This window comes from Sus scrofa, chromosome 14 (genome assembly GCF_000003025.6).
Source record: "Sus scrofa isolate TJ Tabasco breed Duroc chromosome 14, Sscrofa11.1, whole genome shotgun sequence".
Classification (NCBI taxonomy): domain Eukaryota; kingdom Metazoa; phylum Chordata; class Mammalia; order Artiodactyla; family Suidae; genus Sus; species Sus scrofa.
Window position 1 is genome coordinate 87,733,402 of NC_010456.5, and position 232,681 is coordinate 87,966,082.

General features: G+C 41.0%; 5 protein-coding genes and 1 long non-coding RNA gene across 12 annotated transcripts; 4 read left to right on the forward strand and 2 right to left on the reverse strand.

Annotated features, from left to right (window-relative positions):
• Positions 9,869 to 158,389, forward strand: BMPR1A (bone morphogenetic protein receptor type 1A). 5 transcript variants are annotated; one of them, XM_021072032.1, is made up of 14 exons: positions 9,983 to 10,163; positions 72,649 to 72,725; positions 89,330 to 89,444; positions 121,201 to 121,426; positions 127,540 to 127,702; positions 129,119 to 129,221; positions 136,165 to 136,261; positions 136,421 to 136,520; positions 142,960 to 143,104; positions 147,508 to 147,700; positions 149,243 to 149,540; positions 153,349 to 153,524; positions 154,073 to 154,203; positions 154,291 to 158,389. In XM_021072032.1, the coding sequence occupies exons 4-14, from the start codon at positions 121,360 to 121,362 to the stop codon at positions 154,414 to 154,416; spliced, it is 1,599 nt and encodes a 532-aa protein (XP_020927691.1). In that variant the 5' UTR covers positions 9,983 to 10,163; positions 72,649 to 72,725; positions 89,330 to 89,444; positions 121,201 to 121,359; the 3' UTR covers positions 154,417 to 158,389. The 5 variants fall into 5 exon arrangements, with proteins under 5 accessions (XP_020927690.1, XP_020927691.1, XP_020927692.1 ...); XM_021072031.1 differs by lacking the exon at positions 72,649 to 72,725 and having other exon boundaries at positions 9,869 to 10,163; XM_021072033.1 differs by lacking the exons at positions 9,983 to 10,163; positions 72,649 to 72,725 and adding an exon at positions 84,783 to 85,277.
• On the reverse strand, positions 158,184 to 182,926 carry MMRN2 (multimerin 2). The gene is given in 9 exon segments (XM_005671182.3): positions 158,184 to 167,725; positions 170,833 to 170,934; positions 170,937 to 171,290; positions 171,293 to 172,612; positions 172,776 to 172,937; positions 173,671 to 173,751; positions 173,853 to 173,959; positions 174,045 to 174,173; positions 182,745 to 182,926. Coding segments are annotated over 9 exon segments (2,790 nt in total). The 5' UTR covers positions 182,894 to 182,926; the 3' UTR covers positions 158,184 to 167,339.
• On the forward strand, positions 182,952 to 188,710 carry SNCG (synuclein, gamma (breast cancer-specific protein 1)). Of its 3 annotated transcripts, none has more exons than XM_013983397.2 (6): positions 182,952 to 183,033; positions 183,900 to 184,115; positions 184,901 to 184,942; positions 185,439 to 185,566; positions 188,118 to 188,186; positions 188,413 to 188,710. In XM_013983397.2, exons 2-6 carry the CDS (start codon positions 183,995 to 183,997, stop codon positions 188,431 to 188,433), a joined length of 381 nt encoding a protein of 126 aa, XP_013838851.1. In that variant the 5' UTR covers positions 182,952 to 183,033; positions 183,900 to 183,994; the 3' UTR covers positions 188,434 to 188,710.
• Positions 195,320 to 197,534, forward strand: ADIRF (chromosome 10 open reading frame 116 ortholog). The gene is given in 4 exon segments (NM_001243503.1): positions 195,320 to 195,479; positions 197,074 to 197,112; positions 197,115 to 197,135; positions 197,347 to 197,534. Coding segments are annotated over 4 exon segments (228 nt in total). The 5' UTR covers positions 195,320 to 195,418; the 3' UTR covers positions 197,454 to 197,534.
• On the forward strand, positions 206,855 to 210,134 carry FAM25A (family with sequence similarity 25 member A). Its single transcript, XM_005671181.3, has 3 exons — positions 206,855 to 207,012; positions 208,363 to 208,425; positions 209,945 to 210,134. Exons 1-3 carry the CDS (start codon positions 206,940 to 206,942, stop codon positions 210,076 to 210,078), a joined length of 270 nt encoding a protein of 89 aa, XP_005671238.1. The 5' UTR covers positions 206,855 to 206,939; the 3' UTR covers positions 210,079 to 210,134.
• On the reverse strand, positions 207,462 to 220,537 carry LOC102163175. Its single transcript, XR_001301057.2, has 2 exons — positions 220,076 to 220,537; positions 207,462 to 207,817 (listed from the first exon to the last, which is right to left on the reverse strand). It is a non-coding gene; the product is annotated as an uncharacterized LOC102163175 (long non-coding RNA).

A 232,681-nucleotide genomic window follows, 5' to 3' on the forward strand; every position in this document is an offset into this window, starting at 1 on the left:
AGTGTAATTGTTTTTCTTTTTTGGCCGCCTGCGCAGCATGTGGAAGTTCCCAGGCCAGAGACTGAACTCATTCCACAGCAATAACCAGAGCCACAGCAGTGACAATACCAGATCCTTAACCCACTACCCCAACAGGGAACTCCACGAACACTTCCTACAAATCTGCAACTTTATATCTAATGAATTGCAACCTCCCATTTCTGGTGCTACACATTCAGAGAAAATTCTCAAGTAGCAAATTATAGAAATGATCCTGAATATAGTCTTCCTACTATTTGTTTTAAATGGAGGGAACAGAAACAGCATTTCAGGAGATGGGCTTAGATGCTATTCACCAGGCCTGAGCAGAGCAGGTCACAGTCTATAGCAACACTGTCCAGAAGAACTTTCTGTGAAAATGGAAATACTCTATACCTGCATTCTTCCAACATGGTAGCCACTAGCCTCGTGTGGCTACTGAACCCTGAGGGGGCCTGGACTGAGAAATAGAACTTTAATTTTAGGGTTTTTTCTTTTCTTTTTTGGTCATGCTCTCAGCATGTGGACTTTCCAGGGCCAGGGATCGAACCTGCGCCACAGCAGTGACCCTAGCCACAGCAGTCACAACGCTGGATCCTTAACCTGCTGCACCACAAGAGAACTCTTCATTTTAGTTTTGTTTTAGCTAATTTAAAATTTACATAGCCACACATGGCAAGTGGCTAGTGTATTGGACAGTGCAGGTCTACACAGAAGATTTATAAAAGTCACCTGCGGGTCTCAAAGTGAACAGTGGGCAGAAAGTTCTATGCCACAGCCACAACAATGCGGGATCTGAGCAGCATCTGACTTGATGCTTGTATTTCTTCCAGATTTTATGTGACTGAATCATAAGTTATTCACTTTTGTTTTACATGTTTATATGCACTTGAACTGTACTGTCTCTGTTCCTGTGGTTAATATTCATAGTGTGGCTATTCAAGTATTCTGCATGACAAACAAATAAGGTTATATGCCAAATACCCAGAGATTGAAAGCTGGCACTGTAAATATCACCTCTGTCTTTTCAAATAATAACAGAACTTAGAATATTTCTCAGCAACAAGAAAGGCCACTCTAAGAAAAAGTATAGAGATGGGCTCACAATTAGTCTTGAAAAAGGAAGTCAGTCATTAGCTACCTTCTGACATCCTAGCAATTAACCAGTCTTGGGAGAAGAGCAGGTATCTCCAGAGAGGTGCCAAATAAATAGGAGATAAGAGACTATAAAAATGAAAAGCCACTTGGCCTTTCATCACAGGATAATCCAATGCATGTGAATTAATGGCGAAAGGCTCACTAATAGCTTTTGTGAGGAAATAGGAGCAGTGTAGCAGGATATCCTTTTTCCGCACTAAAGCACCCAATTCTTTCAATTTTATATACAGCGGAAGCAATTAATTGTACTAGAAAGAAATCCACAGCTGGCTTTTCCTGATGGCCCCGTAAGCAGCAAGCACTATTGTTCAGCTTCCGGGATAAATGTAAAGTCATTCTACTGCAACGCTGAGATTTTGGTGATTGTTTAGTTTGTCTTTTCCAAAGATAAAAACATGTTCTTGTCATCGTGTGTTTTCAGAATGAGCAGCTGTCAAATAGTTAATATTTATTTGTAATGTAATCCAAGCACATGACTTGATGCTAGTATTTCTTCCAGATTTTATGTGACTGAATCATAAGTTATTCACTTTTGTTTTACATGTTTATATGCACTTGAACTGTACTGTCTCTGTTCCTGTGGTTAATATTCATAGTGTGGCTATTCAAGTATTCTGCGTGACAAACAAATAAGGTTATATGCCAAATACCCAGAAACTCAACATTTCAAACTCTTGGACTATATAGTATTTTGCCTTTTCAATGTATTAAGGCACACAGTATTTTATCAAGTCTTAGATGCAGATTTTTTTTTGCTTTTTTTTTTTAAGGGCCGCACCTGTGGTATGTGGATGTTCCCAGGCTAGGGGTCGAATCAGAGCTATAGTTGCCAGCCTATGCCACAGCCACAACAATGCAGGATCTGAGCAGCATCTGAGACCTACACCACAGCTCATGGCAATGCCAGATCCTTAAGCCACTGAGCGAGGCCAGGGATCGAACCCGCATTGTTCCTGGTTGGATTTGCTTCTGCTGCACCACGACAGGAACTCCCTCAGATGCAGATTTTTTGACATTTTATCACCTCTATAATTAGGATTTCTTATGATGAATGATGTGTCATAGTTTAATTGGCAGTGTTTTCCTTTCCTAGTTGTACTTAAATAACAATGCTTATAATCAATATCTTAGTTTTGAATAAATATGATGTATATATAAAATTTGATTAGTATGATAAATTATTGCAAGTTTAACAACAGGATAATTTTTGTTATTACAAAGAAATTTGCGATTTCCTGCTGTGTCGCAACGGGATCCCTGGCATCTTGGGATCCCTGGGATGCAGGTTCAATCCCTAGCCTGGCACAGTGGGTTAAGGATCTGGCATTGCTGCAGCTGCAGCATTAGTCACATCTGCAGCTCAGATCTGATATCTGGCCCAGGAACTCCATATGCTGCAGGGAGGCCATAAGAGAAAAAAATAGAAAAGAATAAATTTGTTGGAGTTCCCTTGTGATGCAGTCAGTTAAGGGCCTGGAATTGTCACTGCAGCGGCTCAGGTCACTGCTGCGTTGTGGACTGATCCCTGGCCAAGGAACTTCCACATACTGTGGGTGTGCCCCCCCGATTTGTTCACATTGATCAAATAAATAAGAATTTTGATTAATTATACATTTTATATGGGATTCTAATTTTTTTGAGAGTTACTAGAGGATGTATTTTTTTTTTAGTATTTTACTTTTATTTCAGTATTTACCATTTCTTTTACAATTTTTTTATTGAGGTACAGTTGATTTACAATATTGTGTAAGGTTCAGGTGTACAGCACAATGATTCAATTTTTTACATATATATTGTTTTTCAGATTATTTTCCCTTATAGGTTATTATATAATATTTAGTTCTTGTGCTATATGGTGGGTCCAGGTGGTTACCTATTTTATAGGTAGTAGTGTGCATATGCTATTTATATAGGAGTCTGACTTAATTCTGACAAATATGTATCTTGCCACCTTCATTTCCCTCAAATGTTCTGAATGGTATATAATGTTATGTCATAAAATATATCATTATATGTGTATCTATGTAATATATAACATTACATTTAGATATATAATGTCTAACATTAAATAATTAAAAAGCTGGTACTTTGGAATTCCGTGGTGGCTCAGTGGGTTAAGGATCCAGTGTTGTCACTGCTGTGGCTCAGGTGGCTGCTCTGGCAAGGGTTTGATCCCTGGTCCCAGAACATGTGCATGCTGCAGACTTGGCCAAAAAAAGAACAAGAAAAAGCAGCAGCAGCAGCAGCAGCAGCAGCTAGTTCTTTAAGCAAGCCAGGGACTAGGTTCCTTGCCTGCAATTAGAACGGCAACTTCATGGTGCTAGTGGGGCCAGCTGAACACTGTGTACGACACAATTCCAGGGAGCATCTTTCACACAGATCAGGGATATAAATGGCGCCCCTGGGAGCCCTGCAATGTAGCCACCCGAGGTGTTCAGTGAGGTGACTACAGCAACTGTGGTAGGAGAGGGAAGGGGAGGGGAGGGGAGAAAAGAAGGAGGAACAGAAGTGCCCTCTTTGACCTTGAGGGACAGAGCAGCACAGCATATGTATTGAGAAGTTTGTCACCAAACTTCCAGCTCCAGATGAACCTTTGAAAACAAAGAGGCAAAGATTTTGACAATTACAATGGTAGGCCTCAGCTTGGGGCTGCTCTTTTGATATACTTTAAACTGTCCTTCCCAGGGTGGGAGGCTAGAAACTGAATAAAGATATGAAATCTTTTGTGAGAGCTATAGGAACAGCTAAACTGTGCAAAAAAGTCAGTGATAGAAACTATAGAGAGAAAAGTTTAGGATGGAGTAACAATAGATGACTTCTTGCAAGAGGTGGTACTTAGGCATGGCAGGCAGAGAATGATGTTAAAAGGAAAATGAATGTGGCCCATTCTGCAGGAAGTGGATAGACCAATCTAACAGAATGCTGCCATACAGCTGTAGTTTCCAGACGTTGATGAGTGTAGTGATTCATTAAGTGAAATCTGGAAAAACTGAGCAAGATCAGTTGACAGAGGGAATCACCAATTAGGAGGATAGCTAGAATAATTCAGGTATACAATGAGGAAGGTAGATTTTAAGGTGGGGAGCAAACTAAATGCAAAGTCTACATTTTCTTTTTTTTCAGGCTGTACCTGAAGTATTTGGAAGTTCCCACAGGCTAGGAGTCAAATCAGAGTGACCTACTGCAGTTTGTGGCAACACCAGATATTTAACCCACTGAGCAAGGCCAGGGATCAAACCAGCATCCTTATGGATAATAGTCAGGTTCACAACCTGCTGAGCCACAACAAGAACTCCCTGTAAATCTACATTTTAAAAGAAATATTGACAGGTATTGGGTACGGGTTAAATGTATGATTATGTTTCCTCATGAAAGAATGGAGGATGTTGTCTTAAAGTGCAACTGAAACTCCAGAACTCAAGCATTATTCATTGAAAAGAGTTGGTAAAATTTAAAGTCAATGATAGTTCTGTGTTATCATAACAGTCATTTGTTAGACTTTCATCAAGATAAGTAATATGAATCCTTAAAAATATTAAAAACTCCTCTCCCCCCCCACCATTGATTAAAAATAAAAGAAACAAATGAGGGCAAACTAACAATAGAGAACAAAATGATTTATCAATTATCTTCAGGGCTTCCGGTGTGCAAGGCAGCATGCTAGATTGTAGGGATACCATGGAGTGAGAAAAAGACAGTTCCTGTCCTCTATAACTTTATGTCCAGCACAGGGATGGAAACACACGTGGTGGATAAACTAGCATGTCTGTTCCCATTGGTGACACACCACACCTAGGAATGTATCTGGATAACCATGTAGACCATGGACAGTAGATACAGTATAGCTGCTAATGACACAACATTCCTGATCCGGGATTGTCTCTTCCCAGTTATCTCAGCCTGAATCCCTATCATGACACCTTGTCATTCACAAGGTAATCATACCTAGCTCCAAATGCTGGGATTTCTGGACTATTAGCACCAAAGGAATTCTTGAGTAGAATCAGTGTTCAGAGGTAAGATATATATACACATACAAATATGCATATATATACACATACAATTACATACTCATACACAAGCACCTATTACACCTTAATACTTTATTTAGCTAAATAAAAACAAAAACCAACTATATCCATTTGCCTTTAATTAGTTATATCTGGTCAAAAAAATAAAGTATAAGAGGTCATAAATCCACTGCTCTCAGGACAGAAAGGCAGGGTGGTGAGGGTAGTGAACTGCTATAGGATGGGGAAGGACAGATTTACTGTGGGCTGAGTGGGAACTAGGGTGGGGAGGCCACAGCTCCAGGTGTTTGGTGGGAGCAACTACAGTGTGCTAGGCAGTACCTGATAGCCAGAGAGCAGTGAGCAAACAACAGGTGGTAGCCCAGGAGAGCAGCAGGCATCAGGATGTCCACTTTGAGGTAATGGGGGAAAGGAGGCCTGATAGATGGATAGAATACAGAAGGAGAGAATCTAGGAACAAAGCTGAAGGGAAACAAGCATTGCCATCAGGAGTATCTATTAGTGCCCAGCAGAGTCTGTGCTGTAGGACTGGGACAGGCTCCAGAGAGCAGAGTCCAGACAACAGGCAGAGAGAAAATCAAGTTCCACTCAGGTTAAAAGGCCAGGGCTTCCAGATCAAGAAAAGAGCTGTGAGTCAGTGCTCAGAGGGGGGCCAAGGTTATGGCTGCCCAGTAAATAGCAGAGGGAGCAGAAGGCTGAGTGCCAGGCTTGGGACTAGAGGTCTGAGAAATCTTCCTGCCATAGGGCCTGGAGAGGATTAAGCTCTATGGTAAAGGGTGTACTGATAGCAGAGAGAGGTCTATAGAGACCACAGATTAGGCAAGACCAAGTGGTGACTACTTTGCAACAGAGCATCACTAAACCACCTTTTAATCACAGGAAACAAGTGCTTTGAAGCAAAGAGGAATGAAAATGGAAATGGGAAAAGCAGCAAGTCATTTACGGGTAAACACAGAATGGGAAGTAACATGTTATACCATTACAAAGAAAAGAACACATTCAGATTTTTAAACTTTTCTCTATTTTGTGCACTGGATTATATTTATATATCACCATCTCTTTTCATAAACACAATTTCTGTTTTGACTTGTCCTAAACCGTGACAGGGTTATTATTAACCAGTAAAATCATGTAGTTGTGTCCATGCTGAAAAATGTAGCTGTCTCCTCTACTCTTCATAACACTTTTGTCCATTTAATATTGGGCTTCAAACCAACCTAAAGCATTGCTTTGCCAAGGGCATCCTTTCACAAGTACCTCCTTACTAGATTCAAATTCATCTCCATATCCACAATGACTTAATGCTGCCTTTGCCTCATAAGCATCTGCATCAGGAAAATGACTTTGGATGGATTAACTTGTATTACCCTATTGAGCTAATGCCTTCCGTGAAGGCAGCACTCTCCATTTCACTGAAGATGGTATAACCCAGTTTCCCTGACCCACTCTCACCTCTTCAATATAGTCCAAGCCAGCCTCTAAAACAGTCTTGTTGACAAGGTTCAAAAATGCTTAGAGGAAATTCTATCCTTATCTTGCTCATTCACTTAACAAATATTGAGCACCTGTTATATGCCAGGAACGAGGCTTGGAGGAAAGAGCTGAGAACAAGACTGACAAGGTCTTTGCTCTCGTGGAGTTTTCATTCTGGTGGGTGAGAGAAACTCACTCCATAAACAAATAAGTAAATGAACAAGGTAAATTTCATATAGTAAAAATGGTATAAATAAAACGAAATTGGCTGTGTTGGGGTGTTAATTTAAGACAGATGATCAGGAGTTCCCGTTGCGGCGCAGTGGTTAACGAATCCGACTAGGAACCATGAGGTTGCGGGTTCGATCCCTGGCCTTGCTCAGTGGGTTAACGATCCAGCATTGCCGTGAGCTGTGGTGTAGGTCGCAGACGCGGCTCGGATCCCGCGTTGCTGTGGCTCTGGCGTAAGCTGGCAGCTACAGCTCTGATTGGACCCCTAGCCTAGGAACTTCCATATGCCGCGGGAGCAGCCCAAGAAATGGCAAAAAAAAAAAAGAAAAAAAAAAAAAAAAGACATGATCAGAGAAACTGTCCTTGAGGATCTGAGAACTGTAGGAGAAGGGTGATTTTCCATTCCTAACTAATGCTATGTGATTTGGGCATGCAATTACCACTCTTGAGAACTATACCTCGAATTGTGCAGAGGAAAAAAAAAAAAAAAAAGGGCCCATTTCCAGCACATTCTATTAATCTACTTATAGGAAAACTATCACTTTGGAGAATATTATATTTGGACCTTGAGGTGTTGCTTTTGAGTTTGGGGGCCAGACCATACGTGTCCAGATGTCTCCTTGGGCTTCCTGGCTTCTCTTGTTCATTTAGTGGGCAGGCAAACCGGAGAAACAGGCTGGCATGCATACACATGCCAGGAACCAGAGAAAACACCATACTCAGTTGTTGGTAGTTAGGTTGCCTGCTGTGATAAAGCTAGGGATTTAAATCCGGGCACTGAGGTGGGCCTTATCCAAGGAGAACAAAAGAATGTCAAGTAAAATTCCCATAAACTTGAAAAGGAGTTCCTTTTATAGAAATACAAAGATATGATGATTTAAAATTTGATGTTTCAATTTTGCTCTCATTTCTGCAGTGGCTGTAACACAGATTTGTGTATTTCAGAAACTTGATGTACTAAAGTTCCAATCTGAGATTGTTGATTTTATAGACTGATTCATGTGTAAAATTGAACAGGCTGTAGAGGATATATTAACACATTTATCATGGTTCTATCTGCCATAACACATTACTCAGTATACATCAATGAGTTCTTTGGCGAGTCAGTCCAAATCTCCTCCAGCAAAAGGTCCACCTTTTCTCTTAAAATTAGAGCAGTGTCATATGTAGAAACCTTAAAAAAGTGACAAATTTTAGGTGTTGCAGGGAAACCCATGTATCAAACATTCATCCTGTGTAGCAAGATACTCTTCCATGGCTCTCAAACCTGAGAAAGCTATAGAGTTCAGGGAAAAAAAAAACAGAATTGAAAAATAATTTGGAATTACAGAGGGTGTCTTTTTTTAGGGCCGCATCCCAGGCATATGGAAATTCCAGGGTTGGGGGTCAAATCGGAGCTACAGCTGCTGGCCACAGCAACGCTAGATCCTTAACACACTGATCAAGGCCAGGGATTGAACCCAAGTCCTCATGGATACTAGTCAGATTCCTTACTGCTGAGCCACGATGGGAACTCCCACAGAGTGTATTTTCACCATTAAGGACAAAGGTGAATTAAAGAGGGAGAAAAGAGGGACAGAACACAAGATAGACCAAAAAAAAAACCAAAAAAAACAAAAAAAACAAAAAAACTTTAAATAGGAATGTAAGGGAGTTTAGCCATTTAAACCAGAATATAAGGGAATACTCCGGAATCTAAACATCTCTTAAGGGAGAATGTGTGTAAAAACAAATATCTGGACCTGGCACATTCTTTTCCTCCCCTGCTTTTTATGCAGTTTAAAAAGTGATTTTATGAAGGGAATGTAAAAAAGAGTATCTTTTGTAAAGAGCCTTAACACCATACTTGAGACTTAACAAAGAGATCAAGGTCACATTTGGTTGTTAAATAGGGGTCCATACTTTCTTCACATACAGGACATTGAATACTTTTAACAGCACTTTCCGAAGAATGCTGAGAAATGGGAGAAAAGAGGTAGTGACAATTATTTACATTTTCCAAATGCGGGGAATGAGACTCCGGGGGTATCTGAGGTCACTAAAGTGAGCCAAAGGTAGTAAAGGGAGCAATATTTATAGTCCGCTGACTTCAGTCCTGTTGCGTTAACGCCGCTCCTCATGTTATGCCGTTGGAATTCACGGGCTCACAGATCATAGGGCCCCCAGGCGGGCCAGGCCTCTGGACCCACGCGGAAATGCTTCTTTTCCCTGCAGCGCACTCGGAGCCTGTCCACCTCCACCTCCCTACCTGGGCCTCGGCACGCTGGCAAAGAGCCCAGAAAGAGAAGCCGGGGAGCGGTGGATGAATAATGGATGTAGCGTGGCTACATTTTTTTCTTTGTCACAACAACTGCTACCAAGACTTGGCAGTTCCTCGCTGTGGTGTGTGAATTCTGAGTGATGAGGCTTATTTCACCAGCGCTGACTTGTGCTCACGTGGAGTATTAGAGCTTGTTACGGGGAGGGGGTCCACGCTAAGGAACGCGGGAGTACCCGCAGGACGGGGGAACTGGCTCGAAAGCAGCAAGCGACCCCGGTGCCCGCACCGCTCCACCGCGCTCCGTCGCGTGCGGCCCGCGCACGGCGTCTGCCCGACGCGGCTTCCGGAGACGAGCCGGCCCAGCCACGGCGGCGGTGGGGCGTCTCGGTGAGGAGAGGCCGGCGGGGCAGCGCGGAGGAGAAGTCTTCCCCCCTCCTTTCGACAGCCCGGCGCCCCCTTGCCGGCGGCCGGCCCTCCTCCCCGGCAGCAGGGCGCCGAGCTCTGCGGACCCTTCGGACACTTCCGCCGTGCGCTCGGCTCCTTTCGCGTCCCGAGCCGGCCGGGCGGGCGGGCGGGCGGGCGGGGCGGGTGCCCTCCCAGAGCGCGCGCGCTGCGCCGAGTTTCGCGGAGGCCTGCCCCTCCCCCTAGGCCCCGCGCCCGCGCCGCCCCCCCACAAACCTCCCTCCCTTGTGAGTGTCGGCGGCGGCGGCGGCGGCGGCGGCTGCCGAGATTGGAATCCGCCTGCTGGCTCTCGACGAAGGAGGAAGGAGGAGGGAGGAGGGAGGAGAGCGGGGAGGGAGGGCAGGAAGGCTTGGGCCCGGCGCGTCCGTCCGCGCGAGACGAGGATCGTACAGCCGCGCGAGGGGCGACCGGGCTGGGGCTGCTGCACGCCCAGGGCGGAGGCCGAGCCGGGCCCCCGCCGCGCCCCGGCGGCTCGCCGCGCCCACCCCGCTCCGCGCAGAGGGCTGGAGGATGAGTTCCCCGGGGTCCGGGTGAGTTGGCTTGTCTGGAGAGTGCGTGTGCGTTTCGGGAGAGGCCAGCCGCGCTGGGGAGGCCGGCGCGGGCTCGGGGCAAAGTTTCGGGGGAGCTGGGCGGACGCGGGAGGCCCGAGCTGGGGGCCGCCAGACCCGGCAGTCCGGCGGGGTCCCCGCCGCCTCAGCTCTGTCAGGCCTAGGCCGACTGGGCCCCGCCGCCCCGGGCCGGGCCCTGCGGGAGACCCGGGCCCCTTGGCTGCCCGACGTCGGACCCTGGTCGACCCCAAGACGTCCCTGCCGCCAGGCTCCTCTTTGTTTCCCACCCCCGGGTTTCAGGCCGAGTTTGGGGAGGCCGTGTGGGCGAAAACCACTACCAAGGACGACTCTTGAATCCTTAAATGGGAAAGGCGCTCACCTCCCTTGTCCGGGAGCTGCGAGGGTAATATTTGCGATTTGTCTCTTACGCTTCTGCAAAAAAAAAAAAAAAAAAAAAGGAAGGAAAAGAAAGAAAAGAAAACGAATGTGTGTTTCGTGGGGGCGGTAGAGCCCGGAGAAACTGCCAGTCCTCCCGCAAAACTTGCCGGCGGGAAGGTGCCAGGTTTCTCGGAGGTTCACCTGTTGTCCTGCGCTGCCTCCGCTGCCATGTCTGTTGTGATTCTGCACTTCAGTTTCGGAAAACTTTCTGCTGGATTGAATGTAACCTTTTTCCCCGTCCTCTTTTCAGACTCTTAGTGGAAGGGCTTGGCAAGGAAAGAAAAGAAAAGAAAAAAAAGCTTGCGTCAGGGAAGAAAAATAATGTGCTGTGTGTTGGGGTCTGGCGTTTTGTGACTTGTACTCAGGCTTTCGGATGTTTTAATTTGGTCAAAGTGCTGCAGGTTTTTTCTTTTAAACGGTTAGCAAACTGTTCTGAGTACATAGTACGAACTTGGCACATTCACCTGTATTACGTCATTTAATCCTTGGGATAATCCTGGTTATTGTATTTCTCATTTTTTAGTCGAGGAAACCGAGACGCAAAGAGATTGAGTAACTTGTCTAGGTGAGCTAGGATTTGAACCCAAGATTCCCTCTATTAAGGATCTGTTTTAGAGTGAGGCAGGCAAAGGGCTGAACACCAACAACTACAAAAAGCCTTTTTTTGCAAACATTCTTACAGTTTAGGAGCGCTCTTCAGTTACTCGTACTTGAAATGATTGCTGTTTTGTTGCTTGAGTTGAAAACAACTTTTACTGCATTTCAAAAGAGGAGTTCAAGTCTGAATTAAAGTAGAATGTAACTTAATGCTTATCACTGTTTTCAGTTGTTGAGATGGAAAGTTTGTGAACTAGAATTTTATATGAATATTTAAAATTAAAGCTAAAATAGGGCAATTATGAGCCAGAAATGTGTTGAAGTTTACAAAAGGCCAATTAAAATTTAGAATGCACTTTTAATAAGAACCAATATTCCACTCCTGTTTTGGATTTCCCCCCTCCCCTTCACACATTCTGGGTAGAACTCAATTCAGACTTTATACTTTCTTCACTTGACACCCTTTACTGAAGAGATTGAGGCATCCGGTGAGAACTCCATCCAGAATTTGCTGATTCTGTCATCTGCTGCTTTCTCAGTGGAGGAATGTTTTTTGTCCTTCCTGGTAGTTAACACCTGATTTCATTTTTCTTTTCTTTTCTAGTTAATGGAGTATGAGTTACTCTTTTGTCTTAGGGTTTTTAAAAGTACACATGTGCTTAAGATTTCTTCAGTTTACAAAAATCTTCCCTTGAGTCTGCTGCTCCCTCAAGCTGTCTTGCTGCCTTTCCTTTTCAAATCACATTAACTTAAAAAAAAAAAGTTTTGTCCTTAACGTAATTCACTTTCGTTAAAGAAAAACAGCTAAACTGGAAACTAAAATTCACTCCTTCCTAATTCCACCTCTAAACATTGCCACAAGTAGTTTACTTTTCCTGCCTTTACTTCCTGGCCATCCATTCACTTCTTAACCCCTTGTTATCTGGATTTTACTTTCACAAAGATCATGTATAACCTAATAAACACTTTCAAGTTCCTTTCTAAGTCAGCTTGAGCTTTCTGTAGCATTTAACATGGACCTGTCTCTTGAGATGCCTTTCTTTGGCTATCATTTACCTATCCATTTCATTCAACGAATACTTAGTATATTCTAACATAATGCACAAGGCAGTAGGAGGCAACAACAGATATAGCCCTTGCCCTCATGGAGCTTAAAGTCTGTTGAGGGAGATGTATACTGAAGAATGAATTCTATAATTAAATATAATTGTATAGTTAAAATGCTGAGTATTTACTTGTAAGAGCTTAAAATGGAGACCTGCCGGTGCTGGTGTATGATGGGAGAACCTCAGAAGGCCTTCTTAAAGAAATGTTACTTTGGAAATCTGTGACAGTTTTGAAGGATGAGTATGAATTCACTAGATGAAAAGAGGACTTTTTTGTGATGTTATAATGACTTTGTTCTTTTCTGCCCTCCTTCTGCTTTCTGTTTTTCCTTCTTCCTGATTAATGTTAAGTGTTCTCCAAGTTTCAATTTTCAGATCATTTTTCTATATGTTTCTGCTCCTTAGACACTATTTCAGGCCCTTCTGTCTGAATAATTCTCAAATCTGTCTTCGTTATTTCTCTTCTGCCTTTGAATCCTGGTTTTTCCTTTTTTTTTTTTTGGCTGCACCCATGGCATGTGGAATTTCCAGGGCTAGGAATTGAACTTGTGCCATAGCATTGACCCAAGTCGCTAGGTGACAATGCTGGATCCTTAACCTGTGTGTGCCACAAAAGAACTCCCCCAGTTGTTTTAATCATACCTGATTGTCCAGGTTCATAGTGAACTCTTCCTTCTTATCAAACTTGTTGCCCTGGTGTTCCTTATTTCTGTTGATGTTATACCAAACCTGAATCTTTCTCCATTCTGTTACATCTTGTTTGTGGCCAGTGTCTATTAGTTCTCTTTCATGGTATTGTCGCTCTTCTCTCTGTTACTGCCAACTCTGGTACAGTTTTTTTCTTTCTTTCTTTCTTTCTTTCTTTTTTTTTTTTTTGATCTTTTCAGAGCCCTGTGGCATATGGAAGTTCCCAGGCTGGTGGTCGAATTGGAGCTGCAGCTGCTGGCCTACGGCAACCCCAGCTCCTTAGTCCACTGAATGAGGCCAGAGACCTAACCTGCATCCTCATTGATATTAGTTGGGTTCTTAACCCACTGAGCCACACTGGGAACTCCTGGTACAGTTCTTAATATATGTTGATATCAAGGTTATAATAGACTTATAAATTGAGTTGTGCCACTTTCTTTTTCTCTTTTCAGGAGCTCTTTAAGACTGGGATTTTACTTGAGAGTTTGCAGACCTAACCCATAAGAGCATTCAGGCTTAGATTTTTTTGGGGAAGGGGGGAATTTGAATATCATTTCAGTTTAATAATGTTGGTTAGTGTAGGTTTTCTATTTCTTGTGTGAAATTTAGTGTTTAATTTTTTTTCTAGAAATCTATTGAATTTTCAAATCTAGTGTTATTTGGTTTTCACACAATTTTTTGTCCTTTAAGTTTTTTTGACTTGATGTACTTGTATACGGTATTATGTCTTGTGTGCTAATTGTATACGTCAATCTTTTTTTTTTTTCCTGATAATGAATCAGGTTCTCTTCCCACCAGGACTGATGTTATGACCTTCTTGCCTTGTCTTCCACCTGTAAACAGGTTATCTTATGCATTTCTGCCTAAAGTAATCTTGAATCCCAGCTCTTGTCACTTTTGCCACTCAGAAGTTTCCAGTTTCTTTCTTGGGATTTGCTTCAGATTTGCCAGATTCTTATCTTCCACTGTTTTTTCGTCTTGCACATATTCTTTTCCCTTTGCTTCTGTTGTTGCTTATAACTGTTTCCTCTACTTGAACTGTGTAAGTGGCTAATTATCATATGTCCAAGTCCTACCCATTCTCCAAGCTCCATTTCAAATTCCATCTCTTTCTGAGGTCTTCCCCATTTTCTTCTTCTGGATGGAATCCTTTCTGAAGAAAGAGATTTTCTTTCTTTCATTATTATTTTCTTTTAATGGCTGCACCTGCAGCGTATGGAAGTTCCTGGGCTAGGGATCAAATCGGAGCTGCAGCTGTGACCTGCACTGCAACTTGTCACAACTCAGGATCCTTAACACACTGAGTGGGGCCAGGAACTGAACCTGCATCCTCATGGAGACTGTGTTGGGTTCTTAACTTGCTGAGCCACAATGGGAACTCCAGGAAGGGAATTTTTTTAAGGCATGAAGTTTTTTTTAATCTAATATTTTCTTTTTTTTACTTAATTTTTCCCTTACAGTTTTATTGAGATATAAGTGACATAAAGCATTGTATAAGTTTGGAATGTACAGCTTAATGATTTGACTTACACACATCATGAAATGATTATCCCAGTAAAAATCCATCATCTCATAGAGATGTAAAATTAAAGAAATAGAAACTTTTTTTCCTTAGATGAAAACTCACAGAATTTACTCTTATCAACTTTCACATATAGCATACAGCAGTGTTGATTACATTTATCACATGCACATTACATTCAAGTATTTACAACTGAAAGTTTGTACCTTTTGACACTCATTTGTCTTTTAAGCAACTTTATTGAAATGTAGTTTATATCTCATGATATGCACACGTGTTAAGTGTGCAGTTCTATGAGTCATGAGATCTGTGAGATTTTTATACAAATACTAGTTCTGCTCCTAAACTGTAGATTGAGTCTGTAACTGACTTTGTTGCATATTAAATGATATATGGGAAAAGGCCATAATTTGGAAGTGACTACCATATGACTAGATCTAAGTGTTCAGATGACATAAGCAGGAGTCTTCTCTGCTCATCACTTTTTTGGCCTCATTTTCAGCAGATACTTTCATCTGGCAGAGAGGACCACTGGTAACTCCAGGCCTATACGGGCCTTATTGCTATGGATTCAAGAGGGGAAAAAAGCATTTCATAGCTTGGCTACTGTTCTATCTGTATATAACTGACTCTCACTTTAGGCAGATAGAGATATGTCAGGTGTGGGGATAAAACTGCCAGATTTGCTGTTTAGTGAGGTTAGTTACGTAGTGGAGAATTAGTTTGAAGAAAAAACTGAAGACACTGAATCTTCTAGGCAGACTGTTACATCCTGGCTCAGACTAGGATGGTGGCATGTAATTAGGGCCTGGAATGGACAGGATTTGGTAATTAGCTATGGGAGAGAGAAGGAATGGGATTGTCAAGACTCCCAGTTTTCTAGCTTGGAAACCTGGTAGGGTAGATGTGTGTTGTTGACTGAGATGAAAAATGGAGAGAGAGCTGGTTTCTGGAGGTAAATAGTTCAATTTTGGTAATACGGGATTTGAGGTGCCTCTGAAACAACCAGGTAGAGATTTCTACTTGGCTGTTGCATATGTGAGTCCGGAGTTTGACAGAGGTTTTTGCTCAAGGTAGACATTTGGGAGTGAGTACCATATAAACATTTCTTTCTTAAGTGCATATATTCTGTCTCATGGAGAGATTGTTATTGGGTCTGCATGGAGTTTGGGGTACCATGTTTGGCCAGACCTGGCTTACATGCCCACTGGAACAGTCAGGAACTGATAGCCTTCTTGGAGCCATGTGAGATCAACAAGTGGTTGTTTACCCAAAGAAAGGTTGGCTCTGGGCAGATAAACAACATAAACCCACTATTTTTGGTTCTTAATCCTTTTTAAAGGTCATTTTTTGAGTATTTGAGGAAAAATACACAAATATAACAATTATGTGTATCATTTCATGGTTTTGTATGGACTCTACCTCAGGAACTCCTGGTATGTAACAGCAAAAAGGCTAGAACAGCCCTGAAAAACAATAGTTTAAGTCCTAGACAGGGAAGATAGACATTAAATTATTTCACAAATAATTATCTAATTGTAGTTATATTAAGATCTATAAATGGGAAACAGGGAGCTTTTAAGAGTATGTAATAAGGGAACCTGGTCTGTTTAGGGTACAGGTGCTTTTGGAAGGTTTTCCTGAGAAAGTCACCTGTAGACTGAGACCTTGGACCAGAAAGGAAAGGGAGAATGTTCCTGGAAGTATTTAGTAGTTTTTAAAGCAAACATTTTTTTGCCTTTTAAAAAAACTTATAAAAGCAGTATGCCTATTGTGGATGATTGGGGAAATATGAAAGAAATTTTAAAAGCAGCACAACATCTAAGTTTTGCTTTCTAACTTTTTATAAACTAACATCTAATACTGGTACTACCGCTAAGTTAACTGCTCAGTTGTAGATACTACACTAAATCTATCTGGATTTCTGCTTCCTTATCTTAAAAATTAAAAGGATTTGGTGAACTTTAAGACCATTTTCTGCTTAAAGAAAAAAAAAAAGAAAATTCCATGACTTTAATGTCAAGGAGTTAGTTGCTGAAATTGCAGGTCTTATAATGTTTTTGGTCCTAATGACATCACTGGATTTCTCACTTTTGGCTGAAAAGTCACTCTTCCTGCCCTGGCTGTCATTTTAAGTAATGAAGGGAATGGCTTATGACCAGTAGTATTCTTCCATGTCCTGCTTTCTTATCTCCTCTTTTGAGCATTAGTGTTTTTGTCTTTTTTTTTCTTGTTTAGTCTTTAGGTAAATTATCTAAAATGTTACTGGCTCTCAATTTTGAAATTAAATTTAGAGGAGACTTGCATGGTTATGATACTGTTTTGTGATACTGAAATAGGTAGTTTTCTTATTCAGAATTAAAATTTTTGTAATATTTCAGGAATATATGATCTTGAATACCTTAAATTTGTATTTAACTAAGAATATTTTAGATTTATGGCTAAAAGGAGCTTCTGATGGGAAGTATTAAAGTAAAGGCTGTTAAATTTTGGTGAAGTTCTTAAAACATATTAAAAAAATCATTAAAAAAAAGAAAAAATCATTTAAAAATATCATGAAATAAAAATATTTCAACAGTAATTGTCCAGGAGTATCTTAAATATACACCACATCAACAAAATACAGCCACTTGTTGACAGATAACTTTATTGTCTCCATTTCAGTAATCTTCATGTAATAAAAATATTGGGAAAAAACCTGCTCGTCGAATGTATGTGTGTGTATCTTAGTAAATAAAAAAGTTAATGTTCCTGGAATAATGCTTTAGTCATCATCCCTACTTGTTAAATATTTTTTTCTCTGGTTTCTTATTTGCTTACAATATAAAATTCAAATTTTGCCTTTTCTACCTCATTCACTTCCTACTGTTCTTTTATTAGCCTGTGTCACCTAAGTATCCAATTCTGGATTTGGATTTAGAATTCTTAGACCTGTACTGTCCACTGTGGTAGCCAATACCATTATGTGGTTGAAAATTCGAAATGTCTGAATTATGCACAAGATTTTGAAGATAGTATTTAAGAAAGTGTCATGTACTTTAGAAATATTAATTACATAGTCATATGAATCTGTTTTGAATATGGCGGGTTAAATAAGTATATTATTAATTCCTTTCCTTTTTTTTTGGCCATGCCCATGACATGTGGAAGTTCTTGGGCCAGAGATTGATCCCTTGCTACTGTAGCAGCCCAAGCTGCTGCAGTGTCAGGGCCAGATCCTTAACCCCCTGCACTACAAGAAAACTCCATGTTTTTGGGTTTTTTTTTAATGTGTCTATTAAAAATTTAAAAATACTGTACAGTTCTACCTTTCTTTCCCCCTGTTCTTTGCTTATCAGAATACTTCAAAATCTAGTGTAAATCCTGTCTCTTCTGTGAAGCCTTCCTTGGTGGTCCAAGGCTGAAAGTTAGCTCTTCTGCATCATTACTTGAAGGCAGTATTTTGGTGTTTCTTGTACCATCTATTAATAGATTTCTTCACTATACGCCTTCTCAATTTTTAGTCTAGTGAAGCTCAATATCATCCCCTTAATTGTATATTACCGTAGAAAGTGAAAGTCTTCTGTAATCCTACTCTGACCCCCCACAGATTATCACTGTTAAAAGTAAGAGAGCTAAGTATAATCTTTCTTTTCCATTTCTTTCTTCTGTCTCACCCCAAAATGGGGTTATACTCTGCATCATTTTCTTTAACTCTGTTTTCACTGAGTATGTATATATTATAGCAAGATTTTTTGTGTCAGTAAATGTCAATTTCCTCATTCTTTTTAGTAGCTGAATAGTATTCCTTTTATGAATATACCTTAATATATCAATCACCTATTGATAAATATTTAGATTGTTTCAACTTCTTTTTTTTTTTTTTCATTACAGACAGTGCTATGGTGCTTATACATGTCCCATGAAACTACTTTTATAGGATGAATTCTTAGAAATGTGTTTACTCTAAGAGAAGGCATGGAGATTTGACATGATGCCAAATTGCTTTGCAAAATCTTCAAAAAACTCACATTCCAACCAATGGTGTTTGTAGAGGCTCCCCTCCTCCCCTCACCAACATAGTAACATCATTTATTTTAATCTTTTGCCAGTCTACCAGCTGAAAAAACAGTATTTAATTTTTATCTGTGTTTCTTTGATTATGAGTAAGGTTGAGCAGTTTTGTATGTTTTTTGGTGCTTTGCATTTCTCTGTCTTTTGTTGATTTTGTGTGTGTGTGTGTGTGTGTGTGCGTGTGTGTCTTTTGGCCCTTTAGGGCCGTACCTGCAGCATAGAAGTTCCCAGGCTAGGGGTTGAATGGGAGCTGTTGCTGCTGGCCAATGCCAGAGCCACAGCAACACGGCACCCAAGCTGTGTCTGCGACCTACACCACAGCTCACGGCAACACCAGATCCGTAACCCATTGAGCGAGGCCAGGGATCAAACCTGCAACCTCATGGTTCCTAGTTGGATTCGTTTCTGCTGTACCACAATGGGAACTCCATGTTGATTTTTCTAATTGTTTAATTTTTCTTACTCATTCGTAAGAACTCTTTTAGAGTACAGATATTAACTCTTTCTCTGGCATGTTGCATTTACTGTTTTATTTTTGTTCATGAAATACAAAAACTCATTTGCTTTTGAAGTATTAAAAAACAATAAGGTTAAAAGTTTGTCTTCTACTCCTCAGTATATTTTTTAAGCTCCTTGGTGGTTGAATTTTGTCCCAAAATGTTTTGTTTTGCCAACAGTACTAGTTCAGTGCTTTGTACAAAGTAAGTGTTCAGATATTTGTGTGTGAAGGGATCTAGAATACGCTACTGTGGCATACAATTTATTTTGAGCTGAAAGCATTTGATGATAGGCCTTTTTTTCCCCTTTCTTTCTGAACTCCTTTATCTGCCTAAAAGCAAAGCCCCTCGGAAGAACTTTGTTATCATATATTCACTTCCCAGAGTTAAAACTGGGGAAGATAAGACTCATCACTAGAGAATAGAAAAGTGGGCATCACACCTAAACTGACCTTGTCACAAAAGATCATCTCTCCTGTGTATTCAACTCAGGTTTCACTTATCTGTCCTAAAAGTTGTTTGTTTTCTTATTAATGTCCTTCTTGCCCTCCCTTTCCCCTATTAAGATGGTATATAAGCCACCAATTTTCTTTTTCTTTCTCTGGCTGTACCTCCAGTTATGCAAGTTCCTAGGCTAGGGGTTGAATTGGAGCTGCATCTGCTGGCCTGTACCACAGCCACAGCAACACCAAACCCCAGCCTCATCTGTGACTTACACTGCAGCTTTCAGCAGCGCTGGATCCTTAACCCACTGAGCGAGGCCAGGGATTGAATCTGCATCCTCAGGGACACTATGTCGGGTTTTTAACCCACTGAGCCACAACAGGAACTCCTAGCTCCCAATTCTAACTGTCTTCTTGAGTCACGTTTTTCTGTAAACTCTGAATGAGTGAATAAAAATCTTTCTTTTCTCTTGCCAGTCTGTCTTTTGTCAGTTTAATTTGCAGACCCCCAAATTCTCAACCTAAGAGGATAGAGGAAGATTATTTTCCTCCCTAACAATGACCAGATTGATTTTTCTGGTTATTAGAACAAGGGATAATAAGTGAAGTTTCTCTAAAAATAAAAGTATTTTCAATATAAAGAGCATAAGTCAAATTTCTTTAAACTTTATTCTTCAAGATGTGTTCTCCAAAACTAAAAATTTGTTAAACAAAATGGAATGAACTACTAGAGAGACACACCCCTTCCCCTGAATATATTCCTACGATAAGAATGCTATTTGTTAATCAAGTGGCATAATTACTCTAATTGTGTTGATTAAGCCTTTGTTCTTCCTAAAGTTATTCACTGTTTCCTGTTCTTTCTTAACATCTAATCAATTTACGTAGATGGTTTGTCACATCGTTGAGAAGAAACAACAAAAAGTCATTCAGTTAAGGTTAAGTAAAATCTTTATACAAAGGAGGTCCTTAATTTCTTAAAAGAAAAAAGAAACCCGGAATTTCCTGGTGGCTAAGCAGGTCAAACACCTGGTGTTTTCAGTGATGTGGTACAGGTTTGATCCCTGGCCCAGGAACCTCCAAAAAAAAGAATAAAGGAATCTTGTATTCTGTACCTTACTATTCTCTATTTACTAGGTTTGTGATCTTGCACCAAAGTAGTTAATCTTTCTAAACCTTATTTCCTCATATGTAAAATGAGGATGGTAGTAGTCCTCCTCTCACAGGGTTACTGTGATGACTAAATGAATGAGTGCAGCTAAGCACTGAGCACCATTTTTGCCACATAGTAATGCTCAATAAATATTAGTGAAGATGAGTGTTTGTGAGAGAATATTGGTGTCTGAGAAGTTGAGATCAGTTTCATCTTCAAAAGCAAATATGAATAGGTGCATATATAGGGTGCTTGAAAATTAAATTCTGATACTTTCTGAAATTATTTGCTATTTTTGTCCAATATTAGTGTTCACATTTGAATTTGCAAAATAATTCTTCTGCAGACAGTACTAGCAGATTGACGTAGGTTTTGTTGCTTTTCCTGTTTTGTACATCAAGAAAGTCTAATGAAGGTTATTGCCCCACCAAGGTCAAATAATTAAAAGAAAGTCAAATCAGGCTTCTCTTGAGTTATCTCAGAATGGGGACTAGGACCTTAGAGTTAAGTATAAAGTGAAGTCAAGGACTCTACATTCTACTGAAAGCCCAAGTACTTAGTGGCCTGTGTCCTTCCCAGGGCCTTATTAAGATGTGGCAGAAATCCATAGTCACTGCAGTGGCTGGTTTGCCTGTGGGGAGCGTTGTCGTTTTTGCTCCCTTCCTTCCTTGGGGTGGCCTTCCCTTAGAAGCTTAGTGTGGAAAGGTCTAAGAGAACCAGTCCTGAAGGTTAGGAATACCAGCAAACATCTCATTATATAGATGGGTAGTCATTATGTACCTGAGTGGATTATCTGTGCCTATTTGAGCAAGGGATAAAGAATATTGGAGAGAAGTTTCAGTGTGGACAGAGAGGATGGCAGTGGAACAGCCTGCAATTTTTTTTTTTTTTTTTTTTTTTTTTTTGCATTTCTGTTAGTTCATACTGATAATACAGAATGTAACCAGGCTGCAGTGTTCTTGACAGGCTGTCTCTGCTGGAGCAGGGAGCAAAAGTTAGAAGCAGTTGTGCATCTTTAGGTAGGGGAATTGGCAGTGGGTTAGAGCCCGTCACCCTTCAGTTACAGAAAGAAAGCTCAAGCTTGTCCCTAGAAGAAAATCCATCGTTTGGCTACCTGTAATACACAGTATAGTTTGTATTAGCCAGGGAAGTTAAGTGATAACAACCACAGAGGACTAAAGTGCTCAAATGTTGACAGTTTATCCTGTTTTCCCTCACTGCACCCCCCAACCCCCCTAAAAGATCAGACCATGGGCCAAGCCTGAATTTGGAGATGGAGAAGATGAAAGAGTGAAGGTTAAAGATTTAAATATCAGTAAATTGCACTGGACTTTTTAATAACTGAAAGCTTCTGGAAGCTAAAAGAATTGTTCCAGATGACATTAAGGGTTAGGAAAGGGAAATTGGACCAACCATAGTTTGGGGTAGAAACTAGAGAAAAATAAAATCTTTCTCATGTTTTTACCAGTTTCAGACCCTTTATTAAAGTTACATAAGTATTGGAGTTCCTTTTATGGCTCAATGGTTAATGAACCTGACTAGGATCCATGAGATTGTGGGTTCGATCCCTGGCCTCACTCAGTGGGTTAATGATCTGGTGTTGCCATAATCTGTGGTGTAGGTGGCAGATGCAGCTCTGATCCCATGTTTCTGTGGCTGTGGTGTAGGCTGGCATTTGTAGCTCTGATTCAACCCCTAGCTTGGGAACGTCCTTACGCCAAGGGGTGCGGTCCTACAAAGCAAAAAAAAAAAAAAAAGTTACATAAGTGTCAGCCTGGTTTCTTACTAAAGCCCCTCTGATACCAGACCCCATTCTTTTCTCTCTATAAAGCTATTGGAGTATGTACATGACTGTTTAATCTTCTTAATGGTTCTGTTTCCAAGTACGTTCCAGTTCTGCTCAATATAATTTAGTATTAAGCATGCTTTATTTAATTCTAACTATTTCAAATTTATAAACTGTATATGATAACCTTTTAAATTGGAACATTAATTAAAATATTTCTTAGTTTTTTTTGGAGTTTGAGTTGATCAAACCTTGGAAACATTAAATAAAATAGACTCAATAAAAGTTTATTATATTTTACTTAGTGTAGATATTTTGAATTTATAAAGTTTCACATTAGTTTTCAGCCATTATTCACTTATAAAAGATAAATGGGTTGCAGTTTAAATAGTGTAGAGCAATAAAATACAAGATTGAGATGGATTAAATAATACCTGACATGTACCTGGCCCTATTTTAAGTGCTTTATATGCATTAATCCATTTATCTTTACAAATATCGTATGATATAGGTGTTATCTGTTCTATTTTACACATGAGGAAAATGAGGCACAGAAGTTAAATAACTTGTCAGGGTTTGAACAGCTAGTAAGTGGTAGAGCTGGGATTCAGACCCAGGTGGTCTGGCTTCAGAATCCATGTTCTTAACCACAGAATTGTATTTGTTCTCAATGGAGTAGGATCATTTAAAGATGAAGATGTGCACCACATAAAGGTGTATACGCATTTTACTTATTTTTGCCTGTTTTTATTCCCTTTTGTCCGCAAAGAGTAGGTAGGTTTGCCTGAGTTTGCTGAAGTGTTACCTGAGGTAGCTGGTAAAACATCTCCACTCAGGGTCTAAATATATATATTTGATGGGTTAAATTTGATTGACTTTTAACAATTAACCTCTGCTTCTCTCTCTCTCTCTCTTTTTTCTTTTTCTTTTGCTTTTTATGGCTGCACCCTCAGCATATGGAGGTTCCCAGGACCCTATAGTCAGACCTGTAGCCGCCTGCCTACACCACAGCAATGCCAGATCTGAGCCACGTCTGTGACCTACACCACAACTCACCGCAATGCTGGATCCTTAACCCACTGAGCAAGGCCAGGGATCGAACCCAAAACCTCATGGCTCCTAGTCAGATTCATTTCTGCTGCGCCATGATGGGAAATCCCCCTGCTTCTCTTTTTAATATTTAAATTTTGTTAGAAACTTCTCATGGCAACTTTTTGTTTTATTTTTTTTAATTAAAAAAAATTTTTTTTTTGGTCTTTTTAGGGCCACACCTACAGTATATGGAAGTTTCCAGGCTAGGGGTCTAATCAGAGCTGCAGCCGCTAGCCTGCAGCACAGCCACAGCAACGTGGGAGCCAAGCTGCATCTTTGACCTACACCACAGCTTGCAGCAACGCTGGATCTTTAACCCACTGAGCAAGGCCAGGGATCAAACCCGCATCCTCATGAATGCTAGTCAGGTTCGTTACCACTGAGCCACGTTGGGAACCCCCATGGCAATTTTTTGATTGGCATTTTTTGACTTGCCTAATATTTCCTTTGCATCATAGAGAAAACATTTTTAAAAGGTCAGTGGAATACAGTTGCTTTTTAAACATCCAGGACCCTTCTTGTAAATATTTTTTTAAATTATTGCTTTTATTACATATCTCATTTGTGAGACATATGTAAGTTTAATTGTTGATGATCATACAGACATGCATGGTTATTATTAAAGTTGAAATTGGGGAGATATTTGTAAAACATAGTTATGTTTCTTGCATTATTTTTTAGAATACATTTAAAATCTATCCTATGAGTGAACAGGAAGAATAAAAGAAAAGATGCTGCCACATCAGTTGAAAATCAAAGTGAATAAGCTCATCTAGGGAAATTTTTGGATTCAAATAGGTCAAGAAATGAAACCTGATTTTTTACCTGTTAATGATGCTGAGACTGTCCTCTGGAATATTATTAAATTGTCTATGTTCCATAAAAAATTATGTAAACATAATTGGTTATAGCATATAGACATTTAAAAATAATCCGTTTCCTTGAAAGTTTCTCTTTAAAACAAAACCCTTTTTGCCTCCTTATTACAAAAGTAGTGCTCACTGAACAAATTTAAAACAAAGAAAAGCCCCAGGAATAAATAAAAATCTGTCATACTCATACTATTCAAAGGTAATATTTGTAAATATTTCGGTATACAAAGTGTAAGTTTAAAAACAGAATCTTACTGGGAGTTCCTGTCGTGGCTCAGTGGTAACAGACCCCACTAATATCCACTGGCCTTGCTCAGTGCGTTAAGGATCCGGCATTTCTGTGAGCTGTGGTGGAGGTCACAGACGTGGCTTGAATCTGGCATGTCTGTGGCTGTGGTATAGGCCAACAGCTGCAGCTCCAATTTGACCCCTAGCCGGGGATCTTCCGTATGCTGCAGGTACAGCCCTAAAAAGATTTAAAAAAAAAAAAAAAAAAAAAGAACCTTAATACTTAACGTTTCTGCTGTAACTTAAGAATTTTAAGAAATTAGGTGACTAAAGCTGAAATTTTGTTCATACATTAAACTTGTATGTCTGAACCTGAAATGGAAGAAACTTGAAGTGAGGGGGACAGAGAGGGGAGTTATTTAAATAGAAAGTTTTATTCTAATTGTCTGTTCATCTCCCCCCCCCCATATCCTCATTTTTTCAGCTGTGGAAGTTTTAACCTTTAAAAAAACAAGGTGTTTCAAATTTGAAGTGTTTTTCTGTAGTAATAGACGAAAATAGAATAAGATGTGGGGAGGCAGAACCTAAACTGAAGGAGGTCAGAAACCATATGGAAATAGAAAATCCAAAACCTCTAGCAGAATGAAGTTAGAAAGAATGGAATCTAAACACTGAAATTATACATCTGCAAGGCAGCCGTGTATCTTTTTTTTTTTTTTTTTTTTTGCCACACTTGAGTCACACGGAAGTTCCCAGGCCAGGGATCGAATCCTAGCTGCAGCTGTGATCTATGCCACAGCCATGGCAGTGCCAGATCCTTAACCCACTGCACTGGGCTGGGGATTGAACCTGTGCCACTGCAGAGACAATGCTGGATCCTTAACCTAGCTGTGCATTCTTTATTCAGAGGTTCTGTTGCAGAAATAGCAAAAGAAATTTTGAGAGGAAGACATTCTCAATAGACTGAGCATATATTCTATCACTAATTATAATATATACTATTTAATGTCACAATGTATATTTAATTCATCTTTAAATAAATTATTTTCTTTTTTTAAAGAGTTATAAAAATTCTCTCCCCAAAACAAAAGATCACTTTGTTGAGTTAAATTTGGGTTTCTTAATTTTATTTTCAGCACTGAATCAACATTTTATTAAATTACAGATCGGGATTTTTCAGTGATACTAAAAAATGTGATGCTGTTGTAAATTTGTTGTTTTCCTTTTTTGTGAATGTTAAGGGATGTGTGGCACTTTAATGTTCTGCTCTTCGAAAATTAACTCTTATGAATTATGTAGACAAAATATTTACATTTTACAGTAATCAAGCATTTTAAAGCAGTTGAAATTTAAAAAGGAAAAGACATGAAAATGCATTATTTAGTTCTGGGATGCTTATGATTATTAATATTTGTATAGCTTTATAGTTTACAAAGCACTTTAAAATAGCCATTATTTCTTGCGATTTTCATTGTCCTGCTAGTATTTTTTTACCTCTTAACTTGAAAATTAGGACAGACTTGGAGTTCCCATCGTGGCTCAGTGGTTTACGAACCCAACTAGTAACCACGAGGTCTTGGGTTCGATCCCTGGCCTTGCTCGGTGGGTGAAGGATCCGGCGTTGCCGAGAGCTGTGGTATAGGTCGCAGACGTGGCTTGAACCCCATGCTGCTGTGGCTGTGGTGTAGGCCGGCACCTGCAGCTCCAGTTCAAACCCCTAGCCTAGGAACCTCCATGTGCTGTGGGTATGGCCCTGAAAAAAGCCCCAAAAAAGCCCCCCCCAAAAAAAGAAGAAAGAAAATTAAGACAGACCACTCTCAATTAAGTCAGTGGTTATAGATTGCTCTTTAGTTTTTATTTACTCTTAAGGGTGATACTTATTGGGATTTAGAAAACATGGAAAATAGAACAGAAAGGTAAAACATGCTCAACATCTCATAATAACCATTGTTAACATTTAGTATAATTCTTTCCAGTCTTTTTCTATTTATAATTTTTGCATATTTTGCCCTGATACTGAGGCTGCAATATTTTTTGTTTGCTTTTTAGGGCTGTGCTTGTGGCATATGGAAGTTCCTAGGCAAGGATTCAAATTGGAGCTGCAGCTGCTGATGTACGTCACACTCACAGTAACACCAGATCCCAGCTGCATCTGCGGCCTACACCGCAACCCATGGCAACACCAGATCCTTACCCACTGTGCAAGGCCAGGTATCAAACCCGAGTCCTCATGGTTACTAGTCAGGTTCGTTACTGCTGAGCCAAAATGGGACTCCCTGTGTTCTTTTAAAACTCACATCCTAGTGGCTCTCTTGGTGTAGTGGGCAGTGTTATCAGCCTCATAAAATCTTAAGCATTTCTAATAAAAAATAGTTCTTAATCATTTTAGAGGGCATTGTTGCAGTAAAATGTTTTTCTTTTTTTTTTTTTTTTTTATTTTCCCACTGTACAGCAAGGGGGTCAGGTTATCCTTACATGTATACATTACAATTACATTTTTTCCCCCACCCTTTCTTCTGTTGCAACATGAGTATCTAGACATAGTTTAAAATGTTTTTCTACTTGAAGGAAAACATTTTATCCTAGGATCATGTATTTTATAGTGACTAAATCCCAGCTTTGCTGTGTCTTAGCTGGGTCATCAGCAATTTTTGGCAAATTGATTATTATCTCTGTGTCTGTCCTCATCTGTAAAATGGAAAAAATGGCTCCTACCTCATGGAGTGGTTGTATATTTATATACAGTGTGTGTATATATATATATATATGTATATATATATATATATATACATATATATAATATCTTTTTTATATATATTATATAAAATATAATATATATATTTTTATATATATATATATTTTTTATATAATATATATATATAATATCTTTTTTTTTTTGGTCTTTTTGCCATTTCTTGAGCCGCTTCCGCACCATATGGAGGTTCCCAGGCTAGGGGTCGAATCGGAGCTGCAGCTGCTAGCCTACACCACAGCCACAGCAATGCAGGAGCCGCGTCTGTGACCTACACCACAGCTCACGGCAACACTGGATCCTTAACCCACTGAGCAAGGCCAGGGATTGAACCCGCAACCTCGTGGTTCCTAGTCGGATTCGTTAACCGCTGCGCCATGACGGGAACTCCTGGCCTGGCAACTTTTGCATGCTGTAGGCCTGGCCAAAAAAAATATGTATATAAAAAGTATATATATATCATATATAAAAGTATAAAGTATACTATTTATATTTTTTATTAGTAGTTAATAGTTTGCATCTATTAACCCTAAGAAAGTGTCTTTTTAAAAGCTAAAGGGGATTTCCTGTTGTGGTGCAGAGGAAATGAATCCGACTAGCAACCATGAGGTTTTGGGTTTGATCCTTGGCCTTGCTCAGTGGGTTAAGGATCCGGTGTTGCCGTGAACTGTGGAGTAGGTCGCAGATGTGGCTTGGGTTCCGTGTTGCTGTGGCCGTTGCTGTGGCCATGGCTGTGGCCGGCAGCTGTAGCTCTGATTAGACCCCTAGCCTGGGAACTTCCGTATGCTGAGGGTACGGCCCTAAAAAGCAAAAAAAAAAAAAAAAAAAAAAAAAAACGGGGCGGCGGGGGGAGACCTTAAAATGTGTTTTTCTCTGCTGATTTAATCTGAGGCCTGAGTAATTATCCTTAGTCCAGAATTAACTTTTGGATTGTTTTATTGAGGATATACATGCTTTAGTTCTCACTTTTCTGTTTTATAGCATGAAAGTGGTCAAGACTAAACTACACAATGGCTAAGTTTCTAATTCCAAAGTGCTCATTCCATTGAAACTTTTATTAGCTCTTTAAAGGTTATTTTTCTCTGATTGTAAAAACAATGTATACTATTTTAATAAAAATTTGGAGACTCTAGAAAAGAAAGACTCTCTCCAAATTTAATTTGTACTAGAAATGTCAATTTTATTATAAGTAGAGAATATTTCAGAGAATATGACCTCCCTGAAGCTCTGAGAAGTTTTGGTTAACAGGACAATATTAATCAGAATAGGCTAAATTATACCTCATTAATGAAAAAAATTCTCAAATTTCAGTGGCTTGTCAGAATGAAAAGTTTCTCATTCCATGTTCAGTTTGGGTCAAGGAAACTGTTGAAAGAAAGCTTGTCAGAGGCTCTCCCATCTTGTAGTTGTTCCTTTGGAACACATGGCTTTCTTGATTGCTGTGGAAAGGAGAACAACATTGGGGGATCTTGTAACCAGCCTTTATATAACTTCGGTAGAAGGAACTAGTCATTTGGCCTTACCAGACTGGGGAGTAGAAAAGTGTAGTTTTTCCACGTTCCTGGAAGTAGAGGACACCTAGCCATGGGTGAGCTTTAAAAGTCTCTCTACAGAGTTCCTAGTGTGGCACAGTGTGTTAATGATCTGGCTTGTCTTTGTGGAGGCACTGATTGTATCCTCAGATTGGCACAGTGATTAAGGACCCAGCATTGCCGCAGCTGCGGCATAGGTGGCAGCTCTGGCCCAGATTCAGTCCCTGGCCGGGTAACTTCCTTATGCCTCAGATGGTGTTGAAAAAGTTAAAAAAAAAAAAGTCTTTGCAACAATGACCTTGCTTTTTCTGGCCATAGTTGAGTAGAATGAGGGTGAACCTGTGATCCAGGTGAGGCTAGCTGGATTGTTTTGCCTAGGAACTCGCTTTTGGGCCACTGGTGACTGGAGTGCTCAGGCTATTAGCCTGACTTTGCTCCCAGTCAGGGGTGATAGGGTTCAAATAGCTAAGTAGTCAGAAATTGATCTATAGAGAGGAGAATGAATCACATGCATTGCAGAAATAAGGCATTGTGTAGCTTTGGGGAGAAAAAAATGACTTTTGGTATTCTGTGGCTTTCCATTTCTTGGTTCAAGATCCTTAATGAAGACTGGCTATAGTTTCTACGCACAGTTTTTTGTTTTCGTCTTTTTAGGGCTGCACCCTCAGCATATGGAGTTTCTCAGGCTAGGGGTTGGATCAGAGCTGTAGCCGTTGGCCTATGCCACAGCCACTCCAGATCCTAGCCTCTGCTTCGACTTACACCACAGCTCATGGCAACGCCAAATTGCTGACCCACTGATCGAGGCCAGGGATGGAACCTACATCCTCATGGATACTGGTCAGATTTGTTTCCGCTGAGCGAGGAGGTGAGCTCCAACACATAGATTTTTGGAGACTATGTATGCTTTCCCAGAACATGGGAGATTCCCAAAATGTGAGCATGTTTTGTGCCACAAAATCAGCATATTTTCAGAAAGCAAAAAATAAATGTTATATTATTTTCTGACCAGTGGAATGAAAAGCAGTACTATGTCTTATCTCCCCAAAAGACAAAAACATACAGAACAAACAAAAACAAATCCAAAACAAAAATAGCTTCTTGTGGGGAAAATGGAAGAAACACCTTTTAAAAGCTTAAATAGACTATCATAACTGAAGTCACACAACTTAGAGATAAATTACAGTGAGAGCACAGTGTAATATCAAAGTAGCCGGTATGAAACTCTATGGGGAATTCATAGCAATTAAATATGAATTAGTAAATAAAAGTGATTAAAACTGGGTGGGAGTTCCCATTTGGGGTCAACAGGTTAAGAAGTAGATGTTGAGTAGAGGAGAAGCAGGTTGGATCCTTGGTCTTGCTCAGTGGGTTAAGGATCTGGCATTGCCTCAGTCTATGGCTTAGGTCACAGATGCAGCTAGGATCCAGTGTTGTTGTGGCATAGGCCTGCAGCTGCAGCTCTGATTCCACCCCAGCCTGGAAATTTCTATACGCTGCAGATAGAACTGTAAAATGAAAAACAAAAACCGAGAAAAAACCCTGGGTGAACAACATATTCAGTTCACACTGATTAAAAAAAATAAGATAGAGCCAAATAAAGTAGAATGAAGGAGTTAATAAATATAAAATTATAAGTTAATGAAAAACAAAACGACCTGAATAAAATCTAAAGTGCGCAGATTCTGGCCAAGTCTGATTAAGAAGGATACAAGCTAGAAGCAAACATTAAAAACGAGCTGGGGCATTTCTGTGAATACCAAGATGACAGCCTTATAAAAGAATATTATGTTTAGCTTTGTGCCATACATCCTAGAAATTGAATGAAATTATTTCTTAGGAAAATACAAATTACTGAAATTGTCAGAAGTAATGGCAAATTACTGAAATCAATAATCCAGTAGCTTATGAAGAAATACAAAACATTGTTAAAGATATACCCTTAAAAAGGGTCAGATGTTTTACAAAACTTTAATTGAAATTCCTATGTTATACACTATTTCCAAAGGTAAGAAAAATAAGGAGAAGGTACTCTTTGAACATAACTCTGCTAGCAAAAAGGATGGTATAAAAAAACAAAAGGCTATTCTCATCACTTACTTGTAAAATCCAGAATAAAATACCAGCAAACTGAACCCAAAGTATATTAAACTGTAGGGTCAAGATATACCAGGGATTCAAGGATGATTTAACCTTAGGAAGTCTATTAGTGTCCATTTACACTATATTAGTAAATCAAAGGAGGAAAACAATATAATCATCTTTATTGATGATAAGAAAGCTATTAGATAAAATTCAGTACCATTTCTGAAGGACTAAGTTTAGGAAAAAAGAAAGAAACTTCCTTAACTTGATAAGGGTGAAACTAGCTGAAGCGTACAGTAAACACAACTGATAAGATATTTTCCATGAAAAGAAGAACACAAAGAGGTCATTTTTTTTTCTGGAGGGGGTGGCATACTTGTGGCATATGGAAGTTTTCTGGCTAGGAATGGAATCCTAACTGCAGCTGTGACCAATGCCGCAGCTGTGACACTGCCGGATCCTTAACACACTGTGCCAACAGTGGAAACTTGCTTAAGAGCTCCTTTTTAATGCTGCTCTTAAACATTTAACTGGAGGCCTCAGCCAGTGGAATTTTGTATAAAGAAGTTATGGAGACATTCCTTGGAGATGTTGTGTGTTTGGTTCCAGACCACCACAGTAAGCAAACGTCACAATAAAGGGAGTCAAACAATTTTTGGATTCCTAGTACATGTAAAAATTATGTTTATTGTGCATTGTAATCTCCTAAGTGGGCAATGGCATTGTCTAAAAAGAAGAAAAAAAGGTATCTTAATTTAAGAAAACTTAATTGCTAAAAAATGCTGTCATCTGCTTCCTCAGCAAGTCATAATCTTTTTGCTGCTGGAGGGTCTTGCCTTAATGTTGATGGCTGCTGAATTTTTAGGGTGGTGATTGCTGAAGATTAGGGTGGCTGTGGCAATTTCTTAAGATAAGACAACAGTGATATTTGCTGCACTGATTAATTTTTCCTTTCATGAACCATTACGCTGTAACAATGAAATGCTATTTGAAAGCATTTTATACCCACAGTGGCAGTATAATTTTAAAAGTTACAGCCAATCCTCTCACGGTCTGCGCTCCTTTATCAAACTAAGTTTTTGTAATTCTCTAAACCCTTTGTTGTTTTTTCAACAATTTTCACAGCATCTCTACCAGGGGTATATTCCTTCTTTAGAAACCACTTTCTTTGTTCACCCAAAGAAGCACTCTTCAACCATTAAAGGTTTATCGTGAGATTGTAGCAGTTCAGTCACATCTTCAGGCTCCATTTATAATTCTAGTTCTCTTGCTGTTTTCACCACCTCTGCAATTAATTCTTCCACTGAAGTCTTGAACCCTTTGAAGTCATCCATTGAGGGGTGAAATCGCCTTCCAAACTTTTGTTAATGTTGATGTTTTGATCTCTTCCTATGAATCATGAATATTCTTAATGGCATTTAGAATGGTGTATGCTTTCCAGAAGGTTTTTAGTTTACTTTACCTAGATCCATCAGAGGAATCACTATCTACTGTAGTTATAGCCTCATGAAATGTATTTTTCTTTCTTTCTTTTTTTAATTTTAGGGCCACACCCACAGCATATGGAAGTTCCCAGGTTAAGGGTCCATTCAGAGCTGCAGCTGCCAGCCTACACCACAGTCACAGCAACATGGGATCCGAGCCACATCTGTGACTTACACCAAAGCTCTCGGCAACACTGGATCGCCACCCCACTGAGTGAGGCTAAGGATCGAACCCACATCCTCATGGATACTAGTCAGATTCATTTCTGCTGTGCCACAACGGGAACTGCGGGAATGTATTTCTTAAATAATAAGACTTGAAAAGTTGAAATAACTCCTTGATCCATGGGCTGTATAATGGATGTTGTGTTAGAAGGGGTATGAAAACAATCTTTTTTAATTTTTTTTATCTTTCCAAGGCCGAACCCATGGCATATGGAAAGTCTTAGGCTAGGGGTCTAATCAGAGCTGCAGCCGCTGGCCTACGCCACAGCCACAACAATACCAGATCCTAGCTATGTCTGCAACCTGTACCACAGCTCACGGCAACACCAGATCCTTAACCCGCTGAGCGAGGCCTGGGATTGAACCCACTTCCTCATGGATACTAGTTGGGTTTGTTGACCACTGAGCCATGACAGGAACTCCCAAAAACATTAATCTCATCTCCATTAGAGCTCTTGGGTGAATAAGTACATTGTCAATGAGCAGTAATATTTTAAAGGGAATCTTTTTTTTTTTTTCCTGAGCTGTAGGTCTCAACATTGGGCTTAAAATAGTCAGTAAACCATGCTGTGAACAGATAATGCTGTCACTCAGGCTTTGTTGTTCCATTCAGAGAGCAGAAGCAAAGTAGATTTAGCATCGTTCTTAAGGGGCCTAGCATTTTCAGAATGTTAAATGAGCATTTGCTTCAGCTTCAAGTCACTAGCTACATGAGCCTCTAACAAGAGAGTCAGTTTGTGCTTTGAAGCTTTGAAGCCATGCATTGACTTCTTTTCTTTAACCATAAAGTCCTAAATGGCATCTTCTTTCAAGATAAGGCTGTTTTGTCTACATTGAAAAGCTATTGTTTAGTGTAGCCACCTCCCTTAATTATCTTGGCTAGATCTTCTGGGTACCTTACTGTAAGCTTCTACATCATCTCTTGTTGCTTCACGTTGCACTTCCATGTTACGGAGATGGCTTCTTTCCTTAAACCTCATGAACCAGCCTCTGTTAGTTTTAAACTTTTTTTCTGTGACTTTCTCATCTCTCTCAGCTCTCTGAGAATTGAAGAGAGGGCCTTGCTCTGTATTCGATTTTGGCTTAAGGGAATGTTGTGGCTGGTCTGATCTTCTATTCAGACCACCAAAACTTTCTCCTGGTCAGCAATAAGGCCGTTTTCACTTTCATAGCATTTGCATGCTTACTGGAGTAGCACTTTTAATTTCTTTCAAGAACTTTTCCTTGGAGTTCCCACTGTGGCACAGCAGAAACGAATCCGACTAGGAACAATGAGGTTTCGGGTTCGATCCCTGACCTCCCTTGGCGGGTTAAGGATCTGGTGTTGCCGTAGCTGTGGTGTAGGTTGCAGACACAGCTCGGATCTGGCATTGCTATGGCTGTAGTGTAGGCCAGTGGATATAGCTCCAATTTGACTCGTAGCCCAGGGGAACCTCCATATGCCACAGGTGTGGCCCTAAAAAGCAAAAAAAAGAACTTTTCCTTTGTATTCACCACTTGCCTAACTATTTGATATAAGAGACCTAGTTTTGGCCTGTCTTGGCTTTTGATAGCCTTCCTCACTAAGCTTAATTATTTCTAGCTTTTGATTTAAAGTGAGAGATGTGTAACTCTTTCTTTCACTTGAATAACTTAGAGGCCACGATAGAGCTTTTAATGGGCTTAATTTCAGTATTGTGTCTGGGGGAATAGGGAGGCTCAAGGAGAGGGAGGGAGATGGAGGAAAGGCTAGGTGGTAGAACAGAACACACACATTTATCAAGTAAATTTGTTGTCTTAAATTTGTGCAGCCTTTGGCACCCCCAAGCAATTACAATGGTAGCATCAGAGATCACTGATCACAGATCACCATAACAAATACAATAATAATAAAGAAGTTTATAATATTGAGAGTTACTAAAAAGTGACATGGAGACACAAAATGAGCAAATACTGTTGGGAAAATGGTGCCAGTAGACCTACTCGACAGAGGGTTGCCATCAACCTTTAATTTGTGAAAAACACAGTTATCTGTAGAGTGCGATAAAATTAAGGTATACTTGTAAATATTTGAAAAGGAAAGTCAAAACTTGTACTCTTTGCATATGCCCTTTGTAGAGCACATAATCTTCCTGGAAAAACCAAGAGAATCAATTGGTAAACTTGGAAAACTAAGAGTTCAGTAAGATGGCCATATATATATATGATGAATGGAAAAAAATCAGTAGGTTCCCTCTATACCAGCAATAGCTGTTCAACTTGAGAAGTGCTGTCAGTGTGTTTGCTTCGTTTGATAAAGAAGTGCCTATTAATCCCAGCCTGCTTGGCAGTTACCTGTCCCAGACATGCTTTGAATCATAATGAGAGAGCTCCAGGAGTTGAAGTTTCCAATTTCCTCCTTGCTGCAGCATAAAAGTCAAAATGTTTGAAGGGCTAACACAAGGCTGATTGTTTCATGACAACCCCAAATAGTTGATACTATTCCTTGTGGTACCCATCTCACCCAGCTGTTAAAAAAAAGAGAAGAGAAAAGAAAAAGTTTTGGCACCATTCCCTCAGAGAATTACTGAGTGCCCTGGGGAATTTGGAGTCCTAGCCTCCTGCTAGTGTACCAGATAATCTACAAAGGAAATTAGAAAAGGGACTAGAAAAAACTAGTTTTTTAAAAAAGGTTATTATACATGCTCATGGTAAACAATTCAGATAATACAGAAGAGAAATTTCCTCTATTTCTCTCTGATTGCTCTTCCCCCTTCTCAGTTTATTTCTCATTGGTAACCAAGGTTGCTACTTTATGTGTCCTTCTAAAATTTTCTCCCTATTTACAAAAATATTTCCATTTATTGTGTTTTATGCAGGTGGTAGCATGCATTTTTGTGTTGCAGTTTGCCTTCTTACTAAACATTTTCTCTCCCTCATTGTTTTTAACCTTTATTCCTATAAGGTTCTTTTTTAGCTCTCCGTAGACCCTTGCCTCCCGCTGCTTTCCAGCTGCTGAGGCCTTTTCATTGTGCTCTTTTTTTTTTTTTTTTTTTTTTTTTTTTTTGCTTTTTGGGCCAGGCTAGGGGTCAAATTGAAGCTGTAGCTACAGGCCTACACCAAAGCCACAGCAATGCAGCAATGAGGGATCTGAGCCACATCTGTGACCTGTACCACAGCAATGCTGGATCTTTAACCCATTAAGCAAGGCCAGGGATCAGACTTGCATCCTCATGGATACTAGTTGGGTTTCTTTCTGCTGAGCCACAATGGAAACTCCAGTTAAGTGCGCATTGTTGTACAAGAGCGCTCTAGAACTTTTTCCTCGTCTGACTTAACAACTTGCTGCCTACTTAACAACTTAACTCTGCCCACTTAACAACTTGCTGTTTCCTCCTCATTCTAGCCGCTGGCAACTACCATTCTACTTTCTGCTTCAGTGAGTTTGATTAATTTAGATACCGCATGTTAGTGAAATCATGTAGTATTTCTCTTTTTATGGTTGGCTTATTTAACTTAGCATAATGTCCTCAAAGTTCATTCATGTTTGTGACATAGGACTGACTTATTTTCAAAGGTTGAATAATATTCCATTGGTGTATATATACCACATTTTCTTTATCCACTAATCTGTTTTTTTTTTTTTTTTTTTTTTTTTTGTCTTCTTGTCTTTTGAGGGCCACACTCTTGGCATATGGAGGTTCCCATTCCCAGGCTAGGGGTCCAATTGGAGCTGTAGCTGCCGGCCTACGCCACAGCAACTTGAGATCCAAGCCGCGTCTGCAATTTACAGCACAACTCAAGGCAACACTGGATCCCCCAACCCACTGGGCCTCCCAACCCACTGGGCAAGGCCAGAGATTGAATCCACAACCTCATGGTTGCTAGTCGGATTTGTATCCACTGTGCCATTTTGGGAACTCCTATCCAGTCATCTGTTGATGGACATTTTGTTTGCATCCACTTCTTGGCTATTGTGAATGATGCTGTAATGAACACAAGTGTGCAAATATCACTTTAAGATCTTGTTTTCAATTATTTTGAATATATATCCAGATATGGGATAGCTGGATCATAGAGTAGTTTTATTTTTAATTTTTTGTGGGGCTTCCATATTGTTTTCCATGGCAGCTATAGCATGTTACAATTCCACCAACACTGTTCTGGGGTTGTAATTAATCCACATTCTTGCAATCCTTGTTATTTTCTATTTTTTAATTAAAAAAATTTTATGTATGTATGTATGTGTTTATTATTGGCCACCCCTTGGCATAGAGATTTTGCACCACAGCAGGAATTTCTATTTTCTATTTTTTTGATAATGGCCATTCTACCAAGTTTAGGTGGTATCTCGTGGTTTTGATTTGAGTTTCACTGATGGTTAGTGATGTTGAGCATCTTCCATATGCTTGTTGGCTATTTGTATATCCTTTTTGGAGAAATGTCAGGTCAGGTCTTTTGTCCATCTTTTAATCAGATTATTTGTTTTCTTGTTACTGAGTTGTAGGACTTCTTTGTATATTTTGGATATTAACAACTTTTCCAGTGTATGGTTCACATATATTTTCTCCCATATATTACCTTTGCACTCTGTTGATCTTTTTCCCTTGCAGAACAAAAGTTGTTAAATTTTGATGTAGTCCCATTTACCTATTTTTGTTTTTGTTGCCTCTGCTTTTTTCTTTTTCTTTTTTTTTTTTTTACTGCATATTTTATTCTTTTTTTTTTTTTTTTTTTTTGTCTTTTTAGCTATTTCTTGGGCTACTCCCGCGGCATATGGAGGTTCCGAGGCTAGGGGTCCAATTGGAGCTGTAGCCACCGGCCTACGCCAGAGCCACAGCAACGCGGGATCCGAGCCGCGTCTGCAACCTATACCACAGCTCACAGCAACGCCAGATCGTCAACCCACTGAGCAAGGGCAGGGACCGAACCCGCAACCTCATGGTTCCTAGTCGGATTCGTTAACCACTGCGCCACGACGGGAACTCCTGCTTTTTTCTTAATTGAAGTATAGTTGATTTATAGTATTGTGTTTCAAGTGTACAACAAAGTGATTATACACACAGATACATACTTTTTCAGATTATTATTCATTAGAGGTTATTATGAGATACTGAATATAGTTCCCTGTGCTATATAGTTAAGTCCTTTTTGTTTATTTTCTATGTGGTAGTGTGTATCTGTTAATTCCATACTCCTGATTTACTCCTCCCTCTGTCCCCCTTTAGTAACCATAAGTTTGTTTTCTGTGTCTGAGATTTTTTTTTTTTTTTTTTGTCTTTTTAGGGCTGTACCTGCAGCATGTGGAGGTTCCCAGGCTAGGGGTCTAACTGGAGCTGTAGCTGCCAACCTACACCACAGCTATAGCAATGCCAGATCCGAGCCACGTCTGTGACCTACACCATAGCTCAAGGCAACACTGGGTCCTTAGCCCACTGTGTGGGGCCAGAGATCGAACCCACAGTCTCATGGTTCCTAGTTGGATTTGTTTCCACTGTGCCACGATGGGAACTCCTCGTTTTTGTTTTGTGTATAGATTCGTTTGTATTTTTTTTTAGATTCAACATATAAGTTATATAATATTTGTGTGAAGTATTTCACTAGGTTTAATATTCCTTAGCTCCATCAGTGTTACTGCAGATGGCAATATTTCATTCTTTTTATGGCTAAGTATATTCCATTGTAAACATATACCACATTTCTAAGCCTGTTGATGGTCACTTGGACTGATTCCATGCCATGGCTATTGTAAATAGCGCTGTTATGAACATTGTGGTGCATGTATCTTTTTGAATTAGAGTTTTTGACTCAGGACTGGGATTGCTGGATAATATGGTAGCTGTCTTTTTAGTTTTTTTAAGGAACCTGTATACTGTTTTCTGTAGTGGCAGTGCCAGTTTACATTCTCACCAATAGTGTATGAAGGTTCCCTTTGCTCCACACTGTCTCCAGCATTTATTACTTGTAGTTTTTTGGTTTTTTTTTTTTTTTGTATTTTTAGGGAAACACCCACAGCATATGGAGGTTCCCAGGCCAGGGGTCTAATCGGAGCTACAGCTGCCGGCTTACACCAGAGCCACAGCAACGCCAGTTCTGAGTGGTGTCTGCAACCTACACCACAGCTCATGGCAATGCTGGATCCTTAACCCACTGAGCGAGGCCAGGGATCGAACCCACAACCTCATGGTTCCTAGTTGGATTCGTTTCCGCTGCTCCATTATGGGAACTCCCTATTATTTGTAGATTTTTTGGTGATAGACATTCTGATCAGTATGAGGTGATGCTGCATTGAGGTTTTGATTTGCATTTTTCTAATTAACAGTGTTGAACATTTTTTCATATGTCCGTTGGCCATCTGTATGTCTTTTTTGGGGAAATGTCTAGGTCTTCTGCCCATTTTTATTGGGTTGTTTGTTTTCATGATATTGAGTTGTATCAGATATTTGTATACTTTGGATATTAACCCCTTGTTGGTTTTATGGTTTGCAAATATTTTCTCCCATTCCATAGGTTGTCTTTTTGTTTTGTTGATGGCTTCCTTTGCTGTGCATAAGCTTTTAATTTGATTAAGTCCCATCTGTTTATTTTTGCATGTATTTCTTTTGCCTTGGGAGACTGATCTAAGAAAATACTGATATGAGTTATGACCAAGAATATTTTGCCTGTGTTCTCTTTTGGGAATCCTTTCCCATTATACAATCTTGTCACCCTTATTGCAGATCATTTGACCATATATGCAAGGGTTTATTTCTGGGTTATCAATTCTATTCCACTGATCTATCCATCTGTCTTTTTGCTTTTTAGGGCCACATCTGTGGCATATGGAGGTTCCCAGGCTAGGGGTCAAATTGGAGCTACATCTGCCGGCCTACGCCACAGCCACAGCAACTCGGGATCCAAGCCGCGTCTGTGACCTACACCACAGCTCACAGCAATGCCGAATCCTTAACCCACTGAGCGAGACCAGGGATTGAACCCACAACCTCATGGTTCCTAGTTGGATTTGTTAACACTTCGCCACGATGGGAACTCCCCATCTGTCTTTATGGTGTAGATTTGTAATATATTTTGAAATCAGAAAGTATAAGACCTGCTTTTTTTTTTTTTTTTTTTTTTTTTTTGGGCTGCACTAGAGACATGTGGAAGTTCCCACGTCAGGGACTGAACCTGTGCCATAGCAGCAACCCAAGTTGCTACAGTGACAACACTGGATCCTTAACTCACTGAGCCACCAGGGAAATCCAGTCTGCAGTTTTCTTTTCAAGTAGTGTCTTTTTCTGGCTTTGGTATCTGGGTAATGCTAGACTTATAAAAATGAGTTCTTGAAGTATTCTTACTCAGTTTTTTTGAAGACTTTGAGAGGATTGGCATTATTTCTTCTTCAAATGTTTGGTAAAATTTTCCACTGAGACCATCAGCTGCTGGGCTTTTCTTTGTTGGGAGTTTTTGTTTGTTTTGGTTTGTTTTTTATTTTGAATATAGTTGATTTACACTTTATTAGTTTCAGGTGTGTAACAGGCATTATTTTCATATACTCCCTATAAAGTTTTTATAAAATATGGGCTGTAGTCCCTGTACTACACAATGTACCCTTGTAACTTACTTATGTACAGAGGTTTGTACTTCTTAGTCTTCTACCCCTCTCTTGTCCCTCCCTTCTTCCCTCTCTCAACTGGTAACCATTAGTTTGGTTTCTTTATCTTTGAGTCTGTTTCTGTTTTCTTATGTTTATTCACTTTATTTTTCGATCATACATGTAAGTGATAGCATACAGTATTTGCATTTCTCTATCTGGCTTATTTCACTAAGCGTAATTCCCTCTAGGTCATCCATGTTGTTGCAGTTGTTAGAATTTCATTCTTTTTTATGGTGGAGTAATATTCCCGTGTGTGTGTACACATACATATATGTACCATGCATTCTTACATTCATCTGGTGATGAACACTTAGGTTGCTTGCATATCTTGGCTATTATAAATAATGCTGCTCTGAGCACTGAGGTGCATTTATCTTTTGAATTAGGTTTTTGTTTTCTTCAGATATTTACCCAGGAGCAGAATTGCTGAATCAGATGGTGATGTTTTTCATTTTTAGGGGAACCTCCATATTGTTTTCCATAGCAGCTACATCAGTTTACTTCCCCACCAACACTGTACAAGGGTTCCCTTTTCTCCATATTCTCGCCAATATATGTTTTTGTAGTCTTTTGATGATAGCCATTCTAAGAGATATGAGGTGATATCTCATTGTGATTTTTGATATGTGTTTTTCTGAGGATTATCGATGTTGAGCATCTTTTTGTGTGCCTGTTGGCCATCTGTATATCTTTGGAAAGATGTCTGTTCAGGTCTTATGTCCATTTTTAATTGGGTTGTTTGTTTCGTTAGGAGATTTTTGATTACTGATTCAGTTTCCTTACTTGTTACAGGTCTGTTTGGGTTTTCTTTTTCTTCATGATTCAGTCTTGGTAGATTGTATGTTTCTAGACATTTCATTTCTTCATTCTAGGTTATCCAAATTGTTGTAAAATTATTCATAATAGTTTCTTAAATCCTTTCTATTTCTACGACATCTGTTGTAATGTCTCCTTGTTCATTTCTGGTTTTAGTTTGGGTTTTTTCTCTCCTTTTCAGTTACTCTAGCTAAGAGTTTGTCAGTTTTGCCGATCTTTTCAAAAAGGAAACTCAGTTTCATTCATTTTTTCCTGTTGTTATTCTGTTCCCTGTTTATTTTTGCTGTGATATTTATTCATTTCTTCCTTATAACTTTGAGTTTATTTTCTTCTTTTTTTTGTTCTTTGAGGTACAAACTTGATTATTAATTTAAGATCTCTCTTTCCTTTTTAAATTATATGCATTTACCACTATAAACTTCCCTCAGTCTTTTGCTGTGGGAAAGCGTAAGTTTTGGTATGTTGTGTTTTTGTTTTCATTTGTCAGAAGCTATTTTCCAGCTTTTTACCCCGTGCTTTCTTTTTTGATCCATTAGTTTTTCAATAGTGTATTATTTAATTTTCACATATTTGTTAATTTTTCCAGTTTTCCTACTATTGATTTCTAGTTTCTTTTTATTGTGATTGGGAAAGATACCTGGTATGATTTCAGTATTCTTAACTTTGTCAAGATTTGTTTTTTGACCTAATATGTGATCTGTCTTAGAGAATGTTCTGTGTGTGCTTGAGAAGAATGTGTATTCTATTGCTTTTGGATGGAGTGTTCTGTATATGTCAGTTAGGTCCACTTAGTCTATAGCATCGTCCAAATCCTCTGTTTTCTTATTGATCTTCCATCTGTTATATCCATTATTGAAAATGGGGCGGTGAGGTCTCCCACTACTATTACTATCTATTTTTCTCTTCAGTTCTGTCAGTGTTTGTTTTTTATTAGGGCGCTCCGATTGTACACTTGCATTTTTGCTGCTGAAAGTACCTGGAGTATTAACTTTGCTGTTGGACTTTTTTTTTCTTTTTATGGCCATACCTGTGGTATGTGGAAATTCCTGGGCTAGGGGTTGAATCAGAGCTGCTCATCTGCCAGCCTATATCACAGCCACAGCAACACCAGATCTGAGCTGCATATGCAGCCTACACTGCAGCTTGTAGCACTGCTGAATCCTTAACCCACTGACCAAGGCCGAATATCAAGCTTGCATTCTCACAGACACCATGTCAGGTTCTTAACCTGATGAGTCACAACAGGAACTCCAGTTTGGCTGTTGGTCTTACTTTTAATTAATGACCTAAGTCAGATGAGCCTTTGATGTTAATCAGCAATAGGTCCTAATTCATTTACTTTTCTGAACTGGTCTGTCATAGGTGATCATTTAAGCTTCTTCTTCTCCTCAAACTTCTGATACTAACTTCCACATTCTTTATCACTATACAACTTTGCCTTTCATCTCACTGAGAAAATAGATGTCATAGAAGAAAACAGCTCCTGCTGCTGCATCTATCCGTCTGTGCTCCATGTGTTCTGACTTCCCTTTATTATTATGGAATAACTGACCATGCTTCTAGAAAGGACCACAACCCCACTGTGCTCTATTTAATTCCATCCTTTCTTATATGATACAGGATCATTCTCATCAACACACCAGTATACTTACTTCTCTCACTTTATAAACTACAACATGGAACTTCTTGACTCTAGTTTTCCTTCTAACTGTTGCTCCATTCTCCACCCCACCCTCCAGCTTTTTTTTTTTTTTTTTTTTTTCCCCAAAAGAAGTGTGTTTACTTTGCTTCCAGTTTTTCTTATCACAGTGTCTTAGATGTCTGCCTTCTCTAATTTGGCTTTCCTTCCCAGCACCCTGCCTAAACTGTTCCTATAAAGGTTACCCATGACTCTTCTTTTCTCATCCTTGGATTACTTGAACTATTGACAGTGTTTGATGAAGGTAGTCAGTCAGTTATTCTCTCTTCCTGGAAACACTGTTTTCACTTGGCTTCCAGGATTGCATATTCTTCTTAGTTTCCATCTCAATCTTTTTTGTCATGGAATGCTGCAAAGGCTCAGTCCTTGCACCTCTTTTTTAGTCATACTCTCTCCCTTATTGAGATTATATATCCTCAGAGCTTTGAAACCATCTGTGTGTTGGATGATGCCAGACTTTTAATCTTCAGCCTGAACCCCTACCCAGAAATGCATATTTATACTCTTCGTGGATGTCTCATAGGCAATTTGAAATGTAACTTTTCCTAAAACGAACTTACCATTCTTTCCCTCAGTAACTTAATGTGTCATGCTTTTAGAATGGCCTCCCCTTGTCTGAGAATAATATTAAAAAACAAAACCAAAACTAAGGAGTGAGGTAGGGCTCAAATTTTTTTTTTTTTTAAAGCCAGATGGCTACTCAGTTTCTCAACACTGTCTATTGAATAATCAGTTTTTATTTGATTGAAATATCATCTTTATCACTCTCTGAATGTTGTCAAGGTTAAAAACTACAAATGAAAATGCCATCTACTGTTTGCCTTTTAGATTTAAGACTGAAAAATGTGTTAAATCAGAGCAAAGCCATGTGAAATAGAATAACTGATAAAAAGTTTAAAAAGTAGAATAATTGGAGTTCCTGCCATGGTGTGGTGGTTTGAGAATCCTACTGCACTGGCTGAGGTTGCTGTGGAGGCACAGGTTCGATTCCTGGCCCTGTGCAGTGGGTTAAAGGATCTGGCATTGCTGCAGTTGTGTCTCAGATTCAGTCCCTGGCCCAGGAACTTCTGTTTGCCAACGCTGAGGCCATTAAACAAAAATAGAATAAATTAAACAAATTTAATAAGAATACATAAACAGTTATTTATTTATTTATTTTTTTATCTTTTTAGGCCGCACCCATGGCATATGGAGGTTCCTAGGCTAGGGGTCGAATTGGAGCTGTAGCCACTGGCCTATGCCGTAGCCACAGAACCCCAGATCCAAGCTGTGTCTTCGGCCTACACCACAGCTCACGGCAACGCCAGATCTTTATCCCACTGAGTGAGGCCTGGGATCAAACCTGCAACCTCATGGTTACTAGTCAGATTCATTTCCACTATGCCATGACAGGAACTCCTGGTCACATTTTAAACTTGGCATATAATAGTGAAGGAACAATACACCACTAGAGTAAGGTGTCACTAAATAATTTTTGGATACTTAGAATTAAGTTTGAAAAATAATTAACTTTTACACAATGAAAACTAATAAAAAAATTTAAGATGGAAAGCAGCAGTTAATATATAGTTAAATAGAAACTTTTAATCCAAAATAAAAAATAGAGATTTGTTGGGTAAATACTTAGATTAGGAGTAAAAACCAGTGAACAGTTAGTTTACATGGCAGAAATACTTATTAAATCATCACATCTAGAAATGCTTTCTGTGTTTCTTTCTAATTAAACATGGGAAATGAAATAACCCCAAGGTTACACTGTACATCTATTAAACTGGCAGAGTTCTGTCATAAGAGGAAATAGCATATTGTTTTGCCAGTATCATAAATTGGATCAGTCTCAGGAAAACAATTTTGCTAAACATAGTAGTATACCATTAGGCTAAGGGTTTGACCTTAGAATTTCCATTCAGTAATGGCACATTATATCCTTTGTCTAGCTAGGGTTTGTTTCACCAGAAGGTAGGCATCAGGTGAGTAAACTAGTGGGCTCAAAACAATTTCTTAATGCTCTTTTGTTATTACTGTTGAATTAATATGATAAAATTTAAAATGAATTATATTAATGCGTACATTGATCCAGATATGTTTCTTTTAAAATGGAAGGGAAATGAACTTTGCTATTTGGCTGAGTAGTGTAGGGTGGAAAACCTGTAGGCTTCCTTTCATCTTCATCCTAAGCCCCATATCATTTTATTATTCACAGAATTAAAATATAAAAAATTATTCACAAATGGTACTTTTCTGCCTGGAGTTTAGGAGACAGTCATATAGAGCAGTATTTAAACATTGATGTTGGGCTTTGAGTGGGAACACAAACGCCTGGAGGTACCCAAGCACATGGATAGTTTTAAGTGAATTCAAATTTCCAGACTCTAAACTTCCACATGTCCTCTTTCCCAAAACTGACCTTTCTGTGAACCAGTCTTTCAAGCAATTTCTTCTTTCTACCATTGCTCTTTTCCATTTTAGAAAAGAATGGCCATAACTCTTCTCCTCTTCCTACTTTTTATTATTGATGCATTTAACTGTGTGAAAATATGCTCAGGGAAGAGAAGGATTTCAAGACAATTTTAAGACACCAAAACAGTGGTGCTGGAGCAATTGGATATCCAATTGCAAAAGAATGAAGTTGGACCCCTACCTCATTCCATATACAAAAATAACTTAAAGACCTAAATTTAAGAGCTAGAAGTATGAGAAACTTAGAAGAAAACATCAGTGTAAATTTTTGTGGCTTTGGATTAGGCAGTGATTTAGGTATGATGTCAAAGGAAAAAAATAGATAAATTGGACTAAATAAAAGCTATAAACTGTGTACGTTAAAGGACACTATCAAGAGAGGGAAAATTAAACCACAGAGTGGGAGATTCATATACAAATCATGTCTTATAATTCACTTGTTTCCAGGATATGAAAAGAATACTTAGAGCTAACCAAAACAAAAAATAGAATTTAAAAGCGTGCAAAGAATTTGAGTAGACATTTCTCCAAAGAAGACTGTACAAGTGGCCAATAAAATAGATAAGAGAAGAAATGGATAGATGTTCATTTCCATTAGTCATCCAAGAAAGGCAGATCAAATTCACAGTGGGATACTTCTCCACACCCACTTAGGATGGTTATAATCAAAAAGCAGATAATAACAAGTGTTGGTAAGGATGTGGAGAAATGAGAACCCTTATATAATGCTGTGAGAATGTAAAACGTGTAGCTGTTTTGGAAAATAGATTAGCAGTTCCTCAAAAAGTTAAATAGAGTTACCATACGATCCAGTAATCCTACTCCTAGGTATATACCTAAGAGAACTAAAAATATAGTAACTCAAAACTTGTACATAAAAGTTCTTAGCATTATTCATGAAAGCCAAGAAGTAGAAATAACTGAAATGTCCATTAATCAGTAAATGTGATTTATCTATACAGTGAAATATTCACTTATGAAAGGAAATGAAATACTGATACAGGCTGCAACATGAATTAACTTTGAAAACATGATGTTAAGTGAAAAAAGCCAGTCATAAAGGACCACACATTGTATGATTCCATTTACATGAAATGTCCAGAATTGGCAAATTCATAAGAGAAAGTAGACTAGGAGGGAGTTATGTATGATTGCTGATGGTTAGGTTCTTTTTTTAGGATGATAAAATGTTCTGGAATTAGATATGGTAGTTTGTACAATTTTGTGACTATGTTGATAGCTGTATTGTATACTTTAAAAGAGTGAATTTATGCTATGTGAATTTTATCTTCAAAAATGAAACAGAACTTCAGGGACCCCTACAGGCAGTTTCCAGATATTGGTGTTAGTATTGTGAAAGTAAGTAGCTCTAATCTTTGGGGAACAAATCTTTTTAATGGTTTCTAGTTTTTTGCTTTGAACAAATTTGAAGGATTTTTCAATTCCAATATTCAAAAATAATAAATTTGTTAGTTGCTAAGTTATTAAAATATTTTTGATGGTAAATCACTGTGGCATTTTTCAATAAATAACTCAGGAAGAATTTTTTAAATTGTGAGACTCTACAAAAAAAATTTTATCTACTGATAAAATTCCTTCCATTCTCATTGACTTATTGATATGAACAAAATTTCTCAGTGCCTTAAAAAAATCAAAAACAGAAAAGTCAGAATATACCAAATCATCTCATTTAACAATTATTCAAACAGATGAATGAAATAACTGAAGAAAAAGTCCCATCCAATCTATTAATACATTTCCAGTAAGATTTTTCCTTTTTTTTCCTTTTAAGGCCATACCGGCAGCATAAGGAAGTTCCCAGATTACAGGTCGAGTTGGAGCTTCAGCTTGGGGCCTACATCACATCCACAGCAACGCCAGATCTGATCTATGTCTGTGACCTACACCGCAGCTCATAGCACTGCCTGATCCTTAACCCACAAGCAAGGTCAGGGATTGAACCTGCATCCTCATGGATAGTAGTTGGGTTTGTTACTGTTGAGCCACAATGGGAACTCCTAAAACTTTTGCTTTTAATATTATCAGCTTCTATCAAATCTATAGTATGTTTATCATTTAAATCAATTACATATGCTAATAGTAATGGTAATTGAATCCCAAATAATTTTTAAAAGTTTAGAGACTTATTTATGGTCAAAGGAGATTTTTTGTGTGTGTGATACTCTTTATTTTCTGTTGCATTTCATTTAAAAATGCAACAGTAGTTGTGATCTCTTGTCTTTTTTTTGGCCACACCTGTGTGTGTAAGTTCCCAGACCAGGGATGGAACCTGAGCCACAGCAGTGACAATGTTGGATCCTTAACCCACTGAGCCACCAGGGAACTCAGATTTTTTTTTTTAATTTGCGTTCAAACTGCAGACATGAGTGATTAGTAATGGAGTTTTAAGCATAAACATTATTGCACATAGGGTGAATGGAATAAGATGATGTGAGTTCAAGGAGAAAAACATAACGATGTGAAAGTTATTTTCAGGGGATCATGATGAGTGTCAGATCACAATAGTGTTTGGATTCTGTTGAACAGATTTAAGATTGATTTTACAGATTTATTTAAATGTTGGTATTTACCATATGCCAGAAATCATATTCTTTGCAGGTATTTGACTTGGGAAAGATTTTAGATGTCAGTTTACAAATGTGTGAGGGATTATGTAGGTTTTTACAATTCTATTTGGGGATACATAAGTCAGAAAAAAAAACCTGTTGACCAGTAATTGAGGGCCACTAGTCAAATGCTTAGATTTTGTTTGTTAGGTAAGTACCAAGTTTGAATTGTCTTTGTCACTTGTTGGATATGTAACCTTAACCTCTCTAAGCAGTCTTCCCATAACTAGAAACAAAGATACAGCTTCCTGGGCTGTTGTGAAGATTAAGTAATATCACGTAAGGAAAATGTTTAGCATAGCACCTGGTGCTTAGTACTAGTCACTAATATTTATTGAATAGTTACTATATACCAGGTACTTTTCAGAGTGCTTTATACATGTTATCGCTTTAATCTTTCCCAGATCTTTGGGGTAGGAGTCATTCTTATTTTGCATAAAGGGGTTAGATGAGAGGCTTGTGCTCTGGAGAATTAGTGGTTAAGTGCACCAGCTCTTTAGCCCGCTTACCTGTGTTTGAATCCTGCCTTTGCCACTTATTAGCAATATGACTTTACTAAGTTATATGATATTCTGTGCTTAGTTTCCCTGTTTGTAAAATAAGGTAATAAAAGAATCCTAAATTAAGGACTAACTTATTTACTACTATATCCAGAACAGTTCCTTGTCAGATATTCTTTGGACTATATTCAGTATTCCCACTGCCTTATTTCTTTCTGAAAACTCTTCTGCCATCTGTGTTTAATTGATCCCATTCTTTTTTGGTTGTTAGTGTAGTCTGTTTCCCAAATACTCTTTGTTTCTTGGTCATTTTCCTGACTTTTGTGCATGTGTATGCAGGGCTGATGTAGACAAGGCAAAAGTTGGGTCTGTTTTGGGGGATTTCAGAGCTTAGTATTTGACTTGCTAGGAAAGGAGGAAGAAGAGTTAAAAGTTACAGCATTGGGCTAGAATGTCACTGGCAACCAAATCATATCCAGTTATATAATGATGGGTACATGTATTTTTATTTCATCTGTACTGGGGACAGGATTTCTGATTATACATTTGCTCACTGACAGAATGTCTTTTACTATTGTAAGGTAGTGTTCAGTTAATTTAAAATACAAAATAGTTAGTTGTCTTATTAGTCCATTCAGGCTACTATCACAAAATACCATAAACCTGAGTGGTTTATAAACAGCAAACATTTTTCACAGTCCAGAAGCTGAGAAGTCCAAGATCAAGGTGCTGGCAGATTCAGCATCTGATGAGAGTACTTTCCCTGGTTCATAAAGGACCATCTTTTCTCTATATCTTCACATTGGCAGAAGGAGCAAGGAAACTCTCTGGATTCCCTTTTATAAGAGTTCTAATTCCATTCATGAGGGCTCCACCCTCATGACCTAATTATCTCCCAAAGGCTCTGCTTCCAAATACCATCACATTAGGCATTAGGATGTAACATATGAATTTTGTGGGGTTTTTTTTTTTTTTTTTGCTTTTTTTTCCTTTTCAGGGTGGCACCTGCAGCATATGGAAATTCCCAGGCCATGTCTGCGACTTTTACTTGCAGCTCATGGCAGCGTTGGATCCTTAACCCACCGAGCAGGGCCAGGATCGAACCCACATCCTCATGGATACTAGTTGGGTTCTTGACCCACTGAGCCAAAAAGGGAACTCCTAACATACGACTTTTGAAGGAACATGAACATTCAGTCTGTATGTCAGTTATATAGTGTAATTGTTGTACTAATTTTCTATTGCTGCTGTAATAAATTACCACAAACTTATTGGTTTAAACAGCACAAATTTATTACCTTGAACTTGTAAAAGTGCAAAACATGTCTCACCAGACTAAAATCAAGATGGGCCCAGGAGAATATGATTCTTTGCCTTTTCTAGCTTCTAGAGACCAACCATGAGCCTTGGCTTGTAGCTTCCTTCCTCCTCATCTTCCAAAGCCAACAAGGTCTCCTCCCTCTGACCCTTTGTCATCTCTTTCTCTCTCACTAGCTACATCTGGGAAAAATTCTTTCTTTTGGGGGACTTTTGGTTAGATTGAGCCCAACACGGTAACCTCCCCATCTCAAGGTATCTTTAGTCACATCTGCAAAGTCCCTTTTGCCACGCAAGGTAACATTTACAAGTTTCAGGAATTAGGATATGGATTTCTTTTTAGGAGACCATTATTCTGCTCCCGGGGTGGTTTTTAGTTAGTTATATAACATTGAACTATTAATTTTTATGTATCTTGATAAATGTGAAGTCTATAGTAGGGGTTAAGTGTTAAGATTTTGGAGTTGGGCCTGCTCTGTATTAGCATTGTGACCTTAGGCACCTTATTTGCTTCTGAACCTGTTTCCTCTCTGGTGAAAGGGGGATAATAATGCCTACTAGTATGTATTGAAATACAAGTAATAATTTAGGGCTATAGACTGGAGTCAGGAGACTTTTACCAGTTTTTTTGTGAATATAATATGTCAACTAAGCAAATTTGTGACCTCCTACTCTCAAGGTTTTGTGAAGACCGAATTATGTCATGAAGTGCTTTAAAATACATAAAAATTATATAAAATTTTGCGGTATTAATTTTAGAATACCCTAGCTATTTTTGCCAGTGGTAGGAATGTGTCATATATTCTTTGATACCTGGATAGCAGTTTTTTTTTAGCTTTTTATTGTTATTTCCTGTATTTTCAAGATTAACTTGCTTCCTTTTTATTAAGTTAGGATGCATGAAAAGATAATATGAGAATTAAAAGTATTTGCATGATTTTTTCACCAAGATTTAACTCAAACTTATCCAGATTATTTGTATTACTTTTAATTATTTTCTCTTCAAAATTTCTTAGGAGTTAATTACTATATTTGTTATAGAAATAAAATAGTAAATATGAAGTCCATGTATGAGTAAAACTAATTGCTTTTAAAGCCTGAGCTGCATTTGTTAATTGTTCTTGGGTAGAAGACATGTAAGTAAGTAAGGAAATGAGGTCTTCATTTATAATTGGGTTATCTATGTACTCAATGTTTGACACAAAAATATCACTGTATGTTAAATAAAAACCATTTTTAAAAAGTGCTTTGATTTTTTTCCCCTTGTATTATAATAGTGAATAGTTGTTTTTCCCCTAAGCAGCACAAAGATGCCATTTTGAGAGGTTAAATTACTTTCTAAATGTTGCTGTGAAGGAGAGAAGGAAAAGAGATCAGGTTACACATTCTTTGTTCCAGAGCCTACCACTGCACTTCAAGTTTGGAGCCACAGTGGCGAGGCCTGAATATGCATTTGCCACAGTATCTTCAACCCTGCCCCCACTTGAGAGCCAGAGACTTAGCCATTTTCCCTGGCAGCGCCTCCCCCCCCCAAAAGAGAACCATTTTAGCTTAAATATTTGTAAAAAGTTGCTTAGTTTTTTCTTTTAAAGTGTGTGCTTTTATATAGTTTAGCTTCCAAGTAAGCCCAAAGATTATTTCTTTGTATATTCAAAGGTATTTTAAAAAATTGTATTTTCCTTGAGAGGCCTGCCTACAAGTTATGTTTTAATATTGCAGTTGACACAAATTTAACGCAAATTAATATTTAGTTAAATTTAGAGAGTATTTTAAATTTTATCTTGAGAAAAAAATTACTTTCCTGGCGTAAAATGTCATGAATTGGACTGCTTTTGTTTCAGAAATGTGTTGGGAAAGAGTCCCCAAAGCAGTTAACAATATTTCTTTTGTTCTGTTTCCTAGCTGCCCTTAGAGAAATTAAGACTTTGAAAAGATTTTTCACACAAAAACTGTCATAAAATTCCTAGTGCCATGTTCTTAATGTTAATTTAACTGTTTCATGTTGTAATTTTTCCAGTTCAGTTTTAGTTAGAATATATATAAGCTTTTTTTAACCTTTAAGGAATTATTTTTAAAACTTTGGGTATTAAAATTTGAATGTATTTCATAGATATATGTTTATATGTAACTGGTCCCGTTTCTGAGGGTTTAAGAAACTTAAGCATTATTTGTAAACTAATTATATTTATGTTAAACATTATCAGTCCATTAAAAAGTATTAATTTTTTTTCCTCATTCTAGGTCATTTTAAGTATTAATAACATACATCATTCTACTTAATACTCTTCTGAAGAAAGTCACTATAATTAGTAATAAGATTGTATCATAGAAATATAGTCCCATTTATATCAATCTTTTTAGAATATTGAGAGTAGGTGTCATATTTTCTTCTTGAATTTATTGTGTTTATGTTTTGGCTGTGGGATGCAGAAGTTCCTGGGATTGGACCTGTGCTACAGCAGTGACAATGCTGGGTCCTCAACCTGCTAGGCTACCAGAGAACTCCCAAGGTGTCATATTTTCTAAACGAGACTATTTATCCTTACAAGCTTTTTTTTCAAAAAAAGAAAGATACAGCTGATAGAAATTCATGGTTGATCATTGGGACTTGATGTCCTGTTTTGTCTTGTTCATATGGATTTTGTTCTGTCTAGCTCATGGTTTTTAGTTCTAATTTGCTTATGTATTTTTGCTCAGTACTATGTTAGATTGGCTTTCTCTGCAGCAGCCTAATTCTCTAGTCTTTGCTTCTCTGTTAATTCCCTCCATCTCACTTCCTATCTAATAAACCCAAGCCTTCTTGATAGGCTCAGCCTAAGTCTTACCTTGTCTGTGAAACTTTAATTTCATCTGGGCTCTTAATCACTATTTCTTCCTTTTCTGTGCTTCTACAAGACTTTTAAAGCCAGTTTGAACTGTTATTTTTCTGAGTATTTTTTCTGTCTCTTGATTTAACATAGTTACACTAGTTACCACTTGTATTTCTTCCTTCCTTTTTTTTCTTTCTTTGTCTTTTGTCTGTTTTGGGCCGCACCTATGGAATATGGAGATTCCCAGGGTAGGGGTCAAATTGGAGCTGTAGCTGCTGGCCTACACCACAGCCACAACAACGTGGGGTCTGAGCTGCTTCTGCAACCTACAGCACAGCTAATGCAACACCAGATTCTTAACCCACTGAGCAAGGCCAGGGATCGAACCCATGTCCTCATGGATACTAGTCAGGTTCCTTAACTACTGAGCCACGACGGGAACTCTACCATTTGTGTTTCTACAGTACACTGTGCCATTATTGTGAATCTTACAAAATAACCTGGTAAGGTAGGTATTAGCCTACACACAAAGTGAACAGTTACACTGTGCTGGGAGGTATAGTCACATGACTTTTCTCTCTCTGGCTCCTAATCACACTTACTGGGAACATTAAACACATTAGATTCTTAATAAATGTGTGGTCATTAGATAACTGATATTTTTGTTCCTTCTTCCTTTTAATGATGGTTTTGGAAAGAGTGAGAGAAGCTGAGACTTAGGATTTGTGAATATTTCGTTCTTCAAATTGTCAGGCACGATCATGGACTTTTCTTCTAAATTTCCCATGTGTTCAAGAATGGACCTTGTGCAGTTCCCATTACTGCAGCTCAGCAGTAATGAACCTGACCAGTATCCACGAGGACTTGGGTTCGATCCCTGGCCCCCCCTCAGTTGGTTAAGGATCCGGCATTGCTGGGAGCTGTGGTGTAGGTTGCAGAAGCAGCTCAGATGCCCTGTTGCTATGGCTGTTGCATAGGCCGGCAGCTACAGCTCTGATTCAACCCCTAGCCTGGGAACCTCCATATGTCATGGATGTCACCCTAAAAAAGCAAAAAAAAAAAAAAAAAAAGATGTAGGTAAATCAGAGAAAATGGAAAAGGCAGATAAGTGTTATGAAATATTTTTGAGTTTTGAATCTTTTATTGTATTTGAACACTTGGTACATTTGTTATTTCCTATTTTTATATAAAAATCATTAATTCCTAGTGAGAGTTGAGGCATCTGAGCACATTTTCTTAAACATATTTTTAAAAACTTTTATATCTATTCCTATGGTGACAGTTTTTTACTAGAAAACTATGACTCATTTTATTACTTTACTTTTGTAGCTTCCTAACTCATGTTATTTTAGTATTTTTGCAAAAACCAACTGACCAATTTATTGTAATAGCTATACTTTAAAAATTGATATTTTTAAACGTGTTACCAATAAAGTAGAATTTTAACCATTTTCTCCACATCATTTGGTAAATGGTTTTGTCTTTTTAATTAAATACTTAATGTGCTTTAATTTTTTTTTTTTTTTTTGTTCATTGATCCTTAGAAATAAATCCTGATAAGGGCTTTTTACTTTTTAAAATACCAAGGTTATGTGTGTGTGTCTTGTAGGGAAATGAATGGTGTTAAAAACATCAGAGTGAATACTTAAACATAGAAACTTACACTACGATGTATAAAAAAATGAGTAGAATTAATGTACTAACAGTGTTTTAATGTAAGTCTTCAAAGTGTAATATTTTTAAAGGAGCCATTTCACTGTAACAGAGCAGTTTGTCTTTTTATCTCCCTTATTATATTGAAGTTTTGCTCAGTAATGTCTTTTTACTTACACACCTTTGTCAAATCTACTATAGCATCCTGTTTTAAATTTCTTTTTTGGCACTTATCATGATTGTAATTAAAATATGTATAAACATTTCTTTAAGATATTTCCATTCTTAAAAACTGTAAAGCTCTCTGTATAGGAGAAATTGGCACAACATTGTAAATCAACTGTAATAAAGAAACAGCAAAAAAAACAAAAACAAAAACTGTAAGGCTCTCTGTGAGGAGGGAATCTTCCTTGGTTTATTATGTTACTGGGCCTAGCATAGTGAATTGCCTAACACACACGCTCAGTAACTTCTTTGTAGCAACAGCTAATTATTATTATTATTATTATTATTTTGGCCGCCCTAGGGCATATGGAGTTCCTGGGCCAGGGATCAGATCGTAGGGTAATTGTGGCCTACACCACAGCTGTGGCAACTCCAGATCCTTTAACCCACTGTGCCAGGCTCTGGATTGAACCTGTGTCCTGGCACTGCAGAGATGCTGCTGATCCTGTTGCAGCACAGTGGGAACTCCTACTATTTTTTTTTTTTTTTTAAGTCCTCTTAAAAAATTTTTTTTAAAAAGCTTTGGTTTTGGTTTTTTTAGAGGCCCTGGAAAGAAACATATTAACTGGAAAGCAGAGCTTTCTAGTTTTTATTTGTCCAAAAAATAACTATGGCTATTTCAGTGACTGGAAGATCAATGAAACTGAGGAATTAAGGTTTAACTTAACCTTCAATACTTTAACTTTGCATTTTTGTTACTGTGATATAAGATAGTTGTAATTATTCTTGATTGATGACATCTGTTAAAAAGCAAGCCTAACCAAAATTTTTGCTGGATTCTGAGTGCTGAGAAGCAGAAACTGAGAAGTTTGTGCACTGTTGCAGGATGTCTGTAAAATGAGATAATAAAATTCACTTCACAAGATAATTCAGGCTTTAATAAAATACCCAAGTGTGAATACTTAGTAATATTCCCAGCACATTGTAGGTGCACTCTAAATGTTAATTATCATGCCCTTCTGAAGAGCAATTGCAAATTTAGAAGTGAGTTTCTTTCCCATCCCAAATATGGTATATTACTTTTAAAAAGTATCCTTTTTAATTTTACTTTTAAAAGGTATCCTTTTTAATTTTACTTTTAAAAGGTATTCTTTTTAATTAGTTGCAAACAGCTAAAAACTGGGAGATTTCGCAAAAAGAAAATCCATTTCTCTGGCTTATTTTGAAAAATTGTAAGGCACGTAGGACCCATGTTCTTTGGTTACAACAATCACTGGAGCTAAATAGAGGATGCTCTAATCTCTGGTACTTCCTGTTGTTTCCCTAGTCCTAAAGTGACAGTATTCTTGACATTCTGTCAAAAAAGGAAACCTAAAATAGAGCCATTTGTATTTTAAGAAAAACAGGAATGCTTCTACTTCTTTGTGAAAATAAAGAACATTTTTATATGTATTTTTCAAAGGCCACAGTTTAAGATTTAAGAAATAATCAGTACAAACTATGATTAATAGGATATGTGGAAAAGATGTGCAATGAAAAACTTTGACTAGAACATGAACTCAAACATCAATAAGGATTTTTTTCTAAAAATGAGGGTAAGATAAAATTAGCGATGCCACTGGCAGGGTGGGGGAAACCTCATATAATTAAGAGAAATTTCCTGGGCATGAAATCTTACGTATGTTGAATTACTTAGAGTGTTTAGAGAACAAAGAAATTAGTTATGTTTTGAGCAGCAGTAATTTGCAAGTATGAATCTGTATGGAAATACTGCTTAAGAATTATGATCAAGAAATTAAAAAAAAAAAGAAATTTACAAGGCAGCTTCTACAAAAGGGCTAAATTATTTCTCTTGAGGTTGATATTAAGCAGAGATAAATGTCACCTAGTTAGCTCTATTCATTTTTGGTATCAGTGAGAATTTTGACTATTTCTCCTCTCTTTAGAGTTTGTCTCTTCATTGGTCTCTTTCCATCAGTTAATAATCTCTATTATAGGCTTAGTAAGGAAACAGTCATCTTCCAGCCTCTTGCTTAGTAGCCACATGCATCAGGGAGGTTGACTAATTTGCAATACCTCCTCTACCTCACCTTCCCTTGACTGTTGAACCTGCTCCAATCATTCATTACTCTACGTGCTTACCATGAGTAATGTCTCAGAAGCCATTCTGCCAGTGTTGTTGATGGCTTCCACGTCCCAGATTTTTGTGCTCATCATTAGCTGCTCAGTGGTGTTTGACACAACTGACTCTTATGCATGAAACAAAACTGACTCCTCTTATCTGCTGCACTAAGACTACTTACTGCCTTCTAAGTCTTTCAGGTTAAGTCCAAATGGTGGCTGAGGAACATGCCAAATCAGGGCTGAGGAATGGATTCTTGCTGGTTTAAGCTCTAACACTTAAGCCCTTAAGTCCTGTGTAAATTCAGTATCATAACTCAGGTTTTAAACCTTTTATCCTGTATTTTGGCTAATTTATGAAAGGAGAAAAAAGGGGATTTGGAAAGTAAAGATAATCGCATTAAAGAACTGAACTACATTATGAATACTTCTTGCCTCTATATGGTAGATGCAGATGCTTGAATGACAGTAATGCAAAGGAATGAGAGAAGAATCTAGGATTTTGAAGTGAGATATCACGTTCAAATAAGTTTTTTTTTTTCTTGCAAAACAAACATTTGCTTATAAGTTGAGGTGCAAGTAGCACTCAGATGCAGTGGTACTAGCTTGAAGGAGGAAAAAACATTCTTGTAGGTACTTTTTACTCCTTCACCTGGAATATTTACTTCAATTACTTTAAAAAACTTATAACCATTCTAATAACTTGACAACAAATTATAGGAAGTTACTTATACAAATTTTAGATTTTCTTTCATTCCAACTGAAGATAGCAGTCATAGAAATGTGGAAAAAGGAGTTAAGTACTTGTTACTCATTAACCTCCTAACCATTACAAGAAAAACCAGTTGTCAATGTAGAAAATTGTTCTCTTTAAAATGAAGTTGCAAAATCCCCTGGTGGCCTAGCAGTTAAAGCATTATCACTGCTGTGGCCTGGGTTACTGCTGTGGGTTTGATCCCTGGTCTAGGAACTTCTGCATGCTGCAAGCATAGCCAAAAAATAAAATAAAATGAAGTCAGATGGGTAGAATAACATATTCTGATCTTACTGCCCTACCCACACTCTAAAAACATAATAATAATAATTGTGATGATGCTATAGGCTTATTATGACTGTTACATGAAACAAAAATTATGTTCAGTGTTATCTTTAATAGCAGTTTACATCAGCCATTTTCTTTGTGGTTTCTGCTTTTGATGTCAATTTTAGAAATTCCTTCCCCATTGCAATAGTATTTTCCAGTTCTATAGTTTCACATTTTACACCTTAACCTTTTATTTATCTGGAATTAATTTTGTTGCATGAGGTAAGGTTCCAACTTAATTTTCCCTCAAATGGTTAGCGTATTCCCTCAATGCCCTTTATTGATTTGAGATGGTGCTTTTATTACATGCATATTTATGTGTATCTGGATTTACTTTTGATCTCTTCTTATAACCTGTCTCTTGACAGTAGAATCACATTGTTTATATTGATGTAGCTTTCAGTATATTTTAATACTTGGTAAAGCACATCCTTCCTTGTTACTTTTCCAAAGTTTAGGATACCCAAAAGTTTATTTTTCCAAATGTCTTTAGAGTCCATTTTGTCTGATTCCATTTAAAACCATTTTAACATTTATTGGTTGATTTGGAGAGAACTGATACCTTTACAAGTATATAGTTTTCTATCTCATAAAATTATATAAATTTAAATTTTTTGACTTTCAGTAACATTTTATAGTGTATTTTTAGGTGCTGTTGTGAGTGGAGTTATTTTTCCATTATATTTTGTAAGCTTTTGTTAATATATAAATAACTTATTAATTGTTGTATATTTAAACTTTTCACATGTTTAACTCAGTTTTAATAATTTTTCAGTTTATTCTACTGGGAATTTTTTTTTTTTTTTTTTTGCTTTTTTTAGGGCTGCATCCACAGCATATTGAGGTTCCCGGGCTAGGGGTTGAATTGGAACTGCAGCTGCCAGCCTACACCACAGCTCATGGCAGTGCCAGATCCTTAACCCACTGAACAAGGCCAGGGATCGAACCTGTGTCCTCGTGGATGCTGGTCAGATTCATTAACCACTGAGCCATGACAGGAACTCCTTTAATGGGAGATTTTTTTTTAAATATATTTTTAAATAGTGATAACTTTGTTGTATAGGTTTCAGTATACTTATTCTCATTTGGGATTTAGTTTATATTAAAAGCCCTAACAGGATCGTGCGTTGAGTTTGGTTAGTTTTTTAACTATATACATAGTTTTCTTTACAGTGCAAGATTGGTGTTTGATGATTTCTTCAATCTTTACTTGGTGAACAGTAGTGAGTAATTTAAATATTTGGGTTTTTTTTTTTGGCTTTCTTTTTTTTTTTTTTTTTTTTGCTTTTTAGGGCCACACTCACAATATATGGAGGTTCCCAGGCAGGGGTTGAATTGGAGCTACAGCTGCTGGCCTATGTCACAGCCACACAGGATCCAAGCTGCACCTGCAACCTACACCACAGCTCACGGCAACGCCGGATCCTCAGCCCACTGAGTGAGGCCAGGGATTGAACCTGCAACCTCATGGTTACTAGTCAGATTTGTTTCCACTGTGCCACGATGGGATCTTCTAAATATTTGTATTTTTAAAACATCTTTATTTGGTGACCGTGTGTCTCAGATATCTATAAAAAATATTTATTTTAGCATAATGTCCTGTAGGTGGTCTTTGTTTGACTGTTCTTATTCTTTTATTTGTTTCTGCTTAGGATAGAAGAAAATTGTTTTCTCCCAGCTCTGAAGGCTAAACATCCAAGATCAAGTTGTCACCTTAGCCATGCTCCCTCTTTCCTCTTGGGAAAGATCTGTCCAGGTCACTTCCTAACTTCTTGTAGCCTCAAGCATTCTGTGGGTTGTAGATGGCCCTCTTCTCTTTGTCTCTTTTCACATGTCTGTATACAAATTTCCCCTTTTTATAAGGACACCAGTCATACTGTATTAGAGTTCACTCTAATGACCTCATTTTAATGTGATGACCTAAGACAGTGTTACCAAATCAGGTCACATTCTGAGATAGTAGGCGTTAGTTAGGACTACAACTTATGAATTTAATTCATTTATATATATACTTTTTTTTTTTTTTTCTTTTTAGGGCCAGACCCATGGCATATGTAAGTTCCCAGGCTAGGAGTTGCTTTGGAGCTGCAGTTGCCGGCGTGCACCACAGCCACAGCAACATGGGATCTGAGCTGTGTCTGTGACCTACACCACAGCTCATGGCAACACCGGATCCTTGACCCACTGAGTGAGGCCAGGGATGGAACCCATGTTCTCATGGATACTACTCAGGTTCTTTTCCACTGCACCACAGCGGGAACTCTGGTTCATTTATATTTTTATGTCTACTTTTGTTTTGAAATTTCTTCATACTTAGAAAAGATGTGAGAATAGCATGTCAAACTTCCATATACTCTTTCCCTAGATTTATCTATTTTTAACATTTTTCCACATTTGCATTATTCTTTGGTTCTCTCCTTCCTCTGCCTATCTACACAAACATAATTAATTAATTAATTTGCTTTTTAGGCCTGCACCTGCAACAAATGGAAGTTTCTGGGTTAGGGGTCTAATCAGAACTGCAGCTGCTGGTCTACAACACAGCCACAGCAATGTGGGATCTCAGACACACCTGCAGCCTATACTATAGCTCACAACAGCACTGGATACCTAACCCACTGAGTAAGGCCAGGGATCAAACCTGCATCATCATGAGTACTAGTCGGGTTTGTTACCTCTGAGCCACGACGGGAATTCCTTGATGCATTCTTTGAGAGAGTAAAGTTGGATATACTATACCTTTTTATCCTTACTATTTTAGTTTCTGTTTTCTAAAAACAAGGGTGTTCTCATATTTAATCATACGTAGGTTATCAAATTCAGGAACTTCAGCATTGATGCAGTAGTACTTTAATCTTTGATCTGTATTCCACTTTTGTCGGTTTACTCAACTCAGTATTTTTTAGACATTTTTCCCCTTCTAATAGAGGATTCAATGTGGTATCATATACTGCATTTAGTTGTCATGTCTCTTTAATCTAGAATAGCTTCTTAGCTGTTCTTCGTCTTCCATGACAGTACCATTTTTGCAGAATATAGGCCTGTTATTTTATACAGTATTCCCCAGTTTAGAGTTATCTGACATTTTCTCTTTATTAGATTTAGATGATGCACCTGTGGCTGGAGTTCTACATAAATGATGTTTCTTTTCTCAGGCTGTCACATTCAGAAGCATGATATGTCTCTTCTCCTTGTTATTGTTAGTACTGGTTTTGATCATCTGATCAAGGTGTTGTCCAGTTTCTATTGTTATAGTTACTATTTCCTTCCTTACAACTAATAAACTATGGGGAGATATTTGAAGACCATGCAAATTTCTTATTCCCTGTAAGATTCCCCACTTCCCCCTAGAGTTAGCTGGTCTTTACTATTTATAGCTGTAGTATAGTAATCTTCCAATGTCATCACTTGTTCTGTATCTGTCATTCTGCAGTGTAATGTAAGAACCCTTATTTGTATCTTTATTTAATCTGTCTATCTGTCATCAGTGTGGATTAATGGACTTCTGTTTTATTTGGTTGGTTATAATCCATTACAATCCTTACAGGTTTTTTGGTTTTTGTCTTTAATTTTCCTATATTCCTTGTGTTATATAGTACATCGTTGAACTTAATCCTACACCCAGTAGTGTGTCCATTGTCTATATGTACCATATCTTCTCTGTCCATTCCTCTGTCGACTCACATTTAGGTTGTTTCCATGCCTTGGCTATTGTAAATAGTGCTGCAGTGAATATTGGGGTGCATGTAGCTTTTCTTTTTTTTCCTCCCCTTCTTAACCCACTGTATGAGGCTAGGGATTGAACTCATGTCCTGATGGATGCTATTCGGCTTTGTTTCCACTGAGCCACAATAGGAACTGGCGAGAATTTACTTTATCATGAATGAAAATTTAATGGTCTAAGATGCTTTTTCTGCATCTAATGGTATCACCATATTTTTTTTTCTTCCTCAGTCTGTTGATGTGATGAATTACATTAGTTGATTTTTTAAAATGTTGAATCAGCCTGCATACCTGGGATAAATGGCACTTAGTCATTGTATAACATTCTTTTTGTATATCATTGTGTTAATATGCTAAGATTATGTTCAAGTTTTTTGTGTATGTGTTTATGAGTGATTGGTCTATAGGTTTGTTATAATGTTTTTGTCTGATTTTGATGTTGGGATAATGCTGGCCTCAGAATGAACTAGGAAGTATTCCCTCCGTTTATATCTTCTGAATAGGATTATAGAGAATTGATATAATATCTTCTAAAGTGTTTGTTAGAATTCTACTAGAGAACCCATCTGAGCCTGCTGCTTCTGTTTTGGAAGATTATTAATTATAGTTCAGTTTCTCTAGTAGATGTAGGCCTTATTTGGATTGTGTGTTTATTCTTGTATGAGTTTGGCAAATTATGTCTTGAAGGAGGACAAGACCATTTCAAGGCCTTTAAGGAATTGGGCCATCTCATTTAAGTTATCTAATTTGTGGGCATAGAGTACTAGTATTTCTTGATTAACCTTTTAATGACCATGGGGTCTGTAGTGATATCCTCTTTTTCATTTCTGATATTAGTAATTTGTCATTTCTCTTTTTATCATTTTTTTTTTATCTTTTCAAAGTATCAACTTTTGGTTTCATTGATTTTTCTTGTTTTCAAGAAAAAGATGATTTCTTATTTTCAGTTTTATTATTTTTGGCTTTGGTTTTTTATTACCTCTTCATCTGCATAACTTGGATTTAATTTACCCTTCTTTTCCTAGTTTCTTTAGATGATATCTTAGGTTATTGATTTTAGATCTTCTTTTCAAATGTATTATTTTGACACTTTAAATTTTCCTCTAAGCACTGCTTTCACTATATTGCACCAATTTTAAAAAATTATACATTCATTTTCAGTTTAAATTATTTTTGAATTTCTCTTGAGAATTTTGTTTGGCCCATTTCCTGTTTAGAAGTACATTGTTTAATCTCCAAGTATTTTGAGATTTTTTTAGCATTCTGTTTTTGATGCTAGTTTAATTCCATGGAGGTCTGAGAGGAGAAATTGTATGATTTCTATTCTTTTAAATTTGTTAAGATATATTTTATGGCCCAGAATGTGGTTTATCTTGGTGAATATTCCATGTGAGGTTACAGAATTTTAGATTTTTTTCTGTTGACACTTTAAATATTTCACTGTATTCTCTTCTTATTGCATAGTTTCTGAGTCAGATATAATTCTTATCTTTGCTCCTCTGTAAGTTTTTTTCCTCCTCTATTTTCTGTCAAGATTTTCTTCTTTTTTTCTTTTCTTTTCTTTTCTTTTCCCATTTTTCACTACCCCACGTCAAACAGAGTTCCCAGGCCAGGGATCAGATCCGAGCCACAGTTGCATGCCTCAACTGTGGCAATCCTGGATCCTAATCCACTCTGCCAGGCCAGGGATTGAACCTGTGTCCCAGCATTATTAAGATGCTGCTGATCCCATTTTCCCACAGTGGGAACTCCTCAAGATTTCTTCTTAATCTTTAATTTTCAGTAGTTTGAAAATGATGTCTATAGGTGTAGTTTTTTTGGTTATCTGGTTGGGTGTTTTCTGAACTTCTTGGATCTGTTGTTTTGTATCTGACATTAATTTGGAGAAATTTTCAGCCACTAGTGTTTCAAGTATCTTTCCTATTCCTTTTCCTTCTCTTTCTTGTATTATTCCTGTTATGCATATGTTACATCTTTTATAGTTTCATAGTTCTTTGATATTCTGTTCTTTTTCAGTCTTTTTAGTTGTCACTACTGGAGATTTTTCCCGAGATATTCTCAAACTCAGAAATTCTTTCTTTCACCATGTCTAGTCTATTAACAAGCTCATCAAAGGCACTTTTCATTTTTGTTACAGTCTTTTTGACTTCTAGCATTTCATTTTGCTTCTTTCTTAGAATTTCCATTTCTCTGCTTGTATTATGTATCTGTTCTTGCATATTGTTTACTTTGCCCATTACACCCATAGCATACTAGTCATAGTTGTTTTAAATTTCCACTCTGACAATCTCTGCCATATGGGTCTGGTTCTGATGCTTGCTTTGTTTCTTCAAACTGTTCTTTGCCTTCAGTGTGCCTTATAATTTTTTTCTTGATAACCATGTAAGATGTGCTGGATAAAAGAAACTGCTGTAGTTAGGCCTTTAGTAATGGGGTGTTAAGGTCAGAGAGAGGAAGTGTTCTGTGGTCCTATGATTAGGCCTTTCTCTCTCTCTCTCTGGTGACCCCCCTGCTTCTGGAATGTAGATTTTTTTGTTTTCCCGCTGTAAAGTAAAATAAATTTTATTTGAGCATCTAGGTCAAACTATCAAATAACTTAGGAAAAGAAAACTTGATTGTCAATAGATTTTTTTCCAGACACAACACTTTACACCAGAAAAAGGTTAAAATACTCAGGGAAAGAAAATGGGAGCCCAGAATTTTATAGCCAGTAAAACTAATTTTCAAGTATAAATAATACACATTACAATCATGTAAGAACCCAGGAAATATTGTTTTCATGACTCTTTAGAGAAATCTAGAGAAATAACCCTAAAAAACTTAACATGATTAGAGGAAATTGACATGAGGACTGGGGTAAGCATTAATAGTTACTTGTAGACTAAATGATGATGAAAAGGAAGAAAGTATAGTATATAACGGCTATATGGCCTGATAATATATGGAACATAACTATGTAAGTAATGGAGAGAAATGGAGAGCATATGAAAAAGTGTGTTTAACTCTTTATAATAATACTGGTAATGAATGTATTAGTTTTGTTACTGTGAAACTGTCAGATATATAATAAAAGATAAAATAATTACAGAATACTCTATCACCCTTATATCCTTGCAAACCAGGACTCCCAATTTATATTTCTTAGCACAATCCACTGAAAAGGCCTTGAAAAGCTCAGCAGCAATCAGCATCCAGAAGGTGACTTTGAAATATCATTTCCAGTGAAAGAAATCAGGCTCTGCCGAAATATTCCATGTTTGAGGCAGAAACTTTTCAAGATGTTCTTGGACTGTCTTATTTTATAAAATAGCAAAGAAACTAGTCAATGACAAATTATTTGAGTTATGTCAAAAAGATTCAGGAGCTAACCAGAAGAGACCAGGCTAATGGCCAAAGATGGGATAGTTGGAGTTTCCGTAAGTATAGGAATAACAATGGAATGAATCTCATCAAATGTGTTTACATGTTCATGAGTTCCTAACAATAAAATAGGGAGTTCCCATCGTGGCTCAGTGGTTAACGAATCCGACTAGGGACCATGAGGTTGTGGGTTTGATCCCTGCCCTTGCTCAGTGGGTTAAGGATCCGGCATTGCCGTGAGCTGTGGTGTAGGTTGCAGACGCGGCTTGGATCCCGAATTGCTGTGGCTCTGGCGTAGGCCGGTGGCTACAGCTCCGATTCGACCCCTAGCCTGGGAATCTCCATATGCTGCGGGAGCGGCCCAGGAAATGGCAAAAAGACAAAAAATAAAAAATAAAAAAATAAAAATAATGTTTTGTAACAATTTGCCTGTCTTGGGGAAACTTTTCAGTTATGTGAAGTTTCAGATCTTTGCAACTTGATTTTTCCTTGAAAACTACCTTCTTATAGCCAAATTAGAAATTTATGCTTGAACTCTAGTGCTTCCTTTGACAATGGATGTCATCTAAAGGTGATAGCACTTTATATATTATTATAGTGGTTGTTATCCTAGAGATTACTAATATGGTAATTGTCTGTAGGTATACCACAGACTATCCTGTCTTTGAGCAAAGCAATTTAATGTCCATGCTAACAGTGAAGAAGAAATTGTTTTCCTACCTTCCTTCAGTCCTTTCTTTTATGGGATAGTTAAGTAGATGATTTTTACTAGTTTGGGCAAATTGATAAATCCAATTGCTTTCCAAAAATTTTCTCCATTTACTCCATACCTTTCTTCTTGTGTCTAATCCCCACCCTTTCAGTTATTGAAGATGATTTCACTCTGTTTCTTAGAGAAGTTCGAAGGTATGAGTTCTGTAAATTTCTTCTCCTCACCTCAAAGATCTTTTTTCTCATTTTTAAAAGTTTGATTGAAGTACAGATGATTTACAATGTTGTTATAATTTCTGTTGTACAAAATAGTGATTCAGATATACATATACACACATCATTCTTTTTCATATTCTTTTCCCCTATAGATTAACACAGAATATTGGGTAGAGCTCCCTGTGATGTAGAGCAGGTCCCTATTGGCAAGTCATTCCATACACCTCAGTGCCAATCTCAAATCCTCAGTTCACCCTCCCCCACAATTGTCCCCATAAGTTTGTTTTCAAAGTCCATGAGTTTGTTTCTCTTCTGCAGTTTTCATTGTATCCTTTGTTAGATTCCACATATAAGTGATAGCATATGATGTTTGTTTTTCACTGAGTAACTTCATTTAGTATGATAATCTCTAGGTCAATCCATGTTGATGCAAATGGCGTTATTTTATTCTTTTTTATGGCTGAGTAATATTACATTGTATATATGTACCACATCTTCTTTGTTATACCATATATATGGGTCTTGTTTTTGTATCCATTCAGTTTGTCCTCTGTTTGGAGCATTTAGTCCATTTTACATTTAAGGTAATAATTGATATATATGTTCTTTTTGCCATTTTGTTAATAGTTTTGGATTTGTTTTTGTTGGTCTTCCCCCCCACCCCCCATTTTTTGGTCTTTTTAGGGCCACACCCACAGCATATGGAAGCTCCCAGTCCAGGGGTTGAATTGGAGCTGTAGCTCCTGGCCTACACCACAGCTACAGCAACACCAGATCCAAGCCATATCTGTACTGTGTTCCACATCTGCACCATACACCACAGATCACAGCAAAGGTGGGTCCTTAACCCACTGAGTGAGGCCAGGGATCTAACCCGCATCCTCATGAATACTAGTTGGGTTTGTTACTGCTGCGCCACCACGGAAACTCCCTTTCTTTCCCTCCTTTGTTCCCTTCTCTTGTTGTTTGATGACTATCCTTAGTATTGTGTTTGGATTGCCTTTTCTTATTTGTGTGTGTATCTATTGCAGATTTTTGGTTTGCGGTTACTACGAGGTTTTGATATAGGAGTCTATATATATACAAGATTGTTTTGTACGCTCCTCTTCTCACAATTGCTGGTTTTGTTAGCATCTTTGTGTGCTGATGATTTCCTATCTTTACTGTATGTCTGCCTTTACTGGTGAGCCCTCTCGTTTGTAATTTCCTTGGATCTGATTGTGGCCTTTTCTTTTCTGCCTAAAGAAGTTCCTTTAGTATTTGTTGTAAAGCTGGTTTGGTGATGCTGAATTCTCTTAGCTTTTGCTTATCTGTAAAGCTTTTGATTTCTCCTTCAAATCTGAATGGGAGGAGTTCCTTTTGTGGTTCAATAGTAACAAACCTGACTAGTATCCATGAGGGCGTGGGTTCGATCCCTGGCCTGGCTCAGTGAGTTAAGGATCCATTGTTGCTGTGAGCTGTGTTGTAGGTCACAGACCTGGCTTGGATCTGGTGTGTTGCTGTGGTTGTGGTGTAGGCTGGCAACTAAAGCTCCGATTTCACCCCCAGCCTGGTATCTTCCATATGCCCAGGTGCAGCTTAAAAAGACAAAAACAAACAAAACACCCCAAGAAACGAACGACTGAATGAAAGCCCTGCTGGTTAGAATATTCTTGATTGTAAGTTTTTTCCTTTCATCACTTTAAGTATATTGTGATACTCCCTTCTGGCCTACATAGTTTCTCTTGAAAAATCAGCTGATAACCTTATCAGGGTTCCCTTGTATGTTATTTGTTGCCTTTCCCTAGCTGCTTCCAGTATTTTCTCTGTGTCTTTAATTTTGGTCAGTTTGATTAAAATGCGTCTCAGGGTGTTCCTACTTGGGTTTATTCTGTATGGTATTCTTTGTGCCTCCTGGGTTTGAGTGAGGTTTGCCATGTTAGGCAAATTTTTAGCTATTATTTCTTCAAATATTTTCTCTGCCCTTTGTCACTCTTCTCCTGCTGGCACCCCTATAAAGCAAATGTTTTTGTATTTAAAGTTGTCCCAGAGTTCTCTTAGACTGTCCTCAATTCTTTTCATTCCTTTTTCTTTACTCTGTTCCACATCAGTGATTTCCACCAGTCTGTCTTCCACCTCATTGTTTTGTTTTTCTGCCTCCTATATTATGCTATTGGTTCCTTCTAGTGAATTTTTAATATCAGTTATTGTGTTGTTCATCTCTGCTTGTTGACTCTTTAAATCTTTTATTCCTTTTTTAAATGTTTCCTCTAATTTATTGATCTTTGCCTCTAGTTTGTTTCCGAGAAACTAGGTCTTGGATCATCCTTACTAGCTAGCATTACTCTAAAAAGTCTTTTTTGGGTAGGTTTCCTATCTCCACTTCACTTAGATAATCTTCTAGGTTTTGTCTTTTTCCTCCATCTGGCTCACATTTCTTTGACTTTTCATTTTGTATAGTTTTTTTTTTTGTGTCATCTCCTTTTTGCAGGCTCCAGGGTTGTAGCCTCTCTTCTGGTGTCTGCCCCTTTGTGGGTAAAGTTGATACAGGGGCTTGCTGTAGGCTTCCTGATGGAAGGAATTGGTGCCTGCCCACTGGTTGGTGTAGCTGAGTCTTAGCTTTGTCTCTTAGTGTCATTAGGGTAGCTGTGTGCATAGGAGGACTGTAGGTAGCCTGTTTGCTGATGCGTGGAGCTGTAATGCACCCTGTTTGTTGTTTGGCCTGGGTCTTCTCAGCCCTGATGGGTGGGGCCAAATTTTTCCAAAATGGCAGCCCACAGGAGAGCTCATGCTGATGATTATTCCTGGGAACTCTGCATCCAGTGTCTTGCCCCCAGAGGGAGCCTCAGCCACCCCCCGCTCTACCAGGAGATCCTTCAAGACCCAGTGGGTCTGATCCAGATTCTGATGGAGTCCCTGTTTTGCCATGGGACCCAGCATACATGAAACACTGTGAGTGCCCTCCAACAGTAGAGTCTCTGTTTCCCCCAGTCTTGTGGAGCTCTTGCTCTCAAGCCTCACTGGCCTTCAGCACCAAATGCTCTAGGGCTTCCTCCTCCCGGTGCCAGACCCCCCAGCTGTGGGAACCTGATGTGGGACCCCAAATTCTCCTGTGGAAGAGCCTCTATGATATAGTTATTTCCCAGCCTATGGGTCACCTGCCCAGTGGTTATGGGCTTGCTTATATCATGAAAGCACCACTCCTACCATCTTGATGTGACTACTTCTTTGTCTTTGGTTATAGGATATCTTTTTTGGTAGCTTCCAGTCTATTTTGTTGATGGCTGTAATTCAACAGTTAGCTGTAATTTTGGTTTTTTTCCTGAGAGGAGGTGAGCACAGGCCCTTCTGCTCTGCAGTCTTGTCTCTATCAAGACAGTCTTTTCAGTAAGTGGCGCTGGGAAAACTGGGCGGTGGCACACCGTGCCCTTTGTCCTTCCTCGCCCCTCAGATATCTCTTTTTATGAGTCCTTTCTCTTTCTTTTCTGTTTCACAAGAAGTTTCACTTTTTAAAGGCTAAATCCTTGTCTTCTGAGATCTCCTACTCCATGTCAGTCTTGACATTCATCCTTTACAGACTATTTGCAGCTAGATTACAGCCCTGATCAAATTACCTTGAAATTAAAAACAAACCAATAAAACTTTCACTTGACACTGTTATTACCTTGAGACTATATACCATTCTGCTTTTCATCTCTGAACTTACCAAAATGGTAGTCTATACCTGAATAGTTCCTGTCACTTTTTCTTAGCATACTTCTTCCTTGCCATTTGCCTCTACCACTTCCCTTAAATTTGTCAGCAACCCATTTAGAAAATTTAACAGCTTCTTCCAAGTGTTTTTTTTAATTACCTGTGCTTTCTGCAGTATTTGAAATTGTCACTATCTTTTTACTTTTTTTTTTTTTTTTAAAGAACTTCACTTTTAAAAATATACCTTGTAGGAGTTCCCAGTATAGCTCAGTGGGTTAAGAACTTGACATAGTGTCCATGAGGATGTGCGTTTTATCCCTGGCCTCCCTCAGTGGCTTAAGAATCCAGTGTAGCTTACAGATGTGGCTCGGATCTGGCATTGCTGTGGCTGTGGTATAGGTCTGCAGCTGAAGCTCTGATTCAGCGCCTAGCCCAGGACTTCCGTATGCAGCAGGTGCAGCCATAAAAAGGAAAAAAAATTACCTTGCATACAAAATGTGGAAAATATGGAAAAATTTAAAGATGATTCTCCATTGTAATATCACCTCTCAAAGATACTCACTGTTAAATTTGAGGCCGTTTTCTGTTTCGTCTTTTTTTAAATCCATTAAAAAATAGAAGGATCACACTGTGCCTCTTGTTTTGATACCTGATTTTTTTCTGTTTTAATATATTGTGAGTGTATTTCCGAGTACTTACTCTTCTGCAGTGCACTGTAGTAGCCACAAAAATTGGCAGTGTTGAAACTGCCTGGGTTGAAATTCTGGCTGCAGATACTCACTAGCTGTTGACCTTGAGCACATTGCTATTGTGGGTTTTAGTTTCCTTGTCTTGAAAATGGAGATGGCATTCTTATTTAATTCCTAGAGTTGCTGTAAGTAATAAATGAAATAATACATTAAAAATTATTGGCACGTAATAAATGTTAGCTATCACTTCTGTTTTCTTTCTTTTACTATCTTTAAGAGTGTAGGACCATTCATATAGCTAAATGCATGGTTTTTTTTTTTTTTTTTTTTTTTTTTTTTTGTCTTTTTGCTGTTTCTTGGGCCGCTCCCGTGGCATATGGAGGTTCCCAGGCTAGAGGTTGAATCGGAGCTGTAGCCTCCGGCCTATGCCAGAGCCACAGCAACGTGGGATCCGAGCCGTGTCTGCAACCTACACCACAGCTCACGGCAACGCTGGATCATTAACCCACTGAGCAAGGGCAGGGACCGAACCCGCAACCTCATGGTTCCTAGTCGGATTCGTTAACCACTGCGCCATGACGGAAACTCCTAAATGCTTGGTTTTTGGGTTAGGTCTTTATTATTTTCCTATTCTAAGTAAATGGATAAAACCCTAATTACCACCTAGTGTAATTTTATGGAGTTCCCTGGTGGCTCAGCTGGTTAAGGATCCAGTGTTATCACTGCTATGTCTCAGGTTCAGTCTCTGGCCTTGGAACTTCTGTGTGCTGTGGGAGTGACCAAAAGAACAAAACAACTAACTTTACTAGTTTTTTGTTAAGAATATTTTAAAACAGCTTTATTGAGATACAATTCACTTAATATACAGTTCGCGATGTTTTTTTGCTTTTTAGGGCTGCATCTGCAGCTTATGGAAGTTCCCAGGCTAGGGGTCGGATTGGAACTATAGATCCTGGCCTACACCATAGCTATAGCAATGATGGATCCAAGCTACATCTGTGACCTACACCACAGCTCTTGGCAATGCTGGATCCTTAACCCACTGAGCGAGGCTAGGGTTCAGACCCCAACCTAATGGATATTAGTTGGATTTGTAACCTGCTGAGCTACAATGGGAACTCCCAGCTCACCCATTTAAAGTGTATATTTTACTGTACATATTCACAGATATGTACAACCATCACCATAGTCAATTTTAGAACATTTTCATTACCTCAAAATGAAACATTCATTAAAAAATTGTGAATCATTGGAGTTCCCATTGTGGCTTAGCGGGTTAAGGACCATGAAGATGCGAGTTTGATCCCTGGCCTTGCTCAGTGGGTTAAGGATTCGGCATTGCTGCAAGCTGTGGCGTAGGTTGTAGATATAGCCTATATCCGGTGTTGCTTTGGCTCTGGCATAGGCCTCAGTTTCAGCTCTGATTCATCCCCTAGCCTGAACTTTCATATGTCATAGGTACAGTTATAAAAAAAAATTGTGAATCACTATTTTGTGTACCTGTAACTTACATAATATTGTACAGTAACTATACTTCAATTAAAAAAACCCCCAAAATTGAAAATTTCATACCCTCTAGCTATTGACTCCCTTACAGTTTTATTAAATTTTAAAATAGTGTTTTATATTTGCCTGGTTGTCATGTCCTAGCAAGTTGGACTAGGGTTTAGAAAGAGAAACTATAGTTTAGGATTAAAAGTACAGTCTCTGGTGTCCAGTTGACCTGGGTTAAATCCCAGCTTTACTAACTGATGTTTACTAATATTTAACTGTGTGACCTTAGGTTATGCAATCACTCTGAGCCTCAGTTTTCTTATCTGTAATATGGAATTAGTAGAGGTACCTGCTTCAAAAAAGTTTATTTTAGAGTTCCCTAGTGGCCTAGGGGTTAAGGATTCAGCATTGTTACTGTGGGTTACTACTGTGGTTCAGGATTGATGCCTGGCTTGGGAACTTTCCCATGCTGTGGATGCAGCCAAAGTTTCTTTTAAAGACTAAACAAGATTATTTTATTTTATTTTATTTATTTATTTATTTATTTATTTATTTATTTATTTATTATTTTTTTGTCTTTTTTTTTTTGCCCTTTCTTGGGCTGCTCCCGCAGCATATGGAGGTTCCCAGGCTAGGGGTCCAATTGGAGCTGTAGCCACTGGCGTACACCAGAGCCACAGCAACCCAGGATCCGAGCCGAGTCTGCAACCTACACCACAGCTCACGGCAATGCCAGATCCTTAACCCACTGAGCAAGGGCAGGGATCGAACCCACAACCTCATGGTCCCTAGTCGGATTCGTTAACCACTGAGCTACAACGAGAACTCCAAGATTAATTAATATATAGAATTTAGTACAGTAACTGGCACATAGTAAATGTTCAGTAAATATAGAGAATGCTATCTTTGATGATGTACTTCTGTTCTTAAATTAGCTAGCAAGTGTTTGAAGCTAATTAGGTATAATTAAGTACTGAATGGTTTTTCCATCAGAGATTTAGAATGTTTTCCATACCTAGCAGCATTTTAATATGTATTGTGTTGTTATCCCTCATATAAGGCTATAATTACTCTCTGAGAATGTAGTTGATTTTTCTATTGATAGAAAATAATAATAGTACCTAACACTTAGAAATACTGACATTTGTCTGGCACTGTTATAAGTGCATTACCTACATTAACTCCTTTGATCCTCCTCCTTCAGATACATGCAGTTACCGTCCCTATTTTACAGATTGGGTACTGAGGAATTTAAGCAACTTGGTCAAAGTATTACAACAGGTAAGTGATGGAAACAGGATTCTAACCTTGGTACTCAGTCTGGCTACAGAGCCCGTGCTCCTAACCCTGTGTTCTTTTCTTTATCCACTCCTTCTTTAGAGAATGGTAGGTGGATTTCAGACATCTTGGTGTCTTGGCTGTTGGGATTTCTATATTAAGAACTATGAAATCTTTGATGCTTGATTGTAAGGAGAACCAAAATGATTTATTGATGTCTGCTGTGGATGTGGGCTCCAGAGTGGCTGGGAATTTATCATTTGGTTCAGACCATGCATTGGTTATTATTATGCTCCACCACTGTAGAATATAGGCCCCAGGTGGGACAATAGCCAGACGCAGTGCACCCTCCTGGCCTCCCCACACCCTGGCCCACCCTGTAAAATGCTCACCTGAACCTGTCCTCCTCCCTCCTTGCATACTATCCAACCCGGCCAGTCCTTGTAGGGGCAACATTAAGTTCATCCCATAGTGATCTCTCTACCTGTGGAGCAAGTCTTTTTTACTCTCAGTTTATTGTCATGTGTGGTGGTATAACACTATTTGTATTGTCACCTGGCACTATTAAGTTTTAATATGACTCCTCAAGTTGATTAAATGTTGCTTGCTGGTAGTGAACTATGTCTTAAATGCTTTTAGAATTTACCATAGTGCCCTCAGAAATATTATCAAGTACTTTTTCTCTTTCATCCTCACTTGCCTGTTGATAATACAGCTGTTATCTGAACTTCAAACATGTCTAGCCTTATAAACTTAGTCCCTAAATTTCAGGTATGTTTTGCAAGAAGGTGGGTAATCTATAGTCATTCTGTTGGATTATGTGCTTTATATTGGGATATTAATTATAATTGTCTGACAGCAACTCTTCAAAACCTGTTGTGGCTTATTTCTGAAATCTTCCTTCATTGCCCTGGTTGTTACTCTTCCTACTTACAGGCCTCTCCCTTAGGGATGTGACTCACTGATTTGAAAGACTGCTGATCAGTAATTAACTACCTGCCTCTCATCGCAGAGAGATGAGAATTTAAATGCAGGCTTCACAGTTAAAATTTTCTTCCCTACGTGTTTACCCACTTATGAACATATAACAACACTGTCCCACACCTGGCCTTTGGAAGAACTGTCTGTAGTCCATTACCCTTTCCTGTCAGAAGTTATTAGTTTGCATATTCCTGTACAAGTGATGAGTTTTATGTGGGTGCTCTTAATTGAAAATTTTATTTTCTCAGATTTCCAGAATGTCATTTATTTAATTTCATTTATGCGTGAAACTCAACATTTGAATGAATGACAATTGGGTATTTAATGAAGGCAGTTTTGAGTGCTTAATAAGTAATAATAAAGCCTACTGTTGTATAACAGGTTAATTGGATTAAATTCTGACAACTAGTACGTCCTTAGGTGATAGGATGGTTATCCATTTTCATGATATGTAATTAGTTTTTTAGGGAACTACCCATGTTTTAAAGAAATTCATTACATCCTTACTGCCTTGCCTTAGCAATCCTGAAAAATACGGGTATGTATCATTAGGAAATAGATCTGTTCTGAGAAATAAATTTTAAAACATTCTTCTGTTTGCTAAATAGGACGTTTAAAAATACTGTGTTTTATTGTATTGGTACTTCTATATTTTGGCAGTATCAAATAAAATCTTTCTGTGTTATAGTACAGTTGACTTGGTAAACAATGTTTTAAAGTCCATATGCCTTTAAATTGATTATGATACTGTTTTTGAAGCACAGCTGTAATCTTTGATCTGATAAGCTAAATGTAATTTTTCATCCTGTTGAAGAATTTACAGTTTATAATTTAGAGGATCAAAGTTTTAAAATTTGCTGATGGAGGAAAGATCTCTGGGACTTGTAGATCTGTCAATATTTGATTTTAATAATTTCTGTCATATTGACATAATTCACTAAAACTTGTGTGTAAAATTGTAACTTACAACTGATGAAGTACATATTTTTCCCCAATTTTTTACTTTAAACGCTTTTATTTTTCGTCTTTTTAGGGCCACATCCACAGCATATGGAAGTTCCCAGGCTAAGGGTCAAATTTGAGCCGTTGCTGATAGCCTGCGCCAGAGCCACAGCAACACCAGATCCAAGCCGTGCCTGAGACCTATACAGCTCACAGCAATGCCGGATCCTTAACCCCCTGAGTGAGGCCAGGGATTGAACCTGCGTCCTCATGGATACTCCAGTTCGTTACTGCTGAGCCACAGTAGAAAGCCCTGAGAACTTTTAAATTGGTATAAAATTTGAATAGATAATACTCACTTCAGTATTCACCACTTCACTTGCTAACATTTTGTCTCTTCTGTTTTCTCTCTCTCTGAGTTTATAAAAGCACATACACTTTTTTCCTGAGCCATTGAAAGTAAGTTGCAAACATCTTGACACTTTACCCCTAAATATTTTAGTGAGTGTATCCTATGAACAAGGTTGTTTCCTTAAGAGCTGCATTATCTTAAGAGATCTGATATTAATACAATAATACTATATAATACTGTCCTTATTTAAACTTCCTCACCTGCTTTCTCACTGTTTATGAAAGCACACACCTTTTTTTTCGTGAGCCATTTTGAAACTAAGCTGCAGTAAGCCAATTTCCACCATACCCTCACCCTCACCATTGTGGTCTTTTATGAAATCTTATCCAGTTTTTATCTTAATAGTATACCCCACATTTGCTGTGTCTGTTTTTGTATTTCATGACTAAAGTTAAAATTTTGGGAATGAATACTATATAGATTGTGTTGTATATTTTCTATTGCATTATATCAGGAGATTAAGTAATTTTTTTTTCTTTTTCATTTTATAATAGCTTAGTATTTGCTTGGATTTATTGTCTTTAAAGATTTGTGATATCATGTCCTTAAATTTCAAAATAAAATTTTGTAGTGCTTTGGTCTTAATTTTTTTAAGTTAACTTATGATAGATTCCAAAAATATAGGAAGTAGTATAATAAACATCCGTGTACCTAATACCAGACTTAAAAAATACTAACATTAAACTGTGTTTACTTCAGGTTAAAATAAAATTTTTATGCTAAAAATCTGTCTTACATATAAGGGTACATAAATATATATAATATAAATGTACATTTTACAGAGTTTTAATAATAAATAAATATATCTGCCCAAACCCATCTTAAGAAGTGTAATGGCATCTTGGAAGCTTTCAGGGCTCAGGACAATGGCTTCTCCTTCCCCAGATGAAACCATAATCCTAAACCTTGTGTTATTCCAATTTTTCCTTAAGTTTTTCCACTTTTCTATTTTTCCTTTAAAATTGTAGTGTTTCCCATTTTTGAGTTTTAGGTGAATGGAATCATACTGTCTTCTTCTCTGACTTTTTTTGTTTATGATTTTGAGATTTCATTCAAGTTGACACACTTATCTGAGGTACTTTCATTTCACTACTATGTGGTAATTCCTTTATATGAATATACTACAGTTTATCCATTTTACTGTTGTTGGACACTTGGATTTCCTTTGGTGTTTGCTATTAAGAAAATGCTGCTGTAAATATTCTTGTACATGCTTCCTGACAGATATATGCAAAAGATTCCCAGGGTTATATACCTTGAGCTAGAATTTTGGGGTCTTTGAGGATGTACACTGTAGTGGTAGTGGTACCAAAAAAATCTTCTTGTGAACAGTTGTACAATAAGCTAAATAAGGAATTTAAGAGGAACAGGTCTGTGAGGAGATGGGGAAACAATGAGTTCTGTTTCATGTAGTTGGAGCTTAGCATCTTATTAGAAATGTTAAGTAGGCATTTGAGATGTGTTTACAGTTTTTAGCTCCACCTGTCTTTGTTCTTCTGGGTTGACTCATTCACATGTTTCATTTTTCCCTTCTTGAAGCTTTTAAGGAGACTACTTAATAATATAACAGTATAAAAATTTCTTCATTACAATACAAGATGTGTTCAGTTTTTATACTCTCAGTCTCAGGCTGTCATATGCAGCCTTTTTGTTTTTATAGACTTGGAAACATAGAGCTACATTAAGCTAGTATAGAGATGATGTAAATGAAAGTTGGGGAGACAGTATTATTATCACATTAGCAAACATGTATTCTTGGTAGCTGTTAGCAAGGGGAAAAAAACTTAAAAAAATAGGGATGCAAGCTAAAAGAAATAAGCAAACAAGCAAGGAAATAAGTAAATAGGCATAGCACTCTTTGGGGACCATTTAGACTGGAGCAAACAACACTACACATTAATACTCCCCAATGATTTCATTATATTATAGCATAACTCTGTAATTAGTGTTCATAATATTAATTCTAAGTAATCTTTATATTTCATTTGAGAAGGTAGAGCAATACACATTTTAGAAAAATTGGTGAACCCTTAGCTATCTAGAATCAATTCCTTATGATTCCTAATAGTAGCAATTTTTTTTGTTTATATGTAGTTAGACTACTCAAAGGAACTTGCTCCATAATGTGTTTACCTATCAGTTAATAAAACAAATTATCTATTGATAATTTCTCAAAATTCTATAGGAAGAAAACAGGTGGTATATATTTCTCTACTAACTGAATTGGATTGTTTGGAAAGAGAAAGGTGTACCAGGTAATTTAAATGTCTTTTACTGTGAATATTATGTTAATAAGTTATAGACAAAATTGAGATGAAAGCATGGAAGTGGTTTTCATGCTTTGTTGTCAGAAGAATAAGTTGAAAAAGAACATACAGTGAGATGATTATTTGGAGGTTCCTTCTGCTGCAGGAGATGGTTACATCAAACTTGCTATATTTGCTACCCCTGGAATAGATCCACAGTATCCCTAGGAGTAACCACTTCTTTCCAGAGCCAAAGAGTAAGGGATACAGAAGGGACTCACAACCCAGAATTTGTTCTAGGAATTGCTGGTTTCTTTTGACCTCTATTATGGGGCCTCTTCATTCCCACAGGGTACTAGAAGCCACTGCAGAATTGAAGTTTCCTAGATGATTTGAAAGAAATAATATATCTTGAATAATCTTTGAAAAATTATTTTTGCTATTCAAAATGTAATTTAAAGCAGAGGTGGAGTTCCGCTGTGGTGTAGCAGATTAATGATCCAGACTTTCCTCTGTGGCAATGTGGGATTGATCTCCTGTCTGATGCAGTGGGTTAAGGATCCGCAATTGCCGTAGCTATAGCAGAGATCATAGTTACAACTCAGATTTGATCCCTGGTCCAGGAACTTCCATATACTCTGGGTGCAGACAAAAAAGAAAGTAAGAAAGAGAAAGTGAGAAAGAAAGAAAAGCAGAAGTGAAAATAGTTTTAGAAAGTAGGATTTTTTTAAATTTTGAAATAATTATATGGGTTCATAGGAAATTGCAAAAATAGTAACGTTAGGCCCTCCTACTCTTTACCTTCCCCCAGTGGGTACTTCGTTACTATATGTAGTACAATATCATCCTGAAATTGACATTAGTAAATTTTGTATTTATAGTTTTGAGCCATTTAAACACTGTGGTGGGGCAGGATCAAGATGGCAGAGGAGTAGGACATGGCACTCACCTTCGCCCACAAATTCATCACCCCCGCACCATCTACGTGTAGAATGATTTGCACAGAACACCTACTGAACACGAGCAGAAGATCTCGGGCTTCCAAAAAGGGCAAGAAACCTCCCACATAACTTAGTAGAGCAAAGCAAAAAAAAGAGAGAAGAGGAAAAAAAGGAATCAGGATAAGGGCCAACACTCCTGAGAGGAAGCTGTGAAAGAGGAAAGGAATCTGCACTTTGGGAGGCTACCTAACTGATGGTGAGATCAGCCAGGATGGGGAGACTCAAAGCAGAAAGAGAGCTGCGCAGTCAGTCAGTACCACTGCCTGGCATGCTACAGCCTGAGAGACATGGTCAGGGGCTGAGTGCTGAGACTTGGGCTGTCTAGGTCAGTTCTAGGGGGAGAACTATGGTTGACTGTGTGGAAATAGCCTGAGGGGGTTAGGGAGCAGGGCACCACAGCCAAGGGAGTGTGGCAGGAGGCCTGGGCCTGCCAGAGAAGCAAGGCACCATTGTTGGGGAGTATGAGAGGAAGGGGGCAGGTAGGACTGCCATAGAAACTTCTTTGCACACTCAGGCAGCAGGGTATGTCTTGCGTGGGATACAAGGGTGGCTGCAAACTGCTGCATCCATCTCAGACTCCAAGGGTGGGCACAGTCTGCCACCAATAAGGGTCCCATGACTAACATGCCTGTGGCCCCAGTCACCTCAGGGATTGCTGTTGCAGGGGGCTCTAAATTGGAAGAAAGAGGTAAAATTGTCACTATACACAGATGATGTGATACTCTCTATAGAAAACCTTAAGGACTCCACACAAAAACTACTCAGTCTATAAACAAATTCAGCAAAGTAGCAGGATACAAGATTAATATTCACAAATTGGTTGCATTTCTGTATACTAAATGAAATATTAGAAAAGGAATATAAAAGTATATAATACCTTTTAGAATCACACCAAAAAAAAAAAAACAAAACAAAAAACCTAGGAATAAACTTGGCCAAGGAGATTCAAGATTTATATGCTGAGAATTATAAAATGTTAATAAAGGAAATTGAAGAGGATTCCAAGAAATGGAAAGATATCCCATGCTCCTGGATTGGAAGAATTAATGTTGTTAAAATGGCTGTATTACCAAAAGCAATCTCTAGATTTAATGCAATCTGTCTCAGATTACCCATGATGTTTTTTATACAACTAGAACAAATAATTGAAAAATTTGTATGGAACCAAAATATACCCCAAATGGCCAAAGTAGTCCTGGGGAGGTGGGGAAAACAAAACAGGTGACATAACTCTTCCAGACTTCAGACAATATTACAAAGTTACAGTAATCAAGACAGTGTTGTACTGGTACAAAAGCAAATGGAGGAGTTCCCGTCGTGGCGCAGTGGTTAACAAATCCGACTAGGAACCATGAGGTTGCGGGTTCGGTCCCTGCCCTTGCTCAGTGGGTTAACGATCCGGCGTTGCCGTGAGCTGTGGTGTAGGTTGCAGACACGGCTCGGATCCCGCGTTGCTGTGGCTCTGGTGTAGGCCGGTGGCTACAGCTCCGATTCAACCCCTAGCCTGGGAACCTCCATATGCCACGGGAGCGGCCCAAGAAATAGCAACAACAACAACAAAAGACAAAAAGACACACACACACACACACACACACACACACACACACACAAAAGCAAATGGAACAGAATAGAAAGCCCAGAAATAAACCCAGACACCTTCTGTCAGTTAATCTTTGACAAAGGAGGCAGGAATATAAATGGGAAAAAGACAGTTTCTTCAGTAAGTGATGCTGGGAAAACTGGACAGCTACATGTAAATCAATGAAACTAGAACACACTCTCACACTACACACAAAAATAAAATGGCTTAAAGACTTAAACATAGGCATGACACCATAAAACTCCTCCATAAAACATTCTCTGACATCTACCATACAAATGTTTTCTTAGGGAAATTTCCCAAGGCCATAAAAATAAAAACAAAAATAAACAAGTGGGACCTAATAAAACTTACAAGCTTTTGCAGTGCAAAGGAAACCGTAAGCAAAAATGAAAAGATAGATCTACGGGATGGGAGAAAATGTTGCCAGCAATACGACTAACAACGGCTTAATATCCAAAATATACAAACAACTCATACAACTCAACAGAAAAACCCAAATAATCCAATTGAAAAATGGGCAGAAGACTTAAATAGACATTTCTCCAAAGAAGACATACAGATGGCCAGTAGGAACATGAAAAAGTGTTCAACACCACTAATTATTAGAGAAATATAAATCAAAACTGCAATGAGGTGCTACCTCACACTGGTCAGAATGGCAGTCATTAAGTCTACACATAACAAATGCTGGAAAGGATGTGGAGAAAAGGGAACCCTCCCACATTGTTGGTGGGAATGTAAATTGGTACAGCCACTATGGAAAACAGTATGGCATTTCCTTAGAAAACTAAATACAGAACTACTTCATGATCCAGCACTCTCACTCCTGGGCATATGTCCAGATAATCTATAATTCAAAAGATAATATGCACCCCTACGTTCAATGCAGCACTATTCTCAATAGTCAAGACATGGAAACAACCTAAATGTCTGTCAGCAGATGAATGGATAAAGAAGATATGGTACATACATACAATGGAATACCACCTAGCCATTAAAAAGAATGAGATAATGGCATTTGCAACAACATGGATGAACCTATAGATTATCATATTAAGTGAAGTAAGACAAAGGCAAATATATTATGTCACTTAAATGTGGACTCTAAAAAAAGGATATAAATGAGCTTATTTATAAAACAGAAACAGACCCATTGACTTCGAAAATAAATTTATGGTTACCAAAGGTGAAAATTGTGGGGGAGGGATAAATTAGGACTTTGGGATTAACATCAACCACTAGTATATATGAAATAAGCAACAAGACCCAATGCGTATAGCACTGGTGGAAACACTACTCAATATTCTGTATTAATGTATATGGGAAAAGCATCTGAAAAAGAACAGAGATATGTATAACTGAATCACTTTTGTCTACCCCTGAAACTTAATGCAACATTGTAAATTAACTATACTTCAATAAAAAATAAAAATTAAAAAAAAAAATAAGGCTGAAGTGTTCTTTGGGACAAGTGCCCAGGAGTGGATTTGGTTACATGATAAGTGTATATTTAGGGTTTTTTTTTTTTAATTTTATTGAAGTATAGTTAATTTTCAGTGTATTTTTTGCTGTAAAACAAAGTGATTCAGTTATGCATATGCACATATCCATTCCCATGTAACTTATCATAGAATATTGAGTAGATTTCCCTGTGCTATATATATAGTAGGTCCTGGTCAACCATCCAGTCCATATGCCAATCCCAGGCTCCCAATCCATCATTCTCTCCACCTTTCCCCTTTGATAACCATAAGTTTGTTTTTGAAGTCTGTGAGTTTGATGGTGTTTTGTAAATAAGTTCATTTTTATCATTTTTTAAATTCCACATACAAGTGATATCATGTATTTGTTCTTTCTCTGACTTCACTTAGTATGAATATATTTCTTTTTTTAAGGAAACTTTCAAATCATTTCCCAAGGTGGCTTATGCCTTTTTACATTCTTAACAGCAAAGTAGGTGAGATTCATTTTCTTCATATTCTTCAGCTTGTGGTTTTGTTAACTGTTTTATTTTAGCTGTTTCAGTAGTTGTGTAGTGGTATCTCAGCATAGTCTTAATTTCTATTTCCCTGATAATTACTCTTGTTAATCATATCTTTTCATGTGCTTATTTGCCATCCAATTATCTTCTTCAGTAAGATATCTTTCCTTTTTTTTTTTTTTTTGGCCACACCCACTGGCTGCAGAAGTTTCTGGGCCAGGGATTGAATCCATGTCACCACAGTGACAACACTGGATCCTTAACCTGCTGAGCCACCAGGGAACTCCAAGATAACTCTTCATATTCTTTGCCAATTTTCTAGGTGAGTTTTTTTAAAATACTGAGTTTTAAGATTTCTTTATATATTCTAGATGAGTAGTCCTTTTCCATATATATGGATTACAAATATATTTCACCCATCTGTACCTTCTGTCTTCATGTTCTTAACAGTTTTTTTTTTTTTTTTCAGAGCAAATGTTTTTAATTTTGATAAAGTCAGATTTATCTTTTTTTCCCCCCTTTTTATGGATCACTCTTTTGGTGTTTTTCTCCAGTGCCACCCTCTACCCTGATCCCAGACACCTATTAATGTATTTTCTGTCTCTAAGGAACTGCATATTCTAGATATTTTATAATTTTATATAAATAGAATCATAGAATGTGTGGCTTTTTGTGTCTGGCTTCTTTCACTTAGCATAATGTTTTCAAGGTTCATCCTTGTATCTAAATTGGTTCTTTATATATCTTTATTTTTATGGCTGAATGATATTTCATTGGCTTGATATACCATCTTTTGTTTCTCTATTCATCAATTAGTAGACATTCAGGTGTGTCCACTTTTTTGCCTATACTCAGAACAGTTGGTGTGTACCCTTTCAGTCCCTTATCTTCCTTGTGCATACTGCTCATGTGTGACACACATAATCATACATGTATATAGTTATTTTTAATAATGGAGAAGTGACTCTTTTTTTTTTTTTTAAACCTGAGTATTTGGGATATCTTTCTATGTCAGTATAAATAGCTAAGGTATATGTCATTTTAAAAATGACTGTATTGTGTTCAGTGTGGCTGTTTAACTGATCCTACACTAAAAAACATTTCCGTGACATCGAGTGGGTGACTTCTATCTTTCTTTCTTACTTAACATTGATTTTGTTTTTTGTTTTGGTCTTTTTAGGGCCACACCTGCAGCCTATGGAAGTTCCCAGGCCAGGGGTCTCATTGGAACTACAGCTGCCAGCCTACACCACAGCCATAGCATGTGGGATCTGAGCCGTGTCTGTGATCTACACCACAGCTCACAGCAACGCCAGATCCTTAACCCACTGAGCAAGGCCAGGGGTCAAACCCTCATTCTCATGGATACTGGTCAGGATCATTACAGCTGAGCCACAATAGGAACTCCTTTTACATAACATTGACAATTAACCATCCTATACAAGTGTCTTTACAGTGCAGAGCTTATTTCACCTACTCTTGGATTTTCTTTTCCCTGTTATTTATTTAAAAATATATATTAGGAGTTCCCGTCATGGCTTAGTGGTTAACGAATCCAACTAGGAACCATGAGGTTTCGGGTCTATCCCTGGCCTTGCTCAGTGGGTTAAGGATCTGGTGTTGCCATGAGCTGTGGTGTAGGTCTCAGATGCGTCTCGGGTCCTGCGTTTCTGTGGCTCTGGTGTAGGTCAGCGGCTACAGCTCCGATTAGACCCCTAGCTGGGAACCTCCATATGCTGTGGGTGCAGCCCTAGAAAAGGCAAAAAGACAAAAAAAAAAAAAAGTATATATATATATACTCCTGTGTGCTAGTCACTGGGCTGTGCTTAAAACATGGGGACTCAAGCATTAGTAAAATGCTATTGCTGTGCTCTGGGGCAACATACCTATAAATCGGTAATTGTGATGCAGTATGAAACATGCTACCTTGTGTTATACAATTATTATGTGAGAATTCCAGTTCCTCCATGTCCTTACCAACATTTGGTATTGTTTGTCTTTTTGACGGTGGACACTCTAGTTGGTATGTAGTATCTAGTTATAGTTTTGTGTTTTCTAATAACTTGTGATGTTTATAATCTTTTCATGAAGCACAACTGTATTTTAGAAACATGAGTACAGTGAAAGAGTTAAGAATGGAGGCATGCTCTATGAAAGATAAAAAACTGAGCTGTATAGTGTTGAGGGAGACAGATTTCAATATCAGAGTTAGAATGGGCAGCATTTAATAACTGCCTAAATATAATAAGTGAAACAGACAGATGGGACTAGTTATCCAAAGATTTTTCACCTTTGACAGTTAGATGGTGCTGCCATTAGCCGAAAAGTGACTATTGGTACATAAATAATTTTTGTGCTAATAGAGGGTGCCTGATTCTGTTCTCTCGATATGTCAGTGGATTAAATATTTAATATAGCTGTTTAATAGTGTAGAAATATGTATCTAGTTCAAAAGAAGGATCTGGATTGAGATAAATTTAAGAGAGTTACCCTTGTATCGATAACAAACAGTTGAATTCCTTGAAATAAATAGTCTATCTAGTCAATCCTAAATGGCTATACCCACTGGGTTACTTTTGGTAACTGAAAATTACATAAACAATAAAAGGATTTAATATCCTGTAATAAAAAGATTCAAGTTATAAAATTATTCTAGGAGTTCCCGTTGTGGCACAGTGGTTAACGAATCCGACTAGGAACCATGAGGTTGCGGGTTCGATCCCTGGCCTCACTCAGTGGGTTAAACGATCCGGTGTTGCTGTGAGCTGTGGTGTAGGTCGCAGACACAGCTCAGATCTGATGTTGCTGTGGCTCTGGCGTAGGCCAGCAGCTACAGCTCCAATTAGACTCATAGCCTGGGAACCTCCATATGCCCTGGGAGCGGCCCTAGAAAAGGCAAAAAGACATACATACACACACACACACACACACACATACACGCAAAAGATTCTAGCATTATTTCATTTATGCATAATAATATCACCAAGGACCCAGGTTTTTTCTACCATCTTTTAATGCTGTACTTCTTTTTTGTTGGGTTGTCCTCTTAGGCTTTTTCCTTCCTCATGGTCCTAAAATGACTCGCTAAACTTCTGCTTGACAATTCAAACCCAACGTTGCCTGAAAAAAAAAAAAAGTATTTTCATATGGTTTTTTTCTTCAGCTCAGGAAAACCATCTCTAGAAGCTCCCGGGCAAACTCAATATCTTGTCTCATTGGCCAGAATTGCATCACATGCTCATTGATAAACCACTGTTTGGCAGGGAGAATGGAAATTGGTACAGTTGACTTAGATCAGAGCTTTCTAATCCTGGTGTTAAGCATCCTTTTGTCTTGTCTCTTTTAGAAGTTTTTTCCCCCTTGCCTTTTGGTTCTCTGCTGTAGATTAGGTAAGGTTTTTTAACTCAGTTTCATATCATTGAGTTTTTGCTATTCACTACTTCAGATCAGCTATTTGTTGAAATCCTATTCTGTGTCATGAACTTTGCTAGATTCTAGGATATAGCAATGGATAAGAAACTTATAGTTTTGTATGGAAATATGCTTAAGCAGAAGAGTGCTATAATAGAATTGTACACTAAAGTTCATTTGTATTTTTGAGTTTTAATGCCATTGTTTATATCTGGTTTTATGAGACAAGGCATCTTGAGTTTCACAATCAAGCTTATATTCAATTTATAAATGAACTTTTGGAACATTAGAATATAATCTGTTTATAAGTTGACCCTCCCTTTCTGTATTAAATAGTTTATAGGCTTTATTATAGAAATGCATGATAAACTAACCTAAAGTATACTTTTTGAGTTCTTTTGAGTTACAGCTAAAACTGTATGTTTTTCTGAAGTATAGTGTTTGAGTTTTTCAGTTAATGTACTGAAGGTTTTAATAGTAATACGTTTAGTTTAAGAGCCCCACTGAAATGTTTTGTAAAATATTAATTTTGTAATTTACAGTTTTAAAAAACAGTTAAATACTTGTGGTTGTGGTGTTTACAGCAGTATCTATACAGTATATGGGGTGCTTTTATTAGTGCTAAGAAGGAGAAATGAAGAGGGGATTTGGAGTAGTGGAAGGAAAAATGTATAATATCGCTGGTTTTGTAAATAAGAAATCCACTACTTTTTGACATCTGTTACAAATTCAAAAGCAGTCTTAAATGATGTCTTAGACTGGGTGTATTTATCAAAAGCATATTTATGCTGTTTTCTGCAAATTCTACTAATATAGGAGTTATAGGGTGACATTCTAACACCTCAAAGATAATAATCCACAGTTTTTTTTTTAAAATGTGTTTTTTTTTTTTTTTTTTTTTGGTCTTTTTTGCTATTTCTAGGGCCACTCCCACGGCTTATGGAGGCTCCCAGGCTAGGGGTCGAATCGGAGCTGTAGCCACCGGCCTACGCCAGAGCCACAGCAACGCGGGATCCGAGCCGCGTCTGCAACCTACACCACAGCTCACGGCAACACCGGATCCTTAACCCACTGAGCAAGGGCGGGGACCGAACCCGCAACTTCATGGTTCCTAGTCGGATTCGTTAACCACTGCGCCACGACGAGAACGCCATAATCCACACTTCTAAAAGATAATATCTAATTTAGAATATCAATTATAAAAGATAATAATAGCTAAAAAGACAAAAAATAAATAAATAAATAAAATAATTCTAAAATATAATATCCACAATTGATGTTTGTCACTGATGTGTTCTGTATGAATAGTGATCTATTTTTTGGGGGGGTGGGCGCTGCACTTGCAGCATGTAGAAGTTTCCAGGCCAGGAATCAAACCTACACCACAGCAGCAACCCAAAGCTACTAAAGTGACAACACTGGATCCTTAACCCACTGAGTCACAATTTTGAAAACCAAGAGTGATATGTACATTGTGATGGCAAAAAAAAGAGATTATTTTGTAAAGGCAGTGTGGGATTAAAATGAACTTTTCACATGTTTGTAAACGCTTACTAACTTTAATGAAATTCCAGTGTTAGCTCTAAACTACAAAGTATTAGGATATATCCAGAAAGATTTGGTTTTCATTTATCCTGAGTCATTAAGAAGCTCTGCAGTGTTTTTAAAAAGAATTGTCTTTCCCTTAATGTGTTATCTGGAAATAAGAAGCTTGAAAACTTCAGGCACAAAATCCTTGGTGAAAATATTATTTACAATCATTTAGTGTTTGATTTTTGACTGGATCCCTTTCTGTTGTTAAACACAGTTTATAGTGCTAAAAGCCTGTGGCAAATTACCTTATATTAAGTGATTAAAGTTGTTGCAAGCATTTTTTGCCTGTGTAAATCCTACTTCTATGCCTGTAAGTATTTATAGATCTGCTTGAAGGATTGTAATTGCAGAGCTTAGGAAAATCTTTACTTGATTCACACAATTTCTAGTATGTAAAAAGTGATTTGCAGACCTGTACTGTGAAGCACAGTCTGTGCTTTGATTGTTTTTTATTTTCCTCTTAGTAAGGAAGTCAAATCTTGATTTTCCTTAGCTGATCTTTAATTTTTAGAAAAGTTTTTCTGAAGTTTATGATTTGTCATATATTTGTGCATGTGAGAGAAGTTAGGGAAGATAGATGGATTTTGAAGATGCTTTATTTAAAGATTGTTTTGATTTTGTGTTTTGCTTTTTAAATTAACTTTAACTTTAGCCTAAAGCTTATAACTTTTTTTTTCACACCAAGGAAGCAGTATCGTAATAAATAGTACAGTAGTAAAAAATGGTTAAGTGGTTTACATGTTAATTTTATTTATTATTTGACCCAGTGGAAATATTTTGTAGAATCAGAGTCAGTTACTTTGATGAACTATTTAAAACTTTATGAGAAAAGTTAATTGGAGCTTTATTTGATGTAGTGATTGGCTTCCCTCACTTCTCCCACACATCCATAGGGAAGAATGAGTTATTAGCAAAGAATGGCTTTGAAGGAAAATCTTTATGCCATTTCTAAAGTGGAGACACAATGCATTTCTTTTTTGATTAGTATAAGGTAATTTTTTCAAGACTGTGATTGTCTCCAAGAAAAACAAACAAACCAACCCTAAGCACCAGGTCTGGATTACTGCCCTCCCTCATTTCTCTGAGTTTTATTTAAGAGTTTTGTAGTCATATGAGTACCCTGAAAATGTCAGGGTCCTGTTAAAATTCTAGGTAACTAGTACATTAAGAAGAATGTTAAAGGCTCCTAAATGCAGACAAAGCATTACTAATTGCTTTCAGGGTCAGTCTGTCTTTAGTTGGACCATGAAAGATTTAGCATGGTTCTACGGCAGCCTGTCTGCTGAGTGGAGACTCTTGTCTTTAAGAAAGGCTATCTGATATGCTAGACCGTTTCAGGTTGCCCCAGTTTACATGAATTTAGTCATTATTGCGAAGACTACTGAACCTCAGTCTGACACAAATGATACTTCTAAATGAACTCTTGAAGACAAAGGCATTTTGACCTTGCGATGGGACATGTCATGTTCATACCTCTTAAAAATTTTCTTTTTAAAATTTGAAATAGAGTACTTTGCTATTTGAAGTTTCAGTTAAAAGATACATTCAATGAAATTATTTTTATAATCTCTAAGCAAACAGCATACTTTAAATTAAAAATTTTAATGGTTTCCATTTTTTAGATTTATGAACATTGTCTCTTAAAACAATAGGGCACTAATGGCAGTAGTAACATAGTTGAAACCTAACCCATAGACTTAGACCAAGCAATGCAATTAATTCTTGACCCTCACTATTTCTAGTAAGTAAAAGTTTGACTGAAATTAAAACTGCTTACTGAGAATTTGTGATAAAAAATGAAATGCTAGCCTGGTGGTCAAATATATTTTTGCTCAAGTAGAAATCTGAATATTGTAGAATTATAAAGTGTTCCTATTTTTCAATTTGAGATTTGATTTTTTTCCCCCCAAAAGTGTAGGCTTATGCAGAAGTTTTACATGTGAATAGTTTTTTTCCCACAGAACTACTACTCTGTAAAGTTGAAAATACTCAAAATGTGAAACTTTCTTGGACATGGTTGGGAAATGGTAAAGTGATAGGTTTCACTCTTTTTGTTTTGTTTTGTTTTTTTAGGGCCGCACCCATGGCACATGGAGGTTCCAGGCTAGGGATTGAATTGGAACTGTAGCCCACTGGCCTACACCACAGCCACAGTGACACAGGATCCAAGCTGTGTCTGCGACCAACACCACAGCTATGGCAACACCGGACCCTTAACCCACTGAGCAAGGCCAGGGATTGAACCTGCGTCCTCATGGTTACTAGTCAGATTCATTTCTGCTGAGCTAAGACAGGAACTCCCAAGTTTCTAAAGTACCATAGAACTAGTCATTAAAGATATATAGCTTTGCACATGATAAATTTTTGATATTGCTTCTACATGTGTTATTCTGACAAAAGTTCTTTGTCTTAAACATGTCCCTTTTATTCTAAACAGATTTATGAAAATATGCATCAGTTTAATACTGTCTTGGAATTCATGAGATGGAAGCATAGGTCAAAGCTGTTTGGAGAAAATTGGAAGTACAGTTTTATCTAGCCACATCTCTGAGGTAAGAGAAAGACATTTAAGAAAGTAAGTACTATAATATGAAAATTCTCATTTCTTCAGTTGAAAATAGTTCTTCCATATTACCACTACAAATTTATTTTAGCTTCTTTATTCTGTATTTACCTTCCTTATGAGTTTATAAATAGTTCTAAAATATTTTTCTCTCCTTATAAGTTTTGAACATCTTTAGGAATAAAAAGTATTTCTTTATTACTAAATGTAGAAAGTAAGCATTAAACGATGTATATAATTATTTCTTCCCTCCAACGTGACGAAACAGAGGTTAAAATGGAAGATTGTATTAAAGACGAATGTTATATTATTCTGAAACTTACATATTTAGAATTTAGAATAAATCTTTGAAGATAGAATTTATTCAAAGTGGGAACTGCTGTAACCTCAGCAGTAAGGGGGAGAAAGCCATTCTAAGACAATATGTATGGAGAAATCAAGTTCATTCTTTTCAAATCCATTTAAAGACCCTGAATATCAGGTAAAAGGTTTAATCCTTCAGGTATCTGTATTTTTTAAAAAATAGAACATATATTTTAATGAAGCAGTCTGTATTTTTTCCTCTTTAAATAGTAGGTTTTACGCATTCCTTCTACTTTTTTTTTGTCTTTTTAGGGGTGCACCTGTAACATATGAAGTTCCCAGGCTAGGGGTTAAATTGGAACTATAGTTACCTGTACCACAGCTCACAGCAACACTGGATCCTTAGCCCACTCAGCAAGGCCAGGGATCGAACCCGCATCCTCATGGATACTAGCCTGATTCGTTACTGCTGAGCCGCAATGGGAACTCCACATTGCTTCTACTTATGTGTAGCACTCATTCATCATCCTTCTGTCCTTTCCAAATTGCTGTGTTTGGTCTTTTGAGAAATATTCATGACTTTCTAATTGTCTTTGTTAAGTTTTATACTGTTTGATCACTGTAGTAGTTGGATTTTTTTTCTTCCTTGAAATGCTGTTGACTTCTGTGACCCTGTGCTCTTCAAGTCCTACTTCTTTAATTACTCCTTCAGAAAATTTTTTCTCCTCCTATTCTTTTTTCTTTTTTTAATTGAAGTGCAATTGTCCTTCTATTCTTAAATAATGACCTTCCCGAAGGTTTTGTCTTCTTCTGTTTATTTCATTATGTCTTTTCTAATCCCTTGATTTCAGCAGCTACCTCTAGAATGATCTATCTCTCTTGTCATATCTCCGTTGTGACACTTACCTATGCTTTGACACATATTTTCAAGCACTTTTTCATACCCAATGTTCCCAGTTCTCTTACCAGACCTTTTTGTCACCCATGCTCAAAATCTCAGGGCTGAGGAGTTCCCATCGTGGCTCAGTGGTTAACAAATCCAACTAGGAACCATGAGGTTGCAGGTTCAATCTCTGGCCTTGCTCAGTGGGTTAAGGATCCAGCGTTGCCGTGAGCTGTGGTGTAGGTTGCAGACGCAGCTTGAATCCCGTGTTGCTATGGCGTAGGCCGATTAGACCCCTAGCCTGGGAACCTCCATGTGCTGCGAGTGCAGCCCTAGAAAAGACCAAAAAAAAAAAAAAAAAAAAAAAAAATCTCAGGGCTGAATCTGATTCCTCATCTTTTCTTTCCTACTCTTAGTTATTAAGTCCTATTTTATCTCTATAATGTATCATGAATATTTTCCTCATTTCTTTTCTAATCCCCTCATTACCATCCAAATTTAAGTCCTCATATCACATTTCATCTGAAATACTGGAAGACTCTCTCCACTTTGTGCTTCTCCTCACTCTCTTTTCCCTCTGCATGTTGCTACCAGCTTAAATTTTCTAGAAAGATAATTCAGCATGTAGTGTCAGTAACTCGTTGTTAGCCTGCCACGGTAAGGACAAACTTCTATTAATAAAGTCTCTCAAATCAACTATACTTTAATAAAAAAAATTCACAGGAAAAAAAGTCTCTCAACAGCATGGTATTAATTGAGTGACACCTTTGCCTATATCCATCCATTTCTTTCTCCTTTTAAACACTTAAACTCCTCCTCTATGTAAGGCACTGTGTTGGGCACTGAGATTACAGAAGGTTTAGTTAAATGAGTTCCTGGCTTTACTTAGAATAATCTGTTCAGAGATGAGTATACAGTTAATTTGAGTGCAGTTTGAAAACCCTGTATGAGATTGCAGAAGTGTGTTGGTATGGGCTAGAAAGGCTCCACCAACATTGCTAGAGGAGAGAATTGTCAGGGAGGCTTCACATAGGAAATCATATCTGAGTAGAGTCTTAAAGGATGAATAGATGATTGCTGAGTGTAACTTGGAAGGAAAGAGAATTTCATGCATAGAGCTCAGCATAAGCAGGAGGAGCTCGAATGTATAGACTGTACAAAAAATGGCGGAAATCATTTTGTTTGAATTTAGAGTATGAGAGAGGGTTTGAGGGAGCAGGCTGGAAGAGAGCTTGTTTGTGAAGAACTCTGGATGCCATGGTTAGATTTTACTTTGTGAGTAGGTTGCAGTCATTGAAAATTTTTAACAGAGCTATTTTGGATCATAATTGTGTTTTGTTACAATTAATCTGGCAGTGATGTGAATGATAGTTTGGAAAAGGGAGATCCCAAAAGCAGGAGAGATGATTTGGATATTCTTCATTGTTTCAGGCAAGAGTTAACAAGGCTCTTGATTAAGGTAGGGACCAACCTGCCTGAAATTGTAAAAACCTTAAAGTATTGATTATTTAGCAAATGTTCAATTTTCGTCTTCTATACCTCTACATGTTCAGTATTCTTCGGCTGATGATTTGAAATTGTCCTGTGTTTTCTCTTCCCTCTGTTCATGTTCCTTTTTTCTCCAGGTGTGTTTTTTCCTCTTTTTCTATCTTGTGGAAGGCCAATCAGTTTTTTAAAACCTGTCTCAAGTGCCAGTTCTTCCCTGAGGGCCCTTTCTGCTCTATATTTCTTTGATTTAAATAATATGTTTCTTCCTAGTTTAAGGCCCCAGAGCACTTGTTTTTGTTCTACAGCATGTTACTTCTTTTGGTCCTTGTTAAACTATGTACAGCAAGTCACAAAAGAGGAATCACAAAGTAAAGAACATGGTCCCCAACTTCTGTTTATAGTTGTATCAGTAAGGTATGTATAAAAGTCATATGAGTAATGATAACTAGCATTGCTAAGGAAAAATGATTAAGGCCAAAGGAGTACATTATTACTTGTAGTTAGAGTTCTGTAGCTCTGAGAAATACAGATAGAACATAGGAGATGTTATTTGAGCTAGGCTGTGAAAGATGAGTGGAACTTGGGTAGGTAAAGAAAGAATTAAAAGATATTTCTGGAAAAGCTAATTGATAGGAAATGAATATTTCTGTAGTAGTGTAGTAAAGGTCGTGGAGAGGGTAGGAAGTATGATATAAAAAAACTTATATTTCAAGGGAATTACTCTAGCAGTGGTGTATGAGCAGACATTATTAGAGAAATGGTGTGAAGAGTCAGGGAGCTTAGGAGGTTGCAGGAATAGTTAGGCCTGAGGTAATCAGAATTTAATAAGCAAGGTCATAATAGTAATAGAAGACAAAAGACTAAATGGAGTAGGTATGCGAAGGAAGAAGGGACACTGATTTGTGATTAGATGTGGAAAAGAGGTGATGATACCCACATTTCTTCTCTGGATAGCTGGAATAACGTTGGGCATTGTTAACAGCAAATGTGAGTAATTCTTCAGATTCAGTTGAATCCGTGTTTTCTAAGTTTAAAGAAACGTTTAAATTGATATTGTACTATCTTGCTGGTCTCTTCATTTGTTTATACAACAAATGCTTTTTTACATTACTTTTCAAGCCCTAGTATACTGAGAGGGAGATACTATGAAAAGAGCAAAGTATTCCCTTTTAGAACAGTTTTTAGAGAAATAAATACTATCCTGCTAGGGAGTTCCCATCATGGCTCAGAAGAAACAAATCTGATTAGTATATCCATGAGGAAGCAGGTTTGATCCCTGGCCTCGCTCAGTGGGTTAAGGATCTGGTGTTACCTTGAACTGTGGTGTAGATTGCAGACTTGGCACGGATCTGGTATTCCTGTGGTGTAGGCCAGCAGCTACATCTCTGATTGGACCCCTGGCCTGGGAACCTCCATATGCTATGGGTGCCAGCTGCCCTAAAAAGACAAAAAATAATACTGTCCTGATCATGATCATATGATATATATATATCATATATATATATATATTTTTGTGTGTGTGTGTGTGTGTGGTTAAAAGTTTTATTTTCATGTTAACCATAAAAATACATAATACATAGTTAAACTTCTCTATTCCAAGACAGAAGGGAATGTTGCATAATGAACACAACACAAGGCATTATGCCTTCCAAGGAAGATATAAAATGTCCACTGGTTATTTAGAACATGGTTGTTTTTAAAACTTCAACATCAGAAATGTTAACCACAGTGTGTGAAACTGGCTCCATCAATAAGACTGATAATCTTCTCATCAATATAAATGTACACATACATTTCCTACCCTTACTTAGAGTGATCTGTTTGTTTGTATCCCCCACTATTGTCTCAGCCTTTACCATAGTGGATGGTACAGTGCGGTATCCCTCCCACTAAAAAAAATAGTTTAATGAATGAAGAACATTTAAAACACATCATCTTCAAAGTAAATAATAGTCAAGACTGAGCTTTGATTTAACATAAAAATGACCTTTCAAAATAACACTACAGAGAATTGCCAAACACATTCATATCTTCAAATATTTGATAAAACAGGAGTTCCCATTGTGGTTTGGTGGTAGCAAACCCAACTAGTATCCATGAGGACGTGGGTTCCATCCCTGGCCCGACTTGATTGGTTAAGGATCCTGCATTGCCTTGAGCTTCGGTGTAGTTTGCAGACATGGCTGGGATCCTGCATGGCTGTGGCTGTTGCATAGGCCAACAGCTGCTGCTCCAATTCGACCCCTAGCCTGGGAACCTCCATATGTGGCAGGTGCAGCCCTGAAAAGACAGTCAATCAATCAATCAATCAATCAGTAAATATTAGAAGATTAATATATAAGCTTTGAAAAATAAATAAATAAATACATATGTAAATAAATAGAAGTAATCTCTTAACAAGTAGCCAAACACATTAAACACAGTCCAAGTGGCCTTGAGAGTTACTTGTTTTTCTTCTTTTACTTCTATTCCATTAAGACTATAACGGTAACCAATGAGCTTCCTCCATCTTTCTAGATCAGTCAGCAGTACTCTTTTTTAGCATCTTCTCAGTGATTTTCTTAATCAGAGGGGTGCACATTGAGACAGACTTTCTGACCAACCTGGAAAGGCTATGACTTCTGTTTAGCAACAGTAGAGTCAGGGCGTATCACCTTCATTCTATGGATATTTCTGAGGGGGGATTCCCTGCAAGGTCTGCAGGCACTGGCAGCACAATTTATGACCATGGGCCCCCTTGCCACATGCTGGCTGGGGTCACCAGGAGCAGGAGTAGCAGCACAGTGCAGAGGGGGCAGTGGGGATCATGGTGCAGGCCATGGGGCTCAACTCAGAGAGTGGCAGCCTGTAGCAGAGGAGGGCTGGCAGAGCTGGTTCTAAGTATCATGTTAATGATATCCCTGAGGTGTAAGCATTTAAAGGGATCCTGAGTTCCTTGGAAGAAAAATTAAGTGTGGGTTCGGGGTAGATGTAGTGTTAGGTATTTTATTGTATTCTAATTCTTTAAAACTGTTCTGTAAGATTTAATTAATAGAATGTTTGGTGAAAACTCCTACTATCTTTGCTTATAAATAACAGTATTCTTTGCTTCATGACGTGATTTTTTTGAGGCTTTCCTGTGTTCTTCATTGTTGTGGCTAAAGGGGACCAGTTCTGAAATTAGAGCTAAAGATTGGTGCTGTAGAGAGGTGGGATGCTCAGAGCTGGCAAAGTGGACTGAGCTGCAGCTTTATCTAAGTGGGACCAGGCCTCTAACAGAGCAGATGTGACAGGATGTCATTAGACTGGTAGACATTGTGTTTATGGCAGTGTGTGTGGAAGTTGCCCGAGCTGCTGCAATGACAACACTAGATCCTTAACCTGCTGTGACACAAGGGAACTCCTTGACTGGTAGACATTTAACATCTATTCCAACCTTCAGAGTAAGATATCAAAGGACTTCTAGTTCAGCCAACTTAGTCTAGAGATAGGGAAACTGTGGCCAAAGGAAATTTCGTGGTTTGTCACATGGCTTGCAAAGAGCAGAGCCAGGACCCCAGTTCAGGCTTGCTGACAGTCTATGTGGAGGGTAGAACAAGGAGCTGTCACCTAAGCCTTTTCTCACTGTCCTGTCCGGATGCATATTTTTTAACTTTTTTTTTTATTATTCAATAAATTTTATTACATTTGTAGTTGTACAATCATCACAACCAAATTTTATAACATTTCCAACCCAAACTCTCAAAGCATCCCTCCACCCCCCCCAACCTGTCTCATTTGGAAACCATAAGTTTTTGAAAGTCTGTGAGTTAGTATCTGTCCTAGAAGTTCACTGTGTCCTTTTTTTAGATTCCATATGTCAGTGATAGCATTTGATGTTGGTGTCTCATTGTCTGACTTCACTTAGCATAATTTCTAGGTCCATCCATGTTGCTAAAAATGCTGATATTTCATTCCTTTTAATGGCTGAGTAATACTCCATCGTGTATGCATATGACATCTTTATCCATTCCTCTGTTGATGGACATTTAGGCTGTTTCCATGTCTTAGCTATTGAAAATAGTGCTGCAATGAACATTGGAATACATGTGTCTTTTTGTGGTTTTCTCTGGATAGATGCCCAGGAGTGGGATTGCTGGATCAAATGGCAGTTCTATTTTCAGTTTTCTGAGGCATCTCCATACTGTTTTCCACAGTGGTTGCACCAATTTACATTCCCACCAACAGTGTCATAGGGTCCCTTTTTCTCCACACCCTCTCCAGCACTTACTGTTTATAGACTTTTTGATGTTGGCCATTCTGGCTGGTGTAAGGTGGTACCTCATTGTGGTTTTGATTTGCATTTCTCTAAGAATGAGTGAGGTTGAACATCTTTTCATGTGTTTTTTGGCCATCTCTATATCTTCTTTGGAGACTCTTCTGTTTAGATCTTCTGCCCGTTTTTTGATGGGGCTGTTTGTTTTTTGGTATGGAGCTGCAGAAAATGTTTATAAATTTTGGAGATGAATCCCTTGTCAGTCGATTCATTTACAAAGATTTTCTCCCATTCTGTGGGTTATCTTTTCATTTTGTTTAGGGTTTCCTTTGCTGTGCAGAAACTTTTAAGTTTAATTAGGTCCCATTTGTTTATTTTTGTTTTTAATTGTCATTACTCTTAAGAGGTGGATCTGAGAAGATGTTGCTGTCGTTTATGTTAGAGAATGTTTGGCCTATGTTTTCCTCTGAGAGTTTTATAGTGTCTGATCTTTTATTTAGGTCTTTAATCCACTTTGAGTTTATTTTTGTGGTTTGTGTTAGGGAGTGTTCTAATTTCATTCTTTTCCATGTGGCTGTCAGTTTTCCCAACACCACTTATTGAACAGGCTGTCTTTTCTCCATTGTATAGTCTTGGCTCCTTTGTCATAGATGAGTTGGCTGTAAGTGCGTGGGTTTTATTCTGGGCTTTCTATCCTATTCCACTGATCTATATTTCTGTCTTTGTGCCAGTACCATGCAGTTTTGACGACTGTTGCTTTGTAGTATAGTCTGACGTCCGGGAGTCTGATTCTTCCAGCTCCATTTTTCTTTTCAGGATGTCTTTGGCTACTCTGGGTCTTTTGTGCTTCCAAACAAACTTTAAAATATTTTGTTTGAGTTCTGTGAAAAATGTCCTTGGTAATTTGATAGGGATTTCATTGAATCTGTAGATTGCCTTGGGTAGTATAGTCATTTTGATAATATTGACTCTTATAATCCAAGAGCATGGTATGTCTTTCCATCTATTTGTGTCATCTTTGATTTCATTCATCAGTGTCTTATAGCTGTCAGAGTACAGGTCTTTTGTCTCTTTAGGTAGGTTTACTCCTGGGTATTTTATTCTTTTGGACGTGATGGTAAACGGGATTGCTTCCCTAATTTCTCTTTCTGATCTTTCATTGTTAGTATATGGAAATGCAGTCAATTTCTGTATTAATTTTGTATCCTGCGACTTTGCCAAATTCATTGAGGAGCTCTAATAGTTTTCTGGTAGAATCTTTACAATTCTCTAGGTATAGTATCATGTCATCTGCAAATGGTGATAGTTTTACTTCTTCCTTTCCAATTTGGATTCCTTTTATTTCTGTTACTTCTCTGATCGATGTGGCTAGGACTTCCAAAACTATGTTGAATCATAGTGTTGAGAGTGGACATCCTTATCTTGTTCCTGATCTGAGCCGGAATTCTTTCAGTTTTTCACCATTGAGAATGATAGTAGTTAGCTGTGGGTTTGTCATATATGACCTTTATTATATTGAGGTAAGTTCCCTCTCTACCTACTTTCTGAAGGGTTTTTATCAGAAATGGGTGTTGGATTTTGTCAAAGGCTTTTTCCATGTCTGTTGAGAGGATCATATGGTTTTTATTCTTCAGTTTGTTAATGTGGTGAATCACACTGATTGATTTGCAGGTATTGAAGAATCTTTGCATCCCTGGGATAAATCCCACTTGATCATGATCTACAGTCCTTTTACTGTATTGTTGGATTTGGTTTGCTAGTATTTTGTTGAGGATTTTTGCAAGATGCAAAAATTGCCCTGTAGTTTTCTTTTTTTGTGTGGTATTTTTGTCTGGTTTTGGTATCATGGTGATGGTGGCCTCATAGAATGAGTTTGAGAGTGTTCCTTCCTCTGCAATTATTTGGAATAGTTTCAGAAGGAGAGGTGTCTAAATGTTTTATAGAATTCGCCTGTGAAGCCTTCTTGTCCTGGACTTTTGTTTGTTGGAAGTTTTTTTTTTTTTTTTTTTTTTTTTTTTGTCTTTTTGCTATTTCTTGGGCCACTCTCGCGGCATATGGAGGTTCCCAGGCTAGGGGTCGAATTGGAGCTATAGCTGCCAGCCTACGCCAGAGCCACAGCAACGCAGGATTCGAGCCGCGTCTGCAGCCTACACCACAGCCCACGACAACGCCGGATCGTTAACCCACTGAGCAAGGGCAGGGATCGAACCCGCCACCTCCATGGTTCCTAGTCGGATTCATTAACCACTGCGCCACGACGGGAACTCCAAAGAAATCTTTTTTTTTTTTTTTTTTTTTTTTTTCTTTTTTGTTCTTTTGCCATTTTCCTGGGCCCTTTCTCAGTATATGGAGGTTCCCAGGCTAGGGGCAGAATCAGAGCTGTAGCCACCGGGCTATGCCACAGCCACAGAAACGCGGATCCGAGCCGCGTCTGCAACCTACACCACAGCTCATGGCAATGCTGGATTGTTAACCCACTGAGCAAGGCCAGGGATCGAACCCGCAACCTCATGGTTCCTAGTCGGATTCGTTAACCACTGAGCCACGACGGAAACTCCAAAGCACAGTGAGATACTATTTCCTTTTTTTTTTTTTTTTGTCTTTTTGCCATTTCTTGGGCCCTATGGAGGGGTCCAATCAGAGCTGTAGCTGCCAGCCTACACCACAGCCACAGCAACACAGAATCCGAGCAGCGTCTGCGACCTACACCACAGGTCACAGCAACACCGGATCCTTAACCCACTGAGCAAGGCCAGGGATCGAACCTGCAACCTCAAGGTTCCTAGTCAGATTCATTAACCACTGCCCCACGACGGGAACTCCTGTTGGAAGTTTTTAAATCACAATTTAAATTTCAATACTTGTGATTGGTCCATTCATCTTTTCTATTTCATCTTGGTTTAGTCTTCGAAGATTGTACTTTTCTAAGAATTTGTCCATTTCTTCTAGGTTTTCCATTTTATTGGAATATAGTTGCATATAGTAGTCTCATGATCCTTTGTATTTCTGTGATGTCCGTTGTTACTTCTCCTTTTTCATTTCCAATTTTATTGATTTGAGTCCCCTCTCTCTTTTTTTTTTTTTTTTTTTTTTGATAAGTCTGGCTAAGGGTTTATCAATTTTGTTGATCTTTTCAGAGAATCAGCTTTTTTTTCATTGATCTTTTCTTTGGTTTTCTTTGTTTCTATTTCATTGATTTCTGCTCTGATCTTCATGATTTCTTTCCTTCTACTAACTTTAGGTCTTGTCTGTTCTCTCTCAAGCTGCTTTAGATGTAAATTTAGGTTGTTTATTTGAGCTTTTTCTTGTTTCCTGAGGTGGGCTTGTATTGCTGTAAACTTTCTTCTTAGAACGGCTTTTGCTGCATCCCATAGGTTTTGGAGTGTCATATCTTTGTTGTCATTTCCTTCTAGGTATTTTTTTAATTTCCTCTTTGATTTCTTCAGTGATCCATTGGTTGTTTAGTAGCATGTTGTTTAGTCTCCATGTGTTTGTGTTTTTTTGCAGGTTTTTTTTGTTGTTGTTGTTGATTTCCAGTTGTATAGCATTGTGGTTGGAAAAGATGCTTGATATGATTTCAATTTTCTTAAAGTTACCCAGGCTTGATTTATAGCTCAGGATGTGATCAATCTTAGAGAATGTTCTGTGGGCACTTTGAGAAGAATGTGTATTCTGTTTCTTATCCTGTTCATATTTATCTTTTTTTTGGGGGGGGGACTATGCCCAAGGTATGTAGAAGTTCTCTGGTCAGGGATCAAACTTGTACCACAGCAGTGGCAATGGCAGATCCTTAATCACTGGACAACCAGGGAACTTCTCTTTTGTTACGGTTTTGAATGTTATATAAGATTTAGTAAAATGAAAGTATTTGTACAGATATAATTCTGACACTTTTACCAAAAGATGGGTTGTTTAATAGAATTATTGCTAAATGAATAGGGACCTGTGAAGATGCTCATTAAGCAGAATTTGATGGTTCCACATTAACTAGCATTAGTATGATAATGTCCTTAGAGAGATACCTTATAGTGAGGTAACGTCACCTCATGAGATAAAACTAACTAGTTTCGATGTTTTTATTTAAGTTCTTTTCAACTCTTAATTGATCACTGGTTTAGGACTTTGCAATATTTAGAAATAGTCCAACACTGTGTATTGAAAATGATCACTATTTGTTTTGTGATTAAACATTGTGTAAAACTGAAAAACACATTATTGAGGAAGGAAAGCATCACACTAAGAACAGGCTTTATGGAGTTCCTGATGGCTCAGCGGGTTAAGCATCCAGCATTGTCACTGCTGTGGTGAGGTTTTAATCCCTGGCCTAGTATATGTCCCCCATACCCCCCCAAAAAAAACACCTTCAGCTAATATGATAATGGTGGAGAATATAATTATCCCTCCTAAATTGGAGAATAAGGCATGGATGTTGGCCATTTTTATTAAATATTGTCCTGGAAATCGCAGGGAGTACACTAGGCAAGAAAGAGAAAAGTTTTACAAATTGGGAAAAAAAAAAGAAAAGAAGAGGCTTTATGATTGAACTATTTTCAAGTTATTTCCACTTTTTAATATAAATCTGGTTAAGCTCTTAAGTAGTTATATCATGTATATATATATATATATTTTTTGTTTTGTTTTGTTTTGTCTTTTTGCTATTTCTTGGGCCGCTTCTGTGGAATATGGAGGTTCCCAGGCTAGAGGTCCAATCGGAGCTGTAGCCACCGGCCTACGCCAGGGCCACAGCAACGCAGGATCCGAGCCGCGTCTGCAACCTACACCACAGCTCACGGCAACGCCGGATCGTTAACCCACTGAGCAAGGGCAGGGACCGAACCCGCAACCTCATGGTTCCTAGTTGGATTCATTAACCACTGCGCCACGACGGGAACTTCCATGTATATATTTTAAGATCCCTCTATGATTCTTAGAATAGACCAATGACTATGGTAGGTTCTTGGTGACAAATGACAAAAGAGAATAACTTGAACCCATGAAATCTTTGGTGTGAGCAGAAATTAAAATATCATTATGATAGAAATAAATGACAAGAAGTTCTAGGCCACCTCTTGTTGTTTGCTAATGCCCTCTGGACCTGCTTCTAGGTCCTGTTTTTTTTTTTTTTTAAGACATTTTGGATTGTTGCTGTGCCTAACCTTGTGATTTATGATCATGATGGGTAGTTCTGGTCACTAAACCTTAATGTTTCACGGTTGGAAACTCTGCTCGGGTCCAATATCATGCTAGGAACTATACTTTTCATAGAGTATTAATAGAAGTCCTGTCCTTGCTTCAAAAAATTTAAAGTTCTGTCTGTGCTGCAACTTTCCTATTGAAACTTACCAAAGACTCAGTGTGGCATCTCTTTTTACCTCAATATCTTTAATACCTTTACACCTGACCATCAGGATGGCTTGTACTGACACTTGGTCTGCTGAGAGCCTCTCCTCTAGGTCCTAATCAAAACTGGCAGCCTTCTGAGTTGTCCATTCTCCTTTTTTTTAATTTTTAATTTTTAAAAAATGTACTAGTCATATTTCGTTGGGCATTAATTCTAAATCAGAATGTAAAAGGATTCAGCAAAGATCCAGATCCTCAAAGAGAGGTGGAGGGCAAAGATGGTCATAGTAAGGAATGCAGAGTGCACCCTTCATGTTGGGCCTCCATCAATTCTTGTGTAGCTGTTCATGTTTGAGTTCCTTGTAAGAAAAGCAGTAGTTAAAAAGCATGTCAGCTGCCAGCATCGTAGAAACCCCAAGAGTGCTCCATTTGTTGACATTGACATACTTGTAGTATCCTCTTTGAAATGCTCCGACAGTGCTTTTGGGGGTAAAATCTTGCATCAAAATCCAGTTTGCATCTCCTTTATTTTGATATCTATGAGTTTCTTCTCCCGCTGGTATGACAAACACTGTCTGGGTATTTTGGGTGTTCACTGTCACCCAGTCTCTTCTATTAGTACTGCTTGACTAGAAGTCACCTGTTTTTCTGATTTCCAGCATAGCCTTCCCTCCCTCCATTTGCTGAATTCCCTTTAAATGAGTTGTATTTCTAAATGCCCATTCCTGGGGACTTTGGGTTCCCTAAGGGCTTTCTTTAGTTCTGGTTGTAGGCATCTGTTACTCAGTGGCAAACCAGTTGTTGTTTCTATTCTGTGGACTGAACAAAGAGGCCAGCAAATTATTACCTATTTCTGAAGCTCTGGAAGGAGTCCTCAGAGCTTTCAGGCACTCCCAAGTGTAGCAGATGAGGGTTACTTCTAGGTCGGTTGAGATCTGTTCCTCTGCATTGCAATAAAGCAATTACAGCTCCAAGCATATGAAAATATGAGCTGTCTCTTTACTGTTGGTCTCTCCTTGCACCCACTGAAAATTTATTCCCACACCTACTCTCTTCTGTAAAGAAACCTAGGAACTCATGATCTCAGAAACATCCTACAGGCCTTGTCCTCAGCTCTTTGGCTGTTGTGGTGCTGCTCCTGAAAAGGAGACAAAGTTTATTCCATTCTCTTCAATTCAAACTTCCTCTTCATAACTAAGATACCATTATTCTTCTCTTTATTTAAGTTTGGTGGATGTTCTCCTGGCTTACTTATTTGATCATTTGCTCATTCTCCAGTTTGAATGCTTTAGATTCCAGGTAATTGTTCATGTTATTGCAACTGTATATGATAGTGTAGGAAGAACATGCCTCAGGATTTCCAGTAGCATCTTTTTATATTCTATAGTGACATTAGAATTCCTATCTTTATTGCTCATTCTAATACTTTTCTCCTGCTCTACTGTCTTATATTTTCAAGGTAATTTCCAATCCAGGTGTCTCTAGAAATTTGAAGTTAATTCTGAGCTCATCCACTTGCTCCCCTTTCTTCCTTTTTTCCTTTACCCCTCCCTACTTCCCTCCCATCTGTCCTTTGTGGGTTTGGGGCTAGAGAGGGTCTGATTGCCTCTTCTCAGAACAAGTTTTTAATTTTTAAGAGATTATGTAAGAAAGACATTAGTAGGAGTTTCCATTGTGGTGCAGTGGAAACGAATCTGACTAGGAACCGTGAGGTTGCGGATTCAATCCCTGGCCTCGCTCAGTGGGTTAAGGATCTGGCGTTGCCATGAGCTGTGGTGTAGGTCGCAGATGCAGCTCAGATCTGGCACTGCTGTGGCTGTAGTGTAGACTGGCAGCTGTAGCTCCAATTCAACCCCTAGCCTGGGAACCTCCATATGCTGCAGGTGTGGCCCCAAAAAGAAAAAAAAAAAGACAGTAACAAATTCTTATTTTGAACAGTATGCAACAAAGCCTAAGTCCCTCTTCACCACCCTCACTCCATTGCCCTCCTTACCATCCTCCTCTTCATCCCATTTGCATCTCACTGACCTCCAGGTTATAATCAGCTTAGTGATCTATGTATGTATTCTGCTTCTTCTTGAATTAATTTTGGTATTTAAAATATCTTTCTTAAAAAAATCGTACAGTGCACCTTGATCTTTCAGATTTATTTTTATAAAATTATGCATAATGAGAATACTTGCTTCATAAAGTTAGTGTGAAGATTAAATGAGTTAATACATGTCAAATATGTATAACATACTAGATTTCTTACTCCGTAATACAAAAACAGTACTATTAGAAAAAGCTAATAAACTTAGAGATAATTCAAAATATGAAATAAATATTTGGGAGAGGGTTTTGAAGTATACTAAGGAAGGTTCCCTGTTTCATGTCTTGGATCTAAATTTCTTCTCTGATATCTAGAAATCACCAGAGGGGTAGTGATTATGGGAACAAAGTTCTTGAGCTAGTACTTGGATTGCTGGGTTAGTAATAACTGGCTAAAACTGTAAGGTTTGGAGATGCACTTGTAGATGTTAGTATACTTACAAAGAACCATTAGAGTTTATTATATGATTGTATAGTTGGTTTAAGTTCCCAATTATGTTTCCCTTAAGATAATATTTTTATTCCTTTCATTTACTTATTGAGCATTTATTGCTTTGCTTTGTAATGTGTTAGAAAATGGAGATCATAAGTGCTGCAAGTTAAGTAAAAAAGTCGCCTAAGACTTCCCACTGTGGTACACTGGATTAAGAATCCTATTGCAGTGGCTTGGGTCACTGCAGAGGTGCAGGTTTGATCCCCACTGGCACAGTGGACTAAAGGATCTGGCCTTGATGCAGCTGTGGTGTAGGTCGCAGCTATGTCTCCGCTTCAGGTCACTGCTGTGGTGAGGGTTGAGTCCCTGGCCCAAGAACTTCCATATGCCATGGGTGCGGTCATTTAAAAAAAAAAAAAAAAATCACCTGACTTACTAAGTGCTATAAAAGGAGAAATCATGTCTGCTTTATTTACTGCTGTGTAATGAGTGTGAAGTACATAGCAAGTAATGAATAAATAGTTTATGAACGAATGTTAGTCGAGAGCTGCAAAGCAACTATGCTGCATTTTCTGGGTACACTAGAAGTACAAAGATGAGCCATCTCACTCAGCCTGATGTATAAGGGCCAGGAATTGCTTACAGAGATTATTCATAGATAAAGTCTGAAGAATGAATTGCATTTAACCTGGTGAAAAAACAAAGGGAAGAACACAAGGAATGGGCAAAGGGTGGGAGTAAAGATAGAGATTTCAATGATTTCATTATAATTGAAGCATTGTAAGTGTATGAGGACTGGGAAGATGATGTTAAAAAGTCTGGCAGAGCCCGTAATAGTTCTTATGTCTTGCTAATTCCATCCTATGAAATGAGAATGTTTATAGATTTTTTCATGCCAGGAGCATGACAAGGTCATTTGGGTTTGGAAGTTAGGTTTGGTTTTAGAAGTTAGCATTTTATTAAAAGTGGTCATTTACTAGGCTGTACAGCAAGTTCTTATACATTTCAGATGATCATATCAGCCATATTTTTTGTCAGCAAATACACTTAAGTTGAAACTGAGGAACTAACAGTATATATGAACACCTACTTCTATAAATCCCACAGGTCAAAAATAAAATGATAATGCAAATTGGAAAACACTTAGAACTAAACTTTCGTGACACATTGAAGCCTTACACACTTGTATGATAGGGTTAAAAATATTAATAAGTTAAACACCTAATTTATATTAGGAAAAGAACAGTAGAATAAATTCAGATGAAGTAAAATAGATGATAAAGATAAAAGCTAACTCTTGTAGAGCACTTGTTATATGTGTCAAGCACTGTTCCATGTGCTTTACAAGGATTATCTCATTTAATCTTTACAACAACCCTGAGAGGTAGGTACTGTTATTATTCCCACTTTACAAATGAGAAAACTGAGGACAAAGAGAAACTTATCTACACTTCTAGCTAATAAGTGATAGAATTGGGGTTTGAAATTAATGGAAAAAAGTTTTTTTAAAAAACATGATGAAGAGTATAAATATAGGAGTTTCTGTCATGGCTCAGTGGAAACAAATCTGACTAGTATCCATGAGGACAGAGGTTTGATCCCTGGCCTTGCTCAGCGGGTTAAAAGGATCTAGTGTTGCTTTCAGCTGTGGTGTAGGTCGTAGATGTGGCTCAGATCCCATCTTGCTATGGCTGTGGTGTAGGCCATTGGCTACAGCTCCAATTTGACCCCTAGCCTGGGAACCTCCGTATGCCACAAGTGGGGCCCTAAAAAGACCAAAAAAAAAAAAAAAAAAGACTATAAATATAGCAAAAGTTGGTTTCTTGAAAAGGCTGATAGAATAGGTAAACCATTTGAATGACTAATTAAGAAAGATCCAGAAAGCACAAGTAGTATTAGAAGTGGAAAAGAAGACATAACTTCAGATATAGAAGAGATTTTTAAATAAGAGAATACCTTGGATAACTATGCTTATACATTTTACAATTTAAATTAAATGACAGTTTAAAAAAATGTAACTTGGGAGTTCCTGTCATGGCTCAGCAGAAACGAATCTGACCAATATCCATGAGGATGTATGTTCTATCCCTGGCCTCGCTCAGTGGGTTAAGTATCCCACGTTACTCTGGCTGTTGCTGTGACTGGCAGCTGTAGCTCCAATTTGACCCCTAGCCTGGGAACTTCCATATGCCACAGGTGTGGCCCTAAAAAGCGGGAAAAAAAAAAAAAGTAATAAAATTGATTTAGGCTAAATAGAAAACCTAAATATTTCTGTAATTATTGGAGAAGTTTAATTCATAGTGCAAGATCTGCCTTCTCACGTACACTAACAGATAAGCTATGGCTCAGATGATTTTAAGGGTGAGTTCTCTCAAACTATTCAGGTGGTAGATATGTCCAAATTTGCACAGATTCTTTTAGGGAATAGCAAAACAGGAATGTTCTTTGGCTAATTGTATATGGGTAGTATGACCTTGGTTCCAAAACCAGACATAGATAATATGAGAAAAAATTTATAGAATTGGGTGTGTCATCCTGGCATCACTTTGATGTGTTCAGCAGCCAGGAAGCTTATCTGATCAATGGTGTGCAGTTTTTATTGGAGTTTCATTATGTAGGCATGATTGAATAATTCGGCCGTATGATTGAGCTCATTTTTCAGCTCTATCTATACTCCCTGGGTGTTGGGCTGGCTCAAAGCCCCCAACCCTCTAATCGCATCACTGGCCATTTTGGTGACCAGCCCCCATCCTGAGTTATCCATTAAAATAAACTCAGATATGATCCATGAAGCTTGTGAATAATAAAGATACTCCTATTACCCAGGAACCAGGCACAGAGACCAGACAGAACATTTATTATTTAATAATGACAAAACTGAATTTATCCCAGAAATCCAAGGATAGTGTGTTAATTTTTATTGCTACATAATAGTTCATCTTAAAATAACTTACAAGAATTCAGGAGCAGTTTGCTGGGTGGTTTTGGTTCAGGGTGTGTGAGATTGTAGTTACGCTGGCAGGGGCTAAGTTCATCTGAAAGCCTGACCGGGGGAGCATCCGTTTCCAAGATGGCGCATTCTCATGGCAATTGGCAGGATGCCTCTCTTCCTCACCTCTTGAGATTCCTTAAATGTCCTCAAGCCATGACAGCTGGCTTTCCTCAGATTAAATGATCCAAGGAGAAAGCTGTATTGCCTTTCAAGCCTTAGTCTCAGAAGACTTTGTCACTTTGTCACTTTCATTATATTTGTTTGTTAGGAGAGAGTCAGTCTGGCCCACTCTCAAAGTAATTAGGTTCCACCTCTTAAAAAGAAGAACAGGAAAAAATTTGTGGACATATTTTAAACGTCCCACAGATGGCTTAATCCTTAAGAGAGCTTTTCATATGGATTATTACTAATTAATTTACCCTTTAACACATTGAAGAAGGGAAACAACTGTGATCACATCAACAGATGGAGAAAACGTGCTTGATGAAATTCAATCCTATCTATGATGAAAACTCTTAGACAAAGAATAGTAGTGAACTATAATGTGATAAAGAATATCATTAAATTTATAAATAATTTTGGAAAAATTGATTTATATGATCTTGAGGTTTTCTCTATTCATAATGTGGTTTATTTTTCTACATGTTAAAGTTTATTCTGTATCCTTCAGCAGTATTTAAAAATTCCTTACATCCAGATACCACATTCAGAATAGTGGTTTGCTCAGAGGGAAAGGGTAGAACTTGTACATTTGGAAGCAGAATGGTGCAATCCCAGAGGGGATTACCAAAATATCTACCAAAAAACTACCATTAGACCTAGAATCCCACTTCTGGAAATCTATACTTCAGAATTATTTACCCAAACAATAGCAAAAGCATCTATTCAAGTTTATTTATTGGAGCATTGCTTATAATACCAAAACATGGAAACAACCTAAAATGTCCATCAACATGAGAATGGATAAATACAGCTATAAAATATTTATAAAATTGAACACTGTATAACAATGAAAAATTATTTAATTTATTGAATTAAAAGGAACCATATGTATCCAATGGAAATCATGGATGGTATTAAGTGAAAAATAAGCAAATTATAAAAATATAGGATGATGCAATTTTTATACATCTGTAGCAATTAATAGTATGCAAAGCAATGCTGTATATTGCTTGGGATATATCATCACATGTAATATAAAGCATTTAAAGACATGTATGTTAAATACCACATTCAGAATAGTGGTTTGCTCAGAGGGAAAGGGTAGAGCTTCAGTGGTATTTGCCCTGCTTTATCCAGCATCTAGATAATTCCTAGGTGAAGTCTTTGAGGCGCTGTATTCAGTGAGTGTAGTTCGCAGACTCATAGGATGTGAGAGGCAGAAGAGTCTTCATGGCATTATTTATTTTACATATGAGGAAACTGAGGCCCAGAAAGGGAAATGAGTTGTCCAGGATCAGCTAGCCAATTAGGCTGAATATGCAACTGAAACATAGGTCTCCTAACTCTAAGACTGTGTTACTTATGGTTCTTTTTTTTAAGAAAAATACATGTTGAAAAGGTATTTAAGTATCTCAGAGCTGAAAGAAAGGTACTAAAGGACAAGTTAATGTACAGTCTGTCCCATCCCACAGAACTTCATGAAAACACACTAAACCACCAGCACATTTTAATCTAAGAGATGTTCTGACACATATTAAAGAAAATAAAATGGAGATATTTCATCCACAAGGGGGAAAACTTCCTGGATTGCCAAGGATTTCACCTTAATAAGCCTGAATTTGTAATTCTGAGTGTTCTTTCTTAGACCTATAGGTTTGCAAGGTTTAGTTTCTGGTTCTTGCTTGTCAGGAAAAAATTGTTAGCAATCTGACTTTAACACCCTCTAGTTGTATTCAGGGCCTTTGGTGACTTATAATTTACATATAAATATTACCTTTGAACCTTGTGTCTACTTACTGAAAGATTGCAGTTGAGTTTAGATAGTGCTTTAAAGTTCCCGTTGTCAGACCACATTGTTTGTACCAAAGAAAGAACTGTATTTTCTTTTTGTCTATGGTTATTTCCACAATTACTTAACTTGCTATAACTATGTGGTACTGTCAGAGTATAAAGCAAACAAGCCATTGTTTGCTTTAGGCAGTATTTTAGAACTTGGGAAGTGATGTTTACTTATACAAGTCTTTCTTAAGACTTTTTAATTTATATCTCAAACTTGAGTATATGCAGTGAAAACAGTGGAAATTTTTTTTTTTTTTTTACTGGATCTTGATACAAGTCGGCTCAAAGTAAGTAAAAGGAAGTAGTATGGTTTTTGTATCACTTCAGTTGTGTCGAGATAAGGAAATGGAATAGTTTATCTACAGCAAAGTCCTTATGGGAAAGTCTCATTGGTACATGAAAGTAAAAGGAATTGGCATGTTTTAATTCCTTCTGCTACATTCAGTCATTCTTCAGCAAATATTTATTTAGTACCAGCTATGTGCCAAACACTGTTATAGTTGCTAGAAATACAGAGTGAAAAAGTAGACTTGCATCTCTGCCCTTATGGAGTGTATACTCTGGAGCAGGTGGCAGGAAATAAACAAAGCAAATGGTAGACTGTATGCTAAATTACAGAGTGACAAGTGCTAAAGAGAAAAAGAATACCAGGGATGGAGGATAGGAGTGTGCTAGGGATGTGGATGGAATTACATTTTTAATAGGATGAGTGGGAATACCGTGAATAAATAAGGAATATTGAATAAGCACTTGGAAGAGGTCAGGTAGCAAGTCATACAGGTACTTTGGGGAGAAATGCTATAGGCAGAAGGGTCTGTCCATGCTATAGGCAGAGGGGCCTGTCCTGCAACAGGCCCATCCCTGACGTGTTTGAGGAACCAGGAGGCCCATGCTGATAAAGTAAATGGGTTGGAGTCTTGCCGGCCATTATAGACTTCAGCTTTTACTCTCAGTGAATGGGGGAACCTGGAGGGTTTTGAAAAGGGGAGTGATATGATAATATGCTTTTTATCGTCATTTTGGCAGCTGTGTTAAGAAAATATTTCTAAGCGTTCCCATCGTGGCTCAGTGGAATCCAACTAGTATCTGTGAGGACATGGGTTTGATTCCTGGCCTTGGTCAGTGGGTTAAGGAACCAATGTTGCCGTGAACTATGGTGTAGGTCGCATATGCGGCTTGGATCCCACGTTGCTGTGGCTGTGGTGTAGGCTGGTGGCTACAGTTCCAATTCGACCCCTAGCCTGGGAACGTCCATATGCCTCGGAGGTGAAGAAAATATTTGTACGTGGATAAAGGTAGAGGCAGAGAATCCAGTTCTAGGAGGCTATTTCAATAATCCAGGCAAAAGGTGTTAGTGGCTTGAACCAGAGAGATAATAACAGTGGATGTAGTGAAAAGTACATAGGTTCTGGGTATATTTTGAAAGTAAAACCAACAGGATTTGCTGACTCACAGGATATGGAGTATGAGAAGGAAGGAGGGAGTTTCAAGAATGACTAAGATTTCAGGCCTGGGAATCTAGGAGAGGCTGTAAGCTGTGGTGTGAGAGACTGATGGTCTAACATATTTGATGAGGAGTAAGAGGAGAAAGACCAGGAGTAATAAAGTATATAGCTGCTGATTATATTATTAAGTAAATTTTTATACTATTTGAGCTATTTTTGCATGTGTGTTATCAAGTATCTTTTCTAAGATGTTTGACTTTACTCAAAAGTACTAATTTTATGCTGATCTAACTTAGAATACTCAAGTGTACTTTTTCTTTTAATCTTCTTGTCAGCTAGAATATTTTTGGTTATAACAGAAAAACTGACTCTCTTTAACCTAAACAGTAAAGAAAACTTATTGGCTGTTAACTGAAAAGTCCCTAAGCAATGGTTTCAGGTGAGGTTCTTGGAGCAGTTCATTGGTAGCTCTGAGAATCTGGCTCCTTCCTCTGCTTCTGGTTCCCCTTCTGATCCCAACATAGTTGCCAGCTGCTTCTTGGGCTGCTGTTTTCTTATTCATATTCAGTCTGAGAGAGTGACTTTGTCTCTGCAGGACCAGCTTAAGTCTTTAGACTGTTTTAGAACAGCTCACCCCTGAACTTTTCATTGTGGCATAGAAACTAGAATATGCTGGTTGGCTTGATGTGGGACAGAGCCTCTACTGGAGCTTCAGGGAAATCATGTACACTGAATTTTTTAAAATTGCGAATAGAACAAGTGGAGAAAAATGGTTGATTTTAAAATTACTTTTGCATTATATAAGCACTGTGGTTAACAGCAAGAATATGATTCCTTTTGTAAAGTGGTCAAATGAGAAGAAAGTGCACTCAGCCATTAGTTGGACTAAGCAATTTTTCCCTCTGAGAGGCCTGATACTATTGCTTCTTAAACATCTGGAACCTCAGAGGAGCCTTCAGGTAGTAATGGAATCCGAGAATTCATTCTAGTTGAGAACAGGAGAGCCCTGTTGGCATTTGGTTAAGTCAGTTCTTTATTTTGACGATTGTCCTGCACGTTGCATTGTGTTTTCCATTTTGCTCCTTGGTCACTGTCCTGTCATACCGCCATCATTGTTCCAACCAAAAAGTCGTGCAGTTATTTCCAGATCTTCTTAGGGAGGTACATACTTGCAAAAAATTTGTAACCCTTTTTGAAAGGATGTTCTTCGAAATAGAGATACATTTTGATTTGGTTTCCTGAGTGAAATAGGGGTTTGTTTTTGTTATTTTTGAAATTCTGCTTTTATTCCTTCCACCCCCGAAGTTCTAGACGTTAGATATATTCCCTTTAAAAATTGATTTAGCATTTGAACTAATTTACTGAGTTAACTCCAAAGTTTTTGATTAAATGCAGTATTGCTTAAGGAAAAGAGAAATCTTTTTTTTTCTTTCTTTCTTTTTTTTTTTTCTGTCTTTGTGCCTTTTCTAGGGTTGTACCTGTGGCATAAGGAGGTTCCCAGACTAGGGGTCTAATTGGAGCTGTAACTGCTGGCCTACACCACAGCTACAGCAACTCAGGATCTGAGCCTGGTCTGCGACCTACACCACAGTTCATGGCAACGCCGGATCCTTAACCCACTGAGCGAGGCCAGGGATCAAACCCGCAACCTCATGGTTCCTAGTTGGATTCGTTAACCACTGAGCCATGACAGGAACTCCGAAATCTCTTTTGATAGCTAAATTTTAGTACTTTTTTAAGCAGTTTGACTTGGGTGTCACATAGGTTAGAATAGAAAGACCAACTAGTCTTCAACAAATTTTTAACTTTGATAAAATTATCTGTGGTAAGAAAAGTGAAATGTACTGAGTCTAAAAGAATTTATTCCTAAAGTTAGAATATCTTAGAATACTCTTTGAATATCTGCATTACAACATAACTTTATAAGCCCTTACAAAATGTTACACATATATTGTTGGTTCTTCTTTGGTGAAGTGAATATGTATAAAAATTTATGCATGGTATGTATGGATGTAGTCATTCATTTACTTTCCAAGATTTTTTTTTTTCTTCTGAAAGTATTCGTATCAATCAGGGACCAGTCAGGAAAGCCACAACCAACACTGGTTATTTTAAGAGAGAATTTGGTATAGGGAATTGACTGCATGGGTGTAAGAGGGTTGAAAAAGCTAAAGGAGGACTTTCCCATTGTGGCTCAGAGGTAATGGACCCGACTAGTATCCATGAGGATGCAGGTTTGATCCCTGGCCCTGCTCAGTGGGTTAAAGATTCCTATCATCCGCAGTGTAGGTAGCAGATGCGACTTGGATCTCATGTTGCTGTGGCTGTGGTGTACCTCTGGTTTGACCCCTAGCCTGGGAACTTCCATCTGCTGCAGGTGGGGCCCTAAAAAAAAAAGAAAGAAAGAAAAGAAAAGAAAAAGCTAAAGGAACACTGAATTTAAATAGTAATTATGGAAAACAAATACCACCCCACCCCTAAGAGGTTGAGGTTTCAAAACCTAGAAGGTTAGAGAAAGAGTACCCCGTGGAGCTGTGACCCTTCCCTCTGTAGAGGGAGCTCTGAGCCCCATCAACTTACTGCAGGCACCTGAGGACCTGCTCTGGGATCGTGAGGAGCTGACACTCAGATCCTAAATTATAGGCACCACTCGGTCTGAAAGGGGGCCGTGAGACTGGTTCTGGGAGTATGGGTGAAGTTGGAAAGTGGAGTCCACTGCTGCTGCCGAAGCTAAGAGTGTTGTTCAGGTAACTGACAGGAACAACAAAATCAGGAAGATGAAAGTCCCTTCTTCCCTCCTCCAGCCTTTTCTAGTTCTCCTTTTGGCAGAACCTATCAGGGAGCCAACTGGTAAAAGACTTTTTTTCGTTGAACCCCAGCTCAAGGTCACAAAGTAGAGTAGTTAGGTTTGGGGGAAAGGGGGGGATGTTATTTTGTTTCTGCTGAAAAGCAGTAGTGTAATAAGGGGTGCATAGTAGCTTCTCTTTTTTTTTGTTTGTTTGTTTTTTCTAGTTACCTACTAGCTCCTGACTGTGCAATAATGAACGGAATTTGGGCTTTGTCAACAGCAGACTTGGTACTTACTGATTGTGTGAACTTGAGCAAGTTTTTTTTTTAGCTGCTGAGCTTCACTTTTTCCTTGCAGAGTTGTAAAGATAAAATCTTATGTGGCACAATAAGAAAATAATTTAAAAAATAACTTCTGGAGTTCCCGTCATGACTCAGTGGTTAATGAACTCAACTAGTATCCATGAGCATGCAGCTTCAATCCCTGGCCTTGCTCAGTGGGTTAAGGATCTGGAGCTGCTGTGAGTTGTGGTGTAGTTTGCAGACATGGCTTGGATCCCAAGTTGCTATGGCTGTGGCGTAGGCCAGCAGCTACAGCTCCAATTTGACCCCTAGCCTGGAAACCTCCATATGCCACAGATGTGGCCCTAAAAAGACAAAAAAACAAAAACAAGAAAACCATGTATTTCCCTTTGGATGTACTTACTGAATAAAACATTGCACCTGAGGGTATAAGACCTGGTTTTTAGTTTGTCCTTCAAGTTACTAGCTATTATATAGAATTCAGTAAATCACTTTAGCTTCCTGAATCTTTTTCCCTGTAAAAGCAGGAATAAATTTATTTACTATTAGGGTTATATACATATGGTATAATGCATGTAAAAGTAACTTGCAATTATAAAGATGGTGATATGCTAAGGTAAAGTTGTCATCAAATAGTTTATGTTTCTCTCATTTAATCACACAAAAGACCTAGCTTTGTCTTATGCTGGACTCTGAACTATTTACTACCACATTATACTGATTTCATCTCTATAAAAATATTATGCAGAAACACAAAGAGTATTGTTTACCATTCCCCGTAATATAATTATGGGGTATATTATACTTACTTATAGGGATGACCAAATTTTCTTCTCTCCCAGGCATTTCTCCACTTTACCTGTTTTTTGGTCATTTGTGCCTTTTCCAGGGGAGAGACAGAAGAATAACACCCAGATTTCCTTTGTTAACTACTGGCATATGACTCTCTTCTGAGCACTAATATGCCAAAAATGGGTTTATAGCATAATCTAGTTCTAATTATTTGTGACTTTTTTTGGTTTAATCTGTAACAAAAAGTTTTGGAGAAACGAGGTTAGTTTGTAGTACTAACAAACTACATTGTATTGTTTTATTTTTTATTTTGTTTTTGTTTTTATTTTGTTTTTTTAGGGCTGCACCTGCGGCATATGGAAGTTCCCAGGCTAGGGGGTTGAATTGGAGCTGCAGCTGCCAGTCTATGCCACTGCCATAGCAACATGGGATCTGAGCCTCATCTGCAACCTATATCACAATCCACTGAGCGAGGCCGGGTATCAAACCTACATCCTTGTGGCTGTTAGTTGGGTTTGTAACCCACTGAGCCACAACAGGAACTCCGTAAATGGTGTTTTGAAAATAGATTATCCACTTTTTTTTTTTTTTTTTTTTTGTCTCTTTGCCATTTTCTTGGGCCGCTCCCGGGGCATATGGAGGTTCCCAGGCTAGGGGTCGAATCAGAGCTGTAGCCACCGGCCTACGCCAGAGCCACAGCAACGTGGGATCCGAGCCGCGTCTGCAACCTACACCACAGCTCACGGCAACACCGGATCGTTAACCCACTGAGCAAGGGCAGGGACCGAACCCGCAACCTCATGGTTCCTAGTCAGGTTCGTTAACCACTGCGCCACGACGGGAACTCCTATCTACTATTTTTTAAAATAGTTCATAAACCAAGGAGTATTTATTGTGCATCTAATATTGAGGCCCCTAGTGAGGGCTACAAAACCTATGTGCATCAATTATAATAATGCCATACTAGTGTTTCTTGCCTCTTTTTCTGGAAGAATTTCATTTGTGCTGGGGAAAACAGTTTCTTGGCACAGAAGAAAAGTGAAAGGTTTTGAATAAGAGGAGGCAATTGAGCAAAACAAAGGTTAAATGTGTTAAATTTGCTTTGAATAAATAATTCGAGCATTGGGGAAAGGGTTGGTCTAGTCAGAAGGTAATTTCAGGGTGATAAGTGACGGAAATGTCTTATAAAATGGAGCTTCTTTGTCCCTACTGTAGGTCAGAATTTAGCTAGATGGTTATCTTTGCTTCTTTTTCAGACTTTCCTAAAGACCTTATTATGAATGTCTCACCCCTCACAAGTTTTCACAGCATGGACTCCAAGGCAGGCTTTTTGGTGAGATTCCTGTGTATTATCACAGATAGCTTCGCATAACTATTTATTTAAGCGTGTTATTTTCTTAAGGGTTTATGTTTAGCTTTGGGTGAGATTGTCTTTTACAATGATATAAAAATAACTTGAGTAGTGTTGCTACACACATTTGTATGTGTGTATATTAGCTTAGGGATTGTTGGGAGTTGAGGTTAGAAGTGGGGAAGGGATGGATGAGTTGCTTGTTAAGGAAAAAGACAATATTCTTATGCTAATCCAAGCTCTGGATCCGGAGCAAAGCCGCTGTGCAAACAATGGCTGTGGAGCCAGAAAGTCTGCAGTGAGTCTAGTCCTTCTCAGAAAGCTTGTCAGACCAGGCGCCTGGACCCCTAGAAGGGGGGTTTTCTCCTTACTACTTTATGGAATTGGCAGTTAGCCAGCTTGTTGAAAATTCCCAAACTTCACTACTAGAGAGTAAAAATTAAGGGTGGGGGTCTTAACAGGAAGAGGAAAGAATGACTTTAGTCTGTTTTTTCAGCTGACTTCAGCCTTTTCCTGTTTTATTTTATTTTTTTAATCCTGATTAGAACTGTTGGTTTAGCTTTCTCACTGTTTGTAAAGCTTTAATTTTTTTTTATTTAAAAATAAATTATTTACATACATTTTATTGAGTAATTTTGTCATAGTGTTATCTTCCTGAAGAAGAAACTACCAAATCTGCTTATATATGACAATGGAAAAGTAAATCTATCTAGAGGCTTTCTGGATTATTTAATAATAGCTTTTAAACATGAGCATCATTTAAAAATTTTAATCATGCAGTATTTCGAATGTCTGCATTTCCTTATATCCTAAACATTGCAAGAAGAGATATTTTAAATTTTAATATAAAAATTCCAATGAATTATTCTAGGAATTTAAAAATAACTTTATTTTCAAATGTTAGAATTATAAAATACTCAGTTTCCGGAGTGGTTGCCAAATAAGGTTATTATTTTTTCTGTATCATAATTATAGAAACAGTTAATATGCTGGGACAAATAAAGGGAAAGTCATCAATATTATTAATAACAACAGTTATAACAATAACAACTAACATCTGTTATTTATTGATTGTTTAGTACTGAGATGAAAGTCACTAACTCATTTGTTACTGTCCCCATGTTGTTCCTAAAGAAATCAAGACCTAGATAACTTGAATAAAGTCCCCCAAATTATGTAGCAAATAAATACTGGAGCTTATTTTTGAAACCAATAGACTGACATCAGAATTTACTTTCTTAAATTTGCCAGAGTATTATATGAAAAGTGCTTTACTTAGAACACAAAACTGATGTCATCTTTATGGAATCCATATTTTGTTTTTTGTTTTGTCTTTTTGCCTTTTCTAGGGTGGCTCCCGCAGCACATGGAGGTTCCCAGGCTAAGGGTCAGATCAGAGCCGCAGCCACCGGCCTATGCCAGAGCCACAGCCATACGGGATCTGAGCCACATCTGTGACCTACACAACAGCTCACGGCAACACTGGATCCTTAACCCACTGAGCAAGGCCAGGGATTGAACCTGCAACCTCATGGTTCCCAGTTGGATTCATTAACCACTGCGCCACAGTGGCAACTCCTGGAATCCATAGTTTAAAGGGGCAAAAGTAGCAGTGTATGAACAGTGTACGGTATAAAGCTAGGGACAGTCATCCCCCCCCACCCCGCCAAAACATGAGCCTTACTTGTTGAGATAATTTAAAAACACAGAACATACTTTTGGTTACTCCTTTGGAAGAAGGATATTAGTTATCTTATCCAGTTAGTTCTTTGGGCATTGTGACTATCTTATACTTTTATTGTAACACTCTGACTTGACTATGCTTTCCAGACTTCTGTCTTTTGGTTGACTGTGTAATAATTTACAGTGATTAGGTTTTTTTTATTTCAGCAAATTTATCATCATGATTGTATTATAGCAATCAGTGTTATCTGCTGCTGCCCAATAAATTATCCCAAAACTTAGCAGCTTCAAACATTCAACATTTATCATTTCGTACATTTTCTGACCATCAGGAATCCACCAGGGGCTTAGCTGGATGGTTGTAGTTTAGGGTCTCATAAATTGTGGTTAAGCTGTCTGTGAAAGCTACAGTTACCTAAAAGCTTCCCTGGCGCTGGTGGATCCATGTGTAAGGTGGCTCACTCACATGACTGGCAGGAGGCTTTGGTTCTTTGCTACATGGGTCTCTATAAAACTGCTTGAGTGTCGTTATGACATGGCAGCTAGCTTCTCTTAGAGTGAATGTTTCAAGAGTGATCTAGGAGGAATCTGAAATGCCTTTTATGATTTGGTCTCTGAAGACAGACTGTGGTTTCCATCTTATTTTATTTTGTCAGAAGTGAGTCATTAAGTCCAGTGGGAATGAAGAAATTGGGCTCTACCTTTTGAAAATAGTTTCAGAACATCTGTGGACATATTGTCACCATGGTGATCTTTTGGTACATTGTGGTGGGGATTTTTTTAACTCTGAAAAAATACCACTTGCCTATAGTTCATATTCCAGCTGTGGTAATGCACACTACATTAATATTTTACATAATAGAACCTGAACTGTGAACTTATTTTGTCAGTGAATGCCAAATAAATATTTGTGATGTTAATGTTTTTATCAATACAATTTTTAAATGAACATTGGTGTTCCGGGGACCTCTTCTCTTTTCATTCTTAGAAGGGCGTTTCATTACAGAACCATAGCTTTAAATATCTCTATACTGTTGATATAACAGATTTATATCTTTGGTCCCAAATGTTTCAGAACCAAAAGCCATTAGACATTCCTTTTGAGTAATTTCAAATGTCTAAAATTGAACCCTTGGGAGTTCCTGTTGTGGCTTAGCGGATTACAAACCTGACTAGTATCGGGTTTGAGGATGTGGGTTCTGTCCGTGGCCCCACTCAATGGGTTAAGGATCTGTCATTGCCGTGAGCTGTGGTGTAGGTTGCAGATGTGGCTCAGGTATCAGCTTGCTCTGGCAAGTTGCAGAAGGCTGGCAGCTGCAAACCCCTAGCTTAGGAACTTCTATGTGCCGTGGGTGTGGCCCTAAAAAGGAAAAAATAAAAATAAAAAATAAAATTGAACCCTTGGTCTCTTCTCCTTTCAAAATTCATTTGTCCTCATTTCAGTAATTGCTCATGCCAGACTGTAGGGACAGCCTTTGACCCCTCACTCCCTTACCACCACATCTAGTTCATTATGAAGGCCTGTTGAATCCCTGAAGTTTATCTTGAATCCATCCACTGTACCATCGCCACCCTAATGTTAACCACTGTTGTCTTTCTCCTAAATTGGTAAAATATCTTTCTTAGTGGTCTTTTTCTTTCTGCATTTGTCTCCTCCAGTTCATTACATAGAAATCAAATAATTGCCTTCCCATCCCACTTATGTTTAAATCTCACATCCTTCATATGATCTTGTCCGGCTTGGTCCTTGACTCTCTTATGTCTTCAGCCTCATATTCCATGACATTACCCCTTCCAAACATTCTTAGCATTTCAGAAACATTGTTCTTTGCTCTTCTCTGCCTCAAGATCTTTGTATAGTCTGTTCTTTATGCCTAGAACAATCTCTTCAATCTTAATGCTGTTTCTTTTTTCTTTTTTTTTTTTGGTCTTTATAGGACTGCACCCACGGCATGTGGAGGTTCACAGGCTAGGGGTTGAATCAGAACTGTAGCCTCTGGCCTACGACACAGCCACAGCTACAAAGATCTGAGCCGCATCTGCAGCCTACACCGCAGCTTATAGCAACGGATCCTTAACCCACTGAGCAAGGCCAGGGATCGAACCTATCTCCTCATGGATGCTAGTCAGATTCGTTTCTGCTGAGTCACAATGGGACGTCCTATCTCAGGTTTATGTAGATGCAGAGCAATTTAATTTTATACTAATTTTATAGTGAGAAATTGCAGAGATTTTAGAACTAAGCTGTATATAAAATGCACAATATAATTGACTTCTCTGTAAACCTTATTTCCTCTATATTGCAAGTGCCTTTGGAAAGCTAATTGAAGTAGAAAATTCTTAAATGAATAAAATAGAAGCTCAGATTATTTATGGTAGAAATCCTGCCAGGATAATTGTTTTATAAATAAAAAAATCTTTTTCATTCAGGAATAGTTCGTGCTGAAGTCAGCAAAATCAAATTATCTGAACCAGTAGGATGGGGGGGAGAACAGAATCATGTTCATTTTTAGACAAACTGGCCTTTTCTATTACTTATTTAACTATTTTATAATTGCCAGACCTTAACTGGAGAGGTTATATTTCATGTCATCCATATTAAAAGTTCAATTTTATCCTAATGAAATCAGATTTATAGTATTTTAGGGAAGTAATTTTGTTTTAAGATATATTTCTGGAGTTCTCTTGGGGCTCAGCAGGTTTAGAATCTGGTGTCTAGAGTTGCTTCTGTGGTGTGGATTTGATCCCTGGCCTGGGAACTTATGCATGCTACGGGTATGGCCCAAAAAAGGTGGGTGGGGGGAGATAGGTTTCTGTTGTTTTTGCTGTAATGGTGTATTTAGTGCATATTTAAATATGTTTTTCTAGGTGGGCTTTCTCTTCTATCTATAGAGTAAATTATTGTTACTATTGCTATTTATTTATTTATTTATTTTGGTCTTTTTGTCTTTTAGGCCCACACCAGTGGCACATGGAGGTTCCCAGGCTAGGGGTTGAATTGGAGCTGCAGCTGCCAGCCTATGCCACGGCCACAGCAACGCCAATGATCTGAGCCTCGTCTGCAACCTACACCACAGCTCATGGCAACTCCAGATCTTAACCCACTGAGCGAGGCAAGGGATCAAACCCGTGCCCTCGTGGATGCTAGTCGAGTTCCCCGGCCACTAAGCCATGACGGGAACTCCAAGTAAGTTATTAATTAGAAAGATTCAAGGTGTTATTATCACATCTAGTAGGATTTGAATGATTATGAGTGAAAAACTTAGTATTTTAAATTCACCTCTTCCTGCTTTATTCTTAATGTATTTAGAAATTTTCTTAGTAGCAATAAAATAATTTAGCCACTTTAGAGCAGTCAGAAAAGACTCTTGAGATTGTTGGTGTACTTACCTTGTTTTGCACATGGTTAATCCAAGGACAAGAGTGGTGACAACCTATTACTGAACTATTTAAGTTTTTGAATTACAGCCTTTTTTTTTTTAAAGATAGCTTTAATCTTTAAGAATGTATTTCATTGTTTAAAGGTATATTTGGACATTTGTTTTTCCTCTTTTAATATTTTGAAAACTTTGTAGAATTCATTTATATTCATTACTTTTAAAACATTTTTATCTTTCAGGAGTCAGGAGAAAGCAGTGGAAGTTGGAGTCATTGTCAAGTGATTGAGACCTTTTACAAGAAAATCTCATTGAATAAAAATCTTTTAAATTAGTGACATAACAAGACCACTTATTAAATATTAAAGGTGACAGTGTACAGGAAACGTTAAAATTGAACAATGACTCAGCTATATATTTACATCAGATTATTGGGAGCCTATTTATTCATCGTTTCTCATGTTCAAGGTAAATCAGTGTTCATTTAAGTAGTGTTATCTTTTTTAGTGATTTGTTTCTGTATATATACAAATACTTATTCTTCAGTTGCTCTTACAACTCATGTCCTCTTTTAGGCTCAGTATGCCAGCATAGCTTTTAAATATAGAGGCAGAGGACAAACACATGCCAAATAATTTTTACACTTCACTATGATAGAAACATTTTCAAGTCTATGTAAAATCTCCGCCTTTCTGAAACTATTGGGTTATCTGTAACATAGCATATGATATACAAAATTAGATCTTATGAGGATTAAACGAGATAAAGTATTAAAGTACTTGACCTAGTGCCTAAGACAGAGTAATAGATACTCGAGACTTAGTTTTAATTAAAACTCCTCTTTTAAAATACAATAAGGAATAAATGTCAGTAATTTAAAAAATTTTGTCATAAAAAAGTTTAGAAACATAAATGGGGAGGGAGTTGGATGGACTGGGAGTCTGGGGTTAATAGATGCAAACTATTGCATTTGGAGTGGGTAAGCGATGAGATCCTGCTGCAAAGCACAGAAACTATATCTAATCACTTCTGATGGAACATGGTGGAGAATAATGTGGGAAAAAGAACGGGTATATGTGTGTGGCTGGGTCACTTTGCTATACAGTAGAAAATTGACAGAACATTGTAAACCAGCTATAATGGACAAAATTAAAATCATTTTAAAAAAGAAACATAAATGGGAATCTCTGTGTGCTGATTATTAAAATTTCTCCAGAGTACTGAAAGTTTTATTTATGACCAATATTGTAATTTTGTTATTGTTCATTCACAGCTTAGAACTCCCAAACAGAAAGTTATTGTGGTGACTCTTAGGATCAATTCAGCTGCATGTTTGCACATGACCTTTTCCCTGTATGGTTGATTTAGGACAATAATTTTTTTATTTTTAATTGAAGTATAGTTATTTATAGTGTTGTGTTAGTTTAGGTGTATAGCAAAGTCATCTGGTTATATAAGAATATATATATATATTCTTTTTCAGATTCTTTTTCATTATAAGTTATTACAAGGTATTGAGTATAGTTCCCTGTGTTTTACCTCTTTTATATATAGCAGTGTATATATATTAATCCCTAACATATACACACTCCTGTATTTAATCCTAAATTATTCTAAACTCCTAATTTATTCCCCCCTCCACTATCCACTTTGGTAACCATAAGTTTATTTTCTATGTTTGTGATCTATTTCTGTTTTATAAATAAGTTAATTTTTTATCATTTTTTAAGATTATAAGATGATAAAAAGATTATCATTTTTAAGATTTAAGATATAAGTGATATCATATATTTGTCTTTCTCTGACTTATTTCACTTAATATGATAATCTCTAGGTTAATTAGAACAGTATTTTAAACTGAAGATACTATTTAAACTGAGATACTACTATTTAAAAAAAAATTTTTTTTTTTAAGGGCTGCACCTGCAGCATATGGAAGTTCCCAGGCTAGGGGCTGAATTGGATCTGTAACTGCCGACCTACATGCTGCAGCTTGCAGCAGTGGCAGATCCTTAACCCAGTGAGCGAGGCCAGGGATTGAACTCACATTCTCATGGATACTAGTCAGCTTCTTAACCTGCTGAGCCACAGTAGGACCTCTGAGATTGTACTAGTTTGGCAAAAGGATTTTAGAACATTTTCATTCTCTTAAGTTTATGACTACATTGTTCTTCGTAATGTTTTGTTCAGTGATGGTTAATGTGTATTAACAAGAAATATGAGTATTTCCCATCGTGGCTTGGTGGTAACGAACCAAGCTAGGATTCATAAGGATGTGGGTTTGATCCCTGGCCTCACTCATTGGGTTAAGGATCTGGTGTTGCCATGAGCTGTGGTGTTCTTCATATTTTGTCTTAGGTTTGTTCCTTTCTTTAATTGTTCCATGCTTGAAATGTAGAATCTTCTTGCAAAAGCTACTTTTTTGTGTGTGAAATGGCATATTATTTAATAAAAAATTTTTCTTAACATTTCTTGCTACGTCTTGTTGATCATCATCAACCAAAGCTGTCATAATTTTAAAGATGAGTTAAATTAATAGTAATATTTGTATTTGCCACCTCACTCCCAGGTAGTCATTGTTTGCTATTAAAATTTTTTTAAAATCTGGGAGTTCCCGTCATGGCTCAGCGGTTAGCAAACCCGACTAGTATCCATGAAGACGCAGGTTTAATCCCTGGCCTCACTCATGGGTTAAGGATCCGATTTGATCCCTGGCCTGGGAACCTCCCTGTGCCACAGGTGCAGCCCTAAAAGACAAAAAAGACCAAAAAATAGTAATAATAAAATAAAAAAAATTTTTAATCTATATGGACCACACTGAGGTAATACAATACAAAATTTTCATTCTTCATCCTGATTCAAGTTGTTATATAATAAACATTTGTTAGCTGAAATAAATTGGTAGTTACCAGGCACAAGTGAAAAAATCATAGTAAGAATTATATTTCTGTTAAAGAGCAAAATTTGTTATATTTCCTTTCAAAGATTAGTTTGACAGTTGCCTTCAAATGATAAGATAAAAATATTTACTCTTAAAAAACTTGGAGTTCCTGCTATGGCACAGTGGGTTAAGGATCCAGCATTGTTGCAGCTGTGGCATAGTTTCAGTCTCTGGCCCAGAAACTTCCATATGCCACAGGTTTAGGAAAAAAAAAAAAGAAAAAAAAAAAACTTAAAAAAAAAAAGGTTATTTCTTACAGATTACTAAGGATTGCCAGAGTGGTTTTGGTGCAAATAACTTTTGACTTTAGTTCCTCCTTTATCTTGAATTGTGTCTTGGGAAAGTACATTTCTCTGTATCTTTGTTTCCTTCTTTAAAACAAAATTGAAATAATAATACTTATTCTAGCAAACAAGAGTTTTTTGAAAATCCATTGTTACTATATAGGTTTAAATGCTTTATATTGAAATAAAATTATTCAAGTTGGAAAGAAGAATAACTGATAGATATTTAGTCCTTGTTTTTCACTTGGTCATAAATTTTAGAAATTGATTTTTACTTAAAGCAACTGATTATCCAATGAACAGTGACTTAAAAAATAGAGATTTATCTTTTGACATAGATTTTAGATATTTGCTGGTGTTCATTCGGTAGTTGGGTAGTGCCAAGGTTGACATCTCTAATTTTCTTGGCTTTTCCCTCATGTTTACAAAATAGCTGCTGTTTTCTGCACTGGAAAAAGGAAAAATGGAGAAGAGGTCACTATTAGCTTCAACTGAACCTACTCTCAGAAAAGCAAAAGTGTCTCTAGAAACCAACCCCTCTCCCCCCACCAGCAGATTTTAATCTTTTTTTGTTTTTTAAATTGGGCAGACTGAGACAGTTGCTAAGGCTACTAGAAAGCTGGAAGACAGGATTGTCACAGTTGACTTAGATTAATCTAAGTCCATTGCTGAGGACTGGACACACAGTCCCTCTAGACAAAATCAGAGTTTAGTTAGCTAGAAAGACGGGGAAGATAGATAGCCATTGGGGAACTAAAAAGGTCTGGAACAGATTTTGTCTCTTCTATCAATTAAGATGTTTTCAGCTATAAGTAACCTAGACTCAACTCAAAAATAGTTTAAATAAGGAAAATGTAATGTTGCACAGTAAGACATTTCTCTGTTTCAACTGTGCTGTCATCCACCTGTTAATTTAGCTATGAGTTAGTTTATTTCATAACCACAGTGTAGCTGCTGATGGACCAAACATCACATGTAGATGTATGAACTTTAGAGTTGACAGCATTCATTGTAAGAAGAGGGGTGGCTGGAGTTCCTGTCGTGGCACAGCGGAAATGAATCCAACTAGGAAGCTTGTGGTTACGAGTTTGATCCCTGGCCTCGCTCAGTGGGTTAAGGATCTGGTGTTGCCGTGATCTGTGCTGTAGATTGCAGATGCAGCTCAGAACTGGCATTGCTGTGGCTGTGGCTGTGGCTTGGGCTGGCAGCTGTAGCTCTGATTAGACCCCTAGCCTGGGAACCTCATATGCCCTGGGTGCAGCCCTTGAGGAAAAAAAGAAGAAGAAGAGGGGTGGCTGTCTCTCATGTATCTTTTTAACTGGTAAAAAAAAAATCTTTAATCAGGCACCTCCCCTCCCCAGCTCTAGACTTTAACTTATCGGCCAGAATTTATGGTATGCTCTTATGTAAGCAATGCAAGGGGAATGGAACTAATATTGTTGGATTACACAAACAGTTTTTTAGATTAAAGAGTTTGGCTGTGCTTCCCTGAACACAAGAAAGGGTAAACACTTAACAAACAAAAAAGTTTTGTGTGTGTATATATTGCAAGCAAGATAAAGAGGAAAAGAACAACTATCTGTTGCAAGGCATCACATTTTTTACCTAACATCATATACTTTCTCACATGCATATACTTAAAAGTGCTCATATTGTTATGAAATATTCAGTTCTTCCTCAAAAGGATATATAACCGAGAGTTTCATCCACTCAGTACACTCAGCTACTAATCCAGGACTTCTGGATAGTATGTGGCCTTTTCTCTCAAGCCCAAACATGCCTCTTTATGGTCCAGCAGTGTGTGGCTAAAAGAGAAATCATGGATGCCCAGTATACACAACATTTGATGATGAAGAAGGAATAGGATAAGCACTATGTAAAAACTCCTATTGTACTGATTTCAAGTGTTACAGCAAAGTGATTAATATGTGCACGCGCGCGTGTGTGTGTGTGTATGCGTATATATGTATTTACGTATATATGCATTCTTTTTCAGATTCTTTCCACATATAGGTTACTACAAAGTGTTGAGTAGAGTTTGTAATAGGATTTTAAAGCTGATGAGGAGACCTCAGATGTGCTTAGTCCTATGATCTTTTTGAGTAAATGAGGCTTGGAGAAGTGACATGGCTTGCCCATGATCATCTAGCTAGCTTAACGTGGAGTGGCATAATAGACCAGAATCCATGCCCCTTCATTTCTAGCCCAGTGGATTTCTTCCCTTCCTAACCACCCACCTTTGTTGTTGTTGTTGTTGATCTTATTTACATAAGTGAATTCTTTAAGTTTAGTAGCAATTTGGAGAATTCAGTGAAGATTATTAAAATTTAAGGCATGGAATCACCAACATTTACTTAGCAGCACATTCTTTTCCTGTTAGTATGTATGTGTTATTTTTTTCTTTCTTCAATTATTCACCTTAACAGTATAACTAAATTTAAAATCAAGTTTACATTGTGCCTTGAACCACTTATTTAACATTTATAATGAAATACATTCCCAATTCTCTTAATATTTTATACCTGTTTGGCTCTACATTTCATTCCGTGGAAATCAACCCTACAAGGATAGCCTAGCTGATCTCAGCTGATTCAGAAGGAGGAAGGAATTACCAAAACGTTGTTTTAGTTCTATTTTGCTTTCAGCCTGAAATAATAAGTACCAAATATGACAGTATCTGTCATTTGAGGCTACTAGGCTCCAGTGCAAGAACACAGTTCTCTTTCCATATTGTAACTACTGTCCTACAGTAACCTCCAGTTTCTGGCAGCATATCTGTATTTGAACCAATGACCTTGAGATAAAAAGGCACTAGATAGTGTGATTAGTCCCCATGCTCTCACAATTCCCTTACTTAAGCAATTAAAATCCGGAGCAGTATGCTGTAACTTCACTTGCACATAGAGGTACAAATAAAGAACTTTTTTTTTTTTTAAAGCTAGCAACAGTTTTAAACCAAAGAGTCTTTAAAAAAAAAAAAAAAACACACACATTATTTGTCCGTTTTTTTAATTATTGGAAACAATCTCAGTCTTCTCTGAAATTGCTTCCCATTTTGTACCTTTCTTACAAGTTATGACTATATTCTACCTTGTGCCACTCTTGTTTTTCTTTCACTAGTGCAAAAATTGTGACATAGTCATTTCCATGTATCCCATAATATCTGGGATGGTTTTTCTGTGCAGTTTAAGTTGTTAATAAATGTTAATCATATGAATAAAATTTATTTTAAATAGAAGAACACATTAGGTACAATTACTGTGATAAGAAAGCTTAGAAACTTGTCACTGAAAATTAGAATGAAAGAATTAGCTTTTTGGAAATGTTTTATTTACAATTTTTATATTTGAATACAGGGCAGAATCTAGACAGCATGCTCCATGGTACTGGGATGAAATCAGACTCCGACCAGAAAAAGTCAGAAAGTGGAGTGACCTTAGCACCAGAGGATACCTTGCCTTTTTTAAAGTGCTATTGCTCAGGACACTGCCCGGATGATGCTATTAATAACACATGCATGTAAGTTTTTTATGCAGTGTTTCTTAAAGTTGTGAGAATAGGATTGCATTTAGTGCTATTTTAAGAATTGTTTACATTGACTAAGTTTTTTTTTCCTTTAGTTTTTTATGATCTTTTCCAAAGAGCCAAAGCTTCTTATTCTTTATATAGGAACATTTATTATACTCTTAAGTGATTGATGGTTATTTTCTTAAAGTAACTCTTTTTTTCCCCTTAAAGTAACATTGTAATATAGCTTTAAAAGTGATAAAAGGAATCTGGTATTTGTCTAACATTTTGGGTTTATTTATTGCTATTTTTATCAAAGTTATTGATGCTTATGGTAGAAAACTTAAAGATTACCAAAAAGAAAACCTGAAAATTCACCTAAAACCATATCATTCTAAATTGGTCAAATTGGTTGAAATATTTTACTAAACTAGTATCCATGAGGATGTGGGTTCAATCCCTGGCCCCCCTCAGTGGGCTGAGGATCTTGATCTGGTGTTGCCTAAAAAGCAAAAAAAGTGGAGGGGATTCTGGCATACTAATACTAAAATTAGAAATTTTTCATTAAATACAAATACACTTATATAAATTTCTTGAAAATTTATCTATTCAGAAGTTCTTAGTTTTTTCCTATTATATTAAATTAAAAAATGCTTCTTAGGATCTTAGTTAATCTGGTCTTCCCAAATAAAATTTTCTTTGTCATTAAACCTATTTTTATGTTTCACAGAGAAGTTTTTTTATTTATTATTGTGTATAGTATAGGAATACTGAACATATTATGGGTGAAAAAAGAATTTTTTTTTTTTTTTGTCTTTTTAGGGCCATATCGGGCATATGGAGTTTCCAGGCTAGGGGTTGAATTGGAGCTGTAGCCGCCAGCCTATACCATAGACACTGCAACAGGGGATCCAGGCTGTGTCTGTGACCTATGCCATAGCTAACGGCAAGACCAGATCCTTAGCCCACTGAATGAGGCCAGGGATTGAACCGGCATCCTCATGGATATTAGTTGGGTTTGTTACTGCTGAGCCATTGTGGGAACTCCTGAGACAAGGTTATTTTTAAGTATCTTTTTAAACATTAAGATTATTTACTTTTTATAAAATTTTATGAATCATTTTTCTGTGATCACCTGACTTTGATTACCAAAGAGAAGTTACGTAGTACCTCATATTTGAGGAACTTGTTTAACAGAAATCCTTTTCTGCCTGACATGGGACTTTTATTAGACCTTAGGTTTTGGTTCAGATGTGACAACTTTCATTTGCCTTAAAACCTATATGTTTTTGCTAATTAATGACATGTGACTGCAATCTAATTCAAAACTAAAAGCCATCAGTACCTGGTCCCATTCCAACTGAGATTTAATTAGTACTTTCATATGTAAACTTACGTTTTTTGATTTTTTGGCTTTTTTTCTTTTAGAACTAATGGTCATTGCTTTGCCATCATAGAAGAAGATGACCAGGGAGAAACCACATTAGCTTCAGGGTGTATGAAATATGAAGGATCTGATTTTCAATGCAAGGTAAGATCTAATTTGGAACCTATGAAATAAAGGAGGGGGTCACAAGGAAAGCACTGATTTCCCAAGAAGTGTAGCTGGTACACATATTGCTGTGTGTTCTATTAAGTAAATATGTTGGAGGAAGCTTAGCTCTTACTTCAAGTCGTGATGTGCCAATTGAAATTACAGATTATTTTACTGTAAACAAAGTTTTAAATCATCTGGGTTTTTTGTTTGTTTGTTTGTTTGTTTGTTTTTGGTTTTTTTTGCTTTTTAAGGCAGCACTTACAGCATATAGAGGTTCCCAGGCTAGGGGTCCAGTTGGAGCTACAGCTGCTGGTCCATGCCACAGCAATGCCAGGTACAAGCCATGTCTGCGACCTACACCACAGTTCATAGCAAAGCCAGATCCTTAACCCATTGAGCAAGGCCAAGGATCGAACCCACAACCTCATGGTTCCTAGTCGGATTTGTTTCCACTGTGCTACAGCAGAACTCCTCATCTGGTTTTTTAATTGTCAGCACTATTAAAAAAACGATACTGTTGCAGTTAAATCCTTGTAAGGAGATCTCAGTGGAGTTAACAGCCACAGCAAAATAATCAGAGGATTAGCAATAGTTTATGAACGTCTGATGACTTTGGATTATAAACCTAGTCTCTTCAAAATCCTGTATAGTAATTTTGTGCCACAGGATTCAGTGTTTTTGAAAATAATTCCAGGGGGAACTGTTTGTTAACAAATTAAGAAACAGTTATTTTAGAAAATTACTCAAATTAAAAGGAAATTCTCAAGATTGATAGAAACCACACACACACACACACACACACACACACACACACAGCTTCCTTTCTATCCTTTTTGCTCTACTTCTCATGACAGGGGCTCACTATTTCACCTGTAGTAATGCCCTGACCTTATCCTTAGAAAGCTTTTCCTCCAAAGGACTACAGATCTCTCTTCCTGCCTGCCCCTTTGGACCATAGAGAACAAATCTATCCCTCTTTAATATGGTGGCCTTTTAATATGAAATAAATTTTTTTATCTGCTTTATTCCCCATACCTTCTAGTGTTGGCCCAGTGGAAATAATAGTTCAAAATGACTTTAACTGCTCCTTATATGATCAGATTTAGAATTACCCTTCAGTTTCTGAGTGTAATATACAGAATTGACTATGATCTGATCAGGAAAAAAAGCAAAGGATAAGTGACTCCTTTCCCTTTTGCTAAATACAGGCAAATCTCATGTTAGAGGTTTGATTATCACACCATATTCCTGAAACATTGAGTTTTCTGTCAGCTGAAATCCCCATGTCTTTTACTCATGCTCAGCCACATCTCTTCCATTCTTTGTTGGTGCTGTTGGTTTCTTGATACAAATAAGTAGATGGGAATGGAATGAGTTTTGTTACACAGTTGTCACATACTTGTCTGTGTTAAATTTCTTCATGTTAAAATTAATCCTTTTCTCTAATTTGTCAGGATTCAGAGGATGCTAATTTACTTGTTTCTTCCATTTGTATGCTATTTACATATTTATCAACCACACATACAGTACACTTTTCAATCACAAATACTGATGAAAGAGCTTTTTTTTTTTTTTTTTTTTTTTTTGTCTTTTTGCCATTTCTTGGGCCGCTCCCGTGGCATATGGAGGTTCCCAGGCTAGGGGTCAAATCGGAGCTGTAGCCACCGGCCTATGCCAGAGCCACAGCAACAGCAGATCCAAGCCGCGTCTGCGACCTACACCACAGCTCACGGCAACGCCGTATCCTTAACCCACTGAGCAAGGCCGGGGATCGAACCCTCAACCTCATGGTTCCTAGTCGGATTCGCTAACTACTGAGCCACGACGGGAACTCCCTGAAAGAGCTTTCTGTGGTTAGAGCACTGAGCTCAGCAGTGTCTTGCAGGCCCCTCAGCTAGGCATGTCTCCAAATGAATTTACCAATAAGCTTGACAATTTGCGTCCAGATACATGTGCTGCCTGCCTCTTACTATCTGTGGAAATTTGGGCAAGGAGCTTAGGGGTCACATTGGAGCTGCAGCTGCTGGCCTGTACCACAGCCACAGCAACGCCAGATCCGAGCCACGTCTGCGACCCACACCACAGCTCACGGCAACTCTGGATCCTTAACCCACTGTTCGATCTCTGGATCCTTAACCCAGGGATCGAACCTTCGTTGTCATGTATCCTAGTCAGACTTGTTACCGCTGAGCCATGATGGTAAGCCCCCCCCGTTTTTTTTTTTAGCATTGTAATTTGAAATTAAATATCAGTATGGGGAATATGGGGCTATCAAATATATTTGCATATCTGGTAGTTTTCCCTTTTTTGCTTTCAACCAAATTGCTAGATCACTGAAAATAATTTTTCATAATAGGATTATTATAGGAGTTTTAACATATATGATCAGAGGGTTTTTAAAAGAATTATGAGGAGTTCCCATCATGCCTTAGCAGTAATGAACCTGACTAGGATCCATGAGGATATGGTTTCCATCCCTGGCTTTGCTCAGTGGGTTAGTAATCTGGCATTGCTGTGAGCTGTGGTGTAGGTCACAGATTCAGCTCAGATCTGGCGTGGCTGTGGCTGTGACTGTGACATAGGCCAGCATCTGCAGCTCCGAGTCGATCCCTAGCCTGGGAATTTGCATAAGCTCCAGGTACAGCCCTAAAAAGAAAAAAAAAAAAAATCATGAGACAGTGGTATAACAGTTTCTTCTGTTATTATGTCTTTATGTGAACAAAATATCTTAGTACTAACCCTAAAAAAGGAAAAAAGAAAAGTAGCAATAAAGTTAATGCCAAATTTTCTCATTCTAGCAATAAGTAATTTTCCATGCATTTATGAATTAATTTTTTTAAAAGTCCCATCTGTCTCATACCTCTCCAATAAAACTTTCTTTTTATGTTAGTATTTTAATTAAGGTTATAATATATATTGTTTTGATTAATTTTATACTAATAATTGTGAGGATAAAGCAGAATTTTTTTTTTTTTGTCTTTTTGCTATTTTTGGGGGCCACTCCCATGGCATATGGAGGTTCCCAGGCTAGGGGTCTAATTGGAGCTGTAGCCACTGGCCTACGCCAGAGTCACAGCAACGCAGGATCCGAGCCGCGTCTGCAACCTACACCACAGCTCACGGCAACGCCGGATCGTTAACCCACTGAGCAGGGGCAGGGATCGAACCCGCAACCTCATGGTTCCTAGTCGAATTCGTTAACCGCTGCGCCACGACAGGAACTCCAAGAATAATTTTTAAGATTTAAGGACATACTATCCTTAAAAAAAGAGGAAATAAAATACATTTTTGAATTAATTAAAATTTTTATGGTCATATCCACAGCACATGAAAGTTCCCAAGCTAGGGATTGACTCTGAACACAGCTGTGGCCTACACCACAACTGCAGCAGTGCTGGATCCTTTTTTTTTTTTTTTTTTTGTCTTTTCTAGGGCCGCACCCAAGGCACATGGAGGTTCCCAGGCTAGGGGGAGCTGTAGCTGCTGGCTTACACCAGAGCCACAGTGACACCAGATCCTTAACCCACTGAGCGAGGCCAGGTATCAAACTTGCACCTCATGGTTCCTAGTCGGATTCGTTAACCACTGAGCCACGATGGGAACTCCTGGATTCTTTAACTGACTGTGCTGGGCCGGAGATCAAATCCAAGCTGCTGCAGTTGGATTCCTAACCCACTGTGCCACAGTAGGAACTCCTATATGTATTTATTTTTGATTTGGAGAATTATAAGTCAAGTTATATTACGTTATGGCATAAGTATTGTGGAGGCTGTGGAAAGGGAATAGGAGCTCAAGGAGAAAAATGAACACTATAAAACTGTCAGTTGTTAAAGAGCATTTGTCCATTTATTTTTTTTAATAATGATAACAGTTAGCAAATTGCTATATTATTTAGAGCCTGCTGAATACCTTAAGCATGATTTAACAGTTTTATTTTAAAATAGCAATAGTAAGGAAATATAATTATTATAGTCTTTGTAATAATAGTTTTAATTATTAATTATCCTATATAATTAATAGGATAATTTGCAGCTGTTTATGATGAAAAAATTTATGAGTGAGAGGATACATTGTTTTTCAGAATTCATTTAGGGGCCACACAGACAAAAAATGTTGACCATCATTTATCTCTCTGTGTATCTTGCTACGTATCATTCTTCATTTCCCAGGCACTTAACTTGAGCAGAATAGCTATTGTACTTTTACCTGAGACTTTTCCTCCCAGTTCTTCCACACACTGCCAGGTTTGGATCAAAACAGTGATAATCACCATGCTTCGCCCAGACCTTGATGTTCGCTCCCACCTTCCAGTCTCTGGTGGCAAATCTGGCTTATTTCTCCCAGTAAAGTGAATTATTTCTTAGAAACTGTACTGGCATTCCTTGTCATTTGGTTTCAGTTCCTTCCTCATGTGCCATTCCCTCTATGCCAAAACTCCCCCATTCAGGCTCACTAAATAAGTTTAATTTAGAATCTCCTATTTAATGAATGCCAAGTGAATTTTTTCCCTACAAGGATTTTTATTGCCCACATTAATCTAGAAATACAAATAGACTTGGGGGGAGTGGGGAAGCACAGGAATGAGAAAGGTTTTTTCACCCAACTCCATTATCTAGACACACCTAACTTTTGCCTCCCCAGATACATACTTAACCTAAGCATGAAGTGCATCTTATGTTGCTTATTCTTGGTGAAGCCACATTGAGTCTTCCAGGAGATTACAAGCTTATTCTAGAATCTCTACTAGTATCTGTGTCACTTTTACTAAAGGAAGAATCGATTTATTGAACATTTACTATTTGCATTTAATATGCTAGATACTTGGTAAATTTTACCTCGTTTCCTCCCAGTTACCCTGTAAGGCAGATATTCTTTATCCTCCATTTTATAGCAGAGGAAACTAAAGCCCAAAGAAGTAAGTTCATTGCTTAAGGTCACAAAGTTAATAGATCGCAGTGGTAGGATTTAAGCTATTTGATTCCAAAGCCCTTGCTGATTCCATAATGCTGTGCTGCCCTTAATCTGTTATTGGTAGTCTTTCTTTCCCTTTTAAAAATAATATAACATTTATGACTGAGTCACTTCACTATACAGCAGAAATTGACAATTTTAAAATCAACCATAACAAAAAAAATAAAAGTAATACTACATTTAGCTATCTAGTTTTCATCACTCCTCGTTTCTAACATCTTTGACTTAGACCTGTCTTTTAGCCCTCTCCTAAGTGCTCTCGTCTTCCTGTGGTATAGCTCACCTATCTTAGAAGATATGAGCTCAGACAGAACACAGAAACATGGTAGGATCTCTGCACACTTCATCCATCCCTTGGTGGCCTTTCTTCTAACACTGCCCGAAACCCCCTTCTGATTTTTCCTTGCATTTTCTGTTCTGTACCACTAAGCTTGTTTTGAACTCTAGCTAGCCTTACTGGAACTATTCTTGGATGCTTTGCACTTATTTTATTCATCTTTAAATAAAAACTCTGCATTCCATCCTTCATGTGGGTTTTCTCTAAATCTGGGATTTTTTCAGTGTCACCTATGTAACTCCTGACATGTCTCTCTTTTCTCTTTCTTTTTATGATCATTTAAAAGTAAAATTGTTGGACTTCTCTTGTGGACAGCAGGTTAAAGATCCGGCGTTGTCTTTGTGGCGGTGGCTTGGGTTATGGCTGTAGTACGGGTTCAATTCCTGCCCAGGAACATCCATATTCCATGGGCGCACCCCCCTCCCTCCAAAAAAGTAACAATTGTCTAACACTTTCAGTTACAAAATGTAAAACTTGTGCTTTTGGAGGTTTCCAAATAATCTTGACCTATCTTCCCTTATAGAATCTCACATTCTATAAGGGAATATCTGGTTAATACGAGGTTTCTCCTTTCTGGCCATCTGATATTTAGGAATAACATGGTCAATTTCTACTTATATTCTTGCTACTTTTATAATGACAAACAATTCCTTTCTGTTACTATTTTGGTCTAGAATGGCACTTATCCCAGGCAGTGCTGAAATGTCAGCATTCAAAAGTTGAGAACTCAAATACTGTACTTGTAATCAAATAAAACTTCACATTTAGTTATTGAGTCTGTTCTCATGACTATCATCTTTCCATGTGTTCATTTTCTGATCTTTTAGGGACACACATCTGGTTTGTGGTCTCTAAAAAACCCTCAGGAATATTGTTTCTATATTTTGCCCTTATCCTTACCAAGCGAGCTTCAACTTGCTTCATTAGTTTCAACACAGTTGTTATGTGCAGAATCAGCAGTATCTTCTGCCTCCTTGACTACCTTTCCTAACTTGTCATTTCTTTCACTGAGGATACCCTCTGCTTTTTGTTCAGTCTGATCTTAAGTCTCATCTAAGTCTCAGTACTACTGTAAGATCATATTTGCCCTACTAGTAGATTACTATTTTAATACTAGTAATGTATTACCTGTATTTTTTAGGAAAAGATCTCATGACTTTAATTCCTTTTTTACTAAAAACAAATGACTTGTAATACTTTGAGAGGCCAAAATTTTGGTGAAAAATACTTATAAACTATTGTTTATCTGTAATTAAGTTAATAGTCTAGTGCTATAACACATCATCTGCATACATACATTCTTAAAAAAAAAAATTTTAGGAGTTCTCCTAAGGGTCTGGTGTTGTCACAGCAATGCTTGGGTTGCTGCTGTGGCATAGGGTTGATACCTGTCCTGGGAACTTCCACATGCTGTGGGTACAGACAAAAAAGAAAGAAAAAAATTTTTAGAGTCTTCATAACACTATTTCACTACAGATTCAAATTTTTCAATAATCTTTTTTCACATGTAAGATTTGCAGGTCTTTTTTACTCACTGAATTATAAATTGCATTTTATGAATATTTTAAAAATTAATTATCTGTTTACTGTATTGCATTGTTTCTAATTTTATCATTACTCGTCCTCTAGGATTCACCGAAAGCCCAGCTACGCAGGACAATAGAATGTTGTCGGACCAACTTATGTAACCAGTATTTACAACCTACACTGCCCCCTGTTGTTATAGGTAGGTTAGCTGAGAAAAGTACCGTCTTAATTCTCAGTACAATATTTTCTCTGGTTTTAACAATAAGTCAAACTTTCTGGAATTTAACACCACAGATTATTTTTCCTTTTAAGATGTGATAGAAAGATATGTTACTTCTTTGTTTACTTCTGTTGTCAGGTCCATTTTTTGATGGCAGCATTCGATGGCTGGCTTTGCTCGTTTCTATGGCTGTCTGCATAATTGCTATGATCATCTTCTCCAGCTGCTTTTGTTACAAGTAAGATAATTTTGATGCAAAGTATTTTGTTGAGTATTAGATATAAACAGTTGTTCTTTTGTTTGTTTGTTTGTTTTTTAGGGCCTCACCTCAGCTTATGGAAGTTCCCAGGATAGGGGTTGAATCGAAGCTATAGCTGCCAGCCTACACAGCCACAGCAATGCAGAATCAGAGCCGAGTCTGTGACCTACACCACAGCTCAACACCAGATCCTTAACCTGAGCAGGGCCAGGGATCGAACCTGAATCCTCATGGATACTAGTCAGATTGGTTTTTGCTGCGCCACAGCGGGGACTCCAGATATAAACAGTTGTTCCTGAGCTGAAACTATTGACTACTGAGTGTAATTGAAAAGCCGTTAACTTGTATTCTCTGGTTGTATCTTCTTTAAATAACTAGATTATAGTTTTCTTAAGGGAAAAGAGGACCGTACTACCAATTAATTGGATACAATGTTATACTTTTGTTATGATTTTTTGTTTGTTTGTTTTATAAAATATTGAACATTCAGGAGTTCCCTTTGTGGCTTAGTGGTTAATGAACCTGACTAGGATCCATGAGGATGTGGGTCCGATCCCTGGTCTCACTCAGTGGGTTAAGGATCCAGCATTACTGTGGCTGTAGTGTAGGCCGGCACCTGCAGCTATAGTTCATCCCCTAGCCTGGGAACTTCCATATACCATTGATGAGGCCCTAAAAGCAAAATGTGTGTATACACACACACACACACACATGCGCACACACACACACACACACACACATATATATGTATGTATATATAGAACTTCTTTCTGAATTTTTAAAACCTGTCCCAAGAAATTGACTATATATATATATATATATATAATATATATATATATAATAACTATATATATTTTATTCTTGGTTATTTGGTGGTTCAGAATTGTTTGCAAATGCAAACATGATTTCAGAAGACAGTTGCCATATGAGAAGAGCAGTAAGAGGAGGACTTCACTTATAAAACATTATCTTACTAGCATATGGATAAAAAGAGAAATCAGTAGAACTGGTTACTAGACCCATAAGTAGATCCAAGTATCTAAAGTGTATAAAGAAAGTTTAGTATATAATAAAGGTAACATTACAGCTAACTGAAATGATCTAAAGAAAAGTTGGCTTGTTCAGTAAATGGATTTGAGAGTAGATAGCTGTATGGACGAAAGTGAAGTTGAATCAATTCCCTACACTGAAATAAATTCTAGACAGATTGGAGCTAGATATAAAGTGAAATGATAAAAATATGAGAACAAACCTTAGATTTTTAAAAAATAATCCCAGAGTTTGGAAGACCCTTCTGAGTCTCACATAAAACCCAAGCAAACAAACAAATAAACCCCTTAAAATAAAAAAAAAAAGATGGTGTCAACTACATAAAAATAAAACTTTACTCTGTGGTAGAAACCACTATAAATGCTCAGAAGACAGACTAATAGTGAAAAATATCAATGGCTTATATTACAAAGAGCTGATTTCTTGAATATACAGAGCTTCTATAAATCAAAAAAATAAATAAATAAATTCAATGGAAAAATAGCCCCCCTAAAAATGAACACATGGTTAATCTAAAAAGAAATACATGTAACTCTTAAAAGAAAAAATAAAAAGATGAATCAAGAATACTCAGAATATGAAAAAAGAAAATACTGTTTGCCACCTATTACACTGGCAGAGATTCAAATGTTTGATAATAGATCTTTTACGCATTTAAATTTTAGAAAGCTGAGACTGATTAAGCATACTTATTTACTTCTGTTGCCCCCACTAAAACTGCAGTAAGAAGTTTTAACTTTTTGGGGAGTTCCTGTTGTGGCTTTAGTGGGTGGAAAACCTGAGTAGCATCCATGAGGATGCAGGTTCAATCCCTGACCTTGCTCAGTGGGTTAAGGATCCAGCGTTGCCGCAAGCTGCAGTGTAGGTTGCAGCTCGGATCTGACTTTGCTGTGGCTGTTGTACAGGCCAGCAGCTGCAGCTCCAATGTGACCCCTAAGCCAGGAACTTCCATATGCTGCAGATGCAGCCATAAAAAAAGGGGTGGGGAGAGTTTAACTTTTTGTCCAACTAGGACAAGGAGACAAAGACAATAGCAGAAAGCTTTGGAATCTGTAAAGCTTATGGATGAATAGTGATTTTATAGACCTAAAAATCTGAATCCCAAGCTAGAAATTGAGAAAGACAAAAAGCAACCAGTTTATACTTCAGAATTCCCCAAGAAGCTCAAGAATTGGCAGTACCACTTATCTCTGGAAGTGAAGTTGAGGGTGGCGGTAAAAACCAAGAGGATTGCTTGAAAGTCTGTTTTTAGAAAGTCAGATGCTGAATTATTTGTGCAATACTGCATTAAGAAATCACTCTGAAACTTAGTGGCTTGTTATCTGTCACTGTTTCTGTGGGTCAGGAATTCAGGAGTGACTTGACTGGGTGGCTCAGGATCTTTAATGACATCCAGTCAAATGTCAGCAGAGGCTGCACTCACATGAAAGCTTGATTGGAGCTGGTAGAGCCCTTTCCAAAATAGCTCACTTCTGAGGCTCATTTGTTGGCAGGAGAACTGAGTTACTCTGATGTGAGTCTCTCTGTAGAGCTGCTTGAGTGTCTCTCTGCATGAAGCCTGGCTTCCCCCACAGAGTGAGTGACCCAGGAGACTAAGGTGGAAGCTGCAATGCTGTTTATGATTTAGACTCAGAAGTCACACCATCACTTCTGCCATATTCTCTTGATGCATGGGTCAGTTCTAGTGCTTTATGGAAGGGAATTAAACAAGAACAAGCACACCAGGAGGTGAGAAATTTTGTGGACCTTTTTTGGATGCCAAGTATCACTGGCTGATAAATTACCACTTTTCTGTTTGACTATTAAGGATGAACATGGTGAATCAGTTTGTCCCCCTGCTTGGCACACAGATGCTTCATTTTGTTGATGTTCACCCACCTCCCCTTGGCCCAGAATGTCTGTTTGGCAAGCAATATCACAGATTAGTTTATCAATTGTAAAGTCCACTTCTGGCTTTATAATCAGCCCACCATCCTCATTACCATTAAGGGACCCCTGATCCCACAGTGGGTTAGATCAATGATTTTAAAATTAAAGTAATTAAAGTAGAAGTTCCCATTGTGGCTTAGCAGAAACGAACCTGACTAGTATCCATGAGGATGTGGGTTCAATCCCTGGCCTTGCTCAGTGGATTAAAGATCCCACATTGCTGTGAGCTATAGTGTATGTTGCAGATGAGGCTCAGATCTGGCATTGCTGTGGCTGTGATGTAGGCCAGCAGCTACAGCTCCAATTCAACCCCTAGACTGGGAACCTCCATACGCCTCAAGTGCAGCCCTAAAAAGACCCCCCCAAAAAAGAAAAAACCAAAAGTAATAGATCTTTGCCTATGCCCTGGAGGCGAGAGAGTTTGCAGGAAAAATGAGATCCACATGTGTATAGAGTTTACATAATTATAAAAATGCAGACATTGAGTATCAGTCTAAACAAATATTATGCTGTAACTTTGAGGATGCAAAGACAGAAGTATTTCTTTTGGGGAAAGGGGTGGGGTCTTAAATGATGAGTTAAATCCTCATCTTCCACAATGTGAAGTCAGTAGTTAAAGCCTAAGACTAAAAAACTGAAACTGTCAATATAGGCACATTATTTAGAAGTAGTAAAGTAAAAGTTAAGCAAATCAGATTAGATTAAGAATGTTTGGTTCTAAGAAGTAAAAAATGGGTAAGAGGAGAAATAAGATATGGGAACTGCTGTTTTGTTACTAAGCCCAAAGAACTGTATAACTTAAAAATAGATGAATGTAAACGATAAAATTAAAGTTCTAAAAGTATTATAGCACAAGGGTGTGGTTGAGAGAGTAGGGAAAAATGGGCACTTGCATATAATAGTGGAGGGAATATAACTCGTATGACTTTCAAGGGGCCGAAAGAGCATCCCGTCAAAATTCCAGATTCAGTTCTAACTTCTAGTCATTTGTACTATAAATGTGCCAGGAAATGTTTTCATTTCAACCTCGTATGAAACAAGACTAGAACAATCTAAGTCGTACCAATAAAGGAATGGTTAACAACTGTGCAGTGGAATAGTGTTTAACCATTAAAAAATGAGACCTTTTATGTACTACTGTGGAGTGAGCCTCCAGATATATTGCTATGTGAAAAAGCAAGATACAGAAAGCTAAGTAGTGAACCAGGGTCAAAACCCAGACACCTGGGTCTGGAATCCATGATCTTAATCATTGCTATTCTGTCAAGGAAATGATTTAAATGGTACCTAGTATTCCTGTTATGAATTTTCCACAACTTAACCCTGACAGCCATATTTTAGTTATTTGCAAAAACTTGTTAATATAAACAGTGCTGCAAAAAGCATTTTTGTGGCATTCCCTGGTGGCTTAGCAGGTTAAGGATCTGGCAATGTCACTGCTGTGGTGCGGATTCCATCCCTAGCCTGTAAACTTATACATGGCTCAGGTGCAGCCAAAAAACCAAAACATTTTTGTATCTCTCCTGTGCAGATATATAAGAATTTCTTGGAGTACCCACTGTGGTGCAGTGGGTTAAGAATCTAACTGCAGCGGCTCAGGTCAGTGGGGAGGCACAGGTTCAGTCCCCATCCCAGCACAATGTGTTAAAAGGATCCAATGTTGCTGCAGTTGTGGCTCGGATTCAATCCATGGCCTGGGAACTTCCATTTACCATGGGTGGAGCCATAAAATTTTTTCTTAATTTTTAAATAAAGAATTTCTTAAAAGTATACCTACTTTAAACTTTAATGTTATCACCAAATTGATCTCCATAGTGGAACAGTTTGTACAGCTAACCAAAAGTGTAATATCACAATGTACATTTCCCCACATTCTAATCCAAATTTGGAACCGTCATATTTTTAGACCTTTGCCAACATTATGGGTGTGAAATAGTAGCTTGTTTTCAATTTGTTTTTCTTTTCTTTTTTTTCCACTAGTTACTTTTCTGAGAACTGCCTATTTGTGGTTTTTGCACATTATTCAACTGGGGTGCTTTATTTTTTTTTTTTTTTCTTATTGATTCACAGTAGTTCTTTTTATAATCTGGGTACTAAATCTTTGGTAATTGTTATAGTAGTCTTTTCTCTGTCATTGTTATGTGATTCCATTTATAGTGTTTTATGTCAGGTTTTATTTTAATCAATCATTTTTTCCCCTTTGACATATGCTTTTGAGTCTCACTTAAGACAACTTTCACAACTCTAATGTTAGAAACACATTTTAAAGGTTTTAAAATTTTCATTCTCTCATTTAGTCCTTTAATCCATTTGGAATTTACAGTAATGGATGAAAATTAAGGAATACATCAAGTTAGATTTGTCTTCCATATGGATAGCCCAGTAAACCTAACCGTTTTCATAATTTTATTTTTAAAACTCTATATGGGTAACTGACTCAAATGGTTTAAAATTCAAAAGGCACAAAAGGATATAGAGTGAAAAATATTCCTCCTGCTCCTGACTCTAAGCCCTCCAGTTCACTTCCCTGTAAGAAACCTGTGATTGGAATTATTTCCAGTTTCTTGGATAATCTTCTGGAGACCATTTATGCATATTCAAACAAAAACGTATACACATTGGTGTTCATCTCCCCTGCTTTTTTTTTCCTTCCAGAAATGATAGTAAACCATATGTGTGACTATAGCTTCAAATATATCTAAAATAAATGTAGCGTAATGTTAATATTTATTAAATTTAAATGGCTTACACGTTGAGTACCTATTAATTTCTACCTTCCTATATGTTTGAAATATTTAATAATTTAAAAATTTTTAAAGAAAAGCCCTCAAAAATATCAGAATGAAGAGAATTTGTTTTCTTTTCCATAAACTCCTTTTTCTTTTTCAAAGTGGAAATGTATTACTCATTTTGATACAAATATATGAACAATAAAATTCTATAAAATTGGGTTATGGTGATCGTTGTACAACTATAAATGTAATAAAATCCATTAATTTAAAAAAAGAGGAAAAAAGAAAATACATATGTAAAGTAGAAAGTGAATATTCCTACTACCTTAGCAATAACTTTTATATACAACATGCTATATATCCTTTATGGTCTTTTTAGACAAGTATAGACATGTATAACTTTTAAAATGTTCTTGCCAAGATCACATTTTACATGCTATTTTTTAGTCTTTTTTTTTTTTTTTTCACTTGCCAACATACTGTGGATGTCTTTCTACTTTGAGATGGTATACAGCAATACAGCACTCTAACTCATAACCTCCATTTCTAGACATTATTTTAAGAGAGAATATATTATCCTGTGATAAGACTAATAATCATAATTTGATTATGATCCCATCTGAAGGATGATAGTGTCAACAACCTTAAGATTTTTCTTATCTTAGAATTTTACAGTTTTAATATAGATTATTTTCTGCTTTTTAAAGACACTATTGCAAGAGCATCTCAAGCAGACGTCGTTACAATCGTGATTTGGAACAGGATGAAGCATTTATTCCAGTTGGAGAATCATTAAAAGACCTTATTGATCAATCACAAAGTTCTGGTAGTGGATCTGGACTACCCTTGTTGGTAAGTTGAAATGTCATGTAAACATGACTGGTTTTTTGATACAGAATGTGTTGTCCTATGATGGTAGATAGCATAATAATTATAGGGAGGGAGCAGTGCTAGACATATTTTTTCTTCTTTTTTAGAAAAATGGTTGTAGTACGGCAAGGTGAAATTAGTTAAAATAAGAAATATGAAACAAGAAAAATAGAATAAGCAAGTAAGATAGAGCCACAGGCAAGGATAGGAGAGAAAATGTGGTCATGAGGTGCTATGGAAGTGTTAGAGTCGGCTCAGAGTTTTGTTTTTAAGAGCCAACTCGAGAAGTCAGGTATAAATGTCTTGCATCTCTAAGGTTAAACTGATTGGCTGGGAGAAGTATAACTTTGAGATTCTGGAATCAAAGCAAAATCTCTCTTCACAGAGAAGACACTTCCCTCAATATAATTCTATATTATCAAAACACAATTCATAAAAATAATTTTAAAGGGAGTAGATAATTCTACATATATGTATAGAAATATTCAGGCGTGGGTCAAGAGGATCCTTCTAATAAGCACTAGATATCCAGATATATTTTTAATTGTTTCTTTAGTTGGATTTGTTTAAGTACATCAATCTCTAATTTTAAAATTCATTGAGTCAAGTAATTCTGTAATTGAATAGGAAAGGTAAAACTGTCTTCATATATGGACATGATTATCTACGTAGAAAATCTCAAGGGTGATAACATAAAGCTATAACAAACAATAAGTGAGCTTATCAGGATTGCAGAATTTAAAGTCACTGTATAAAAATTACTGCATTTATGTACATTGTCCACAAACAATTAGGGATTAAAATTAGCATCAGAAACATGAGATATTTTGGAATGAGCTTAACGATTTAGACCTATACACTTGAAGTTAGAAAACACTGCCAAAAGAAATTAACAAAACCCTTCATAAGTGGAGATGTATATCCTGTTTGTGAATCAGAAGACTCAGTATTAAGATTTCAGTTATCCTGGAGTTACCGTCATGGCACAGTGGTTAACGAATCCAACTAGAAACCATGAGGTTGCAGGTTCGATCCCTGGCCTTGCTCAGTGGGTTAAGGATCTGGCGTTGCCATGAGCTGTGGTGTAGGTTGCAGACACGGGTCGGATCCTGTGTTGCTGTGGCTCTGGCGTAGGCTGGTGACTACGGCTCCGATTAGACCCCTAGCCTGGGAACCTCCATATGCCGTGGGAGCAGCCCTAAAAAGACAAAAAGCCAAAAAAAAAAAAAAAAAAAATTTCACTTATTTCAAAACTGATTTATAGTTTTGTTTAACCCAAATCATAATCAGAGCAGATTTTTAAAAAACTGATCAGCTTATTCTAGTAATTATTTGAAAATATAATGACCCAGAAGAGCCAGAATAGTTTTGAAAAAGAAGAATAAAAAAGATTCACTACCTGATTTCTGGACTTACTGTAAAGTGTAAAGCTACAGTAGCCAACACCATGTGGTCCTGACATAGAGTAAATATGTACATTAGTGGATAGGAATAGAGTCTGGAAATGGACATACACATATATGATCAGTTGATTTGGATGCCAGAGTAATTCAGTGGAGAAAAGACAGCCTGCTCAACAAATGATGTAGGAAAAGTTGGGCATCCACTTGCCAAAAAGTGAATCTCGACCCTTACTTCACTCCATATACAAAATTACCTTGAAATGGATCATAGACCTAAATGTAAAAGTTAAAGTATAAAATTTTTAAAAGAAAATGTCTTAGAAAGTTATTGTGACCTTTAGCAAAGATTTCTTAGGACACAAAAGGCAAGAGTCATTTTTCAAAATGATAAATTGGTCTTTCTCAAAATTTAAAACTTGGGCCATTCAGAAGATACTTTTAAGAAAATGAAAAAACAAATCACAAACTAGCAAAGGAGAACTGATAAAGAATTTGTGTTGCAGTCTTTTTACAACTCAGTAATGAGGCAAACAACCCAATTTTTTTTGTTGTTGTTTTTCCGTTTTTTGTTTTTTAGTGCTGCACCCGCGGCACATGGAGTTTCCCAGGCTAGGGGTCCAATCGGAGCTAAAGCTGCTGGCCTGTGCCACAGCCACAACAACGCAGGATTGAAGCCATATCTGCAACCTACACCACAGTCCATGGCAATGTCAGATCCTTAACCCACTGAGTGAGACCAGGGATCAAACCCGCAACCTCATGGTTCCTAGTCAGATTTATTTCCACTGTGCCACAACAGGACCACCACAACCCAGTTTTTTTTAATGGACAAAAGATTTGAGCAGACACTTCCCCAAAAAGATAAAAGCATGGCAAATAATCACAAGAAAAGATACTCAGCAACACCAAGGAAGTGCAAATTAAACACAATGAGATATCACTACACATTTTTAGTGGCTAAAACTGAGAATATTAAGTGCAGATAGCAATAGGGATCAGTTGGAAACCTCCTACATTGCTGAGTGAAATGCAAAATACAGCCTGTTTGGGAAACAGATTTGACAATTAAAAAAATCAAGCATACACTTTTTATACAATGAAGCAATCTTGTGATTTACAGAAGAGATACGCAAATATGTCCATACAAAGACCTGAATATAAATGTTCATAACAGCCTTATTCATAATAGACATACATTGTAAACAACTCCAAAGTCCTTCAGTTGGTAAATGGATAAAAAATTGTGGTACATTTATAGAGTAGAATACTGCTTGTCAGTAAAAAGGAACAAATTAGTGATACATGCAACAGCAACACAGATAAATTTCAAAGCATATTATGCTGAATGGAAGAAGCCAGACCCAGAAGTTCCATATTGTATGTTTCCATTTATGTTGTGTTCAAAACTGTAGGGACAGAAAAGACATCAGTGATAAGAGGAGCTGAAGGTGGGTGGGGAGGGGATTGACTTTAAAGAGATAAAGGACCTTTTTTGGGAGATATGGAATGTTCTTTATCTTAATTGTGGTGTTGGTGGTTACATAACTATACATTTGTCAAAACATCCTTATCAAAAAGAGTAAATTTTATTATATGTAGGAAAACCTCAGTAATCTTTCTTAAAAAATAGCAAAATTATTTTTAATAAGTGATACATATGCATAATGCAAGTCAGTTTAGATACTCAATAAAATCTAGCCCATTTTAATTACATTTCCAGCCTGGGCCTTAATTTTCTTTTTTTAATTTAAAATGGTTGCTAATCCTTCCAAGAATGAAAGATAGCAATTTATGTGCATCTTTTCACTCAATAGATATTAATGAAATCACTTGTACTTCAGGTATTGTCCAAAGTAAATATCTGTATTTGATGAATAGTGGGGGTGGAATTCAAGCAAATATGTATATAAATAATAAAATTATAACAGTGATAAGTGCAGGTGAGAAGGGTATGTGTGCTGTGAAGGTATTTAACATAGAGAAACAACACTCTTAAATAAAGGGAACTGTGCATGCAAAAAGACTGAGACAGGAGTGAACTTGAGTGAATTCTAAAAATTGGAACATGATAAATAAGAGGGATGAGGATGGGGGATTTATAGTGAATAATCAGCCTGGAGAGTTAAGCCAGGGGTCAGATAGTGTAGGTTCTTAACAGACTGAGTTGAATATTTTAAACTATCATTTAAATTTTGCTGCATAATAAACCACCCCAAATTTTAGTGACTGGAAGCAACATTTATTATTTTCATAATTCTGTGGCTCTTCTGGGCAATTCTTTTTCTGTATTTGCTCAGCTAGAGCCAGATGGTATAATTTATGTCACAGGGTTTGGTCACAGGGTTCCCTAGAACAGCAAGAAGGGACAAACCCCAAGTTTTCAAGTCTTTACTTGCATTATGTTTGCTGTTGTCCTATTGCCCAAAGCAAGTCATGTCGCTAAGTCCAGAGCTTGTTAGAGAGACTGCCCAAGGGATGTGTGTACCGGCAGGGGAATTATTATTTTTGGTCACAGCCTTGGCATTTGAGAGTTCCCAGACCAGGGATCAAACCTGAACCCTCTACACTGACCTGAGCTGCTACAGTGACACCACCAGATCCTTAACCTGCTGCACCAGAGGAACACCTATATTGACTATTTTTGCGAAGAGTTTGCAACTTAGACTAACCTATTATTTTGTGATTTTAAAATACATTGTACATTGTTTCATTTTCTTTTAAATACAGTACATTTCTTTCTCAGGATCTGCCTCAGGGGACTGGCTCCAGGAGCCCCTGCAGATATGAAAATCTGCAGATGCTCAGGTCCCCTTACAGTCTCCATATCCCAGGATGTGGAACCCACAGATACAGAGGCCTACTATATAAGCGCTAATATTAGAATTGCTTGGGTATATGTACCACCCTTTTTGATGGGAATGGCCTATTAGACCACTTTCTCAGTCTTAATACGTTCTTTTCATTTTACTATTTTCTACAAAGGTTCAGCGAACTATTGCCAAACAGATACAGATGGTTCGGCAAGTTGGTAAAGGCCGATATGGAGAGGTGTGGATGGGTAAATGGCGTGGTGAGAAAGTGGCAGTCAAAGTGTTTTTTACCACTGAAGAAGCTAGCTGGTTTCGGGAAACAGAAATCTATCAAACTGTGCTAATGCGCCATGAAAACATACTTGGTGAGTACACATTTGATTTTAGTCAGTTCCATGTTCTGACAAGGTTAGTGGGATGCTGATGGAAGCCTGCCACCTGGGCTTTGAAAACATATGTGAATTCAGTTATGTGCATTTGGCTAAAGGAAACCCCGTTTAAATACAACCCAGCCCTGAATGGCAACCAACCACTTTACAGACATATTTTGGAAACATTTCAGCGTTGGGTTTCCAGATCACTGCAATAAAGCAAACATTACAGCAGAGTGAGTGACACACATATTTTGGTTTCCTACTGCATATGAATTTTTGTTTACACCATACTGTAGTCTTTTAAGTGTACATTAGCATTATGTCCAAAAAAACAGTGTACATACCTTAATTTAAAGATACTTATATATATATATATAAAAACTTATGTCACAGAGACATAAGTAAGTAATTGCTCTTTGAAAACTTAATTCCCTCAGAGTTTGGAGGCCAGAAGTGTAGGCAGGACCATGCTCTCTGAAGGCTCCAGAGGAGGACCCTTCCTTGCCTCTTCTTAGCTTCTGGTGATTGCCAGCTACCTTTGGCATTCCTTGGCTTGGAGACAGCATTCCTGTCTTTGTTGTCACATGGCTTTCTTTCCTGTGTGTCTGTGTCCGGATTTCCCTCTTCTTCTAAAGATTCCACCCTGGTGGGGCCCACTCTTCTGAACTCAGTTATATCTACAAAGACCCTCTGTCCAAATAAGGTCACATTTATAGGACATGAATTAGGAGGGAACATTATTCAACCCAGCACTCACTGGCCTTTTTCTGAAGGGAGAGAGAAGAGAAAAGAGAGGGAAAGGAGGCCAGTATTATGAACCTGCTTGTCAGTGAGCCAGGCTGAAAAGGCGTTGATGAAGCATTGATGGGCAGGTGGGAGTTGGCTTAGGAGTGAACTCTTAGTTGAACATATATTTTATTTTTTAAATTAATTAATTAATTGTCTTTTGTATTTTTAGGGCCGCACCCTTGGCATATGGAGGTTCCCAGACTAGGGGTCGAATCGGAGCTACTGCTGCTGGCTTACACCAGAGCCACAGCAACGCCAGATCTGAGCCACATCTGTGACCTACACCACAGCTCACAGCAGCACTGGATCCTTAACCCACTAAGCAAGGCCAGGGATCGAACCCAAAACCTCATGGTTCCTAGTCTGATTTGTTTTCACTGCACCAAGACGGGAACTCCAATTTTCCACATTCTTTATAGTTCTTCATGCTTTAGAGAAGCATATCAATTAGTAACATTCCCCCTGTTATTACACGATATGTGATCTTTTTCTTAAGTCATATTATTACCATTTTTATGATTATCTTTAAGATTATTTTAAATAAATTAAAAAAGTGTAACTTCTGTAGTTTACAAAAATGTGTAAATGGCAGAAGTAAAAATTTTGATAACAAATTCAAGACATTTTGTCAAATTTTTATTATCTGTATGTGTTATCTAAGTTATTCGCAATATCCTGAATGAACATTCATTATTCTCCCTACCCACTTCTGAAAACTAACCTTTTAACTCATTAATTGAACAGGTTTTATAGCTGCAGATATTAAAGGTACAGGTTCCTGGACCCAGCTCTATTTGATTACTGATTACCATGAAAACGGATCTCTCTATGATTTCCTGAAATGTGCTACGCTAGATACCAGAGCCCTGCTTAAGTTGGCTTACTCCGCTGCTTGTGGTCTGTGCCATCTCCACACAGAAATTTATGGCACTCAAGGAAAGCCTGCAATTGCTCATAGAGACTTAAAGAGCAAAAACATCCTCATTAAGAAAAACGGAAGTTGTTGTATTGCTGACCTGGGCCTTGCTGTTAAATTCAACAGGTGAGTGGGTCTTCACCTGGTGTTTTGAAATTGTTATAATAATCACCTAAGGATATTTAACTGTTTGTATTCAGGACAGTGCGATTCCAAACATACAACAGGCACATGAAAAGATGCTCGACACTGGTAATTATTAGAGAAGTGTAAATCAAAACTACAGTGAGGTATCACTACACATGGGTCAGAATGTGCTTCTATTTATATAAATAAATAATTGGGGGGTTTTCTTGAGGAGCAGTGAATTAAGGATCCGCTTTGTCACTGCAGCAGCTTTTTTGGTTTTGTTTTTACAAAAATTACACCCTACTGGAATTCCCATCGTGGCGCAGTGGTTAACGAATCCAACTAGGAACCATGAGGTTGCGGGTTCGATGCTTGGCCTCACTCAGTAGGTTAAGGATCTGGCATTGCCGTTGAGCTGTGGTGTAGGTCACAGACGCGGCTCGGATCTCACATTGCTGTGGCAGCTACAGCTCCGATTGGACCCTAGCCTGGGAACCTCCATATGCCGTGGGAGTGGCCCTAGAAAAGGCAAAAAGACCCAAAAAAAAAAAAAAAAAAAAAAGCATCCTACTTTATATACTTCTTTTATTTTTCATTTAAAATTTTTTTAAATTGAAGTATAGCTGTTTACAGTGTTGCGTTATTTTCTGGTGTACAGCAAAGTGATTCTTTTTGTGTGTATGCATTTTTTTCAAATTATTTTCCATTATAGGTCATTACAAGATATTGAATGTAGTTCCCTGTGCTGTATAGTAGCAACTTGTTGTTTATCTTTTTTTTTAAATTGAACTATAGTTGATTACAATGTTGTGTTTCAAGTGTACAGCAAAGTGTTTCAGTTATACATACATATATATGTAATTTTTTCAGATTCTTTTCTCTTAATAAGTTGTTATAAAACATTGAGTATAGTTCTCTATGCTATGTAATAGGTCCTTGTTGGTTATTTGTATTTTATATACAATATATATATGCTATATATATAGTAGTATGTATATGTTAATCCCAAACCCCTACTAATTTATCCCTCCCACTCTTTCCTTTTTGGAAACCATAAATTTGTTTTTTATGTCTTTGAGTTGGTTTCCATTCTGTAGATAAGTTTATTTGTATCATTCGTTTAGATTCTGTGTGTGAGTGATATCATATGATATTTGTCTTTTTCTGTCTAATTTACTAAGAGTGATAATCTCTAGGCCCATTCATGTTGCTGCAAATGGCACTTTTTTATGGCTTAGTAATATTCAATTGTATACATTGTTCCATATCTTCTTTATCCATTCCTCTGTTGATGGACATTTATGTTGCTTATCTTGGCTGTTGTTAACAGTCCTGCTATGAAAATTGGAGTGCGTGTATCTTTTCACTTTAGAGTTTTCTCCAGATTTATGTCCAGTAGTAGGATGGCTGGATCATATGGTAAGTCACATTTTAAGTTTTTGGAGGAACCCCCATTTTTTTCCATAGTGGCTGCACCAGTTTACCTACCCATCAACAGTGTCAGAGGGTCCCCTTTTCTCCACACCCTCTTCAGCATTTAGTATTTGTAGGTTTTTTTTTTTTTTTTTTTTTTTTTTTTTTTCTGCCTTTTTAGGGCTGCACCCATGGCATACGGAGGTTCCCAGGCTAGGGGTCAAATCGGAGCTGCAGTTGCTGGCCTATGCCACAGCCACAGCAACGCCAGATCTGAGCCATGTCTGCAACCTACACCACAGCTCATGGCAATGCTGGATCCTTAACACAGAGGATCGACCCTCTGTCCTCACAGATGCTAGTCAGATTCGTTTCCACCAAGGGAACTCCAACTCTGTATTTTCTTTTTACAGCCACACCTGTAGTATATGGAAGTTCCCAGGCTAGGGGTCAAATTGGAGCTGAAGCTGCTGGCTATACCACAGCCACAGTAACATGGGATCTGAGACACAGCTGCAATCTATGCCCCAACTTGCAGCAACACCAGAGCCTTAACCGACTGAGTGAGACAACGGATCAAACCCTCATCCTCATGGAGACTCTGCTGGGTTCTTGACCTGCCGAGCCACAAAGGGAACTCCAGTATTTATATCTTTTTTGATGAGGGTCATTCTTACTGATGTGAGGTGATACCTTTTTGTAGTTTTGATTTGCATTTCTCTAATAATTAGCAGTGTTGAGCATCATGTGCCTGTTGGCCATCACCACATAATTCTTGATTTCCTACTTTTTGTAGTCTTAGGCATCCTTCTATTTTAGTTATATAAATCTACTTCATTCATTTTTAACAGTGTTATGTAAAGTTTTCCATTTTATAAATGTATTATAATTTATTCCATCTATGACCCATTAAAATTGCCTCCAGTTTATCTCTGTTATTTAAAAAATGCATTTAACCTGCTCTACCACCTCTCTTGTGGTGCAACAGGTTAAGGCTCCAGCACTGTCACTGCAGCAGCCTGGGTCATTACTGTGGTAAAAGTCAATCCCTGGCTGAGAATTTCTACATGCTGTGGGTGTGGCCAAAAATGCCATAATGAATATTGCATTTTATCTGTATATAATGTCCTTGAGCACTTGTACAAATGCTTATGATGGATTCATAGAGCAGGGGCTAGCTAGACATATTAAATTATAATACATATTAAAGTATTATATGTACTGTAGTACATGCACATATTAAATTATCGTATATCGCATGTTATCCCTTTAAAAGCACGAGGTATCAGTTTACACTCCCATAAATAAGGTATAAGTGTGCCATTTCTCCATCACTACCTGATATTGTCAATATTTTTAAACAATGAAAACATCAAATTTTTAGGAAACCATTGAAATTGTTTCAATGTTATAACTCTGGAATACAGCAGCTCTTTCACATTTCACAATTCATTTCAGGCCATAAGTAAAAGTACTAGTCCATAGTAAGTCACACATTATAAAGTTTTAATCTTCTTTCCTTGTTATTATGGTGCTCTAATCCTGTTGTTTTTTTTTTTTTTTTTTATCATTGGAGTGTTAATATGCTCATATATTCATCAGATGCTATTTAAGAAAATGTAAAATACATTATATTAACCTCTATTTCAGAGTAGTTTCCAGAACCTGCTAGAACTGGGATCCTGAAAATAAATCATTCATGTCTTCCAACTCTAAAATTTACTCCAAAAATGGAAAAAAACAATAAATATCATCTATTATTAGATTATCAATATGATTATATAAACATTACCCACAATAACACTAAGTTGGTTGGACCCATAATGAAAAAAATGTGCTCCTAAGTTACAAAGGATCGCATGAGAATGGTTAAAGCAAATGATTCTTCTCAAATTTTCACATTCACTTGTTCTGGGACATAATTATCTACCACTTTTTAAATATTCAATATCATTCTCTTTCTTAGGCATAAAACTTGTTTGGTGACAAAACTTGACCTGAACTATTGTGAGATATTTACTATCTTTATTTATCCAGCTTAGTATGAATATTTGTACTTAGTTTTTCACTGTGGACATAGTATGGACACAGTAATGATTTTGATTAAGAATAATGCCCCAGATCCTGCTGGGGATGTTATATAATATATAGCAAATATTTAAAAGGGTATATTACTTTTTTAAAACCCTGAAAGATGCTAAATTTCAAAATACATTTCACCCAAGGATTTCCTATAAGGGAATGTAAACATATTAGGTAGATAGATAGATTTTTTGTTTTATTTAGTTATATATAGAGAGAGACAGACTCTTTTACAAAATGCAACAGAAATAGAAGATAAATGATTTTTTCCTTGGCCCTCAACCTGGGTGTTGTCTGTTTTCTGTTTCAGTGATACAAATGAAGTCGATGTACCTTTGAATACTAGAGTGGGTACCAAACGCTACATGGCTCCAGAAGTGCTGGATGAAAGCCTGAATAAAAACCATTTCCAGCCCTACATAATGGCTGATATCTATAGCTTTGGCCTGATCATTTGGGAAATGGCTCGTCGTTGTATCACAGGAGGTAGGAGTTTTGTAGCATGTTTCTGGTTATATTTGTATCCTCATCCTTCAGAAAATACAGCTCCAGTTATATAATTTAGGTATCATATATGTCGAGGATCCCCAAGACCACGCCCCAGCTGTGTGATTGCATTAGCAGGACTTTTGTAAGCAGGCCTTTTTCGGTTAACATCTGCTGTGTTAACTCTTTTCTGTATACATGTTGTCTTTCTACTGCAAAACAAAAAATAAATATATAAAAACCTCATTCATTAGTAAAAACAAATGTGTACATAAATATTAAACAGAATTTAGCATAAGTGAATGGTTTGCCTGTCTTATTTTTAAGCAATATTGGTGTGTCCAATATGGATAGCTATGGTGGGGATAGAGGAAATAGACATAAAAAGAGAGCATACATTTACTGTTACAAGTGAATCCTTTACTCTGTAATTTTTTTCTTTATGTAGGAATCAGTTTTAGTTCCATAGTTCAGTAAGTGGTGCTGAATGTATCGATGTATTTTGTCCAGCCACCTTTTTTTACCCACTGTGTTCTCACTCACTACAGGAATAGTAGAAGAGTACCAGTTGCCATATTATAACATGGTACCCAATGATCCATCATATGAAGATATGCGTGAGGTTGTGTGTGTCAAACGTTTGCGGCCAATTGTATCTAATCGATGGAACAGTGATGAAGTAAGTGGAATTCAGTCCCCTGAGGAAGTGATTGCTGAGCGTTGCCAAAGATATCTACCTGCTTACTACATTCTCTTTACATTTCAGTGTCTACGAGCAGTTTTGAAGCTAATGTCGGAATGCTGGGCCCACAATCCAGCCTCCAGACTTACAGCTCTGAGAATCAAGAAGACACTTGCTAAGATGGTTGAATCTCAAGATGTAAAGATTTGACAGATAAATAATCATGAGAAATTCTAGACTGCAAAAACTGTTTTCACCCATGGAACAGGTGGAATTAGAGTAGAATAAGGATGTTAACTTGGTTCTCAGACTTTCCTCACTACACCTTCACAGGCTGCTAATATTAAACCTTTCAGTACTCTGTAGAATACAAGCTGGGAACTTCTAAACACTTCATTCTTTATATATGGACGACTTTATTTTAAATGTGGTTTTTGATGCCTTTTTTTTTTTATTGGGTTTTTATGAACTGCATCAAGACTTCAATTCTGATTAAGTCTCCAGTCAAACTCTGGGTACTGAATTACCTATTCATAAAATGGTGCTTTCTGTGAAAGCCTTAAGAAGATAAATGAATTCAGCAGAGATGGAGAAATAGACATTTTTGCCTTCTACCTGAGAAAATTTAATCTATTTGTATTCTACCTTTGTAAACAGCCTATGGATTATGATCTGTTTGGGATACTGCTTAGTTTATGGTAGTTTGTCATGCTTTGATTGTGTGTGTGTGTGTGTGTATGTGTGTGTGTGTGTGTGTGTACATGCATGCATACCAGAATTCTTCTGCTGCCATTTAAATTAGAAGAAAATAATTTATGAATGCACAGGAAGGTATTTGGTGGCTTTTGGTTTTGTGCTTTAAAAATGCATTATCTGACCAAGATTTGCCAATTATAGAAAAGCCATTTACCTTGCAAGTGAGCTAGTTTCTCTACCAACTATATTTTTTAACATTAAAGTTGATAACAAAGGCCAAAAAAAGTTTAAAGTATACCTAAATTTGGACTGTTTTCCTTCCTCCACAAACTTTTTTTTGTAATTATTATTTTTGTCATGAAAGCATCCTATCCAAAGTTGGAACTTCCAATGTCATGAACCTTTTAAGGAATGCACTTCTTTTTGAAGTGAATACTAATTACTGCATTTGATAGCAATGTAAGTGCCTATAACCATGTTCTGTATTCTTTATTCTCAGTAACTTTTAAAAGGGAAGTTATTTATATTTTGTGTATAATATGCTTTACTTGCAAATTACCTGCTCCTTTACAACCATATTTTATATATGTACATACATCCATACCATAGAAACCAGCTCATGTGTACCTCATATCCCATCCTTAAGGGAAAAAAAATTAAAAGATCATCAGAAAAAAAATGTCATAAAGTAGAACTACCTAAAAATTTTCAGAAATAATTCAAAGTAGTATATCAATGCCAGGACTTTGTTTAACTTCAGGTCTAGGCATACCTTCATGAAGATACTATCATCTCAATATTCCTTTATAATGGGATCCTCCAATTAGAAATTTCTGTTTCAGAGTTAATACAAATTTATAAACTGTTTTAGACATTTAAGTCACTTGAGATTTTTGGTTTTATGATTTCTGTTCCTTACGTTGTAAAGACAAGAGTTAGGCAAAAAAAGTTCAGTATCTAGTCAATACGTATTAACTATACCATATACCTGTTATTCAATAAAAGTGCTACATATTTTATGGATGCCTTGTTTTCCCAAGGAGTAATTGTGATCTACTTAAACATAATATTTTTCTGCTTTTTGAATATTAATGTCTTATCTGAACCAACAACTCATGGGTGCATAAAGTGAGACAGTTTTCTTTGAATATAACATAAAATAAATGTGATTATATCACAACATACTTTAAAAAAACTTTAAAGGGGAGGAATCAGAGAAATATATCTATCCATTATCAAAAATTTGACATTTTAAGAAAGGAATTTTGTCTATACATCAAATTTCTCAAATTTGAAACTTGCTTTTTAACAGTTTTGACCAAGTATAGTAATTTTCATCTAGCATAATTAACGTCTGAAGTGTTTATCAAGATAAGTAAATTTATATATTGATAGTACTCAATTACTTGCTCTTTGAAAATGTTTTTCCCATCTCTACACTGAGAAATACAGATATTTGAATCTAAATTGCCATATGATTTAAGAATACTTATGAGCTCTGATCTACTCATTCTAGGGTTAACCTTGATTTATTTTTTACTTGGTAATCTACCTTGAAGATAATTTGTCGTCTAATAATAAATAAGAATGTAAGGGGAGTTCCTGTTGTGGCTCAGCAGTAACCAAGCCAACTAGTATCCATGAGGAAGCAAGTTGGATCCCTGGCCTTGTTTAATGAGTTAAGGGTCTGGCATTGCCGAAAGCTTTGGTGTAGGTCACAGACACAGCTTGGATCCCATATTGCTGTGGCTGTGGTGTAGGCTGGCAGCTGTAGCTCTGATTTGACCCCTAGCCTGGGAACTTCCATATGCTGTGGGAGTGGCCGTAGAAAAAAGAAGAATGTTAAGGAAAGGCAAACTCTATTCTTAGAAATGTTAAAACAGTGGAATTTAAAAGTTACAGATAATATATAAGTACACGACCATTATAATGATTTTTAAATTAAAAATCTATTAAAAGTGATATCAAGAACTAACCTTAGAAATTAATAAAAATATTTTCTGATATGACATGTTCTTTAAAAAGCAAATGATGTACATTTTTGAAATCCAAAAGTCTTTTTTAAAAGTTTCATGAAACCTATTTTTTCTCTCCTTTTATTCTTAAATTTCTAAGTTCATCCAGTAAGTGAAATATTTAAAGGGTAAGAGGAAGTATTACATAGTACCATAGATAATAATTTGTAAAACTCTAGAAGCCTTTATTTGGTCCTACTTACAACTTAGCCTCTTAAAAATGTGTGGCTTCTGTCTGTCATTTCTTTGAATAACTAAAACATGAAGACAAACAAAAAACCAGAGCTACCTGAATATAAAAAAAGTTAATCCTCTTTCAAAGAAAATTCTTCTTGTGAATTCTCTTTATACTGGTAAATATCTCTAGAATTAAGGGCATACTCAGATTGACCTCAGTGTGTCTACTCTGTCTTCCCTGTACTTTTCTTATTGATGAAGTATAAAATTTGAATCTAGTTTCTCTGGAAATGTTTTCACAAAAGATAATTCAATTGACATTTTGTATTGCCTTTCCAATTCCAGAAGTGCTTTTAAGCTTAGAAAGTGACCTATAGTTTTTGGAAATTATGGTTTCCTAGAATATGCCAGATTTTTATTTTATTCACTCTAAAAAAATGTTCAGTACCTTTTTTCCCAGATGTATTGCATCTGTTTAGAGCAAAATGCAATACAGTGTTTAAAGAAACATGCATCTCTTAAGTTGGCCCAAGATCAAATTCATTATTGAATAAATTATTCCGGGCAAGATTTTACAAGTTAAACTCCTATGTTTCTTTGCATACATGTTGTTTTGAAATATTTCTAAATATCTAAAATAATTTCAGCAACAGGAGTATGAATTGATTTTTTAAAAAAGATTGTTGCAGCTCTTGTACTGTTTAAAAGTGGTAATATTTATCACTTGCTTGGGTCAGACGTTAAAATAGCAGTATAGCAGTTCAGCCTTAGTGCTGTTATGAAAGTCACAGTGAAAACTTCAGAGAGCTGACATGTTCATAAAAACCAGATTAAATCTAGGGCAGCATCACATGAAGCCACATGTAATGATCATCCCATAAGGAAAGTATGTGAATACTGCTTTTGCAAAGGATAAAATATATTATTGTAATTTTAGCTTGTGCTCTATACTGTGCTTTCAACGGAATTATTTAAGCCCTTTTAGTGACTGTTGTCCTTAGCCATCTAAAAACTGAAGTGTAGAATATATTGTATAAAATAAAAGTATCATTGCTTAATTAGGAAAATTGTACATAGACATTGAAAGAAGGGTTAAAAACAGGCAATTTTATTATGCAATTGTAAAACACCAAAAATATAGATTCATCTTTGATATATGTAACACACTAAATGTATTTTGTACAGCATCTGGTTTAAAAGGTGCCTTATTAAGTTTATCATTAATTGCTTTGTTCTATATATAGATTACATCCAATGTATCATTTTTAAGTAAATAACCTTATTTTAGTATACTTTAGTGATGTGTTTTGTGATACTCTACTTGGACTATATTGTGTATCAGAAGTCATGGGTCTGGTGAAATTTTGTAACTGTTACGTTAGGGTATATACAAAATGTTCCTGAGATATGTATTTCAGTTACCAGAAAGCCAGTATGGGACACAGGACGGGTAAGTGACCACATACTCTTTCCTTTGTGTAGATAGAGAAGTTATAAATCCATCATAGCAAAGAGTTGTTTTCCTTTAAAAAAAGGGGGGGGGGAGTTGCCATTGTGACTCAGCAGAAACGAATCTGACTAGCATCCATGAGGCAGTTCCAACCCTGGTCTCGATCAGCGGATTAAGGATCCAGCATTGCCGTGAGCTGTGGTGTAGGTCACAGCTGCGGCTCAGATCCTGCGTTGCTGTGGCTGTGGTGTAGGCCAGCAGCTACAGCTCCAATTTGACCCCTAGCCCAGGAACCTTCATATGCCACAAGTGTGGCCATTAAAAAAAAAAAATTGTGATTCTAAAAATATGTACTCAGGAGTTCTCTTGTGGTGCCATGGATTAAGGACCCAGAATTGTCACTGTAGCAGCTTGGGTCGCTGCCGTGGCACACATTTGATCCCTGACCTGGGAACTTCCTCCCACATGCCATGGGTGCAGCCAAAAAAAAATTAAAGTATGTACTCATTACAGAAGTTTAGGAAAACATAGGAATAAAGAAGTAAATGAAATTATTCAAAATCCTATAGCCAGATATTACCACTATTTACATTTGAATATTTTTGATCTTCTTTGCTGCTACATATTTTTTATAATATGAAGATCATAGTATATTATTATATAGCCATTGAAAACATAATTTTTAAAAAATTGACTATATAGCATTCCACTGTAAATGGAACAATTTATTTTTATAACTCCCTGTTGAATATTTTGGCTATTTCCATTGTTTGGAAAAGTATAACCAGTACAATGAACGTCCTTGTACATTCAATAAATAAATCTTCATATATTTATTTTCTTAAATTACATTCCTGAAAATGGAACCAGTGGATGTGAACTTTTAGAAGATTCTTTAAGATGAAAAAAAAATCTGAGATTCTTGGTACATGTTGCCATATTGCTGCCTAGAAGGGTTCCTCATTTACATGCCTAATGGCAGTTTAAGAGTGCTCATCTTTGTACCTGGCCAGGTAGTTTCTTCCAAGTTTGTTTTATTTCTGCTAGTAGAATGCCTGATATCTTCTCTGTAACTACCTTCTTATAATTAGAGTAAATGCATTTATCTGGCCCTGTGGGGTTCTGCTGTAGCAGATGCTTTTTTGAAAGCTTAGACTTCAGGGACTAAAGGTAGCTTTCCTTTTATTTTGTGGCAATATCATTTTCCCTTCTGAACTTGGTCTCATCACCTGTTAGCTGTTTTCAGTTGTGTGTAAATTCACTCAGTGTGTCTTGTGATGCTTTTTTTAGGTAGTTGAACACATTAAATCCTCATAAAAGATTTGAGACTAGTTGATGTCTCCCCTCAGATAACACAGGTTTTGAATAGGGCCTATTACAGACACTCATTTAGTGTCAATGGAAGACCGTTTCTTGGCGTTCCCATTATGGCTCACTGGGTTAGGAACCTGATGTGTCTGTGAGGATGTAGGTTCAATCCCTGGTCTTGCTCAGTGAGTTGGGGATACAGTGTTGCCAGAAGCTTTGGCATGGGTTGCAGATGTGAATTGGACCCCACGTTGCTCCGGCCGTGGCGGTGGCACAGGCAGGCAGCTGCAGCTCCATTCAACCCTAGCTCCCACGGCTTCCATATGCCTCCAGTGCAGCCATAGAAAGAAAGAAAAAAAAAAAACAAACAAAAAACAGTTTTTTGAAACAATAGCATGTACTCTTGTGCAGCTTGATGAAGAATCTCGGATTTCTTGGGTCTATCAAGTACTTGCTTTTTTTCCATCTATAAAAAGCTGACCCCAAGACGGGATAAATATATTCATTTTTTTCCCCTTTACCATTATTAGTAGCATTAATAGGGTAGACATTAAGGCATTCCCATCATGGCTCAGTGGAAACGAATCTGACTAGTATCCATGAGGACACAAGTTTAATCCCTGGCCCCGCTCAGTGGGTTAAGGATCCAGCGTTGCCATGAGCTGTGGTGTAGGTTGAAGACATGGCTTGGATCTGGCGTTGCTGTGGTGTAGGCTGGCAGCTGTAGCTCCCATTTAACCCCTAGCCTGGGAACCTCCCCATATGCCGTGGGTGAGGCCCTAAAAAGACAAAAAAAAAAAAAAAAAGTGAGGACCCTATTTTTCCAGAATTGTCTAATCCTTGTAGTTAATTCCAAGCAGATGCTAATTCAGTCACTAAATCTTTATGCACTTGGAGAAATATTTATCTGCCTTCGAGTGCATGGGCTATTTCTGGTACTTAGTACTTCAGTTAGATGCATATTCCTAAAAAGCCTTGCCTCTGCTGTTGGAGCAGTACAGCCTTGACTAAGTGGGCACAGTCCACTGCAAGTGGCTGGCCAGGAGCAGTGGCACTGTTCTAGTCAGGGGGAGTTAAACACTTGAGCTCAGGGTAAGAGCAAATGGGCAAGTCACCCTGAACCTGGAAGTCAGGAAGAGGAAAGTTAGTTCAAATGCAGAAGTATCTGAAAAAATATTTCAAATAGAAGCAGAAACTAGCGCTGAAAGCTTAATCCATAATTACCTTTGAGGTAGGAATTGTCTTCTCTTTATTCATTGCAGTATGTGTGGCCTACCTACTACTCCTCTGAATTTGACCTTCCTGGTCTTTGTCTAGTTACTTTCCCTCTGAAAGTCCCATGTATGCTCAGAATGCATTTCAGGATGATTCCAGATGCCCCAGCACTCCCCACATCCCCCTCACCACTCGTATCCTAAATTTATACAGGGAACCTGGAATGTTAAATGTTACCATTGTTTAAAAGTCAATATAAAGTACTAACATTGAGAGTATTTTTAAAGCTAGAGGAAGAAAGAACTTGAGCCTTTTTTTTTTTTTTTTTTTTTTTTTTAGGGGGAACTTTTTTTGAAAGATAATTTAGAATCAGGTTGCTGAAACACAGCTGGTGCTCTGTTCTCTGTTACTCTCCTGTATGACTAAAGTCCAAGTAAGTGTTAAAAAACACTAAAAGAATTGAAAGGCTGTGGCAAAAAAGACCGGCGCTGGTGGAGGAGGCATTTCAGTCAAAAACTCGTAAAGTGATTTTTAAAATTTGATTCTGTCTTCACGCTTGGCTAGTAGTTTGGCTGGAGATAAAATCTAACTGAAGATCTATTACTCCAGGAGCTTCCAGTATCCCTGTGGCCAGTCAGAAGTCTGATGTGTGTCTAATTCAGTGCTTTTTAGTTGAACTTATTTTTTTCATTCAAGAAACATAGAATTTGGAGTTTTCTTGTGGTACAGCGGGTTAAGAATCCAGCATTGTCTCTGCAGTGGCTTGGGTCAATGCTGTGGCTCATGTTCAATTCCTGGCCTGGGAACCTTCATATATAAATTGTTTTTTTTAAATGTGTGTGTGTGTGTATAAAACTTGTGTTTTTGATGTTTTGAAGTTTAAAATTGCCATGTCTGGATACATTCATTCTGTTGCTCAGTTACTAACTGGGTCCTTTTAATCTGTTCTTAGATTTAGGAACTTTTCTTCTATTACTTCTTTACTCCCTTCCCTTCCCTTTGGCTTTCCTCTTTCTAGGACTGTTATTAAATATTAGGCCCATCAGATGTTTCTTCCGTGTTTCTTAACATGTCTTTAATGTTTTATCCTGCTTCTGCTTTTTAGCCCATCTACTGAGTGTTTTTTTTTTTCCAGCAAATGTTACTTTATTTGTATTTTGAAAAAATTCAAACTTTCAGAGAAGTTGCAGAAATAATATAAAGAATGCTGTTTACCTTTCACCCAGATTTATAAACTGTTACATCTCCTCACAACTGCTTTGTCATTCTGTGTGTGTATAAAAAGTTCATCTTGGAATGTCTTCGTTCACACACACACATACATACACTTTTTTTCTGAACTACATGGAATAAATGACAGAGGTCATGCCTCCTTATCCCTGAATTCTCAGGGATATTGTATTATGGAACCATTATGTACAGTTATCAAAATCAGGAAAATTGACATTTATACCATAACAGTTATCATCAGTACCATAATCTGCAGACTTTTCAAGTTTTGCTATTTGTTCCAGTATTTTAAGTCCTTGAGCACATTCTCCTGGTCCAGTGTCAGCCTAGGATCTTGCTTTGCATTTAGGTGTCATGTCCCCTTATTCTCCTTTAACCTAAAATAGTTCTCCAGTTTTTGTCTTCTGTGACACTGACATTTTCTAAAGTACAGTGGTTTTGTAGACATGATGCTTGTGTCATCAGGGCATTCCATCAGGAGGCCACTGCATCAGTGTGTCCCATTACTGATGTCACTGTCAATCACTTGTTTAAGGTGGGTCTCACCTTGTTCCTCTGCTGTGAAGTTAGCATTTTTGGTTGTAGTTAGTATGTTACGGAAGATAATTTTAGACTGTGTTTTAGCATCCATTGATAATTCCTACATGAATCTGTGGTTACAAAGTGGTGATTTTCTGATTCCATTAATACATTTACATTGTTGGTTGGCATTCTGCTGTAAGGAATAAGTCTTTTCATTTATTTTTTATTATCAGTAGGCACTCATCTATTCTTATTTTATCCAGTAAGTTACAGTCTATTAGGTTTTGGTTTTTTGTTTTTGTTTGTTTGTTTTTTTGGTTTTGAGGGGGCTGTGCTTGTTCCTAGGCCAGGAATTGAACCTCTGCCACAGCAGTGACAACACTGGATCCTTAACCCACTAGGCCACCAGGAAACTCTGGTCATTATTTGTTTTAATACTCAAATTGACCCAGACTTGGCTACTGGGAGTCCATCAAGCTGGCACCTGAGTCCTTTTGACACATGCCCATCATTTTTGAGCAGTTCTTACTCTGGGGCACAGTAAGATGTTCCCAGCACATCCGGTACTTTGCTTGGCCCCGCCATTGACTCAGCCATTTCTCCAGGCACTTTGGTTCCTTTTAGGGAGGACAGTATCTAGAAACTAGGATCTGGGTAGCAAATAATTTAAATTTCTAGTTTCTTGTATTGTTTCTAGAGATTTATATATTCCAAAATACTCAGTTTGCTGAGTTTCGGAAGCTCTCGTCCATAACACTAGTTTTCCACGAATATTTGGCAGTTTGGGGTAGCTGCTCAGCTTTGTTTTTTTGTTGTTTTAGAGCCACACCCGGCATATGGAAGTTCCCAGGCCAGGGGTTGAATTGGAACTGCAGCTGCCAGCCTACACCACAGCCACAGCAACACTAGATCCAAGCCACATCTGTGACCTGCACCACAGCTGATAGCAACACTGGATCCTTAACCCATTGAGCCGGGCCAGGGATTGAGCATGCATCCTCATGGGTACTAGTCGGGTTCATTTTCGCTAAGCCACAGCAGGAACTCCCTTGTATTTGTGAACCACTGCTCACCCTAGTTCTGTGTTCCTCAGCCTCCTGTATTAGGGAGTGATGGGACTATCTGCTAAAGCAGAAGCAAAAAGTAATCCTCATACTCCAAAGGATTCAGGCTTTCCCCACTCTGCTTGTTTACTTCTCCCCACCCCAGAAGAGTTTTGTCATTACCAGGCCAGGTTTGGGGGAGCTTTCTCCATGGAGGAGGATAGAGAAATGGTGCTCATGCTAGAGCTGGAAGAGGAGTTTGTGATGTTTTGGGACTAAACGTCATGGGAGACTAGAAGAGCTTCAGAGTGGGAGAGGAGTTTTGAGAAAAGTTGTTTGTAGACCATATATTCTCTTAACGGTGTTTCTGAAACAAGGAGTTATTTTTACATGTGGTTTGTGGAGACACATCTCTGGATTCACTCCCGGGGGTCTTGATTGCAGTAAGATCATAGGTGTCTTCTAGGTGTGGGAGGTTCTTGCCTCCAAGAGTCAGTAGCTGCCCTGTAGCAGCTCAGGATTAACTGGCACTGCTCCAGCTGGAGACAGAGGCCACTGCTGCTGCTGGTGCTTACCTCAAGCAAGGAGCCCCTGGGACTGCCCGCTGCCTCTCTGCCCCTCCTCCATGGATCCCCCCAGTGTGTTAGAGGCTGAGTTTGAGTTTGAGGCTCCCTGAAATCACTCCCGTCTCTTGAATATTTGGGGTTATGATTTCCTATTGCTATCTCACTTTTTACTTGCTCCCTTCTACTTCCTATTTTCCAGGAATTACTGAAATTTCCTGATCTGCTTATAGTACCCTTTCTTATTTTTCAATGACATTTTTGCTTTGGTGTAGGGCAGTGCACACCCATGGCATATGGAAGTTCCCAGGCTAGGGTTTGAATCAGAGCCACAGCTGCCAGTCTACGCCGCAGCCACAGCAACTCGGGATCCGAGCTGCGTCTGTGAACTGCACCAGAGCTCACAGCCACGCCGGATCCCTGACCCACTGAGCAAGGCCAGGGATCGAACCCCTATCCTCATGGATACTAGTTGGACCCATTTACACTGTGCCACAACGGGAACTCCTCAGTGACATTTTTGAATATTTTTGTGTATGGTTTTTCCTTTGGGTTTGTGAAAGTATGGTACCCTCTCTGTGTTCACTCATCGTCTTTGTCTGGATACCACAAGTGAAGGGTGTTCTAACATTAGCCTTGGGTAACAGAGTCTACCTGGGGACCATTCAGATTCTCCACCCAGAGATATTAATGGAGATATGAAGTCTATCAAATGAACTTTACAAGTCTTGTTAATCTGGGGTCCTACTTATAGAAGTGTTTAAACAGAAAATTTACACTTAAATTTCATATTAATTAATGTTTGTGAACTTTGCATGGCAAGCACCCTATCTAAAAGAACCAGTTTCTCTAGTTCCCACCCCAGAAACTTCTGGAGTGACCCATGCTGCTGGCAGAGTTTACCAGTTAGCACTTCCATTTTTAACCTCCCCATTGAAGAGCACCAGTCATATGAGGGTTGGAGGACATGTGCCCCTTATATAGGAGATCAGTTCACTCTGCTTATGTACAGTAAGATCCAAATGAAATCTTAAGTGATACGTCCATATTACCCTAATGTTTCCACTTAGACATCAGTACAGCTTGGCCAGTAATAGCAGGATTAAGCAGAAAAAAGACACAGCGTGGTCTTTCTAGCAGCAGGAGTGACCTGGTCCTGGCTTTCCATTCTTTGGGAGTGGCCCAAATATGTCAGGCCTTGGATTAGGCTTGGTCTTGGTAACTGAGCTGCACTGGTCAGGAGGCCTTGGCCAGAGGGTAGGCACGTAGGCGAGAGTTGAACCCGTGGTCGAGATAATAAAATACACGGATACGTAGAGCTGTTAGACTAACCACCTCTTACTACAGATGGAAGAGTTCAAGCAAGGTTGTGATTTACCCCAAGGTCAAACCATCAGTGCCAGAGTGGCCTGGCATCTTGTTCCTTTTCACGCTGATAATTTAGCAGATCAAGCACATCAACCTTAATGGTAAATTCTGAGGGGCAATTTTAAATTTAAATTCATGAGCCTTAGGAGTCAATGAAAAGGACTGAAAACCTCGTTAACCCTGACAACAAACTCTGTCCTTTTTCATCACCCAGACAAAACTGATTTTCTTATGCAGAAGGGTATATTAAACAAACATTGAATAACTGCTAACAAAATAAAAACATTTTCTGATGACTGCTTTCTCAAGCCTGTTTGCTTTAGGATCTAAAATTTTTTAAAAACCATGTGTCGATATTGCAGGAATAACTGCAACTCTGAGCTGTACTGTCTTATCCAATATTGTGGAAACTGTGGAGGGCTCTGAGTGTTTTGTGTAGAATTAACTGAAATTGTGTAGTTACATATGGCCTGGAGAAATGAAAGTCACATTCCAAGTAGTTCCATTTTGTCCCATATTTCTACCTACTTTACCAAATCTTTTTGTTTTCCATAAGTAAACCAGGCAGAGATCTGAAGGGCACTTTATTCCAAAATTGATAATTGTTAAATGGTATTTTCTACAGTCTCCCTTCCCTTTCCTCAGCTCCCTTCCTGGTTAAAATGCTAAGAACTAGGGTGGACATAAGCTATTGGAGGAAGCAAAAAAAAAAAGTGACGGCTGTACACATGTTAGTTTGTGTTTGGCATGTCTTAGCCTTTACCCTGGTGAGGTAAGGAGAAAGGTGAAATTAGAGTTACAGGTAAATCCAAGGAAGGACTGAAACTAAAGACAAGATACTAATTTTTTGTTTCCCTTGGTTGACTCAACTGGGTCTTTGTCTCCATCTTTTTTTTTTTTTTTTGGCCACGCCTAAAGATGCAGAAGTTCCTAGGCCAGGATAGCATCGACCCAAGCCACAGTTGTAACAATGCCGGCTCCTTAGCCTGCTGAGCCACCAGGGTACTCTTGTCTCCATTTTTGACTGATAGACACCAAACAGATTGATTTTTTACTGTCCTGCACTGGGGTGGAAATTGGCATCCAATACAGTCCAAAATGTCACCTCCATTTAAATAAATTCTTTCTGGGAAAGAATGATTTTCTAGCATAAGATGAGGGAGAAGAAGCAGGAGAAAGGTTTAAAGTGTTGTACAAATGTTTCCAACCACAGGAGGAACAAAACACCAAAGAAGCTGTAGAACACAAGGCGTAGCCAAGAGCCGGAGTCCAAGCCATGTGGCCGCAGAAGGCAGGCCGAGCCATGGCTCACACATCCCTGGGCCAGGTTCTGCCCACAGAGAAGCACTGCAGTCCTTCTCATCATTAAGAAACAGCCAAACCCAGTGTGTCTAGAGGGAAGCCACAAATACCACATTGTCTTTGCGGAAGGTTTCCAGGGAAGAGCCTGACTAACTGGATGGTCTCTAGTCCAACCCTGGCCTGAGCCCCAGGCCAAGGAGAGCTGGGCGAGTCCAGGATGTCTGGTCAGAGCTGTGTGCGGTGCTCAGGTCTTGAATATCAAGAAGCCCCCAAAGGCACTGCCAGGCGGGCTTCTCTTTATTATGGATCCCTGGGTTAGCTCAAACCACACTCTCTCACCCTTTTGTAGCTCGGCCATGGCAAAGGTCGTGGCAGTGCTTCTACCCCTCTGCTCCTCAGTGGTATAGACAGGGGTCCGATGGTGACCTCCAAACACCAGCTGCCCAGTGCCTGGCCCTGGGCCAAATTCAATGCTCACTGCAAAGAAATAGACCCCACGCTCAGGGGCTCGGAAGTAGCCGTGTTCAGGGAAGTAGCTGCTGCCAATGTTGAAGTAGGTAGTGTTGAACTTCACTGTCTGCAGGGCAGCCGTTCCTTCTGAAAAGCTGGCATAGAAGGCCACAGGGGAACCTGGAATGCAGGAGGAAAGTGTCAGTGTCTCGGTCCCTCACTCCCTCAGACGGGGAATTACACCCTGAGACACCCCCCACACCTTTTTTTGTTTTTGTTTTTGTTTGTCTTTTTGGGCTGCATCTGCAGCACATGGAGGTTCCTAGGCTAAGGGTCAAGTCGGAGCTGTAGTTACTGGCCTACACCACAGCCACAGCAACTCAGGTTCCAAGCTGCGTATGCGACCTACACCACAGCTCATAGCAACACCAGATCCTTAACCCACTGAGTGAGGCCAGGGATAGAATCTTCTTCCTCATGGATACTAGTCAGATTCATTTCCGCTGAGCCATGATGAGAACTCCTCACCTTCTTAACATTAAAAATCAGTCACTATTTCTAGATAACCTAGATATTCTCAATAGCAATGTATCTGAGCCACTGGGAGCTAACTGGCCATCTCAGCATTTCACTGGCTGAGAGAAAGGAAAGTACAAGTCTGTGGTCTCTACTGACTACATTTTAACAAAGCACTTTCTCTGTTTGATTCTTCTTCAACATCCTTGAGAGATAAGGACCTTGACTGAAAAAAACTTGAGTGTTTAATTGGCATCTAAGGCTACATGGATTGTCAGTGGCAGGTTGGGATTAGAACTCAGGTCTCTGATTCCCAGACTCCTACCACCTGCTAGGGTTCTTGAGATACCCAGGGAAAAGAGAGAGAAAATATTACCTATCCTTAAAGTAATAGTGCTAACACTGGGAGATAATTGAAGAATAGCGGTTCCTACTGGATGTTTAGCATAAGACTCTAGAGAGAGAGAAAGAAAGAGCAGGGGCGACCAGGGAAGAAAAATCATTTCAAGATGGTCATCTTAGTGTTTTCAAGATGTTACACAGGGACTTGGGATTACAGAGGAGAAAATGGGCCCAGAATGGGAAAGCTTGCTCCAGATGACATTTCCTGATTTCTGCTGTTCTTCTCACTTGCAGAAGCACCTCAGCCAGCCCAAGGAGGATAAGTAAGAACACAGGTGAGCTCCTGCCAGGCCCATGAAGGCCTGGAGCCTCTTAGTTTGGAGGGTGAATATACCGTGAGGAAGGCGCCAACCAGGCTGCCTGGCCAGGAGTTGGGACTGGGAGGTTGAGTCCCACTGGGGCTCCAGCCATGACACTGGCCTTGGCCCTGGTAAGGTCATGTTCCTCACTTCTCTCTCTTTGCTGCCTCAAGCCAAAGGCTCTCTTTCTCTCTCCCAACCTCTCTTCTCTCTACTGAGACCAAGATTCCCATTTTTCATCGGCTGAAACCAAGGCCTATTGGAGGAGCAATTTGCAGAGAAGTTAGGTCCTAGAACCAGAGTCCATGCTCTTTGGCTCACAGTCCAACACCGTCCTTGTGAATGACAAAACTCTGCTCTTCTCTAATTCTGGAAGATACTCTGAGAATTAGAGAGTTCAGAATAGTTTTCCAGTCTGTTTAAGACTTATACCAGACTGCTGTGCAGTTCCTCAAGTACACAGGAGGTGGCGCGCTCGCCCCGCTGAAGGAAAGCCGGCCTAACGCGCCCTCTGCCGGCGTGCGGTCTCCTCTACCCGCTCGGGCCAGCCTCCCTTTGGCTCGGAGTCCAGCTCCTCAGAAGGTACAAGGGTTGTGCTTCACTAATTTGCTAGCAAGCAGACAGTGGGCTTCCCTGCAGGGCACGCAGTCAAGTTCTATGGGCTTCCCATAAGACAAATAGGGGAAAATTTATTTTTAATTGTAAGGAAAAAATTTGTAATAAAATATTGCAGATATCTAACCCATCAAGCAAGTGAGACCTTTTACCACTCACAAGAGGAAAAAAGATTCAAGAGTTAGTGTAGATGGACACAGCCTCAGCCCTGAGAAACACTGACTGGTTTCTACTAAACAGCAAGCCTTGTGCTAGGTTTTTGGTAAATGTATGTTAGTTAATCTTCCTGCAATGCTTTGATGTAGGTAGTGGCTCTCTTTTTTTTAAAGAGGAAGAAACTGAGACAAGTAAGTGTTGCTAGAGCCTGTGCTATGTCCACTGCTCCCAGGGAGACACAGGCCATAGTGGAGAGTGAGTGGGAGAAGGGCAGGCTTGTGGTGGGATTCTCAGCAAGGGCTCGGACTGCCCATGTGCCAGGCTACACCAGGGTATAAACAGCCCACATGGAGGTCCCCGTACTTAGCCCCCTGTTTGGATGAGGAGGTGGCCATAGCCCCAAGGCAAGCCTTTCTGGCAGAGGAGTCACTTGAGGCACAGAGCCTAGGAGTCCCCCTCCGAGGGCCACACTCAGGGAGGCACTGGGAAGGCTGGCTGCTTGTCCTTTTAGCCTCAGAGCCATCTCCGCAGACCCTGAGCCCTGTAGGGACCAGTTGAGGACATTTCATAGGGATAAAGCCAGGTCCTTAGAAACAGCCAGACTGGGTTCAGGGTTCCTCTGTGCTACTTAATAGCTCTGTGAGCAGGACACTCTCCCTACTAAGCCTCAGTTTCAGGTAAGATGGCAGTGATAATTCATGGCCGAGCTATTTTGATGATTCAACATGGCAAAGCCCAAGGAAGGCATTGCAGAGAACCTGGCTCAGAGCAGCAAAGTGGGTCCACTATGTTAGCAAAAGGAGCTCCTTTCAGGGACCAAGGCCTTCCCTTGTATTCTTGTGGGGTGCTGCCCATGGCAGATGACACCAGCCTCTATCCACACATTCACTTGTATTCGGGGTCAAGTTTAAAGTCATATTTTGGGTGTGGCAGAGTGGTCTGGGCTGAAGAGCTGAGAGGGAGGAATTTGAGGGTGTGGTTATGGAGAAAAGAGAAGAATCCCCTCTCCCAGCTCTACAGATAGAGTGGCCCGAAGCCAATATATCTGAGCCTCAAATGTTTACATGGTGGGGCTCTGCCTGCTTGCTGATGGTTCAGTCATGTGACTTCTACCTCCTAAAACTCCAGGTAGCTTAAAGGGCCTCCAGTCCTGAACAGAATATAGGTCAAGGGCAAAGGTGGCCCTGAGTAATGGTGACTGGTGGTCATCCTGTTCTTTTTTACCCCAGTGGCAAAGGAGGCCAAAGTGCTGCTGGCAGATGCTATTGTCATCCTAGACTCCCTGGGCCGGAAACTCACCTGCCCACCACAGTGCCGGCCCTTTGACCTGTGTATCCGCCAAAGGCTCCACTTGCTTCCTGTCCCTTCTCTTGGGACCTTCCAGATCTCTCTGCTGCTTCTTCCTTTCCTGCTCAGCATGGCCTGCAGCTTCCCCAAGTCCAGGCTGACATTGGCTGCCACAAGCCCCTCGAAGTTTCCAAAGAGGCTGTGGAAGAGGCGCTGGTGCTGCTCCAAGCCGTGTTCAGTGGTGGAGAGCGCCCCGCGGAGGTCCTCAAGGGAGCTGTTGAAGGAGGACGCCCGGGAGACCTCACAGCACTGGCCCACGCGCTCGAGGTCGGAGCTCAGGCGCTGGAGCGCCTGAGCCAGCCCAGCAGAGTCCTGCCCGCCGGCCTCCTCTGGAGTCGCGTCCCGGCTGGGCTCCAGGCGCTCGGCCTGCTTGCCGCCCCGCGACGCCTGCTCCAGAGCTGCCACCCGGCGGCCAGCGCATCCCAGCCGAGCGACTGCTCCTGCAGCCCGCTGGCCGCGTCCTGCAGGGCGACGCGGATCTGCTCGTAGCTCAGGGGCAGCGGACCGGGCTCCTCTTCGGACATCTCCTCCATCACCTCCTCCCCGAAGAGGGCAGTCAAGACGGCCTCGTGCCGCAGCGCATCCTCCAGCAGGGCGGAAAAGGAGCTGTGCAGCTGGCGGATCTCGCGGCGGAACTCACCCTTCGTGGCCCGCAACGTGCTCACCTCATCGCCCAGGGCGCGCAGCTTGCTCCGGAGCCGCGACGCGTCAGCCCGCGCCTGCTCGGCCTCCACCTGGTGTGCTTCCACCGCCTGCGCCAGGACGGCCACCCTGCCGCTCAAAGCCTGCAAGGAGGAGCCGTCCTGCTGGCGACGCTCGTCCAGGCTCACCTGGGTCTCCTCCAGGGCGCGCGTGGTGTCCCGCTGGCCCTCCCTGATGACGTCCAGGTCAAAGTAGAGCTTCTGGCAGTTGCAGTCCTTGACGTACTTGATGAGGTCCGCATGGGCGCCCTGCAGGTGCTGGAGGGTGAGGTTGAGCTCCAGGAGCTGCCGCTCCATGTCCTCCTTGTTCTCCTCCATGATCAGTGACTTCTCCATCAGGATCACCCGCAGCTCACGCAGCGCAGTGTGGTTCACCTGCAGCTCCTCCACCAGCCGCTCCACTTTGCTGATCTGATCAAAGGTGTCATCGGATTCTGAATACAGCTCCTTGATCTCATCCACGTGCCGGGCCAGGGTGGCCCTCATGTCAGCAAGGGTGCTCTGTAACTCCTCTTCCCTATGGGCGGTGGTCACGTGCAACGCGGAGAGATTCCTCTGCAGCTGGCCCAGCCTGGCCTGTAGGCTCTCTGGCTCTGGCCTTGCTGCTGCCCCTGCTGCTGCCAGGACCAGGCTCCCGTTGGCCCCCAGGGACTCCTGGGCCTTGAGAGCCTTCTTCAGCTTGCTGTCTACATCGGCCTGGACCTCAGAGAGGGACTGGTGCAGGGACAGGTGTTGGGCGTTCAGGCGGTCATCCACATCCTGCCGCAACTGGCCCACCCTCTGGGCGTTCTCCTGGACCTTGGTCTCAAATTTGGCACCAAGCTCCTGGAGGTCACCTCTGGCCACAGCGCCCTCCTGGACCCTCTTGATGGCCTGTCGGTTGGCCTCTACATCAAGAGATAAGTTTCTTATGGCCTGGGAAAGGCTGTTCAGGCTTTGGTTGAAGCTCCTCCACATGGGACTAAAGCGTCCTTGCAGGAAGGTGTCGATGTGTGGCAGCAGCACTTGCTCCAAGGATCTGTCGGGAAACTCTGCAATAGATACACGTGTTTACACAAGCCCCTCAAGAGCAGACACCCTCCCTAGCTGATGACAAGGGGCGTCCTCTGAGGTTGGGGCCTTCCTGCCTCCCAGCCCGCTCATCTCCTTGGGTGTGACCAGGCCCCTCCTCAGCCCCTGGAACCCGCTCCTCACCAAGCTCCGTCTGATTTGCCTCAGTTGCCACTGTGAGGTTGCTTGCCAGGGCCTTCCACAGGCCTGGGAGACTGTCTGCCACCTGGTCAATGTCATTCTGGAGATCTCCCAGCCGGTGTTCCTGCTGCTCTACCACATTGCTGAACTCTGCAGCCAGGTGGCCTGAATACACATGAGAGATAAGTGTCAAGTCTTAACCTCCCAGGCCCAGACAGAACGTGAGGTGCAGAGAGGAGGTTTGGGGGTTGAAAGCAGAAGGTATGTCCTGGTGAGTAGGCACTTAGAAGCCTTTAACTTCAGAAGGGCAAATGCATGGCAAATGAGCCTTCACCCTGCCCCCTAGGCCCCAGGCAGACATGCCTTATCTGTTACAGCACACTTTGCCTCCTCAGCCACAGGGACATGGCCCCTGGACATCTTTCTGGGCAGCCCTTGTCAATAGATAGGAGTTCACCACATGATGAAACTCATTCACCATGCCAACAATGGCCCAGCCTTGAAAGGCCTCACAAATGGTGTCACTTGGTGGATTTGCTGTGCTGTCTGAAGACCAGGGACAGCATGACTTCCTGGCCCTGGTTAGGGGGGCTGTGGGAAGGCTTCTTCCAGACCGTGGGAGCATATGCAGTTCAGGGGCAAGGAAGGTATCAGATGAAGCTGTTCCTCCCAGAAAATGGGATCAAGGAGAAAGGTGTGTGTGCCTGGCCAGCAGGCAGGTAACTGAGGGCTGCTTGGTGCGTGGGTAGGATGACACAGGGCCACAGAGGGACCCTTGCTGATCTGGGGGGCAGGGTTTTCCTGAAACGGCACTGTCCTATCAGAGGAGAAAGGGCCTGGACACATGGGTTCTTTCTGCCCATCTGTCCCTGCTGTGCCCTCCAGGAAAGAAGCATACCAGGTTCAAAGCTGACTGGCCCATCCCAAGGCTCCTGGAGGCTATCACCTGGATCTTCAGGCTCAGGGATCACCATGGGATCTACAGAGAAGCAGTAGCAGATGTTAATCTCTGAGGTCAGAGGAGCTGCATGACCTCTGGGGTCAGAGGTCGAGAGGGAGAGGGACCACAGGGAACCCTACCTTGGTCCTGGCAGTCAGGTCCCGCAAAGCCTGGGCAGCACTTCCAGGCCATGGAGGCCAGAACCTTCTGCTTGACCTGATACACTGGCTTGTGGGCCATGCGGTACCTGGGGGAAGAGGGCCGCTCAGCGACTCCAGGGTCAGCTGGTGCAGGGCCTGGATGAACAGCCCACACTGCGACCCTCCACTCACATGACTTTGACTTTCTGGCAGTCTGGAGCCCCTTGTGGACATGGCTTCTGCGAGTGGACCAGGAATTTCTCTGTTTTGCAAGCAGCTACAAAGGTGACCAGCCTGGACGTCTGGTAGGGGCACCAATTCCTGGAAAGAACAAGCCAGAGGAGAGGGCTGCTGAGCCACACCCAGGTCTCCACCCTTCCTAGAGAACAACTTGGAGCCAGTGCACAGCCTCCTCCCCACCCCAGACCTCTCTGCCGAACCCAGTCCTGGGGATTCTGGAACCCACAGCCTGAGGAGGAAGCGCTCTGCCTTCTTCATCCCTCTGCTCCAGAGCAAAAGCTCCACAGACCCCTCCCACATGAGCGCCTGCGCCACTGCCTCCCGGGAAGCACCCCCACGGTGGGGTCAGCACAGAGGCTCAGGAGCCCCCCAAGTCACACACCAGAGTGGCCCCCAGAGTCAGGAGGGGCTCTCCCTGTTTCTCCTGGTGCCAGGGAGGCAGCATGGTGCTGCTGGGGATGGAGAGTCTGGAATTCAAATCCTTCACTTTCTCATTGTGTGACCTTGAGTGAGGCGCGTAGGGAGTTGTTGTTGGTTGTCTCTCCAGTGAAAATCGTGAGAGATTTTCAGGTGAGTATCAAGTGCCTGGCTCCTCCTGAGTGCCCAGGGAACTCTGCTGCCCTGCCTGCTTCTGGCAGCCCTGGCACCTGCCCCTTTCACATTACCAGCCACATCTTTCCTCTCCAGAGACCTGGCTGTGGCGAGGGCACCTGCTCCCTGGCTGTACCCCATTATAGCCATTATGGAAATGGATTTTTGGAGCATTGTTGGGGAAGGCCACCCACACTAAGGTCGAGCGGTTTGGGAGTCACCCTCAACATCCCGGAGGAGGTCATCCTTGTCTCCTGTACCCACCACCAGCATGTGCTGCAGCACCTCTCAAGGGGCGAGGATGCTCACTGCTGACAGAGCCCCAGCTTAGGGGTCTGATGGCAGAGAGCCCCAGCTTAGGGGTCTGATGGCAGATTTGATGGGCTCAGTAGAAAGGATCAGAGGGCCCTTCCCCCTCACAGCCAGCTCTCAGAGTGGAGCGTTCCAGAGTTGCAAATGGTAATGACCTCCAAGGTCAGTTCGGCATAGCACCTAGTAAGAGCGGGTGTTGGGCTCCGGCTCAGTGCCCATGCGGAGGTGAGGTCCTTCTCTTCAGGGTCCCAAGGGAGAGCAGGTGATTAGATGGTATGATGGATGCTGGGACCTGGGGAGACTTTCGGGAGCAGGCGATGACTGGGCTGCACTTTACACAGAGAGAGTGAGGTGAAGCACCGGGAGCTGTGCCGGAGCTCGGTGGTCCCACTGAGGAGCTATGGGGGTGGGGTGGGGCAAGGGCTGCAGGGGAGAGGCCACAGGGGTAAGGAGCAGCCAGACCATGGAGGCCTCGAGGGCTAGCTCAGGACAGGACTCTGTCCCAAAGGCATGGGGAGCCATGAATGGACCTGAGCAGGGAAGCGACATGAAACAGCCACCCTGGTTCCTGGGTGGGGGAACTGGAGTGGAAGATGTTGGTAGCTGTGTCAGGGGTGTAGGTGAGAGATGCTTCGATTGGATGATGGTGGTGGCTATGGAGAGAAATGATCACATTTGTGAGATTTAGGAGGCAAAGTTCGGGGCGTTGGTAGTGGAATGACTGTCAGGGCTGGGATTAATTCTCTGGAGCTGATTTCTGCCCCAGGGCCATCAGGCACCATCACACATGGACGCTGGGATGGTAAGGGGAAAGACAAGAGGGGTTGAGTGACTTTATCTATGTGAGTGCTGAGACCACATAGCCTGCTTTCTCACTTGGTTCTCAGAAGCCTGGCAGCCAGCCTTTCCCCTCTTGGCAGCAGACTGAAAAAGCTTGTCAGGAAAATGACCCCACTCAAGAGGAAAGACCTAAAGACACTGACACCAGAGGTTCCCAGCAGAGTGTCCTGTAACAGAACAGATCACAGAGCCCCACCATCCACCCAGCTTCCAATCGGCTTCCCCACCTCTCCACACTTAAGTGGGCAGATATCCAAGGATGACCCCTGAGGAATGTCTCTTACAGAAGAGGGAGGTCAAAATGAGCAAATTGGAATTCCCATTGTGGTGCAGTGGTAACAAACCCAACTAATATCCAAGAGGACTTGGGTTCGATCTCTGGCCTTGCTTGGTGGGTGAGGATCCGGCATTGCTGTGAGCTGTGGTGTAGGTCGCAGATGTGTCTCAGATCCCATGTTGCCGTGTCTCTGGGATAGGCTGGCAGCTGTAGCTCCAAATCGACCCCTAGCCTGGGAACATCCTTATGCTGCAGGTGCAACCCTAAAAAGACAAGAGACAAAAAAAAAATGGGGATAGAACTTTGGGAGAACAAAAGAGAACCCCTGGAAAGTATAACGGTAGAAATGCAAAAGAAATTTAATAGAAAAGTTGGAGGATAAAGTTAAAGAAATTCCTCTAAAAGAGCAAACAGTGATGGAAAATAGGACAGAAAAGATCAGAAAAATAGAGGATTAGGGTAGGGAAACCAACATCCAAACAATAAGAGTTCTAGAAAGAGAGAACAGAGGGTGAGAATCATCGATGAAAACAATCAAATGAACATTCCAGAAATGAAGGGCTTGGAATTTCAGATTCAGAGTCCTGCCAGTTACCCACAATACAATGAATGCACATCAAAGCACATCATTGTGGAATTTTGGAGTTCTGAGAATGAAAATGATTCTACACCTTCCAGAGAGAAAAACCAAGCGCCCCCCCCCCCAAACACACACACACACATCAGTAATTAGAATAGCCTTGAACCTTTGAACAGCTATACTGGACACTAAAAGACAGTGGAGAATCGCCTTCAAAATACTGAAGGAAAATTATTTCCAATTTAGAATCTGATAGCCAGCCTATCAAGCAGCACCGAATAAAGTCATTTTCAACAAGCCAGATTTCAAAGCATTTCCCTGCCCAGGATCCTTAGGGAGCTGCTAGGGTGGTGATTTGCAATTTTGCCATCAGATTTTCACATCACAGTCATCCCGTGGCACCTGAAAAATATGAGCCCCCGCTGCAAGCCAGTTAAAGGAGATTCTCTGGGTTTGAGGCCTGGGCATCAGCATTTTAAAGTTCTCTGGGTCATTCTAAGGATGGCCCAGGGGTGAGGACCATTGTACCTGAACCACTCCCCCAAAACAAGAAAGAACACTGAGAAAGAGGGGAGCACCAGGAAACAGGAATTCCAGTCAGCAATGAGGTGAAGGGAGATCCCAGGCAGGGGCGAGTGGGCAGTGGTCCAGCCTGGAGTGCAGCTGGAGGCTCTGAGAGGGGACACAGGTGGTCAAACACCTGACAGGAATGAAAGTGGAGAGCAGATGTGGACAACTGGCAGACAGTTTGGAATTCAGTAGTGACAAAGACACAGGAAACTAAGCAAAAGGGCGGGGGGAATGAAGACGGTTGTTTAATTCAGGGCAAACCAAAGTTGTGCAAGGAGGAAAAAGGATGCAGAGTTTGTTTCGAGCCTCAACCCTAAGTAGCATATATAGTCATACTCAATGTATGTAGATAGTCAAAATGACAATGTACATACTCAAAGTAAACACTCAAAAGGATGGTAGGAGAGATCAATGGATGGGAAGGAGTTTTTGTGTGTGTGCACATGCGTGGGCGCTCACACATGCCTATGTGTGTGTACTGGGGTTGGCATCTGGAGTAGGAAGGAGATTGGAATCGTAGATGATGCTACTTATCATCAATAAGAAGTAGCAGTATAAGTGTGCTCTTTAGAGATACAGATGTAAATGCCCAAAGAATCACCGAAAGAGTTGAAAGCCATTGCCTTTGGGGACCAGAGGGGCCTGGGCCTTCTGGTCTCAACAAACCTTGTGGAACTCGTTGACTGTAACCCCTGGGGTCAGCCAAGGTTTTCCAATAGCAAACAGTAAAATTTTACACACAGCAGACGTCGTAAGTTTTACGGTCCAAGGCAAAATGAAAACTTGGGAGGCAACAGAGATTAAACCAAGTGGGGGGGCCCTTCTGAGTGCCCTGAAGTTGACCCTGATATTAGCCTTTCCAGGACATATGGACTCTGTTGCATCTACTCAGGTCAGCCACTGCAGCAGAAAGCAGGCACTGGCGGTACGTAAATAGCTGGGCATGGCTGCATGCCAATAAAACTTTACTTACAAAACAGGTGGGAGGCCAGATCGGGCCCACCAGCTGGAATTTTCTGAGCCCTGCTCAATGGTTTGTGTATAACTAATAAAAATGAAACTTAAAGATAAAAAATAAAATAATTTCCATTTGGAAGAGAAAATGCAGGTGATCAGGTAAGAACATTTGGGAAGACAATGAGTGAGGGGCTTCTCATCTAACTGTCATGACCACTTTGAAGGCCAAGTAATGAAAACAGTGGGACGCTGGCACAAGATTTGTCAAGCTGGTCAGCGGGTACAGAGACCAGGAAGGGGCCCATGCAGCCCCAGGGGATTGGTAATTGGTAACATGGCACAGGAACATCAGGATGTGCCCGTGTTCAACACGGAACCGGTGGACTGGGAACGTGATGGGGCCCAGAGGTCGGGGGGCAGGTGGCTGCCTGAGCAGACTGTTTCAAGGACCAGAAACTGTGACCCCCACCCCTCTCTGGGCCCCATGGAAATTTCTGGAATGTTCTCAGACCTGGAGAGATGTATTTCTCCAAACCAGTTGTTCTCAATGAGGCGTGGGTCATGGGGAGAGGGGATCCCCCGAGGTATATTTGGCAATGTTTAGCAACATTTGTGGTTGATGCAATTTGGGAGATGGGGGTGCTATTGGCGTCTAGTGGGTGGAGGCCAACGATGCTGCTAAACACCCTACATAGCGCAGGACAGCCCCTCTCCCACAATGGTCCCAGATGTCCATTGTGTAAGACTGGGAAACACCCACTGGAAACAAAGTTCTGTTCTTTGCACACCCTCTCAACTGCTGCTGAGGGTCCAGAAGGCCTGTGCCTGGGCCAGCCTGCTGGGGAGTGACCGGGACTTTCCATCTCAGGTTCCTAGAACCGGAATCAGTACCGCCCACCCTTCCTTCCCAGGAACTTTCTCTCCTGTCCTGCCCAAACCTTGGGCTCTGGCCACAGCTATTCTCCCTACCCAAGCTCCCCTCCCTTGGCAGCCCCATCCCCTTGGCACAGTACAGGCTGCTGGCCCAGAAGCCCTGGGAACATTCCTGACCTTTGCTTTGGTTTCCTCCAGCTCTTGGCCGTTTCTTGCTGGTCCACTGAGCCCCCAGCCCAGCTCGCTGAAGCACCCCATTGTTCTCACTGCCTCCTGGCCTCGGGCCCGGGTCCTCTTGGCATCCTCATCTCCCAAGGGTCTACTGAGTGGCAGGTGCCAGCCTAGAAGGGAGTGTGGGGGTCCTCCTGTCTGCTTTGGGTCTGTGCTGGGCCTCTGACACAGCCCAGACCTGAGGCCCTGCCCTAGGCAGGGGAGAGTCCACTGCCCCCTCAGAGCTTCTAATAGGAGCTGGGAGGCCTGTGCTCTCCTCCCTGACCCTGGACTCAGGGTGACCTTGAGCAAGGCCCTTCCTCCTGTCCTGGAAATGCACAGAAGATTCCCACTCCCAGCCCCTCCCTGGAGGGGAGGCTATAATGGGGGAGGCTATAAGGAAGCCAGAGAAAGCTTGCATCAGGTTAAGGGCTGTTAGCCAGAGCCTCCTGAATTATGCATGTGCTGCTGTTGCCCACTGGGACACTTAAGTGCCTCCTAATCAGCCTGTAAACGCCCCCTCTGCCCCTTAAGTCTTTCTGTGGAAGGAGGTTGTGTTCTCAGCACCTTGTTTTCTGAGGCTCTGAGTGCAGCTGTGAAAGCAATGGTTCCAGGGGAGAACTTTGCAGCCACAAAGGGGCCTTGGCAGAGGAGCCTGAGCCCCACTTGGTGTCCAGCCCAGAGCCAGGATTCCCGGAGCACAGTTCAGGCCAACAGGGCTCTTCCCCATTAGTGCCCAGGGCCCTGTGCCTTGGAGAACAGAAACAGGTGTAGGAGGTACAGCCATGGCCCAGAGACTAGCCACTTAGGCTTCATCCTGCTCCTGTGTGACCTCTAGTAATATGCGTGACTCCTCTGGGCCACAAGCTCCCATCTGTGAAAGCTGCAAATGCTCCTTGTAAGATGCTGATGCTGGTGACTGGGGCCAGCTGAGCTGCTGGGAGCAGCCTCTCCTACGCTCCCAGCCTTCTTGGGGGAGACAAACCCAGGATACCTGGGATGTGTGGCCCAGATGACGTGGCCTGACCCATCGCTTAGGAGCTGCGTGGCCCCAGGTGGTGACCCCAGCCCTCTGAGCCTCAGAACATGCAAAATGAAGAGTGGCAACCTCACTGCACTGTCACCACAATGCACTGTCACCACAATGCGGAGATGGGGTACCCTGCCTGGGTCTAGCAAGCAGTCCTGCATCTGAAAAGCACATGTCCTAACCTCCTGTTCTCCCCGCCCCAACCAGAGCTAAGGAGCCTCTTCCCCACAAAGTCCAATTAACCACATTGATGGCTCACTGGGCCCAGCCCTCCTCCATGCCAGGACCTGGCATCCAGCACCAAGGTGTTTTGTTTGAGCTTCTCCTTGCAAAGGGTCTTATCTGGGTCACCAGGGACCCTGGATACAGGTATGAGGGGCAAATGCAGGGCGGGAGGCCTGGCTCTGGCAACCAGGGGGGCGGGCCCACCAGGCTTGTGGCGTGGGTGGGTGGGTGTGGGTGGTGTGGGCCCCTGCTTGAGCGGGAAGGGCCTGTTCCGCCTCCCCTTCCCCTGCAGCAGGAGGGGCTGGGGCTGCGTTTCCGCCTCTCCTCTCGTAGGAGCATGGGAAGCAATCAGCCCAAGGAAGCTGCACAGCGCTTCCTTCCTTTCTCACCAGCCCCTCCGGAGGCCTCGATAACCTGGGCTTGACCTGTGGGCCTGCAGCCTCTCGGGTTGTGGACAAAAGACCAGCAGGCCTGCTGGGACCCCTGGAGGCCCCTAGGACCAGGGCTTGGGACTCCTGCCTGGGCATCCCCAGGCCAGGGCACCCTTGTGCACAAACCCAGGCCCCCTGCACACACCGGGACCACCAGACTATGGCTGAGTGACCCCTGCAGGCTGTGAGCAGTCAGACCAGGGCCCACCTCTCTGGGGCTAAAGGGACACAGTCTCTCCCCACAGCTCAGGATAGGGGAGAGAAGAAGCAGCTCTTACCTCTTCCCATCCGCTTGACCCCTCTCCCTCCCTTTCATCAGAGGGAGGCAGGCCGCCCAGAGACAGGGGTATGGAGCTAATGGCTTTGGGGAGCAAAGGCGGGGTGCTTGGTCCTGAATCAGAGCTGGGTGGCTGGGTTCCCCTGCCAAGAGCCACCTGCACCTTCCAGCTCTGTGCAGAACTGAGGATGGAGCAAGAAGGGGGTCTCTCCAGGACCAACCTCTCCCCTCTTCTCCTATACGGCCCTCCCCTCCATCACCGATGGGCGGTCCACAGCGCTGCTCTCGCCCTCCTGCCTCTCCCCGGTCAGACCCGCTTTTGGGAAAATGTCCAACAAACACATTCACCTTGAAGTGTCACAGCTGTATGAGAACTACCCCAGGCAGATTCAGCCCAGGCCAAGGTGAGGGTGAATGGGAGACTCTGGGTGGGCGTAAGTTGCGCCCCCCCACCCTCCAAATCCATGCAGATGCCCTCAACCAAATCTGGTTTGTGTGTGGAGGGGGGTAGGGGAGAATGGGTGCCCCTGGAACTGGGGCTGCTTCTGAGTGCCCCAGGGACTGGAGTATGCTCTCTGGAGTCAGACTCAGATTCTGGTTCCAGCTCTCCTAAGCTGTGTGACCTTGGGCCAGTTGCTTAGCCTCTCTGAGCCTCAGGCTCCTCTGAGGGTGGATTAACTGAGATAACACTTGGCAAGAGGCCTAGCCCAGAGGCAGACCCAGTAAATATCACCAGCTGCTCTGCCTGTGTGGCACCCCGAGGAGGGCCCCACATTCCCAGAGCCTTATCAGCAGGAGGATCCCTGGCCCTGAACAAATAAAAAGACTGGAGAATGGAGTTCTGGCCTAGTCATAAGACCATTCCGCCCATTTTCAGAGGCACGCTGAAGCCAAGCTCCCTGGATGCTTCGGCCTCCTTTTGGTACTGGAAATAGAGCAGGGCCCTCTATCTGCTCACTGCTCGGCTGTTAGGGCCGGGCTGAGGACCCATGCTGGTCCCCCTGGCACTCAGATCCAAAGCAGTCCCAGGAACATCTGTCTGCTATGGCTTAGGTCGAGCCAGCCTCATCTGGGCTCAGCTTTCAGAACTGACTTACTTCAAAAGAACAGGAGCCACTCCCAGACCATCTGGAAACTTCTGGAACCCCAGTCCCTCAGCACCCCATGCTAGTGGCTGATGGCAAAGAACACTGCCACCCTGCCCATCCTCCAGGCCCATTACCTGCCAAGGGTCAGGTAGGGAACTTCCTGTGGTCCTTAGGCGGGGCCCTGGGGTACCCAGTCCTGGCTGGCTCAGGGGGGAGGCCTCTTAAAGAGGAGCCTGACCTAGCACCTCATGCCATCGCACAGCTAGCTCAGCAGATAGAGAGTATGAGCCCATTTCACATTTGATGGCTGAGGTCCAGAGAGTCCCAGCTTTGGCCAAGCTGAGACTCAGATCCTGTACCACTTCCTCCCCCAGGTCCAGGCCTTTCTTACCGTCTGGCAGGGTCCCTGCTGATGTCCTCAGCCTCTGCCTTCCAGACCCCAGGTGGCCTGGAACTGTAGGGATCAGAGAACTTGATACCAGGGATCTGGGCCCAGGCCCCCAGGGGCCCCCCAAGGCTGAGCAGCACTATCAGAATCATCTTGCCTTGGGGCAGGTTCAGCCTCTTCGGGTGACTCCAGAAACTGCCAGTGCTGTGATGTTGTCTTCAAGTTAAGTCTCAGAAGGAAAAAAAAGCACAGGGACAACAAAGAGAGGAAGTGGCCTGGGCCGGCCCACCCGGTGAGTCTCGTCCGGCCCCCCTCACCCCCCGCCCGGCCCCCACAGAGGCAGCCCACAACACACACCAGTTCCTGTGGCCCAAGAGGACTCAGGTCAGGGACCCTGGGGATGTGGGAGACACGGGGGGGAGGTGGCCCCACCGAGCATGTCCCCATGGGAGCCAGGAGAAGCGCACCAGCATTGAGGTGGGGGTGCAGGAAGCGGTCGGATCCGTCCCAGGGAACCTGCTGCCCATTCATGCTGGTGGCCAGGAAGTGGGGGGCCCTTCATGCCTACTCAGCATCTCTCACCCCTGGGCTGTGGGAGTTAGCAGGTGGGTGGAGGCTCAGAGGGAGAAAGGACCCATCCTAGGGTCACACAGTCTGCAGCCAGGGTCAGGACCTGGAGAAGCCCTTTGGTGCCGCAGACCCTCCACCTGGACTTGCTGGAGCCAGGGATGGGGACATCCACGGTGCTGGTGAGTAGCTGAGCAGCTCAGGCAGGTCCAGGAGGTCTGGCCTGACAAGCCTGCCTGGCCTTGACCCCTGGCCTACCTGGGATGCTAGTAGCAAAGGCACCTCCCCTCTCTGTGCCTGCTGCCCCTCTGACCCCTCTCTGCCCACAGACACAACAGCCCCAGGACCAGGAGCACCCGGCCAGGGTCACCCCTGTGGGTGCACAGGGCAGCACATGAGTGAGGGGCTGTGCCCTCCGGGGCAGGCAGGGGACAGGAGGGAAGGATGGAGCCCAGCAGGGCCCAGGGGACCCCGGGAGAAGGTGCAGGCAAGCCTACTCCCTCCCTCCCTCCTTCCCCGCCTCCACCCCTGGGCTGGCCGGGTTCCCATCAGCCGCTGCTGCATCATCAATATTTCATTGGCGTCAATAAGAGGCAGCAGCAGCGGGGACAGCTGCTGCAGCAGCACTCAAGCCAGCTCCAGTCACAGTTCGCCTGGGGAGTCCAGCTCGGTCCCTGCCCACCACCATGGATGTCTTCAAGAAGGGCTTCTCCATCGCCAAGGAGGGTGTGGTGGGCGCCGTGGAGAAGACCAAGCAGGGGGTGACGGAGGCAGCTGAGAAGACCAAGGAGGGTGTCATGTATGTGGGTGAGTTTGGGCGTGGCAGGGTCTGGCAGGGCGGGGCAGCCTGGTGGCTGCCCAGTTACAGGGGCCTGACTATGTCCTGGCCCCAGGGAGGCATTTGGGGAGGGATGGGCACCTGGCTGTTGAGTCAGGGTCTCCTCCCCTGGAGGACCCCCACTCTCCTGCACATCCCATTGTCTGTGTGGGTCTCCTCGGGGCCCCAGGGGTCTCTGGGGCAGGACAGTAAGGGAAGCACTTAGCCCTGAGACCCAGGTGTTTGTGCAGACACAAATGCACACACCAACGCACCCCAGTGCCCCCGCCCCAGCGTCACTCACAGGCCCCTAGACTCAGATAAGAAGCCACACTGAGTCCAGAGCTTGCAGGCAGAACAAGCAGGTGCTCAGCAGCCAGGCCACAGGTCTGGGGAGATGAGACTGACCCTTCGTCTTGTCCAGACCCCCTTAGCATCCTCTGAAGAGGAGACTGAGATGATGACTCAGCTCCTGTTGGCCCTGTTGTGTGCTGCTTCCAAGGCCCAGGCCACACCCACTCGGGGTCCAGACCCTACCTCAGGCCTGGTCTCTCTTGTCCCCCTCATCCTGTCCTGTCCACTTCCCTTCTATCGCCTTCTTCCAGACACAGCAGGAAGTGGCCTTTGAAGGGCTGACTGGCCCCCAGACACCATCCTTACCCCCCCCATCGACCCTGCAGCTTGTCCAGCTGTTCTGTGGTGTGTTTGCCCTGACCACTCCTCTCCCAACACCAGGAGGAGGGGGCCTGGGCTGACGCCTCCATTTCCTCCACAGGAGCCAAGACCAAGGAAGGTGTTGTGCAGAGTGTGACCTCAGGTGAGAAGCCCCAGGACCAGGGGACATAGAGGCTGGGACATCTAAGGACTTCTGCTCTAAAGGCCCTCCTTACCCTCCCCCAGCTGTACATAGACCCAGCTTCTCCAGCACCCAGGGTGGGCCACCCGCATCATCACCAGAGCTCCCCTGGACTCACAAAGAGGGCAGCCTAGGGTCTCTGGTAGAGCCAGAGTTGGTTTTTTTCTTTTTTTTTTTTTTTTCTGGCTCGTCCTTGGCACATGGAGTTCCTGGGCCAGAGATCAGATCCAAGCTGCACTTGTGACCCATGTCACAGCTGTGGCAACACTGGATCCTTTAACCCACTATGCCAGGCTGGGGATCTAACCTATGTCCTGGTGATGCAGAGAAGCCGCCACAGCGGGAACTCAAGTCTGGGTTTCAAATGCCCGGGGAAGGGGCTGCTCAGGCCCGACTTGGGCAGGCCAGGCCCAGGTGGGTTGGGTTGGGGCAGAACTATCCAGATTTCCTCCCACAGTGGCTGAGAAGACCAAGGAGCAAGCCAGTGCTGTGAGCGAGGCTGTGGTCTCCAGCGTCAACACTGTGGCCACCAAGACTGTGGAGGAGGCAGAGAACATCGCGGTCACCTCCGGAGTGGTGCGCAAGGTGAGCCTGGTCCCCAGCCCTGGCCCTGAGACAGTCCCATCCTTTCCTCTGGGCAGGAGGAGGCCAACTGGGGAGGAGGCATTGATACGGCCACTGATGTACAGGTAAACAGACTTAGAGGCCCTGCGCCGTGCTTGGTGTCGTCCCGTCGATTAGCTGCTGGAATCTTTACAACTCCCCGCCCGGAGGGTGGGGAGTGGAGGCGGGGCAGTGTAGGGCCCAATTGGAAAAACAAGGCTCAAAACCACGCCTTTGTGATGGTGCTCTGCGTTTCACATTTTACTACTGAAAGCAGGGGCCTGGGGACCCTACGTGGTGACAAGCAGCCTCCCACTGGCAGTGGACACCTGGCCAGAGTTGCCGAGTCACGGCCCACCCAGGGTCCCGAGGTCTCCCTCCCTCCAGAGCCTGGCTAGGTGTCGGTCCGGAGGAGGAGGAGGAAGAGGAGCGGAGAAGCAGCGCCCCCTGGTGACTGAAAAACACTGAGGGTTCTGACCACGCCTACCACCTCCGCCTTTCAGAGCGAGCGTGCACGTGTGTGCGTGTGAGTGCGCGCGCGTATGCGCGTGCGCTGGGCAGCATAGAGCACAGGGGCAGGGGGCACTCCCACGGGACAGAGACAGGCTGGGAGAACTGTTGCAGCACCCACCACAAAGAAACTCTCCTTGGAGCATTTTACACCTACTAACTCATTTAATGGGCACAACATCCCATGAGACAGAGTGTGGAAATGAGGCCCAGAGAGATACGGCAATGTGCGCAAAGTCCCATGGCTAGTCTAAGTGAGCGTGAAATTTTCGGGGCAGCCTGGCTCCCTAGCCCGCGCTCTTAAAGGGAGATTGAGTGGGAGATGGGGAGATGGTGGTGGGAGCGAGTTCATATTGAGGGCAGGGGTGTTCCTAAACCAGAGACGTGCTGTCTCCAGCTTTGTGTGAGGCTGTCCTTTAGGAAGCTCCCCTACTGGCACAGGCCCCTGGCCGGTAGAGTCCTAGGCACCCAGCAGGAAGAAGTGGGTGGGTGGAAGGGCAGGGGATCGCCCTGCCCCTGGCTTTGGGGGCAGCGCCCAGGCCTCTGCTTCCACGGCAAGGACGGGGTCTACAGGTCCCAGGAGCAGGTGGGTGCTCCCTGTCCTAGTTCCCAGCTCTGCCTCTTGCTAGCTGTATGACCTTGGGAAGCTCCTCAGCCTCTAGGGCCCTCCATTCTCAGCTATAAAACTGGAGGGGAGGGGAGTGGAGCTGAGCGTATCCATCTCCCGGGGCTGTGTGCTGACTCAGGGAAGTGAGGCGGCTAGGCCTCACTGCTGGTGGGCACCCAGCAAAGCGGGGTGACTATATCCCCATCAGTGCCCCTGGCAGGACCCAGATGTGCCTTAGGAGATGCCAAGCCCCTCCTTCCCTCACCCCCCAGCCAAGGATGCCCTGGGACGGGGCCAGGCTGCACCTGGGCGGGTCTCTGAGCAGTGGCCTGGGCACTCTTCTCTGACTTTGGGGAAGGGCTGGTAAGCCCTTGGAGCTACCCTAAGGGAGCCATTTCCTGGTGACACCCCAAAACCAGCCATGACTCACCCTGTAGTGAACTGTAGAAGGATATAGCACTGCCAGTCTGTCTGACCACTCATGCCACTGGCTTCATGCACCACCCTTATGCCACAGGACTAGGCAGAGTCTGTCCTTTGCCTGGAGAGTCTGCCCCAACTCTGGCTGTCTCTGAGTCTACCAAGGGGCAGGATGGCCCTGTGGTAACACAGAGGTGGTATGACCTTCCAGAGGTAGCGGCTGAAACCAGGGTCCAAGATGATCACCCAGTCTGGCTCTGCCTTGCAGCTGTCACACAACCACCTTCAGGCAGGGTAGAAGCAGATAGAAGGACGCAGGAAGTGGGAGAGGACTGTGTAACCCCTGCTGGTCCCAAGCAGACCAGCCTGAGCCCAGCGTGCATGCAAGAGGCAAGGGGGAGGAAAGAGGGAGTCACTCAGGCTACTGAGGATAGGGGTGTGCCTGGAGCAAGCCAGACCTGATCTCTGAAAGCCCCTTTGCTTTGAGCTCTGAGGCCCTGAATTGGCTACATGACTCCTGGCCTCAGAGTCCCTGTGTGAGCAGTGGTAACATGCTCCTCCTCCAAGGGCTGTTGGGTGTCTCCCTAGGGACAAGGGTATATGATCATGTGATTCAGAAACATTGAGAGTAGATAGGCCTAGGGCTTCAGGGGCCACTGCCCTCCGCACCCCACCTCAGGAGGAGGCTCAACCAGGAACTGGCCAGGACTCAGCATCAGCTTTTGGTGGTGAAGCTAGGTTCGAGGGTACTCAGTGCCCCCTCAGAAGACTTGGCATCGTCAGACAGAGTCCCCACTGTGAATCCTCACACAAGGCTCTGTCAGCTCCATGGGCAATCGGGCCTTCCCACCTCCCTCTCCTCCAGCCCTCCATGTACAGCAAGGTGATGAGGGCCTCTGCTCATCTTTGAGGCCATGAGGACGAGGCCCTTGTTACAGGGAAGCCAGGGGCCCCGTGCCCTCCACCTGGTCCCACATCCCCTTTGCTTTCCCACAGGAGGACCTGCATCAACCTGCCCCCTCACAGGACGAGGCAGCCAAAGTGGAAGAGGAAGTGGCTGGAGAGGTAGGAGCTGGGGTCCTAGGGTTACCTGGGGGTCCCTGGGCAAGCGTGTGTCCCTCCTGGGCCCCAGAGTCCCCAGGGGAGCCTCAACCTGCAGTCCCCTGAGCCGAGTGTGAGGTCCCCTCATGAATGATCCCCCTCAGAAGACACCTATCCCCACCCCCACACCCAGGGTGGCCACTGAGGGATGGGGGCCCAGGGCAGTGTGTAAAAGTCACTCTCTTCCCAGGCCAAGAGTGGGGGAGATTAGAGGCCTGCCAAGGAGCTGCGGAGGGCCTGAGGAACACTCTTCTGCCTCGGATCCCACCCCCTCCTGGTACAAGGAGTGTCTGACCCTGGAATGTGACCTGCAGGGCTGCCCACAGTCCCTGCATCCCCTCCCAGCTGCCCCAGGATGCCACCACTGCCTTCACCTCCCTCCCCTGCCCTCTCCCACCCTCTGGTCCTTCTGACCCCACCGATGCTGCTGTGAATTTTTTTTTTTAATGATTTTGATGATTTCAAATAACACTCAAATCTGCACTGCATATCTGCTCATGCCTCCTCTCTGTGCTGCCTCATTCGTGAAGACGCCCCCGTGGGCCCTCCCCCGGCACCCACCACCAGGAACAGGAGCTGGGCCAGGTATGATACACAGACACCCTAAGCATTTCTAGAACCTGCTGAGAGCAGGCACTGCCTTCAGGGACCCCCTTACCACCACCTCCACAATCACCTTTGAACATGGAGGTGCTAGCCTTGCTTTCGGCTCCTGAAGACACCTTTAAGGACACAGTGTCCACTGGAGTGTGAGACCTGGATGCTCCAGGTTTCGAGCTTCAGCTCACCCTTCAGGGATGGACCCCACTGACGGGGTGGGGGTTGAGGATGGGTCTCCTGGGCTGTCCCACCACGTGTGTCCTTGGCTCTGGCTCCATTGGGGAATGGGTCACCTAACACCTTTTAAAGATGTGAAGTCTAAACCCATAGCAAGGGAGTTCCCTTGTGGCTCAGAGATAATGAACCCAACTAGTATCCACAAGGACATGGGTTCAACCCCTGGCCTCACTCAGGGGGTTAAGGATCTGGCATTGCCATGAGCTGTGGAGGAGGTCACAGATGCAGCTTGGATCTGCCGACCCCTAGCCTGGGAACTTCCATATGCTGTGGGTGCGGCCCTAAAAAAAAAGACCAAAAAAACCCCCAAACAAACAAAAAAAACACCCCATAGCAAGGACTCAGCATCCTCCTGGGCAGAGGAGGACACAACACACAGGCTCCTGCGTGGCCCCACCCAGCCTTGAGCTTCTTACCAGGTTGGAGCTGAGCTTTCCTTCCACCAGAGAGTCCTGTCAAGTGTCATTAGAAAACACAGCAGCTGACATGCAGGGGAGAAAAAAAAGTAAAAATGAACATTTGTCGAGCCCCTCCCAGGTGCCGGGAACACTGTACTGAGAGCTTCACTTCTTGAATCCTCGGAACTACTAATTGGTATGGCCCAGTTTTGCCGAGAATGATCCGAGAAACAGAGAGGTTAAACAATTTGCCTAAGGCCACAAAGCTAGGAAGCTGGGGCCTGGGCAGAAGCCCAGGTGGCCTGGCTCAGAGCACGCAGCTGATTCCCATGCTCTGCTGTGGCTGCGTGGGCTCCGGTGGGCTTATGGCAGATACAGCCACCCCCAAGTTGGACCGGGGTGGTCGTTGTCCTATACAGGGGGTTACTGCATCACACCCTGCATGGTTCAGTGACGGCTGAACTGAGACCAGGTGGAGGTTCCCTCTCCTTTGACACCTGGTTTGGTGTCAAACCAACAAGAGTATCTTAATGTCTTGCCTCAGGCCCACAGCCCTGGGTGTGAGTACCAGATCCTGAGTCCATACTGACTACAGGCGCCACAGGGTCCACACCACCTTCCCATCCTGCCTCTGAGGTCAAGAGGTCAAGATCTCCGAGCAAGAGGTCAAGGGCAACCCTGGGGGCTAGGAAGCCAGTCAAGCACAGCTGAGCTGGTTGTCATGGATGGGAATCCACTGCTGAGGAGGCAGAAAGGCACCGTGGGCTGCTGGTCCCTCAGCCCCCAAACCCTACCGTGGGAGGAATGAGGGGTCTAGAATAGCCTCAGGGCAGTCAGGGGTGTTCCTGCTCCCTGGCTCAGACACCACTCATCAGCAGGCCTGTGCATGCCCAGGGAGGAGGCCGCCCAAGGAGGAGGCCTCCCAGGGCTTGGGCGTGCCTGAGAGGAAGCGAGGAGGAGCCAGGTCCACTCAGATGACTGAGGGAGGAGGATACCTAGATTCAGTCCCTGGGGTCCGGGGGCCCTCCCCTCTGCTGAAGAAGTTGGAAGGGTCCCTGCTGCTTGCCCCCCTCACCTCAGACATATTCGGGGCCTGTTCTTGAGGTCAAACAACAAGGTCTGCCCTGTCCATGAAGCCTCTTCCCCACCCCACGGACCCCTGCCATGCTCTTTGCCTTTAAGTCCCCTATTATGTGCTCTGTGCCCTTGACTTCTGCAGAGGGATAACTGCTCTCCCCCAGTCGTCTCCTCTCTGAGAAGTCCTGAGCGACCTGTCTTTCTTTGTGTTTTCTTTTTCTTTCTTTTTTTTGGTAGGTGGCAGTTTTAATGAGCAAGAGAACTTAGATAAGAGACTTGTCTTGGGTAGATCTCTGCCGCAGCCCACTAGAATCTTCAAAGTTCATAGAGGCTTTAACTGGGGTCAGTCATGTATACAGTCCAGACAGTCTCAACAACACCTTACTCGCTCAAGGCTGCATCCTTGAAATAGCTGCTAGCATGAGCATCGTAGGCAGGACAGGGGACGGTGTGAGGAGCCTCTGATTGCCCCAGTCCAGCTTGGAAGGCAACCAATGGTTACATCCTCTTGATGACCTCCTCCAACGATGCTGCAACAGACTTTTTTTTTTTTTTTCCTTTTTAGGGTCGCACCTGCGGTATATGGAAGTTTCCAGGCTAGGAGTTGAATCACAGCTGCAGCTTGCCAGCCAATGCCACAGCCATGGTGATGCTAGATCCAAGCCATGTCTGTGACCTACACCACAGTTCACAGCAACGCGGAGCAAGGTCAGGGATCAAATCCGAGTCCTCATGAATACTACTCAGGTTTGTAACCCGCTGAGCCACAATGGGCACTCCTGTGATTTTTTTTTTTTTTTTAACTTTTTAGGGCTGTACCTGAGGCATGTGGAAGTTCCCAAGCTAGGGATCTCATTGGAACTGCAACTGCTGGCCTACACCACAGCCACAGCAATGGCAGATCTGAGCCGTGTCTGCGATCTACACCACAGCTCATGGAAATGCAGAATCCTTAACTGAGTGAGGCCGGGGATCAAACCTGCGTCCTCATGGATGCCAGTCAGACTTGTTTCCTCTGAGCCACGATGGGAACTCCTCCAGTGATTTTCTTGAGAAAACTGGAGGGATGAATAAAAACTAACAAGATGAAGGGCATTAATCTTGAAGGGCCGTCTGCTGAGTGCTGGGCATCCATCAGCTTGTTTAATCCTCACAGTAACACTTTGGGGAGATTCTATCATTGTGTCCTCCACCATCAAGGATTGAGCTTGATGAAGCTCCTTAAGACATTGAGGCGGGAGTTCCCGTCGTGGCGCAGTGGTTAACGAATCCGACTAGGAGCCATGAGGTTGCGGGTTTGGTCCCTGCCCTTGCTCAGTGGGTTAACGATCCGGCGTTGCCTTGAGCTGTGGTGTAGGTTGCAGACGCGGCTCGGATCCTGCGTTGCTGTGGCTCTGGCGTAGGCTGGTGGCTACAGCTCCGATTGGACCCCTAGCCTAGGAACCTCCATATGCCGCGGGAGCGGCCCAAGAAATAGCAAAAAGACAAAAAAAAAAAAAAAAAAAAAAAAAAAAAAGACATTGAGGCTATGAGAGATGAAGGAACTTGCCCTAGTAGGGGTTTGAACCCAAGAGGCCCTACTCCAGTGCCTGCAGTTTTAGAGCCACTCAGCTGTTTCTATTATTGTTGTAGGAAAGGGCACCCCTTCCAGGGTCCGAACCTGGGCTCTTTTCTAACACTTGGAAATGAACTGTCCAAGGAGAGACATGTGCTGACAAAGCAAAAGACTTTATCAGGAAGCGACACCTGGGTGGAAAGCAGCAGGGTAAGAGGACCCAGAAGAACTGCTCTGCCACATGGCTCGCAGCCTCAGGTTTTATGGGACTGTATGGGAATGAGGTTAGTTTCCGGGTTGTCTCTGGCCAGTCTTGCTCGGCTTATGTTTGGTCTGGCTCAGGGTGCTTCTTGGTGGCTCCCGCATCTCAGCCAAGATAGATTCCAGTGCCAAGGATTCTGGGAGACTGCTCCTCTCCTCCCTCCTATGGGCCCCACCCAAATTCTCCAGGTTAGTTTTCAGGGCAGCACCATGTACCTTATCCTGGCCACCTGTCAGCTCAGGCAAGCAGTTATCATCGTGCCTGGCCAAGGTGGGAAGTGTCAGCTAAAAACTATAGGCACAACCTAGAAGTTGAGAGTTAAGTTTTATTTGGGGCAAAATGGGAACTTAAGCCCCAAGCCCCAGAGGCAGCATCTCAAATAACTCTGAAAAACCAAAACAAAACAAAACAAAACAGCTCCAAGGAGGTGAGGGGGGCACCCTAGGATGTATAGGAGTTTGGCAGCAAAGGGCAGGTAGTAGGAACAAAAGTGACTGCTAATGGAATTTAGTGCTTTTCTATGTACAGGAAGGTCTGGGCTCTCTGAAATCATTCATGTGATAAGCACCTCAGCTGTCTGAGGCCAGTATCCTGTGTTTTCACCTCCTGAGTTTCCTCAGTGCTCACCATTGAGAGTGGCTTTGGTCAGATAGCTGCTTCATGGCAGGTATTTTCAGTTTCCTTCCTGAGTTCCCTCAGGGCTCATCCGCTCACCCGTGGCCGGTGACTGTAATCCCTGATGACTGTGACATCTTTGGTTTACCACGATGGCAGACAATATTTTATTTCTCGGCACTTGCATTCAGGGCTGCCCTGACACTATCAGCTGCTTGGGCCCGGCTGTCCTTCCAATAGAGGCTGCTACCTCCCCATCTTGTTCCTTGCCCACGTGGCCTGGTGCCAAAGAGCATCAGCAGCTCAGTGGTGAGCTAATTGGAACAGTGTAAAAGGCCTTCCCAACTAAAGAGAGTGGTGCTACTGGTGGTTTTTCAGGAGTGATGGCAGGCCTGAGGCAGGCGCTGGACGAGGATCCCCTGGAGTCTCAGAGGCAGCAGTGAGGCAGGCCACAGAGCCTTGGAGCTTTAGGCTGGACCAGATTCATGGCCGAGATGGGGTGGGACAGCCATTTTGTTAGTCTGCATTTGGTATCCCCTCCCACCCCACCTGATCTCAGTGCCTGCCCCTTCCTCTTTTTTGGGGGGTGGGGGGTGGCATATGGAAGTTCTTGGGCTAGGGATCGAACCAGAGCTATAGCTACCAGACTACACCACAGCTCAGGGCAATGACGGATCTTTAACCCACTGAGCAAGGCCAGGATCAAACCTGAATCCTCATGGATGCTAGTTGGGTTCTTAAACCACTGAGCCACAATGGGATCTCCCCCCTCCCTCTTTCTCAGGAACCCTTCTCCATTAATCATTCCATATGTGTGCATCTGTTTCCACTTATTCCCCTGCCCACGGGCCAGCAGAGTGGACCTGGGTAGGAGGGGACATCACAGAACTCCAGGATAAGGGAAACTCTGACAGACGTCATGGCTCAGTGGTCCTGGCTCAGCATTAACTAAATCTGACTAGTATCCATGAGGAAACAGGTTCAAACCCTGGCCTGCATCAGTGGGTTAAGGATCCACTGTTGCCATGAGCTGCGGTGTAGGTCACAGATGCAGCTAGGATCTGGTATTGCTGTGGCTGTGGTGTAGGCCAGCAGCTGCAGCTCTGATTTGACACCTAGCCTGGGAACTTCCATATGCTGCAGGTGCGCCCCCCCAAAAGAAAGAGAAGGAAGGAAGGAAGGAAAGAAAGATGGAAAGAAAGAAAGAGAGGAAGGAAGAAAGAAAGAAAGAAAGAAGGAAAAGGAAGCACTATTAGAGAGGGTCCAACCATCGCACTGAGAGGTGAGCTGGTGAACTCCAGGGTGGACAGCCAGAGTGGGAGAGCTCTAGGTGGGGTGGAGGAACAACCTTCACCCTTGAGTGGCAAGAGGATGTGCCCTGAGGGTCATTTTGCTGTCCCTGGGATCCCTGGCTGTGCTACTGACATGCAGGTCTCTAACAACCCCCCCACCTCTCACGCCCCCCCCCCCACCCGTAGTCACCAAGCCCCACTTGCCCCTGGGCCTGGGAGAGGTGATCTGAGCAGCTTGCAGCTTGGCTGCTCTCATCTTCAATGTGTGGTCTGGGACAATGATTTCCTTGCCTGGGCCTTCCACACACAGACCGCCCTCCTCATTACCCGCCCCTCCACTTTGGGCTGCCTGGTCCCCAGCCAGAGCCACAAGCCAGCTACTTGCCCTCTAGGGAAGGGGGCGGGGTGGATTTACTCCTTCTCCCCACTGCACTCCCCTCACCCTCCTCCGTCCCAGCAACAGCTGGGCAGATGGCCAGTCTGCAGTGTCCAGGCTGAGTGTGTGGGAACCGCTGGCTGGGCGTTGGTCAGGGCCCTGGGCTTTACAGCCCACCATGGGGATTTGAGTTCCTGCCATGTGAATTTGGGTAAGACCTAACTCGCCCTGTGCCTCAGTTTCTTCCAATAAATTGCTAATAACACCCATTTCAGTTGTAAAGCTTACACAACAGGTTGTGAACATTAAGGGCAGTGCCAGACAAGGTAAATGCTTAAAAAAAGGCAGCTGCTATTATTGATTTCAATGCCAGATCCTGACCTGGTGTTGACCCTGCGCTCACAAGTTGGGGGATCCTTGGAGTCAGGGAGGGAGGGCTGTGAGCCCCCTTTGTCCCCAGCCACTCTCTGGACACCCGATCCAGCCCCCTTGCAGCCCCTAGACGCTCTTCAAATCCTGGTTGGGACGGCCACCTTCCCACGGCGGCCCGCCTGAGGCCAGGATGTGCTCTCCGGCTGGCAGGGCCTGGAGCAGAGCCCAGTCACTCCCCGGAGTCCAAGTGCTGGGAACCGCCCCGTGCCCCCCTCTACCCCCCTCCCCTTGCGGGGCGGGCCAGCCCCCTGGGCGCCTTAAAAACAGAGCTGGTGCTCAGGTCGCTGCCGCTTTGAGCAAGATCCAGCGTCGCTGCGGTTAACCCTGACCTCTTTGGAGACCCCGCACAGCCATGGCCAGCAAGGGCTTGCAGGACCTGAAGCAGCAAGTGGAGGGGGCGGCTCAGGAAGCTGGTGAGGACGGCCCGCTATCTAGGGCACATACTGGGGCATCTGGCTGGACTCAGGATGGGAGTGGGGGGCAGAAGCTGGAGGTCTGTGCAGCGCCAAAGTTGGCAGGTGGCTCAGGTTGGAAAGGCCCTCTTCTGAGATGCAGGGACCTGGCAGGATGCCCACCCCGACCAGCCGGGGAATGATGCCTTGAGGAGCTCCAGGGGTTCACTCTGGGCCTTAACAGGGCCAATCTGAGGCTGCTATGAGGGTGGGGAGAGGCCCCACCCAGGTCCTTAGGGGAGAGTGAAGGTCCACCAAGAGAGAGCCAGAGCCAGCCAGGGTCTCAGAAGCACCCAGGGCCAGAATGGGATGGGGGAAGCAGCTCCAGACCCAGACTGGGCTTTGTTTTGAGGCACATCCCACTCCTTGGAAAACCAAAACCAAAAACCAAAAACCAATTCCTTTTAAGTCCTTACCCAGAGGACCTCCCACCCTCACCCCACAGCGTGGGTGGCCCCAATCTTAGTTTTTCTACCAGGTCTTTCTCCACAGACCTGAGGTTACATGTCTGGTAAGTGGGGAGACTCTGGGCCCACGAGTGACAGCTCTTCCAGTCCCAGCTCAGTCTCCCTTGGGACTCCAGCTCCCAATATGTCCTACACGTATCCCAGTCGACAGACAACACCCAAACCCAGGGGAAATGCCTAGGAAAGCCAGAGTCATTTCCCTAAGGCTAAATGCTACCAGGAAGCCTACGCTACCCTTCCTTTTGGGCCTCACTCTCCCCATCCGTAGCTGGGTGCAAAGGCTCCTTCTCTGTGGTCCTGACTGGCTATGTCAGACAAGGACCCCAGGCTCTCTGTGAGCCACAGACCCCAGGGTCTGCTTGACCCCTGAGGTCTGGGTAAAGCAGGCCCTTTCCTGTTCAACAGCAGGATGAGTCAGATCTCTGGAGGCCGGAATCACCTGTTTGCCTACCCACTTGAGCCCCTGCAGATCCTGTTCTCCACAGGCACAAATGATGGTCCAGAAAATATGGCCTGACCTTGGAATTTTCACCTATTTTCTGCTCTTTGTTTTCTAATGCCTTAAGCTGCCTGCTCACAGAGGCACTGGCATCATTGCTTTTGTGCCCTCCGGGGAGAGGCACAGGAGAGAGGAAGTAGTGAGAGGACCTTGCAAAGTAGAAACCCCAAAGCACTAAAGCTGGGAATTCAGGCATCTGGGCCAAGCTTCTGGGGGAGAAGCTGTTAAAGGGGGCAGGATTCTTCCTGGCCATGCCCACCAGCAGCCACAGTCCAGATGCCAGCTCCAGCCTGGCCCTGCCCTGCCTTCCTTCCTCTGTTGGATATTTTCTCAGCAATCCTGGAGATGGCAAGGGCAACAGGCCAGAGGGAGGAGCCCAGAGTTATAAATAAACAAGACTACCCTGGAGTCATGGAAAGGGCTCATGCCCCTCACTGGCTTTGGTCAAAGGACTTTACCTCAATAGCATCCATCTCTGGTGGGGCCTGAAGGGCAGACCACTCTAGGAACGGATAGGGGTTGGCAGTGGTGGGGCCCCTGTGGTTGGTGGTATCTCAACAGGGGCTAAAGGCCGCAATTCTCGTTCCAGTGACTGCAGCTGGAGCAGCAGCTCAGCAAGTGGTGGATCAGCCACAGAAGCAGGGCAGAAAGGTCTGGTGGGGCTGGTGGGCAGGGGGGTGGGCATCCCCAGCATATCCCTCACACCTTGCCCAACCCCCACCCAGCCCTTGGGCAGACACCCACCTTCTCCCTGCAATTCCTCCACCCACACTGCTTCCTGGGGAGGGAGACCCAGGAAGACCTGCATAGTTGTGGTTCCCCAGGGCCCCACCCTCATCTGCCCTATTCTTTCCTTCCTCAGCCATGGACCAGGTGGCCAAGTCTACCCAGGAAACCATCGACAAGACTGCTAACCAGGCCTCGGAGACTTTCTCCGGTTTTGGGAAAAAATTCGGCCTCCTAAAATGACAGAAAGGAGACGAGGGTGACTTCCTACCAGGTCCTGAGCTCTAGCAGGCTCTTAGCCGGCCCTCTCATTAAAGCACATATTCTTAACCTGTGTCCGTTTCATGCCTCCGCCCAAACTGGGTCCAGCCGTCCTTCGTCTAAAGCAGAGCCCTGGTACCCAGACATCCAGAGTCCTGGCCTTCCAAATTCCGAAAGCCAGGCGGGTTGTCCAAGAACTCATTTCCATGTCTCAGTGGTGTATCCAGATGCTCCCTTATCGGAGGTTCAACCCTCATCTAGGTACGTTCCCCTCTTCTGGTCTATTCCCCTTGCCCCCAATTCCAGAACTGCTCCCCCAGCTTCAGGAACCCGGTTCTTTCTCACAGGAGGCTACTAGGTCCCAGAGCCCCGAGCTCTGCTCTGGGTGTGTGTGTGGGGGGTGGGTATGAGCTAACCCCGGGGGCTGGAAACACCCGGGCATCCGAGGGCCAGGCACTCGCAAGGACTTCAGGCGTCAGAAACTCTCCGGGAAGATAGGGGACGCAGGGGCGGGTCTCTGGCCCCTTGCTACCCTTCCCCTCCCCTCGGTGTTTGTGTGACAGCCGCACCCTACGGTGAGTCACCGGACAGGACCGGGAGGGCGAGGACACGCCCCAAGACCTGAGCCCCACCCAGTTGTCTCGTGTTTGGCGCAGCCTGCAGGAGCTCCGCCTACGACACGCCCTTCTGGGGCGGGACCCGCGGCGCCCGGGCTGGTGCACGTGGGCTTAAAGTACTGGAACCCAGTGGTGTGCGTGCTTGCGTGCGAGACCGCTCTCACGAGCACCCCTTCCTTTCCGGATGCGCCGGTACCTTCTGACCCAGGATAGAGGCTGGTATTTTCGTGGAGCAGGTCCCCAGATGGCCTAGAGTTCGCGCAAACTATTCCCGCCCCCCCCCCCAGCACGTGTCCATGCATGAGACACAAGCTCTGGGGGCGCCCTGCTGCTGAGTGACTCACTGTTACCACAGGATAATGCCCAGCCCTGGCGCCGGCAGCCCTTTTCATCTGAATCCCCTGCCACACCTCAGCTGGCGACGCCCCGTTCCCCACTTGCCTTCGCACGAGCTATTCCCTCTGTCCGTAATGATATATTTCTCTTCTAGACGAACACATAGGTAATCGTTCCTCTTTAACTCATAAATATTGGCTACACAGCACTACCCAGTTCTGGGAAGACAAAAAAAAGGGTCGTCCTCGCGTGCTGACTCCAGGCCAACTTACCCAGAGGCCTTCCACGACTTACCAGCAGGGGGCAGTGTCACCGGGTCCCCACGCCGCCGCTGCCCAGCTCAAGTGTCTCTGTGAGTGACGATCTGCCCAGGTGACCTTTCCCTTCTTCCGTCTGAGATCCCTCCCAAGCGAGCAGCAGGTCTTCCTCCCTCTTACCCTCAGCATCTCCCATCCTCACCCCAGTCAACCCAGCTCCATGCTTCATTCCTGTTGCTGACTGTTCCTAAAAGAAGGCCTCACCCAGTCTGCAAATGAGCCAAGGTTGCTCCTTCTGGCCTAAAGGAAAAGTCCTTAAAGAGACACGTGAGGTAATCTGGGGGTGCTTCCAGCATCTTCAGGAACCCCACCCCAGGAGAGAATGGCAGGGTCAGGAGAGGCCACCTGGGCCACACGGGAGATGGGTGGTGCTGGACTAGCAGAGCTCTCACATCTTTTCTGGTGTGTATCCTTCCCCGCCTGACTCAGAAAAATCCCACCTGGCCCAACAATCCCTCTTCATCTTGTTCTCCTTGTGATGTTGGCCTTAGGGACGGGTGTGTGATCCAGCTCAGAACAAGGAAAGGAGTCAGGTGGGAGGGCTAGGAAAGGTTTTCCACCCCAAAAAACAAAACAAAACAAACAAACAAAAAAAACCAAAAAACCACCAACAAAAAACACTAAGGAAGAAGTATTTTCTCCCCCTCCACTGGGCATTTTTGTGGTTGGAAAGACGATGCTTAGAACTCAGCCACTTGTAACCATGGGAGGATCAGGTCTAAGGAAAAGCAGGAATACAGAATCTGCATCCCAGGTGACTTTATTCAGTCCTTAATTTAACCAATCCTGTGGCTGCTACACACTAGATGAGAGGATCAGTTTCCTTATTGTTTGAGACCCTGTGGATTCGGTTTTCTGTCACAAGCAAAAGTTTAAATCCTGATGTTACTTTGATGCTAAGATCCCTCAGTGGCTGCCTCACCCATCTCCCCAACCTCCTCCTGTAAGAGCCCCTTCCTCTCTGCCTCAGCCATATTAACCTTTGCTCATTTCCCTTGACATCATGCTTCTGCTCACCTTAGTCTTTGCATGTGCTGTTTTTTCTACCTGGAATGCTCTCCATCCTCCCTCATAAACCATCCTTGTTTAGGTGGCTCCTTCTCTTTCAGACTTCAGATCTCAGCTTCCCTGATCAGCTCCAACACACACACACACACACACACACACACACACACACACAACACACACACAGAATGGGTCCAGACATTGCTGATATGTTCTCAACCCCCTGCACTTCTTTTCCATACTTTTATACTGAGTCACTTTCCTGTGTGCTTTTCTGTGATGATTGTCCATGGGCTGCAGTCAAGTCCCTTCTACTGATTAGTCCCCATCCAGCGCCTAGAGTGGGGATCTGGCAACACTGGCCACATGAATGCAGGAATGATGGTACTTTGGTTCTTCTACCAGGTAAGAGTTGACACATTGTCAGGTTTGCCATGGTGCCATCTCTTCAATGCAGCCTCTTCCACAACCCCCTGCCCGAGTGCAGCTGGAACTCCCATGCACTGTGCAAATGCGTGTTTCTGAAGAGCCAGATTGGATTTGTCTTTGGCCCAATGTCTGGGGCAAGATGGGTATAATGCTGGAGAGCCATGGGGCCTATGAGAACCCAGGCCTGTCTCCATGAGGTTCGTGAAGGTGGTTGAGCCCAGACAGGCTAAAGAGAGGCTGTGGCCACTGTACCTCTTGGGTCCCAGTCAAGTCTCCAGTATTAATTCTTCCATTAGCAATTCCAAATAGTTCCCAATTCTCCAAATCCCAGTTCCCAACTAGCCAAACACAGAGACACTAACATCACATTTTGGTTCCATTGGACTTCTCAGCTCTGGCTTCCATTGAATTACAGATGAGAAGGACAGAGTTTTCTGCTTTCCACCTTCTCTTCCTTTCTCCTTTTGCGTGTGTTGTTAGTTGTCTAATTCCTACTTTGTGAAAACACATAGCATTCACGTTCCATTCCTCCACACCTTTGTTTGTGTCTCAGATCTGCCATTCCTTCTGCTGAAATATTTTCTGTTATCTCATGGGTGTTGGAGTTAGTCATCTAGAAGTTTCCTCAATCGTAAAATATTTTCAGATCAACTGAGAAGACATCTGGGATCTGAGCTGAGAATTTTTATAGGTAGGCACTTTGTGTTATTGTGGTGTGTCCCTGAGGGTTCATGGTGTTCTATTTTTGTGTAGGGCAAATTCTATTTAAAAAAAAAAGTTAACGGATTTCCCACCATGGCTCAGTGGGTAAGGACCCAACATAGTCTCCATGAGGATGCAGGTTTGATCCCTGGCCTTGCTCATTGAATTAATGGTCCAGCATTGCCACAAGCTGTGGCATAGGTTGCAGATATGGCTTGGATCTGGTGTTGCTGTGACTGTGGTGTAGGCCTGCAGCTGCAGCTCTGATTTAAATGCCAGCTTGGAAATTTCTTTGTGCTGTTGGTGTGGCTGTAAAAAGAAAAAAAAAGTTAAAACTAAAAAGGAAGGGTTCTTGTGAACCATATTCTGAGTTCTTAAATGTGTGGTATTGTTTGTTTTTATACTTTGTCTTCAACTGGGTTTGAAATTTACAGCTCACACTTTTTTCCTTGAAGGTCTTCTAGACATGGCTGCACTACCCTTTGATACAGAAGACTGAGCAGTTCCTAGAAGTCTGATTTATAATTCACTGCAATTATTAATAAGTGACTTGATTTTTCTAGCTGATTGGCTTTTTTTTTTTTTTCTTTCTTTTTAGGGCAGCACCTGCAGCATATGGAACTTCTCAGACCAGGGGTTGAATCAGAGCTGTAGTTGCTGGCCTACACCACAACCACAGCAATGCCAAATCAGGCCACATCTGTGACCTATGATGCAATTCATTGCAACGCCAGATCCTTAACCCACTGAGCGGCCGGGATTGAACCCGTATCCCAGTCAGATTCGTTACTGCTGAGCCACACAGGAACTCTTTTTTTTTTTTTTTGTTTGCTCTTTTTCTTTTGCCTCTAGTATGTAATTTGTCTTTTCAGTATTGATTATGGATTTCTTTTATTTTAGGAGCATCTCTTATTTGTATTTTAAAATATTTGTTCTGTTCCATTGCTTGGTTTTCTTCGTTCAGAATTCCCTTGTGGGCCCAAAGTTTTCTACCTTCCACACCTGCCATTGTCTCCCAAACCCTGTGTATGAATCTAACATGACTCCTTCTTTTTCCTTTGCTTTTTTTCATTCTATTCCCATATGTACCTGCTGTGGCTCTTCTAGTTTAGTCTTTATTTCTGCAATGGCTTATTTTATCTTTCTTCTTCTAATTTATTCCTGAGTTTTGTAAGTTTCTCTTCTGCCTACACCTGTTGTCTGCCATTTCATCTCTGAATTTTGGTATTTCTGTTTTACAGTCTTCCTTCATAGCCACTAATGCTTTATTCAGTGTCTTATTTTCTTTTTCAAATTATTGCTGGAATTTAATTCCTGTTAGGTAATAATATTCATATGCCTTCTTTGAAGGAAGCTTTTTCGGTGGGATTTCTTCATATGCAATGTAGTTTTGGTATTCTGCTTCATACTTAAAAATGAGTATGTTTTTACTGTTAAGTAGAAAAAAAGTCAAATGCAAAGCCACATATCTATGGTATGCTGTCCTTCCTGTAAAGGAAAAGAAGGGTGTAAGAAAACATGCAGACACATGTCTCTGCATATTTGTGGAAAGAAAATGCAGGAGGGTAAACCAGACTCTAAAAAGATTGGTTACCTATGGGGCAGGGGGGGAGGCAAAGGAAAGAAGGAGGAAAAGGCAACAGGGTGGTAGAGATGAGGCGAGAGTGACACTTCTCTGAATATGTCTTTTCGTGTAGCACTGACTTGAAGAACCATAGTAATGTTCTGCATGCCCCCAAAATAAACCATTGGACCCAACTAGAATATGGGCGAGGGGAACCCAGAGTGGAATACAAACATCTTGCAAAACTGAATCTCAGAGTTCCTGTTCATGGCACAGTGGTAACAATCTCACTAGTAACCATGAGGTTGCGGGTTTGATTCCTGGCCTCGCTCAGTGGGTTAAGGATCCAGCGTTGCCATGAGCTGTGGTGTAGGTGAAGACGCAGCTCCGATCCCCCATTGCTGTGGCTGTGGTGTAGGCCAGCAGCTGTAGCTCCAATTAGAGCCCTAGCTTCGGAACCTCCATGTACCGTGGATGTGGCCCTAAAAAGCAAAAAAAAAAAATAAATAAATAAACTAAAAGCATCTTTACTAATCTAATGGTGGGGAGTCTCATTTAAAAAAATCAAAACAAAACTGAATCTCTACCCTTGTGGCCTCATAGAGTTTCAAGAAGGAGAAATGGGAATATTAAGCTGCAGCCCTGTTACTTTCTAGACCTGGAAGTCTGGCAGGCTGAGCTGGTGTTCTCTGTTTACAGAGGACCCGCGTTCACTCTCTACCTTCTTGTCCCTGCCCTCACCCTGGGAACCTGCCCTACTGAACGGCCTCACCTGGGCTCCCCCACCCTTGGGACTTGGCTGGGCTCAGCCCATAGGGGCTATTGGCAGGCGATGGAGAGGAAGAAGAGGCGAACATATTCCTCTTTTTCTTTTTCTTTTTTTTTTTTTTTTTTTTTTTTTTTTTTTTGGTTTTTAGAGCCGCACCCGAGGCATGTGGGAATTCTAGGCTAGGGGTTGAATCTGAGCTACAGCTGCCATCCTGGCAACAACAGATCCGAGCCATGTCTGTGACCTATATCACAGCTCATGGCAACGCTGGATCTTTAACCCAGAGTGAGGCCAGGGATTGAACCCACATCCTCATGAATACTAGTCAGGTTCGTTATTGCTGCGCCACAATGGGAACTCCCCCTCCTGCTCCCTTCTTCACAGTTAGGGGCCTGTTCCTCTGCTGACAGCTGTAGCTCCTCCTGATCCTCCCCTAAGCTGTGGCTCTCTTCAGGCTCTGTAGCCCCTTCAGGCCCAGGAAACTCCTGGTCCCTGGAGGGCCTCACCGTCCATCTCTTGTCCCCTCCAGTCAGTCCACATGCTTGTGAACTGTCCCTTTCCTCAGGTACCCCTTTGCGTGTTCTCTGTTTTGTCTGGAACCCTGACTGACACCCATGGCTGGGTGCCGAGATGCTGGGGAAATCTTCCTTTGGTGACCGACAAACTAAATCTCCAAGAGTCTCCTCTTGGCGCTCCCTGAGTCTGGGAGGAGTCTGTGTGTGCAACATATGTGGGCTCCAATGTATTCTGAGAACCCAAATCCATGAAATAGGAGTAGGAGAAAGTATAGGCAGGACGACAGTCATAAAACTCTTGATATTCATGACATTTGCAGTTCAAATTGTATGAGAAATTGTCATGCTTCAGATATAAGGCAGCCCTAAGTCTCAAGCACTTTTTTTTTTCAGAGTTGTTAATTGCTCAGTTGGCAAATTGCTATTTGAAAAATTGACTCTCCTCGATTCGATGATGTAGTCAGCTGGTCCTTTGCCAAACTGGTTTGTTGAGCAGATTCCACTTGGAGAATTAGTTGGTTCCTGTCAAGGCTCAATTCTTCCCACCCCAAGTGCTGGACTTGACCTTCTGACTCAGGACAGGCTGACTCGGGTACCTGTGTTCAAGCCTGCTCTTTTGGGGCCCAATGTGGGCCAGGCCTCTCCCAAGATGGGAAGGTCCCATCTGAGTCATCTTGACCTCATCTGAGCAGGTAACGTTGATCCCTGCAGGAGTCACCCAAGGCCAGCCCCTCAGACCAGAATCCAGCCCTGGTTAGGAGGGTCTTATGCTTGGAGAGGAGCCCTGGGTGGACTGGGCTAAGCTCAGAGGACAGGGAGCTGATCCCAGCTGGAGTGGGAAAGCCAGTGGGAGTGGACCTAACCCAGAGCACCGAGTCTGGGACCAAGTCCAGTCCTGGGCAGCTTGTCTTCTCCAGGCCTCTTGCTTTCTCCCTGTAGGCATTTGGGATCTGTGTTTCACCCAGCCTTGCCAGGAGACCTGGGGCCATAGTGTGTTGTATTGGAGTCTGGGTGCTCACACTAGGGCAGGGCATCAAGGAGCAGAGGGTCCTAGTGGCAGAGGATGTGGTGAGGGCCTCGGCGGCCTGATAGCAAGGGAAGAGTACAGCTGGAGGCTGTAGTGGGCTGGGCTCCCATCTGGCACTGGGGCTAGAACCCTGCTGAGTGACTGAGCCCTGACAAGGGCCTGCGGAGGAGCTGGAGAGCTCCCGAGGAGAAGTGGGTGGCAAAGAGTACCCCAGGGTGGGCACTAGTGGGGAGGGGTCATGGGGTCTGGGGGCCATCCCAGAACGGGTGGGTGACACCGCCATCCTGTCAGGGGAGCCAGCACAAAGAACCCTGGTGAGGGTGGGGGGCATGCACGACCTCAGAGGAAACAAGGAAGGAAACGTCCCTGTGGGCCTCTTAGTCCAATTCCCACCAGCCATGTCCCAGAAGTGCCCCCACCCCGGGTGGCGTTGTCCAGATACCTTGAGCAGAATTCTCTGGCATTTGGCTGTAACAGGGAGTGAACAGAATCATTTGGACCTGCTTAAGCTCCAGGGCCCCTCACTTTCTTGGTGCCTGCTGAGTCCACAGGGCCATACATATATATTCACAAAATTTTGCAAGAGTAATATTATTGTACCCTTTTTCTTGGGCTCTCCAACCTGTTTAAGATGTGTTCTATTGCCAATGGCATGTGGGACTGTGGCCTTGTGACCCAGAGTTCCTGCTGCCCATAGCATTCACTGCCCACTCCAGTGGGGCTGGCCGCTGCTCAGGGCCTCCCAGCACCACTTCGGAATGCGGATGGGCCTCAGCCTTGTGGGGCCCAGGCTTCGAGGGCCCATGTCAGGTAAACACTAATTAGGCCCCGCCACACCCTCCTAGGCCCCTCTGCGGGAGCAGGGAGCCTGCATCAGGGGAGCAGCCTCAAACTCCCACACCAGGCCTGGACTGCATGAGCAGGGCCCTGGGAGGGCCTTCGCTCCATGACTCCTGGCCAGTGGGGGTCACACCCCCAGCACTCTCACTCCAAGGCAGCCTCAAACCCCTGCCACTCTTTGCTCACCCACTGGCTGGTGGGGCTCCCTCAAGCAGCCCCTCCCTAGTACAACAGCGATGTGGGGTGGGGATGGAAGTTTACCAAGAGTTTTCCTGCATGATCCCACCAAGTATCAGTGACAAGGCCAGGGAAGGCATGGCTGTCCCCATTTTATAGATGAGGAAACTGAGGCTAAGTTGGGCTAGTGACTAAGGGAAGCAGCGTGTGGCACGTGGCTTGAGGCATCTCTCTCCATCCTGAGTAACTCGGGAGGCAGCCTGGCTCCCTAAGCATGTGATGAGTCAGGGATTGGTACAGCTCTTTTGGGGAACTCTTATTAGGGCCAGAAGCTCCTCCCCAGGTGGGGGTGGGGTCCTCCATCTACTCCTCTAGGACCTCCTGGGTGGGCACTGCTGACTTCACAGAGTTCCCCTGAGAGGCCAGGCCCCACGTGCAGGGAGGGCTGGGTGCCCTTGTGTGCTGGCTCCCCAACCCCAGCCCAGTGCAGGGCCACTCAGGTGCTCCCGTGTGTGAGAGCCAGGTGATGGAAGCCAGGGATGACTAGGCTTCTGGTCAACCTTGTGTCCTCTTCTGCCGTGGGCCAGGCACAACCTAGATCCCCAACCCAACTGTCCAGTGGATGCTGTGCAGCCACTCTGCCGAGCTGAGGTACTTGGGAATGGGGAGGGCATGGCCCCTACTCCACTTGTGTTCCTGACCTGAAGGGCCACCCAGGTCTCCAGGCCCATAAAACCCTAAGCTCCTGATTAGGCCGCCTGAGGGACCCTGGGCAGTGAGCTGGAAGTCCTGGGCCTTGTCTGGGTACACACCAGTGCCCAGGGGGCTAGCAGCCCCAAATGCCTCTCTTCCCATAGGGCACTCAGACCTCTTGCTCTGGGGGGGGAAAGCATGTCCCAGCACTCATTATCCAGCCTTGCCCTGCTCCCTGTCCCTGCCCCTCACAGGGTCCTAGGATCCAGAGTATGGGGTTTTAGGCTGCCAGAGGGGTCCTGCCCAAGCCACAGCGCTGAGGCAGCCCCACCCAGCCTCTTCCTCCTGCCAGCTTCTCTGACTCACCAATGGGGTGAGGACTCATGCCCCAGAGCCTAGCCAGGCATCAGAGGCATCTATAAAAGCACTCTGGTCCAGGACCCAGCATCCTGCTTGATCACTACCTGTCACCGCACAATGCTGGGAGGCCTGGGGAAGCTTGCTGCTGAGGGTCTGGCCCACCGCACTGAGAAGGCCACTGAGGAAGCTGGTAAGGCCCCTGAGGCTCCTGTCCACCTGAGCCTTTCCTCCCACTGGGGAATCAGGACAGACTCGACAGGGCCTGTGTGAAGCAGATCCCAGCAGATTTGGGGCAGGCATTGGTCCCATGGGGAGCGGGGGCCAATCGGCCCTATAGGGACAGGATAGAGGTGGGGGCCATGGAAACTGAGGAGGGCAGCTTGGGGAGGAGCCATGAAGGATCCACTGCCCCAAGCAAACCTCCTTGTCAGATCTCTTCTGCCAGTTGAGCTTGACCCATTCTGGGGTCTGTGGCTGAGGCCCGGAGGGAGCAGCTCAGAGGAGGCCCCTGGTGGCAGGAGGGGAGTTAGGGTGCTAGGTGAGCAGCTGATGGCTTGAATCCTTCCCTCTGCAAACCAAGCGGGGGGGGGGGGTCCCCTTTCTGTATTAAAACGGCCTATTCTGAGTATCCTATACAGAAAAAGGAAAATGGGTTTTTATTTTCACCGTAATTTTAAAGCTTTAAAGCTTTCTCCCTTACGAAACCACCAAGTCTGATTCCGTTCAAAGCCAGCTCCCAGGGTTTACACAAAGGATAGTTTTAATTTCTTTGAAGTCTGCAGAAACCCTTTTTTGTACGTTGGCCCTGGATGCAAGGAGGCTGATGCAGGCCCCACCTGTTGGACATTTTGTAAAAAACAGCTCGTGCCTGAGTTTGCTGTCCTCCTTCTGAATGGCTGCGAGCATGTCTGTGATCCAGTTGTTCAGTCTGCTGCTGGTGATGACCGTCCGCTTTCATCTTTCACTGGCTCTCTGACAGCTGTGTTATTCCCATCCTACAGACGAGGGACCAAGCAGTGGAGTTAATTCTAGGAGTTAGAATCAGAAGCAGTTGTAGCACACCCCACCCTCCAAGAGCAGAGTTCCCTCTTCCTGGAGCCGTTGCCTTGAGGGACTTGATGTTGCTGGAAGAGGCTTTGACTTGTGGCCTCCTGCTGCAGCCTCCTTCAGGCCACAGGCAGGATAGCAGCTCACCTGAAAGGCGTGGTGGCCTGGAAACAGGCCCAGCCTTGGCTCCAGGTTCCCAGATGGCAGGAGAGCCTACTTGTTGGCATTCCAGGCCTCACCAGGCCCAGGGGCATGGAGGGCCCTGTGTTCTTGCTTGACTCACGCAACGTGTCTCCCAGCAGCCAGCCCCGCCCCTTGGCCCCAGTGGCTGAAGGAAGCCAGCTGGGGGCCCTTCTTGAGAGCCAGCTGGTCCTGTCCTGGTGGGAACTGCATCCGGGAGGCTCATCCCTGATATCTAGAGCTATCTGGGCACTGCTCTGGGGAGAAGGGGCTTGCATCATATTCTCACCCTGGGCTTGTCTCATCTTTTCAGCTCATGTCGTGGAAGGAGTAGTGAAGGAGGTGGTGGAGCACGCCAAGGAGGCTGGAGAGAAAGGTACGGCCAAGGTCGGGGCAGGGAAGGAGGGAGGGAGGGAGAAAAGCTGGGTGCTGGAGCAGCCTGTCCCTTGCCTCATCAGCTCAAACTCTGACCCCGATGATGCATCCTTTTAATTGGTATACAATTATCTGTGCTCATCTGAGGGCATAGACTATACTTTGCAAAAGCAAGATCCATCTAGATAGTCCTTTCCATGGAATGTTAAGAGGACAGCATCACAAAGGATCCGGAGGCAGCGTGCTGGGACACAGAATTATGTATTCATACAAATACATATTTACATACATATTTATAGGTTTCTGTGTGCTGTATCACGAGGTACAAAGCATGTGTTTACCTCATTCCTTGCAACAAAATAGATTCTAGATGGATTAGGACTTAATATAAATACATGAAATTAATAAATTGACAGAGGAGAACATAGATTTTGGCATAATCTTGGAGAGGAGAGGCTCTTTTGGAGGGGAGGGGGTGAAGGAGAGACAAATAGCTTTATTGCTTTGCCAGGCAGAGCAGACCACAGCAGGCTAATGCTCTAAAGACTGTGCCCGCCCTTGGGAGAGAATAGGAAGTGGTTTTATAGTCTGGGAATAGAAAATAGGAGTACAGACAAGGATTGGGGCAAATGAAAGCTTTCATTCTTCTGCAAAGTTGGTGTTTAGTGGCCCCAGGACTGGTTTTGGTGGTCTTCCTTTTTTTTTTTTTTTTTTTTTTTTTTTGTCTTTTTAGGGCCATACCCACAGCCTATGGAAGCTCCCAGGCTAGGGGTCCAATAAGAGCTGTAGCCACCAGCCTATGCGTCACAGCTCATGGCAACACTGGATCCTTAACCCATTGAGCGAGGCTAGGGACCAAACCCACATCCTCATGGATACTAGTCAGGTTTGTTAACTGCTGAGCCATGATGGGAACTCCTGGTTTTCCTTTGTTGGGGGTTTTATTTCTGCAGGAGAACTTAAGAGGAGAGGCTCTTTTTAACGATGACAGAAAATCCAATAGCCGTAAAGGAAATATTAGGTAAATTGGATAATATAAAATTTCAAAATTTTCCATAGTGAAAAAAATACTATCAGCCAAACTGAAAGAAAAACCACAAACTGAGAAAAAAATACTTGTAGTAGAAATGATTACCCAATATAGAAATGACCAAAAGATATAAACAGGCAGTTCACAGAAAACCGAGGCGTGAGTAGGCAGCATACCCATGAGCAGAGGTTCTGTCTCACTAATAGTTGAAGAAAAGCAAGCTGTTTGGAGAAATAAAAGCAAATTTGAATGCATTCCTCTAGGAACTGTGCTGCCCTCTGTCCCAAGGGCTCCTCCTCCCCCAGGGCAGGACCCAGTAAGACTGCCACCTGTCACAGGCCACTCCAGGTGATAACCGCCTAGCGAGTGACTTGAATTGTTTACTTCGCTCACCTGGATATTCTTTTTCTTTTTTCTTTTTTTTTTTTTAATGATTTTTATTTTTTCCATTATAGTTGGTTTACAGTGTCTTTTTCTTTTTTCCCGACAGCCATTGCTGAAGCCTTTAAGAAGGCCCATGAGACCGGGGACAAAGTGGTCAAGGAGGTCACTGAGACAGTGACCAACACAGTCACAAATGCTGTCACGCACGCAGCAGAAGGCCTGGGCAACCTGGGGCAGTGAGCACACCCACCACCAGCAGACCCTTCCGGAATCTCAATAAAAAGCTGTGAAATGTGTACACTGAGCCCTGGATTTATTCCTGTTTGGATGGAAACATTGCATCTCTCCTGAGTGTCCCCTCTGCAGGGACAAGGGGCAGCACCCTTGGGGGTAGAAGAGGGCCCCTGATGAATCAGATGTGCTGCTCTTACATTATAATTTCTGGTGCCAGCAAGGAGCTCTTGAGAATTGCTGGTGTCCCTGCTACATTTCCTATGAGATTATTGCCCCAGAAACTGTACGTAGCTTTCAGACACCTCAGTGCTTCAAGGACACTCCAAGGGAGGACCATAATTTGGCTTACGTGTTCTTTACGTTTCTCTTAAAATGTTCTTATAAGACTCAGGGAAAATAACAGACCAACCTGACTGAGAAGTTTGCTGGGCCGGCTCAGGCAGTTTGAGTTTTGAAAGAGGTTTCAGAGAAGTGTTTCTGCTGGACACAGAATCGGGTCAAGGAGAGACTGAGTCCACTATGTGTTGGCTGTTGGAGCTGCTGTCTGACCTCACTTGGAGACTTACATTAGGCTCAGTGGGTGGCAGTGGGTGAGAAAGCCTGGCCTCCTCTCCTTCCCACCACAAGTGAGTCAACCTTAAAAGGTAAACACATCTAAATAGCATTTAGCTTAATATTTTGGATTAAAGAAAAAGGAAATGATTTGCCAAGATATGGCATGGCTTATTTATCTTGCTGGAAGTTGCCTGTTCTTAGAAATTAGAAGCAAAGATATTGTATGGAATGAGTTAGTTGTTCACCATCTACCTGGCATTCTTTCAGAATAGGCTTCACAAGTTTCTGGATGGCCCAGGAACAGCCAGTGTCCAGGCTTGGAATATTTGCCACCATTCAGCTGGATCTGGACCTCATATCTCAGTTTGGTTTCTGATGACTTGTGAATTCTCCTAATCCAAACCCAAGCACTGGAGTTCCCATCGTGGCTCAGCGAGTAACAAAGCCGACTAGCATCCATGAGGACATGGGTTGGATCCCTGGCCTCACTCAGTGGGTTAAGGATCTGGTGTTGCCATGAGCTGTGGTGTAGGTTGCAGATGCGGCTCGGATCCTTCATTGCTGTGGTTGTGGCGTAGGCTGGCAGCTATAGCTCTGAATTGACCCCTAGCCTGGGAACCTCCATATGCCACGGGAGCAGCCCAAGAAATGGCAAAAAGACAAAAAGACCAAAAAAAAAAAAAAAAAAATCACCTGGATGGCAAGTTTTGCTCTGCTTATTAGGTTTGGCACACAATCAAGAGTTCACACATTACTTCTGTGTATTATAACGCTTTAGCTTGAAAAATGGGACTTGTGCCTAGATGTCCACCTGAGGACTGGTTAGCAATTATCACATTTGTATGAAATGGAATACCTTGTGGCTGTTAGGAGTGAGGAAAATGGGAGTTCCCTTGTGGCGTAGCAGGTTAAGGATCTGGTGGTGTCACTGCTATGGCTCTGGTTGTTGCTGTGACACAGGTTTGATCCCTGGCCCAGGAACTTCCGCATGCTGTGGGCATAGCCTAAAAAAAAGAATGAGGAAAAGGTACATATATCATTAGTGATCATGTACTAATAAGTTAATAACTTGTAAAGTATGTATGCAGAATAAGTTCATTTTGACAAAGAAAACATATTAAAAAAACTGGTAGTGTGTACATAGCAAATATTAACAGTGTTCAACTCTGTGTGTCTATGGGTATATGAGGAATCTTCACTTTTATATTACGTATTTCCATGATACCTGAATTTAGGAGAAAATCAATACAGATATTTATTTATTTGTTTTCTTTTTATGGCCGCACCTGTGGCATATGGAACTTCCCAGGCTAGGGGTTGAATCAGAGCTGCAGTTGCAGGCTCATGACACAGCCACAACAATGCCAGATCCTTAACCCACTGAGTGAGGGCAGGATGGAACCCACATCCTCACAGACACCATGTCGAGTTCTTAATCCACTGAGCCACAGTGGGAACACCTTTTCCATTTTTTAAAGTGAAGTATAGTTCATTTACAACGATGTGTTTGTTTTCGGTATGCAGCAAAGTCATTCAGCTGTACATACATACATATCTTTCCCTTATAGGTCATTCCAAAATATTGAGTATAGTTCTCCAGACATATTTGCAAATGTGGTTGCGGAGGTCATGTGCTAGCTTACTGAAGATTGCTTCCTAATTAAGTGCTACCTCAAGTGTGCTGGTTTGCAAATTTAGTTACACTGGTGATAAGGTAGAGTGATTAAAAACCCTTACAGTAATTTGACTTCACCTGAACCTCCAAGAGCGTGATCAGTGGAGAATTCCTGTGGAATGGGCTATAGACAAGCTCAGATTGTTGAACTTGCATTGTAAAGTGCATGTAAACTTGTCACATGAAGTACCACCACATGGTATCTGATGAGATACTCAGATTCTTATACTGAGATTAAGAAACTGACAGAAAACCAAAATACTGGACCTTCTCCACAGAGAGTTGGAGAAGCACTGCCCCCCTTCCTTTAACTTGATCTTGCAGTGTTCTGTTCTCGAATAAATACTTCTCTCATTTTTTCTTTACTGTGTGTGTTGTGCAATGAGGGGCATGGCATCAACTCCAGACAAACTCTACGTCCTTCATAAGAAGCAATCAAGAATGATGTCAAAAAAAGAGTGATGTGAGAGAAAATGGTGGAGTGAGGACCTCCAAAAATTTTCCAGCAGTTCCCATCATGGCAAGGCAGAAACAAATCCGACTAGGAACCATGAGGTTGCAGGTTCCATCCCTGGCCTGGATCAGTGGGTTAAGGATCCCGAGTTGCCCTGAGCTGTGGTGTAGGTCGCACACGTGGCTCGGATCCTGCATTGCTGTGGCTGTGGTGAAGGCCGGCAGCTGTAGCTCTGATTGGACCCCTAGCCTAGGAACCTCCAAATGCCGTGGGCGCAGCCCTAAAAAGCAAGAAAAAAAAAAATCCATAAAAATAGTGAAAAAACTGGCAAAAAAAAAAAAATCAACTTTTTTCAGAACTTTTCAAATTAACCAACGCCTTACAGCAAGTCAGGGAGTTACATAAAGCAAGTTAAAAACAAAGCTTTTTTTTTTAGGGCCGCACCTGTGGCATATGGACATTCCCAGGCTAGAGGTCCAATCGGACAGAGCTGCAGCTGCCGGCCTACGCCACAGTCACAGCAACGCTAGATCCTTAACCCACTGGTGAAGGCCAGGGATTGAACCTTCGTCCTCATGGATGGATATTAGATTCGTTTTCACTGAACCACAACGGGAACTCTCTTTTTAAGAATAACAAGCTTTGTGGTGTTTTTAACTTGCTCTATTCTTTTCTCATCTCTCCCCATCTTTTCCAATCCACTGTAGTCTGGAAAACCAATAGGCAAGAAACTTTGTATTCTATTACAAATTAATCCCTAAATGGATGTTGCCCATAAACTGAAATTATGCCTAATGTTGCCGCTCTGGGAACCCTGCCTCCCAGGTAATGAGCATTAAGCTAAAAGTCCCTTGTTTAGCTCACAGGAAACATCCTGACCAGGCCCACCTGTGAAGGACTGCAGGCAGGAAAAAACTGACACTTCCCCTCCGGAGGCTGACGGGAACCAGGAAATGCTTGCCTTTACGCCTCCCCTTTTAGTATAAAAGAAGCTTGACTCCTGACTCAGGCAAGATGGTTCTCTGACATATGAGTCCAGTATCTACTAGGCAAGCAGGCTTTCCAAATAAAGTGGCTATTCCTTGCCCCAACTACCCAGCTCTGAAAATATTGGCCTGTCGTGTGGCGAGCAGCAGGGGTTTGGACTTGATAACAAATACTGGTGCAGCCATCTGGAAGGCCTGCTACTCGGGGCTAGCTGGTCCGGTTGGAAAATTCTTGGATTAGGTCCTAGCGGCTGCCAGGACCCCTTGTCCTGAGGAGCTTCCTTTCAGAATTCCCCAAAGTAGCACTGGCTGCCCCAGGGCTTCGCAGTTGGAAAAAGGAGTCAACTTTTGGGGAGCTGATGGACTCCATACAGTAGGGTAAGTCCTCCAGTATGTGAAGCTGAGAACTTTATTTCCTCTTGGTGTGGGGCTATTTCTCTGAAATAAACCAGTTTGTGTGGTATTTGAGTAAATTACCCTGTTGAGAGAGGAAAGAGTTGCTGAACTTTGATTTGTGAACTGGTTTGTTTTTTTCTTGGGATGTTAGCATTTGTGTGTGCAGTTTGTGTTTTGCTTGTGTTGAATTTCTATCTTTAAAAATGGGGAATACTTTGAGAGTTCCAATTGTGGCTCGGTGGGTTAAGGACCCAATATCTCTCTGAAGATATAAGTTCGATCCCTGGCCTCACTCAGTGGGGTTAAGGATCTGGTGTTGTCACAAACTGTGGCCTAGTTTGCAGATGAGGCTTAGGTCCTGTGTTGCCATGGCTGTGGCATAGGCTCCAGCTGCAGCTTGGATTTGATCCCTGGCGCGGGACCTTCCGTATGCCACAGGTGTGGCCATAGAAAGAAGAAAAAGTGGGGAATGTTTTAACTATCCCTAAAGAAAGTCCTCTGAAGTACATTTTGTATAAGTGATTTGATTATAGCTATGAACGCATGGGTGAGGAAAAGGTAATATTTTATTGTTAACAATGTGTGCTGGAGTTCCCTTTGTGGCTCAGGGGTTAACAAACCTGACTAGGATCCATGAGGATGCGGATTCCATTCCTGGCCTCGATCAGTGGGTTAAGGATCTGGCGTTGCCATGAGCTATGGTGTCGGTTGCAGACGTGGCTCGGATCCCACGTTGCTGTGGCTGGGGTGTAGGCCGGCAGCTGTAGCTCTGCTTTGATCCATAGCCTGGGAACTTCCATATGCCTTGGGTATGGCACTAAAAACAAAAGAAAACCCCCCCCCCAAACCCCCAAAACAATGTGTGCTATAGTACCCATTAGGATCTCCACAAGTGGTGTAGGCGGGCTTATCCTGGGATCCTGTGCACCTTGCTGTGCTAATTACATCATTTATGGACTCCTATGTTGTTGGTATATGTAAAACCCCAAGACCAAACATGATGGTTTATTTAGGCTTTTCCGTTTGTCTTTTGGGTTTTCACTTCATTTTCTTTGACACTCTTTCTCCATTTACAGCCAAATCAGGTTTGTGATATTTAAAACTTTTACTAATGTCAAATAAGGAAAGGAATAGAAAAAAACCCCAAAACAAAAAACTTGTACAAGAGTCAACATCCCCAGGAAGAAAGAGCTTTCTCTTTGTTCCTAAAGTCACCAAAAGCTACAAAGAGAAGTGTGTTTTTCCGTAAATGTTAGTAAAAAGGGTTTAGCCATTGAGACAGTTGACTTCGATTTGTGCTTTTATACTGTTGTACCTGATTCATGGCTGAAATTTTAGAATGGGAACTAAGAGGCCCCTGTGTTTTTGTTTGTAGGTGTGTCATAGATGTGTGGCATCACCAAAATTAATCTGTGAAAGAGTTCTATTTAAATGGCTTAAAGGAAGTCAAGCACTTATACAAATACTCAAATATAAAAGACACTGGCTAGAACAAATTTCAGGTCGACATGATTTAGGAAACATTCCTATCGAATTAATATCTGCTATTAATGTTAGATAAGCTTGTTGGTATGATTAGTAGACATGTCTTTAGACCCATCAACAATATTAAGTGTAATACTTTTATTGCGGATTTCCCATCATGGCACAGTGGAAACGAACCTGACTAATATCCATGAGGAAGCAGGTTCAAACCCTGGCCTTGCTCAGTGGGTTAAGGATCCAGTGTCACCGTGAGCTATGGTGTAGGTCGCAGACTTGGCTTGGATCCTGTGTTGCTGTGGCTGTGGGGTAGGCTGACAGCTGTGGCTGCAATTGGACTCCTAGCCTGGGAACCTCCATATGCCATGGGTGTGGCCCTAAAAAGACAAAAAACAAACAACTTTTATTATTACCTAGGTCTACTAGAAATCAAATAAGACCTTGTTCCTGTTATAAAGTTTGTTAACAAGAAAAATAACATGACAAAGATTTTAAGTAAAGAAAGGCAAATGAGATAAAGAGTTTTAGGCAAACTCTATAGGAAGAACTATGCTTTGGGAATGTCTATCTAAAATAGTCTCTCCAGATTTTTGTAACTTGAAACTAAGTTAAATGAAGAGAATTGATTGACTATCTGGGTCACTTTGAATAGGGTAAAATACTAGAACATTTAACTGCTGGGCAGGTCTAATTTATCTATGTTTGTCCTCTTAGGAGGGGAATGCTAAGGCATAAGTTTGTCAATCCAGAAACACTGGTCTGACAGTTTACAATTATTTGCTTGGTTTTCACTAGGGATTAATGTTTTGAGATTAAGAATCATAAGGGAAACATTCCGGTTATGCCGATATATCAGATTGTGTTTTTTCAACAAAGAAAGTATGAGAATGAAAATGCATTTTATTAAAGGAAAAAAAAAAGTGGTTTTGTCCTGGAACTAGTTGTTTCTCAATAGAAATGAATATGAGGGACAGATCAATATTGATACAGAAAATTGTGGAAGGTTTTGTGGAGGAGGAACACTGAAAGAATTTTGTGCACGGTCAAGATTATCTAAGATAGGGTATTCCCATTGTGGCTCAGTGGTAATGAACCCAACCAGGATACATGAAGGTGCAGGTTCGATTCCTGGCCTTGCTCAGCGGGTTAAGGATCTGGTGTTGCTGTGAACAGTGGTGTAGGCCAGCACTGTAGCTCCAATTTGATCCCTAGCCCGGGAACTTCTGTATGTTGCACAGGCATCCCTTTAAAAAAAAAAAAAAAAAAAAAAAAAAAAAAAAAAAAAATCGGCTAAGATTGAACTTAATCAAGGAATGAACTTTAACAGTAAAATGGTACAAAAACTGAAACTGGTTCTCTAAAAGGACAAAGTTTTCTTAAGATACTCAACTGCTTTTGGTAATAGAGTGTGAGTTTCTTTGTCTAAGTGATCTGTATTTGCCACTGAGACCTTTTATCACTGGCTAAAACTTTTTGACACTTTTGACAAACTTCCCAAAGATCAAATTCTAAATGAAGTTCATTTAACCTCTAGCTGAGTTTTTCCAAAAGGTCCCTGGAACAAACCAAATTATTTTTTTCTCTCCATCTCAGAGAGAGAAAAATATTAAACAAATTAGCCTTATTTTGTATGTTAAATTACACGGAAAGCATTGTCAAGTAAGTGGTGATAAAACCTTTTTTTTTTTTTTTTTGTCTTTTTAGGGCCTCACCCCCAGCATATGGAGGTTCCCAGGCTAGGGGTAGAATCAGAGCTATAGCTGCTGGCCTACATCACAGCCATAGCAATTTGGGATCTGAGCCGCAAATGCAACCTACACCACAGCTCAGGGCGACGCTGGATCCTTAACCTGCTGAGCAAGGTCAGGGATCGAACCCTCGTCCTCATGGATACTAGTTGGGTTCCTTAACCACTGAGCCACAACAGGAAATCCTGATAAAACCTCTTGGATTGTATTATATGGTTAAATGTTATAAATATACACATTCTAGAAATTATGTAGAACTTCTAAAATTATGGTATATCCTGGTAAATGCTATTAGTCACAATTTTAATAATTATCTTAAATTGTTCTGTGGCACAGAAGTAACCAAGTTTCTTTTCAATTGCATTGTAATCCCTGTTGGTTGATGCCCAAGGAAAAATCGTCCTTTTTAATGGTTAGAGACAATCAATTGCCATATATGGTTTTACAGTGGCTTTTGACCAACTCTATAGCTATTTTGTGAAGCAGGGAAGAATGATGAAATCCTTTATGTGCAAGCACTTCGTGCTATTACATCAGGGAAAATAAGAAAAGGAAGAAACGAGAGTGAGGACATGTTACTTCCATCTTGACTCCTCTGCTGAGCTGGCTGTCCCAGCTGCCCCGGACATTATGCTAATAGGTCCCCCTGCCCCCACCTTCCATTTCTATCCAGCCCCATTTCCTGACACTGGGGCTTCCCCTCCTTCTAAAATCAACTAGAAAATCTAGTATTAGTTTCAGGGCACAGGGACTTGGTCTGGTATCACCATCCAAGACCCGACAGGGCATGCTGGAGACCCTCCCAGGGGAGGGCAATTGCCATTGCTGTTATCTCAGGTGGGAGGCTAAAAGCAAATGACCAGGAGTTCCCGCTGTTGCTCAGCAGGTTACAAACCTACTAGTATCCATGAGGATTCGGGTTCATTCCCTGGCCTTGCTCAGTGGGTTAAGGATCCGATGTTGCCACAAGCTGCTGAGTAGGTTGCAGATGTAGCTCGGATCTGGTGTCGCTATGGCTGTGGTGTAGGCTGGCTAATTCGATCCCCACCTTGGGAATTTCCATATGCTGCAGGTGCAGCCCTAAAAAAGCAAACCCTCAAAAAAAAAAAAAAACACAAAAAACAAATAAGCAGCCAGCTGGGTTTCTTAGACTTCTTTTACTGGAAGGATTGCAACCCTCCTTTTATAGGAAGGATTCTCCTTATCTGAGCCCACTTGGCAGTACCCACAGCTGAACCAAATTGGGACCCCAGTGAGAGACGGATGCCCTTACTAAGGCATGGCTTATCAGTGCATCTGGGCAGGGCTTCGAAAAGGAGAACCAAAGCAAAAGAATTTCAAGATATTTGCCGAAGCAAATGAAGAGCTCTGAATTTTTGGAAAGGATTTTTCAGGCCTATAGACATCATACTAAGGCAGATCCTGAGGCCCCGGAAAATATCAGAATGGTAAATTTGATGCTTTTTTAGGGGCAAAGTGCCTCAGATATTAGGAGTAAGTTGCAAAGATTAGGTGGTGCATTTGGAATGAACACTTCCCAATTGGTAGATGTTGCTTTTAAAGTGTTCAGCCGGGAAAAACAACAGAAGAAAGACTGCAAAATGAAACACCAATTTTTTGGCAATAAGTCACCACTGGGGAAGAAAACAGATTGTCCTAGAGTGAAACATAAAAAAAAAAAAAAAAGCCAAAACAAAACGGTAAAAGTCAAGAGCCTCTCATATGTCAGAAAGAGAGGAATAGTCTGAATGAAGAGGCCCAGGGGCTCCCTTGGATTTGAGGCACCTAATGCCCCACCATGAGAACCCCAGGTCAAATTGACAGTGCGGAATGAGCTGATTAACTCTCTGATAGACTTCAAGATTTTCACCAGACAGCTTGACCTCAGTCGCACCAGAACACACTTTCAATGGCTCTCGTGAAAACCCCAGGAAAAGAGAGAGCTCTTTCCCCACCCCTTGGTCTATGAAAAGGTGAGGCCAGAAGCCTATGCTAACAGCACCCTAGGGAGAGCCATGGCCAATCTGAATCCTGTTAAAAAGGGATGCAGGGACACCTAATCTAAAAAAAAGTATCCTCTGAGGCAAGAGGATCACTTCTCCCAGAAATTGACTTGTCAAAATACCAGCCAGTGTATTTGTCAGGTCTGGTATTGGCACTGTCCCCATGGGTCATGTGGAGACTGGTGATCTCAAGCCTGGCATGGTGGTCACCTTTGCTCCAGTCAGTGTTACAATTAACGTCTGAAATGCACCATGAAGCTTTGAGCAAGCCTTTCCTGGGGACACTGTGGGCTTCAGTGTCAAGCACGTGTCTGTCAAAGACGTTTGTCATGGCTATGCGGCTGGTGACAAAAAAATGACCCACCAAAGAAAGCAGCTGGCGTCATAGCTCAAGTGATTATCTGGAACCATCCAGGCTCCTGTGGAGAATTAGATGCTGGGTTTGTACCTGTGCTGGAGTGTCACACAGCTCACATCGCTTGCAGGTCTGCTGGGCTGAAGGAAATTGATCATTGTTCCAGGAAAAAGCTGGAAGATGGCCCCAGAAATTCTTTTTTTTTTTTTTTTTAAGTTGTAATTTTTATTTATTTTTTTTCTTTTGTCTGCTCCCATAGCATGTGGAAGTTCCCAGGCCTGGGATCAGACCCACACCATAGCAGTGACAATGTCAGATCCTTAACCCTCTGAGCCACCAGGGAACTTACCCAAATCCTTGAAATCTAGTGATGCTGCCATTGCTGATGTGATTCCTGGCAAGCCCATCTGTGTTGAGAGCTTCTCTAACTATCCTCCTCTGGGCTGTTTTGCTGCTCATGACATGAGACAGATGATTGCTGTGGGTGTCATCAGAGCATTAGACAAGAAGAGGCAGCAGGAAGTGGCAAAGTTGCCAAGTCTGCCCAGAAAGTGAGGAAAGCTAAATGAATATTACCCCCAATACCTGCCACCCCCACTCTTAAATCAGTGGCAGAAAAACAGCCACAGAAATGCTTTGTCTCAATTGGCCATTTAAGTTTAATAGTAAAAGACTGGCTAATGATAACAATTGCATTGTAAAGTCTTCAGAAGGAAAGGAAAATATTCTGTGGACCATTTGTTTTGCATGTGGCAGTTTTAAGTTACTATTTTTAAAAATCAGTAATTTGGGGAGTTCCTGTTGTGGCTCGGTGGACACAAATCCAACCAGTATCCATGAGGATGCAGGTTCGATTCCTGGCCTCACTCACTGGGTTAAGGATCCAGCATTGCTGTGAGCTGTGGTGTAGGTCACAGAGGCATCTTGGATCCCACATTGCTGTGGCTGTGGTGTAGGCTGGCAGCGAAACTTCCATGTGCCATGGGCGTAGCCCTAAAAAAGGGAAGAAAAAAAAATCAGTAATTTTAATTGGTTGAAACTTCCTTAAGGAAATAATCCCCTAATTTGGATTAAGGCATTGAAACTACATTCATCCCAGAGACCACAATCAGCAAGGAAAACTGAGAAGATGAATACTAATTTAACTTGGGATAAGGCCTTGCCTCATGCCTCAGTGGCTCTCAGAAGTGGGATTAAATTAAGCCCCTGTGAAATAGTGTATGGGAGGCCATTCCAGGGGTCTGTTCAGGTGAGAGAATCTACAAATGCTCTAAAAGACCTAGTAATGGCCAATTACATTAAAGCTTTGGGCATTTTTACTAACCACTCTTCATGAGATTGCCTCCAAACAGGTCTACCTATCCGACTGAAGTGAATGGTAATTTCATTGTCACTGGAGAAGGGTCAACCATTTGTTTAATTTTGTCCAAATAAATAGCAATGTATTGGGAACGGGAACCAAAATGCCAGTTCAATTACAAATTAGACAACAAAGTGCTAAAGGGTTTTATCAGGTTCAAAAAGTTGCAGATAAAAAAAAAGACTGACCAAGAGTTCTCTTGTGGCACAGCAGGATAAGGATCCAGCATTGCCACTACAGTGGCTTGAGATGCTGCTATGATAGGGGTTCAATCCCTGGACTGGGAACTTCCGCATGCTGCAGACACATCCAAAAAAAAAAAAGACTGACTAAAGATTCTGTAAGTAGTCAGAGCAGTCTTTAGCCCTTTTCTCGTAAGATTGTAGAATGGCCATTAACAGTGGGGTATTGTAATAGGGAAGAAACTTTGTATTCTATTACAGGTTAATCACTAATGGAATGTTGCATATAAGCTTAAATTATTCCTAAACCCAACTCTGGAAACTGTGCCTCTCAGGCAATGAGCATTAAACTAAAATGCCTTTGCTCACAGGAAACATCCTGACCAGGCCCATCTGTGACTGACTGCAGGGAAGAAGAAGTGAACGCATCCTCTCCAGAGGCTGATGGGAACCAGGAAAAGCTTGACTTTACTCTCTCCACTTTTAGTATAAAAGAAGCCTGAAGGTCTAATGGTTAGGAGTCAGTGGTTTCACTACTGTGGGTTCAATTCCTGGTCTAGGAACTGAGATCTCACTTAAAGCTACTACATGAGGCAGGAAAAAAAAAAAAAAAGAAGAAGAAGAAGGGGGAAAAAAAGCCTGAATTCTAACTCAGGCAAGATGGTTCTCAGGGACAGGAATCCACCATCTTCTCTTCTTGGTCCCCTGGCTTCCTGAATAAAGTTGATCTTCCTTGCCCCAACAACTCACCTCTCAATTTATTGGCCTATCAGTATGAGCTTGGATTCAGTAACATCGACAGCCCACAATCACAGTGAAAATCAATAGTCTGGCAGCTACTAGAAAGAGTAGAGCAGAGCTGGTGTTTCTTCAAAGCCTTACTCCCAGAGAGCTGTCATTATTTGACTTGACCAGTGGTTCCTAAGAAGACCCTACTGCAAATCTGTCTCTATTTGTCTGGCCTAGGAGCTCCCCAGTACAAAGTGGCCTCCCCAGGGCTTCCTGTTTGTTATAAAATGTTTAGAGGCAATTTTTAAAGATGGTGACTACATGAGGTGGTGAATAACAGTTGGAGCAAACAACAGGCTAACCAAAAAGCTTAAAAGAAAAACTGGGAATAAAATATCCTTAAGGGCTTTGAAAATTCCAACATACTGCAGAAAGGCCATGCACATGTGTGGGGTTGTGTGCAAGCTCATTTTAGGCCTGAAGTTCTCACCTCTAACCCTGAGGCTTGGTTCCCATTTCCTGCTTGCACAAAGGCCAAGATGTAAATTGCCTGGCTGAGTAGTAAAGTGAAGCCCAGAATGAATACACAGCCTTGGCAAAGGTGGGAGACTTACTGGTTCTATGTACGTGAAGAAATCTTTACCTGAATCCTTAAGTGACCACTAAGCTAAAGGGAAACTTCAGTGGCCACACAACAACAAAGGAAATAGACTATAGAATTAGTTTAGAAAGGTCACTAAATTCTCAACAATAAAAATCTGGGGGAGGAGTGTGGAATCTGATTTCCACAGTTGCCACTTTATATTTAAAATGTCCACTTCTCAGCAAAAACAAAACAAAAAAGATACACCAGGAAAGAAATTATGACCCACTTACAGGGGTGGAAAAATGGGAGCTGTGCCTGAGGATGCCCAGAAAGTGGACTTACTAGACAAAGACTTTACATCAGCTACTTTAAACTTGTTCAAAGCGTTAAAGGATACCACATCTAAAAATATTAAAGGAAAGATAAGATCAATAGCAAATAGAGAATACAGAGTTAGAAATTATAAAAAGGAATGAAGTAGAAATTGTAGAGTTCAAAATATAACTGAAATTAAAAAAAAAAACATTATCAAATCCAAGGCCATAAGGATTTACCAATGTTTTCTTATAGTTTTATCTCTTATGTCTTTGATCCATTTTGAGTTAATTGTTATGTATGGAGGAAGAGGTCAAACTTTGTTCCTTTGCCTATGGGTATCCAGTTGTACCAATGCCTTTTGTTGAAGAGACTGTTTTCTCACTGGGTGTGTTATATATTAAATTGTATTCCTCACAAGAAGGTGTTCAAGCCCTAAGATGAAGATGAAGCCCTAAAAAAGATGTTAAAGTTGTGGTACCCCCAGTACCTGAGAATATGACCTTGTTGGAAATAGGGTCATTGCAGATGTAACTAAAGATGAGGTCATACTGAAGTAAGGTGGACCCTTAATCTAGTATAAACAGTGTCCCTATAAGAAGACACACGGAGGGGAATTCCCGTTGTGGCTCAGTGGTTAATGAATCCGACTAAGCACCATGAGGTTGTGGGTTCAATTCCTGACCTTGCTCAGTGGGTTAAAGGATCCAGTGTTGCCATGAGCTGTGGTGTAGGTTGCAGATGCTGCTTGGATCCTGCATTGCTGTGGCTCTGGCGTAGGCTGGCAGCTACAGCTCCAATTAGACCCCTAGCCTGGGAATCTCCATATGCCGTGGCTGCGGCCCTAGAAAAGACAAAAAGACCAAAAAAAAAAAAAAAAAGAGAAGACATACTGAGGAATGATGGCCATGTGATGACAAAAGCAGAATTGGAGAGATAGAGCTGCAAGCCAAAGAATACCAAGGATTAATGGCCACCACCAAAAGCTAGGAAAAGGCAAGAAGTTCTCTCCTTCAGGTTTCAGAGGGAGCATGGCCCTGCTGACCTCTCAATGTATAGCTGCCCAAACTGCAAGACAATAAAGTTCTGTAGTTTTAATCCATTCAATTGTGGCACTTTAAGGCAGCCCTAGTATTTGTAAGGCACTAATACAAATTGTATTGGTACCAATGTTAAAAATCAATTGACCAACTCACATACTTGTGGTCAATTAATCTACAGAAACAGAGGCAAGAACATATAATGGAGAAAAGACAGTCTCTTCAATAATGGTGCTGGGAAAACTGGACAGCTACATGTAAAAAAATTAAATTAGAACATTCTCTAACACTATACACAAAAATAAACTGAAAATGGCTTGAAGACCTAAATTTAAGACGGATACTATAAAACTCTTAGAGGAAAACATAAAATACTCTTTGACATAAATCACAGCAATATCTTTTTGAATCTGTCTCCAAACAAGAAATAAATAGAACCTCATTAAATTTTAAAGCTTTTGCACAGCAAAGGAAACCATCAGCAAAATGAAAACCCACAGAATGGGAGAAAATGTTTGCAAGTGAAGCGACCTACAAGGGATTAACCTCCAAAATATACAAATAGCTCATGCAGGAGTTCCCGTCATGGAGCAGTGGTTAATGAATCTGACTAGGAATCATGAGGTTGTGGGTTCGATCCCTGGCCTTGCTCAGTGGGTTAGGATCCGGCATTGCCGTGAGCTGTGGTGTGGGTCGCAGATGCACCTCGGATCCCGAGTTGCTGTGGCTTGGATCCTGTGTTGCTGTGGCTCTGGCATAGGCCAGTGGCTACAGCTCCATTTAGACCCCTAGCCTGGAAACCTCATATGCCACAGGAGTGGCTCAAGAAAAGGCAAAAAGACAAAGAAAACAAAACAAATAGTTCATGCAGCTCAGTATTAAAAAAACAAAAACAAACAAACAAAAAACCCAATAAAAAATGGGTAATGGATAGAAGACCTAAATAGACATTTCTCCAAAGAAGACATATGGATGGCAAATAGGCGCATGAAAAATGTTCAGCACTGCTAATTATTAGAGAAATGCAAATCAAAACTACAGTGAAGTATCACACTACACCGGTGAGAATGCCCATCATAAAAAGTCTACAAACAGAGTTCCCTTGTGGCAAAGGGGGTTAAAGATCCAGTGTTGTCACTGCAGTGGCTCAGGTTGCTCCTCTGGTGCAGGTTTGATCCCTGGCCTGGGAACTTCCACATTGCCACAGGCACAGAAAAAAAAAAGAAAAACAGTAAATGTCCATTGACAGAGGAGTGGATCAAGAAGATGTGGTACATATACACAATGGAATATTACTCAGCCACTAAACGGATCAAAATACCTGCATTTTTAGCAACATGGATGGACCTAGAAATTATTATGCTAAGTGAAGTCAGTCAGACAATGAGACACCAATATCAAATGCTTTCACTAACATGTAGAATCTGAAAAAAGGACACAATGAACTTCTTTGCAGAACAGATACTGACTCATAGACTTTGAAAAACTTATGTTTTCCAAAGGAGACTGTTGGGGGGAGGGAGGGTATGCTGGGGTTGTGGGATGGAAATCCTATAAAATTGGATTGTGATGATCATTGTACAACTAAAAATGTAATAAATTCATTGAGTAATAAATAAAAAAAATACTGAAAAGGGTGTAGTGAAATTCTATTTTTATTTTTTTGAGGAATATACATACTGTTTTCTGTAGTGGTTGAGCCAATTTACATTACCCTATACTATTGGTGGAAATGTAAATTGGTACAACCACTGTGGAGAACAGTACGGAGTTTTCTTAAAATTCTAAAAACAGAACATCCTTACCATCCAGCAATCTCACTCCTGGGGATATATGCGGAGAAAACTATGATTCAAAAAGATACATGCACCCTAATGTTCATTGCAGCATTATTTACAATAGCAAAGACATGGAAACAACCTAAATGTTTATCAACAGATCAATGGGTAAAGAAGATGTGGTACATATATACAATGGAATATTACTCGGCAATAAAAAAAAATGAAATAATGCCATTTGCAGCAACAGGAATGGAGTTAGAGATTATCATACTAAGTGAAGTAAGTCAGAGAAAGACAAACATCATGTGATACCACTTATGTGGAATCTAAAAAAAAATGGTGCAAATGAATTTAGACTCACAGACTCAGAAACCAAACTTATGGATAATGAACAAGAAAGGTACGGAGGGATAAATTAGAAGTTCGGGATTAATATACACACTACTATGCATAAAATAATCAACAAGCACATACTGTATAGCACATGGAACTATACTCAATATTTTCCCATATTTCCCAATATGGGAAAGTAATCTGAAAAAGAATGCATAGATGTTTAGTTAATTTACTTTGCTGTAAACCTGAAATTAACACAACATTGTAAGTCAACTACACTCTAATAGAAAATAAGAATTAAATTAAATAGAAAAAAATCAATTGACCAGAGATATTTGTGGACACTCAACTCTATTCCACTGGTCCAAATATGTGTATGTCAGCACCACAGTGTTTACTCTGGCTTTGTATTGTTTGGAAATTGAATCCTCTTTTTTTAAATATTCTTTTTTAAACTCAGTTGATTTTATTACATTTATAGTTGTACAATGATCGTCACAACCCAGTTTTACAGCATTTCTATCTTAAACACCCAGCCCATACCCCCCACCCTCCAACTGGTTTCCTTTGGAAGAATTTTCAAAGTATGTGAGTCAGTATCTGTTGTACAAAGTTCATTGCATCCTCTATTTAGATTCCACATATAAGTGATAGCATATGAGGTTGGTGTCTCACTGTCCGATTAGCTTCACTTAGCATGGTAATTTTTTGTTGTTGTTGCCTTTTTATGGCCACACTTGTGGCATATGGAGGTTCCCAGGCCAGAGGTCCAATCAGAGCTGTTGCTGCTGGCCTATGCCAGAGTGACAGCAACTCCAGATCCAAGCTGCATCTGCAATCTACACCACAACCTTTAGCAATTCTGGATCCTCAACCCAGTGAGCAAGGCCAGGGATTGAACCCACAACCCCATGGTTCCTAGTTGGATTTGCTTCCACCACACCGTGATGGGAACTCCCAGCATGATAATTTCTAGGTATATCCATGTTGCTGTAAATGCCATTATTTAATTCCTTTTTATGGCTTAGTAATATTCCATTGTGTATATATACCACCTCTTCTTTATCCACTCCTCTGTTGATGGACATTTAGGTTGTTTCCATGTCTTAGCAATATATAGAGTGCTGGAGTGAACTTTGGAGTACTTGTATACTTTAGAGTCATGGTTTTCTCTGGATAGATGCCCAGGAGTGGGATTGCTGGATCAAATGGTAATTCTATTTTTATTTTTTTGATGAATATACATAATATTTTCTGTAGTGGTTGAGCCAGTTTACATTCCCACCAACAGTGTAATAGGGTTCTCTTTTCCCCACACCCATCTCCAGCATTTATTGTTTGTAGCCTTTTTGATGATGGCCATTCTGGCCAGCATAAGGTGGTACCTCATAGTAGTTTTGCATTTCTCTAATATTAGTGATGTTGAACATATTTTTATGTGTTTTTTGGCCATCTGTATGTCTTTGGAGAATTGTCTGTTTAGATCTTCTTCCCATCTTCAATGGTGTTGTTTTTTTTTTTTTTGGCATTGAGCTGTAGGAGGTGTTTATAAATTTCAGAGATTAATCCCTTGTCAGTCAATTCATTTGCAAAGATTTTCTCCTAGTCTGTGGGTTGTCTTTTCATTTTGTTTAGGGTTTCCTTTGCTGTGCAGAATCTTTTAAGTTTAAGTCCCATTTGTTTATTTTTGTTTTTAACGTCATTACTCTAGGAGGTGAATCTAGAAGACATTGCTGTGGTTTATGTCAGAGAATGTTTGGCCTGTTTTCCTCTAGGAGTTTTATAGTATCTGGTTTTATATTTAGGTCTTTACTCCATTTTGAGTTTATTTTTGTGTATGGTTTTAGGAAGTATTCTAATTTCATTCTTTTACAAGTGCTGTCCAGTTTTCCCAGCACCACTCATTGAAGGGGCTGTCTTTCCTCCAGTGTATATTCTTGCCTCCTTTGTCATAGATTAGTTGACTGTAGGTGCATGGGTTTAATTCTGGGCTTTCTATCCTGTTCCACTGATCTATATTTCTGTCTTTGTGCCAGTACCATATGGTTTTGATGACTGTAGCTTTGTAATATAATCTGAAGTCAGGGAGCCTGCCTGATTCCTCCTGCTCCATTTTCTTTCTCCAGATGGCTTTGGCTATTCTGAGTCTTTTGTGCCTCCAAACAAATTTTAAAATATTTTGTTCAAGTTCTGTGAAAAATGTCCTTGGTAATTTGTTAGGGATTACATTGAATCTGTACATTGCCTTGGGTAGTATAGTCATTTTGACAATATTGAGTCTCACAATCCAAGAGCATGGTATGTCTTTCCATCTGTTTGTGTCATCTTTGATTTTGTTCATCAAGGTCTTAGAGTTTTCAGAGTACAGTTCTTTTGTCTTTTGGGTAGGTTTATTCCTAGGTATTTTATTATTTTTGGATGTGATGGTAAATGGGATTGTTTCCCTAATTTCTCTTTCTGATCTTTTGTTATTAGCAGATAGATATGCAGTCAATTTCTGTGTATTAATGTTGTATCCTGCAACTTCACCAAATTCATTGATGAGCTTTAACATTTTCTTGGTAGCATCTTTAGGATTTTTTAGGTATAGTATATGTCATCTGCAAACAGTGATAGTTTTACTTCTTCCTTTCCAATTTAGATTACTTTTTTTTTTTTTTTTGTCTTTTTTTTTTTTGCTATTTCTTTGGGCCGCTCTCACGGCATATGGAGTTCCCAGGCTAGGGGTCTAATCGGAGCTGTAGCCACCAGCCTATGCCAGAGCCATAGCAACACGGGATCTGAGCCGCGTCTGTGACCTACACCACAGCTCACGGCAACGCCAGATCGTTAACCCACTGAGCAAGGGCAGGGACCGAACCCGCAACCTGCAACCTCATGGTTCCTAGTCGGATTCGTTAACCACTGCGCCATGACGGGAACTCCTAGATTACTTTTATATCTTTTTCTTCTCTGATTGCCATGGCTAGGACTTCCAAAACTATGTTGAATCAGTGTTGAGAGTGGACATCCTTGTCTTGTTCCTGATCTCAGTGGGAATTCTTTCAGCTTTTCACCATTGAGAATGATGTTTGCTGTGGGTTTGTCATATATGACCTTTATTATGTTGAGGTAGGTTCCCTCTCTACCCACTTTCTGAAGGGATTTTTTTTTTTAAATCAGAAATGGGTGTTGGATTTTGTCAAAGGTTTTTTCTGCGTCTATTGAGAGGATCATATGGTTTTTATTTTTCAGTTTGTTAATGTGGTGAATCACACTGACTGATTTGCAGATACTGAAAAATCCTTGCATCCCTGGGATAAATCCCACTTGATCATGATGTACAGTCCTTTTAATGTATTGTTGGATTTGGTTTGCTAGTATTTTGTTGAGGATTTTTGCATCTATGTTCATCAGTGATATTGGCCTGTAACTTTCTCTTTTTGTATTATCTTTCTCTGGTTTTGGTATCATGGTGATGGTGACCTCATAGAATGAGTTTGGGAGTATTCCTTCCTCTGCAATTATTTGGAATAGCAGAAGGAGAGGTATTTCTCTTCTTTAAATGTTTGACAAAATTCACCTATGAAGCCATCTGGTCCTGGACTTTTGTTTGTTGGAAGTTTTTAAATCGCAGTTTAAATTTCAGTACTTGTGATTGCTCTGTTCATCTTTTCTATTTATTCTTGCTTTAGTCCTGGAAGATTGTTCTTTTCTAAGAATTTGTCCATTTTGTCTAGGTTGTCCATTTTATTGGCATACAGTTTTTTGTAGTCTCTTATGATCCTTTTACTTCTGTGATGTCCATTGTAACTTCTTTTTCATTTCTAATTTTATTGATTTGAGTCCTCTGTCTTTTTTTCTTGATGAGTCTGGCTAAGGATTTATCAATTTGGATCTTTTCAAAGAAGCAGCTTTTAGTTTCATTGATCTTTTCTATGGTTTTCTTCATTTCTATTTCATTTATTTCTGCTCTGTTCTTTATGATTTCTTTCCTTCTGCTAACTTTAGATTTCATCTGTTCTTCTGTCTATAGCTGCTTTACATGTAATGTTAGGTTGTTTATTTGAGCTTTTTCTTGTTTTCTGAGGTAGGCTTGCATTGCTATAAACTTTCCTGTTAGAACGGTTTTTGCTGCATCCCATAGGTTTTGGAGTGTTGTGTCTTTTTTGTCATTTGCTTCTAGGTATTTTTAAAATTTCCTGATTTTCAGTGATCCATCCATTGGTTGTTTAGTAGCATGTTGTTTAATCTCCATGTGTTTGTGTTTTTGTGCAATTTTTTCTTCTTGAGTTCTGGTCATATAGCATTGTGGTTGGAAAAGATGATTGATATGATTTCAATTTTCTTAAACTTACTGAGGCTTGATTTTGTGGCCCAAAATGTAACCAATCCTAGAGAATGTTCCACGTGCACGTGAGACGAGTGTGTATTCTGCTGCTTTTGGATGGAATGTTCTATAAATATCTATTAATTCCATCTGGTCTAATGAGTCATTTAAGGCCTGTGTTTCCTTATTGATTTTCTGTCTGGATGATCTGTCCATTGCTGTAAGTGGGGTGTTAAAGTCCCTTGCTATTATTGTGTTATTGTCATTTTCTCCTTTTAAGGTTGTTAGCAGTTGCCTTATATATTGAGGTGATCCTATGTTAGGTGAATATATATTTACAATGTTATATCTTCTTCTTGGATTGATCCTTTGGTCATTATGTAATATTCTTGTCTCTTATAATATTCTTTATACTAAGGTCTATTTGATCTGATATGAATATTGCTACTCCAGCTTTCTTTTGAATTCTGTTTGCATGGCATATTTTCTTCCATCCTCTCACTTTCAATTTGTATGTCTTTCTAGAACTGAAGTGGATCCCTTGAAGATAGCATATATATGGGTCTTGTTTTTGTATCCAATCAGCCAGTCAGTGTCTTTTGGTTGGGGCATTTATTCCGTTTTACATTAAAGGTAATTATTGATATGTATGTTCTTATTGCCATGTTATTAACTGTTTTGGAATTTATTTTTGTTGGTCTTTTTTCTTCCCTTCTTCTCTTGTGGCTTGATGCCTACCTTTAGTGTTGTATTTGGATTGCTTTTTCTTATTTCTGTGTGTATCTATTGTAGATTTTTGGGTTGTAGTTACCCTGAAGTTTTGATGTACACACACACACACACACACACACACACACACACGGAAGATTTTTTTAAGTAGTGGATCTCCTAAATCTTGTATTTCTTTGCTCAGTGTTTCTTGTAACTTATCAATCTTTGCCTCCAGTTTATTTCCCTGATCTTGAATCATCTTCACTATCATCAGTCTAAAGTCTTTTTTGTGGAGGTTGATAATCTCTACATCACTTAGCTGTTTTTATGGGGCTTTTTCTTCCTTAACTGAGTCATAATTCTCTGCCTTTTCATTTTGTATAGATTTTTGATGTGATCTCCTTTTTGCAGACAATAAGGTTGTAGCCCCTTTTGGTTCTGATGTCTGCCCCCCGATCCCTTGTGGCTGAAGTTGGTATGGGGGCTTGCTGTAGGCTTCCTGATGGGACTGGTGCCTGCCCACTGGTAGGTGGAACTGATTCTTATCACTCTGTAGGTTGGGGTTTTGTCTCTGGGTGAGATTGGAGGCTGGCTGGGTGCCTGGGAGTACTTTAGGCAGCTTGTTTGCTGATGGGTGGGGCTGTGATCCCACCCAGATTATTGTTTGACCTGGGACTTCTTAGTCCTGATGGGTGGGGCCAGATTATTCCAAAATGGCCACCTGTAGAGGAGCACATGCTGATGATTATTTCCAAGACCTTTGCCTCCAATGTCCTTTACCCACAAGCCAGTCACCTGTTTTCCCAGGAGATTCTCCAAGAACTGCAATCGGGTCTGACCCAGATACCTATGGAGTCTCTGCTTTGCCCTCGGACCTAGCACACATGAAAGCCTGTGTGCACCTTTCAAGAATGGGTCTCCATTTCCCCCAGTCTCATGGAGCTCCTGTGCACAAGTCCCACTGGCCTTCAGTGCTCCAGGGACTCCTCCCAATGCCAGATCTGCAGGCATGGGGACCTCACATGGGGCTCAGAACTCTCACTCCTGTAGGTGAGTCTCTGTGATAGTTACCCTCCAGTCTGTGGGCTGCCCACCCAGCAGGTATGGGGTTGCTTACATCATGTAATCGCCCCTCCTACCATTTTGATATGGCCTCTTCTTTGCCTTCTGCAGAAGGGTGTATTTTTCATAGTTTGCAGTCTATTTGGTTGAAGGTTGTTCAGCAGTTGGTTGTAATTTTGTTGCTTTTATGACAGAAGGTGAGCTCCAGCCCTTCTACTCCTCTACTCCATCTTAATCTCAATATTGTTTTATTTGGAGCCACTTGTAGTTTCATATTAATTTTAGAATAAAATTTTCTATTTTTGCAAATTAGGCCATTAGAATTTTGAAACTATAAATTGCTTTGAGAAATAACGTCATCTTAAGTTCCCATCTATGAACATGGAAGCCCTTTCCATTTGAGAAATTTTTTAAACATTGTTTTGTAGTTTTGTAAAGCTTTCACCTCCTTAAATTTATTCCTATTTTATTCTTCTGAATGCTATTGTAAATGGAATTCATGGAGTTCCCGTCATGGTGCAGTAGAAACGAATCCAACTAGGAA

What these genes read in the sequence shown, in the direction of transcription:
- BMPR1A (XM_021072031.1), top strand. Translation starts at nt 121,360, where the DNA reads ATGACTCAGCTATATATTTACATCAGATTATTGGGAGCCTATTTATTC. An exon ending in GCTATTAATAACACATGCAT is followed by an intron (nt 127,703 to 129,118) that starts GTAAGTTTTTTA and finishes TTTTTCTTTTAG; the next exon opens with AACTAATGGTCATTGCTTTG. An exon ending in GATCTGGACTACCCTTGTTG is followed by an intron (nt 143,105 to 147,507) that starts GTAAGTTGAAAT and finishes TTTTCTACAAAG; the next exon opens with GTTCAGCGAACTATTGCCAA.
- SNCG (XM_013983397.2), top strand. Translation starts at nt 183,995, where the DNA reads ATGGATGTCTTCAAGAAGGGCTTCTCCATCGCCAAGGAGGGTGTGGTG. An exon ending in TGTGCAGAGTGTGACCTCAG is followed by an intron (nt 184,943 to 185,438) that starts GTGAGAAGCCCC and finishes TTCCTCCCACAG; the next exon opens with TGGCTGAGAAGACCAAGGAG. An exon ending in CCTCCGGAGTGGTGCGCAAG is followed by an intron (nt 185,567 to 188,117) that starts GTGAGCCTGGTC and finishes GCTTTCCCACAG; the next exon opens with GAGGACCTGCATCAACCTGC.
- FAM25A (XM_005671181.3), top strand. Translation starts at nt 206,940, where the DNA reads ATGCTGGGAGGCCTGGGGAAGCTTGCTGCTGAGGGTCTGGCCCACCGC. An exon ending in GAAGGCCACTGAGGAAGCTG is followed by an intron (nt 207,013 to 208,362) that starts GTAAGGCCCCTG and finishes TCATCTTTTCAG; the next exon opens with CTCATGTCGTGGAAGGAGTA. An exon ending in CAAGGAGGCTGGAGAGAAAG is followed by an intron (nt 208,426 to 209,944) that starts GTACGGCCAAGG and finishes TTTTCCCGACAG; the next exon opens with CCATTGCTGAAGCCTTTAAG.